The sequence below is a fragment of the Thalassophryne amazonica genome, chromosome 1, assembly GCF_902500255.1.
Source record: "Thalassophryne amazonica chromosome 1, fThaAma1.1, whole genome shotgun sequence".
In the NCBI taxonomy this organism is placed as follows: Eukaryota; Metazoa; Chordata; class Actinopteri; order Batrachoidiformes; family Batrachoididae; genus Thalassophryne; species Thalassophryne amazonica.
The window spans coordinates 71,880,652-72,169,009 of NC_047103.1; the positions used below are offsets into that span (position 1 = coordinate 71,880,652).

Consider the following 288,358-nt stretch of genomic DNA (forward strand, 5'->3'; position numbering starts at 1 on the left):
AAAAAAGAGAGTAGAGCCACTTAGGTGCCTGGTCTTGAGAACCAGGGATGGGAAGTTGAAAAGCTTTTTTATCCCATGGGAACTCTCCCTACCCACCTAAGCAGCTCAAGAATATGGACAGTATGTATATAAGTGACATTTACACGACAATTTATATGACAATATTGAAATACGATAATTTTGCCATATTGTACAGCCCTACTGTCAACTAGCTGAAGACTTTGAATATTAATTTACATCTACATAAAAAAAATGCTTAAAGTGGCAGGGGGTTAAGAGAGCTGTCATTAGGGAGGTCAGCTGAAAAACAAAAAACAAAGAAAAATGCTTAAAAAGGTGGAGAGTATGGGGGGCAGAGCTCCTCCAGAAGCTGAAAGACAAAAGAAGGAAAATGCTTAAAAAGGCGGGAGGTTTGGGGTGGGGGGGCTCAAAAGTTTTAGTCATGCTCATGCTCCCAAAAACCATTTAACTGAAAAAAGTCTGAAGGACCTTAAGGACATGGTTAGATGGTGAGGAGTTTTTCCATGTGAGAGACAAATAAAGAAAAATGCTTAAAAAGGCGGGAGGTCTGTTAGGTTTTTGTCATGCTAATTCTCCCCTGAAGCATTTACTCAAAATAAAGTCTGAAGAACCAATGTTTATTCTACAACAATAAGCTTCTTCTTGCTTTACGGTTTATTCCTGTTGCCATTTCACAGTTTTTCACTGTAATTTTCACGGACATTTTTTACAGTGCACCATGTCATTTTGGTTACTGTATTATTCATGGTGTAAATACCTTAAATAAAAAAACATGCTGTCAACGATATTTTTTACTATTTTAAGATGTGAAATATAGAGTGAAAAACTGAAATGGCAATGGTAATAGATTGTAATATTAAAAACAGCATATTACTGTATAATTACTTTAGGCATCAGACATTCGACAGATCAAAAAAAAAGCAGCAACAGACAATGTACGTTTAACCCACAAGGTGCAAAGTGTTCTGATAAGGTGCCTTGCGGTAGTCTGTGTGGATTCTACTGACCAAAAATATTGTCCAGTGTTACAGTGAACAAGTGCTAAAAGAAATAAATAGCCCACAATTCCAATAGTCCTATAATAGTCCAGTATGGAGAAAAAGGTGTCGTATTCGGCTATGACTTGGTGCAATAGTGCAGTGATTACAAATTCAAGTGACCTTAGATTTAGCTTTGTTTTAGATTCATGAGAAATACTAGCCCAATTCATAGAATTTGTTTTCATTCTATCTTTTATAATTTCCCTTATTCTTTTATCTATTTTCTGTATTATTACCATCGTCAGGCCTATGGTATTTAATCATATACAGCCTAGGCCTAATACTCCTGAATCATACTCCAGCCCAGCAGGTGGCAACCAACCCTCAAAAATCCCCCCCCCCCCCAAAAAAAAGAAGAAGACGACAAAGAGGGACTTTTCTGCGGTCCAGCTAAATCGGACATCACTTATGAGAGAGAGAAGCAGCTAGTCCCTCGTCTGCGTGGTGAATATTCGCTTTGAAGGAGAATATATTTGTGCTGAAGGAGAAGTTTTTCAAAGGAGAGGAATCCACAAACTGTCTGCACGTGCGTATGCCTTTCTTTTGTTTTGCTAAAGATTTTAATCTTGTTGTTGATTTTGAAATGCAATACCGTTAACTAAGGTGGTGTGTACATTGTGCAGACTTCTTTTTTTTTCTTCAAACTGCTAGTGTTAGGTAGAATTTCTCTGCACCATCCTTCCTTTGAGATAGCTTTATCATTTGGGTAATATCGAGCTGCTTGCTTCTTGATATTGTTTTCAAACAATCGCCATATTGCATACATGTGAATATTTGTTTGAATGAGGTATCGTTTTCACCAACCCTCGGTCTGTTTGTCTGTTCATGTTAATAGGGATTTCGATTTTGGTGATGGTAAGGCCTGGGCATTAGCCCGGGCATTTGCCCATGCAAGCGGTTTGTTTGTTTGATTACTCAAGGTTTGGAGACAATAAAAAAACCTGCTTGAATCACTGGCTACTGTGTTTAATATTGGTAATGAGCAGTGGTGGGCACACTTCCGATAACAGATAATTATCGAAGATAATGTTTTCATTATCGGATTATCTTCTTAGATAACTTTAAAAACCATCATCGGACTAATTATCTTCCGATGAATTGCCGTCCGATAACTTTTAGACCGATAACGTAGTAAACCAAGCTGAACAGTGAAAAACATTTTTTAAAACTTAAAAGCAGTTGAGACCTACCTGTTAAAAGTTTCCTAAGAGGTATATTGTTCTACCCTTTGCAAACAGAAGAGAGCTGTTTTCAGAAGAAACCAATCTATCCTCTGTAGGCAAAGGAGAACTGGTGACCCAAAAAAAAAAAAAAATTTCCTTTAACACCATACTGATATAATCGCAATATTACCCAAGTCATCCAGAGGCATACATTTTTAACTTATGGTTTAAATTTTAACCTACTCATTTTGGACAAGTTATTTAAAATTACTGTCATGTCTGAGATTTATAAAGTGAAAATATCAGATATATGTTTTCGTTTTAAAGTAATGTGCTAATTTTAAAGAACCAATCAGTGTTTCGCAGAGGCACTTTTACCCAGAATGCTTTGCGGTCTGTGTTTCAGAATTAGTGCATTATTCAACATTAAAAGATATATGTTATATTTTAACTTTGTACAAATGACAGAATTGACATTAATGGAGTTATTCTATCAGTATTTTCACAAAACCATAAGTTAGTATGACTTTATTTTTCAAGAACTCCGCCTGACCGGAGCATTATGATTAGTAGAGAGCTGATTTTGTGGGTGCGCTCAGGATTTGTCTATGCAGCATGGTCAAACATAGAAGTACTGGCTCATTCTTTGGGTCTTTGTCGCTTTTGATGCTTTCAAAAGCAATTGTGTTAAAAGTCAATTTCAGCTTCTTAGTAATTGCAAATGTACCAGAAAAAACACTGGAATTTATCGGTTATTGATTATCTGTAACTTCCGATACATTTTTTGGGTGGTTTATCTTTAGCGAAGATAACTTTTCAGTTATCTGATTATCTGTTATTGTAGTTCATTTTTTGGTTATCTGTGCCCACCACTGGTAATGAGTGTAATGTTTTTGCCTGCATTCTAGTGATATTCTGGCATCCACAGGTGCTGGTAATTCATTGTAAATCTTATTTCAGATTTTAACAGGACTTGACCCTAAAATGAGGTAATAAATGATGTGAAATGGATGGGAATTCCCCTTAAAAGCAACAGTTATAAACTGTGAATTAAACAGTCATACTGATGAGCCACACAATTGTGCTGTTGTTTTTAGCAGGAATAAACCATAAAATAGGGTAATAAATTATGTGGAATGGATAGAAATTCACCTTAAAAGCAAAGGGTTTATACTGTGAATTGAACAGTCATACCGTCAAGGCATAAATAATTGTGCTGTTGTTTTAACAGAAATTGACCATAAAATAGGACAATAAATGCTGTGGAATGGATAGTATTTCACTTAAAAAGCAACAGGGTTACATTGTGAATTGTACAGCTATACCATGAGCCTATATACAATTTCACCGTTATTTTAACAGTAACTCATCTTTATTGGAACATTTTCAAACTGTTGTTTTTACAAGTGTTAATATACCTTACCGTGAAGCCATATACAATATCACTGTATTTTTTACGGTGAAAAAATGGCAACCACAGCTGCCAGTTTTTCACCATAAATTTGACAAGATTTTTTTTACAGTGTGGCATGCTGACGAGCTTCGCTCATTCATGTCTGTGACATATGCATATTACTCATATGCGCATAGTAATCAACATTTATCAATGCTTAATAAACATAAATAATAGCTAAGGTTAATTACGCGATATCTATATCTTCAAATACTTTTGAAATATATATTTGTTATGCTTCTGAACTGTGTGTTGTGTGCGCCAAATTAAAGGCATGTTATGTTTATGATTATATTTGCTTTTGCTTTAATTATTAGTTTAGTTTCTTATCATGCTGTTTTAAAGATGGTTTACTTATATAATCATTTTCAAAGTGTTGTAAATGTGACGTGTCCTTTTTTTTGTTGAGGCCTAGAAAGATACGTTGAGAAACATCCATATGCTGCAAACAGCATACGGAACAGGATGCCAGTACTGACCACAGTCAGCAAGATAAGGGTATGATTAGACTTGTCAGAATGTTGTGCAACCTTGAGATGTGTACCGTGGTATAACCGCGGTGATGAGACTTCCTGACAGTCCTTCAGTTAGCAGTTTTTGCCCAAAAGAATTTCTTACCAGTTTAGGCGCAGTGCCACTTCAGGAGCAACAGGAAGCAAGAAGACTGCACGGCGCACGTGGGCAGGACCATGCCACAAAGCAGAGGGATGAAGACCATTCATATGTATTAGCAGAGAAGTATAAAAGCAGAGTCCAACCCACTGTTCGGGGTTCCGCCTTGCTGTCAGCTTGCTGGACCACCAGACTGCTGGTTGGAAGCTCTCAGCTCCTGGGACCCTCAGAACGTCTCGGTATGTTCAGATTCATCCTACTCATTCTGTTATATTCAAATTCTGATAATTCTGTTACATTTAAATTCTGTTTAATAAATCTCTGAGCGGTGGTCTAGCCATCAGAGTAATTGTGTTCAAATTTAAATAACTGGTCAAATCCATCTTTCAAATCAACGGACGTGCGGAATAAGAGTGACGGGGGTAAAGGCGAGGTCACTGGAGACCCCTGTAATATCCCAAGACAGGCCAAGAAAAATCTCAGATAACCTGAAGCGAAGAATGGTGAGAACAGTCATTGTCAACCCACAGACCTGTTCCAAAGAACTACAACATGATGTTGTTGCATATAGTGTCTCTGTGCATCGTTCAACCATACAGCGCACTTTGCACAGAGATGCTGTATGATGCTGTAATGCAGAGGAAGCCTTTTCTGCGTAGACGCCACAAACAGTGTCACTTGAGGTATGCTAAAGCACATTTGGACAAGCCAGCTTCATTTTGGAAAAAGGTGCTGTGGATTGATAAAACTATAATTTAGTTATTTGGACATAACAAGGGCAGCATGCATGGCTGAGAAAGATCACAGCATTCCAAGAAAAACACTTGCTACCTGCAGTAACATTTGGAGGTGGTTCCATCATGCTGTGTGGCTGTGTGGCCAGTGCAGGTACTGGGAATCTTGTTAAAGTTGAGGGTCACATGGATTCCAGTCAATATCCGCAGATTTTTGAGAACAATGTTCAAGAATCAGTGACAGAGTTGAAGTTATGCCAGGGCTGGATCTTTCAACATGACAACGACCCTAAACACTGCTCAAAATCTACTGAGGCATTCATGCAGAGGAACAAATACAACATTCTGGAATGGCCATCTCAGTCCCTATATATATATATATATGTGTGTGTGTGTGCGTGTGTGTACAATCATTCCACCCTAGCACAAGAATAGCTCCTTAAACACTCCTGAAACTGAACCCTAAATTTGTGTCACCTGCAATCCCACAATGCAGTACAAGCATGTTTTGCATGTCAGTAATTTCAGTCATTTTTTGCCAAAGCAGCACAACATATTTGTATATGAAGGTAGCTGTTTAAGACAGCTTACATTAAAATTCAAAATTCATTATGATGAAACATTTTTCATTCTTAGGCAGATTTATGAGAATGTAGACAGAGAGTAGATGTTGGACTTGTTTGCCTAGGCTTATCAATATTTTAAAGTGTTGTAACAGTATTTGTATAAAAATTTAATATAAAAAAATTTAAACCAGTTTCTAAGTAAAGAACAAAACATTAAAAAACACTTTTCTTTATTTGAAATGCTTCTCAGAACCATCAGTATATTTCCTCTAATGTCACCACAAATGGGTGCAATTTGCAAAACCAAACACGTGCATGTGACAAAGCTCAAAAATGAAATTTAAAAAGAAAAAAAATCATATAGTATCAAAATGACTTTCATAGCAGCTAAAGTATGTTGTAACAATCAGTACCCATACTGCACAAGCAGTTTGTTTGTTGACATTGTTAAAAATCTTGGTCAAAAAGGTTTCACTTAGGGTACTATCTCACTGGACTGTGAGAGCGTGTAAGGGAAACTGTGAGGGAAATCATTTGATTTTGTGCAGCGTTCACAGGGTACTGATTTCCCAGGCTTGACTCGCAGGGCATTACACGAATCGCTTCTGGATTTTGGACTGTTCAAAGTTGGTGAGCCGGCAAGGGTCCACCCAATATGCTCCCAGAACCATCGCTAATGACTGTGACCCTCTGCATGTACTCACTGGTACTCCGAATGTGAGAGATTCATAAGAGAACTGTGAAACTTGTGCATTTCAGGTTTTTATTTATTTATTTATTTTTACTGAGGAGTAAAATAGAAGTTGAGCTTAACATCCTGTGGCTGTCCAGTGGTTCATTCTGGGCTTCTGGGCTGGATAAAGCTCATGAGCAGAGAGCACCCAGTGCAGCTGTTCCAGGTCCAGGCAGCGCTTTCGGGTTTATGAAAAGTCAATTAATCTATGGGTTTGTGATATTGTCACGAAAATGGGGAGCTTATTGTGAAGGAGCACAAATTAATTTTGTGACAGATGCACAAAATACAGGGTAACGGGGAGGCCTGGGGGGAGTTATGGTTAGGTGAAGCGGGACACGTCCGTTGTGGTTAGAGATAGGAGAAGGGTGAAGATTATAAATAGTAAAATAAAAAAAATAAATAAAAAACACGTCATGAAAAGAACCCCATTAGTGCAGCAGATAACTGAAACAATCGTGCAAATGGTGATACAAACACTAAAGTTGGTACAAATACTCTTTAGATATTACTCTTTTGAACAAACCAACTGGCCACTTGAATTTTTAATAAGCGGCCAGGTAGGGGTCAGCTGAAGAATTACACAGGGGTCAAAATTAAAAATGCTCAAATCATTTTGAAAACTACACCACATTATTTGTCTGATCGTAAAGATTCCAAAAAGGTATAGTTTGGACTATCTATGACTGAATGATCAGGAGTTACGGGGTAAAAACAGCAAAAATGGTGACAAAGGTCAGTTTCAGTTTGTACAGGGGTCAAAAATTAAAGTTCCTTCAATTTTGGTAAAAAGTGATGCAAATTATTGGTTGAGCTAATAGGATTAATAAATTGAATAGTTTTGATTGTGTTGAATGTTTGGTCTCCAAAGTAAAGGTCAAATAAGGTCAACGTCCATTGGATTCTTTGACATGTGACATATGTTACCCCGTAACATGATGACTAAACATGATACATGGTCCAAACTATTCCTTTTTAAAACCCTGTTAACTCAACTAATAATTTGCATCATGTTTTACCAAAATTGGAGCAACTTAACTTTAATGCATTAACTGTATCATAGTGAGCCTTTGAACTTTTCAGCCTACCCTCGTATGCTGACCCCTGATGTGGAGTACAGCAACTGTTTTGCCAGTGAGAATATTTACTTCCCCAAACTCTTGACAGGTATTTCATGGAATTCGGCACCAGCCACTTTTGGATGCAATGTAATAGTGTCATCCTCTCTTGACTGCTGCTTGGCAAAATTCACAAACACCTAAGGGGGGCACAGAAACATAAGAATTAATCTACTGCCCTCTGAACCACAATGCCTTCATTGTATGGGAAAAAAATGAGGCTGAATGCAGGACAATGCAGAAAAGTTTGTGTGAAAAACAGTTGCCCATACGATACATGTGACAGATAATATACACTGTAGAAAGCTTTTTACAACACACTTTAATATGTAAGCTAATTTCTTAAATTGCATGGCTCACAATATGTGATGCCCTAGGGTTCTGTTCTGGGCCCACTATTGTTTTCAATGTATATAGGACCCTTGGTTGAGAATATACATTGCTATGTCATTAGTTTTCACTACTTTGCTGATGATGCTTAGCTTTACATGTCTGAGTACATCTAACATCTAATATATGGTGAACTTGGAGGCATGTCTGATTCCTGTGAAATACTGGCTATCAACAAATTCCATAGTTTTGAACTCTGGAGATTGAAATTATGTCACTGGTCCTGCTTAATACAGATATCAGTACAGTTAATCTGCATTATCTATGGATGCTTGTTTGTTCCATCATGGTGAAAAAGCTTTTGAAAATGTGTAATTTGTATTTTGACTTTGTATTTTGACATTCACAACATTGCAACCGTTTGACCTTTGTTGTCCATGATGGATGCAGAGATACTGGGTCATACCTTTGCTTCTTCTACAAGTAATTATTGTAATGTTTTGTTTTCTGGCCAATTATGTGTCAGTATTGGAAGATTTCAAATGGTCCAAAAAGCACAACTTCAAGAGTGCTCACCAGGATGAAGATGTTTGTTAAGGTTGCTAAATACTGGTTTCTTTATACTGTCTCATTGTACATGTTGAAGCAAATTTTAGGGTTGTGTTGTTACATATAACGGTTTGAATAGTATAAAGGGATTTTTTTTAATTCATTGGCTTTGTTGAACATTAGTTACCTTCTTGTAGTTTGTGTGCTCAAGGTACAGTTTTACTCTGAATCCCAAAGGTGAGCAAGAGGCAACTGCGTGCTGATAATGGATAATCTGATTCCAATGGCTTGTGTAAATACAGACTGAAACATAGCTATTTTTATGACCTATGACTGTTGCATTGCATTAATTATTTGTAGTAATTCTTGTGTGGACTGGTGATATACTGCATTTATTAAACTGTTTGGATTTCAATCTGTACATTTTCTTTGTTTAGCTCTAACTCTATGTTTGTTATTATTTAAATGTCTTAATGTCTGCATTATTAGTTTTAATTATCTGTAAATACATTTGTTTTAATTTCTCAATGTCTGTTGCAAATGATTATCTTGAAGATGTTAACTGTTGAAGACACTATAACAGGAAAGTTATTATTATTGGTGGTAGTGGTAATAGTAGTGAACAACAGTATTTTTTAACTAAAATGAGGAACACACCCTTTAGTCACTGACCTGATCAAGTGTAGTCTGAGACACTGAGTAGTCTTCTATGTTGAGGTTATCCTTGTTGGTTAGGACCATCTGGAAGATCCTTGCCAGCGAGGGTGATGAGAGCTTGTACTGCAGAGTGTTGTGGTGTTTTTCTCGCTGGATGCAGCCAGGAAAGGTGCTCTCCATGAAAGCTTCTGCAGGGTTCAGATCTGGGGAAGACCCAGGTTTAGCTGCTCTAATTTTCATGGTCACCACATAGCCATCACCAAATCTGTACCCACACCGGCAGGACAGGAGGATATGAGAATGAAAGAACAGCAAAGATTACATTACATTACATTACATTACATTAGATAGATAGATAGATAGATAGATAGATAGATAGATAGATAGATAGATAGATAGATAGATAGATAGATAGATAGATAGATAGATAGATAGATAGATAGATAGATAGATAGATAGATAGATAGATAGATAGATAGATAGATAGATAGATAGACAGATAGACAGACAGACAGACAGACAGACAGACAGACAGACAGACAGACAGACAGACAGACAGACAGACAGACAGACAGACAGATAGATAGATAGATAGATAGATAAGAAATGAAGGACTGAAGTAAAGTGACCAACTTGTATTTGAGATGCTGAATGGTGCCCAAACACTTAAAGGAGCCGTTAACCATTATAGCTAATCGGGTGCACAGTGCTTCACACTCTTGCATACTGCAAAGGCAGAAGACATCAGAATCAAATTTTTGCACTCACAAATTTGCATGCATACACCCACATTCTGCATATTTTACCTGTGAGAAGTGAGGACTACAGCTCGTCGGTCCTGAATGACACTCATGATTGTATTCCACAGAAAGCGCTTGGACAGGGGGTCCATGCCTGTGGTGGGCTCATCCTAACATATCAGTAACAATACAAACAGTAATATGTAATAAAATCTTATTTGCATTGGTTTCTATCCATGCTCATGCAGCTGTGATTCAAAGTTATCCTCACCAGCAGGACCAGAGCAGGGCAGCCAATCATGGAAATGGCTGTGGACAGTTTCCTCTTGTTACCTCCACTGTAGGTGCCAGCAGTTTGGCCGGCATACTCAGACAGACCCAACTTCTGGATAGCCCACTCTGCCACCTGACCATGTGGTATAATGCAGACCTCAGTAAATGTGTCTACTTAATTACAATCATACCTGCAGATCACATCTGCATCATCGCTTTACAAGCTTGTCTCAGTGTCAGATTGGCTGCAACATTTATGAAAACACGCAATAATGCCCTTAGTGGCCAACAAGACCCTGTGATTAATAACCAGGCTGGTTATTAAAACACTGTCCTCACTTGTATCTGTCAAGTCTGGAAGCATGTGCTGGTGCTGCATATCACCACATCCACCATACCACAAAACCTCACCAGGTACTTAATGTTAATCACTCAGGCAGGCAACCGGTCAATCCCCAAATCTCTAAAATAACCATCTATCTGCCACAGCCAAGTGAAACATGGGCATCCCCTTGACCTTCTCCAGCTGCTGACATCCTCAACACTGAAGCACCTGCGTGCTGGATCATGGACAGAGAAATGTGCCACGTGGCCAGAATGTCATAGCTGACACTCCCTCACAATGCAAGTGATACTCCTAATTTTTGTTTGTTTGATGCAGAGTCATTCCAGTAAGTAGCCAAGGATCTTCTAAAGAGACAGAGTGCCAAAGACATCTAGTCATCACCTTAGGTCACTGGTTAGCATCAAAGATTCCCAACCATACAGCAAGACAGGAGGCACCAGGACACTAAAGACTTGGACTTTTCTCCGTCAAAAACATCAGCATCACCAAACAAATCTGTCCAGTGACCTCAAGACTCCATGAGCTCATCCTAGGCCTGTCCTGAGCTCAGAGACCAAAGACCCAGAAACATGAATATCACAACCAACATAAGTGAATGTTTCCCCAATTTCAACACTTTCACTACATACAAGATTCACTTCTGATGACTGTGTCCAGGAAGTCATTTAAAGACTGGAACTTAGTCTTCATCCAGGGCAATCACAAACCCAATCACTTTGATTCATCACTCAGCTTTTCAAGCACTGCAGTCAGAGAATCTATTGATTCTGCAAAGGTCACAGCATAGTCTCCGAAGTCAAGGTCTGTAAACCATTCCTGTATCTATAAGAACGGAAAATTTCGGAGCTGAATCTATATTAGCTGTTACGGGGTTACAGAGATTTTGCGGACCCACCCACTCACTCACTTCATCATTCCTGCCATTGCTAATGACATGGAACACCACAGCAAGAGCATGCATTATAATCAGTGAGGTCTTGTTATTGTGCCTCGAGACAAGGCACTATAAAAAAAAGCGGTGACGATAGTTTGAATATTTACACAGGATACACTTCATTCTGTCTCAGATCAAAATCAAGGATAGAGGAATAATTGGAATACTGAGCAATTGGTATGTGCTACCAATGCAGGGATGATCAATATTATGGCCCACTCACACGGCACATGACGATTCCTGAACAAAGGGAAAAAGTAAAAAAAGTCACAATTTGTTGAGAAAAGGTGGATGAAAAGAGCTTTATCATCGAATATCCTGCAAAGCCAAAGCGCTAAAGGGACAAAAGAGGAACTTAACAAAACGAAAGCTAACGATCTCGACACTTTAAATGAAACGCACCTGGAGCCACAGCTGGAGCAGTGTGTGTCTGCATCTGAGTTCCAGGACTCGGTGCTGGGACGGAGCTCATAGCACCTGAGTCCCGGAGAAACTGCAAACAGAATCTGTGGAGATCTGTGCGCACGTCAGTGGACCCACCTGCTCCGGTTCCTCGTCCAGAACAAAACAGGGATCATCTCCATCATCAGAACCCACATTATCTGACACGCTGCGTGCTACATCTTGCTCCAATAAAAAAAAAACAATTAAAAAAAAACTCTGGTGTACCGTGGTCACTGCAGTATCACTGTATTACATTACTAAGCCATATATATTGATCTACAACAGAAAACTGTCAAAAGGGGGAATAAATATAAGCGTAAAGATGACTGAATATATCAGAGCAGTAAACTGATCAGTCCGTGTGAACGCACATTGACTCACATGTGTGGTTATTTCCACCAGCTGCAGCTGATCCACAACGTGAACTCTGCCTTCCAGAACAGCTCTTTATATAATCTTTTGAATCATCTACCTGTTGCCACATGTACATAAGGGCTGGATTGTCATTCCTACACTCATATTTTTATATTTAATAAAAAATAAGCACAGGCAGGAGCTGCAGCTGTTGCTGCCGCTGTGTTCAAGTACCGTCGGAAATTAGACAACTTTTTAGTTGTTTCAAATTCAGGAGTTGCTTGTGGCAAAATAATTGTATCCACAAAAAAAGATTAATTCTTCCCTATATAAGGTGCCTGAGCCCATTGAAGTTGACCCCCCCACCCAGATAAAAAAGTCCAAGCAAACAGGCTGAGTTTGCCCTGTAATTTCCGACGGTACATGAACGCAGCGGCAGTAGCAGCGCTCACAAACCGCTTCTGCACTGTGTGAAAACATTCAGCCGGTCGAACGAAGTCAAACTAAACAATAATGTTACAAAAACTAAACAAACAATTAAAAAACATCAAGAACGACAGCAAAATGAAACACGGACGAATTGAGGTTTTCGTTGCCCTTCATTCAAATTTTTCAATAGTTTAAAAATCCTGACGAAGTGCCAGCTGCAGAAATAAAACTGCACGAAGGTTAAACGATGCCAACGAAAGTCCAGATTTCTTATTTCATTAGGGCTTAATTGCCCTTCGTTAAGTGCCGTGTGAGTGGGCCATTACTCTGTCAACGTGCAACTCATCTGGCACTACTCATATACATCTTAAATGTTTCTGTATCTCTTAGTAATTAAAATGGTCTTGTCAGTTAAACACTGAAGTTGTTGGACATAATGCAATTCCAGACTACTTCTGGTGTGTCTGTGTTATTTATCCATACACAGAAATATAAATCATTCCTGGATGAAAATAAAGGCAAAAACATGAAGAGATCATTTCAGAATAGGTCCACAAAATTCTTAGTCAAAACCAAAACACAAAGTGAGCACACATAAGAGCGAGACAAAGATGGAGAGGAAGACGAAGGTCATGCCATTAATATAAAAACAGTTCCATCTCACCCTGCTGATGTCTGATTCTGGGACTCCACGGAGGCGGGCATAGAGGTGAAGATGCTCTCTGCCTGTCAGCAGCTCATCAATGGCATCAAACTGTGGGCAATAGCCCATGTTCTGATGGACATCCAGAATGTTGGTCAAAATACTGCCATTGAAACACAAAGGAGCAATGATAAGGAGCACTCTTTGTCATGGACAACGCACTCTATCACATGAACATGTGCTGTACAACTGTACGTACTTCTCAGGTAAGTGGCAGAAAATGATTGAATGACTATAGAGATCCAAATTTTAACAAACTGATTTTGTAATATAAAAATAATGTATGTATTTTACCAACACAAATACACAGAGAAGACAAGAACTCAATGATATCTGTTCAGGGTATTTATGGAAGGATGACTGCTGGAATGACTTTGTGTGAAACAAGCAGTTAACTTGCATGGTGAGGGAGCATCAGCATAACATTTTTGTCATGTGGCGAGTGTCTCTGGGACTGATCCTTCACACACGTGCCTCAGTGTTGAGGACCCCAGCAGCTGGACAGGACAAAGATCCACCCACATTTCACCTGGCTGTGGTAGACAGATTTTTCCTTTTGAGAGATGGTGATGGACTGGTTGTCTGCCTGGGTGGTTGACATCCATGGCCTAAGATGGTTTCATGATGTGGTTAGATACAGCGATGCTCCCCAAATAGAATTGTGTTTCGACAAGTTCTGGGATTCATTGTACACATTCTATTCAATACTTGGGTTTATTAAAGGAATAACAAAACTAAGAAAGGCTCATAATATGGGAAAAGAGCAAAATCAGAACCTTCAGGCTCTGAACGCTTTTGTACAAACAAAATTTTGCATGTGTAGAAGGACAAAAACAAATCTGTATTAATCAAACAGGTGCATGCCATTCGTATACACAAAAATAAGTATCTGGGGCCTCATGTACAAAGTGTGCATATACACAAAAACCTGGCATACACCCATCTCCACGTCCACATGCAAATGTATCAAAAGTGACTTGAGCGTGGAAATGTGCGGTGCATCACGCAAAAATCCTGGCTGGTGTACGTACATTTCTACAGCTATTGTGCCATCTCTGACATGTACAGGTGACGCAGGGAACTGTTAATAGAGTGAAAACATGAAGTCATCAGAGTGATGTGCACATCAGGGACACACTGATGAACCTTTAACACACCCACATGTTTGCAATTATATGGATGGATATAAAAGCGCGTGCAAAGTGATGCGTAAAATGGCACTAACAGTGGCTGCGTTAGCGTTGTTAGGGGACCTTACAAATGGTGCATAAGGGTGTATTCAGGGAATGCAAGGATTTACTTGCAAATGATGACAATTGGCTCATAAGCCGATTTCAGTTATCAAGGCCACTGTTACTGGAGTTGCGCATATACAGAGAGGAAAATAAGTATTTGAACACCCTGCGGTTTTGCAAGTTCTCCCACTTAGAAATCATGGACGGGTCTGAAATTTTCATCTTAGGTGCATGTCCACTGTGAGAGACATAATCTAAAAAAAAAAACAAATCCGGAAATCACAATGTATGATTTTTTTAATAATTTATTTGTATGTTACTGCTGCAAATAAGTATTTGAACACCTATCAACCAGCAAGAATTCTGGCTCACACAGACCTGTTAATTTTTCTTTAAGAAGCCCTCTTATTCTGCACTCTTTACCTGTATTAATTGCACCTGTTTGAACTTGATACCTGTATAAAAGACACCTGTTCACACACTCAATCAATCACACTCCAATCTGTCCACCATAGCCAAGACCAAAGAGCTGTCTAAGTACACCAGGGACAAAACTGTAGACCTGTAAAAGGCTGGGATGGACTACAGGACAACAGGCAAGCAGCTTGGTAGAAGACAAAACCTGTTATGATTATTTATTAGAAAGTGGAAGAAACACAAGATGACTGTCAGTCTCCCTCAGTCTGGGATTCCATGCAAGATCTCACTTTGTGGGGTAAGGATGATTCTGAGAAAGCTCAGAACTACACAGGAGGACCTTGTCAATGACCTGAAGAGAGCTGGGACCACAGTCACAAAGATTACATTAGTAACATATGATGCTGTCATGGTTTAAAATCCTGCAGGGCAGCAAGGTCCCCCTGCTCAAGCCAGCACATGTCCAGGCCCGTTTGAAGTTCACCAGTGACCATCTGGATGATCCAGAGGAGGCATGGGAGAAGGTCATGTGGTCAGATGAGACCAGAATAGAGCTTTTTGGAATCAACTCCACTTACCATGTTTAGAGGATGAGAACAACCCCAAGAAAACCATCCCAACCGTGAAGCATGGGGGTGGAAACATCATACTCTGGGGGTGCTCTTCTGTAAAGAGGACAGGACAACTGCACCGTATTGAAGGGAGGATGGATGGGGTCATGTATTGCGAGATTTTGGCAAACAACCTCCTTCCCTCAGTAAGAGCATTGAAGATGGGTCATGGCTGGGTCTTCCAGCATGACAATGACCCCAAACACACAGCCAGGGCACCTAAGGAGGGGCTCCGTAAGAAGCATTTCAAGGTCCTGGAGTGGCCTGGCCAGTCTCCAGACCTGAACTCAATAGAAAATCATTGGAGGGAGCTGAAACTCCAAACCTGAAAGATCTAGAGAAGATCTGTGTGGAGGAATGGGCCAAAATCCCTGCTGCAGTGTGTGCAAACCTGGTGAAAAACTACAGGAAACGTTTGACCTCTGTAATTGCAACCAAAGGCTACTGTACCAAATATTAACATTGATTTTTACAGGTGTTCAGATACTTATTTGCAGCAGTAACATACAAATAAATTATTAAAAAATCATACATTGTGATTTCCGGGTTTTTTTTAGATTATGTCTCTCACAGTGGACATGCACCTAAGATGAAAATTTCAGACCCCTCCATGATTTCTAAGTGGCAGAACTTTCAAAATCGCAAGGTGCTCAACTACTTATATTCCACACTGTAACTGTGACTGGCCCAGAGCGTAATACAGTGATGGTTGTCTGTGCCCACACAGGTGCTGACCACGCTGGACATCCTGGCATCAGGGGCATTCCAGCGTGAGCTGGCTGATTGGTCAGGAGTGTACCAGTCAACCTTGCACCGAGCCATGCCAGCTGTGTGGAACGCAATCATCCAAATCTCATTCAGGTACATTCCAACATTACAGTGCATTTTGCAGCGAGAGCCGGTTTCTGGAATGTAATCGGAGCTGTTAACTGCACACATTTTGCTATTATATTATTAGATATTATTGATGTCTTTGTTTATTTTTTCTTGATGGTGAGCTGCAGAGCTTCTCAACAGCACACTTTCATACACTTTCATACATCATTGATATTTGTGCTTACACCAGATTCAGGGTTTTGGTGTACGCCAACTTTTAGTAGAAAGTCCACGCAAGTCTTCGTACATAAAGCCCCAGGTGTTGATAAATCCCATGTCCAAAAGCACATTCATGGTCATTTGCATTCAGAAACACCCTCAATTAACCATATATGGCAACAAAATATTCATTGTTCCTCACCAGAATAACATAAGAGAGCAAAAAAAAAAAATCAATTTATGTGAAACTGAGATTAATGATTTTATGCAATGCACAGCAGAAAGATGGAAATTATTAAAAATAAATAAATGCTCCACTAAGTTCACAGTAATCTATCCACCAGAACATTCACTTAGTGTCACACTGTTTCTTAATTTATTCAATAAAATCAATTATGGACATAATTTTAAGAAGCTTTAATATGCTCACCACAACACCTACTGTAAGACCTTGTAATTAACAGAATACATAGACAGTTATCTATAGTTAGGGGTTCTACAATCCTTTGTGCTCCTCCTGTAACATCAACGTCTTGTCTTTATACAACCCCAATTCCAATGAAGTTGGGACGTTGTGTAAAATGTAAATAAAAACATAATACAATGATTCGCAAATCCTCGTCAACCTATATTCAATTGAATACACCACAAAGACAACATATTTAATGTTCAAACAAATATTTGCTCATTTTGAAATGGATGCCTGCAACACATTTCAAAAAAGCTGGGACAGTGGTATGTTTACCACTGTGTTACATCACCTTTCCTTCTAACAACACTCAATAAGCATTTTGGAACTGAGGACACTAATTGTGAGTGTCATGATTGGGTATAAAAGGAGCATCCCCAAAAGGCTCAGCTGTTCACAAGCAAAGATGGGGTGAGGATCACCACTTTGTGAACAAATGCATGAAAAAATTGTCCAACAGTTTAAGAACAATGTTTCTCAACGTTCAGTTGCAAGGAATTTAGGGATTTCATCATCTACAGTCCATAATACGAGGTCTGTTAGAAAAGTATGCAACCTTTTTATTTTTTCAAAAACCATATGGATTTGAATCACGTGTGCTTGCATGAGCCAACCTTGAACCTTCGTGCGCATGCGTGATTTTTTTCACGCCTGTCAGTTGCGTCATTTGCTTGTAAGCAGCCTTTGTGTGAGGATGGGTGGAGTCTCTCATTGTTTTTTCTTTGCAAGGAAATGGTGGCATGACTGGAGCAGTGCGACTGCATCAAATTTTGCCACAAACTGGGCAATAGCCAGGTGGAAACCATTCGGATTATTAAGACGGCTTTCGGTGACGATCCTCTGGGCATCACACAGATTAAGGAGCGGTACAACCAGTTTAAAGACATCCGCACAATGGTGGAGAGTGCGCCACGCTCCGATCGGCATCAACACGCTGAAACGACCGGATCATTTGCAAAGTTAACATTGTGGTGATGTGGGACCGTCGTGTGATTATCCAAGAAATTGCGGAAGAGGTGGACATCAGCACTTTTTCGGCACATTCCACTGTGAAAGAAGATTTTGCCATGAAAAGAGTGGCGGTGAAATTCATCGGCACGAAGCTGAACACGCAGCAACAGCGCTTCCGTGATGAAGCCTCACAGGACATGCTGTGACATGTCCAGCTTGTCCACAATTTCTTGGATAGTCACATGACTGAAAAGCCACCGAAAGCCGTCTGAATCTTCCGAATGGTTGTTATATATAATATAACAAGCATTTATATAGGATGTTCCAAGGAATTCAAAGCAGTAAACAAAATAAGCAAGTCCATTCATGTGCTCCTTTTTTACTCGTGGTCACCAAAGCAGACCTGAGGTGGATCTGCATGCTGACTTGGCACAAGTTTTATGCCAGATGCCCTTGCTGGCGCAATTACACATTACAAGGAGAATGGGCACCGGTGGCCTTGAACAAGGAACCTTTTGCACTGGAAAAGCACACTTAACTGTTCGGCCACCACCCGTGCAAAGCACTAAACAAAATAAACTCTAATGAAAAAGAATAAATGCCAATAATAAAAAGTACACTGTAACCATACACAAAAATCCCAAATTAAACGAGCTGAGAACAGAAAAAAGGTGCGATTTTTATGTTTGCTCTCTTCAAGAGGCATTTTTTTTTAACAGGTGTGACTTATACTTTGGTAGATACAGTACACACATCTGTAAATCTAAGTAGAAGTTGCTAAATGCCATGCTGTGTGTAGAAATGCTCATACACATGATTTAAGCACAAATCTGTGAGTACGAATTCAAGATAAATGAGACCCCAGATGATCAGAACAAAACATCGGCATGTTTGCTTTTGTATCAGAATTGTATTAGAATTCTCTAGTGGTTCATTCCCACTTAATGGGCAAAGAACCCACCTGTAACCAGCAACTGAAGCCTCTCCTGAAGTAACGTCAATGTCTCCAGTCAGCATCTTAAAGGTGGTGGTCTTTCCTGCTCCATTTACACCCAGCAGACCAAAACACTGCAGAGAATCAGAGGACATAAAAAAAACAGAGGAAAACATATGAAAAATAAAGAAAATTGTGTATTTCCTTTGTGGCCAAACACTGTCAGTCAATCATGCAAACCTCTCCGGGAGATACTCCAACACAGATTCTGTCAACTGCAGGGGTCATCGTGCCAGAGTACGTCTGTAAAGATAGAATGGAAGGAAAGGAATGTAGAAATCAAGAAAGGAAATACTAACACATGGAAATATTATTGCAGACACATGCAGACACAACAAAAAAATCAATTGTTTGAATTGAATCTCAATTATAAAGGCAATATTTGTTGGGGAAGTGTCGTGACATGGACCCACAACAGGGGGCGTTAATGAACGGACAGTGGAATAGCCAAAAAGTAACAATTTAATGTTGTGAAATGCACAACGAAGTACAGACGATACAAATATTGCAGAATGTCAATTATACACCAGGTGACGTGTGGCAGGCTCAAAGATAGCAGACGTCTGGTGCGAGAAGAGCCGGATCCCACACAGCTTCCACCACCAATGGATCTGAAGAACACCGGAGCCGCCAAGCCCTGCGCCCCAGGTAGCCACTGTCTTCAGCAGTCAGACCCGGTACTGCTGGCAGAGAACAGAAACAGTTTGTGATGAGTGTGAGTTCGCACACTCAGTAATCCCACAGTCTGTGTTCAATTAGGAGGGAGCACCTCCACCTCCAATCACACACTCGTGCAGCTCCTGTTTAACCACTTATCTGGTTTGGGGTGTGAGGCGAAGCCGTCGCAGTCCACACCAAACGCCAATACCACAGAATAAGGACACCGTCACAGGAAAATGGCTGCAAATGAGATCAGACTATTACACAAGGTTTTTAGATTCAGCAGAGAAGTTACCTGTATGGTAGCTGATTTCTCGGCGGGGAGGTGGAGTTGCAGTCCGGCTTTTATGGTGGTTGACGTAGATGAGTGACAGCTGGTGGTGATGATGTGACAGCTGTCACGCCACTGGTTCCGGCGCCCTCTCATGCTTGAAGCCCGCACTCCAAGCAGGGCGCCATCTGGTGGTGGTGGGCCAGCAGTACCTCCTCTTCAGCGGCCCACACAACAATATTTCCAGAGCATATCTCCATTAAGGCCCAAAAAGAACATGTTTGCAATTAGATATATACAGTGGGGCAAAAAAGTATTTAGTCAGTCCCTGATTGTGCAAGTTCTCCTACTTAGAAAGATGAGAGAGGTCTGTAATTTTCAACATAGGTACACTTCAATTGTGAGAGACAAAATGAGAAAAAAAAAATCCAGGAAATCACATTGTAGGATTTTTAAAGAATTTATTTGTAAATTATGGTGGAAAATAAGTATTTGGTCAATAACAAAAGTTCAACTCAATACTTTGTAACATAATCTTTGTTGGCAATGACAGAGGTCAAACATTTCCTGTAAGTCTTCACCAAGTTTGCACACACTGTAGCTGGTATTTTGGCCCATTCCTCCATGCAGATCTCCTCTAGAGCAGTGATGTTTTGGGGCTGTCACTGGGCAACACAGACTTTCAACTCCCTCAACAAATTTTCTATGGGGTTGAGGTCTGGAGACTGGCTTGGCCACTCCAGGACCTTGAAATGCTTTTTACGGAGCCACTCCTTCATTGCCCGAGCGGTGTGTTTGGATTCATTGTCATGCTGGAAGACCCAGCCATGTTCCATCTTCAATGCTCTCACTGATGGAAGGAGGTTTTGTCTTAAAATCTCATGATACATGGCCCTGTTCATTCTTCCCTTGACATGGATCAGTCATCCTGTCCCCTTTGCAGAAAAACAGCCGCATGATGTTTCCATCCTCATGCTTCACAGTAGATATGGTGTTCTTGGAATGCAACTCAGTATTCTTCTTCCTCCAAACACGAGTTGAGTTTTTACCCAAAAGTTCAATTTTGGTTTCATCTGACCACATGACATTCTCCCAATCCTCTTCTGGATCATCCATACGGGCCTAGACACGTCCTGGCTTAAACAGGGGGACACGCCTGGCACTGCAGGATTTGAGTCCCTCTCTGTGTAGTGTGTAGCCTTTGTTACTTTGGTCCCAGCTCTCTGCAGGTCATTCATCAGGTCCCTCCGTGTAGTTCTGGGATTTTTCTTTACCGTTCTCATGATCATTTTGACCCCACGGGATTACATCTTGTGTGGAGCCCCAGATCGAGGGAGATTATCAATGGTATTGTATGTCTTCCATTTTCTCACAACTGCTCCCACAGTTGATTTATTCACACCAACCTCCTTGACTATTGTAAATTCACTGTTCTCAGCCTGGTGCACATCAATTTTCTTCCTGGTGTCCTTTGATCGCTCTTTGGTCTTGGCCATGGTTGAGTTTGGAGTCTGACTGTGTGAGGCTGTGGACAGGTGTCTTTTATACAGATAACAAGTTCAAACAGATGCCATTAATACAGGTAACAGGTGGAGGACAGAAGAGCTTCTTAAAGAAGAAGTTACAGGTCTGTGAGAGCGAGAAATCTTGCTTATTTGTGGGTGACCAAATACTTATTTTCCAGCATGGTTTACAATTAAATTCTTTAAAAATTCTACAATGTGATTTTCTGGATTTTTTTTCTTCTCATTTTGTCTCTCATAGTTCAAGTGTACCTCAGTTGGACAGGGTAGTCTTCTAACTAATAACAATTTTTTGGGCCACCTTTCCTCTGTTGTGAGAAATAAATACAAAGACACTGACATCCACAAAATTTAGGCCCAATCTCAATTCTCTTTTGTACCCCTTCCCCTTGGCCCTACCCCTACCCCTATGCCTACCCCTTTAAAACAAGGGGTAAGGCAAAGGGGTATGCCTCTAGCCCTATGAACTGAGACACCCCTCCACCTTAGGGGGAAAAAAAACTGAAATAGAAGATAGAAAAACAGAAGAAGTTGCAGATTTCTTCGATGCATCGCAATCATGTCGGAGAATTTTGTAGTATTAATAATTAATTTAATAAATTTGTAATTTATAATAATAATAATTAATAGTATTAATAATCAATTAATTAGTAATTAATTAATGTTGATACTACTAATAATTTGTCATTAATAATAGTAATAATTAATATTGTTACTTGATTAATCATTAGTTGATTGATTAGTAATTAATTAATTAATTCATTAATTAGTAATTAAAATAAATAAACACTTGAAATATATCAGTTTGTGTGGAATGAATGTTTACATTATACAAGTTTCATTTTTTGAATGTAATGACTGAAATAAATCAACTTTTTCATGATATTCTAATTATATGACCACCCCTTGTATGTATGTTTTGGGCTGCATCTAGTTCTGTTAACCTTATATTTCTTTTTCAAATTCTCCCATTGTTTGCATCCAGCCCTAATTCCTTTAGAAATTTCCTTGACAAATAACAGCAGTCTATTAGGATGTCAGGTTATGTATTACACATATACATGTGTGTGTATATATTTTCCAACTTACTCCCATTAGTGAAACTTCTCCTCATTTTCTGCCTGAAAGCTTATTAGGAGATGAGTGTGCTCAGGGCTCCCTGTTTGTTTACTAAATACACATCTGACAGACCTTGAAATCCAACAGCAGGGATTGATATTATCCAAACATTTATGAACATACAAATTAATGTGCTTGTCCTTTATCATGATTTTCTCCATTGTGAGATACAAAAGTGTCTTATCGTAGCGTTCGTGTGTATATGCATTATAACTCCTCAGCACACGAGTGAAGTTACGATATTCTTCAGAACGACAATATATGCAACATGCATCCAGCAGCAAAGACGTTGCTGTTATAGGCAACTGCCTGTAAAGTTTTTTGGCAAGTTATAACTTTCTAAACAGCGTAATTTGTAATGAAAGCTGCTTTCATTTGTGCGGCTCTGGGTGCCATGTTTGTTTCTTTAGAGACAGCAGTAAGCTCCTCCTACCCCTCCAAACGGAGTGTGCATCCAGATTCACTCCGTTTGAAGGGGTTTGTAGCCCTCCGCCTAGCCCTCCACCTCGCTCCAAAAAGAGAATTGAGACACCCCTCTGTCTCTCGTGCCCGCGTAAAATGGAGGGTAAGGGGTAAGGGGAAAGGCCAAGGGGTAGAATTGAGATTCAGCCTTACTTTTGATCGGGAAAACTGACTTCACTTGCCACTTAGTTTTACCCTTAATGTATCCAAAAAAACACTAATTTATAAGGGGGTGTCTTTATGCATGAAAATATGGCATAACTGCAGCAAATATATATGTAGTTTTGCAGATATAGCTACTGATTGACTGTGCCCCTTGATTCACCGTGCCCCGGTTTCGCCTATATATATATATATATATATATATATATATATATATATATATATATATATATATATACAGTTGTATGTAAATGTTTGGGCACCCCTGATGATTTCCATGATTTTCCTTTATGAATTATGTGTTGTTTGGATCAGCAATTTTAGTTAAATACGAAGTCTGTTAGAAAAGTATCCGACCTTATTATTTTTTTCAAAAACCATATGGATTTGAATCACGTGTGACTGCGTCAGCCAAGCTTGAACCCTCGTGCGCATGCGTGAGTTTTTTCATGCCTGTCGGTTGCGTCATTCGCCTGTGAGCAGGCTTTGAGTGAGGTGTGGTCTACCCCTCTCGTCTATTTTTTATTGCGAATAAATGTCTGAACGATTTGGATCTTTGCTGCATCAATTTTTTTCCAGAAACTGTAAGAGACCTCCAGGTGGACACCGTTCGAAAAATTAATATGGTTTTCAGGGACGATTTTATGGGGATTAAACAGATTAAGGAGTGTTACTGCCCCTTTAAGGACAGCCCACAACTGCTGAGAGCGCAGCGCACTCCCAGCGCCGATGGACAGGCTGACACCCCGCACAAACAACCAGATCATTTCCAACGTGAAAGCTTTGTTGATCCGGGACCTCGTCTGACTTTCACAAAAAGGCAGAAGATGTGGACATCAGCACTTTTTCCGGCACATTTCACCGTTACAGGAGTTTTTTTTCATGGAAAAAGAAGCCGAGGGATGCACCACGGAGCCGTTCATTACACGGGACAAAACCACCTCGGTGTTGGTTTCACAGGGCGGCTTAAAGGTGGATTTCAGACAGATTCCGTTTGCTTTCCAGTCGTGTGAATATCCGATTGTGATTGTGCATGAGCTGGACATGCCAGAACATGTCCTGTGAGGCTTCATCATGGCGTTGCTTTTTGCCATGCAGCTCCGCCGTGACGCGCGGAATTCCTCCGCTTTTGTTCCTCTTTCCATGACAAAAACTCCTGTAACAGTGAAATGTGCCGTTCATTTCTAAACTGGATGCTGTCTTGATCCGGTATGTCCTCTGACTAGCACAGGAATTGTGAAAAGACGTGGACATCGGCACTTTTTCGGCACATTAAGACAGACGTGCGGAGGAGTTCGGCGCGTCGTAGTGCAGCCGCTCGGCGCAAAGAAACGCCGTGATGAAGCCTCACAGGACATGTTGGGGCTTGTCCAGCTCAAACTCAATTTCTCGGATATTCACATGACAGAAAAGCAACCAGAATCCATCTGAAAGCCGTCCTGAGAGACCAACACCGAGGTGGTTTTGTGCCGCGTCAAGAGCGGCACGGTGGCGCGTCCCTCGGCTTCTTTTTCCATGAAAAAAATACTCCTGTAACGGTGGAATGTGGCGGAAAAAGTGCTGATGTCCATGTCTTTTCACAATTCCTGTGCTAGTCAGAGGACATACTCTTACAGTTTCTGGAAAAAAATTGATGCAGCAAAGATCCAAATCGTTCAGACATTTATTCGTAATAAAAAATAGACGAGAGGGGTAGACCACACCTCACTCAAAGCCTGCTCACAGGCGAATGAAGCAACCGACAGGCATGAAAAAACTCACGCATGCGCACGAGGGTTCAAGCTTGGCTGACGCAATCACACGTGATTCAAATCCATATGGTTTTTAAAAAAATAATAAGGTCGGATACTTTTCTAACAGACCTCGTATATCATATATAGCAGACAAATACAGTGATATTTGAGAATTGAAATGAAGTTTATAGGATTTACAGAAAGTGTGCAATAATTAGGCAGGTGCATAAATTTGGGCGCCCCAACAGAAAAAATACCTAAATATTTAGTAGATCTTCCTTTTGCAGAAATAACAAGCTCTAAACGCTTCCTATAGCTTCCAATCAGAGTCTGGATTCTGGTTGAAGGTATTTTGGACCATTCTTCTTTACAAAACATCTCAGGTTTGTTGGTTTCCAAGCCTGCTTAAAATCACACCACAGATTTTCAATAAAATTCAGGTCTGGGGACCGAGATGGCCATTCCAGAACGTTGTACGCCTTAGTAGATTTTGAGCAGTGTTTAGGGTCATTGTCTTGTTGAAAGATTCAGCGCCGGCACAACTTCAACTTTGTCACAGATTCTTGAACATTGTTCTCAAGAATCTGCTGATATTGACTGGAATCCATATGACCCTCAACTTTAACAACATTCCCAGTACCTGCACTGGCCACATAGCCCCACAGCATGATGAAGCACCTCCGAATTTTACGTACTGTAGGTAGCAAGTGTTTTCTTGGAATGCTGTGTTCTTTTCAGCCATGCATACCGCCCCTTGTTATGTCCAGATAACTCAATTTTAGTTTCATCAGTCCACAGCACCTTATTCCAAATGTACAAATGTGCTTTAGTATATCTCAAATGACTGTTTGTGCCATGTATGCAGAAAAGGCTTCCTCTGCATTACAGCATCATACAGCATATAGTTGAATGATGCACAGAGACACTATCTGCAGCAAGATCATATTGTAGGTCTTTGGAGCAGGTCTGTGGGTTGACTATGACTGTTCTCACCATCCTTTGCTTCAGCTTATCTGAGATTTTTCTTGGCCTGCCACTTCGGGCCTTAACTAGTACTGTGCCTGCGGGCTTCCATTTCCTCATTATGTTCTTCACAGTGGAAACTGATAGCTGAAATCTCTGAGATAGCTTTTTGTATCCTTCCCCTAAACCATGGTGTTGAACAATGTTTGTTTTCAGGTCATTTGAGAGGTGATTAGAGGCTCCCATGTTGCCACTCATTAGAAGAGATGTAAAGAGGGGAAACATTTGCAAATGGCCACCTTAAATACCCTTTCTCATGATTGGATTCACCTGTGTATGGAGGTCAAGGGTCAGTGAGCTTACCAAATCAATTTTGTGTGCCAATAATTAGTGCTAAATGTATTCAAATCATTAAAATGACAAGGGTGCCCAAATTTATGCACCTGCCTAATTTTGTTTAACTAATTATTGCACAGTTTCTGTAAATACTATAAACTTCATTTCACTTCTCAAATATCAGTGTGTTCCTCTGCTATATGATATATATAACTGAAATTTCTGTTCCAGACAACCAATGATTTCTAAAGGAAAATCATGAAAATTATCAGGGGTGCCCAAACTTTTGCATACAACTGTATGTAGAGCTGCCCCAAAGATCTGATTTCCTGGTTCTGCTCCTTTTTGTGAATACATCTTGAAAATTTAATAACTTTTTTTAGTAATCCTGGTACACATCCAACAAGCCAAAAAAGCAATATTGCTAAAATCATTATGGAGGGAATTATTATTGGGGGGGAGGGTATTTTTCAAATAACTAAATTATTAAAATATTTCTGGAAAAACCTTTATTTATTTTATTGTTCTGTGACATTTTGCAATATCTAACCTTGGACAGGTTTCGTATGTTTAAAATGTCATCTGTTTTTCCGTCCTTCCAAATACGTTCTCTTTCCTGGGCCACATCCACATCTTCCTCTACAATATGAGGCTTTGGGCAATCTGATATCCTGCCAATAGAAAAGCAGTCATTTAGAAACAGCAGAAGAGCACCTAGTGAGTACAACATCATCAATGCTGAAAAACCAAACAGTTTTCAAAACATTTTTTTTTAATACCGCGAAGACATTATAATAATGCCTGTCTGACTGTACACTGTATTTTATTGTAGGTTTGCAAGACATGTTACATGGCAAATGTTATGGACAGGTGAGGCTGTGCTCTTCCAAACCTACACCTCATTCCACCACAGTGATTCTAAGTGATGGCACAGTCCTGACAGAAGTTGATGACTAACTTCCACTGTCAAGTTGAACTAGCTACTTTTTGCAGTTGCACAAGGTTTATCCTTCTGTCACAATTTTGGGCATCTCCAGTGCTGGGGTTCATGTAGATCAGGGGTGGGGCAACTTGTCCCAGAAAGGGCCAAGAGGGTGCAGGTTTTCTTTGTAGCCACTGACTCCACCAGGTGTTTCACTGATTAACTGATTCCATCTGCTCAAAGTGATATTAATCACAGAAATCGCCTGGTGGAGTCAGTGGCTGCAAAGAAAACCTGCACCCTCTTGGCCCTTTCTGGAACAAGTTGCCCACCCCTGATGTAGATGATCCTCCAGTCAACTGTGAACTCTAAAATTGTGGTGACATTGCAAATATAATGAAACTGTCATGCCCGGCCCAGTTCCAGGTTTTCATCCGTACTTTGCCTCTTTATTTAGTTCATCCCCTTCTGCCTTGCTTTTTTTTAATTAATTATTTTCATGATTTGCTTATTCTCTGTTCTAGTTTTGCTGTTCTCATTTCAGTTGGTTTCTGTTGTACTTTTAGATTGGGTTCTGATTTCTGTTTATTAGTCTGTTCCTGTTTAGTTTTGCTTTAGTATTGCTTTCCTGATCAGTTCTTATGTAGTTTCTTTTGTTCGCATGTTCATGTTTGATTTCAGTTCCTGTTTTTGTAGTTTTACATTCTGTGTTAGTTTGATCTCACTCCCAGTTATGTTCTAACTCCACAGCCCTGCACCTGCTATTGTCTTTGTCTTTGTTCATTATTCTGTTATTCCTCACACCCAGCTTATTATGTTCACATCACTGCACCTGCCCCATGTCTTTGTCTCCCACCTTGTTTATGTCTGCTTTGTGTTTTTGTTTACTCCCACTCTTGCACCAGCTCACGTGTCTTTGTGTATTACATCACTTCAGCTTGTGCACTCCCCTCCTCACATTCTTGACTGTGCCACGCCCCCTTCTAGATTGTTCCTCACGTGCACCTCGTTGACACCACCTGTCCCCCATTTCACACTAATTAGTCCACATGTAGTTAAACCCGACAGTCCTTCACTTCCTTGCCAGATTGTTGTCACAGTACATTTTCCAGCTCCCTTCACAGTCCTGTTTTTCTCAAGCCGTGTATTGAACTACTGCTCTGTGTTTCCTCGACCATGCCTCTTGCCTCATCCCAGATTTCGGTGTTTGCTCGTGCCTCTGACCCCTGCTCATTTATGACTGCTTCTCTGCCTAATCCTCCTTGTACTTCTGCTTTGCTGACTGACCACATGTGTACTGAAACCAAGCCTGGAATAAAGACCATGATTTCTCCTACACCTAAGCCTAGTCTGGGAGTTTGCATTGTAGGTCCAGCCGCCATGGTAGCTGGGCAGCCACCTGTTCTGACAGTACAATCTGGCCAGAACATGGACCCCGCAAGCTCCACTCCTGCCTTGGACTCTGTTGCTGCACTCCCAGATATTGAGGTGATAAAGAGGATTTTTTCTGACCTCTCTTTTTTTTTTTTGTCTGTTTTTGTGACAGTTACACTCCAAGAGAAAAGTTTGATTATCTTGATCAAGCCTGGGATCTTATGTTCAAACCAATGACTATTTGACTATTTCCCAGAGCTTCTGAGCCTGGATGATGTTTTTTGTGAACAGAAGCGTCCAGATTGGATGAAGCACCCTGAGGCCTACCTGCCATCTGATGATGATGAGTCAGACTAGACGGATGTTGGCGAGGAAGAGGTTCTGAGTCAGAGCAGTTAGTACTACAGAACACGGCTTTGTCACTATTTAAAATACAAGACTTATTTTTTGAGTATCAGGACTGCCACAGTCTGCAGAGCAAACAGCGCATTTCGTCGGCACTCAGTCAGATCTTTTTAGCTGAGCCAGAGCTGTTAAACAGATTCCCAGAGCTGAGAGACATAAAGACGCAGTTTCAACAGGGTTGCGTCCTTCCTGCGTTGAAGACCCCATGGACTTTTTCTTCAAGTCTGAGCTCACTGCCACTTGTTGTGAGAAACAGCACATCATAACTATTTCAGACGCCACCCTCTCTCCACCCAGGCACGAAATAACACAGACGCTGGCCACTTACCTCATGTCTCCTGTTCCAGAGATGTCACCTCCAAAGTCTACTCCAAGGAGAAACCCAGTGGTGTCCAGAATTTCGCACCCAGAACCCGTGGAGCCACTTATCCCGGTCGCTAGCTCCACAGCGCACCCGGAACTTGTCACTCTGGTGCCAGTGCCATGAAGGTGAGTGCCACAGCCTCAACCTCAAGCTTCAGCCTTAGAGATCCCTCCACCAATGATCACCTCTGTTCCTGTGTTGCACGACTCCTCTATTGTGATCATTCTTCCAAGATCAGCTGATCACATGCCTCCGAGATCGCAAATAGAGCCATCGGGAGAAGCCCCATCATCCTGGAGCCCAGCCTCGGTGTGGCGCGCAGCCTGCTGCCTGAAGATGATGTCGTCATGGCATGTGGCCTGCCGCCTGAAGATGGTGCTGTCATGGTGCGCGGCCCGCCGCCTGAAGATGGTGTCGTCATGGCGTGGCCCGCCACGTGAAGATGGTGTCGTCATGGTGTGTGACCCGCTGGCTGAAGATGGTACTGTCATGGCACATGGCCCGCCACCTGAAGATGGTGCCATCATGGCGTGCGGCCCACTGCCTGAAGATGGTGCCTGAAGATGGTGCCGTCATGGCGCGTGGCCCACCACTTGAAGATGGTGCCATCATGGTGCGCACCACGTCGTCTTGTCCTCTGATTGATACACCCACAGTAGGTCCAGCTTCTCTGCCACCTGCAGCCCGCTCAGACTCTGCTTCCGCATGTACCATGGCCACAACGCAGATGACGTCACGTCCATCTGCTCCCTCACCCTTGCCAGCTTAGATTCACTGTGCTCTGTCTCAGATTCTCCCACAGTGGCTGCTGAAGGACTCTCCCCGCCTCCTGTGTCTCGGCCAGTGGTGGCATCAGAGGGGGGCACCCGCACGCACACCGACAGTGCAGCTGTCCCAGAGCTTCTGCAGCCTGTTCCAGCATCTGTCCAGAAGATAACCTCAGAGAACTGTGACTGTGGGATGGTTAGTGACTTTTCATTTTTCATCTGGTTTATGCTGATCTGTTTCCATGCCTCTGACATTGTTGGAAACCTGTTGAAAGCATCATGTCTGAACCTGAAATGTTTTTCATGTATGCTCCTTTCAAATTTATTATTTGTCATGTATCTTATGAGGAGCTGCAGATTTAATTCTGTCTTCAGGTCCTCTCAGGGAGGAAGCTGTGACTGAGTCCCTGGTTTGGTTCCCTACAAGGTTTTTCTGTTCTGATACTGTTTTAAATCTTCCTGTGCGCATCCTCTATTTTTTTGAGAGAAATTGTTTCCATGATTAACTCGTTTGCTGATGAAATCTCTTTTCTAAGGTCGGTTAACAATTTATGCTGTCGGGTGCTTTACTTACTGTGTTTTTGAATTAAGCATTTCAGTGCGCCATGTACGCTCCTCATGAAATTAACGATTACCTTATGCCTAATGTGGAGCTACATTATCCCTTTCTTTGGATCCTATTTGGGAAAACACTGTCGCGTGGTGGAAAGGAACTCCTCTCATATGATAGCAGAGTCCTCTCATTGGTTCTTGACTGGTTCCGTTCTAGATTTTTCTTGGGGAATTTGTTGGTTTTCGTAGTTTTAGAAGGAAGTGGTTTGTTGGATCACACACCTGAGTACCTCAGTTAAGCTTTTCCCTGGTATTCACATTGGTATGCTGATTGTTTCTTTCAAGCCTCCACCGAGTTCATTAAGTCTCTGGCTCCTGGACTCGTGGGACCGGATTAGTTGCTGGGAGTGGGATTTCAGGGCGCTTTGTGTTACTCCCACTCTTTGGGTATGTGTTATTTTGTGGGTCCTGGTTCTTCATCGGCTACCATGGGTTCTCCGTAGGATGGTCACCTCCCTAAAACATTCAGTTTTTGCCCTTTGTGGTTCCACGTGTTTCAGTTCTGAATTTATTCCTTGAGGTTCCTCTGATTCCACCATAGAGGCCTGTGTCCCTAATTGTCGATCCCCTGATTCGGTCATGGGTTTTGAAAGGCCTCCGGGCAGTCCTCCAGATCGTGCCTTCAGCCGGCCCCCTGATCTTTAGATGCACCAGGTTACTCCTTGTCCTCGTCCTGTTTTCCAGCTGTTCCTTCCTTTCCCAGTTTTTGATCGTGGTATGGGTCATCCTTGCCATCTCCAGTTTTTTAGGCCCTTTTGTGTGTACCCATGCCTCTTTGTTGTTTTGTTCGCATGTTCATGTTTGATTTCAGTTCCTGTTTTTGTAGTTTTACATTCTGTGTTAGTTTGATCTCACGGCCAGTTATTTATGTTCTAACTCCACAGCCCTGCACCTGCTATTGCCTTTGTCTCTGTTCATTATTCCGTTATTCCTCACACCCAGCTTATTATGTTCACATCACTGCACCTGCCCCATGTCTTTGTCTCCCACCTTGTTTATGTCTGCTTTGTGTTTTCGTTCACTCCCACTCTTGCACCCGCTCACGTGTCTTTGTGTATTACATCACTTCAGCTTGTGCACTGCCCTCCTCACATTCTTGACTGTGCCACGCCCCCTTCTAGATTGTTCCTTACGTGCACCTTGTTGACACCACCTGTCCCCCATTTCACACTAATTAGGCCACATGTAGTTAAACCCCACAGTCCTTCACTTCCCTGCCTGATTGTTGACACAGTACACTTTCCAGCTCCCTTCACAGTCCTGTTTTTGTCAAGCCGTGTATTGAACTACTGCTCTGTGTTTCCTCGACCATGCCTCTTGCCTCATCCCAGATTTTGGTGTTTGCTCGTGCCTCTGACCTCTGCTCGTTCATGACTGCGTCTCTGCCTAATCCTGCTTGTACTTCTGCTGCACTGACTGACCATATGTGTACCAAAACCAAGCCTGGAATAAAGACCATGATTTCTCCTACACCTAAGCCTAGTATGGGAGTTTGCATTGCGGGTCCAGCCGCCATGGCAGCCGGGCAGCCACCCATTCTGACAGAAAGGCATCAAAGGGCTGATGCATACCCAATGTGGACAACACACCGCAATATAAATGTTCACATATAAATATACAAATATACAGTGCATCCAGAAAGTATTGACAAGGCTTTACTTTTTCCACATTGTGTTACTTTACAGCCTTATTCCAAAATGGAGTAAATTCATTTTCCTCTCAAAATTCGACTCACAACACACCTTAATTACATGAAAAACTTAAAAAAATTTGCAACTTTATTAAAAATAAAAAACTAAGAAATCACATGTACATGAGTATTCGCACCCTTTGCCTAATACTTTGTTGATGCACCTTAGGCAGCAATTACAGGGTCAAGCCTTCTTGAATATGATGTAACAAGCTTAGTGCACCTATCTTTGGGCAGTTTTTCCCATTCCTCATTGCAGTACCTTTCAAGCTCCATCAGGTTGGATGGGGAGCGCTGGTGCACAGCCATTTTCAGAACTCTCCAGAGATGTTCAATCAGATTCAGGACTGGGCTCTGGCTGGACCACTCAAGGACATTCACAGAGTTGTCCTGAAGCCACTCCTTTAATATCTTGGCTGTGTGTTTAGGGCCAGTGTCCTGATGAAAGATGAACTGTCGCCCCAGTCTGAGGTCAGGAGGCACTCTGAAGCAGGTTTTCTTCTAGGATGTCTCTGTACATTGCTGAATAATCTTTCCCTCAATCTTGATTAGTCTCCCAGTTCCAGCCACTGAAAAACATCCCACAGCATGATGCTGCCACCACCATGCTTCACTGTAGGGATGATATTGGCTACATGATGAGTGCTTTCCAAATTGTTTGAGCTTTGTCTCATCAAACCCGACAATTTTGTTTCTCATGGTCTGAGAGTCCTTCAGGTGCCTTTTGGCAAACGTCAGGCAGGCTGACGTGCCTTTTACTATGGAGTGGCTTCCATCTGACCACTCTATCATACAGGCATGATTGGTGGATTGCTGCAGAGATGGTTGTCCTTCTTGAAGGTTCTCCTCTTTCCACAGAGGAATGCTGGAGCTTTGACAGAGTGACCATTTGGTCCTTCTCCCCCGACTGCTCAGTTTAGGCCGGTGGCCAGCTCGAGGAAGAGTCCTGGTGGTTCCAAACGTCTTTCATTTACAGATGATGGAGGCCACTGTGCTCATTGGGACCTTCAAACCAGCAGAAATGTTTCAGTACCCTTCCCCAAATGTGTGCCTCAAGACAATTCTGTCTGTCTCGGAGGTCTACTGACAATTCCTTTGACTTCATGCTTGGTTTGTGCTCTGACATGCACTGTCAACTGTGAGAACTTATATGTAGACAGGTGTGTGCCTTTCTAAATCATGTCCAATCAACTGAATTTACACCAGGTGGACTCCAATTAAGCTGTAGAAACATCTCAAGGATGATCAGTGGAAACAGGATGCACCTGAGTTCAATTTTAAGTTTCATGGCAAAGGCTGTGAAAACTTATGTGCCTGTGAGTTCTTAGGTTTTTTTTTATTTTTAATAAGTTTGCATAAAATCTAAAAAAAAAAGCTTTTTCTCATTGTCATTATGGGGTAGTGTGTTTGTAATTTTGAGGGGAATAAGGCTGTAACAAAAAAAGTAGTAACTGTGCAACGCTGTGAATACTTTCTGAAGGCACTGTACATAAGTCTGTAATGGTGTTTTTTTACTGTGTACGACTTAATCATAGAACCTTTGTGTGACATCATTATAAAGTCATTCATACTAATCAATCACAAATATTTTGCTGATCAATATATAAGATCATGCAGGTTCAGATTCAGGTGATGTTATGCATGCATTGAGCATTCTTGGATGCTGACATATTCAAAAATAAATAAATAAAAATGTGTTTTTCGGACTACGTTTATGGCCACCTTGACCTTTGACCAAGCTACTCCAAAACGTAATCCCCTCTAGATATGTATCCAAGTAATATTACCACCAACACTGAATGAAATCCATCCAACCATTTTGAGTTAGGTTGTCCACACACACACACACACACACACACACACACACACACACACACACACACACACACACACACACACACACACACACAAACACACGCGCCAGTGGAAATAATACCCTGCTACCGCTGCTTATCGACAAACAGGGTAATGAACAGCTGAAAGCATTTAAAGCTGCAGGCACCTGTGGGACTGAGAATGAACTTCTTCAGGCAGGTGGCAATGCTGCTACCATGGCACCGCTGGCAATCTTTGCTTGTATTCGTGATGTCGGTATAATTTCAGCAGACTGGAAGAAAAGGACTTGGTGTCCCTCTGAAAAGGAAAGGGTTACCACCTGAACTGTTGTGGACTGGTTGCCTTGGATCCTGTTTGGCAATGAGCCATTCAGACCATTCCATAGGGTGATGTAGTGATGTGCAGCACGGTGACCTGATCTCTGTAGTTTGATCTCTGAAGCTGATCAGACTTGTTACTTCTGGAAATGTTAGTGACTGAGCAGAAACAGTCTGAAACAAGCAAGACTTAATCTTTTTTTCTTTTTTCTCTCTCTTTCTGCTTTCCATCTCACTCAAAGTTGTGCTTAATAGTATTCTCTCTGGAATAAGCGGGTATAGAAAATGGATGGATGGATTTGAGCATCTAATTTTGACAACCTCAAAGCAGACAAATGTCACTCACACCTGTGATCTTTTGTGCCCCTACTCAGACCCAGGTTGTGAACCATGGGATTAGAAAAGCAGGTTGCGTGGCAAATTATTAACTTCATGAAAGGAACAAGAAAGGAGACCTCCCGTGTGTGAGAGCGTGTGCGTGTGTCTAAGACTTAACATTCACGGATCTTACTGTCAAACTCAAAAATATTCAATCAATTACGAATACAGCAGGGATGGGTATCGATATAGATTTTATCGATATCGATACCATTATCAATTCCACTTATCGATCCGATCCCTTATCGATTCCCTTATCGATATCTCTTGTGAATTTTTTTGTGTACTAAAAGCAGGCTTTACAAGTTTTCTATGTCAGCGGGGTCAAAGAGCTTTTTCTTATCGTGCACCCGCTCTGTAGAACAGTTTTCCTGCGACCGTGAGGCAGTCAGAGTCCATGGACATTTTTAAGTTAAGACTTAAAGCCTATTTTATTCTCTTTCTTATGAATAGTTTTTACTTTTAAAACTGTTTTATTATTTTACTTCCGTTTTAATTATGTATTTGAATTTTTTTTTTTTTTTTATTTATTTAAATTTTTATGTTGAACTGTTGTGAGGCGCCTTGACATGGCTTTTGTTGTGATTTGGCACTTTATAAGCTGATTAAATTGAAATTGAATTGAAATTGAACAACATTTATTGAGTCTTAAAGTAAATAAATATGAAATTGGTCACTGGATCCTTAAACTTTGGACATAATAAACTCTACATGGTGGATCCTTGAACTCTCGACATAAATAGAAATAAACAAAATCTGTTGTTTTGTCAAAAGCATTTCCTTTCAGATATTATTGGCATGAATGTCTTTCCATACATCTGAGCTGAGCTCTTACAGCTGGCTGTGCTGCACGCCAAGATGTAATTCATAAAGAATGCAGGACGTCTCATTTTGGGAGGAAACAAAACATTTTAGTCGATTGTAGTTTCCTTGTCTGTCTTACAACGTTTGCAAGAGGTTGTCATTTTATTTAAAGCGGCAATTTGTTTTGAAGTTATTAATTCCGACAGGATGCTGTCTCAGCAGAGAGCCACGCAGTGTTTGGAACTGTGCCAACGGAATGGAGGATGATTCTCGTTTCTTGACTGCAACAAGACAAGAGTCCCAGTTAATGACTTTAATGCACACAAAGTGACTCACGATATTTTAATGGCTTTGAGAGGGGTTAAGAAGCGGACTTGCCGTTTCTGAAGAGCAGTGAATCAAAGAACCAATGAGCTAGTGGATCGAAGCATTGCTCCAATGGTCCACGCTTCAAAGTGGTGTCGCACTGCAGAAACGGTTGATTACAGAGCCGCTGCAGGGGTCTGCAATCAACGTAGAGGAATGATCATTTTCCCGACACAAACACAAAAACAATGGCTGCTCTGAAGAACCGATAAGGGAATCGTTAAGCAAAAAGGCTATTGATATCAGTGGATCGAATAAATTTCTTAACGATACTCAAAAAGAAACCGGTTCTCGATACCCAACCCTAGAATACAGTGTCTCATATATTAATCTGGTTTGTGGAAAAAGATACCTGCTTGGACTTTTTGGGGGGGGGGGGGGGGGGTTTACCAGATGCAGATAAAAATTTTCATGTCTGTTGAAACTTTACAGTGCCTACCAGTGATCCAAGAGAAGAAACGATACTGGAAGAGAATGTTAAGGAGGAAGTAGACAAATCCCTCAGCAGTCATGCAGAACAGGTTCTTCCCAATAAAGCCCCAGTTGTATGGGTCTGGACTGTAGTCCTCTCCTGGTGGAACATGAACAGAAAACATTCAAAGAAAAGACACCTTATAATATGTGACATGTAGGTGTGTGTGGAGGGGGGCAGTGTTGCTTAAATACAAAGTTTTGTCAGCTAAAAGAAATTGTGTATTTTTAAATGTGAATAGCATTCACACATTAGTAATTTATACAATAAATTTGAGATACAGCGCCCTACAAAAATATTGAAACACTTGGTATTTCACACACTTTAATTTGTTTATGCCATTTAAAATACAAATATAATGCAATGCTAATGCTCGGCCGGATGAGCATAAAGCTAGGTAACAGAATGTGACCTTTTGACCTCTTAAAATAGGTCAAGGTTAGCCACTTTGAACTTGTCCAAGGTCTGTGTCCCAAGAATGCGCCCTGTGAATTTGAAGACTCTGGCAGTAATAGAGCTGGACATATGCTGGGCAGAGACAGATGGACGGATGGCTGGATGCATGGCCTTCGCAATACCCAATTTTCTTAAAAAGAAGACCTGAAAGTTCAGCTACAATTTGCCAGAAGGTGTGAGATGCAAGCCTATATTTGATGTTTTGGTGGAAGAAAATCCTCCTCTGTACCACTTCATCATGAAGCTGTATGATCCAATTGGAGACCCCTAATGCTGGACTGCTGTAAGCCAGAAAATAGAACATTGCAGTAGTCCAATCTAGAAGAGACAAACACATGAATCAGGGTCTCAGCATCAGCCATAGACAGGATGGGACGAATCTTCGCTATATTTCGCAGGTGGAAGAAAGTAGTCCTTGTAATATCTCTAATGTGGAGGTCAAAGGACAACTCCCCTCCTCTCCCTACCAGCCTACCAGTCTCAACTGGACAGTTACAGCCACACATTCTGCCACATCCACTCTAGAATGTTTGCACTATATGCTATTTGCACAATTTTTGATTTTCACACTATATAAATAACTATATAACTGTCATAACCAAGTATAACTGTCCTAATACTATTTTTAATACATTTCGATGATTTTTTTTTTCCTTGCCATATATTGTTTTGTGTGTGTCTTATGTTGCTACAGTTGTTCTCAAAGTTTAAATACCCTGATAGAAATTTGCAGAATTTGCTCGGTGCATAATTTCTCCAATCACAGCCACAGAAGCCTGTAATTTCTTTTGGGTTGTCTGAGTGCCTTGGTGGCTTTCCTCACCAGGGGTGCATTACTCTAATCTGACCACTTTTTCAGTAACGAGTAATCTTACGCATTAAAATTTCCAAACCAGTAATTAGATAAAAGTTACTTCTCCAAATCACTGTGCGTTACTATTTTGTATTTTATACAGTATAAATCAGGGGTGCCCGACCGGGAGATCACAGCATTTAAACAGGCCTGTGGACAGAATAACTCCAAGTTGAAAAAACAGTTGTCATCTGTCAAAGCGTGGTGACGGAAGCACACCTGCACTGAGCTTCACTAAGACATTTCGTGTTTTTTTTCTTTCTTTAAAATTGTGTGCTGAGTGTACTCGCTAAAAACAGCTGAAGACCCACAACGCATTAACAACAAACACTAACGCTCTTTTCCACCCAAATGCACCTAAAGTCTCCTTCTGAGGATGACATGATGTAAAAAGATCTCAGTCTGGTCATGCATTCTGCATAAATACACGTTATCGATACTTCCTGGTCAGATGGCAAACCAGGGCGAATCCAGACAGGAAGGGGGCGTGGGGGGGGGGGGCGCGGCCCCCACAATACCCCTAGAGTAAATGATGATTAGGGGAGATGATGATCTAGTGGTTAAGGTGTTGGGCTTGAGTCCAGAAGATCATGGTTCAAATCCCAGCCTGACTGGAAATCACTAAGGGCCCTTGGGCAAGGCCTTTAATCCCCTATTGCTCCCGGTATGTAATGAGCGCCTTGTATGGCAGCACCCTGACATTGGGGTGAATGTGAGGCATAAATGTAAAGCGCTTTGAGCGTCTGATGCAGATGCAAAAGCGCTATATAAATGCAGTCCATTTACCATTAAAGGTCTACTTTTGAAGAAATGTTTTTCATACTCTACTACTACTACTACTACTACTAATAATAATAATAATAATAATAATTTCAACAACAAAAATGTTTAGAAAGAATTTAAATGTTACATTTATAAACAATGTAGATTCTAAATTGTAAGTTTTACCATTACAGGGCTGTCAGTAGTTAAATATGAGGTGAAGATTGATTGTATTTTTTTATAATACAAGTATTTATGTGGTCAGCACGGCGGCTTAGTGGTTAGCACTGGTGCCTCACAGCAAGGAGGTCATGGGTTCAATTCCCACCTGTGGAATTCTGTGTGGAGTTTGCATGTTCTCCCGTGTTTGTGGGTTCTCTACGGGTGCTCCGGCTTCATCCCACATCCAAAGACATGCAGGTTTGGTGATTGCAAACTTTAAATTGTCCGTAGGTGTGCATGTTTGTTTGCCGATATGTGGCCTGTGACAGACTGGCATCCTGTCCAGCGTGTACCCCACCTCACGCTCTATGACTAGTGGGATAGGTTCCAGCCCCCCCATGTCCCTTGATAGGAGTAAGCCGTTCAAGATGAGTGAGTGAAGTACTTCTGTTCATTGAAGTCAAGAAAGCGGTTGTGTGCGTTTCTCCAGCGTGAGTTCATCCAGGCCCGAGGCATCGGTGGCGGCAGTTCATCCAGGCCCGAGGCATCAGTGGCGGCGATACATCCAGGCCCGAGTGACCAAATACTTATTTTCCAGCATGGTTTACAATTAAATTCTTTAAAAATTCTACAATGTGATTTTCTGGATTTTTTTTCTTCTCATTTTGTCTCTCATAGTTCAAGTGTACCTCAGTTGGACAGGGTAGTCTTCTAACTAATAACAATTTTTTGGGCCACCTTTCCTCTGTTGTGAGAAATAAATACAAAGACACTGACATCCACAAAATTTAGGCCCAATCTCAATTCTCTTTTGTACCCCTTCCCCTTGGCCCTACCCCTACCCCTACCCCTTTAAAACAAGGGGTAAGGCAAAGGGGTATGCCTCTAGCCCTATGAACTGAGACACCCCTCCACCTTAGGGGGAAAAAAAACTGAAATAGAAGATAGAAAAACAGAAGAAGTTGCAGATTTCTTCGATGCATCGCAATCATGTCGGAGAATTTTGTAGTATTAATAATTAATTTAATAAATTTGTAATTTAATAATAATAATTAATAGTATTAATAATCAATTAATTAGTAATTAATTAATGTTGATACTACTAATAATTGTCATTAATAATAGTAATAATTAATATTGTACTTGATTAATCATTAGTTGATTGATTAGTAATTAATTAATTAATTCATTAATTAGTAATTAAAATAAATAAACACTTGAAATATATCAGTTTGTGTGGAATGAATGTTTACATTATACAAGTTTCATTTTTGAATGTAATGACTGAAATAAATCAACTTTTTCATGATATTCTAATTATATGCACCCCTTGTATGTATGTTTTGGGCTGCATCTAGTTCTGTTAACCTTATATTTCTTTTTCAAATTCTCCCATTGTTTGCATCCAGCCCTAATTCCTTTAGAAATTTCCTTGACAAATAACAGCAGTCTATTAGGATGTCAGGTTATGTATTACACATACATGTGTGTATATATTTTCCAACTTACTCCCATTAGTGAAACTTCCTCATTTTCTGCCTGAAAGCTTATTAGGAGATGAGTGTGCTCAGGGCTCCCTGTTTGTTTACTAAATACACATCTGACAGACCTTGAAATCCAACAGCAGGGATTGATATTATCCAAACATTTATGAACATACAAATTAATGTGCTTGTCCTTTATCATGATTTTCTCCATTGTGAGATACAAAAGTGTCTTATCGTAGCGTTCGTGTGTATATGCATTATAACTCCTCAGCACACGAGTGAAGTTACGATATTCTTCAGAACGACAATATATGCAACATGCATCCAGCAGCAAAGACGTTGCTGTTATAGGCAACTGCCTGTAAAGTTTTTTGGCAAGTTATAACTTTCTAAACAGCGTAATTTGTAATGAAAGCTGCTTTCATTTGTGCGGCTCTGGGTGCCATGTTTGTTTCTTTAGAGACAGCAGTAAGCTCCTCCTACCCCTCCAAACGGAGTGTGCATCCAGATTCACTCCGTTTGAAGGGGTTTGTAGCCCTCCCCTAGCCCTCCACCTCTCCAAAAAGAGAATTGAGACACCCCTCTGTTCTCGTGCCCGCGTAAAATGGAGGGTAAGGGGTAAGGGGAAAGGCCAAGGGGTAGAATTGAGATTCAGCCTTACTTTTGATCGGGAAAACTGACTTCACTTGCCACTTAGTTTACCCTTAATGTATCCAAAAAAACACTAATTTATAAGGGGTGTCTTTATGCATGAAATATGGCATAACTGCAGCAAATATATATGTAGTTTTGCAGATATAGCTACTGATTGACTGTGCCCCTTGATTCACCGTGCCCCGGTTTCGCCTATATATATTATTATATATATATATATATATATATATATATATATATACATTGTATGTAAATGTTTGGGCACCCCCTGATGATTCCATGATTTTCCTTTATGAATTATGGTTGTTTGGATCAGCAATTTTAGTTAAATACGAAGTCTGTTAGAAAAGTATCCGACCTTATTATTTTTTTCAAAAACCATATGGATTTGAATCACGTGTGACTGCGTCAGCCAAGCTTGAACCCTCGTGCGCATGCGTGAGTTTTTTCATGCCTGTCGGTTGCGTCATTCGCCTGTGAGCAGGCTTTGAGTGAGGTGTGGTCTACCCCTCTCGTCTATTTTTTATTGCGAATAAATGTCTGAACGATTTGGATCTTTGCTGCATCAATTTTTTTCCAGAAACTGTAAGAGACCTCCAGGTGGACACCGTTCGAAAAATTAATATGGTTTTCAGGGACGATTTTATGGGGATTAAATTAAGGAGTGTTACTGCCCCTTTAAGGACAGCCCACAACTGCTGAGAGCGCAGCGCACTCCCAGCGCCGATGGACAGGCTGACACCCCGCACAAACAACCAGATCATTTCCAACGTGAAAGCTTTGTTGATCCGGGACCTCGTCTGACTTTCACAAAAAGGCAGAAGATTGACATCAGCACTTTTTCCGGCACATTTCACCGTTACAGGAGTTTTTTTTTGGAAAAGAAGCCGAGGGATGCACCACGGAGCCGTTCATTACACGGACAAAACCACCTCGGTGTTGGTTTCACAGGCGGCTTAAAGGTGGATTTCAGACAGATTCCGTTTGCTTTCCAGTCGTGTGAATATCCGATTGTGATTGTGCATGAGCTGGACATGCCAGAACATGTCCTGTGAGGCTTCATCATGGCGTTGCTTTTTGCCATGCAGCTCCCCGTGACGCGCGGAATTCCTCCGCTTTTGTTCCTCTTTCCATGACAAAAACTCCTGTAACAGTGAAATGTGCCGTTCATTTCTAAACTGGATGCTGTCTTGATCCGGTATGTCCTCTGACTAGCACAGGAATTGTGAAAAGACGTGGACATCTGCACTTTTTCGGCACATTAAGACAGACGTGCGGAGGAGTTCGGCGCGTCGTAGTGCAGCCGCTCGGCGCAAAGAAACGCCGTGATGAAGCCTCACAGGACATGTTGGGGCTTGTCCAGCTCAAACTCAATTTCTCGGATATTCACATGACAAAAAGCAACCAGAATCCTCTGAAAGCCTCCTGAGAGACCAACACCGAGGTGGTTTTGTGCCGCGTCAAGAGCGGCACGGTGGCGCGTCCCTCGGCTTCTTTTTCCATGAAAAAAATACTCCTGTAACGTGGAATGTGGCGGAAAAAGTGCTGATGTCCATGTCTTTTCACAATTCCTGTGCTAGTCAGAGGACATACTCTTACAGTTTCTGGAAAAAAATTGATGCAGCAAAGATCCAAATCGTTCAGACATTTATTCGTAATAAAAATAGACGAGAGGGGTAGACCACACCTCACTCAAAGCCTGCTCACAGGCGAATGAAGCAACCGACAGGCATGAAAAAACTCACGCATGCGCACGAGGGTTCAAGCTTGGCTGACGCAATCACACTGATTCAAATCCATATGGTTTTTAAAAAATATAAGGTCGGATACTTTTCTAACAGCCTCGTATATCATATATAGCAGACAAATACAGTGATATTTGAGAATTGAAATGAAGTTTATAGGATTTACAGAAAGTGTGCATAATTAGGCAGGTGCATAAATTTGGGCGCCCCAACAGAAAAAATACCTAAATATTTAGTAGATCTTCCTTTTGCAGAAATAACAAGCTCTAAACGCTTCCTATAGCTTCCAATCAGAGTCTGGATTCTGGTTGAAGGTATTTTGGACCATTCTTCTTTACAAAACATCTCAGGTTTGTTGGTTTCCAAGCCTGCTTAAAATCACACCACAGATTTTCAATAAAATTCAGGTCTGGGGACCGAGATGGCCATTCCAGAACGTTGTACGCCTTAGTAGATTTTGAGCAGTGTTTAGGGTCATTGTCTTGTTGAAAGATTCAGCGCCGGCACAACTTCAACTTTGTCACAGATTCTTGAACATTGTTCCAAGAATCTGCTGATATTGACTGGAATCCATAGACCCTCAACTTTAACAACATTCCCAGTACCTGCACTGGCCACATAGCCCCACAGCATGATGAAGCACCTCCGAATTTTACGTACTGTAGGTAGCAGTGTTTTCTTGGAATGCTGTGTTCTTTTCAGCCATGCATACCGCCCCTTGTTATGTCCAGATAACTCAATTTTAGTTTCATCAGTCCACAGCACCTTATTCCAAATGTACAAATGTGCTTTAGTATATCTCAAATGACTGTTTGTGCCATGTATGCAGAAAAGGCTTCCTCTGCATTACAGCATCATACAGCATATAGTTGAATGATGCACAGACACTATCTGCAGCAAGATCATATTGGTCTTTGGAGCAGGTCTGTGGGTTGACTATGACTGTTCTCACCATCCTTTGCTTCAGCTTATCTGAGATTTTTCTTGGCCTGCCACTTCGGGCCTTAACTAGTACTGTGCCTGCGGGCTTCCATTTCCTCATTATGTTCTTCACAGTGGAAACTGATAGCTGAAATCTCTGAGATAGCTTTTTGTATCCTTCCCCTAAACCATGGTGTTGAACAATGTTTGTTTTCAGGTCATTTGAGAGTGATTAGAGGCTCCCATGTTGCCACTCATTAGAAGAGATGTAAGAGGGGAAACATTTGCAAATGGCCACCTTAAATACCCTTTCTCATGATTGGATTCACCTGTGTATGGAGGTCAAGGGTCAGTGAGCTTACCAAATCAATTTTGTGTGCAATAATTAGTGCTAAATGTTTCAAATCATTAAATGACAGGGTGCCCAAATTTATGCACCTGCCTAATTTTGTTTAACTAATATTGCACAGTTTCTGTAAATACTATAAACTTCATTTCACTTCTCAAATATCAGTGTGTTCCTCTGCTATATGATATATAACTGAAATTTCTGTTCCAGACAACCAATGATTTCTAAAGGAAAATCATGAAAATTATCAGGGGTGCCCAAACTTTTGCATACAACTGTATGTAGAGCTGCCCCAAAGATCTGATTTCCTGGTTCTGCTCCTTTTTGTGAATACATCTTGAAAATTTAATAACTTTTTTTAGTAATCCTGGTACACATCCAACAAGCCAAAAAGCAATATTGCTAAAATCATTATGGAGGGAATTATTATTGGGGGGAGGGTATTTTTCAAATAACTAAATTATTAAAATATTTCTGGAAAAACCTTTATTTATTTTATGTTCTGTGACATTTTGCAATATGTAACCTTGGACAGGTTTCGTATGTTTAAAATGTCATCTGTTTTTCCGTCCTTCCAAATACGTTCTCTTTCCTGGGCCACATCCACATCTTCCTCTACAATATGAGGCTTTGGGCAATCTGATATCCTGCCAATAGAAAGCAGTCATTTAGAAACAGCAGAAGAGCACCTAGTGAGTACAACATCATCAATGCTGAAAAACCAAACAGTTTTCAAAACATTTTTTTTAATACCGCGAAGACATTATAATAATGCCTGTCTGACTGTACACTGTATTTTTGTAGGTTTGCAAGACATGTTACATGGCAAATGTTATGGACAGGTGAGGCTGTGCTCTTCCAAACCTACACCTCATTCCACCACAGTGATTCTAAGTGATGGCACAGTCCTGACAGAAGTTGATCACTAACTTCCACTGTCAAGTTGAACTAGCTACTTTTTGCAGTTGCACAAGGTTTATCCTTCTGTCACAATTTTGGGCATCTCCAGTGCTGGGGTTCATGTAGATCAGGGGTGGGGCAACTTGTCCCAGAAAGGGCCAAGAGGGTGCAGGTTTTCTTTGTAGCCACTGACTCCACCAGGTGTTTCACTGATTAACTGATTCCATCTGCTCAAAGTGATATTAATCACAGAAATCGCCTGGTGGAGTCAGTGGCTGCAAAGAAAACCTGCACCCTCTTGGCCCTTTCTGGAACAAGTTGCCCACCCCTGATGTAGATGATCCTCCAGTCAACTGTGAACTCTAAAATTGTGGTGACATTGCAAATATAATGAAACTGTCATGCCCGGCCCAGTTCCAGGTTTTCATCCGTACTTTGCCTCTTTATTTAGTTCATCCCCTTCTGCCTTGCTTTTTTTAATTAATTATTTCATGATTTGCTTATCTCTGTTCTAGTTTTGCTGTTCTCATTTCAGTGGGTTTCTGTTGTACTTTTAGATTGGGTTCTGATTTCTGTTTATTAGTCTGTTCCTGTTTAGTTTTGCTTTAGTATTGCTTTCCTGATCAGTTCTTATGTAGTTCTTTTGTTCGCATGTTCATGTTGATTTCAGTTCCTGTTTTTGTAGTTTTACATTCTGTGTTAGTTTGATCTCACTCCCAGTTATGTTCTAACTCCACAGCCCTGCACCTGCTATGTCTTTGTCTTTGTTCATTATTCGTTTATTCCTCACACCCAGCTTATTATGTTCACATCACTGCACCTGCCCCATGTCTTTGTCTCCCACCTTGTTTATTGTCTGCTTTGTTTTTTGTTTACCTCCCACTCTTGCACCAGCTCACGTGTCTTTGTGTATTACATCACTTCAGCTTGTGCACTCCCCTCCTCACATTCTTGACTGTGCCACGCCCCTTCTAGATTGTTCTCACGTGCACCTCGTGACCCACCTGTCCCCCATTTCACACTAATTAGTCCACATGGTATTAAACCGACGTCCTTCACTTCCTTGCCAGATGTTGTCACAGTACATTTTCCAGCTCCCTTCACAGTCCTGTTTTTCTCAAGCCGTGTATTGAACTACTGCTCTGTGTTTCCTCGACCATGCCTCTTGCCTCATCCCAGATTTCGGTGTTTGCTGTGCCTCTGACCCCTGCTCATTTATGACTGCTTCTCTGCCTAATCCTCCTTGTACTTCTGCTTTGCTGACTGACCACATGTGTACTGAAACCAAGCCTTGAATAAAGACCATGATTTCTCCTACACCTAAGCCTAGTCTGGGAGTTTGCATTGTAGGTCCAGCCGCATGGTAGCTGGGCAGCCACCTGTTCTGACAGTACAATCTGGCCAGACATGGACCCCGCAAGCTCCACTCCTGCCTTGGACTCTGTTGCTGCACTCCCAGATATTGAGGTGATAAAGAGGATTTTTTCTGACCTCTCTTTTTTTTTTTTGTCTGTTTTGTGGACAGTTACACTCCAAGAGAAAAGTTTGATTATCTTGATCAAGCCTGGGATCTTATGTTCAAACCAATGACTATTTGACTATTCCCAGAGCTTCTGAGCCTGGATGATGTTTTTTGTGAACAGAAGCGTCCAGATGGATGAAGCACCCTGAGGCCTACCTGCCATCTGATGATGATGAGTCAGACTAGACGGATGTTGGCGAGGAAGAGGTTCTGAGTCAGAGCAGTTAGTACTACAGAACACGGCTTTGTCACTATTTAAAATACAAGACTTATTTTTTGAGTATCAGGACTGCCACAGTCTGCAGAGCAACAGCGCATTTCGTCGGCACTCAGTCAGATCTTTTTAGCTGAGCCAGAGCTGTTAAACAGATTCCCAGAGCTGAGAGACATAAAGACGCAGTTTCAACAGGGTTGCGTCCTTCCTGCGTTGAGACCCCATGGACTTTTTCTTCAAGTCTGAGCTCACTGCCACTTGTTGTGAGAAACAGCACATCATAACTATTTCAGACGCCACCCTCTCTCCACCCAGGCACGAAATAACACAGACGCTGGCCCTTACCTCATGTCTCCTGTTCCAGAGATGTCACCTCCAAAGTCTACTCCAAGGAGAAACCCCAGTGGTGTCCAGAATTTCGCACCCAGAACCGTGGAGCCACTTATCCCGGTCGCTAGCTCCACAGCGCACCCGGAACTTGTCACTCTGGTTGCCAGTGCCCTGAAGGTGAGTGCCACAGCCTCAACCTCAGCTTCAGCCTTAGAGATCCCTCCACCAATGATCACCTCTGTTCCTGGGTTGCCGACTCCTCTATTGTGATCATTCTTCCAAGATCAGCTGATCACATGCCTCCGAGATCGCAAATAGAGCCATCGGGAGAAGCCCCATCATCTGGAGCCCAGCCTCGGTGTGGCGCGCAGCCTGCTGCCTGAAGATGATGTCGGTCATGGCATGTGGCCTGCCGCCTGAAGATGGTGCTGTCATGGTGCGCGGCCCGCCGCCTGAAGATGGTGTCGTCATGGCGTGGCCCGCCACGTGAAGATGGTGTCGTCATGGTGTGTGACCCGCTGGCTGAAGATGGTACTGTCATGGCACATGGCCCGCCACCTGAAGATGGTGCCATCATGGCGTGCGGCCCACTGCCTGAAGATGGTGCCTGAAGATGGTGCCGTCATGGCGCATGGCCCACCACTTGAAGATGGTGCCATCATGGTGCGCACCACGTCGTCTTGTCCTCTGATTGATACACCCACAGTAGGTCCAGCTTCTCTGCCACCTGCAGCCCGCTCAGACTCTGCTTCCGCATGTACCATGGCCACAACGCAGATGACGTCACGTCCATCTGCTCCCTCACCCTTGCCAGCTTAGATTCACTGTGCTCTGTCTCAGATTCTCCCACAGTGGCTGCTGAAGGACTCTCCCCGCCTCCTGTGTCTCGGCCAGTGGCGGCATCAGAGGGGGGCACCCGCACACACACCGACAGTGCAGCTGTCCCAGAGCTTCTGCAGCCTGTTCCAGCATCTGTCCAGAAGATAACCTCAGAGAACTGTGACTGTGGGATGGTTAGTGACTTTTCATTTTTTCATCTGGTTTATGCTGATCTGTTTCCATGCCTCTGACATGTTGGAAACCTGTTGAAAGCATCATGTCTGAACCTGAAATGTTTTTCATGTATGCTCCTTTCAAATTTATTATTTGTCATGTATCTTATGAGGAGCTGCAGATTTAATTCTGTCTTCAGGTCCTCTCAGGGAGGAAGCTGTGACTGAGTCCCTGGTTTGGTTCCCTACAAGGTTTTTCTGTTCTGATACTGTTTAAATCTTCCTGTGCGCATCCTCTATTTTTTTGAGAGAAATTGTTTCCATGATTAACTCGTTTGCTGATGAAATCTCTTTTCTAAGGTCGGTTAACAATTTATGCTGTCGGGTGCTTTTACTTACTGTGTTTTTGAATTAAGCATTTCAGTGCGCCATGTACGCTCCTCATGAAATTACGATTACCTTATGCCTAATGTGGAGCTACATTATCCCTTTCTTTGGATCCTATTTGGGAAAACACTGTCGCGTGGTGGAAAGGAACTCCTCTCATATGATAGCAGAGTCCTCTCCTTGGTTCTTGACTGGTTCCGTTCTAGATTTTTCTTGGGGAATTTGTTGGTTTTCGTAGTTTTAGAAGGAAGTGGTTGTTGGATCACACACCTGAGTACCTCAGTTAAGCTTTTCCCTGGTATTCACATTGGTATGCTGATTGTTTCTTTCAAGCCTCCACCGAGTTCATTAAGTCTCTGGCTCCTGGACTCGTGGGGACCGGATTAGTTGCTGGGAGTGGGATTTCAGGGCGCTTTGTGTTACTCCCACTCTTTGGGTATGTGTTATTTTGTGGGTCCTGGTTCTTCATCGGCTACCATGGGTTCTCCGTAGGATGGTCACCTCCCTAAAACATTCAGTTTTTGCCCTTTGTGGTTCCACGTGTTTCAGTTCTGAATTTATTCCTTGAGGTTTCCCTCTGATTCCACCATAGAGGCCTGTGTCCCTAATTGTCGATCCCCTGATTCGGTCATGGGTTTTGAAAGGCCTCCGGGCAGTCCTCCAGATCGTGCCTTCAGCCGGCCCCCTGATCTTTAGATGCACCAGGTTACTCCTTGTCCTCGTCCTGTTTTCCAGCTGTTCCTTCCTTTCCCAGTTTTTGATCGTGGTATGGGTCATCCTTGCCATCTCCAGTTTTTTTAGGCCCTTTTGTGTGTACCCATGCCTCTTTGTTGTTTTGTTCGCATGTTCATGTTTGATTTCAGTTCCTGTTTTTGTAGTTTTACATTCTGTGTTAGTTTGATCTCACGGCCAGTTATTTATGTTCTAACTCCACAGCCCTGCACCTGCTATTGCCTTTGTCTCTGTTCATTATTCCGTTATTCCTCACACCCAGCTTATTATGTTCACATCACTGCACCTGCCCCATGTCTTTGTCTCCCACCTTGTTTATGTCTGCTTTGTGTTTTCGTTCACTCCCACTCTTGCACCCGCTCACGTGTCTTTGTGTATTACATCACTTCAGCTTGTGCACTGCCCTCCTCACATTCTTGACTGTGCCACGCCCCCTTCTAGATTGTTCCTTACGTGCACCTTGTTGACACCACCTGTCCCCCCATTTCACACTAATTAGGCCACATGTAGTTAAACCCCACAGTCCTTCACTTCCCTGCCTGATTGTTGACACAGTACACTTTCCAGCTCCCTTCACAGTCCTGTTTTTTGTCAAGCCGTGTATTGAACTACTGCTCTGTGTTTCCTCGACCATGCCTCTTGCCTCATCCCAGATTTGGTGTTTGCTCGTGCCTCTGACCTCTGCTCGTTCATGACTGCGTCTCTGCCTAATCCTGCTTGTACTTCTGCTGCACTGACTGACCATATGTGTACCAAAACCAAGCCTGGAATAAAGACCATGATTTCTCCTACACCTAAGCCTAGTATGGAGTTTGCATTGCGGGTCCAGCCGCCATGGCAGCCGGGCAGCCACCCATTCTGACAGAAAGGCATCAAAGGGCTGATGCATACCCAATGTGGACAACACACCGCAATATAAATGTTCACATATAAATATACAAATATACAGTGCATCCAGAAAGTATTGACAAGGCTTTACTTTTTCCACATTGTGTTACTTTACAGCCTTATTCCAAAATGGAGTAAATTCATTTTCCTCTCAAAATTCGACTCACAACACACCTTAATTACATGAAAAACTTAAAAAAATTTGCAACTTATTAAAAATAAAAACTAAGAAATCACATGTACATGAGTATTCGCACCCTTTGCCTATACTTTGTTGATGCACCTTAGGCAGCAATTACAGGGTCAAGCCTTCTTGAATATGATGTAACAAGCTTAGTGCACCTATCTTTGGGCAGTTTTTCCCATTCCTCATTGCAGTACCTTTCAAGCTCCATCAGGTTGGATGGGGAGCGCTGGTGCACAGCCATTTTCAGAACTCTCCAGAGATGTTCAATCAGATTCAGGACTGGGCTCTGGCTGGACCACTCAAGGACATTCACAGAGTTGTCCTGAAGCCACTCCTTTAATATCTTGGCTGTGTGTTTAGGGCCAGTGTCCTGATGAAAGATGAACTGTCGCCCCAGTCTGAGGTCAGGAGGCACTCTGAAGCAGGTTTTCTTCTAGGATGTCTCTGTACATTGCTGAATTAATCTTTCCCTCAATCTTGATTAGTCTCCCAGTTCCAGCCACTGAAAAACATCCCCACAGCATGATGCTGCCACCACCATGCTTCACTGTAGGGATGATATTGGCTACATGATGAGTGCTTTCCAAATTGTTTGAGCTTTGTCTCATCAAACCCGACAATTTTGTTTCTCATGGTCTGAGAGTCCTTCAGGTGCCTTTTGGCAAACGTCAGCAGGCTGACGTGCCTTTTACTATGGAGTGGCTTCCATCTGACCACTCTATCATACAGGCATGATTGGTGGATTGCTGCAGAGATGGTTGTCCTTCTTGAAGGTTCTCCTCTTTCCACAGAGGAATGCTGGAGCTTTGACAGAGTGACCATTTGGTCCTTCTCCCCCGACTGCTCAGTTTAGGCCGGTGGCCAGCTCGAGGAAGAGTCCTGGTGGTTCCAAACGTCTTTCATTTACAGATGATGGAGGCCACTGTGCTCATTGGGACCTTCAAACCAGCAGAAATGTTTCAGTACCCTTCCCCAAATGTGTGCCTCAAGACAATTCTGTCTGTCTCGGAGGTCTACTGACAATTCCTTTGACTTCATGCTTGGTTTGTGCTCTGACATGCACTGTCAACTGTGAGAACTTATATGTAGACAGGTGTGTGCCTTTCTAAATCATGTCCAATCAACTGAATTTACACCAGGTGGACTCCAATTAAGCTGTAGAAACATCTCAAGGATGATCAGTGGAAACAGGATGCACCTGAGTTCAATTTTAAGTTTCATGGCAAAGGCTGTGAAAACTTATGTGCCTGTGAGTTCTTAGGTTTTTTTTTATTTTTAATAAGTTTGCATAAAATCTAAAAAAAAAAGCTTTTTCTCATTGTCATTATGGGGTAGTGTGTTTGTAATTTTGAGGGGAATAAGGCTGTAACAAAAAAAGTAGTAACTGTGCAACGCTGTGAATACTTTCTGAAGGCACTGTACATAAGTCTGTAATGGTGTTTTTTACTGTGTACGACTTAATCATAGAACCTTTGTGTGACATCATTATAAAGTCATTCATACTAATCAATCACAAATATTTTGCTGATCAATATATAAGATCATGCAGGTTCAGATTCAGGTGATGTTATGCATGCATTGAGCATTCTTGGATGCTGACATATTCAAAAATAAATAAATAAAATGTGTTTTTCGGACTACGTTTATGGCCACCTTGACCTTTGACCAAGCTACTCCAAAACGTAATCCCCTCTAGATATGTATCCAAGTAATATTACCACCAACACTGAATGAAATCCATCCAACCATTTTGAGTTAGGTTGTCCACACACACACACACACACACACACACACACACACACACACACACACACACACACACACACACACACACACACACACAACACACGCGCCAGTGGAAATAATACCCTGCTACCGCTGCTTATCGACAAACAGGGTAATGAACAGCTGAAAGCATTTAAAGCTGCAGGCACCTGTGGGACTGAGAATGAACTTCTTCAGGCAGGTGGCAATGCTGCTACCATGGCACCGCTGGCAATCTTTGCTTGTATTCGTGATGTCGGTATAATTTCAGCAGACTGGAAGAAAAGGACTTGGTGTCCCTCTGAAAAGGAAAGGGTTACCACCTGAACTGTTGTGGACTGGTTGCCTTGGATCCTGTTTGGCAATGAGCCATTCAGACCATTCCATAGGGTGATGTAGTGATGTGCAGCACGGTGACCTGATCTCTGTAGTTTGATCTCTGAAGCTGATCAGACTTGTTACTTCTGGAAATGTTAGTGACTGAGCAGAAACAGTCTGAAACAAGCAAGACTTAATCTTTTTTCTTTTTTCTCTCTCTTTCTGCTTTCCATCTCACTCAAAGTTGTGCTTAATAGTATTCTCTCTGGAATAAGCGGGTATAGAAAATGGATGGATGGATTTGAGCATCTAATTTTGACAACCTCAAAGCAGACAAAATGTCACTCACACCTGTGATCTTTTGTGCCCCTACTCAGACCCAGGTTGTGAACCATGGGATTAGAAAAGCAGGTTGCGTGGCAAATTATTAACTTCATGAAAGGAACAAGAAAGGAGACCTCCCGTGTGTGAGAGCGTGTGCGTGTGTCTAAGACTTAACATTCACGGATCTTACTGTCAAACTCAAAAATATTCAATCAATTACGAATACAGCAGGGATGGGTATCGATAAGATTTTATCGATATCGATACCATTATCAATTCCACTTATCGATCCGATCCCTTATCGATTCCCTTATCGATATCTCTTGTGAATTTTTTTGTGTACTAAAAGCAGGCTTTACAAGTTTTCTATGTCAGCGGGGTCAAAGAGCTTTTTCTTATCGTGCACCCGCTCTGTAGAACAGTTTTCCTGCGACCGTGAGGCAGTCAGAGTCCATGGACATTTTTAAGTTAAGACTTAAAGCCTATTTTATTCTCTTTCTTATGAATAGTTTTTACTTTTAAAACTGTTTTATTATTTTACTTCCGTTTTAATTATGTATTTGAATTTTTTTTTTTTTTTTTATTTATTTAAATTTTTTATGTTGAACTGTTGTGAGGCGCCTTGACATGGCTTTTGTTGTGATTTGGCACTTTATAAGCTGATTAAATTGAAATTGAATTGAAATTGAACAACATTTTATTGAGTCTTAAAGTAAATAAATATGAAATTGGTCACTGGATCCTTAAACTTTGGACATAATAAACTCTACATGGTGGATCCTTGAACTCTCGACATAAATAGAAATAAACAAAATCTGTTGTTTTGTCAAAAGCATTTCCTTTCAGATATTATTGGCATGAATGTCTTTCCATACATCTGAGCTGAGCTCTTACAGCTGGCTGTGCTGCACGCCAAGATGTAATTCATAAAGAATGCAGGACGTCTCATTTTGGGAGGAAACAAAACATTTTAGTCGATTGTAGTTTCTTGTCTGTCTTACAACGTTTGCAAGAGGTGTCATTTTATTTAAAGCGGCAATTTGTTTTGAAGTTATTAATTCCGACAGGATGCTGTCTCAGCAGAGAGCCACGCAGTGTTTGGAACTGTGCCAACGGAATGGAGGATGATTCTCGTTTCTTGACTGCAACAAGACAAGAGTCCCAGTTAATGACTTTAATGCACACAAAAGTGACTCACGATATTTTAATGGCTTTGAGAGGGGTTAAGAAGCGGACTTGCCGTTTCTGAAGAGCAGTGAATCAAAGAACCAATGAGCTAGTGGATCGAAGCATTGCTCCAATGGTCCACGCTTCAAAGTGGTGTCGCACTGCAGAAACGGTTGATTACAGAGCCGCTGCAGGGTCTGCAATCAACGTAGAGGAATGATCATTTTCCCGACAAACACAAAAACAATGGCTGCTCTGAAGAACCGATAAGGGAATCGTTAAGCAAAAAGGCTATTGATATCAGTGGATCGAATAATTTCTTAACGATACTCAAAAAGAACCGGTTCTCGATACCCAACCCTAGAATACAGTGTCTCATATATTAATCTGGTTTGTGGAAAAAGATACCTGCTTGGACTTTTTGGGGGGGGGGGGGGGTTACAGATGCAGATAAAAATTTTCATGTCTGTTGAAACTTTACAGTGCCTACCAGTGATCCAAGAAGAAACGATACTGGAAGAGAATGTTAAGGAGGAAGTAGACAAATCCCTCAGCAGTCATGCAGAACAGGTTCTTCCCAATAAAGCCCCAGTTGTATGGGTCTGGACTGTAGTCCTCTCCTGGTGGAACATGAACAGAAAACATTCAAAGAAAAGACACCTTATAATATGTGACATGTAGGTGTGTGTGGAGGGGGGCAGTGTTGCTTAAATACAAAGTTTTGTCAGCTAAAAGAAATTGTGTATTTTTAAATGTGAATAGCATTCACACATTAGTAATTTATACAATAAATTTGAGATACAGCGCCCTACAAAAATATTGAAACACTTGGTATTTCACACACTTTAATTTGTTTATGCCATTTAAAATACAAAATATAATGCAATGCTAATGCTCGGCCGGATGAGCATAAAGCTAGGTAACAGAATGTGACCTTTTGACCTCTTAAAATAGGTCAAGGTTAGCCACTTTGAACTTGTCCAAGGTCTGTGTCCCAAGAATGCGCCCTGTGAATTTGAAGACTCTGGCAGTAATAGAGCTGGACATATGCTGGGCAGAGACAGATGGACGGATGGCTGGATGCATGGCCTTCGCAATACCCAATTTTCTTAAAAAGAAGACCTGAAAGTTCAGCTACAATTTGCCAGAAGGTGTGAGATGCAAGCCTATATTTGATGTTTTGGTGGAAGAAAATCCTCCTCTGTACCACTTCATCATGAAGCTGTATGATCCAATTGGAGACCCCTAATGCTGGACTGCTGTAAGCCAGAAAATAGAACATTGCAGTAGTCCAATCTAGAAGAGACAAACACATGAATCAGGGTCTCAGCATCAGCCATAGACAGGATGGGACGAATCTTCGCTATATTTCGCAGGTGGAAGAAAGTAGTCCTTGTAATATCTCTAATGTGGAGGTCAAAGGACAACTCCCCTCCTCTCCCACCTACCAGCCTACCAGTCTCAACTGGACAGTTACAGCCACACATTCTGCCACATCCACTCTAGAATGTTTGCACTATATGCTATTTGCACAATTTTTGATTTTCACACTATATAAATAACTATATAACTGTCATAACCAAGTATATAACTGTCCTAATACTATTTTTAATACATTTCGATGATTTTTTTTTTCCTTGCCATATATTGTTTTGTGTGTGTCTTATGTTGCTACAGTTGTTCTCAAAGTTTAAATACCCTGATAGAAATTTGCAGAATTTGCTCGGTGCATAATTTCTCCAATCACAGCCACAGAAGCCTGTAATTTCTTTTGGGTTGTCTGAGTGCCTTGGTGGCTTTCCTCACCAGGGGTGCATTACTCTAATCTGACCACTTTTTTCAGTAACGAGTAATCTTACGCATTAAAATTTCCAAACCAGTAATTAGATAAAAGTTACTTCTCCAAATCACTGTGCGTTACTATTTTGTATTTTTATACAGTATAAATCAGGGGTGCCCGACCGGGAGATCACAGCATTTAAACAGGCCTGTGGACAGAATAACTCCAAGTTGAAAAAACAGTTGTCATCTGTCAAAGCGTGGTGACGGAAGCACACCTGCACTGAGCTTCACTAAGACATTTTCGTGTTTTTTTTCTTTCTTTAAAATTGTGTGCTGAGTGTACTCGCTAAAAACAGCTGAAGACCCACAACGCATTAACAACAAACACTAACGCTCTTTTTCCACCCAAATGCACCTAAAGTCTCCTTCTGAGGATGACATGATGTAAAAAGATCTCAGTCTGGTCATGCATTCTGCATAAATACACGTTATCGATACTTCCTGGTCAGATGGCAAACCAGGGCGAATCCAGACAGGAAGGGGGCGTGGGGGGGGGGGGCGCGGCCCCCACAATACCCCTAGAGTAAATGATGATTAGGGGAGATGATGATCTAGTGGTTAAGGTGTTGGGCTTGAGTCCAGAAGATCATGGTTCAAATCCCAGCCTGACTGGAAAATCACTAAGGGCCCTTGGGCAAGGCCTTTAATCCCCTATTGCTCCCGGTATGTAATGAGCGCCTTGTATGGCAGCACCCTGACATTGGGGTGAATGTGAGGCATAAATGTAAAGCGCTTTGAGCGTCTGATGCAGATGCAAAAGCGCTATATAAATGCAGTCCATTTACCATTAAAGGTCTACTTTTGAAGAAATGTTTTTCATACTCTACTACTACTACTACTACTACTAATAATAATAATAATAATTTCAACAACAAAAATGTTTAGAAAGAATTTAAATGTTACATTTATAAACAATGTAGATTCTAAATTGTAAGTTTTACCATTACAGGGCTGTCAGTAGTTAAATATGAGGTGAAGATTGATTGTATTTTTTTTATAATACAAGTATTTATGTGGTCAGCACGGCGGCTTAGTGGTTAGCACTGGTGCCTCACAGCAAGGAGGTCATGGGTTCAATTCCCACCTGTGGAATTCTGTGTGGAGTTTGCATGTTCTCCCCGTGTTTGTGGGTTCTCTACGGGTGCTCCGGCTTCATCCCACATCCAAAGACATGCAGGTTTGGTGATTGCAAACTTTAAATTGTCCGTAGGTGTGCATGTTTGTTTGCCGATATGTGGCCTGTGACAGACTGGCATCCTGTCCAGCGTGTACCCCACCTCACGCTCTATGACTAGTGGGATAGGTTCCAGCCCCCCCATGTCCCTTGATAGGAGTAAGCCGTTCAAGATGAGTGAGTGAAGTACTTCTGTTCATTGAAGTCAAGAAAGCGGTTGTGTGCGTTTCTCCAGCGTGAGTTCATCCAGGCCCGAGGCATCGGTGGCGGCAGTTCATCCAGGCCCGAGGCATCAGTGGCGGCGATACATCCAGGCCCGAGGCGTCAGCTACATCCGAGGCTAACGGCGGCTACATCCGCGGCTGGCGGCGGCTACATCCGGGGCTGGCGGCGGAGGCATCGGTGGAGGCGGTTCATCCAGGCCCGAGGCATCGGTGGCGGCGATACATCCAGGCCCGAGGCGTCGGCTACATCCGAGGCTAACAGCGGCTACATCCGGGGCTGGCGGCGGCGGCAACCGAGGCTGGCGGCGGTAACATCTGAGGCCGCCTACGGCTACATTCCTGGCTGATGGCGGCTACATCCGTGGCTAGCAGCGGCTACGACCGAGGCTGGGGGCGCCTGTGAACGAGGTTAGCAACGGGGAGGGTTGGTGTGCGGTGACCGGACCTGTGGTGGTGGAGGTTACGGGTGAAAATTGTTTTTTGCAATTAACAGTGGCCATACTAAGCCACGATAGTTAACATGGCACCACCCAAGAAAACGGAGAAACTTGAGGAAAATATAGAGGAGATAAAGACCTCAATAAACCAGATATTAAAAGACATGTCTAATTTAGACAAGCTGACGGTGGAGATTAAAGAACTCCAAAAACTGGTTAAAGAGAAGGACAAGATCATTAAGAAACTTGAACAATGTGTAGATGAACTTGAACAATTCACTAGAAAAGATGATGTTACAATATCTGGACTAGAAACAAGGCATCGGACATATGCAAGGGTGGTGGATTCTGGTGTAGCCAGTGGGGAGAATGCACCACCTGAAGAACGACAATCATTGGAACAGCAAGTTACAAACTTTTTATATCAAAATGGTGTTGACATCCATCAAGACACAATATCAGACTGCTATACTGTTCCAACTAAAGATAGAAAAAATAAACTGTCTAACATTGTTATACGATTTACAAGCAGAAAATATAAAAATGAAGTATTAAGACAGGCAAAGAATTTGAAAGGAACAAGTGTCTATATAAATGAGCATTTAACAAAAAAAAATGCAGATATTGCTAGGGAAGCAAGACTATTAAAAAAACAGAAGCACATTGTTGCTACATGGGTCTGGAATTGTAGGGTGTGGATTAGAGTAAAAGAAGGAACAAACAGTATACAAATCAAAAACATGGAGGACCTTACAAAATACAGACCTGAATAGACAATCAAATATGACGTCTGTTGGTAATTGGACCAACAAAAAAAAAAAAATCTGATCAAACATGGAAACAGATGATAAAATATATGGCATAGACACTAATATTGATGAAAGTATATTTGACTTAAAAACGATTGGTTGCGAGTATTATACGGTAGAACAGCTAAATAGTGAAAAAATTGCAGAAGATACCCTGTCACTCTTACATATAAACAGTCGAAGCTTGTATTGTAAAATGTCGCAAATAAAAGATTATTTAAATCAGTTTAAAAATAAATTTAATATTGTTGCAATCACTGAATCTTGGCTTAATGATGATCTCATGACTGATGTTCAAATAGAGGGATATGAGCTGTATTTTGTGAACAGAAGAGATAAAAGGGGCGGTGGTGTTGCTCTGTACATCACGGCAGATCTGATATGTACAATTGTAGAAGAAATGACAACTGTGGATGACATCATAGAAATTGTAACAGTGGAACTTGTACATGAAACATCTAAAAATATTTTAATCAGTTGTGTATACAGAGCACCAGACACTTGTGTTGTGAAATTTACAGATAGAATAATAGAGCTATTCCATCAAATTAAAAACAAAACGCTTTTTATATGTGGAGACTTTAACATTAACATAGAGAGCTTCAGTTGCCAAAGAATAAGTGATTTTGTGAATTCAGTGTATAGTTGGGTTTAATGATTATTTTTCAAATGTAGGATCAAGTCTGGTGGGAAATAAACCAATAGTAGAAGATACATTACATACACTTGTAAATACGGTCAATAGTATTTTCCTGGACAATGTGGAAAAAGATGAAATAAGAAATATTGTAAAAAAAAACTGTGTAAGCAAAAGATCAACTGACCATGAAGATTTAGACATGACTGTAAAAAGTATAATAGAAACTGTTATTGAACCATTTACTTATATTTGCAATCTGTCTCTGTCAACAGGGATTTTTCCAGATGAAATGAAAATTGCCAAGGTAGTCCCATTATATAAAAATGGAGACAAACATAAATTCTCTAATTACAGGCCAGTATCATTGCTTCCACAGTTTTCTAAAATTATGGAAAAAGTTTTTGTGACAAGGTTGGATAAATTCACTGAGAAACATCATATTTTAAATAATGCTCAGTATGGATTCAGAACAAAACATTCGACAGCTATGGCAATTATGGAATTAATAGAGAAAATATCAACAACAATAGAAAATAAGGATTATTTTGTAAGTATTTTTATTGACTTGAAAAAAGCTTTTGATGATATTGACCACTCAAGATTGCTTCACAAGTTACAACAATATGGAATAAGAGGTATTGCACATCAGTGGGTAAAAAGCTACTTAGAAAACAGAAAACAGTTTGTTCAGATAAATAATATCAAATCAGAATTGTGTAATATTGCTTATGGAGTACCACAAGGATCAGTACTTGGACCCAAACTGTTTATTTTGTATATCAATGATTTTGTGAATGTATCTAATGTGCTTGGTAGCATTTTATTTGCTGATGATACAACGCTGTTTTACTCTGGATCAGATATACAGGAAGTAGCACAAGTGATAAAAACAGAATTGGAAAAGGTTAAGCATTGGTTTGATATAAACAGACTGTCACTAAATATTAATAAGACAAATTTCATATTGTTTAATGACAGAGCAAAAAAAAATAACGTGTTATTACAAATAGATGGAATGGATATACAAAGGGTAAAAGAAATGAAATTTTTAGGAGTCATAATTGATGAAGATCTTACATGGAAGTCACACATAAATTACATAAAAGGAAAAATAGCGAAAGCCATTGCTGTTTTGCATAAAGTAAAATATTCATTAAATAGTTATGGTTTATTAACATTGTACAATTCATTGATTTTCCCATATTTAACTTATTGTGTAGAAATCTGGGGATCAGCATATACAACTTATATACAACCTTTGTTTATTCTGCAGAAAAGGGCTTTAAGGGTGATTAGCAACAGTGGTTTTAGAGATCCATCTAATCCATTGTTCATTAAGTACAGGGTACTTAAATTTCGTGATTTGGTCGATTTGAAAATATTACAAACAATGTACCAAGCAAATAAAAATACTTTACCAACAAACATTCAAAATATGTTTGAGAAAAGAGTAAGTAGTTATAAACTGAAAGGAATAGAAGTCTTTAGAAAACCAAGATACAGAACCAGAGTAAAAGAACGGAGTATTGCAGTAAATGGTGTAAAATTATGGAACAATCTCAACAAAGAAATTAAAGAATTAAGGTCGCTTAAATTATTTAAAAAACGTATTAAACTAGATGTATTAAGTAAGTATGAAACTATAAAATAAGTTAGTGGGCTGTAGGGAAGTAAAAAAAAAAAATGTAATTTGTTAATAATGTATAAAATGTTTTAAGTTTAAGAGATGTAATCTATTTAATAATGGTCATAATTATGAAATAAGTCAGTGGTATGTGACAAGTTAAAGAAATACAATCTGTTAAATAATGTTGAAAAATGACGCTGGATATTGAAAGATTGTATTGTAAAAAGGGGCAGAAAATATAAGACTTGTTCTTCTCTCTGCTCCTTTTCATTCTGGTAATGGAGATGCTTTATTTCTGCTTTTCTGTTTTTTTTCTTTTAAATGAATGAAATAAATAAAAAAATAAAATAAAAAGAAAGACTGACTTTTTTCATGTTTTACAAAAACTTTTTTTTCAGGAAATAGTATTTAACTTAATATGTCAGGACATACATTGTTTACTTTACGATACTGTTAAAAATGCACTTCCAATAAAGTGAGTTTTGACTAAACTGGTTATCATTTTCATGTTGAAATGGCAGGGGGGTGTTGTTGGCAGCCGCTGAAAGTAACTAATAAAGTAACTAGTATTCTTAGGCTCAGGGAGGATGTAGGGCAGCGTGGGTTGGTAAAGCCCGTTTACACATAGACGGTTTTGTCGGCGGGTAGTACGTAGACTGAAGTTCGTGGTAGTTCCGGCTGTTTTCACAGTGGAAAGGGGTGGAGCATTTTGACCGCCATACTATCCGTAAATAGGCGGATAAAACACCGCTAAATCCGCCGAATAAAACGGCATTTTGACGCTGTAGCATCCGGCACACGTCAGGCAACGGGGGTTAATACCCAGTTCTATCTTTCACAATCGTAGGTTAAGATGCACGTGAGAACGGCGGTGTTCTGCTGCCACCGATAATGCCCTGTGTACCGGTGGTTAATACCCAGGTTTTTATCCAGGCAAATCCTGCGTTACTCCAGGATCATTTGCATATAGGCACCGCCCCCAGAGTATAATAGGCTGAAGCAGCAGGAATACATGCCTCTGTCACTGCAGGGGGAGGGAGATCATCCTCAGCCTTTTCTTCTCCTTCCTTTCCCCCTCCTCAACGTGTTGCTCCATCTCCACCACAGGCCTCTCCTCTGCTTCTGAACCAGACCTCTTGGTTTCCTTCTTCTTTAAGTCCTTGCCGCTGCCAACTTTCTTTTAGGAGGAATACTGGAGCTTCTCTGCAAAAATATCTTGAGCTGGTCGCGAATGAGAGGCCTGCATGCAGCGTGCTAGCGTTTTTATACTGACCGTCGCCTATCGACCGTTTGGAACGCCGTTTTAACCGGGAGGTGGCGTTTAGAATGGTGTACTGTTTGCTAGCGCCGCTGTTTTGTCTGCCTCTGTCGCCGGTTAAAACGCTGTTGTGTACGCCGATGTGGGCTCTATCTCCATTTTATATGCCGTTGATTAGGGATACAACGCCGGCCGCCGAATAACGGCGGTGTAAACTGTGGCAATACAGGAAGGGACAGGATGAAACGGCGATTAAAAAGTATCAAACGCTGTTGTTCGCGTTGTCTCTGTCGTCACGCGAATTCTCCGGGAGCGCTCCTGGAATTATTCGACATGTTGAATAATTTTTTCGACGATTCCCGGTGAAGCCGGAACTAAGCCACGCCCCCTAGCGCCGGCGTTAACAATGGCGTTTATATTTTTGTTGATTGTATGTATAAAACTGGTTCACAGATAAAACTCCCTATCTCAAAATGTGAAAAATGTGTATTTCTTCTTCATAATTGATGTAATAAAATCCAAGACATACTCAGTGACTTGGAGATGTTCATGTATCCATCCCCTGACTTGTCTGAAGAAAACTGACCAAAAAAAAGAACTGATTATAGGGTTTACACAAAAATGTTCCATTACTTATGCAACCCAACATCTTGGCTTTGATATTTTTAATTAATTTATATTAAATTGTAGAGATTTGCTTTGAGTTTGAATTTCAAGAAAATAATTTTTGAAATGTTTACTTTTTTTTTTTTTTTTTTTGTATTTGAGATGGTATAAATAAATTAAAATGTGTGAAATACCAAGTGTTCCAATACTTTGGAGAGCACACTATGAGACCACTTTACTTTGTGAAAATTGTTAAACACAATAAATGTGGAGGATGATATGCAGCGTTTGCATGGTGCTAGCTGCTAGTGAACCCACAATAAATCATTCAGTTATGCAGGTTCTGTATTTTGCCTTGTTATAGGTCCAAACCAGCTAAGGAGTTGGTTAATTCAACATGGGACGTGTGGCTGAGCCACTGTGACTGAAAGGAAAGAAAGAACAGCAGCTTTGGCTGAGACCTTGTGATTTACTGTTGTTGTTATTGTTTTAAAAAAATGTTACGTCCAACACATTAATTTCTATGTCTGTGCTCTGCGCATGAAACATTAATTTCTTCATTCATTTTCTACCGCTTCTCTGGGTCTGGGTCATGATAGCAGCTGACCAAGCCAGGCGTTCCCAAGGCGGCTGGAAATATAATCCCTCCAGCCTGTCCTCGCACTTCTCCGGGACTTCCTCCCAATTGAACATGCCTGGAAGACCTCCCTAGGGAGACAACCACCACATTATCTTGGTGGAGGGCTTTGTGTGCTCCAGTGATCCTGGGTGCTGTGTTGTCTGGAGCATTAGCTCCTAGTAGGACCACCCTTGCCAAATTGGTACCAGGCGAGGAGACATACAAAGGGTGATACAATAGACTCTTTATGATGGACCCAAAAAAGGAGAGAGCCATTTTGCCTGGATTAGAAGCCAGAGAGAAGAAATGGTTTGAGAGAGGTGTCAAGGAAGCATTCTTTGTAAAACAGTTGAAACCCAGCCTTAACCACGGAGCGGGTCTCAGACACGCTTTGTCCCCTGTTTACAATGTGGTACTCAGGTCAAAGCAGTTTCAGTCTTTGTTCATGGTAATGAGTCATTCACGTCATCAGGAGAGAGTCATCAAGGGAGCCATCAGGAGAGGCTTCCGTCCTGTCATTAGGAGAGTGCTAACTAGAGCACAATAGGTGCTAATTAGAGCTACTGTTTAGTCACTAGCCTATAGCAGTCAGCCTCTCGGTAGGTGGGGTCTGGTTAGGTTAAAAATTTCCAGCTTTTGTTGGCTTCTGGTTTATTCTTCTCTACAAGAGACAGAAGTCAGACTACCAGAGCAAGAATTTTAGCTGAGGAAGCTTCTGTGATTTGAAGCGAAATGTCCTCACGTCAAGCAACCCAGTCCAGTCGAAGATTCAAGCTTCTCTACTATGAAAACCACCTGGACAACTGAGAGCCTACACAGAAACTTTGCCTGGATTAGGGAAACTGGGGCATCCTCCTGGAGTCAGGCTTGGCTGGGAGCTCAAAAGTGAGCGCTTAGTGTCCAGGTCCACAGCCATTGGACTTGCTCGGGCTCAGCCCAAAAAACAACATGGTGTCACCACCTACAAGGGAACTGTAAATGGTCTCATGCGCTATGTTACAAGAAGTGGACAAGCGCAAATGCCAACATGAACCGACAGCTGGTTATAGTACCATGAAATAGTTCACAATATATTTTACTATGATTTTGTAAATCATGTTGCAGCTTCGTACTTGACTGAAGCCTTAACATAAAATGCAATGTATCTGATTTCTGTCAACATTAGTTCAGGCTGTTGGGATGTTATGACAGCTGGAGGCTTTTCTTGTTATCAGTATTTTATTTCTTGACTTTTGATGGATATTTACCAAATCGAGCATAGACGTCAGTTATGGCCTGGTTCATGGCCATGTCTACAAGACCGCGGCCCAGGCAGTAATGGGGGAAGATGAGCAGCACTGTCTTTAGTAGCTGGTTAAACTTGTACAGAGCCTAAAAAGAGATTCAGTAAACAATAATTAGAGGCAGACATGATTTTTAGGTTTGCAGTCAAACTGTTGTCAGTTTTTATAGCATATGGTAAAAAGAAATGATGTAGTCAGACAGCTGTCAGTTTTTATGGCACGTTATAAAGTACCTCAGTAGTACTTGGTTTAAGAATTGTGACATATAGTAATTAACAGTCATTTCTTTAGCAATAATCTCTGCAATAAAACACACTGAACTGCATCTTAATAAGTCACGAGTGAACAAAATATCAATGCAGTACATTTAGTAATGCAGCTGATTCAGAAACAAAGTACCAGAAAGTACCACTGTATTTGTTCTCCTACATAGAACATGGTAATTACTTATTTGATTAAATGAAGATGGTATTTGGTACAAAGTCTGCCTGCCGAATCTGATATATGTGGGATTATCCTGTAGTGTGCATAATTATGCTGACTGCTGTAGTGTACCTGTGTTTTATATCAGAAATGGGGGGAAAATTCATACATTATACAAGCAATAGGTTGATGCAGAGTCCAGAGTCCATACATATATATATATATATATATACGAGGTCTGTCCATAAAGTATAGGTCCTTTTTATTTTTTTCAAAAACTATATGGATTTCATTCATATGTTTTTACGTCAGACATGCTTGAACCCTCGTGCGCATGCGTGAGTTTTTCCACGCCTGTCGGTGACGTCATTCGCCTGTGAGCACTCCTTGTGGGAGGAGTTGTCCAGCCCCTCGTCGGAATTCCTTTGTCTGAGAAGTTGCTGAGAGACTGGCGCTTTGTTTGATCAAAATTTTTTCTAAACCTGTGAGACACATCGAAGTGGACACGGTTCGAAAAATTAAGATGGTTTTCTGTGAAAATTTTAACGGCTGATGAGAGATTTTGAGGTGATACTGTCACTTTAAGGACTGCCCACGGAGCGGGATGTCGCGACGCGCCCTGAGCCGCCGCTGTCTGCCTGTTTCGAGCTGAAAGTTTCCAAATTTAAGCCTCTGTTGACCCAGGACATCGTGAGAGAACCGAGAACTTTCAGAAGAGGTCGGGATCAGCAGTTTATCCGGACATTCCACTGTTAAAGGAGATTTTATTAATGAAAGACGTGTGGACGGGTCCGCGCGTCGGGACGCAGCCCGCGCGGTGCGGCGGCACAGGAAAAACACCTCCGTGTTGATAACCATTTGTAAAAACCAGGCGGCTTTTGATGGCTTTCAGTTGAGTGAGTATCTGAGAAATTGTTTAACAGCTGGACATGTTCCAACTTGTCCTTAAGGCTTCCAACGGAGGTGTTTTTCCTGTGGCGGCGCGCAGCACCGGCTGCGTCCCAACGCGTGGACCCATCCGCACTTTCTTTCATTACAAAATCTCCTTTAACAGTGGAATGTCCGGATAAACTGCTGATCCCGACCTCTTCTGAAAGTTCTCTGTTCTGTCACGACATCCTGGGTCAACAGAGGCTTAAATTTGGAAGCTTTCAGCTCGAAACAGGCAGACAGCGGCGGCTCAGGGCACATCGCGACGTCCCGCTCCATGGGCAGTCCTTAAAGCGACAGCAACAGTCCATAATCTCTCATCAGCCGTTAAAATTTTCACAGAAAACCAGCTAAATTTCTCGAATGGTGTCCACTTCAATGTGCCTCTGTCTATATATATATATATATATATATATATATATATACACATACGTGTGTGTGTGTGTGTGTGCGCGCGCGTGCGTGCCTGCTCTTACAGTGGTGTTCTCAAAAAGGTCCAGGATGAAGGTGATGGCACTGCTGTTGATGCCAATGAAGAGGTTGATACATGACAGAGACACGTAGGCGGTGCTGGGAATGCTGAATATGTAGGACATTGGGTACATCATTGGTGTGACAGACCAGCTGAGACAAAGGGTGGAAAAGTGAGTGCAAACTGTAGTTACATGTCTAGTCACAACATTTACATCCTCTAAACAGGTAATGGTTTTAGTCCCATTTGTTTGTTTGTTTGTCAACAGGATATGACAAAAACAGTATTAGGTGAAGAGGAAGACCTTTGGCCAAGGAAGAGCTGATTAATCTTTTAGGCAGATTTGCATTCATGGATAAGGTTTTATTCATATTTTTACAATGCCTCCCACTGAGTTCCATATTATTTGTACTTTGGCACAACAGGACCCTTATCCTTATCTCACTGGGCTGTTACTGTTGAGGAGTGGTTAGAGAAACAAATTTGCTGCAAAAAACATGAATTATTGGCAAATTTTCATATGTAATCTCACTGAATAGGTACTTACAACAGATTTGCACATGCCATCCAAATTTCCGCCGAATGTCGCACAGACTGGCAGCAAAATTATGGCCAAAAATCACAAGTAGTCTGCATACATATTGCACGAGTGCCTCTAAAATGCCACGTGGCACTCTTCCAAATGTGGAGCATGGCCTTTGCAGGTGCAAGAATCTTGGTGAATCCCAAGTGGCACTCGTGCACTGAAATGGCAACACGTCTTTGAACAAACTGCTCAGAATGGGTGGGGCTTCTATGATGCTGCTATTATGTGAAAAGAGGCTGTGGAATCACCCCAGACTGTAGCCATGGAAGGGAGAGCCCTGCAAATAGTAATAATAATAATAATAAAAAGCCTAGCGCGACTCCACAGAGGAGGGAAAAAAAGGAAGAAAAGTGTTGATGGACGTGCAATCACCGAACTGATGAATGTTGCCAAGAGTGACAGCTCACTGCATTATGACAATACCATATATAAAATTTCAGAGGAAAACACAATAAAGGATTAAACTTATTCCATGCCCTACGATAGACTGGCGTCCTGTCCAGGGTGTACCCCGACTCATACATATGACTGCTGGGATAGCCCCCCCCATTATCTTGAAGAAATGTGAATGCAAACCTCTGTGCACATTTCGTGAAATTTCACAACTTCTCTCACAAATGCTGTTCACACTGTTTCAGCCCACTCAAATACCACCCTTACCTGGACTCTACTTCCGTTAAGAACAAACACAAATGTTTGTCATGCTTTATCCAAATTGTGTGTTCTCTGAGTGTCCTCTACTTGTAGAATGATTACAAACCCTTTATTATACTGTGTGTGGTGCTAAATGTTAATGCAAATAAATCATCCCTATTTTGATGTGGATGTTATGGAAAATTATCCACATTTTGAGGTTGGTGGATATGAAGGACTAAGACTACAGGTTTTCCTTTTTTCCAGCCACCTCAGCAGGTAATTTCACAAATTATCAGGACCAAGCCACAACCTCCATTGCTGAAAAAAGAAGTGAAAGTGGAAGTGGAAACTCTTGTAGTTCCTTGAATGGCCACTTCAGACTGGCTCCAAGTCATTCCCCATAGGACCCCCCCATGTTAATTTGTCCAACTTTACAGCTGAGATAAACATGTTCAGAAAATCAGTTTGGGTCTCTATAGCTAGTTTCATTCTTCATGACAACTGGGACCTGAAGCTTCCTAAAGTTTAGCTGAGCCGTGGCTTCATCAGCCTGGAACAATTCTCAAGGTCGGTCATCTGGGCATTTAACCTCGAGGAGTGGGTTTTGTCGGAGAAAACATCAGTGAACTCAGTATAAATACACTGTATTTTGGTCACTTTTCAAACGGGTGAGACTTATCAATAAAGTCAATTTAATGAACAATGGTTTATTTCAGGTCAGCTTGGTGTATAAATCTCATCAATCCAGGCAATGATAGTTGTCAGCTGGCTATTAGAAGCAAGTTAGAGCACTGGTGGGCACAATTCCTCTAATTATCGAAGCTAACAGTTTCATTAGCGGATTAGCTTTCCAGATAACTTTGAAAACCATCAGCGGATCATTCAGGTTCCGATAATTTTAGTTCCGATAACTATTAGACCGTTAACATTTTTTGCAGGCATAATGAATAAAGCTTAAGAGTTGAAAACATTTGTAAAGTCTGAAAACAAGGATTTTAATGCCTGCCTGTTACATGTTTTATAGCAGACAGACATCCATGAATGGTAGGGCTCTATCCTCTGCAGGCAGAGGAGATCTGACTACCAGAGAGAAAGGAAGAGGGAGGGAAGAAAAAAAAAGTTAATTTCTCTTCACACCATACAGACCTGCCAGTCATTTCACTGGAGTCTTGCACAGGCAGACAGTTTTGACGTGATTATAATTTTAAGCAAACTAATTCCGGACAAGTTATTAAAATTAACATCACGTCTGTCGTTTTACAAACTGAAAATATCAGCTATATGTTTTAGTTTGAATGCACTAATTTTTGAAGGTTTTAGCGTTTAGACACACATGCCGCATTGGATTATCGGAGCATTAGTTTCCTGACGTCAGTGGTTGGCTGGTCGGTAACAAACAATTACTGAAATGCGTGGTGGGTTTTACAAATAAATCTCTATTTGTCAATACATTGCTTTTTTCATTTGTAAAAAAAAAAGGCAGTTTGAAAACTGAAAACTGGCACACTGCCATGAACACTGCTGTACACTGCAGTGTTCATGGCAGTGTGAACAGCCATGAAAATTATCTTTTTTTCCACTCTCCTTTCTCTCTGATCACCAGGTCTCTTTTGCTGAGAGACGGCAGTTCTGAGACAGAAGCGCTGACTCGTTGTGTCAGTAGCTGCTGTGTACTGAAGTTAATACTATGCAATTATAGACTTCTGATGAGGTATACCCGTGATTATGTGGAGCTGACCATCAGGATCCTGACCAAGTCCACATAATCATGGGTACACTGAAATCAAAAGTCTATAACTGCTTTATTATATGGTAAACAAGAAAATTGGGAGTTTGTCAAACATACTAAAACTGAAAAATCAATCTCAAGTTTCAACTCTTTATTATTACTGTCATACTGCACCAACTGACATCCCATCAATCGACTGGAGATTCCTGTTAAGTCCATGACAAAGAGTCATCAGGCTTGTTTTCTTATAAAGTTCACCATTCGCCTGTCTAGCTTCTGCGTAAAATCGACCGAGTACTCCGTCAAGCATCTGTCTGTCATAAGTTTCAAAGTTGGGTGCATGTCCCTTTTCAGTGACGTACTTGCGAAACAGGTTGGCTGCTGACTGTGTATTTCTGCAGGTGTTCTTTGCATCTTTTTTGTGTAAAATTTGTTTTAAGTCAGCATCGCTAACAGACGCAAAACCTGTCTTCTGCCATCTTTTCAACAAACTGACAACCAAAGTAGGCATTGTATCGCGTTATCTGATTGGTCATTATCGATAGAAGGTATCGTTCGATTAGCTAGCGGCGCCGAATGCGAGGTGTACTCGTTTCGCATGCACGGGCTACTCAGCTCCACCAGCAGTCAACTCAGCATGTGGTACAGCTCAGAAAGTGGCAAATGGGCCAATCAGAAGTTGGAAAAATCCCATACCATATAATAATGAAAGTTATCAGTTTAACTTTTATGTTACTTCTGCAACATTTTTTTTAGAGATTTATCAGTTTAGCTTTATAAAAGTTAGCAGATAAACGGTTATCAAAGCTAACTTTTTGGTTAGCTGTGCCCACCACTGAGTTAGAGACAATAAAAACTGACTGATTTCAGTAGAACAGCATATAGACCAAACGTGTTTTCACCGAGTGGCCAGTCACGGAATTCTTGCCTTCGAATTTGCCACTTTGCCAAAGTGATATAGCGCCGACCTTGACAATACTTGTTAGGGTTGTAAGAGTGAACAACAGCCCCGCTTTCACTGAGCTAAACAAGAAGTCCACTTCAATGACTAAACTATAGGAAGCGTCACCTGGATGACTGAGGACCTACACAGAATAAGGGATGTGGTCGCTTTGAGTGGCAGCTGTGTGCTGGAGCCAAGGACCTGCTAGCAGTGGCTGCTCGCTGCTAGCGACTCGACTCAATCAAGTTGACTGCTATTTCTGACTATATTATTCCAAATATCTGATATAATATGGCCTGCTGTGTGGTTAACTATACTCAACGATCATCAAATAAGTTGGTGTTTCAATATTCCTGTTGAGTGAAATTTGAGTATTATTTAATTTATGTTAGAACAGTCAGCGCCAATAGAAAGGTATCCATTTTCAGAAAAGAAGCTTGTATAAAGTGCTCAAGGCATTTTCTGTTAAAAGCAGACAACAGACTGATTCCTATGCATTTTGACCTGCCAAGTTCAAAAATTGCTGTTTCTTTACCCCTTCACGCCCTAATTTGCATAAAGCAAAATGGCCACTAATTACATCAAAACTGCATCACAATTATGGTAGTATATGTACAATAAAAGCAAACTAAATATCCTTTTCTATGTAATTTGACCTGCTGAATTCAGATATTGTTGTGGGAAAGCTGTATCCTTTGACCCTAATTTGAATAAAATAAAATGGCCACTCATTACATGAAGCTTTTCAAAAGTCTGCTTGTGTTTGAATTAGAAGAGAAAATATAACCTATTTCTATGTGTTTTGACACGCTGAGTTCAATTATTGCTGATGGAAAGCTGTATCCCTACTCCTTCACCCCATAATTAGCAAAAAATTAATTGAGTGACTGCCTGGTAATGTTGCTGGTAAAAAAATAAAAAAAAGTAAGTCATCTTTGATTTGATCAAGGCAAGCAAATGAGCAAAATGTCATAAAAAAGAATGATAGTTTAAACTGAAAAATGTTTCTGGGGTAAATATGCATGTCTCTAAAGGTCAAATGTGGTTAAAACTATTCTAATATTTTGCTTCTGCTGCCATGAGATCACCACAACCAACAAGAGCAATGTGCAGATCACGATCAAACTCTGCAACCTTCAAGGGCCCATTTGAAAGTACTGAAGGCACATCTGAGCCTTACAACTGGACCAGTGGAGGGACCTGCAATGGGTTCCTTGGTGTCTTGAGACATTGACCTTTTCTCTAGTCTCCAAATATTTGTCTTGTTGGTGAACCAATTGTAACAGGATCTATGCCATTTTAGATTTAGAACTCAATATCCTCTCAGTTTGTTCTCCATATGTTTGAGCTTGTGACAGACTCTTGCACTATCCTGCAACGTAGCCCTTCCTTTGTCACTACCCTGAGCAAGATTTTCTTTAGTGTAGTCCTGACAAATGATGCAGACTGTTGTGGGCTGCCTGTCCCTGCTTCTGCCACTGCTTCTCTCTCTGTCCTCTGTACAGGTGGTGCGCCTCAAGCTGATCGACACACCTGATCCTCATCTCATCAGCACCTGCATATGAACCCCGGCTCTTCACTCCATGTTCATCAGAAACTCAGCATACCTTCCACGGTAACTAGCCTCCCTTTGTGTGTTCCTACGCATTGTTAATTCTGAGCTCCCAAGCTCATAAGACTTTCTGTATTTTTCTGCTGTCAGTCTGAGTTTTCTAGCTCAGCGTTTTGTTGCCACTTTTCTCCAGCCTCAGTTTGTTCCTACAAGCTGCAGCTCATTTCAGGGTGCCTGTTTGAGTTTTCTAGCTCAGCATTTGGTCGCCGCTTTTTCCTAGTATCAGCTTGTACCTACAGCTGCAGCTTGTTTCAGCGTTCTGGACTCAGCTAAGACAAACTGTTTCTCTAAGTTACTGTGATTCTAAGTGACCGAGTCAATTCCAAAAGGTAGAAAACCTTTTGGAATTGATTCGGTTCTGTACTCACCCATCTGTGTATCTTCCTCAGACCACGTCGACAGCTTGCAGGCGGCCACCTGGCTCCAGATCATGGAGCTGTATACAACCCCTGGCAAAAATTATGGAATCACCGGCCTCGGAGGATGTTCATTCAGTTGTTTAATTTTGTAGAAAAAAAGCAGATCACAGACATGACACAAAACTAAAGTCATTTCAAATGGCAACTTTCTGGCTTTAAGAAACACTATAAGAAATCAGGAAAAAAATTGTGGCAGTCAGTAACGGTTACTTTTTTAGACCAAGCAGAGGGAAAAAAATATGGAATCACTCAATTCTGAGGAAAAAATTATGGAATCATGAAAAACAAAAGAACGCTCCAACACATCACTAGTATTTTGTTGCACCACCTCTGGCTTTTATAACAGCTTGCAGTCTCTGAGGCATGGACTTATTGAGTGACAAACAGTTCTCTTTATCAATCTGGCTCCAACTTTCTCTGATTGCTGTTGCCAGATCAGCTTTGCAGGTTGGAGCCTTGTCATGGACCATTTTCTTCAACTTCCACCAAAGATTTTCAATTGGATTAAGATTCGGACTATTTGCAGGCCATGACATTGACCCTATGTGTCTTTTTGCAAGGAATGTTTTCACAGTTTTTGCTCTATGGCAAGATGCATTATCATCTTGAAAAATGATTTCATCATCCCCAAACATCCTTTCAATTGATGGGATAAGAAAAGTGTCCAAAATATCAACGTAAACTTGTGCATTTATTGATGATGTAATGACAGCCATCTCCCCAGTGCCTTTACCTGACATGCAGCCCCATATCATCAATGACTGTGGAAATTTACATGTTCTCTTCAGGCAGTCATCTTTATAAATCTCATTGGAACGGCACCAAACAAAAGTTCCAGCATCATCACCTTGCCCAATGCAGATTCGAGATTCATCACTGAATATGACTTTCATCCAGTCATCCACAGTCCACGATTGCTTTTCCTTAGCCCATTGTAACCTTGTTTTTTTCTGTTTAGGTGTTAATGATGGCTTTCGTTTAGCTTTTCTGTATGTAAATCCCATTTCCTTTAGGCGGTTTCTTACAGTTCGGTCACAGACGTTGACTCCAGTTTCCTCCCATTTGTTCCTCATTTGTTTTGTTGTGCATTTTTGATTTTTGAGACATATTGCTTTAAGTTTTCTGTATTGACGCTTTGATGTCTTCCTTGGTCTACCAGTATGTTTGCCTTTAACAACCTTCCCATGTTGTTTGTATTTGGTCCAGAGTTTAGACACAGCTGACTGTGAACAACCAACAGCTTTTGTAACATTGCGTGATGATTTACCCTCTTTTAAGAGTTTGATAATCCTCTCCTTTGTTTCAATTGACATCTCTCGTGTTGGAGCCATGATTCATGTCAGTCCACTTGGTGCAACAGCTCTCCAAGATGTGATCACTCCTTTTTAGATGCAGACTAACGAGCAGATCTGATTTGATGCAGTTGTTAGTTTTGGGGAATGAAAATTTACAGGGTGATTCCATAATTTATTCCTCAGAATTGAGTGAGTCCATATTTTTTTTCCCTCTGCTTGGTCTAAAAAAGTAACCGTTACTGACTGCCACAATTATTTTTCCTGATTTCTTATAGTGTTTCTTAAAGCCAGAAAGTTGCCATTTGAAATGACTTTAGTTTTGTGTCATGTCTGTGATCTGCTTTTTTTCTACAAAATTAAACAAATGAATGAACATCCTCCAAGGCCGGTGATTCAATAATTATTGCCAGGGGTTGTATAAGAACTAGAGAGCGCAGTAGCGCTGAGCTGTGTGCCGACAAGGATTCGTGATCGCCATTTTAATTCCAGGCAAGTTCGTGATTTCCGTGCATAGAAGTTCACTTAGTCTCGTCAAGAAACAGGTGGAATATGCCAGAAAGCTGCGCATGTTGGCAAAGCCATAAACGGAGGAACAAGGGAGACAATATTTCCTTCCATAAGTAAGTGGTTTGTGGTTCTTCTTGTCACTTTGTCCGTGATATTTGGATGATAAACAGCTGTATGTTTCCTGCCATACCTGTGTCGCCCGATGACACGGACCATTAACTCTTCACTTATGTCTAGTTGATATTTTCCACTGTTAGACCAATGTCTAGTTAAAATACTTGTCGTTAGTGATTAAAATTGTTCGACAAGACTGGGGATTTTTTTTTATTTGCACCTTAAAATAATGAGATTATAATGACCCGCACTGTGCCGCTCACAGTCACACCCACACATAGAGATGTGTACCCACACCACTGACTTCATGAATGAAACTCAGTCAATAAAGGATAATTATGTAAAAATATAACATATATAAATGTATTGTAATGGTTTTAGGAGCCGCTGCTACGTTGAACACAGCAGCAGCTCAGCCTAGCAGTGTATCTTAACAGCGCAGATCCATGTAACTTTCAATACTAATATTTGGGAATGTGTGAGTGTCAGGGTAAGTTTAATACTTTCCTGACATAATTTAATTTTACTGCCTCGATATCCAGGTCAAAATGGCATTTTAACACACATTTTGCGAGCATTTTTCTGAGTGTGTTCAGTTGCGAATCTCCATTAAAAATGCATTAACATCCGGGAACTTCATCAATATTTTGCCCGGTTAGGAGGCGTCATGTCGCTGTCCATGAAGGGACGTTTTCATTTAGTGTGGAGCAATGGGACTGCACACTCTAGTTCTTATATACAGCTCCATGCTCCGGATCCACTTCAGCCTGGGTTGACTCCATCAGAACCGCAGCTCCCTGGTTGCACCGCTGAACAGGCCGGTCTCCACTCGGCTAGGCTGCCTTCAGCACTTTATCTCCATTGTACATAATCCTCCCTTGTAAATAAACCAGTGTTCTAGTGCAGCAGATAAGTGAATATTTACTGAGGGATCCTTCAAATGGTGATGCAAGCACCAAATTTGGCACACATACTCCTTAGACATTACTCTTTTAAAAAGGCCGGGTACCCACGTGAACTTTCAATAGGTGGCCAAGAAGGGGTCAATTGAAGTATTACACAGGGGTCAAAATTCATCAAAATGCTCCAATCATATTGAAAGGTATTCCATATTATTTGTCTGATCATAAAGATTCCAAAAAGGTATAGTTTGGACTATCTGTGAATGAATGTTCTAGAGTTATGGGGTAAAAACAGCAAGAACAGTGACAAAGGTCAGTTTCAACTTGTACAGGAGTCAAAAGTTAAAGTTGCTCCAATTTTGGTAAAAAGTGATGCAAATTATTAGTTGGGTGAATACGGTTTTAAAAAGGAATAGTTTGCATCATGTATCATGCTTAGTTATAATGTTACAGGGTAGCATATGTCACATGTCATAGAATCCAATGGATGCTGATATTGTTTAACCTTTACTTTGCAAACCAAGCACGCAACACAGTCAAAACTATTCCATTTATTCATCCTATTAGCTCAACCAGTAATTTGCACCACTTTTTACCAAAATTGGAGCAACTTTAACTTTTGACCCCTGTACAAACTGAAATTGACCTTTGTCGCTGTTCTTGCTGTTTTTACCCCATAACTCCATTCTTGCTGTTTTTACCCCATAACTCCAGAACATTCATTCACAGATAGTCCAAACTATACCTTTTTGGAATCTTTATGATCAGAAAAATAATATGGAATACCTAACAAAATGATTGGAGCATTTTTAAATTTTGACCCCTGTGTAATACTTCAGTTGACCCCTTCTTGGCCGCCTATTGAAAGTTCACGTGGGTACCCAGCATTTTTAAAGAGTAATGTCTAAGGAGTATGTGTGCCAAATTTGGTGCTTACATCACCATTTAAAGCATTTTTTTCAGTTATCCGCTGCACTATTCTGATTCATTCTGCCTCATCTCTGCTCCCAGCTCTTGGGTTCGACTCTCGCTCCAGCCCGAACCATAACACAGACATCACCAACTACTGAAGAATCTCATTTCATGCTGCCTAAGGCCTCCAATTTTCAATTCAAGACAACAGATTGTATTGAGAACAGTCTAAATTTTTGATCACCACTGAAGTATGCAACAAGAGAAAATACTAACAAGAGGAAGTCACTCCACAATTGAAGTGATGAACGCTACAAACCTTAATGGTAGAGAACACAGAGATTCAACTTTATTATCTTACTACCTAACACTTTCAAGATTATATGCAAATCAATCTAGTGACAAGGGACACTGGCAACCTAACACAGTGTATATAAAGAGAATCAGCAAACAAGAGACAACACAAATCTAATGCTACTAAGGGCCCTGTCCCACTGGCGTTTAGGAGGATTTGCGGATGGAATGCGCACAAAAGTGGCCCACATCTGCCAAACAACCACAATAACCGTGTAACATTCCTGTATGAGTCGGCCGCCATCCGAACACGTCCGTGATCATCCGCAGAGGCACGCATGTCCGAAGCCAGGATTTTTGAGCGGCTCAAAAATCCTGCTGCAGATGAGATCCGCATCACTGCCTGAACACATACTGAAGACATACGCAGGACATACACAACCAACACGCCGCATATCCACAACCGACGGGTTGGCGTGGCTTGGCGGTGGACCGGGACAGCATGCAAAACAGATGACGCGTGCCCAGCACGGCCACATCACGGTCGCAAATGGTATGTCGCACATGCAGACAGAGTGGGCACGGATGAAGCGAGTGCATCACGCCCGCTGTGCCCCTCATGGGGGCGCCTCTGCGGTCGCCTTTGCTTCTGTTCCCTGTTATATCCGCTTTTCTTCCTCATGTATTCGCTGATCCACCCCGGGACATCTGTCATTTCCGCCCACCTTTGTTGCGGACGCTCAGCTTTTGTCTCCTCATTTCACGCACAAATCCTCCTAAACACCAGTGGGAAGAATAATATACTACAAAACCAATACCACAATATTGGAACTTGTCCATACAAACCAACACACTAGAACATGAACATGCACAAATATAGATGAACAAAGTATCTCAGAGTCTATTTAACATGTGTGAAAGGATGAACTCCACAAATATACCAGGGAACAATGCAGACCATGTCTATGCTGTGGCTGCTGTTGCTACTGTTGAGTCAATGTGGCACCATGTGCCTGGCCACTGGGCAGTGAGGCCTGCCCTCTGGTGTCAAAGCTGTATACATTATATGTGTTGTACTGAGCCAATTATATAGGTTTTCACATAGTATTATCATTATATTGTTCAGCATTTATGATGAAAAAATACACAAGAGTCATTCACATGCCATCAAGGAATGAATATAATGATACTGTCATGTTTAAATCCACAGGAGATGTTTTTCAACAGGTCAGTATACGTAAGTAAGATTGACAAATTAATGCATTTGTAGGCCTGACTGTGCATCAGAGGCATGGGGGAAAATTGGTTTTGTTGCCAATTTCTTTTGCAGAACAAGTTTCTACAACTTATGGAAACAATAAGTGGCCATGCTGTTTCATGTATATTAGGAATGAAGAAGAGAAGATACAGCTTGCAAATAAGAAACTATGAACTCAGCAGTTCAAATAACCCAAAGATAAGAGTTTTCATTGCCTTTCTTGAGCAAAAACAAGCAAACTTTGGGAAAACGTGAAAAAACGGGTGGCCATATTTTTATGCAAATTAGGCAGCGAAGGAGTACAGATACAGCATACTAACAACAATATTTTAATTCTGCAGGTTAAAATACATAACAATAGAACTTTTATTTCTGTTTCTAATGCAAATACAAGTAAACATCAGGGAAATGTGACAATGGGAAACCACTTTGCTTTATGCAAATTAGAAGGTGAAAGAGTAAAGATTCAGCATGCCATCTGCAATTTTTGAACTCAGGAGGTCAAAATACATAAGAATCAGCCTATTGTCTGCTTTTGACAGAAAATGCCTTGGGTATGCTACTTATCTGAAAATAGAACCTAACTACCAAGTCAGCAATAATAATAGTTAGCTTGGTAACATTAGGTCCACTAGTGGTGCAAGATAGTGGGCATATTCTGGGTTCATTTGTTGCCCCAGGGTCATGCAAATCTTGGCCAAGCTCCACCTCTTTATCCGTTTGGGTTGGCCGGGAGTTAGATGGAGTCAGGCACTGCCACATTGCTGACATTTAGAGCAGTCACATTTCAGCTTTAAAACAGCTCTTCAGAAAACTTATGAGTGACATCACAAAGGATGTGTCCAGTATACAGGCTACAATGTATCTGGAAAGTATTCACAGCATTTCGCTTTTTCCACATTCTGTAATGTTACAGCTTTTTTTCAAACATGGCGTAAATTTTTCCCTCAAAATTCTACTCACAACACCCCATAATGACATGAAAAACATGAAAGAAAAATTTTCTTTTTCAACTTTATGAAAAATAAAAACCTGAGAAATCATATGTACATAAGTATTCATACCCTTTGCTCAGTACTTTGTTGATGCACCTTTGGCAGCAATTACAGCCTCAGGTCTTCTTGAATATGATGCCAGAAGCTCGGCACACCTTTCTTTGGGCAGTTTTGCCCATTCCTCTTTGTAGCACCTCTCAAGCTCCATCAGCTTGGATGGGGAGCATCGGTACACAGCCATTTTCAAATCTCTCCAGAGATGTTCAGCCAGATTCAGGTCTGGGCTCTGACTGGGCCACTCAAGGACATTCAGAGTTGTCCTGAAACCACTCCTTTGATAGGTCCAGGTCTGTGTGCTATGTGCTTAGGGTCATTGTCCTGCTGAAAGATGAACCGTCATCCCAGTCTGAGGTCAGATGTGCTCTGGAACAAGTTTTTATCCAGAATGTCTCTGTATATTGTGGCATTCATCTTTCCCTTAATCCCGATTAGTCTCCCAGTTCCTGCCACTGAAAAACATCCCCACAGCATGATGCTGCCACCACCATGCTTCACTGTAGGGATGGTGCCTGGTTTCCTCCAACCATGATGCTTGGCATTCACACCAAAGAGTTCAATCTTTGTCTCATGAGAGAATTTTGTTTCTCATTGTCTGAAAGTCCTTCGGGTGCCTTTTGGTAAACTCCAGGTGGGCTGCCATGTGTCTTTTACTAAGGAATGGCTTCCATCTGGCCACTCTACCACACAGGCCTGATTGGTGGATTGCTGCAGAGATGGTTGTCCTTCTGGAAGGTTCTCCTCCCTTCACAGAGGAATGCTGGAGCTGACGGAGTGGCCATCTGGATTTTGGTTACCTTCCTGACTAAGGCCCTTCTCCCCTGATCGCTCAGTTGAGATGGGCAGCCAACTCTAGGAAGAGTTCTAGTGGGTCCAAACTTCTTCCATTTACAGATAATGGAGGCCACTGTGCTCAGTGGGACCTTCAGAGCAGCAGAAATGGTTCTGTATCCTTCCCTGATTTGTGCCTCGAGACAATTCTGTCTCAGAGGTCTACAGAGACCTCTGAGACCTTTGACAGAGACCTTTGACTTCAAGCTTGGTTTGTGCTCTGACATGCACTGTCAACTGTTGGACCTTATATGTAGACAGGTGTGTGTCTTTCCAATGTATGTCCAATCAAAACTGAATTTACCCCAGGTGAACCTCAATGAAGCTGTTGAAACATCTCAAGGATGAACAGTGGAAACAGGATGCACCTGAGCTTCATAGCAAAGGCTGTGAAAACCTATGTAAATGTGATTTCTTTGTTGCTTCTTTTCTTTTTTATTTTAGAAATTTGCAAAACTCTCAAAAAATCACGTTGGCATTATGGGGTGTTGTGTGTAGAATTATGACAAAAAATGAATTTCATCCATTTTGAAATAAGGCTGTAACATAACAAAATGTGGAAAATGTAAAGCACTGTGAATACTTTCTGGATACATCGTATGACAAGGACTTTAATTTGAGGGGAAGAGCTAATCAAGCAACCTGTTGAGGTGATAGGTTCAGCAAATCCTGCAGTCATGACCCTTTAGCACACACTGTTGCCCAGCACTGATTTTGAATATTAAGCAAATAGTAAATACAATTTTTAATAAAAACAGATGTGTATTCCTACCCATAGAGCATAAGTAGAGCAATAAATGGTTGGATGTTGGTTTCTGATGTATAGCACCTCTTTTCAAAAAAGATGAAGATCTGGACCACCAGTGCTGCGCTGATGGAGTAATTCACCTGAAGATGGAACATAGTCAAAGAAAATACAAGTTTCTTTAAGAAATAAAAGTGCTTTGAGATTGTGGAGTCTTTCTCTTGATGTTTGTTGGAAGAATCATATGAATGAATTTTTAATACAGCAAAGCTGACAAGGAGTGAGGGTTACTGCACCATATCCCAGAGGAAGTTGGCGACCCAGTAGACCAGTGGGCTGACACCACTGACAAACTGCAGGTGTTTGGCCTGGGTTGCCTGCTCCTGGATGAGATAGACGACAAAGCTGGCTGGGACAAAGGACATGGCGAAGATGACACAAATGGCCACGACTGCATTCACTGAAGTAGTCAGGCTGGGAAAAAGAGTGAGGAAAGGTTCAACGATGTCACTGAACAATATTCATAACTTTTTCCTCCAGCATCAGTGTCAGATTTTGTAGTGTAACTAGATCAGCATTCTATGGAGCTGGCACTCACACAGTGATCTCTGAGAGCTCTTCTTTGGTGAGGTTCAGTGGGTGGTTGATGACTGTGATTCCGTATTCATCCAGGTTAGCTCCTTTAGGCAGGTAGGTGCGAAGAATGGCATTGTTGGCGATGTTCATGAAAGCCACCATAGCATGCCAGCCCTTATTGTTGTACCATACCTGTGCAGAAACAGCGGTGTATGTACTCTGACAACTGCTGCTCCTATCAAAGCAATCCTATTTTATCACAACATCCAGGCTAAAGGCCAGTTTTCACATCTGTGCTGCAGCACATCTGTGTGGCTTCTTGCTGATGTAGAGAATTATAGGGAAACAAACAATGCAGAGGGTCATTTGATGCGCAGCCTTGACAACACTCAGCAATATGTCATCTCTTCTGCACATCAAAAGAAGGTGGTTGGGTGAATTTATTATTGTAATTACGTGGTGGGCTTAAACCACATCAAAATAAAGCAGGCGGAGCAGCTCGATGTTAACATTAAAAGCAGAGAAACTACTTTCTTCTCATCTTTGATGCATATGCTGCACATACATAGTATACCAAGGTGGAATTTTAAGAATTCCACTACCACAAATCCATACTATTTCTTCTGTCATTAAACATAGGGTTGGCAGTAAAAAATTTGAGCGCTCTTGAAAACATTTGGGAAACTGATCACCTCACGTTTAATAAGTAAACCTTGACGTAAAACCCAAGTTAATTGGAACATTTGCTAAACTTGGGTTTTTCTTCTACGTTTATTTGGAGAAAGTGGGTCAGTCAGGGTTCCAACTTTTTTTTAAGTAAAATTGAGATGTTAGAATTTACAGGGAACTCAATCTATTGGCTGGTTCCTGTTTTTGGACTTGCCTTGACATTATTCTCTGTGTCCATGTACCGGAAGAACGTTCCTATATCCTTCAGGGTTTGTTTGCAGTATTCACCCTGAAATGAAAAATGGGAGGAACATGACTAAACAAGAGTCATCAGGACATGACATATTCCCCCGGTCCCCACAAACCAGTAATAGAAAGTGTCGGGGATCACCAAAGTACACATCTATGCTAAATATGAATGATATTGGTCAACTGGTTCTTGAGATAACATGCCTACAAGGGTGGCAATGACAATATCTTGAATATCTCACCGTGATCTTGAAATTAACCCCTTCACCATAATCAACTGGTGTTGGGGGATCACACAACTACACCCTTATGCTACATATGGTCAAGTGGTTCATGAGATATTGTGTTAACAATGGTGGCAATGGCAGTATCTTGAATATCTCACTGTGACCTTGAAATTGACACCAAGATCATTGTAATTAACTGGTATTGGGGGATCACCCAAGTACACCCTTATGATAAATAGAATTAAATTGGTCAGTTGGTTCTTGAGATATTGTGCTAACAAGGGTGGCAATCACAATATCTTGAATATCTCACTGTGACCTTGAAATTCAGTTCAAGGTCACTGTAATCGACTGGTGTCGGGGGACCGCCCAAGTACACCCTTATGCTAAATATGAATGAAATTGGTCAATTGGTTCATGAGATATTGTGCTAATGAGGGTGGCAATGGTAATATCTTGAATATCTCACTGTGACCTTGAAATTGAGTCCAAGGTCACCGTAATCGACTGGTGTTGGGGGATAACCCAGTTACACTCTTATGTTAAATATGAATGAAATTGGCCAATTGGTTCTTGAAATATTGTGCTAACAAGCAAACGCAGACGGACGGAGAGACAGACATGCTGATCGCTATATCCCTAGTATTTCATACCGGGGTATAAAAAGGGAAAAACATTTACCAACATGTTTACACACAGCCATTTTTTAAAAGACCAACCCCAGTAACGTTGAGCAGTCGTCCCAGCTGAACAGCAAAATCATTGATGGTCTTTGGGTGCAGTGCTAACACTGGAAGCCGTCCTCCCACTGATATACCTCCATACCTGCACACCACAAGAAAAAAAAAAAAATCACTGTTGGCATTTAACTGGCTAAGTCCACAGGTTCTGAATATCAAATATGTACTATGCAATTCCAACATTTAACATAAACGGCTGCATGTTTCAGACTGTGAAACAGTTAGAATTACCTTTGTTCATTTACCCAATATTTGCTCTTCAAGCTGGAAAGAGATGGCACACACAATGAATACTTTCATATACTTCATATTTGCAAAATACCAGACTACAAATATCCCAACACCATATTTTGTTTTAACATCTGTTTTGACTAAAATGTACACTGTTTACTTTTAGGTGGTAATTTTATGGAGTTAAAATTGTCTCATTAATATTTGTAAATGCACACAGGGTGATCTACAAATAATCATTGATTTGCAAATGTGTTCAGATATCCACAAATGCAAATTTCATATTTGTAACTTGTAAATTGGTCTTTGCAAATAATGTATTTGCAAATATAAAACTTAATTTGTAAAAAAAATTACATTTGTAAAACTGGAAATTGTATTTGTGAATTGAGTTTCAGCATTTGTGGATCACCAATTACATGCATTCATCGCTTTCCTCTGCGACGTCATTTTGAGACATTCTTTTCGCGAACACAGATCCACAAACAAATGCCGACTGATTCACAAATACACACGCACACTGGATATCCACTAGATGGCAGTGTGGTTCCATTCATTGATGTGGCAAGCTGAAACTATATGCTCCCAGATGACTCTTTGAGCGTTACTGAGTATTTAAAATGCTTATCGCAAAGCGTTTTTTTTTTACGACATAATGCAAGATTTATAAGTCCGCGGACACTGATCTGTGTGATACAGGTACAAATCAGTTTCCTCGGATCCGCGGAGCCTAGCTGTTGTGACAGTTGTCGGGACTGGTTGGTTGCTGCGGTGACGCTGTGTGGCTCCTGTGCGAAGCTTAGCTAAATGTAGCAACTTTTAGAACTTTCAAGTTTTTAAAAGAAGAATTTTGCAGCATGTCTGTGTCACGGAGCACGCACAGGCGCAATGCTGTTTAATACGCTTATTTGAACCACTGCGTTAAAGAGTACAACACTAACACCCCGCCCCCTTTCCCATGATGAAATCCACGGACACATCATTTTAAAAAATAATTCAGCTTGCCACATCAATGAATGGAACCACACTGCCACCTAGTGGATATCCAGTGTGCGTGTGTATTTGTGAATCAGTCGGCATTTGTTTGTGGATCTGCGTTCGCGAAAAGAATGTCTCAAAATGACGTCGCAGAGGAAAGCGATGAATGCGTGTAATTGGTGATCCACAAATGCTGAAACTCAATTCACAAATACAATTTCCAGTTTTACAAATGTAATTTTTTTTTTTTACAAATTAAGTTTTATATTTGCAAATACAACATTATTTGCAAAGACCAATTTACAAGTTACAAATATGAAATTTGCATTTGTGGATATCTGAACACATTTGCAAATCAATGATTATTTGTAGATCACCCTGTGTGCATTTACAAATATTAATGAGACAATTTTAACTCCATATAATTTTAAGTTTTTCATTTTGTCATTTTCTTTAATACTGCAACATGTGATGTATTTTGAAGAACACCCTTATGACATCACAAACATCTATAGTTATCCTGTTAACAATCAGACTGCTGGGCCTCGGCAGAGGTATGTGATATCTGAGTGCCCTCATTCCCTCAAGTTAGAAATGGCTACTACACAGTCAAAGAGGATAAAAAACCTGGTTCTGATGAGGCCGGGGTAAGTCTTCACCAAGAAGTCAGAGATGTTCCTGCCAGTTAGGTCCATGAGAACATCTCCTGTGGACTGGATTCTCTGAAATAGATAATTACATATTCAGTTTCACTTCAGGACAAACAAGTATAGAAGATAAGGATACAGATTTTGTGCATACGTGCATGTCTTTAAATGAGAAGCTATTGATCTTAACTAATTCCTGAGGGGAAGCACTTCCTTTTCTATTTGACATCTTCAAACTAATTAGGTGCAGTGTGAGTTAGAGCTGAAAGCAAATACTAAGAGCTCACAGTGCAGACAAGCCAGGTTTCAGCTTTCAGTCCTCATCAGGCGAACAATGTAGCAATTACACCATTTTTTTGTATATGGTCCTATATGAATAAATCATGCAAAGAAATATCGATCAATGTTGTCAGTTACGTGCTTTCCTTGTCATATAATCATCTTTTTTTTAAACTATGCTCCACTGCAGTAGTGATGTGTGCAATTTCCACAGGGAACCAGGGGACACCCCCACCCAAATTGTTATTGAACGGTGCAATATGTGGAATTTAATGAAACTTACAAGAATGAAATGAAATAAAAGAAATGAATATGGTAAAAATAAAAACAAAAATAAAATAAAAAAAAAATCACACTGAAATCTAGTCTTGTTTGTTTGTTTGTTTTTATCATGGTTGACCTTTTTATGGATTATGAATCATTATTATTATGAAAGATTTAACAGATTGGGGTCTTCAGACAACTTATCCATAAGGCCATGTGGCCTCATGACAAATCTATACGATAATTTTCTAAGGCCCAAATCTGTGTCTCTTTAGTTAGTTAGTCTGTCTGGCAAAAATAAATAAATAAATAATCAGATTATCATTTCCAGGCATATTGTAAAATTACTTGAAGATGTACAGTCAGATTTTTCTAAGCCAAACTGTAACTGTAAGTAGAGCATTTTTAATATATACATTATAAATTCCATTGCTCACAGTGGAGGCCATAGAATTACATATATGAAAGCTAGAGTGTACACTCCCTGTACCACAAATGCAACGCTGCCATGCCTACACGGGGGCCAGTGGTGGGCACAGCTAACCAAAAAATTTGCTTCAATAACAGCTAATCAGCTAACTGAAAAGTTACCTTTTATAAAGTTAAACCAATAAACCACCCAAAAATTTATCGGAAGCTACAGCTAACCGAAAACTTTCAATATTGTCTCCGGTACACGCTCAGCTAGCCGATTTTGAGTTTTAACACCACAATCACAAACCCAAACAATGAGTCACCACTTCTGTCTTTGTGTACCCCGCCCACTGCTGGAAGCTCCTGTTTGTTATGTATGTTGCAGCAGTGAAGCAGTTGAGAGGTGTTAAGTTCAACAACTCTACCGCAGTAGAAGGAACCTGACCACAAGGTTGCCACAAAAAAGAAAAAGTCATTATTCCTTGACATCATGTAGCACCCCCCCGTGAGGCAGAAGTCTTGGAAAATACAGCTGTTTTGACTTATGGTTTTGATTTCTAAATCAAATTAATCCGGGTAGAATAACTCCATTAATGACAATTCTGCAATTTGTACAAAGTTAAAATATAACACATATATTTTAATTTTACATAATGCACTAATTCTGAAGTTTTGTAACAAACACACATAGATGCCAAAGGGACTGTGGGTAAAATGAGCCTCCACTAACACTGACTGATTGACTCATTCATTCTATGTAAAAACCAATACGTTAATGTGACGTGTGTGTTGGTTTACATATAAATGTGCTTTTGTAAAATATGCCATTTTATTCACATGTAAAACAAAAAAAAAGCCATTTGCAAAAGCCAAAAGTCAAGTTGTGATGAGACAACCATCTGATTTAACCAGGGTCAAAATGCATAGAACACTGCCATCTACTGGCACCCAGATGCTCAGACTCTAACCCATAATCCTTTGCGCACCAGAGAGTTGCTGTGGTTTAAACAGCACAGAGAGAATCCACGACGACAATTGTAAATGAAGATTATACAACCAAAATGTACATTTTTATTTCTTTTCATCAGCTGCAGCAAGAGGCTGCAACAACTCTCCGGTGCACAAAGGATTATGGGATATCTCAATACTTAGGGCGAATACTTGCCATGAACACTACTGGCCAGTAGATGGCAGTAGAGACCATGAAAACTTGCCAAAATAAATATTCTAAATATATAATCCGTGTCTGCTACGTTTAATCTGGGTGGAATTTAATAAACGCAAACCGAATTTCAAACATCTTATATATATTACTCTGGAACAAAGATGACAAAGAGTGTTGTAAAGGTCAATAAGCACGACATTAAAGAGCAAACAGGAAGTGATTGCAGATCATAGTGATTCCAAATGAAAATAATGGAGATGCAACCTGAGCTTCTTTTGGCATTTTTGCATAAAACAAACACAATAACAATGTCTCGTATAAACCCAGAGAATATATTCACGAGAGTGTTAGGCACAATATACAGTACAAAGGGCTTAATGCTGTTGTCTGTGTGAAGCCTGATCAGAGCGTCTCAAATCTATTTCTCCTGTTGTGAACTTACCCATAATGCACTGGCACTGCCAAGGCATGTCCACACTAAAACCTTCAAAATTAGTGCAATACTAAACTAAAATATATAGCTGATATTTTCACTTTATAAAACTTCAGACATGACGTTAATTTAAATAACATGTCAGAAATTAGTTTGGTTAAAATTTTAACCATAATTTAAAACTGTATGCCTTTGGGTGACTTGGGTGATATTTCCAGTAAGTTAGTATGGTGTCAAAAGAAATGATCTTTTCTTCTTCTTCTTCTTGTTTTCTTCTGTGACCAGTTCTCCTCTGACTGTAGAGGATAGAGAGGTTTCTCCTGAAACTAGCCCTCCTCTGTTTGAAGAGACTAGAACTGTACATCTACTACAAAATATTTAACAGGTAAGCACTAAAATCTTTGATATCAGAATTCACAAATGTTTTTAACTGCTAAAGCTTTATTTACTACACCTGCAAAAATATGTTAGTGATTGGACCAAAATTCGGAAGACGATCGGTCCGCTGATGGTTTTCAAAGTTGTCTGAAAAGCTAATCCGATAATGAAAACATTAGCTTCGATAATTGGTGGTTAGCGGATTAGCGGAACTGTGCCCACCACTGACTGGGGTGCAGCCGCCACTACTAAAGAGGGCTAAAAGGACACAAAGTACCCGGATGTGCAATACAGCATGCATGTTGAGTGAACAAGATTTATCCAACTACATACATAAATGTAATTTTTGGAGACAAAACCTAAAACTACCATGGGAGAAATGAATTAAAACTTTATTGTAACTCTTTATCATTGATTGAATCCAATAATGCTTCAAAACTAGTTTCTTTTATAGATAAATTTGATTTGTAAATGTTTGGTTGCCCTATATTTTCTTTTCTTTTATTACATGTAGATAATATACAATAAGCCCCTTATGTTCTTTTACTTTTTAATTTTATGTGTGCAGCTGTTTCAAGATTTTGTACAGTACCTGTCTTGTTGAACTGAGTGAACTGGGAACATTTGGAGGTTCCCACTGTCCGATAGATCTTCAACTCGGCGGAGCTTTTCTAGCATCCCGGTGTAGGTTGGGGGCATTGAACCAGAATGGGCAATGTTCAAAGCTTCCACTGCTGAAGCTGCAGCAGAGAGCTGTGGCCTGAAGGTCTTAGGTGCCTTAAGGGGCGGCAACCCTCGAACACTGTGATGGACACCGGTGGTCAGGGAAGCCATCCGACGGAAGAAGGAGGCCTTCTTGGATACATTATATCGGAGGACTCCAGTGACAGTTGCAATGTACCGACAGGCCCGAAGCAGCCTCTGCTGTGGGGGAGGCAAAGCAGCTGGATGAGAGGAGTTCAGAGCAACCATGGAGAAGGACTTTCGGGCGACACCAAGGTGCTTCTGGTGGACTGTGAGGCACCTCAGCAGATGAAAACGGGAAACCATCCAAGCTGTCTACAGTAAAGATGGGACTCTGTTGATCTCAACTGAGGATGTAATCCGATGCTGGAAGAAACACTCCTGCATCAGACCGGAGTGCCCTATATTGTAGGGGCAGAGCTGGAAGCTGATGGAGGATATTCATCAATTTCGCTGGTGGAAGTCACTGAGGTAGTCAAACAACTCAGTAGTGGCAAGGCCCCGGGGGTTGATGAGATCCATCCAAAAATGCTGAGAACTTATAGCTGCCCCTTAACAATGTCGATCTACTGGTCTTGGATGAGATGTCTCTTCAATATTGCATTGAGGTCTGGGACAGTGCCTAGGGAGTGGAAAACTGGGGTGGTGGTCCCCATATTTTAAAAGGGGGACCAGAAAGTGTGTGCCAATTACAGGGACATCACACTACTTAGCCTACCTGGTAAAGACTACTCCAGGGTGCTGGAAAGGAGGGTTCGGCCGGTAGTTGAACCTGTGATTGAAGAGGAACAATACGGGTTTAGTCCTGGTCGTGGAACAACTGACCAGCTCTTTGCTCTCACAAGGATCCTGGAGGGGGCCTGGGAGTATGCCCATCCAGTCTACATGTCTTTTGTGGACTTGGAGAAGGCATATGATCGGGTACGCCGAGAGATACTGTGGGAGGTTCTGCGGGAATATGGAGTGAGGGGGTCCCTTTGCAGGGCCATCCAATCTTTGTACTCACAAAGCGAGAGCTGTGTTAGGGTGCTTGGCAGTAAGTCAGACTCATTTCTGGTGGGGGTTGGCCTCCACCAGGGCTGCATCTTGTCATCAATCCTGTTTGTGATGTTCATGGACAGGATATTGAGGCGTAGTCAGCAGGGAGGAGGGTTTCCAGTTTGGTGGGCTCAGGGTCTCATCGCTGCTTTTTGCAGATGATGTGGTTCTATTGGCTTCCTTAGCCTGTGACCTCCAACACTCACTGGATTGGTTCGTAGCTGAGTGTGAAGCAGCTGGGATAAGGATCAGTGCCTCTAAATCTGAGGCCATGGTTCTCAGCAGGAAATTGATGGATTGCCTACTCCGGGTAGGGAATGTGGTCTTGCCCCAAGTGAAGGAGTTCAGGTACCTCGGGGTCTTGTTCACGATTGAGGGGACAGTGGAGCATGAGATTGGCCGGAGAATGGGCACAGCAGGAGCGGTATTGCATTCACTCTACCATGCTGTTGTGACGAAAAGGGAGCTGAGCCAAAAGGTGAAGCTCTCAATCTACTGGTCAATCTTTGTTCTTACTCTCACCTATGGTCATCAGGGTTGAATCATGACCGAAAGAACTAGATCGTGGGTACAAGCGGCGAAATGGGCTACCTTAGGATTGTGGCTGGTGTCTCCCTTAGAGATAGGGTGAGAAGCTGAGTTATACATGGGGAGCTCAGAGTAGAGATGCTGCTCCTTCACATTGAAAGGAGCCAGCTGAGGTGGTTTGGGCATCTGGTAAGGATGCCCCCTGGGCGCCTCCCAAGGGAGGTGTTCCAGGCACATCCATCTAGGAGGAGACCCCGGGGAAGACCCAGGACTAGGTGGAGAGATTATATCTCCACACTGGCCTGGGAACGCCTCGGGATCCCCCAATCAGAGGTGGTCAATGTGGCCTGGGAAAGGGAAGTCTGGGAATTACGTGCCCCCATGGTGGGCCAGATGTGACTATATGTGGTAGGGAGAATAAGGGGCAGGGTTGCTTTGAGATGCTGGCGAGTTGAGTCTACAGCATCACTATCAGTGGCTACCAGCTGATGTGGACTGAATATGTTTGTTCTTATATCTGAGTTAACATGCCTTGCTATGCTGCTAGCTGTACTACGGACCACCTAAAAAGGCTGTGCTCCAATACTTCCATCAAGTAAAATTTGTTTGCGTTTAATCTGTATGTTAGCTCTGGTGACAGGGATTGGTAGCTTGTTGATGCTAGCTGCACTGTTACTCCGCGGTTACTGAGGCAGATGTTTTCAGAATGCAAACCTGCCCACTCACCTGTGGAGGGGGAAGTCCTCCGGCTCCATCAGGACAGTCTGGGAGCATGGTGAGTTTCCTGTCTGTGCTGCATTGGCAGTCTGGAGAGGGTCTGAAGGAGTTCCACTCTGGACCTGACAGCAGCTCTATCAGGGCAGGGTTAACCAGAGGCATCTCCCACTCCGTGGTGATGTTGTTACATGGGAACTCTCTACCGGTGTCAAACAAAACAGCACATTGCATCTTCTTCTTGGCCATTATGTCTGGAAAAATATACAGCTGAAACTTTTAGGTTACTCACTCCAGTGGTTCATCCACCATGCAACGAGTCCCAAAACCAGGTTTGTCCAGCAACACCGCACCAAGGTATCTCATCTGTCCATCCATAGGATGCTCATTACTGCAATATATATAGTACAATACAGATCCTTATGCCAAAATAAAACATAAAAAAATGAAACGCATGCATCTTGTTCACAGATATTTTAGTTAGGTTGAAACAAAAACTGGTAGCATGCTGGCTTAGTGGTTAGCAGTGTTGCCTCACAGCAAGAACATCTTGGGATCAATTCCCTCTTGGTGCTTTTCTGTGAAGTTTGTGTGGGTTTTCTCCAGGTACTCTGGTTTCCTCCCTCTTCCAAAGACATGCCGGTTATGTGAATTGGAAACTTTAAGATTGGCTGTTGATGTGAGTGAGAGCATGACTGTGTTTGTCTGTCTATATGTGGCCCAGAAATAGACTGGAGTCCTGTCCAGAGTGTACCTCACCTACTGCCCTATGACTTCTGGGATAGGCTCCAGGCCATCCCCATCCCCCACCTATGAACATTGATTGGACTAAGTGGGTATAGAAATTGAATAATAAATTAAAACTAGGCTAAAGAATTTAGTAAATGTCATATACTGCATTTAATTGCAATTAAATTGAGTTTCTTGATCTAGTCGAAGAGGTGCTCACCTGAAGAATGTGTACTGTCGCCCATACATCCAGGGAGTGAGGGTTAGACTAGGATACTCTCCAAAAGGTGGAAGAATCATTGTGAATGTCAGCGCTAAGAAAATAAAACTGGCTGGCAGCACAATCTAGCAACAGATGAGACAAGAACAACAAAAAAAACATTTAACACTCCGACATCAGCATACTGTATCGGACAAACTCCACGGGCTGTCTGCATTTAAAACTGCAAAAGCATATGGATTATAAATTCAGTTCAACATGCTGACAAACACTGCAGACTGAGCTGACCTGTGCAAAGAAGTCTTTGTAGGAACGTGTAGCATGATGAAACCTCTTGATCAGCAAGGCGAAGAACTGTTTGATGATCAGACAAAGGCCTTTGACCTTCTCGCTTCCCCCATCTGCATTGTCCTGTGGGAATCCACCTGGGCTCTGACCACTGGTTTGCACAGTCCCATCTGTTTCTGGAATATAGGGCTGAAATCATGTATCCCAGCTTAAATGTGCTAATGTATTTTAAAAGGCTGGTCAGCAACACTGTAAAACCTGATAGGTTAGACAAGCCAAATGATTTGAAGAAACAGATCATCTTAAACCCTTTAAGTTTTGATAACTTGAATAATGTAAATATGCAGATTTGTCTTATGACTTGCAATAAACTTGGTTGATTTGTGTTAAATTAACTTATTCTATTTGATGCATCATACTCATTAAATTTAAAGTATTTTACAGTAATTCATAACATTTTGAAAACTCATTTGAAATATTTTATGCAAACATGCTTTTATATATATAAACGCAACACTTTTGGTTTTGCTCCCATTTTGTATGAGATGAACTCAAAGATCTAAAACTTTTTCCACATACACAATATCACCATTTCCCTCAAATATTGTTCACAAACCAGTCGAAATCTGTGATAATGAGCACTTCTCCTTTGCTGAGATAATCCATCCCACCTCACAGGTGTGCCATATCAGGATGCTGATTAGACACCATGATTAGTGCACAGGTGTGCCTTAGACTGCCCACAATAAAAGGCCACTCTGAAAGGTGCAGTTTTGTTTTATTGGGGGGGGGGGATACCAGTCAGTATCTGGTGTGACCACCATTTGCGTCATGCAGTGCAACACATCTCCTTCGCATCATCCGTGAAGAGAACACCTCTCCAACGTGCCAAACGCCAGCGAATGTGAGCATTTGCCCACTCAAGTCGGTTACGACGACGAACTGGAGTCAGGTCAAGACCCCGATGAGGACGACGAGCATGCAGATGAGCTTCCCTGAGACGGTTTCTGACAGTTTGTGCAAAAATTCTTTGGTTATGCAAAGCGATTGTTCCAGCAGCTGTCCAAGTGGCTGGTCTCAGACGATCTTGGAGGTGAACATGCTGGATGTAGAGGTCCTGGGCTGGTGTGGTTACACGTGGTCTGCGGTTGTGAGGCTGGTTGGATGTACTGCCAAATTCTCTGAAACGCCTTTGGAGACGGCTTATGGTAGAGAAATGAACATTCAGTACACGAGCAACAGCTCTGGTTGACATTCCTGCTGTCAGCATGCCAATTGCACGCTCCCTCAAATCTTGCGACATCTGTGGCATTGTGCTGTGTGATAAAACTGCACCTTTCAGAGTGGCCTTTTATTGTGGGCAGTCTAAGGCACACCTGTGCACTAATCATGGTGTCTAATCAGCATCTTGATATGGCACACCTGTGAGGTGGGATGGATTATCTCAGCAAAGGAGAAGTGCTCACTATCACAGATTTAGACTGGTTTGTGAACAATATTTGAGAGAAATGGTGATATTGTGTATGTGGAAAAAGTTTTAGATCTTTGAGTTCATCTCATACAAAATGGGAGCAAAACCAAAAGTGTTGCGTTTATATTTTTGTTGAGTATATATATATATATATACAACCCCTGACAAAAATTATGGAATCACCGGCCTCGGAGGATGTTCATTCAGTTGTTTAATTTTGTAGAAAAAAAGCAGATCACAGACATGACACAAAACTAAAGTCATTTCAAATGGCAACTTTCTGGCTTTAAGAAACACTATAAGCAATCAGGAAAAAAAAATTGTGGCAGTCAGTAACGGTTACTTTTTTAGACCAAGCAGAGGGAAAAAAAATATGGAATCACTCAATTCTGAGGAAAAAATTATGGAATCATGAAAAACAAAAGAACGCTCCAACACATCACTAGTATTTTGTTGCACCACCTCTGGCTTTTATAACAGCTTGCAGTCTCTGAGGCATGGACTTAATGAGTGACAAACAGTACTCTTCATCAATCTGGCTCCAACTTTCTCTGATTGCTGTTGCCAGATCAGCTTTGCAGGTTGGAGCCTTGTCATGGACCATTTTCTTCAACTTCCACCAAAGATTTTCAATTGGATTAAGATCCAGACTATTTGCAGGCCATGACATTGACCCTATGTGTCTTTTTGCAAGGAATGTTTTCACAGTTTTTGCTCTATGGCAAGATGCATTATCATCTTGAAAAATGATTTCATTATCCCCAAACATTCTTTCAATTGATGGGATAAGAAAAGTGTCCAAAATATCAACGTAAACTTGTGCATTTATTGATGATATAATGACAGCCATCTCCCCAGTGCCTTTACCTGACATGCAGCCCCATATCATCAATGACTGTGGAAATTTACATGTTCTCTTCAGGCAGTCATCTTTATAAATCTCATTGGAACGGCACCAAACAAAAGTTCCAGCATCATCACCTTGCCCAATGCAGATTCGAGATTCATCTCTGAATATGACTTTCATCCAGTCATCCACAGTCAGTAACGGTTACTTTTTTCGACCAAGCAGAGGGAAAAAATCTGGATTCACTCAATTCTGAGGAATAAATTATGGAATCACCCTGTAAATTTTCATCCCCAAAACTAACACCTGCATCAAATCAGATCTGCTCGTTATTCTGCATCTAAAAAGGAGTGATCACACCTTGGAGAGCTGTTGCACCAAGTGGACTGACATGAATCATGGCTCCAACATGAGAGATGTCAATTGAAACAAAGGAGAGGATTATCAAACTCTTAAAAGAGGGTAAATCATCACGCAATGTTGCAAAAGATGTTGGTTGTTCACAGTTAGCTGTGTCTAAACTCTAGACCAAATACAAACAACATGGGAAGGTTGTTAAAGGCAAACATACTGGTAGACCAAGGAAGACATCAAAGCGTCAAGACAGAAAACTTAAATCAATATGTCTCAAAAATCAAAAATGCACAACAAAACAAATGAGGAACGAATGGGAAGAAACTGGAGTCAACGTCTGTGACCGAACTGTAAGAAACCGCCTAAAGGAAATGGGATTTACATACAGAAAAGCTAAACGAAAGCCATCATTAACACCTAAACAGAAAAAAACAAGGTTACAATGGGCTAAGGAAAAGCAATCGTGGACTGTGGATGACTGGTTGAAAGTCATATTCAATGATGAATCTCGAATCTGCATTGGGCAAGGTGATGATGCTGGAACTTTTGTTTGGTGCCGTTCCAATGAGATTTATAAAGATGACTGCCTGAAGAGAACATGTAAATTTCCACAGTCATTGATGATATGGGGCTGCATGTCAGGTAAAGGCACTGGGGAGATGGCTGTCATTATATCATCAATAAATGCACAAGTTTACGCTGATATTTTGGACACTTTTCTTATCCCATCAATTGAAAGGATGTTTTGGGATCATGAAATCATTTTTCAAGATGATAATGCATCTTGCCATAGAGCAAAAACTGTGAAAACATTCCTTGCAAAAAGACACATAGGGTCAATGTCATGGCCTGTAAATTGTCCGGATCTTAATCCATTTGAAAATCTTTGGTGGAAGTTGAAGAAAATGGTCCATGACAAGGCTCCAACCTGCAAAGCTGATCTGGCAACAGCAGTCAGAGAAAGTTGGAGCCAGACTGATGAAGAGTACTGTTTGTCACTCATTAAGTCCATGCCTCAGAGACTGCAAGCTGTTATAAAAGCCAGAGGTGGTGCAACAAAATACTAGTGATGTGTTGGAGCATTCTTTTGTTTTTCATGATTCCATAATTTTTTCCTCAGAATTGAGTGATTCCATATTTTTTCCCTCTGCTTGGTCTAAAAAAGTAACCGTTACTGACTGCCACAATTTTTTTTCCTGATTTCTTATAGCGTTTCTTAAAGCCAGAAAGTTGCCATTTGAAATGACTTTAGTTTTGTGTCATGTCTGTGATCTGCTTTTTTTCTACAAAATTAAACAACTGAATGAACATCCTCCGAGGCCGGTGATTCCATAATTTTTGCCAGGGGTTGTATATATATACGAGGTCTATTAGAAAAGTATCCGACCTTATAATTTTTTCAAAAAACATGGATTTGAATCACGTGTGATTGCGTCAGCCAAGCTTGAACCTTCATGCGCATGCGTGAGTTTTTTCACGCCTGTCGGTTGCGTCATTTGCCTGTGAGCAGGCTTTGAGTGAGGAGTGGTCCACCCCTCTCGTCGCTTTTTTTCATTGTTTAGGAATGGCTCAGAGACTGCCGCTTTGCTTGATCAAAATTTTTTCAGAAACTGAGAGGGACATCACAGTGGACACCATTCGAGAAATTCAGATGGTTTTTGGTGAAAATTTTATGGGCTTCAAAGAGATTACAGAGTGTTACTGTCGCTTTAAGGATGGCCCAGAGCGACTGGTGGTGCACCACGCACCGAAGCCGCCATCGACAGGCTGAGCGACCATTTCATTTCTAAACGGATGCTGTATGGATCCGTGACCATCGTGTGCAATTTCTCTGGTTATCACAAGAGCTGGACATCAACCATTTTCCGGCAGATTTCACTTTTAACAAGAGATTTTGTCATGGAAAGCCGAGCGGAGGCTTCGCGCGTCACGATGGATTCGCTACTGGAGCCTCCACTCCTCTTTCCATGACAAAAACTCCTGTAACAGTGGAATGTGCCATTCATTTCCAAACTGGACGCTGTGTTTTATCCGGGATGTCATCTGACTAGCACAGGAATTGTGAAAAGACGTGGACATCAGCACTTTTTCGGCACATTGAGACAGATGTGCGGAGGAATTCCGCGTGTCACGGCGGTGCCGCATGGCACAAAGCAACGCCGTGATGAAGCCTCACAGGACATGTTCTGGCATGTCCAGGCACATCCACAATTTCTCGGATAATCACTCGATGGAAAAACCACCGACAGCTGTGAGACCAAAACTAACTCAGCCCAGCTTTGGGGACTGGGAGCAACTTTGTGTTCAATCTTTTAGGGTCCTGTCTCACAGGGTTGCAACAGCCTGCAAATTTCAACTGCGAGGGAAATCGCTTGATGTTCGATGGGTGGCGCTCTTCCCTCACTTCACTCGCAGGGCATCTCCACCATTATGCCTGGGTTTTGAATTTTTCAATGTTGGCAAGGTGACAATGGTCCTCCCAATGTGCTCCCAGAGCCATTGTGGTGCCCTGTGACCCTCTGAATGCACTCGCTGCAACTCCTAACATGAGAGATTCATCAAAGAACTGTGGGCTTGGCCACACACATGAGCTGTGGTCACAATAGCGGAGATGGACAGATCATGTTTTGGAATGATCCTGTATCTATCATGTTAGCTTTGCAATTAAAGCTAGCTATAAATGTAATTAGTACGGACAGTTTGTGCAGTTATTGGCCTAATGGCAATTATACTAACATAACATGCTCTCTCTCTCTCTCTTTATGTGTGTATATATATATATTAGGGGTGGGCAAACATAAAAAATCTTAATCGCATTAACTCAATGACTTTCTGTGATTAATCATGATTAATCGCATGGTATATGTGAAGCACAAAAATGAATTCAAAAGCCACTTAAAAGCAGTTTTATTGAAAATGTAAATGAACGCTGCATTTGAAAATGTAAATTTCAACTGAAACACTCTAATGAAATCAAATACGAGTATAAAACCACTGGCAGGTCATTTGTTATCCTGTTTCATATCAAAATGAGAATCTGTAAAAAATAAATAAATAAAAAAACAGTAACCACTGAGGTGGTACCTGAGACTTGTATAGCTTTGGTGAAACGCAAATTCTGCGTTGCAATGATTACAGATAACTTTGCTTCTCTCCAATGCGCCATCCTCAGGGCTGGATCCAGAGTGAAAATCTGACAGATGCATTTTTGCCCAATGATAAAATAAAAATCATACGTGTCCTGTTATTCAATCTTCATTCTTTTATTCGTGTGCAACATACACTGTCACACTTTTTTTTATGTATTTATTATACTTCATGGACCATAGTGAACACTTCTTATTTGTATAAATATGATGTCCTAAAAAATAACACTACAAGTATAACAAAAATTGACTGTAAACAGGATCAAATTTATTGACCAAATCTTTCAATTATACCTGAATCTAATATGATTTTTTCAATCGATAAAATCAATAAAAATTTGACTGCATATATTCTTAATAATATATTGAGATACAGACAGTTCACAGAAGACATTTTCCATTGATACAATCAAAATTGGAAACAGTCCAGCAGGTAACAATATTCATGTCCATGACTAAATATACTAAAACAAATACATCACAATTGTACACATACCACAATTTGATATGTGTACAATTGTGATGTATTTGTTTTAGTATATTTAGATTTTGTTGTGATTTTGCACTTTATAAGCCAATTAAATTGAACTGAAATTGAAAATTTTATTGAGTCTTAAAGTAAATAAATATGAAATTGGTCACTGGATCCTTAAACTTTGGACATAATAAACTCTACATGGTGAATCCTTGATCTCTGGACATAAATAGGAATAAACAAAATCTGCAGTTTTTGTCAAAAGCATTTCCTTTCAAACATTATTGGCATAAATGTCTTTCCATATGTCTGAGATGAGCTCTTAACAGCTGCTGTGCTTCACTTCAGGATGTAATTTGAAAAGAAAATACAGCACGTTTCATTTTGGGAGGAAAAAACGTTTTAGTCAATTGTAGTTTCTTCTCTGTATTACAACGTTTGGAAAGAGGTGTCATTTTATTTAAAGCGGCAATTCATTTTGAAGTTATTAATTCCGACCGGACTCTGTCTCAGCCGCGCAGCGTTTCGAGTTGTGTGAACGGAACGTAGGGCGATTCTCTTTTCTTGACAGCAACAAGACAAGAGTCCCAGTTAGTGACTTTAATCCACACAAAAGTGACTGACGATATTTTAATTACTTTGAGAGGGGTTAAGAAGCGGACTTGCCGAAGAGCAGTGAATCAAAGAACCAAAGAGCTACTGGATCGAAGCAATGCTTCAGTGGTTCATGGTTTCAAAGTGGAGCCGCGCTGCAGAAACGGTTGATTACTGACCATTGAACACTGAATATCCGACTTTATTTGTACGTCGTATGACTCTGAAACTCGGAAAAAATCCGTATAATTTACGGACTATAGGTTGACATGAAAACCACCGAAAAGCTGTGTTCACCGCGGGGACACATTCGGCACTATTCAGGATTATTCATGATTTTTTTTTTACCGATGACGAACGATGCGTAAATAACATTTGACCGATGCAGCTGCATCTGTCCAAACCAGTCTGGATCCGGGCCTGACCCTGTAGAACTTTGTACCGAAAATGTCAACTCAAAGGTTTGGCGTCTTTCTGCATTTTGTTTTGTTGTGCATTGCATAGCCTGTACTTTTCTAGATCCTCGTGTCATTTTCTGTGTGAACTCAGCTATCAGCAGGAAGCAGCAGCATAAACTCGCTCCCGACTGACGCTTTCAAAATAAAAGGCAACAAACAGTCATAAAAGGCAAAAAAAAAAAAAAACACAGCATTAAGAGGAGGAACAAAATTGTCGGCGATAATGACCTCAATAATTAACGCAACGTTAGCGCGTTAATGTTGCCCAGCCCTAATATATATATATATATATATATATATATATATATATATATATATATATATATATATATATACATGCATGTATGTATGTATGTATGTGTGTGTGTGTGTGTCACGTGAACAGCTTGTAGTTTAAATTCCATGCCGTACTTTTGTTTCTGATCACATTTACAAAACACAATGATCTGAACTATTTTAGCCTCTCACAACTGACCTGCAGTATCTTCACAGCCCACCAGGTGGCTGCAGCCAAACTCTGGAAACAATATTAAATAACTATTGTAGAAAGGTTTTCTACCACTGTTCATGTGGTTCAGTTCCAGCAGCTATGTCATGCGTAACTCACAGCATTGAGGAGCAAAACGAAATCTAAATATGTTCTGGAAGACAAACGCAAGGTAACCAGTTGTTTCAGAGCAAACCAAAACAAAATGTTTCGGAGCTGGAGACCCCTGTTAAAAGATATGCAATTAGTATGCATGTTGATCTTGTTTCTGCACTGTTTGATTCCAGCCTGACATGAGTTGACAGGATGGTTTTTATATTTATTTTATTTATTGCATTTTGTTTTTGTTTGTTTACTTTGACACTCCTTGTCATGGGTGGCTGTGATTTAACGCTCACTAAACAATCATACTGGCAGCAGGAGATGTGATTTGGGACTTGGCAGTGACACACAATGCGTTTGTGAGCGGGTGAGGAATCAGCTTACAAATGTTGGTTGCTGTGAGGTAAATACAAGCCAACCAGTTGTTTTGAGGACCCAGTAGGCATACAACACCAGCAACAAAGTTGGGAGTTCACGCTTAGTCTAGCGACATTTAGGCACCGCTGCACATGAGGACTCAGAATATAACAACGGTCTATTAGGTCACCAAAAGGCAGGTTTTACACTAACACCTTCCTGACAAAAAAAATCAAGGCCAGATGCAAGCTATAAAATTTACCATATTCAAAAATCTATTTTTAGAAGAACATCTCTTTGCTTTGTTGTTCTTCCTCCTAGCAGCAAGTCCCTGTCTGTTCCTCTGTGTCCTGTTTGCACTCGGGGCAGTGTGTTTGAGTGTGTCACGGCAGGGTGACGACCGACACAATGAGCAGAGTTTTAAAAACATATTTAAAATCATATTTTTAAACTTTTCTTTTCTTTCAAAGTCTACTCTGAGTGTCTCTGTGAGTGTCCTCACTGCGGTTAAACTAAAAATACAGCTGCAAGGCCCGTGATGCATAACAACACTACCATTTTAAAATGTTTTTGTGAGGACAACATAATGTAAAATGCACTCATAAAACCTTACCTCTGTCAGGCTGCACTTTTGACATAAATACATAAATTCTTAATTGTTCCTGCTCAGAAATGCCAAACCAGTGGCGCACCCAGTTGTTAAGAGGGTGCTGTGTTCCCACTTTTGAAGACATTTTTAACCAAGGCCAAAATATGGCCATCAGGTATTGCAAAGGCCTTGCGTCCATTCATCTGTCCGTCTGTTACATCCAGTTCTATTACTGCCAGGGTCTTCAAAATTCACAGGGAACATTCTTGGGACACACACCTTTAACAAGTTTAAACATGGGTAACCTTGACCTATTTTAAGAAGTATTTTAAGAGGTTAAATTGTCACATTTTGTTTCAATCTGTTCAGTTTGTTTTTAAGTGGCAGCGGTGACAGCCAATCAGAGTGGAGCTGCACCGTGACGTCAGTGGCTGGTCTCTCCAAAACCACTTTGTTTTGTGAGTTGTTTATATACATGTATATTATGTAACAGCTAGCGAGAAATAAACACTTTTAAAACTGAAAACACTGTTTTTGGAACCTGATTACACCTCTGGAGTCATTTACAAGACATTTTGCGGACGTTATCGTGCACACTAACCTCCGCTAACTCAAAGCTAACTTCCTATGGTGTTAAATTTGTCTCCACAGAGGGTGATCTACAAATATTCCTTGATTTGCACAACTTCCGCTTGTTAGATAAATTATATTGTCAAAGCCATGTTTATCGTTTATTATCATCTATTAACATCTGCTCATTTGCAAATTGTTCTTTCTGTATGTTAAGAATCTGCAAACTGTTTTCTTTCAGATATTCACAGCTGCAGCCTGTTTATAGTTTTTAGCAAGCTTCAGCAAAAACCACTCACTCTGTACCTAAAAATCAGGATGATTCAGTTGTTTGCAAATGTATCTACACATGACACATGAATGATTCAGTTGATTACAAATGTATCTGCACAAACATGTTGTGACGATGGACTCAACTCACTCCTCTTATCTTTTGTTTTCTTTACTCAATAAAAGGGCCATGCAATGAGGGGACATCAGAGAACTGCACAAGGCTGTCAGGCTCTGTGTGTCTCTCCTATGCAAAGCCCACTAAAGACATGTCGGCTCTCTGTCTGGCTCTTTTCTTGTATGTCTAGCCGAGAACAAACCTGACATATTTTAACAAACTTTGTTAAGTAAACGATTATTTATTTTCTAATTTAACAGGGTCAAATTAGAAAAAACAGTTACAGGGTGACTGTAAAAGACGGACAGCGTCACGTCAGTCTGACAGGGTCAGAATAAAAAGTCCACTATACGACCAAACAGTTACAGGGTGACTGCAAAAAACATGACAGGGCCATGACAGAATAAAAAAGTCCACTATACGACCAAAGACGTAACAGGGTTACGCCAGAAACATCAAAGTCCACTATATGACCAAATTAACATCAAAAGACCACTATAAGATCAAAGTACTATCAAAATGCCATCAACGTAACATCAAAAGACATCTAACAGTGTGAAAAGTAATAGTGATCAAATTTACGCAGGATTTTACAACAGGATGCGACAGAATACAGCTGTCTAAATGAATGAATGTGATTTGAATGACTGTATGGACGGAATGACGAACAATTCCAGGGGACAAAAATGAAGAGTCTCTGTAAATTGAGAAATCATTCATACGCACCACACCTGTTTGTGTTGAACGACGTGACTGAAAAGAGGCACTAGGCAAGGTCACCCACCTCCTCCAGGAGGTTGAAGTGGTTGACACTTTTCAGTCAAACTGTTGACCAAACAGTAAATAAGGGAAAAATAAATTGTCTGTTTAGGATTCCCTAGGAATCGAACCAACAGACGACCAAAATGGGGAATACACAATCGTGTTGCTATTGTTGCACAAAAAACAATTCACCTGAAGGTGATGTCAAATTTATGATAAAATGCGATCCAGAAGGACAGAAATATGTGGAAAAATGGAAGAGAAAACACGACTTCAAGGGCAAACTGATTGTGTCGGACACTATCAGACAAAATAACTGAGAAAAAGACCGAAAATTCATAGAATTTAATATACTAATCTAATACCGCTCTTGTTAAAAGCTCATGTACACACACACGCAAGGTCTCCTGCAATTTCCTCAAAATAGTTCAGTTGACCCAGTTTATCAGGTTTCACAGTTACGCCAAGCCAAGCATGTGGTGTTTTTCGATAGCAATCAGTAAGTATTAAACTTAAACCACATTTGCTCGACAAGCTGTCCTGTTTATACTGTATATGAAGAATGCTCCGAAAATAGTTCCAGATCAAAATACCCAGGCTGAAGCTCTCTGCATTAAATTATTTCTATTATTCCACAGGTCCTTCATTCTACCATCAACCAGACTGTATAATGTGCACTGCAACCATACAAACCCACTCCACTGACGCTGTTACTCGAACTTGTGCAATAGGTACATGTGCAATAATCTGTTACAATTTCATGTTAAGTGTCACATTTTGTAATCATTTTATTTTTTTAAGTGCCTTTTTACCTCTGTCTTTGGGAGCTGCTGTAACAGTAAACTTTCCCTACTGTGGGATTAATAAAGTTTATCTTTATCTTTATTACAAAAGAAACACTATCCACTACAGCTGGGTATCGATTCACATTTCAAGAATCAATTTGATTCTGATTCTTAAGATTCAGAATTGATTATTTTGATTTGATTCCATCCGATCCAATATTAATTTCGGTTAGTGTTATTTAAACCGTTTTTGAGCTGTTACCTAGATTGTCTAGTTATACAACATAATACTAATATTAAACTGACATTTGACAGCAAATTAATGAAGTATTGGCAGTTGATGCTTATAGACTGACGGCACAGACCAATCCCCCTCCCAGAATGATAGAGTAGTATTTTTATTTTACAAACATACTGAAGGGCAGAATTACTGAACAGATCCAGGGCAGCCAAAAGAGGGCACCAGAGGTACTTGGTTCATTGACCCTGACACAGGTGCATTTCTACACGCTTCCATTGTTTTGGCCTGATGCCTCCTTTCTTTTGGGTTTAAATAAGGCTGTAACAAAGATTTGTTGCCATTTTTTCAACCAGCATCTGTCAGCTAGTTCCTGACTTTCATATGCCGTGCTCTGATTGGCTAGCTGTTGGCAGTAAGCTCTAACGCTATTGGTCAGTGGGAACCGATCCAATATAACTTTTGGTCATAGCCTTTTTGGATCTGTTTGGATCCAACATAACTTTCTGGTGCCAAGCATGACAAAATAGTGGAGAACATACATATATATATATATATATATATATATATATATATATATATAAGCCAAAAGCTGCAGTCACCTTGTGGTTGTTCCGTTTCAACTGCCACTCTGCTGAATCCACAGAGACTGGCTCGAGAAATCTGCTGCAAGAATTTCTTATCTAAGAGAATTGTAGTTGGATACAAAGGACACAACTCGCATGAGGAGGGGTAGAAGCAAAGGGCTCAAAGAGGTACAACTCCACATTTACACACAATAACACAACAGGAGACACGAGTGGCACAATGGAAAGTTTTTCTTTTACCTTGTATATTTTTGCAGTTGGTTGCACTCCCGTCAGCGGTAACCTTTAAGAAAATCTACAAGAAAAGCACATTTCTTTATTGACAGGAGCCAAATGACAGCTGCTGCAACAGTTGCTTGTGCTGCTCAAACTGCCAGAAACTGATTCAAGAAAGCTCACCTTCATGGCTGAATGGCAGTTTACACTGTTAGAGTGTGTTTGGTTGCCTGTGGGTGAGTGGTTTGCTGATGTCTGCGTTGTGAACAGCCTGTGATGGTGGTGGGGTTATTGTACCACCAGGCAATGAAAACAGCTGCATTTTACTGATGGCAACTTGAATGTACAGAGATGTTATGATGAGATTCTGAGGTCCACTGTCATGCCATTCAAATTATTCAGAGTATATGTACAACTTTATATTAGTTGTACATATACTCTGAATAATTTACTGTTAAATTTCACTATCTTTTATTTGGCTAAAAATTACTTGCACCACAGAAAGCACCTTTTTGGAGTTGTACTCAAATCTCATTATAATGCAAATTACAATGACAATAAAGACAATTCTGATTCTGATTCTGCTGCCATCATCTCATATTGCAATGTGAGAAGCATGACAATGTTGATATGTCACATAATTTGCATGTCTACGATGGTTTGGATTGATGTGTATGACAGCTTCTGCCAATTCCTGCCAATATCCAGCAACATCACACAGTCACTGAAGAGGTACAGATCAACAGATCACACAGGCCACAATCAATAATCTGATCAACGCTACAGTGCATCCAGAAAGTATACGCAGCACTTCACTTTTTCCACATTTTGCTATGTTACAGCCTTATTCCAAAATAGAGTGAATTAATTATTTTCCCCTCAAAATTCTATTCACTACACCCCATAATGACAACATGAAAGTTTTTATTTTTTATTTTATTTTATTTTTTGCAAATTTCTTTAAAATAAAAACTAAGAAATCACATGTACATAAGTGTTCACAGTCTTTGCTCAATATTTTGTTGATGCACCTTTGGCAGCAATTAAGTCTTACTGAATATGATGCCACAAGCTTGGAGTACGTATCTTTGGGCAGTTTTGCCAATTCCTCTTTGACAAAATCGTGATGACACCAGGCCTGATTGGTGGACTGCTGTAGAGATGGCTGTCCTTCTGGAAGGTTCTCCTCTTTTTACAGAAGAATGCTGGAGCTCTGACAGAGTGACCATCGGGTTCTCAGTCATTTCCCTAGATATGTAGATAAATACTTAATTAATCCCAAAGGAAATTATGTGGCGGTCTGTGGCCGCCATATAATTTCAATAATTATGTGGCCATTCACACAAATAAAAGCACACATACTAAATACAGCACAATTAAAATCAAAGTAAAAGTAAAAGGAGTGTAAGGCACTACATGGGACATTTCTGGCTCACATATCATCTCCTGGCTGAAGTGGCTGCATTATACAGCCTGATGGCACAAGGGACAAAAAAGTTCTTCAGTCTCTCAGTGGAGCATCTCAGTGAGAGGAATCTGTTGCGTGCGGAGCTTCTCTGGTGGGAGAAAACCGAGTTCAAGGGGTGGTTCTGATTGGACAGGAACACCCTGATCTTGGAGAGTGTCCTGTGCTCCACCACCTTCTCCACAAAGTCCAGACACAATCCAAGGCCCTTCACCAACAACTGCTCAGTTTAGATGTGTGGCCAGCTCTAGGAAGAGTCCTGGTGGATCCAAACTTGTTCTATTTCCATTTGATGCACTGTGCTCATTGAGACCTTCAAAGCACCAGAAATGTTTCTGTACCCTTCTCCAGATTTATGCCTCAAGATAATCCTGTCTACAGACAATCCCTTTGACTTCATGCTTGGTTTGTGCTCTGTCCCAACTGTCCCAACTTGGTTTGTCCCAACTGTGGGGTCTTATAGGTAGATAGGTGTGTGCCTTTCCACATCGTGTCCAATCAACTGAATTGACCCCAGGTAAGCTGTAGAAACATCTCAAGGATGATCAGTGGAAACAGGATGCACCTAAGTGTGGCAAAAGATGTGAATACATATGTACATGTGATTTCTTAGGTTTTTGTTTTTTAATAAATTTGCAAAAATCAAAAAAAAAAATAAATAAAAAAAAAAAAAATATATATATATATATATATATATATATATATATATACACGAGGGCTGTCAATAAAGTAACGGTCCTTTTTATTTTTTTCAAAAACTATATGGATTTCATTCATATGTTTTTACGTCAGACATGCTTGAACCCTCGTGCGCATGTGTGAGTTTTTCCACGCCTGTCGGTGACGTCATTCGCCTGTGAGCACTCCTTGTGGGAGGAGTCGTCCAGCCCCTCGTCGGAATTCCTTTGTCTGAGAAGTTGCTGAGAGACTGGCGCTTTGTTTGATCAAAATTTTTTCTAAACCTGTGAGACACATCGAAGTGGACACGGTTCGAAAAATTAAGCTGGTTTTCAGTGAAAATTTTAACGGCTGATGAGAGATTTTGAGGTGATTCTGTCGCTTTAAGTACTTCCCACGGTGCGAGACGTCGCGCAGCGCTCTCAGGCGTCGTCGTCAGCCTGTTCAAGCTGAAAACCTCCACATTTCAGGTTCTATTGATCCAGGACGTCGTGAGAGAACAGAGAAGTTTCAGAAGAAGTCGGTTTCAGCATTTTATCTGGATATTCCACTGTTAAAGGAGATTTTTTTAATGAAAGACGTGCGGATGGGTCCGCGCGTCGGGACGCAGCCGCCGCGACGCTCCACCACAGGAAAAACACCTCCGTTGGAAACCTTAACGGGCAAGTTGGAACATGCCCAAGCTGTTAAACAATTTCTCAGTTACTCACTTGTTGAAAGCCATCAAAAGCCGCCTGGATTTTACAAATGGTTATCAACACGGAGGTGTTTTTCCTGTGCCGCCGCACCGCGTCGGCTGCGTCCTGACGCGCGGACCCGTCCGCACGTCTTTCATTAAAAAAATCTCCTTTAACAGTGGAATATCCGGATAAAATGCTGAAACCGACTTCTTCTGAAACTTCTCTGTTCTCTCACGACGTCCTGGATCACCGACAGGCGTGGAAAAACCCACGCATGCGCACAAGGGTTCAAGCATGTCTGACGTAAAAACATATGAATGAAATCCATATAGTTTTTGAAAAAAATAAAAAGGACCATTACTTTATTGACAGCCCTCGTATATATATATACACTCAACAAAAATATAAACGCAACACTTTTGGTTTTGCTTCCATTTTGTATGAGATGAACTCAAAGATCTAAAACTTTTTCCACATTCGCAATATCACCATTTCCCTCAAATATTGTTCACAAACCAGTCTAAATCTGTGATAGTGAGCACTTCTCCTTTGCTGAGATAATCCATCCCACCTCACAGGTGTGTCATATATACCAAGATGCTGATTAGACACCATGATTAGTGCACAGGTGTGCCTTAGACTGCCCACAATAAAAGACCACTCTGAAAGGTGCAGTTTTGTTTTATTGGGGGGGATACCAGTCAGTATCTGGTGTGACCACCATTTGCCTCATGCAGTGCAACACATCTCCTTCGCATAGAGTTGATCAGGTTGTCAATTGTGGTCTGTGGAATGTTGGTCCACTCCTCTTCAATGGCTGTGCGAAGTTGCTGGATATTGGCAGGAACTGGTACACGCTGTCATATACACCAGTCCAGAGCATCCCAAACATGCTCAATGGGTGACATGGCCGGCGAGTATGCCGGCCATGCAAGAACTGGGACATTTTCAGCTTCCAAGAATTGTGTACAGATCCTTGCAACATGGGGCCATGCATTATCCTGCTGCAACATGAGATGATGTTCTTGGATGTATGGCACAACAATGGGCCTCAGGATCTCGTCACAGTATCTCTGTGCATTCAAAATGCCATCAATAAAATACACCTGTGTTCTTCGTCCATAACAGACGCCTGCCCATACCATAACCCCACCGCCACCATGGGCCACTCGATCCACAACATTGACATCAGAAAACCGCTCACCCACACAACGCCACACACGCTGTCTGCCATCTGCCCTGAACAGTGTGAACCGGGATTCATCCATGAAGAGAACACCTCTCCAACGTGCCAAACGCCAGCGAATGTGAGCACTTGCCCACTCAAGTCGGTTACGACGACGAACTGGAGTCAGGTCGAGACCCCGATGAGGACGACGAGCATGCAGATGAGCTTCCCTGAGACGGTTTCTGACAGTTTGTGCAGAAATTCTTTGGTTATGCAAACCGATTGTTTCAGCAGCTGTCCAAGTGGCTGGTCTCAGACGATCTTGGAGGTGAACATGCTGGATGTGCAGGTCCTGGGCTGGTGTGGTTACACGTGGTCTGAGGCTGGTTGGATGCACTGCCAAATTCTCTGAAACGCCTTTGGAGACGGCTTATGGTAGAGAAATGAACATTCACTACACGAGCAACAGCTCTGGTTGACATTCCTGCAGTCAGCATGCCAATTGCACGCTCCCTCAAATCTTGTGACATCTGTGGCATTGTGCTGTGTGATAAAACTGCACCTTTCAGAGTGGCCTTTTATTGTGGGCAGTCTAAGGCACACCTGTGCACTAATCATGGTGTCTAATCAGCATCTTGGTATGGCACACCTGTGAGGTGGGATGGATTATCTCAGCAAAGGAGAAGTGCTCATTATCACAGATTTCGACTGGTTTGTGAACAATATTTGAGGGAAATGGTGATACTGTGTATGTGGAAAAAGTTTTAGATCTTTGAGTTCATCTCATACAAAATGGGAGCAAAACCAAAAGTGTTGCGTTTATATTTTTGTTGAGTATATATATATATATATATCCTTTTCTGACACTGTCATTATTGGGCATTGTGAGTAGAATTTTGAGGGGACAGTTAATTTACTCCATTTTGGAATAAGGCTGCAACATAACAAAATGTGGAAAAAGTGAAGCACTGTGAAAACTTTCCGGATGCACTGCATAAAAAGATGTGACAGATTGTGCAAGGAAAATGGTGGTGACTCCAGATAGCAATTGGAATTCTGCCCTCGTCCGCCTTCCCCCAAATAAAAAAATAAATAAATCTCCTCCTCCTTCTCCTAGATCTGCTGTACATTTCTGAGTGGCCTTTTTGTTGTGACATCTGTGCAATAATCATGCTGTTTAGGCAGCATCTTTTGATATTCCACATCTGTAAGATAGATGCATTATCCTGGTCAAGGTGAAGTGCTCACAAACATACATTTTACCAAGTTTGTAAACACAATTCAAGGAAAACAAACCTTTTTAATTCATAGAATTCTTAGATCTTTTACTTCAACCCATGAAAAATCTGAACAACAAGAAAAATGTAGCATTTATACTTTTGTTGATTGTAAGTAAGCCAGTCTCCCATTGTTGATTTCCAGCCCCAATTGATGTCCTGATTCCAAAAATGAGGAAATCTTAGCCGATGGATGACAGCAGCAGGCTAAAGATGAATGTCATACTATATACCCCAGATTAGTTCCAATTACAAGTGACCTTGGATGTAGCCCCATTGCTTTTGGGCATGCTCACAATGGTACTGTGTGCAGTCTACGCATGCCACTACACGCCACTACAAAAACTACAATGCATCTGTTACATCTGAAAACTGCCTTCTCTTAAAGAATGTGACATGCCTTTCATGGGATTATGGATGTATATTATATTTGCATAGGAGATTTAAAGAGGTCAGCAAACATTGAACGCAACTTTGAATAATAAAGGATTATTAACCGAGCAAGTGGGTATAATAATTTGTTTATTATATGGCTATATATACAAGTATATATAAACATGCAAATTTACAGTATCACCTGAATATGAAAGCTGCTGATGGTTTTAGGCTTGTTGTCAGACCTTTTTCACTTCACCTCCATGAAGAACTTGCTAACAGATGGTCCGGTTGTTAGCTGGTAAGCTTTCAATCTGTGTGTTTTTTTTTTTTTTTATGTTTTTTTTTATTAAGAACTACAGGAAACGTCTGACCTCTGTAAATGCAAACAAAGGTTTCTGTACCAAATATTAAATAATGTTTTTCTATTGTATCAAATACTTATTTCATGCAATAAAATTATTTAAAAATCATACAATATGATTTTCTGAATTTTTTAGATTCCGTCTCTCACAGTTGAAAATTACAAACCTCTAAATTCTTTGTAGGTGTGAAAATGTAAAAAATCAACAGTGGATCAAATACTTATTTGCCTCCCTCTATTTTTTTTTTTTTTTTTTAAACAGCAGCAAGAAAATCACGCAATCAGCGCAGCCACAGCACACGGGTCAGTTTATGTGGTTAAAACAGCCTCGTTAAAGTTTCATCCTGCTGAATGAGACATGGAGGTAAAGTACACTTTAAATACTTTATCATACCAAAGTTAACTTGCTTTAATATCTGTCACTGTTTTATCAAATGTGGGAGTTTGTGCATTTACCGTGTTTGGCTTTAATGATCGTTAATTAATTAATTAAGAGCTTCACTGAGCTTGACAGGCTTAAAACTGTTTAAAAATGTTTCATTCATGACACTTTTCATTCAGTCAATGGGCAGATTTAAAAATGAAATGGTATTGGAGTCAATAACATAATTATTAAAGGGGTCATATTGTGCAAAATCTCCTTTTACATAATATCTCCAAAGTCCCACAGTTCTATGAATGTTTTCACAGATGTTCTCCTGATTTAAGATGAATTTATGTCACAGTTTGTTTAACACCTCTGTGACATATGCAATAGAAATAATTATTCCTGAGAATATTTTAAACATGTTTAAAACTCACAGTTCTCTACAAAACACTATTCTTACCACTGACAACATCCTATTTCAGGCCCTGATTAGGCATCCGGTGACCCCCCCCAATCGCAGACAGTCTATAATGGGATTCAAGCTGTAAACTGGTTAGCATTCATGATAAAGGCTTAAGAAGCTAATGTTTATTTTTAAAAAAATATTTTCCATAACCTCTAACCCTGACATTATTTTCAATGTACCTCCTCCAGTGATGTGTCAGACACGCCAAAGCTGCTGAGGCCAATGTCCATCAGTGTTTCCTCCAGCTCCCTGAAGAGGCTGGCATAGGCTCTAGGCTGGAAGTCATGGTTTGGCAGCAAGAAAGTCAGTTCCTGACCAATAGCCTCAATCAAACGGGCCTGTGGCACATGGTGATGGACCAGTGCTGTGATCCTTTCCAAGTTACCTGCAGATAAATGGGAGAGGTTAAATTTGAATTACTTCACATTTTATCAAAACCTTCCTTGCTTGTTTAAAATCCCCATCATAGATAGCAAGAATGTGGAGGAACCATGCCCAACATGGACAACATTGCCATATTGCCATAATCCGATGGAGTCGGGAGAAAAGAGGCGTGGTCAGCAGTGTCAGAATGCATCCAGATTACCTTGTCCACACCTGCACAATGGCATCCAAAGAGCATGTAGACAACAGACAGCTGTCAGACGGCCATAAAAGGTGCTGAAGACTGCCTGATGTCCAAATGGCTGGATGGAAAACACAGGACCGGAGTGGGAGGCAGTGCTGTGTTCCTCACACGCACGTGCGCACAAGTGCGCAGCACACGTGTGTTTATGGCTCACGTGTGCCCCTCGCACAAGCATGGGACTGAAATTATCACTCAGTCTTGTGTCTGTGTGTGTGTGTGTGTGTGTGTGTGTGTGTGTGTGTGTGTGTGTGTGTGTGTGTGTGTGTGTGTGTGTGTGTGTGTGTGTATGCATAACGCTGCATGAGCCACTAAGTGCGCACGTGGGGTGTGCGTGCACAGGGTGCATGTGCATGTGAGCGTGCCACTGGACAGCATCACTGAAAGTTTGCTGGGAGTGGGCCAAGCAGTCCCATGCATCACACAGAGCTTTTCCATGGAACTTTAATTTCTTTTCTTGTGTGTGTTTTTGCTCACTTCAGCAGCACAACACAACTCTGGAAACCACGATGGTTGGATTAGCACATTTTTGATTTTGGGTGAGAGGATTTTAACCACAGGCTGCCGGTTTCAGCTCCACATCCATGACTGCACTGTGAAACACTCCTGTTTACTCATGTTTATTAATGCTGTCACAACCTGGCACTACAGTTCCATGTCATATCTCCTACAGAGTTAGAAGATGATCATATAGTTCAGCTGTGAGATCCGTTCAGCTCAAAGCCTGACGCGTGCAATGCGGTGCTACTGCGCACCGTGGAGAGGGGCCGCTGCCTGTGTTAGTAGTTCACATTATTAATAGTTAATAGTTCACATTATTTATGTCACCCATGGGAAGGAATGGACAAATATCTGCACTGTAAGATCTATTGTGGATATAACAACCTGTTCAGATTTGCGGCGGCGTGCACACAGTAGCGCACGGTGCTTTCGGTTTGATAACCGCTGTTCACATTCACTGTACATGACAATAATTCATAATTATTATTATGATGAAGTGTGCCACATACATTTCAACAGTTCCTTTGTGCTCCGGGGGGAGGGGGGTGGACATTATTATGCGTGGCCAGTGAAGGTCATATCGGCGGGCTTTGCTGTGCCAGATCTACCTCGAGGTTCCCTTGTATGCGCTCAAATCATTTCAGATCCCATTTTGCCTCCATCGGAATATGTAAATTGCAGTCAGATGGTCCTCAGATTGCACATGGACCACCACTAGATAGGTGTCCCATCTTGATGGCACCTGGAGGGTTTTGAACATGTGCATCACACTCGGGGCCGCCGGCCAATTTTGACCAACTGTGTGGACTCTCGCAGATGGCTGTCAGAACGTTTTGGAACTGAAATCTGACATTTTTCGGATGTGCGCCGATTCGTCATTCTGATGCCATTCTGCATGATTCTGGCTATGTGTGACGGGGTATGAAGGAGGCACATCAGCCACTTTTTCAGTATATTAGTCAAAGGATGTCTGGGTGATGCATGCTTTAAAAAAAATCTGCAGATCTCTAAGAAACAATCTGTGTCTGTTGCTTGTTATCACGAAGTTTAGTGGACAGTGATTTGTTGATAAAAATGGCCTGTCTCTCATTTTTTTTCAAAATTCTTTAAAAGTGATCTACTGTATGTCTGATCCTTGATCTGGATCTGTCCCAAGTCTACAAGCGTCTGTTGCAAAAATGGCCAGACATTTTCACCCATTTTTAATGACAGTGCAGGTAATGACCGCACGCCCTGGTTCACAGCTAAACAGCTCACAATAAAGTCATGGCAGAGGTTCCTTTTCTACAGGTGGCTATCCACTGTCTTTCTCACTCTGACTGTTGGACTCTTGTCCTCTAATTTCTCAATTTCACCAGGTTCTGGCTCATGGACAGAGTTGTCTGAACATGAAACAACGGAAAAATAGACCGGTATTGTGAGTGGTTGAATTTGCTCAGGTGATCCTAGTGCAAGGCATAAGCAATATCTCAAGGGTGCTATAGAACTTCAGCAGGCTATAGGACTGAATCAATCAAAGGATGTCTGTTATTGTGAGAAATGTCACAAACAAATGTCAATTTTATGGTGGGGTTATGGTGGAGTTAGTGAAATTTGTGTCTGCTAATAAAATCCCCTCAAACAATATGATATAGCTACCTATGGTGCAAAATCACATTGGGTAACAGATACAATACGTGGTATGAGTACAGGTAGGTGTGTAGGCATCAAGTATAGTAAGCGGTCTGACTACATTCGAGAGAATAACTATGTACTGTTGACCAAAATGAGAGAAAGATTAGAATCTATTTTGTTGTGATTATTATCGAACAGCCTTAAAGCACAGTTCAGTAGACGAGTGTGTTCACATTATAATAGTGGAGTTAATGAATCGTGGCCTCACCGTCCATATGTCTGTCCGATGTCTTTCCGTCATCCTGGTTCTCTTTGAATTTTGAGCACTTTGAGCATTTACACAAGCAACTCTGAGTACAGTCACAGCTGACCTGCAGGGCCACATGTTACAAAAACAATGTACATTTTTTAAAATTATTATTTAAAATTGGTTTCACAACCATCCTAACCCCAATTAATATCACAGTATTTTTTTACATGCAACAATGGGACCATGTTAAATGTTTAGCTTAAATAAGATGCTATGATATCTGGTTCCTACCACTCTCGTGGTAGACCTACTAAAATAAATACTATTATTTATATTATATGTCATTTATGGTACAATTGCTCAGTAATGCACTTGTTTGGAATTTAGAGCCCAGTCCCACTGGGGAGAGGATTAATTGTGCATGAATTGAGTACACAAATTACGGGCATTCGTTGTCATCCGCAACAAAAATGGCCAAAAATGACAAATGTCCCAGTATGAATTACGGATATATTAATAATATATAGCGAATATATAATGAACAATCACGGTTGTAATGCATGTAGTGATGAAACTGATCCGACACATTGAGATTATCACGGCAGTATTACGGGTGTATTATGAATGCATCATGGACATGTTGCGCGTGAACGGCATCTACATTGCGGTCGTGAAAGAAGCACACTTGGGCCGTCGGCGTCACTATTCACACCAACAATACAGGCTCTGGAGCATTTGCTGGACTTGGACAAGTTGATTGGAGTGAACAAGCCGTGAACAGGGTGAGTGGTGACGTCAGCGGATCGCATCAGAACACAGCTCGTCTGAACAATTGTAACAAGAAGTTAAATCTGTTATAAACATAGGAATAAATACTATAACAGCTGCAGACAAGAAGGAAAAACACACAGCTGTTTTATCAAGCCTTGACAATGTAAACAAGTCAAATACGAGGGTAGGCTGAAAAGTTCTAAGGCTGACTATGATGCAGTTGTCGAATTGAACAAATTCAGGGTTAGTTTTCTACATAGTCTCCCTGTAACTCCACACACTTCTTCCAGCGGTGCTTGAGTGCTTCGATTCCCTTGGCATAGAAGCTTTCATCTTGAGAGTCAAAATAGTCCTCAACGGCAGCCATCACCTCATCATTGCTCCGATAGTGCTTCCCAGCCAATTTTTTTTTCAGGTTTGGGAACAGATGAAAGTCCGAGGTTGCCAAGTCAGGGGAGTATGGCGGGTGATCTACCAGTTCGAATCCACACTCGTGGATAGTGGCCATGGCCACTGTTGACTTGTGAGCTGGGGCATTGTCTTGATGGAACAGCACCCCTTTCGTCAGCTTTCCTGGTCGCTTCTTTTTGATAGCCTTGCGTAACTGTCTCAGTAGGTTAGAATAGTACTGTCCATTTATGGTTTGTCCCTTTTCAAGATAGTCCATGAACACAATGCCGTTGGCATCCCAGAAAACTGAAACCATGACCTTCCCCGCAGACGAGACGACCTTGGCCTTCTTTGGAGGTGGTGACCTTGGGTGTTTCCACTGCATTGATTGTTTTTTTGTCTCTGGTTCAAAGTGTTGAACCCAACACTCATCCTGGGTAAGAAAACGTTCCATGTAATTGGCTGGATCCTCTTCAAATTGCGCCAAGTTTGCCTTCGACATGACTAGCCTGGTGCGTTTCTGATCAGGCGTCAGAAGACGTGGCACCCACCGAGCTGACACCTTTGACATTCCAAGTTCTTCATGCAGAATGTGTTCAATTCTCTCACAGGATATTCCCGCAGCATCTGCTAGCTGATTAATCATCGATCGTCTGTCGTCCATCACCATTTCATGAACAAGGTCAATGTTTTTCTGGGTTGTGGCTGTTGCAGGCCGCCCAGACCTTGGGTCATCTTCAAGGCTCTCTCTGCCCCTCTTAAATTCAGCTGCCCACTTCTGCACTGTAGATATGGAAGGAGCTTCATCCCCTTATGTAGCAACCATATCCGCATGAATGTCCTTGGGCTTTAACCCCTTCTTATGCAGGTACTTAATCACACCGTGATGCCAGATTTTGTCCATTTTTGCTGTTTCCCTCTACCATGAACTTTCAAACTTGGCTATGAACCACAAACTACCTCACAACCTGGAAGAAAATAACACAGTTAGTCATCAGAAGAGTTGAACGTAATGCATGCCAAGTTTTATTGAAATGGCATTTCTCCTTCTTGGTGAACCTTAGAACTTTTCAGCCTACCCTCGTAATTACCTTTTTAGACGGCTCAAAATGCTTTGAGAGGAAGCTGCAGCTGGGCCATTCGCGTGCGCGGCCCAGCTGCAGCTTCCTCTGTGATTCAGGAGGTAATTAGAGCCGTTTTCAACAGCCAATTTACAGAATAAAATGATTAATCCACCACAAAATAATTATTTTATATACGCAGCATCCAGCGCAGAGCACGTGGCAGCCGGTAGAACAAAGATCGGCGTCCAGCTGTGAACACAGCGCATCTGATTTGCATCTGCCGCAAATCAGATGCAAAGCAGATGTAATAAAAACGCTTTATTCGTGGCCAATCTGTATGCAGTCGCTACAACTTATTTTAGTTTGTGATGTGGACATGATGGGCATGCAAAATATCTGTTTTACACACTGTCCCAGTCTGCTGCCAAGCCGCAAATCCCTGTCAGTTGCGGATATCAGCAGATGACGGTGAATATACAGTGCATATTTGAGTATACGAGGTCTGTCAATAAAGCAACGGTCCTTTTAATTTTTTTCAAAAACTATATGGATTTCATTCATATGTTTTTACGTCAGACATGCTTGAACCCTCGTGCGCATGCATGAGTTTTTCCACGCCTGTCGGTGACGTCATTCGCCTGTGAGCACTCCTTGTGGGAGGAGTCGTCCAGCCCCTCGTCGGAATTCCTTTGTCTGAGAAGTTGCTGAGAGACTGGCGCGTTGTTTGATCAAAATGTTTTCTAAACCTGTGAGACACATCGAAGTGGACACGGTTTGAAAAATTAAGCTGGTTTTCAGTGAAAATTTTAACGGCTGATGAGAGATTTTGAGGTGATTCTGTCGCTTTAAGGACTTCCCACGGTGCGAGACGTCGCTCAGCGCTCTCAGCCGCCGTCGTCAGCCTGTTCAAGCTGAAAACCTCCACATTTCAGGCTCTATTGATCCAGGACGTCGTGAGAGAACAGAGAAGTTTCAGAAGAAGTCGGTTTCAGCATTTTATCCAGATATTCCACTGTTAAAGGAGATTTTTTTAATGAAAGACGTGCGGACGGGTCCGCGCATCAGGACGCAGCCGACGCGGTGCGGCGGCACAGGAAAAACACCTCCGTGTTGATAACCATTTGTAAAATCCAGGCGGCTTTTGATGGCTTTCAGTGGAGTGAGTATATGAGAAATTGTTTAACAGCAGGACATGTTCCAACTTGTCCTTAAGGCTTTCAACAGAGGTGTTTTTCCTGTGGCGTGCGGACCCGTCCGCACGTCTTTCATTAAAAAAATCTCCTTTAACAGTGGAATATCCGGATAAAATGCTGAAACCGACTTCTTCTGAAACTTCTCTGTTCTCTCACGATGTCCTGGATCAATAGAGCCTGAAATGTGGAGGTTTTCAGCTTGAACAGGCTGACGATGGCGGCTGAGAGCGCTGAGCGACGTCTCGCACAGTGGGAAGTCCTTAAAGCGACAGAATCACCTCAAAATCTCTCATCAGCCGTTAAAATTTTCACTGAAAACCAGCTTAATTTTTCGAACCGTGTCCACTTCGATGTGTCTCACAGGTTTAGAAAAAATTTTGATCAAACAACGCGCCAGTCTCTCAGCAACTTCTCAGACAAAGGAATTCCGATGAGGGGCTGGACGACTCCTCCCACAAGGAGTGCTCACAGGCGAATGACGTCACCGACAGGCGTGGAAAAACTCACACATGCGCACGAGGGTTCAAGCATGTCTGACGTAAAAACATATGAATGAAATCCATATAGTTTTTGAAAAAAATAAAAAGGACCGTTACTTTATTGACAGCCCTCGTATATTGAGTATGTATGGAGTATGTAAGGCGGATATCATCCACAGCCAAAATTTTGTGCAGCTCAAAAATCCTGGTAACGGAAAAATGTGCCTCTGCGGATAATTGCGGACGTGTGCGGGTGTCGGCCGACTCATACAAGCATGTTTCACGGATATTGCGGATGTTAAGTGAATATGAGCCAATTTTGTGCGCAATCCATACGCAAATCGCAGGGCCCTTAGTAATTGCACAACTCTTGATTTTTATTTTAATTCAACAGTTATGTCATGAAAGTGAAGTTGAGGTCAACATCATTCAAAATAATGAAAAATAATGTGTCCCACAAAGTAATGCATACTTGTATGCTCATGGCTCATAACACATCTTTTGCAGAAAAAAATATAAATAACAACACTTGTATACTACAACTTCCATTCAAGTGAGAAGGAAGAAGTGGAATGTTGGAATGTTGACTTTTTCCAACTCGGCCATTGGGTATTTATAAGTGTCCAATGTAGTCTGGACATCTGTAAAGTCTTGCTCAAATTTTTCTGTTGTCGCAGTTTAATCCTGCAGTGGATAGTAGGAGTTGCTGATGGTTTGTGGAGCAGAACTGGGTCACTGTCTTACATCCAGATCATAATGTTATTGTGCTTCATGTACAATGCTGTCAGACATGACTAAGGATGGGTATCGAGAACCGGTTCCTTTCGGGTATCGTTAAGAAATGATTCGATCCACCGACATCAATAAGCTTTGTGCTTAACGATTCTGTTATCGGCCCTTCAGAGTGGCCGTTGTTTTGGGGGGTGTTTGTCAGGAAAACGATAATTTCTCCACATTGATTACAGACCCTGCAGCGGGTCCGTAATCAACTTTTCTGCAGCGCGGCTTTGCTTTGAACCTTGAACCAATCAAAGCAGTTGTTTGCAGATTGAAGCAATGCTTCGATCTATTGCTTTGTTTATTCTTTCTTTCTTTCGCTTAATTTTCCCCCACTAAAACCCTAAAGAGCATACGTCTGTGAGTATTATTTACCTTTTCTATGTTAAACCGACCTGTTATGGTCTTCTGAAACAGTTGATAGATGTATTTTATAACTTAAAAACGGGAGCGACGCTAATGCGTTAGCATTTCTATGGCATTTTCAATGTTAAAAGTTAGCATTAAGCAGTTGCATCTGTCATCACGTTCGGGTGCATTTGTTTTCAAATTGTAATATTTCTTAAATTTATTTTTGTTTATATATTAATAATCTAATGATTATTATATACAATATATACTTATATACAATTTTAGAGAATGAGACATAAAGAACCTGAAAAGAAACACAACAGAAAATATAAAAGCAACTAACAATGAACAGAATCGTCCTCCATTCTGTTCACACAGCTCCAAACGTTGCGCGGCTCTCTGACGAGTCAAGTTAGAACGATAGAATACAGTCTGAATGAATAACTTCAAAGCGAAACACCGTTTTGTTTATTTTTATTTATGTCCAGAGATCAAGGATACAGTGACCAATTTCATATTTATTTACTTTAAGACTCAATGAAATACATAGAAAACCTGTAAAGCCTACTTTTAATACAAAATTCACGAGGTATCGATAAGGGAATCGATAAGGAATCAGATCGATAAGCAGAATCGATAATGGCATCGATATCGATAAAATCTTATCAATACCCATCCCTGGACATGACTTACTGTAGTATGTCTCAGAATAAGGTGTTGTCCCATGTGAGGCAGACTTTAAGCCTTTTCCTCACCTTTGTGGTCCTTCCAGTCATGGTTTGTGCAACCCCGACCACTATTGCTACATTGTGTTGCATGCCACTAAAAACTATTTTTTTCTTTGTAACTGCCAAGAAAACCAATCTTGTTTTTTACAGTTGATTTCCAGTAGCTCTTTCATGTGTGTTGGCTATCACAAAAATAGAATTCTGACAGTCAGTTATCAATGTGTAATAAGTCACACTCGATGTGTCACAAATAGACTGCACACAAAACTTTGCAATCCTAAGAGCTCACCTTTGACGTGTTGTATTTCATACGTCGCACAAGAGTGAGGTAGAAACCAGCACCAAAACAGTTTTTGAGGAAAATGGGTGAGCCACAGCAGTAGAGGCGTCCCTGGGAGATGATAGCTACACGATCGCTAAGCAGGTCGGCCTCATCCATGTGGTGGGTGGACATGATCACTGTCCGTCCTGTGAGAGAGGGACAGTGACAAGAACAGAGAGAATTTAAAGTGTGAGAATAAAGCGCGCTATAATGTTTACAGATGAGATTGCATTTTCATACAGATCAGTTTCCATTTTAATAACTGAGGTAATTCTATTCAAGATGATTCTGAGCTGACGACCGCAGTTAAACAAAAGCACCGCGCTCATAGAGCGTAAACCTCAGCCAACACTAGTCTCCAATTCCACAAATGTTTACCTTGGAAAAAAATTCAAGGTCAAAGTCCTGTTAGATGTGACTTTTCATAAGTTAAAATAGATGTGATTAAATGTCAGGAGTATGTATTTACTTCATGGACTTAAAGAATTAATTTTGGTACACGTCAAGGAATTTGATTTTCAACACAATTTAGACCAAATGTGGGCCACACACTTCGGTGGATTCCAGCTTTGCCATGGCAATTTAGCCACAGATTACGTTAGTAATTTGGATGACGGTCAAGGACATTGGGCTCAAATGTCAGGTTGCCATATCCCTTACTGTCTTCATGGGCACCTACTATTAACCAGTTGAAATCAAAACTGCAGTGGTACCTGTACGATATTTGAGCAGTAGGTCCCAAATGGAGCGTCTGGAGTAGGGGTCAACCCCTGATGTGGGTTCATCCAGGATCACTACTTTAGCCCCTCCAACGAATGCCAATGCAACTGACAACTTGCGCTGCATTCCTCCTGAATTAAAAAAAAAATCAAATGGTTTTATGTAATGCATTTGGAGACAAGTCAATTGTGGACATCGGACAAGCAGACAGACCTGACAGGTTTTGAACTAGTTCATGTCTTTTGTGTGGCAGACCCATATCCTGAAGCATGTTCTCCATCTCCTCTTCGGCCTCCGCTATAGGACGGCCCTTCAGCAGGGAGTAAAATAGGATGTGCTCTGCTACAGTCATGCTGAAAGAAAGGACAACAGACATACACTTTCAACTATCAACACCCAACAACAGTGGTCTACAACTCGACAGCTACGAGGAAACCATTTCCAAATCAAACTATGAATTTTTCAAGATGTGCTACATGAATTTTCTGCAGAAAATCACAAAACAAGAGGTGCTGTAAAACTACATCTGATACATCTTTTAATTAATGCATTCTTCTACAAATAATGTATCACTTTAAGAACCATGCATTGATCAACATTTTGTTGTTCCAGCTTCCTCTGAATAAAGCAACATTCATAATTTTCTGCCCATCATTGACAGGGTGCTATTAGCAGCTACTCCCATGTTGTGATCTATAACCAATGCAACCTCATTATGCACGTCAAAGTGCTAGTGATAGGTCAAAATAATGACAAGGGCCACCAGTTTATGATCTGCCCTCAACATACTTTATGTTGCTGACATATAATTTTTATTTTACAATAGCTTTCTACAATATTTTGACTGAACATTGAAGGGTATATGTACTGCTGAAAGAGGATGTTGTGCTGAGGGCACATTCCCAAAGACAGTCGGATGGCGTCCATGTCTGAGCGGATGTCCTTGCCATAAATGGTGGCGGTCCCTGAGGAAGGAGGATACATTCCAGTCAAGATTGACCTGTGAAAGAGAAAGGCAAGTATAAGGACAGACAAGAAATGAAGAGGAGGAAAATATGTAACTATACAGGCAGGTGTAGAACACCTCTCTTGTATTTTGTACATTTAAATTCTAGTTTGTGTTTCTGTGTATATTCTTGCAGAGCCGCAGTGTTACATACATAGTGGTGGTTTTCCCAGCCCCATTGTGGCCCAGAAAGGCAGTGATCTGGCTCTCATAGAAGTTAATGCTCAGGCCGTCCACAGCTGGCTGGAAGCTACCCCCAAAAACCTTGACCAAGTTTTGGATGCAGACACCCTGAACCAGGTCAACTGGATCTGCCTCAAAGAATGGCCGGCCTGCACACAGAAAACACATTAGAACAAGAAGAAGGGCAAAGTAATGGATGAGTAATGTTTAAGAACCTTCCAAATCCTGAAGTAATGGTCAAGAAGTGAGAAACCAATCAACAGAAAAAAAAAAAAAAAAAATCAAGTACTTTAATAATCGAATCATGATCAAAGTAAATTGTCTGGGAAGTGTTGCATTGCTTTGATTTTTCAGATGTGAGGCTCTCCGCATTTTGTCTGATCATCTTAAACTGCTTTCACACTGTTCCACATAATGATGAATACATGGACTTAAACTACTTCAAAAATGTTTAACTTGGATGTAAACTAAATGTTATCCCATTTTAGCTAAACTAAAAATCACAGTTACAAGTATAAACCAGTAGCAAAATGACATAAAAGTTGTAATTTAGCTGCAGTGCTGTGAAAAGGTTTGTGCTCTTTAAGCTTTTGCAAATCTTGATTTTTTTTTTTAATCATTATTATATGATATTGCAACGTTCATCGTGACGTTGAAAAGATGACGAGGAGTTTAAACAAATGGCTCTTTATTCTGCAGCAAAATAATTGTTACTATCGGCCGTAACCACGCCAGCGACACTGCAACACTCACAGCTCAGCTCAGAACAACTCCTCGGTCTTTTTTTCTCCTCAACTCTCTCTGAAGGCGCAATGCGTGGAAGTGGATGTGCATCCCCTCTGTCCCAGTGGAGGGCCTCCTGTTTTCCCCTACGTGGCAGCTGGACCCTATATACCACCTCACCCAGCCTCTCCAATACCTCACAAGGGCCCGTCCAGTGACAATCTAGCTTAGAGCACCGCCCCTTCTTCCTCCTGGGACTATACACTCACACCAGGTTCCCAGCCTTAAAGTTCCTCCCTCTGGCCCTCAAGTCACAGTTTCTTTTCTGCCTCAAGCCCACTTTCTGCAGCTGGTCCCGGGCAAAAGCATGCACAGAGTCCATCCTGTCCTGGAGCCTCCTGACGTACTCTGGACCTGGTGGCACCAGTGGTGAATCTGGTGTTCTGCCAAAAGTCATTTCTGCTGGTGTCCGCAGCTCTTGCCCCAAAATGTGCAGGGCAGGAATGCCTGAGGTGGAATCCTGCACAGCCGACCTGTGGGCCAATAAGAAAAGAAAGAGGTGCATGTCCCAATCACACTCATGTTCCGCAGTGAGGATGGCAAGTTGTTTTGTCAGGGTTCTGTTGAATTGCTCAATGAGTCCATCAATCTCAGGATGTAACGGTGTAGTCCAAGTCTGCATCCCCAGGCGTGCAGCAAACACACCCGACTCAAAAGTTTCTACTTGGTCACTGTGAATGGCCTCCGCTGACCCAAATCTGGTAAACATGCCCTCCACTAGGGCATCTCCACCCCCTGAAACAGTCTCCACCCCCTGATTTGGTATGGCATATGCCTCTGGCCATTTCATGAAATAGTCCATGACGGCCAGCACGTAGCAGTTCCCTTTGTTTGTGCAAGGGAACAGGTGCCGTGGGCTGCCTTTGTCTGCCTCTCTCCCCTCCTTTCTCTCTCCTCTTGGGTGTTGTTTTTCTGTTTTCCCTCCAGGTGGTGCACTGTAGATCCGAGGAGCACCTGAAACTTATCATCTCCTCGCACCTGAGGCTCGTGAGCTCCTGATCAGGAGCGAGTTACTTAAACCATGGCTTTGAGCTAAGTCCTTTGAGATACTGTTACTCTGACTCTGATGCTTCCATGCGCTCTGTCTTCTGAGAGATTCCCCGAGACGCCTCTGTGCGACCTCTGAGCTTCCTGCAGCTCTTCTCAAAGGTAACCTGGAACTTCTACTTTCCATAATAAAGCTCTTTGACCTTTGGTGTTTTTAGACACCTTCCTGCGTGGTTTCTATGCCACTACCTGCACTACGCCACTTTGGACTCGCAGCTGTGCAGCTACTCCTAGCACTCAGTCTCAGAGCGTGCTGCTCTGCTCCGTTAAGCTAAGTTCCTGCCGCCTCTGAGTTTGTGAGATTCCACCTCTCATTCTGATCCTGTCAGTGACTGTGCATTACTAAGAACTGTATGAACTGTTATGCAGAACTCCTAAGAACTTCCAAGTCATTCCTGAAGCCAAGTCAATCTTAATTGAACTGCGTCATAAAACGTGCTGCTGCTGACCTCTGTGAACAATTCCTGAACTGTGAATAATTCCTGAACTGTGAATGTTTCTGCATTAAGCCTTCCTGTGAACATTCTGTTGTTAAAGGCTTCCAGTGTTACGAGTGCAATCACTCACCTTTGTTCTCCTCATTTCTCAGACCGTTCCTCCGTCTTCGGCTCTGAGAGTCCCACCTGACTCCGGTTCCTGTGCCACACTCCTGGGTTTCATTCCCACTCACTAACTCTCAAACCTGACTCTGTGTGAACTGCAGCTCCCGGCTTTCCACCGCTACAAACCTGTCTTGGCTCTACAGGCACCAGCTCCAGCTTCAACACTATTAAATTCTTTGTTAATCCATTATTGTAAATACATTTCCTTTTGTTCACTCCTGTCTCATCCTTGCTCCCAGCATTTGAGTCCATCGCCTGAACCAGTTCAGTCGTGTCTGGACCTCTAACCACAACAATGGGCCCATTAAGTCCACTGCCACCCTCTCCATTGGAGCTCCCACTGCCAGTTGCTGGAGCTGAGCATGAGGCTGATCAGGTGGACCTTTGTGCACAGTGCAGAGGTCACAGCAGTGGAAAACGTCCTTGACGTCCTTCCTAAACTGACCCCAGTAAAACCCTTGCCGGAGTCAATGGCGGGTTTTTGAGACTCCAAAGTGTCCTGCCCCTGTAGCTCCATGAGAGGCTTTGAGCACCGACTCTCTCAGTGCCCTAGGGTCCACCACCTGCCACCTTACTTCCCCAGTAGGTGGCTCCTTCCAGGCTCTCTGAAGCATCTTTCACCCAGAGAGCCCCAAACTTTTCAAACAGTCCTTTAGTGGCAGGTGAGCACCCAGCGACCTCATTCCACTGCGTTTTTTTTTTTTTACCTGACTCTACACACTGTAGCACGGATTGCAGATCCACATCATGTTTCTGCTGTGCTCTCCATCCAGGTGAGTCAACAACCTGCACCCCTCTGCAGACCAGACTGTCCCCATCCTGCATGGGGCCCGACTCCTCCTCCCCCCTGAGCTCCTTCTCCCGGGCCTCTCTCTTGTCACAATATCAGCAGCTGTTAGTGGCACAGGGGTGCCGGGACATGGCACTCCACTTGAAAGACATTTGGCACCAATTCTTCCAGCCAGCATGCTATCTGTCCTTCTGGCTCTTTGAAAGACATTAACCACTGGAGAGCTAAATGATCAGTTTAGACAGTGATGGGCAGGCTGCACAGGTAGTACTTGAAGGGCCTTATCGCTCTCACAATAGCAAGAAGTTCTCGACATGTCACACAATAGCGCCGTTCGGCTTTGTTGAGGGTTTTACTGAAATATGCTACCATTTTCTGTCCCTCTGGCCCCTCTTTGCTCAACACTGCCCCCATCCAAACATTGCTGGTGTCTGTGTCCAGGACAAATGGCAGGTTGGGGTCCAGAGGGGTGAAAATGGGAGACTCTGTCAAAGCCTTCTTCAAAGAGCTGAAGGCCTGTTCACACTGGGTGTCAAATAAAAGTCACTGTCTTTCCTCTTTAGGCAGAACAGAGGTGCAGCTATACAAGAGAAGCCGTGCACAAACTGCCAATAGTAGGACATTAGCCCAATGAAGCTCTTTAGCTCACACAGGTTGGTGGGGACCGGCCAATTCCTCACGGCTGCACTTTAGCCTCCAAAGTGCCTATACCCTCTCCCCCGACTCTGTGTCCCAAAAACTCCAACTCTTTCCTCATGAAGCAGCACTTGTCAGGGTGGAACTTCAGACCTGCTGCTGCTATTCTCTGTTGAACCCGCCGCATGGCCCCCAAGGCTACCTGGAAGGAACTTCCATGGACCAGGATATCATCAAAGTAGACAAGACATTCCTGTCGAGGGATGTCAGCCAGCACATTTTCCATCAGTCTTTCGCATGTGGCCATTGCATTGCACAGGACTTGAAACTGCCACAACCCCCTGCCAATACAGAAAGCAGTCTTTGGTCTGGCTTCAGGGCACCTGCCAGTACCCGCTGCATAGGTCCAATGAGGAGAAACAAGATGAGCCAAACACCAAGGCCAGGGACTCCTCAATGTGGGACAGTGGGTATGAGTCTTTCTTGGTCACACTGTTTAGTGGTCTGTAGTCGACACAGAACCTCATCTTTGAACTGTTCTTCTTATTGTCCATCACAACCCCTGAGGCCCTTGGGCTGTCAGATGGCTTGATAATGCCAGCTTTCAGCATTTCGTCAATTGCACAGTCAGCAGTGTGCCAAGAGAAGGTGGCAAGGGTGCGTCTTGATGGGCCATGCATCACCAGTGTCAATTTCATGCTGTACCTCCTCCTCAGTCAGGGCAAAAATGCCCTTGTGTTCTAACAACACCTGCCACAGATCTTCCTGTCATCTGGTTTCTAAGTGATCACAGCTACGTTTCCATAACCCTCTTTCTGCTGCCAATCTGTCCACCTCACCTGCTGGGGCCTGCTGATCCTGGGCAAGTGAATTGGGTTATGGGGGTGGAGATCAAGGGTCGAGGAGGAGGAAGAGCTTGGAGCGGGGAGTCCCTCCCATGTTGCGCCTCTGTTGCTGTTAAGGTTGGTGAGTGTGGCCTTAGGGTCTGTATGGGGTGCACCGTATCAACCGTGGGACCCCCTGGGAAAGCCAGTGTTTTCTTCCCCAGATCTAACACACAGTGGGCAGCCCAGAGGAAGTCCAGTCCTAATATGCAGGGGCCCTACATTGCTGCAACCCACACCTTACAGTCTGCTGACAGACACCCCCCCCCCCTCCCGCCCACTTGTATAGCCACCACACCTCTTCCAACATAGGGGCTAGTTCGCCGGTCACCGTGCGTACTTTCATCACAGTAGGTTCCAACTCTGTCCCTACTGGGACCACGTCAGGTCTCATCAGTGTTGCAGTGAAGTCTGTGTCAACAAGGGCCACCCTTGCAGCCCCCGCCAGGGTGATAGGGACATGATAAAAATCTGACATGAGTCCATCCCACCACCCTCGCCGATTCACCAGTGCCATCTACTTCTGGGAGAAGTGGAGCGCTGTTTTGTGGTCCATGAAAATTCAGTAAGGTATATTATTGAGTTATGATTTTTTGAAAATGTGTTCAGGGTAAAAGGATAGGGATTTTTCCAGTTTTCCGAGATTTTTTCCTGACTTTGACCTTTGACCTATGACCTTGAAAACTGAATCAGTTCTTGTCTATCAAGATATGACTCTTCGGTAAAAAAATTCAGACAAACAAACGGGTGAAAGCATAACCTCCTCCAGCTTCATTGGCAGAGGTAATGATATGAAAAGTAATTCCATAGTAATTTTTTTTTCTAACATCAGAAAATCTCAGCTGTAGCAGCACCAGTCAAATAGCTGCAATTATTTAAAAACCAATCCATATCACTGGATATATCTGTAATTTATATTCAGCTGTATAGATGGATATATTTACAATATACAGTATCTCCAAACAGTGACTAGGGTGCAGCTTTAATGTTCTCTACCATCTTTCTCTTGGTTCTCCTTTACAACCCTTTCACGAAGGTCCTGGTGTTCACACGACACAATCTCCTCCAGAGCCTTGGGTTTCTGGTGATTTTGGTTCTCCTCCTCTTTAATATTGTCCTCCTCTCCTTGCTTGTTTGCCAGGTTATCAAAGCCTTTTTTATCCAAATCTAACGTGTTGCTGCCTGTGAAGAAAAAGGAGCAGTAGGTAACAGCACCACTTGGTAACAAACAAGGATTGTGGTGTGCCTCGGGGCTTAGTAATGGGATATACAGTGAGACAAATAAGTATTTCATCCACTGTCGATTTTGCAAGTTTTCCCACCTACAAAGAATGTAGAGGTCTGTCATTTTTATCGTAGGTACACTTCAACTGTGAGAGACAGAATCTAAAAAAGAAATTCAGAAAATCACATTGTATGATTTTTAAATAATTAATTTGCATTTTATTGCATGAAATACAGTAAGTATTTGATACAATATAGGCCATAGGATATGTAATGAATATATGCCTAATTTTTCATTTTTGTGCAACAATGGTGGGAGCAACCTAAAACTGGTATGGCTGTGTGGGAAATGTGGCCCTGATCAGGAATATCAATGTCCCCACCCTGAGGGGTGCTCATGAATTTATGATGTGCAGTTGATGAAAATGCGTTTTCCTATGGTATGTCAAGTGAATAGTGGTTAATGTTTTCCACAGATCATCAGACTGATGATTAAATGAGAACATTGCCCAAACTATTGTGAAGTACTGCAAGGACTTTTCTTGCATCTGCTGGGGTGGGGTGGGGAATTTGACATATTTGATGAAAAATTATTAATAGCAGGTGATCTCACAATGATATATAACATTTTTGGTGGGGCAACGTGAAGCAGACAATGTTGGAAAATACAGTAATTATAGATTACAATGTACTAATATTAATGGCAATACTTACGTAAAAAAAGCCACAGTGTTGCTGGGGTGGGGTCAATTATTGTCAAATACCTTCTTTGTATGAAATACTGTAAGAAGTCCACAAATTTGGCAGTTTTATGAATGATCTATGCTTTACCTATTTGAAATTATCACTTGACTTCTCTTTGATGCAAGTATCAGGACTCCAAGGATAGTGGGGTCGACAGAGGATTAAACACTGATTTGCCTCACTGTATATGTAAGTTTGTGTATCCGGAGCATCAGTTGCAATAAAGAAAGAGCTGTCTTTCATTCTTTGGCATACTTATGTATTTTCTCATGAGGATTCAAGTCCTGAAAACAGCAAGGTGATTGGAACAGTATTTTTTGAGAAATCAGTAAAGGCCCCTGCACACATAACACGACTGAAGCCAATTAGCACACGAAGGAGGAATTGCATGCCATTCGTGAAAAAAAGGAGCTGCCTCTAACACTTCATACACCTGTTTGCTACCCTGTTGTTAAGCTCTGATATAACACATCATGTGATAAATCTGTTTCTGGGTCCAAACAAAACAATGCTGACAATTGTAGTGGAACCTCAACATACGAGTTTTTTTGAACTACTACATAGGTGTCACTTGCAATGTAAAAACAGTGAAATACACCACTACCTCAATTTTGATTCATTGATATTTGCATTTACTGTTACCTACCTTTTGTGGGTAATTTTGTCATAAATTTGATTGCAAAACAAAGTCTGCATGAAGGACTTCACATGTGTTTGTCTTTTAACCAAATATTTCCACTTAGTTTGGGGAGTCCATCTCTTATAGTTCTGCTGGACAAACTTCAGCCCATTAACTATTATATTTATAAGACATCAGTATTACAAAAACAAATGTTGGGCAATTGTTTTGATTAAAATGATTGGCATTTGGCTTATGTCTAAAACAGGTTAACCCGGGCAGCGCCGGGTACCCCAGATAGTTTTTACATAAAACAAACGCAATAACAACGCCTAAAAACCCAGTTAATATATCCAGGAGAGTTTTAGGCACAATATACAGAGAGTTTTATGTTGCGATGTTAATGCTGTTGTCCATGTGCAATGGTTTAAGTGCAGCCTGATCAGAGCGACTCAGTGCAGTTCTCAATGTAGATGACAGCGCACCTTTTTTGTTTGGACCCGGAAGTTGAAAATCACATGATGCTTAACAACATCACACTTAACAACCGGACAACTATTCGCACACACCAGCAGCCGAAAGACAGAGTGTGCCCTGTGAGAGCCCATCCAATCCCTCTCGCGGCAGGTATCGGTCAAATTCCAGGTATCACACACGAATATCCAACACCGCTTGCTGGATACTTAGAAAATGTGTGGCCATTCCCACTGTCAGCACAAAAACAGTGAGCAGGTGATCACTTTCGAGCTGGCTGTGGAATTTGTCTAAGTGCCCCTACAACTGTGGCATTGCAAAAAGCAACACACATGGCATGCATCTGTATCACACGTGTGTGAGTGTGTCACACACCCCCCCCCCCCCCCCCGCAACACATGTGGAGTGCGTTTGTTTCGTGCCCCCCACACTTGCATGAAATGCTGATACTGTATGTACGAGGTCTGTCCGTAAAGTATAGGTCCTTTTTATTTTTTTCAAAAACTATATGGATTTCATTCATATGTTTTTACGTCAGACATGCTTGAACCCTCGTGCGCATGCGTGAGTTTTTCCACGCCTGTCGGTGACGTCATTCGCCTGTGAGCACTCCTTGTGGGAGGAGTCGTCCAGCCCCTCGTCGGAATTCCTTTGTCTGAGAAGTTGCTGAGAGACTGGCGCGTTGTTTGATCAAAATTTTTTCTAAACCTGTGAGACACATCGAAGTGGACACGGTTCGAAAAATTAAGCTGGTTTTCAGTGAAAATTTTAACGGCTGATGAGAGATTTTGAGGTGATTCTGTCGCTTTAAGGACTTCCCACGGTGCGAGACGTCGCTCAGCGCTCTCAGCCGCCGTCGTCAGCCTGTTCAAGCTGAAAACCTCCACATTTCAGGCTCTATTGATCCAGGACGTCGTGAGAGAACAGAGAAGTTTCAGCATTTTATCCGGATATTCCACTGTTAAAGGAGATTTTTTTAATGAAAGACGTGCCACAGGAAAAACACCTCTGTTGAAAGCCTTAAGGACAAGTTGGAACATGTCCTGCTGTTAAACAATTTCTCATATACTCACTCCACTGAAAGCCATCAAAAGCCGCCTGGATTTTACAAATGGTTATCAACACGGAGGTGTTTTTCCTGTGCCGCACGTCTTTCATTAAAAAAATCTCCTTTAACAGTGGAATATCCGGATAAAATGCTGAAACCGACTTCTTCTGAAACTTCTCTGTTCTCTCACGACGTCCTGGATCAATAGAGCCTGAAATGTGGAGGTTTTCAGCTTGAACAGGCTGACGACGGCGGCTGAGAGCGCTGAGCGACGTCTCGCACCGTGGGAAGTCCTTAAAGCGACAGAATCACCTCAAAATCTCTCATCAGCCATTAAAATTTTCACTGAAAACCAGCTTAATTTTTCGAACCGTGTCCACTTCGATGTGTCTCACAGGTTTAGAAAAAATTTTGATCAAACAACGCGCCAGTCTCTCAGCAACTTCTCAGACAAAGGAATTCCGACGAGGGGCTGGACGACTCCTCCCACAAGGAGTGCTCACAGGCGAATGATGTCACCGACAGGCGTGGAAAAACTCACGCATGCGCACGAGGGTTCAAGCATGTCTGACGTAAAAACATATGAATGAAATCCATATAGTTTTTGAAAAAAATAAAAAGGACCGTTGCTTTATTGACAGACCTCGTATGTACAGACATGATCACATGGGGGCCGGACAGCCACATCTGAGCTCACAGAGCACAGTGAGGCGCCTCTCAGCTGATCACAGTACACTGGCACCTGGAAATGATGCCTCAGTGCACACGACTTGTAACATTACAAACACAGAAACCGCCACCAGGACAGGTATATAAGTAATTACTACAATAACTACATACATAATTACATGCCAAATAACTAAAATGATTGACCACATAACACAGAAACAGTATGACACTTTGGTCTGGGCAATGAACGGACAAGTGAGCGTGGCCCCAAACAGCAGCAGCTGTTGAGATCTCTGCTCCTGGATGTCACAGCTGGGGAACACGTACCATGTTTGGAAGGACATGACCTTACAACTTTCCTCTGTGAGGCGCGTCTCTGCCTGTTGTCCTCACATGGAAATACATAAAACATCTATCGCCGTTGCACCAGGCTGCAGCGGCCGCAAATAGTGCACCTCGACAGGCTGCTCCATGTGAAATACGCAGCAGGCAATCTGAATGTCATGTGTGTCCTGTGAGCAATGCACCGCATGACTATGACAAGCCAACATTGCGACAATACGCCACTTTTAGTCACATATCACCAAAAATACGCCGTAACAAATGCCATTTTGTCAATTATTACATCACTTTTCTCACCATAATTAAAGACGATGAAAACTTCCTCTTCTGTTCATCGTCTAATTTCTCTTTTTTAAAAAAATACATTTATCTCCTTGTTGATTTTAAGCATTTTATGCTCCTGTCATAAGATAGCGATTGTAGCGCAGTGGTAGAGTTGCTGTCTGTTAATCAGAGCTTTTGTAAATTGCAGGTTCGAATCCCACGAGTGGCATTTATTTTTTATTTAACCATGGTTATTTAACCCCAGGGTTTTGTATTGCATCTCCTTTTATTTATATCAAACCAGTGATTTTCACTAATTATACACCAATATCTAATCTATCAGGGTCCACTGATTGTATTAATTATTTATATACCTGGCTGGACAGAATAAGAGATAATGAGAGCGCCCTGCTTCATTCATGTCATTTCACAACTATACATCTGTGACCATGGGTCATATACAGAGGCACAGAGGGATCATACTTGTGTTGTCCACTCAGTAAGAGGGATTAAATATTGGACACTGCGGTATTTTTATGGTGTGTAGTTTATTTTTTTATCCCCACACCAGCGGCACAATGTGATTCCACACACTCCTGCTGCTCGCACTGTGTTTGTGTACACAAACAAGCGTGCACAAAACCATCGCAGTGGGATCATTCACCTCTACCTGACCGTATGCCCCTCCCGACGTCGGCTCCATGTTTTTGGGGTTCGCTTATTCGTGTTGGTTTGCCGTGATTTGCCCTGATTCCTACTTATTCATGCTATGTGTGAACGGGCTCTAATTTTTGAAAACAACAAGCCTGTTTATGTTGCACTTCCACAATAAGAGCCTGTATTTCAAAATAATTCTCTTCCAAATCATCCTCTAACATCCCAGACAGCAGATTCAAATCTGGGCATTTTCTGTATGCATGTGACCCCAAACCCAGAATTAACATGTTCACACTCCGGACAAAACAGCAGAACTGTGTCTCAACCGTGTCTCACACAGGCCTAAAAAAATGAAGACAACAAAAAAGAAATTTGATCTAATATAAAACTTCAATTATTCCTAATTTCTTGACATGGAATATTATACTGATTAAACAGCTTCAGAAAAGCTTATTGACCACAAAATGTCATTTCTGAAAATTGAACACAACTGAAAACAGATTAAATCTTTCACAAAAGCCGAGAAATTTTTCTATGTCAATACTACATAACTGTAAACAGATATTCCCCAAAAGTCAGCTGCCCTCCGTATATAGTGCAAATGACCACATATATAAGAGAGAGAGAGAGAGAGAGAGAGTAGTAAATTCAATTAATTCATGAATTTAGTTCAGAATCATACAGGAAGTGTTGCAGGACTTCACCAAGGATAGGGAAGTGTTGGAAGAGCTGCTTGGCATGCTGCTACCGCAACCCAGAACCACATTAGGGGCAGAATATAAATGAATGAATGACTTTTAATTTTAGAAGAAAAAATCGGCATGTCTGTACCTGTAGCTGGAGTGACGGTGTTGAGCCAATAACAGGGTAGCAATGGAAAGTAAAATGGTCGCCCGATGCCATACTGTCCTATGATGAAGAGAAATACATATATGCAGTCACATCCATAGTATTTGGATAGTGATATAATTTTTGTAAATGTACCTTTGTATAATTACACAGTGGAGTTGAAATGAAACAATTATGATGTGCTAACTGCTTAGACTTTCAACTTTAAATTCAAACGGTGTAACAAAAATATCACATTAACCATTTAGAAAGCACAGTCGCATTTGCACAAAATGCCTTCAAAACCAGTAAATGCCTTCAAAACCAGTATGCCTTCAAACAACTGGTAGGAGGGGTCTGGTTAGGTTTAAAACTCCAGCTTTTGTGGCTTCTGTTTATTCTTATCTTCAAGAGTCAAGACAGAAGTCAGACTACCAGAGCAAGAATTTTAGCTGAGGAAGCTTCTGCGATTTGAAGCAACCCAGTCCAGTTGAAGATTCAAGCTTCTCTACTATGGAAACCACCTGGACAACTGAGAGCCTACACAGAAACGGTATGGTAAATCTGTATGAAGGAGGCAGTTCTCAAAACTGAGTGACCTTGCAATGAAGACAAGTGAAGGAAGCTACCAAAACACAGATGACAACATGGAAGAAGTTATAGGCTTCTGTGGCTATGACTGAAGTAACTGCTACATTGCACATACAGTGCATCTGGAAAGTATTTAGAGTGGTGCACTTTTTCCACATTATGTTATGTTACAGCCTTATTCCAAAAATGGATGAAATTTATTTTTTCCCTCAAAATTCTACACACAATACCCCATAATGACAATGTGAAAAATATTTTTATGAGATTTTTGAAAAATTAAAAAAAAAAAAAAAAAACAGAAATCACATGGCCATAAGTATTTGCAGTCTTTGCCATGAAGCTCAAAACTGAGCTCAAGTGCATCCTGCTTCCACTGATCATCCTTGAGCTGTTTCTACACCTTAACTGGAGTCCACCTGGGGTATATTCAGTTGATTGGACATGATATGGAAAGACACACACCTGTCTACATATAAGGTCCCACAGTTGACAGTGCATGTCACAGCACAAACCAAACATGAAGTTAAAGGAATTGTCTGTAGACCTCAGACAGGATTGTTTGAGGCACAAATCTGGGGAAGGGTACAGAAATATTTCTCCTGCTTTGATGATCCCAATGAGCACAATGGCCTCCATCATCCATAAGCTGAAGAAGTACACATCCACCAAGACTCTTCCTGGAGGTGGCCGGCCATCATAACTGAGCCATCGGGGGTGAAGGGCCTTAGGTGACCAAGAACCCGATGGACAGTCTGTCAGAGCTCCAGCATTCCTCTGTGGAGCGAGGAGAACCTTCCAGAAGGATAACCATCTCTGCAGCAATCCACCAATCAGGCCTGTATGGTAGAGTGGCCAGACGGAAGTCACTCTTTAGTAAAAGGCACATGACAGCCCACCTGGAGTTTGCCAAAAGGCACCTGAAGGACTCTCAGATCACGAGAAACAAAATTCTCTGGTCTGATGAGACAAAGACAAAGCACACAGCCAAGACATCAAAGGAGTGGCTTCAGGACAACTCTGTGAATGTCTTTGAGTGGCCCAGCCAGAGCCCAGACCTGACTGAACATCTCTGTGGAGAGTGCTGAAAATGGCTGTGCACCGACACTCCCCATCCAACCTGATGGAGCTTGAGAGGCGCTGCAAAAAGGAATGGGTAAAACTGCCTAAAGATCGATGCACCAACCTTGTGACATCATATTCAAGAAGACATGAGGCTGTAATTGCTGCCAAGAGTGCATCAACAAAGTTTTGAGCAAATATTTATATACAGGTGATTTTAAATTTTTGTTGTTGTTGTTGTTTTATAAATTTACTAGAATAAAAAAAACATGTCATTATGGGGTGTCGTGAGTAGAATTTTGAGGGGAAAATGAATTTCCTCCATTTTGGAATTACGCTGTATATCAAAATGTGGTAAAAGTTAAGCACTGTGAATACTTTCTGGATGCACTGTATCCGAACCATATGTCTGCCACATGACAGTTTTTGCTTTCTCCTCTTTGTCTCACTGACCAGGAAAGACGTTGTCCAGATACCAGGCCAGCACAGCATACAGCACAGTGTCCAGGCCCATCATACAGATGGAGGTGAGGAAGGAGAACTCATCCCCCTCCAGAGGACTGGTTTGGATGTTATCCCACTGCAGGCCTGAGCCCTGCTCCTCGTACCGTGACAGATAATCCGTCCCAAAGCCAAACGCTACCTGAGACAGCAGACTCTGGCGGAGGATTACAGAGGATGGATGGTGTTAATTTTAAGATTGCAGTACTTGATATAAACCAAATGTAAATGCACAGGCTACAGGACTACAGATGAGAAACCATCTCTTGTGGATGTGATGGATGACATTCCTTCTGCAGATGACTTGTAGTTTGTTTCGTCAGAATACATCAAATTTAAAAAAAAAAAAAACATACATTTTTTCTTATTTATCAGGTTGGGATTCTACTTTTGGATTATTTTCCTTCATGCTTTCAGCTGCTTTTGTTCATATATACTTAAATTATGTTAATTTATCACTAGTTTGCAGAATTGTGCAGATATGAATCTTTTATGAATCGGAATGCTTTTCATTCCCAATTTGTAGGCTGCACACAGGATGTTTGAGGAGCCTGATGGGACGAAAAAGAAAACTGCCATGTGCATTTCTAAATCCTTCCCCCTTCAGCCTTAGTTCCTCAAATGACCAGTCTATGACTCATCTGGACCTATAGCACCCCTAAGCTACATAGCATTCATCAGATATAATTTATGCATTGCACGAGTATCATCATGCTATTCACATAACCTAAAATGTAATTTTTTATTCATGTTTGCTTTGGTATACCAGCATGACTAGACTTGTTTCAAGGAACCAGAACTTGGTGAAGTTGAAGAATGGAAGAATTAGAGAGAGTACATGAGAACAGCGCCACCTAAAGGGGAGCAGCCTCTATCCTGATTGTGTGGTTTGTTGTTAGCTGTGTAGTGTTTCTGTTGTTCTGCTTGTGAGTTTTCCCAAATTTACATTTGTTAGTTCTGTGTATTATGTATTCTACATGTAATTTAACATTGCATATGTAGAATGCACTTAAAGTGTAATTTACAATGAGATTTACACATTTACCACCAGTGATGCCGGTTACTCTAATCTGACCACTTTTTTTTAGTAACGAGTAATCTAACGCGTTAATATTTCCAAATCAATAATCAGATTAAAGTTACTTCTCCATGTCACTGTGCGTTACTATTATTTTTCATTGTGGGTCGATAGCAGCATTAAACTTGGTCTGTGGGCAGGAGGTCGGGGTTCGACTGAACTGCCCACTTTAAGCGAACTGTGAGCTTTTAATCCACGGTTTTCTGTAGCAGCTCGTCCTCACCTCTTAAGCGCGGTGATCAGCACACCTGCACTGAGCTTTACAAATACATTTTTATACTTTTTTCCTCCTTTATTTAGAATTCTGAGCTGAGCCGCTCTGTATCGTCTCGTTAAAAACAGCTGATCCTCCGCGACGCGTCAACAACTAACACTATTTTCCACTCAAATGCACCTAAACTCTCTTTCTGAGGACCACATGATGTGAAAACGCAATAAAACTTTCTTACCTGTAAATCTGGTCCTGTTTTCCTGCATAAATAAATGTTATCCATTCTTTGTGCTCAAACGCCAAAGCAGGGGCGAATCCAGATGGAATGGGGGCGTCGGGCAAGGATGTGCCCCCCTCACAACACCCCTAGATTAAAGGTCCAGTTTTGAAGCCGTTTTTTATTACAACTACTAATATTGCTTAAAATAATAATAATTTCGACAAGTAAAATGTTTAGAGAGAATTTAAATGTTAGAAAAATGTTAGAATTTAATAGTTACATTTATAAACAATGTAGGTTCGAAATTGCAAGTTTTACTGTTACAGTGCTGTCAACAGTTAAATATGAGGTCAAGAAAGAGGTCTTTATTTTACTTTTTATAAAACAAGTATTTATTTTCATTGAAGTCAAGAAAGGGTGACTATAAAGTGAGTTTTGGCAAAACAGGTATCATTGTCATGTTGAGGTGGCAGAGGGTTGTTGTCGGCAGCTGGGGAAAGTAACTAAAAAAGTAACTAGCAATCTAACTTAGTTACTTTTACAATTGAGTAATCAGGAAAGTAACTAAGTTACTTTTTCAAGGAGTAATCAGTAATCAGTAATTGGATTACTTTTTCAAAGTAACTGTGGCAACACTGTTTACCACAAACTCTATCACCACATCACTAAATAAGCATCCACACATCTAGTCCCATCCAGTCAGGTCGTGCCCCAGAGCATGTACTGGTAAAACGTGTTGCCGCTTCCACCACATTACGGATCCGCCGTGGCATTAAACCTTGGACCGCCTAGACTACTGGATGACAACCACTCAGTCCAAAAACTGGTCCAACCCCATCTTTCAAAAGTAGCCATTTATCTGTCGTGGCCATGGGACATGTGGATGTCTCCTTGGTCTTTTCCAGTTGCTGAGGTCCTCAACACTGCATGCTGAATAATGCTCAGAGAAACGTGCCACATGGCTGAAAGGTCAGAGCTAAAATTCCCTCATGATGCAAGTGATACCTCTTATCTTAGTCTCCTTTAGTTAGCTGTTGTTAGACATAAAGTAATTCTAGTGGTAACCAAGGATCTTCTGAAGAGGACTGGCACCAAAGACATCCAGTTTTCACCTTATGTCACTGATTAGTGTCAAGGATTCACAACAATTCAGTAATACAGGAAGCCATACTGTACAGGAGTCTAGGATGTCAGTCCCTCCCCCCAAAAGACCAACCAAAACTGGGGATTTTTTCCCCCAAATGAGACGTCCCCCATTCTTTATGAATTACACCCTGACATACAGCGCAGCCGGCTGCAAGTGCTCAGCTCAGAGGCAGTGGAGTTAAATTTGTCTCATTAAAACATGAAAGGAAATGCTTTTGACAAAACTACAGATTTTGTTTATTTCTATTTATGTCCAGAGGTCTAGGATCCAGTGACCATGTACAGATTTTATTGATTTTTGTTTATGTCCAGAGATCTAGGATCCAGTGACCAATTTCATATTTATTTTACGACTCAATAAAATGTTGTTGACATAGAAAACCTGTACAGCCTACTTTTAGGACATAGAAAATTCACAAGAGGTATTGATAAGCGGAATCAATCATGGCATCGATATCAATAACATCTTATCAAAACCCATCCCTAATCATCAGTTAGGAGAGCTGTGTTTTGCTGATCATGATCCAGTACTGAGGCATCTGCACACTGTGGCAAATACATAGATGGCTACCTTTGAGAAGTGGGGGTGGACCTGTGGTCTAACTGGGTGGCTGATAATCAACATCCGGTGTAGTTCCATAATTTGCATGGTATCACCGTGTACTCTCAGACTTGAGCTGACTGGTTGGATGGGAAGGACTAACCAGCAGGATCTTCATGTCTTTGGTGATGTGCTCTTGCCAGGCGAAGCAGAAGATATGTGGTAGATAAAAAGTGAAATAGACGATGCCACAGCAGGCTGCTGCCAGGTTAGCCTGGTTGAAGAAAACACTGAGGAGGAAGCACTGCATGACGGTTGCCGTGGTGAAAGTTAGCAGAAAGAGGAAGAGGATGAGGGGATTGCTGTAGTTCAGCACCCTCCCTGCCTGCACACCAGAGATGGAGAGAAGCATACACAATGAAAATGACCATGAAATGTCCATGTCCATGTAGGAATATTAAACAACATAAGTGTTCTAAAATGTTTGCTGAATGATTAACATCTTTCCTGAACTTATACTCTATTAAAGATGCCATATTTTGCAAAATCTGTTTCACTGTATCTATCATTTACAGTTAAAGATGGTTTCATGTGAAACATCCTCAGAATTCTGCAATAATACCTTTATCCGTTACCCTGTTACAAATTGGATTTGGTCACTAAATGGCTCATGTGAACCTTCCATAACATATGTCCCTGGAATCCTGCTTCCTCTGTAAGACACATACATAGAGCCAGTCTGCATTCTTGGACAACACACTCAGTCTGTGACAGATGGATGGCTCAGGCACTGCATTGCTCCAGAAGAAGAAGAATACAGACTGCATTTCTATCGCACTCTTCTATCTTGCAGATGCTGAAAGCACTTTACAAATGATGCCTCGCATTTACTTCCATAGCCAAAGCTGTGATGTTCTCAGCAACAGTGTCTTCGTATTAATAAATAAATGAAACAGGCCCTTAAAAAAACAACCTGTTTCTGTATGCATCCCTAATCATCTTCGGCAGCCATTTCTAAACTAAAGAATGCCCGAGCCCATGTTGAAATGTGAAAATGAGCCCACCCAAATCTTTTTGGGTGGGTTGCCAGACAATGTGTCAATCAGTTTAGTGTCATGTTTCATCATTTGCATTGTGAGAAACTAACATTTCTTAAGAATGTTTGAAATTTTCACTAACTAGGTGCAACGTTGAACAATGTTGGTTTCTCAGAATTCATTTTCTATACATGCTTAGTCCAATCAAGTGTTGGGGGGGAGCAGCTGGAGCCTATCACAGCAGTCATACGGTGAGAGGCGGGGCAGTCTCTCATAGGGCCACATGTAGACAGATAAATAAATTCACACCTGCACACACACCTACGGTCAATTTAGACTCACCAATTCACCTAACCTGCATGTCTTTGGAAGGAGGAAGCTGGAGCACCCAGAGGAACTCACGCAACCACTGGGAGAACATGCAAATGCCACACAGAAAGGCCCACACTTTTTGGAATCACTGGTCAATGGGGTATTTTTTATAATATCCAATCACCAACTGAAAAGATTTTCCCCACGATTAACAGGATATGCATCAGATTAATGAAGTCAGTCTACACAATTTCCATCAGTAATTGTAAAAATTGTTGTATAAACATCTCTGAAAGTTTTAGATTATCATAGGTACAGATGAGTCTCATATTTTAGGCCATATCAGCATCTTTTATCATAATAATTTGCAATTATTTATTCATTCACTCAGTGATTTCTGTACCGGCTTACTTCAATTAAGGATCACAGGGGTGTGTGTGTGTGGGGGGGGGCAATTCCAATTATTCTGGTATATATTGAATTAAATAGCCAGTGAGACATGTTTGGGTTTGTTCACATACATTTGTTTGTTTGCATGTGATTTATGAAGACCTACTGTAAATCACAGCGTCCTGTGACCACTAAGTCCAGTGCTGTTTTTATGACTTGACCCCTTTAAATTGCTTCATCTGAATTTTCAGATTTATAAAACCCATTTTCACACTTTAAAAAATATAACCGATATCACTGGTCCTGTATGTACAACTGTTTTAGGATGGATGGTGCAAAACATTCACATGCAGTACAATGTTTTGGGTAGTTATCTGGTATCAGTTAAACTGTAGTAATGACAAAGATGGTTGGTGATGCATTCGAAAGCATCATTTTGTGTGATTCATATTAGACTGTGAAGTACAGAGAGGCAAATGGCACATCAGTGATATGGGTAATGGAGAAATTTCCCTGTTATTTGGTTGAAATAGCTGTTGTACCCAAACATTCCACTAGAGGTCAGACCAGCACTTTGCAAGGCATCAGCTGAGAACCTCAGCAGACAACATGATTTCCAGATTTGTAAAGTACACTGGTTATTCATTGCTAAGCTCAGTCCTGCAGAGGAGCTGCAGTAATTCCCATGATATCATCAACAACGCCGAGCCACTATCATTAATTAATTATTTCAAGGAAAACATCTTAATGATTCACATGAAAATGAGTGATAGGGAGACATTTATATACCAAACAGGTTCGACCATCAGAGACACACTGCGTTACCCATGAATAAGGTCTGATAGCATCACAGGTGTGGAAATAAATAATGGACAATTGAGTGAAAATGAGACTGGTAGCCTTTTCATGTACAGTCACTGTAAATTATTTTAAGAAATGTGACAACTTATATTTCACCTCTAGCAATCATGATACCTCACACTGTTTGGCACACATCAGTGACTGACTGAATGATTTGTTAATTTTTAATGTTCAATTAAACCTATTACTTTTTATTGCAGAATCCTGCTCTAGTTCTAGGTGATGTAGGTGATCCAAGCTGACAACCCATTCTTTTGTATAGTATTTGGGGGGGGGGGGGGGGGGGGGGGGGGGGGGGGGGGGTGATGGTAGACAGGGTCATGTGGACATTTCAGGAAACATAAAGAGCAGTAGTGAAAATTTTATGTCATACTTTTATGAGAAAAACATTTTTTCATATACAGTGCTGTGAAAAAGTGTTTGCCCCCTTGACCCTTTACATGTTAGATTTTTTTTTAGGACATCAAAAAACAAAGCAAAAATTCAGGTCTTGTATATTCAAATTCCTAAAATCATGCACTTTAACTCACAGTGAAAGGTAATCGCTACATCATGAATTAAAAGAAACAAATATCTAAAAGCCAAACTGATGGTGTGAATAAGTAAGTGCCCCCTTTCATGTAGCACATGTAAACCATCACTTTTATATACAGTTTTCTTCGGACAAGTCAGGGGATGGATACGTGAACATTCCCAAGACAATGACTATGTCTTGGACATTATTTACATGAATTATGAAGAAATACAAACAGTATACCACTCTATGATAAACCTGTGTGGAGTAGATAGTTCTCAAAAACTGAGTGACTGTATAAGAAGGTGAAGAGTGAGGAAAGCCACCAAGACACCAGGACAACCCTGAAGAACTTATAGACTTCTGTGGCTGTGATTGAAGAGATTGTGCAAAGTGCAAGTTTTGCATTTTGTATCACCACTCCTGCCTTCATAGTGGAGTTGCACAGAGAATAATTTTCTTTCAACAAAACATCAAATCTATGCTTGAATCTCCAATGTGCCTTCTGGCAAATTGTAGCTGAACTTTCAAGGGGTTTTTTTTTTTCCTTTCTTTTTTATAGAAACCTTCTCTATACCACTTCATCATGAAGCTGCCTAACTGGTGATGCAACACTCAAAACTTGCACTGTTCTTCACTTCTGTAATGAAAGATCAAGAGATTGTCTACATGAGTGCAAGAACATTTAGCTTCTCACCATAAAATATCAAATTTGTTAGAGTCTGCAGTGAGTATTTCATAACGGGTTCGTTCTCTTTGTTTACATTATGTCTATGTGTTAACACATAAAAAGACTGAGTGAAACGGGATTTAAATAATTCCCTGAAATCATGTGAGCATAGGCTCGGCTTAGTACATTCACTAAAAGAATAAAGACCGTGTACCGTGTATATTTTCCAGATACACGGTACATGTATACAACAATATACGTGTACCGTGTATCTGGAAAATATTCAGAACAGATTTCTTGTTCCACATTTTGTTATATTATAGCCTTATTCCAAAATTGATGAAATTCATTTTTTCCTCAAAATTCTACACACAACACCCCATAATGACAATGTCAAAAATGTTTGTGAGATGTTTTGCAAATTTATTAAAAATTAAAAAAAAAACAAAGAAATCATATGTACATAAGTGTTCACAGCCATTGCTGTGAATAATTGAAAAATTGCATCCTGTTTCCACCTGGGATAAATTCAGTTGATTGGACATGATTTGGAAAGGTACACACCTCTCTACATATAAAGTCTCACAGTTGACAGTGCATGTCAGAGCAGAAACCAAGCATAAAGTCAAAGGAATTGTCTGTCGACCCCTGAGACAGCATTTTCTCAAGGCACAATTCTGGGGAAGGGTACAGAAACATTTCTGCTGCTTTGAAGGTCCCAATGAGCACAGTGGCCACCATCATCTGTAAATGGAAGAAGTTCGAGTGCACCGGGACTCTTCTTAGAGCTGGCCGCCCATCTAAACTGAGCGATCGGGGAGAAGGGCCTTTGTAAGGGAGGTGACCAAGAACCAGTTTGGTCACTCTGTAAGAGCTCCAGCATTCCTCCATGGAGAGAGGAGAACATCTGAGAAGGACAACCATCTCTGCATGAATGCCAGGCATCATGTTGGGAGGAAACCAGGCACCATCTCTACAGTGAAGCATGGTGGTGGCACCATCATGCTGTGGAGATGTTTTTCAGTGGCAGGAACTGGGAGACTAAGTCAGGATTGGGGGAAAGATTAATGCAGTAATGTAGAGAGACATCCTGGATGAAAACCAGCTCCAGAGCGCTCTTAACCTCAGACTGGGGCAACGGTTCATCTTTCAGCAGAACAATGACCCTAAGTACACAGCCAAGATATCAAAGGGGTGGCTTCAGGACAACTCTGTGAATGTCGTTGCGTGGCCCAGCCAGAGCCCAGGCCTGAATCCAATTGAACGTCCCTGGAGAGATCTGAAAATGGCTGTGCACTAATGCTCCCCATCCAACCTGATGGAGCTTGAGAGGTGCTACAAAGAGGAATGGGCCAAACTAAAGATAGGTGCGCAAAGCTTGTGGCATCATATTCAAGAAGACCTGAGTGTTGTGGTCCAAGTCTGGTGGGTTGTTTTGTGAATTCTGTTCTTGTATTTCCTGTCTCTTATCTTTTTTGGCCCTTTTTGCTCCCATCCTCTTCTGTCTGGTGTGGTAATGAGCCTTTCTCTCTCTCTCTTTCTTTCATTTGTCAAGGCTCTCCACTGTCAGTCCCAGTTTCCCATTTATTTGTGCCACGCACTGCCTTCTTTCCTGGGTTTCACTTCTGTTTTTATCACAGCCTTCTCTTCTAATGTTTGGTTGGACTCTTTAATCCCATCTGGTGTTCCGTTATGTTGTAGTCCCTGTCTGAGTCCTCTATCTCCCTCTCATTTCTGTTTGAGGTCCCTAAACATATTTAGTTCTGAGTCCTCTACCGCCCTCTTTTGTCTGTTTGAGGTCCCTACATGTATTTAGTTCTGAGTCCTCTTCCTCCCTCTGGTGTTTGTTTGAGGTCCCTACACATATTTTGCTCTGATTATTTCCACCTGCCAAAGTCTACAGCTGTCTCTAATGTGTTTGTATATTTAAAGGGAATTTGGTTCATCCTGGGTTGTGGGTCCATTGTTGATTGTTGTGTGTTTGGCATCCTGTCCCGTGCCTTATCTCTTACCACTGAGTCTTGTAAGTACTCTGTTTAGTAGTACCATTCTTGATTTGAACTGTGCCACTCATCTTTTTGAAGAAGCTCCATTGTGGATTCCAGGGTTTTACTTTTACCTCCTGATGAGAGATTATTATTCCTTTGTTATCCTGTGTATGAACTTTCCTGTTTTTTTGAAACATATCTACCTCAGTTTAACTCACTCTTTTGAAGAGATGATTGCTGAGTTTGTCCACTCTGCTATTAAGCAGTTCCCTACGTTTTTCTGCACTTCTAAGTCCTCTGAGTTTATCCCCTCTGCTATCAGCAGTGTCCTAAGTTTGTTCACAACTGTAAGACTCCTGTGTTTGTCTACCCTGCCGCTGATAAGCTGATTCCTGAGTTATCTGCACTTTTAGGAAAGAGTTTCCTGAGTTGTCTGCACCGTTAACAAGGAGACTCCTGGGTTCATTTGATCCTTTAAGAAAGAGATTCCTGAATTTGTCTGCCAAGAAAATTCCTGAGTTATGACTGCACCTTTTGAAGAAGCTTCAGTTAACTCTCATCTACACCCATATTGACTCAGTGTTTCTGTGAATCTCCACCATGTAAATAAACCAATCTTTTCTCCATCCTTGTGTCTGGGCTGTCCTGCACTTAAGGGTTCCTTGTCCAGTGCCACCCTGACTGTAACTCTGAGGCTGTAATAGCTACCAAAGGTGCACCAACAAAGTATTGAGAAAAGGGTGTGAATACTTATGTACATGGGACTTCTTTTTTTAATTTTGAATAAATTTACAAAACTTTCAAACTCTTTTATGTTGTCATTATGGGGTGTTGTGAGAATGCACTGTATATACAGTCTATGGTGAAGACCAGTGAACCTCCTTTTTGTTTTCTTTTGCATTTTCTTGTGATTCTATCTCAGCTAGGACAACAAGAAAATTATATTTGGACACATCCTAATCTTTAAGTCATGTATTTAAGTCATATTTCCTTTTTTTCCAAAGCAACTGTTCTTGTGGGTTTAATCAATGGACGCTTGTGGGCATTTTGTCTGATGGAAATTTGTCCTCACCATGATGATGGAAGTGAGAAGAGCCGTGCTAGTGGCCATCATGAGGAAGCTGTCAATGAACCAGGTGGACCAGATGACACCGTTGGTGACCCCCATTGCCTTCAGAGTCTCCTTCAGGCGCAGTTCCTTCTCCAGAACAATGCTCTTGACTATCACAGAGACAGAGTAGACCCAGGCCAGCACCATGAAGATTGGGAAACAACGGTTCAACGTCAGCATGAAGCTGGAGCACAAGAAAGATAATGAGATTTAAAAATTTGCTGATTGTGGAAGGTAAATGTTACAGTGTGGCTGTTATCACTTTGCTTCTGAATGACACCAAATAAAAGTCAAATTTGCAACTTTTCTGGGAATTTTCTCTCTTACAGTATTTGCTTATCAAAGACAAGTAACATACAATACAATGAAGTGTGTGTGTGTGTGTGTGTGTGTGTGTGTGTGTGTGTGTGTGTGTGTGTGTGTGTGTGTGTGTGGTGTGTGTGTGTGTGTGTGTGTGTGTGTGTGTGTGTGTGTGTGTGTGTGTGTGTGTGTGTGTGTGTGTTTTCCACTAACAGATCATCTACATAACAAGGGTAGGGCATCTGCTGTAAGTAAACTCCTAGGGGCCAGTCTTTGCCCGTGTGAGTCTTGATGACCCCATGCTCGATTATGTCTTGGAGGTAAGCAAAGCCGCCCCACACATAGCGGAGGTCATCCATAGGATCTGCTCTAGGTCCAGGGTCCCAATACCTGAACGAGACGGACTTGTTTAATGTGCAGGTTTATCATCGTTATAGGAAACTATACTTGAGTTTGTGTCTCACCTGTCTTTGATCTTATTGGTGCGTTCCACAATGTCAATATCCATCCTGATCTTGAACTTAACATGAGGTGGGACCTTGCTGGACCATGGGTAGATATTCACAAACACGAGACCTGCCCAGAACTTGCCCTCTTCCAAAAGGTCCAAGGCACGATGAGTCACTTCATTCTCATCACTCAGAGCCACAAATTTATCCAAAATTACACACTGGGTGAGAGAAGACAAGAAAGTCAAAGAAGGTTGTGTAAATGGACTGGTCAGAGGCTGGAACAAGCAAGACAAGGGTCACCAAGATAAAATAGCTTCATGAAGCCCTGGACAGTGTTAACTCACATCCACTCATCCCAAGAGTTTTATTGTCCTCTCTTACCTTGATCAAGGAAATCTGGACACACAAATAGGAACCAAATCACCAACACTTCAGTTAATGGGTAACTGACTCAACTGACAGAGCCGTGACTTGAAAAGGTGACAAGTGTAAATCTCAGAAAGAAGAACCAATTATCCATCAACTGAAGAGTTGATGATTCAAATGCCATTTGTGTTCATAAATGTCCTTGATCAATAAAAAGGAGGTAAAGATAGTGAATGTGATGTTCCACTGTACATCATTTGGTGAATCTGTTTTCAAATCATTTTAGCACCAAAATCCCCCCAAAAACCTGTTACCCAACTGAGGATTGAAATTGGGCATAAAAAATAGTGTTACAGAACACTGCGAACAATCAGGACAGCTTTAAACATGTTTTAAAATTTCATGACGTCAGGATAAATTGTGATCTAAAAATTGATAATTTGCATTTAATTGGTGGAAATTGCGCGTAATCGTGGGGTAAAATAGGTGAATGTGGACAAATGGCTGTAATATGTAATAATCAGGATCAACCGTTCTCTGAGCAGGAGCCTCCTTCTGATCCTCCTCTGCAAGATGAAACCCATGAAAAGCATGTTTTATCTTCATCAGAAGACAGGTTTGAGATTTTAACAGACATTTTAGTTTTTTGGAAAAGTGGGGGGAAACCGCCGAAGTAGGAAGTACAAAAGAATTGTGTAATGAGAATCGTACATACTGAGGTGCATTGTCAATAATCACTTACAATCATATGTAAGTGGATATAAAATAGCAGGTACTATGAATTTTACTTGCTATTTTTAAAAATTCAGGCCTGATTTCCTCAATTTTGAAATCAAGATGGAAACTGGGACCCAAAATCGGCAATGAGAGACTACCCTAAGATGAAAACCACTATTGAAAGACTTTCTTTCATTGATTTATAACAGTTTTGAGGCATATGTCGTGACATTATCCATATTTGTCAGAGTTTGGACTGTTGGATTGTGTTTGTGTTCTGTCTGTCACGTGCTCTGCTTTTCTGCTTGGGTTTTATCTGTCCTGTTTTTTCTTGTCTCTCTTTCCTGGCTCTTGGTGGTGGGTGTCTCTCTCTGTCAGGCCACACCCTGGTTCTGGGAGTTTCTCCACACACCTGTTCTTGATTTGCTGTTAATCACCTGGGTGCTTTTAAGCCTCACAGTTTGTCTTTTTCCCTCGCCAGATGGATGCGCCTCGTGCCTTCCAGCTCAGTTTTTGTATTCTTGCCTTGTTCTGTTTGCCTCATCGTTTTTGACTTCCTGCTTGTGTACCTCTACCACGCCTGATGTTTTGGATACTGTTGCTCTGCTTGGACTGCCTTTCTGTGTACCGACCCCAGCCTGTTTACTCAGTAAACACTTTTACGCCACTGAGCTGTGTTCTTGTGTCCTGCATTTGCATCCAGCCTGTCCTGCCTATCATCCCTGATAATATTATCCATCATGACTTTCATCATCCAGCCACTTTTGTTCTTGTTCACAATATGGTATATATATATATATATACAGTAGTGTTCAGAATAATAGTAGTGCTATGTGACTAAAAAGATTAATCCAAGTTTTGAGTATATTTCTTATTGTTACATGGGAAACAAGGTACCAGTAGATTCTCACAAATCCAACAAGACCAAGCATTCATGATATGCACACTCTTAAGGCTATGAAATTGGGCTATTAGTAAAAAAAAAGTAGAAAAGGGGGTGTTCACAATAATAGTAGCATCTGCTGTTGACGCTACAAACTCAAAACTATTATGTTCAAACTGCTTTTTTAGCAATCCTGTGAATCACTAAACTAGTATTTAGTTGTATAACCACAGTTTTTCATGATTTCTTCACATCTGCGAGGCATTAATTTTGTTGGTTTGGAACCAAGATTTTGCTAATTTACTAGTGTGCTTGGGGTCATTGTCTTGTTGAAACACCCATTTCAAGGGCATGTCCTCTTCAGCATTAGGCAACATGACCTCTTCAAGTATTTTGACATATCCAAACTGATCCATGATACCTGGTATGCGATATATAGGCCCAACACCATAGTAGGAGAAACATGCCCATATCATGATGCTTGCACCACCATGCTTCACTGTCTTCACTGTGAACTGTGGCTTGAATTCAGAGTTTGGGGGTTGTGTCACAAACTGTCTGCGGCCCTTGGACCCAAAAAGAACAATTTTACTCTCATCAGTCCACAAAATATTCCTCCATTTCTCTTTAGGCCAGTTGATGTTCATACAGCCTTGGCACGATCTTTTCACTGAAGTGGGTGCGCGAGGGAATTTCATAACGTGGCTCAAGCACATTAAGCAGATGTTTAAACCCCTTGTTTTGCACAACGGAGTATGGCCTCATGTCTGCAGCTATAAATACTCCGATAGCGTTTGTTATAGCTTTGGCCCTGTCAGATTCTGCTGCTAAAGGGTGTGATATGGCTTTCTCGTGCCACAATGCCGACATACCGTAATTGTTTTACCCACCACCCTTCATCCATCATCAATGTATGTGACAGGGAAGCCGAAATGCGCCCATACATGCGATTTAAATGATGCAGGGGGGTTTTCAAGCTCCTCTCCTCCTCCGCTAGCCATGACTACCGCTGTGCTTTTCTCCTTTGGATTGAACAGGTGCGCGGCCTCCACACGAACACGCCTCCTTATTTAGTTATTTATTTCGTCAACCAGTCCGCGGACCACATACATACCGAACCGCAGAGAGAAATCCGTTCGGATCACGGATCAATTATGATCCGTTGCACCACTAACCAATAAGGGAAGGATTTCGTGAAATAAGGTCTGCCTTTGTCATGCCCATGTTGTACTTTATAAAAACTATTTTAGTCCATTGTTCGAGGTTGTGAACGGATGGATCTCCTGCAAGAGAGAAGTTCTTCAGAATCCAGCCTTTTTTTTCCACTGACTTTGAATGAATTTAAAAGTGCAAAATAGCTTGACTTTGTATTTTGTGAGGGACAGTATTACAGTAAGAAAAGGGGATTTCTTCTTGATGAGATGTTAGTAAATGGTTATTAAAGGGTGTGTGCCAAAGTCATTAAAAAAACTTAAAAATACTGATACTGGTTCTCAATCCAAATGGCATTGGCGCAGGTTAATGCCATTCACACTCCTCGCACATTCACATTTGTAGTGACACTTTAGCAGCGGTTGTCTTTTCCCTGCAAAGCGTATCTGAGGCACCCTTTCACCAAAAGCTATTGCAAGCAGCGATGGCCTTCATCCAGGGGGAGACACAAAAGCCAAAACATTTATTTGCCACCACGTTCCTATGCATCACCAAACTGCCAACCCACCCGATCACAAAACACAAGCACAATTTGTCCTGCAAACAAACACAGGATGCATTGAAATTCAATAGGACAATATGCACTTAAACACACATAAGCAGCAATCACAAACACCAACTGTCCTTTTGTTCTCACACTGTAGACCCACTGTGGACTGTGATGTGCATGCATGCCACCAACGTGCAGCCGAACAGACATCAAGTTTCATTGTCGTAGATTTATAAAGCATCCTGGACCGAGTGACAGCCGTGTCTAATCGGCCTCAATCGTTCCCACTTTCCCCCGTCACACTCAAGTGCTGTAAGCTGCAGCTCGGACAAAAACAACCAGCACAAACCATCCACCCCAACCGTACTTCCAGGTGCCCCTCGTGTCACCCTCTCGGCGCAAAAGGCTTCTCATCCTGATCAGCCTTCGCAGGGAAAAGGGTCATTTTAATTTTGTTCCAAATGCATTGGCCCACTTTAATGTGTACAGCCCTGATGGAGAACTAAATGAAAGAAGGCCTGGACTGTTTTTCTTTCAATCTGCACTCCATCAGATGTAAACAAAAGCAACTTGACAGCTCATTTGTTGCTCTTGCTGTGGCCCACCTGGGTGGATTTCCAAGTGTCTGGATGGCGGACAAATCGCAGAGCCCAAAAAAAGCTTATCTAAATGCTCCCATCACAACAAGAGTGGTAGTGGGCACAAAACGGTTAGGTAACCAGTGCACTGGAATCAACATCTATTACAGACTGTGCTCATTTGAACAATTTCTTGAGTTGAACAATTTCTTGAATTGTGTTTTCCAGGAATTGAACATTCCAGGTGAAGGGTAACAGGGAAAAAAAAGATCTACATTCTTTTGGTCACAGCAACTGGAGAAAACATTTAAAAGGGGTTTTCAAATTATCTTGACCCTTTATTTTCATCTGTAAAATATAATTTCACAAGTCCTTTCAAGTTTATTTAAATGTACAATCCTTACTTAAAAAAACTAATAAGAAAAAACATAACACTTTGACCATAATGCACATAAATAATTCAGTCTCTCAAACCATGACTGATGGGTTTCACCATATTTGGTGCAGAAATTATGACTCGTGGAAAAGTTAATTAAATGTTTTCCATTTATTGCTTAATTTAATATAAAAGATATGAAGCTCTATCTTTCACCTGGGCTCGGTTTCACAAAGCAGTCTAATCTTTTAGTCTGCTAAACTTATTTAGTCGACTACGGTGAGTCGCCCAACATTATCCATCTCATCTCCATTTCACATCGATGGCTAAACTTGTAGATTAGCGATCTTATGTTAGTCAATGAGTTTCTCGGGCATAGCGGCCTTGCAAGTGCCTTTGCCAAGAAATGCCTCCAATGCGCAAGAGTTTTGTTTTCTTCTGGGTTGGTTGTTGTCTTGAACTATCCAGCCTTTGTTTTGCCTTTACAGCCTTTGTAACTGGCTTTATTAACATTTATGGACACATACGAACTGCAGAATGACGTGCTTAGCACTTAGCCTAGCAGTTGTTGTTCTACACTTCTGTCAATCTTTTTGTGCACACAACACTGCTCAGTGTAACAGCGACGCCCAGTGGCTAATGTGAGAACCGTCACAAACATCATGAGAGTTGTCTGCTACCAAAGTGGATGAAGCTCTCTTCTTTTGGAGGAATACAAGCGACGTGCAGGTGCTCTTGAGTGTTGGTACATCATAGCCGCTATTTTTTTGAGGTAAGACACTGAAGTGTTGTCGACTAAAATAAGATTAGCCTCCTCTGTACCAGCCTAAAAACTTTAGTCGGGTAGCGCGAAACTTTAGCTGACTGAACGCTTTGTGCATCAACTAATTTCAAAAATTAGTCAACTAAGAGTTTATTTGACTAAACTCGATTAGACTACTTTATGAAACTGGGCCCTGCTGCAAAACATGGAGCACACAGCACAACCCGAGAGTCATTTTCACACATGATAGTTCTAGATTTCACATCAAGCACTCACACTGTGTAAGTACAGAGTATAATTCCACTGATCTGTGCGCCCACGGATACGCTGTCTAAATATGAGGTGTTGTCAGGATCAGTCTTGGTGCATTGTTATTGTGTGGAAGGAAGCAGAAAGCAGTTGCTCCATAGACCAGCAAAAACCAGGTCTAAAGTCAAGCACAGAGTATTTGTGTTGTTTAAACATTCTGACAGGGATTATGCAGGTTCACGGTGTGCAAAGGTCAGGTCAGGTCTAGGATCATGTGTTTATGTCACATGTCACCACATCCACCACAATATGAAACTATATTGGGTCCTGGATGATAAACACCCAGGCAGACAACCAGCGCAACAGACACAATCCATGTAAGGATTTATGAACCTTACTGGTTCATGACCTCACCCCAGGGCACTTTGGTGACTGTTGTTGGCTGGAGTACCCTGACAAGTTGACTCACCTGATTGACAGGTAAGAAGCACATGTGCCTTCTATTAGAAACAAACATGGTGCATATTTGAAGTGAAGAAAAGCATAAAAATATGCTTTAATAACGTGCACCACAGCAGCTCTGACAGAGCACTGACTGGCACAACACTTGCGAAGCGAGATGGAACATACAGAAGGTCTCAGGTTCACTCCCGGACTCGCCCTTTCTGTGTGGACTTTGCATGTTCTCCCCATATTTGCATGGGTTCCCTCTGGGTACTTTAGTCCCTCCTTCTTCCAAAAACCTGCAGGTTAGGTAAATTGGTGGCTCTAAAATTGAGTGTGGCTGGGTTTGTATGTCTATATGTGTGTCAGCCAGTGGTGGGCACACTTCCGATAATCCGATAACAGATAATTATCGAAGATAATGTTTTCATTATCGGATTATCTTTTTTAAATCTTTTTTTTAATCTTTTTTATCATTTTAAAAACCATTATCGGACTACTTATCTTCCGATGAATTGTCATCCGATAACTTTTAGACCGATAACGTAGTAAACCAAGCTGAACAGCAGCAAACATTTTTAAAATTTAAAATCAGTTGAGACCTACCTTTTGAAAGTTTCCTAAGAGATGTATAGTTCTACCCTCTGCAAACAGAAGTTTGCCTAAAACTCTCGTGAATATATTATCTGGGTTTATAGATGTTATTGTATTTGCGTTTGTTAAATTCCACGCATCTTAAATCAATGTAGCAGACACGGATTATCTGGAATTTTGTTTTGGCAAGTTTTCAAGGCCTCTACTGCCATCTACTGGCCAGTAGTGTTCATGGCAGTATTCACCCTAAGTACTAAGCATCTGGGCAGCAGTAGATGGCAGTGTTCTATTTATTTTGACCCCGGTTATATCAGATGGTTGTCAAATCAACTTTTTGGCTTTACAAATGGCTTTTTTTTTTTTTTTTTTTTTTTACAAATTAAGTTTAAAAACAAAACAACAACAACAGCAAAAAACATTACAAGACAGCTCTGTGGTGTTTGCACATGCACAGTGCGAGCGTTTGGATGCTTGTAGCTTTTCAGCAGCCAGACCAGAATAATATCAAACAGGTTTGATTTTCATTCGACCATACGATCGGCAATCAGGAGGTGGTCGTGAGATGTTGAACACAGCTTGTTACTCCATGTACACTCCACAATGCAGGACTCGCAATTAACCTGAAACGCGGTCCAAAAATTTCTCACACGAATGAAAAATCATCTGAAAAAGGGCCAAAACTCACACAGTGTAAAGCCAACATTTATGTGTCAACAAAATATTGAGTGCACGTTTTACAACATCATAAAACGTGTGCACGGCACTAATAAAACGTGAGCACATTCTCTCCACATGCAAAATATTTTGCGATGACACTTCCAGGGCTCCATAAACTGTTAAAGGAGATTTTTTTAATGAAAGACGTGCGGACGGATCCGCGCGTCGGGACGCAGCCGGTGCGGTGCAGCGGCACAGGAAAAACACCTCCGTGTTGATAACCATTTGTAAAATCCAGGCGGCTTTTGATGGCTTTCAGTGGAGTGAGTATATGAGAAATTGTTTAACAGGCAGGACATGTTCCAACTTGGATAAAATGCTGAAACCGACTTCTTCTGAAACTTCTCTGTTCTCTCACGACGTCCTGGATCAATAGAGCCTGAAATGGGGAGGTTTTCAGCTTGAGCAGGCTGATGACGCTGCCTGAGAGCGCTGAGCGACGTCTCGCACCGTGAAAAGTCCTTAAAGCAACAGTATCACCTCAAAATCTCTCATCAGCCATTAAAAGTTTCACTGAAAACCAGCTTAATTTTTCAAACCGTGTCCACTGCGATGTGTCTCACAGGTTTAGAAAAAATTTTGATCAAACAACGCGCCAGTCTCTCAGCAACTTCTCAGACAAAGGAATTCCGACGAGGGGCTGGACGACTCCTCCCACAAGGAGTGCTCACAGGCGAATGACGTCACCGACAGGCGTGGAAAAACTCACGCATGCGCACGAGGGTTCAAGCATGTCTGACGTAAAAACATATGAATGAAATCCATATAGTTTTTGAAAAAAATAAAAAGGACCGTTACTTTATTGACAGCCCTCGTAGATGCGCAGTTCTATCCTCTACAAACAGAGAAGTGCTGGTTCGAGAAGAAACTGCTCTATCCTCTGCAGGCAAAAGAGAACTGGTCATAGGAAAGAAAAAAACTCATTTCTTTTGACCCCATACTGATACGCTGGCAATATCAACCAAGTCATCCAGATGCATACAGTTTTAACTTGTGGTTAAAATTTTAACCAAACTAATTTCGGACAAGTTATTTAAATTAACGTCACGTCTGAGGTTTTATAAAGTGAAAATATCAGATATATGTTTTAGTTTTAAAGTACTGCATTCATTTTGAAGGTTTTAGTGTGGACATGCTATGCCCAGTGCATTATGGGTACAGTCACGACAGGAGAAATGCATTTGAGACGCTCTGATCAGGCTCCACATGGACAACAGCACTAAAATCTTTTTATATTGTGCCTAAAACTCTCGCGAATATATTCTCTGGGTTTATAGATGTTGTTATTGTGTTTGTTTTATGTAAAAATCCCAGAAGCAGCCCAGGTTGCTTCTCCAAAAGCCAAAAAGTCTGTTAAATTGTGATTCAGGCCATGTGATATAATCGGCGTCAAAATGCATAGAACACTGTCATCTACTGGTGACCGGTTATATCACAGTGTTGTCGACTGCACGATTTTAAAATTATCTGTAGGTTTCCAAAACCTGAGAGACCACACACGTGGAGATAAAAATAAAAAAAACATAGATCTGACAGGTTTAGTTGTACAGTGTGTGGTGTCAGCCACACGGTAAAAACAACACACACAAATAGATTTCGCACATGAACATTCCCAGGTCAGACACCTCGCTTTCTGATTTCCTGCATGTCACATTTAACTCCTCACATCCTTCTTAACACACCACACACGGCAAGAATATCTGATAAGATTATATTTAGTGTCATCACGATTGTCGGGGCGTCCTTAAGATTGTAGGAAAAGGGGAAGATCGGGTCCGATATCGGCCTAATTATATCGGCCTAATTATCTTGCCATGTGAACCAGGCTTGATGTTATGACACCTCACAGAGTGACTGATTAATTCGTTATTATGACGCCGCACGGAGCCGCTAACCGATCGGATTTTATGACACCACACGGAGCGACTAATTAATTTGTTTTGACACCACACAGAGCCGCTAACCGATCGGATGTTATGACACCACACGGAGCGACTGATTAATTCGTTTTGACACCACACAGAGCTGCTAACCGATCGGATGTTATGACGCTGCATGGAGCGACTGATCGATGTGTTATTGACGCCGCACCGCAAAGTTCATCAACCAAAATACCAACATTCTGGGCACAATGAACATGTTTTCACTATTATTTAATTTCTTTGTGTCACTGACATCGTTATTCAAGCATTCAAATATCGCCACACAACTCCAACCACACACAAGAAAGTTTTTTGACAGTTCTTGTTATTGAAAGAAACCTTGTCTCCCTAACCGGATAGAGTTATGATGTCACCATGCGTGTGCTTAGGCGCTGTCTAGCGGATCTTCAAAATTTCTTTCTTTTTTTTTATACAAATGAAAAAAAATGACATATTTTACAAAAGTATGTTTATTTGTAAACACCAACAAATGCTACATTGACTCACTTGTGTTGGTTTTTACATCGAATGAATGAATCAACCAATCAGTATGAGCAGAGGCTTAGTTACCCATAATCCCTTTGGGCATCTGTGTGTTAATGTTCAAGTTTTCAGAATTAGTGCATTATTTTAAAATTAACAGATATGTGTTATATATCACTTTGTACATTTTAAGAGATCACATTAGTGTAGTTATGCTATCCGGAATAATTTTATTTATAAAGCAAAACCATAATTCAAACCTGCTTTCCATTTCAAGACCTCTGCCTCATCGTTGGACCACTGTATCCTGTCAGGGTAAATGATGTTTTCCTACAGCAGGGGCAGAGCGCACAAAGACAAGTGCTGGCTCATTTGTTGTTTGGGTTTATGATCGCCTTTGATTTATTAAAACTCTGGCAGTTTTTAAAGTCAAAATCAGCTTTAGTAGCTGAGAGTGTTGTTGCTGTTCATTTGGCTGCTCCCAGTTTTGTTCGGGGTCGCCACAGCGGATACAGCCAGATCCGCATTGGTAATTGGCACAAGTTTTATGCCGGCTGCCCTTCCTGACGCAACTCCAGTTTTACCTGGAGAAACACACACAGCCGCTGGTGTTCCAAAGAGGTCTCCCATCCAAGTACTAACCAGATCCTGCTCTGCTTAGCTTCTGAGATCTGACGGGATCAGGCTGACACAGAGCAGACCGGCTGCTTAGTAGCTGAGAGTGTATGGGAGGAAAAATTGAAAGTTATTGGTTATCTGTAGCTTCCGATAAGTTTTTAGCCAGTTTATTGGTTTAGCGTTAAAAAAAGATAACTTTTCAGTTAGCTGATTACCAGTTAGCGAAGCTAACTTTTTGGTTAGCTGTGCCCACCACTGCTTACTACATACTATGTGTGAAGGGGCCCTAAAATTGGAACCTCCATCCAATTTTGGTGGTGTAGTTAAATCCATAACAGAAAAATGAGAGTGATTGAGGCACTTTTGATTGAGATGTAATGCAAAATGTACACCAAATGAGCATTTCAATATTAATTTGAATGTCCACAAAATCCACAATTCAGATCAGATCCAAATCAAACTTTGCCGGACAATACTGAGTGCCAGTCTGCACCTCACGTTCAAATGTGGGTGTGATTGTGGTACGTTTGATTAAAATATGTCATGTTTTAGCCTTGGACCTGCCTAGAATCTGTTTTTGCCCCCCAGTCTCCGTCCATTTCCCTGTCTTGGTCCTTCTGTTCAGCTCTGAGTGTTTATTTTCTGTTTCTTCCACTTTGGTCTTGGTTTTATGATTTGTTACACTTCAGCCACTTCTTGAGTTCTGTTCTAGTTTAGTCTTCATCCTTTACTTTCTGGTTATTCAGTCACTCTGTCTTGAGCACATTTGTCCCTTAGGTTTTTCTGTACACTCTGGTCACATGTTGAGTTCTCATCTAGTTTAAATCCAGCCTTTAATTTTCTGTTCTGTTTCTGTTTTTTCATTTGTTTATTCTGTTTCCCTCACATTTGTATTTTAGGTATCATTATTTCCTAATTGTTTTAACATTTGTTTTGTCACTGTCAGATTCGTCTTTTTGCTGCTTTTGTCTGACACGCCCACCTGTCACTCCATTCGTCTCGGCCAGCCACGCCTTCTTTTCTGCACCTGCATCTCATCACGCCCTGATTATCCTCTGCTTTTAAACCCCTTGTTCTCCACTACTCACTGCTAGTTCGTTGTGCGTTTTGCCTTGTTCCAAGCCTCTCGTGTGTTTTCTGCCATAGTCTGTTTTCTTGCCGTGTATGACCTTCACCTGTCTTGACCTTGCCTTTTGCCTGAGCCAGTTAACCTGCTTCTCTGTGCCTGAATCCTGCTTGTTTTTTGACTCCGCTTTTGCCTCCTCCGATACACCTGTTTGCCCGTGCTGGAACTCTGCTTGTTACTGACCACGCCGCGGCCTCATGACTGTCTGTACCTCCACCTGCCTGCTTGTCACCCAGTGTATCGACCAGAGCCTGTTTTTGATTAAACCTTTTTCTAAATCCCACCTCTGAGCAATGAGTCTGCATTTGTGTCCACCTGCCTGTCGTGCCAAGTCCTCACAGTTCCTGACAAAATATACTGTAAAATATACATTAAATGGGATTTTCAATGTTAAATTTAAATGGCCACAAAATCTGTAATTTGGATCAGATCTGGATCAAACTTTTAATAAGGGCCCCTTCACATATAACATGACATTGGGCGAAAGAAGCAGAAATCGGAAGAAAATCCGCCAACAAAAAATGAAATGGGGAACCGCAAAACATTCTACCTGCTGTCAGGAGGGACGCACAGTCAGACAGGCGTGCGCGATACAACGACAACGGTTTCATGCACGGTTGTGTGCATGCACAAATACAGTGCAAGCAGCTGAGTGTGTGGCACCACATCGCACCATTGCTGTAGGGGAAAAAAATGAAAACCACACACCATAAAAAACACCACAATTTCTAATACTTAATCCCTTTTATCGAGCAGACAATACAAGTATGATCCTTCTGTTCCTCTGTATATGACCCGTAGTCATAGGCGTACAGTCATGAAATGACATGAATGAAGCAGTGCACTCTTATTATGTCCACATCTGCTGGCTCTGCATGTCCAATGAGGGGCGCGTTGAAGCACAGACAACGCGTCATGTGGACCATAGCTCGTGAGTGACGTTACATTCAGATCGTCAGCTGAGTGTACACATGATCAGATGGTTCTTTTCACCTGGCACAGCCTGCGATGTGCACTCTGTGCACTCGCTCCAGCCTGTTGTAAAGGTGATATATGTTTTTATGTATTTCCACGTGAGGACAGCAAGCACATGCACGTGTTGGGGGAGCGGGAGCGGGGGTGCGATACACACACAAGCCATATGTGGGGGGGCACGATACACACGTACACCACATGTGTTGATAGGGGAATGATACACTGGCATGCCATGTGTTGGGGGGGTGGCACAGCCGCACCCATGTTTTGCTTGGTGACGCCACAGTCATGGAGTACTAAGACAATTTTCACAAACAGCTCGAATGTGATCATCTGCTGTCTACACTCATGCTGGGATTGTGAATAGTCCGCCTTTTCTAAGAATATGAATACTCACATCCCCATATTGATTAAGCATACGAATGGTGCTGTCTGTGAGGTTGATGATGTCCCGCCAGTCAAAGTCAGGCATGCCGACAGGACGGTCCTCTGGCGAGCCATTGTGCAGGAAGTTGAGGACATGTTTGGAAAAGAATGGCACCTCCTCCAGGCTTCTGTCAATAAAGTCCATCACTGCTGGATTGTTGATGGTGTCCTGAAATCGTAATTAATTGTAACAAGTTGTTAGAACTTACTTTTCTCATTTAAACCACCACGTTTTGTAGAACCAGTTGACATAACCACATTAAATAAATAAATGTAAAATTTTTTAGAGCCTGTGTGACATCAGCAGTAAAAAACCTGACTGAAGCCAACTTCTGAAACTGATGATAGGTTAATAGAAACCCATATTCCTATGTATGTACTGTCTAATATGCAGTAAGGGAACAAATATTATACAAATAATGGATGGTAAGGAGTCCATCATAGAGAAATATTGGACGACTTGCCATCCATCAATCATTATGTTCTCCAGCCCCCTCCCAAATTAAGCAAACAACAAAGAGTCAAGTAAATTAGATCAATTTATTTAGTTGTGAACAGCATATGATTGATTCTGATGCGATGAATGCTTCTAAAACATCAGTAGCGTGCTTGTCTACCTTCTCAGTGTTTTTGTCATCCTTGGAGTTCAATATTTCCACCAGTTCCTCCTCTGTGAACTCAGCAAACCTCGCTGGCAGACGACTTTCTGCTGTTGTTGACATGTTTGTTGCCATTTTTCAACCAGCGTCTGTCAGCTAGTTCCTGACCGTCGTATGCCGCGCTCTGATTGGCTAGCTGTTGACAGTAAGCTCCAACACCATTGGTCTAACACCGATCCAATGTAACTTTTGGTCCTAGCCTTTTTGGATCCTTTTGGATGCAACATAACTTTCTGGCGCCAAACATGCCAAAATACAGGTAAATGATGGACAGAAAGGCTAATCTGTGATTGGCTATTGTAATCTGAGTGGAGAACATATAAATATAATTGAATGGACAGACAGACATATAACTGAATGTGGAATTGGGTCTGAATTTTTTTTGGCTTTTTCTTATTTATAGGTACTTGTTGTTGCTTTTATTACTTATTAATTATATGTTATTAATGCATTGAGGAGTTGACAGGAAAAAAAAAAAATCAGTTTATACTGCATATGCCAAGTATGCAAATACTCTGTCTAAAGTGACAACAAAGGAAATCTTGAATCCCGATACAAGATGGATGGCTAGTTGAGTCCATCCCCTTCAGGTTTTGAACACAATAGCGCCAAAACGATAAATGCTATCATCTTGTAACTCACTAAATTCAAATGTCAAATAATGACGACAGTCCCTTTCATACATGGTGAACTTTGATGGACCAAATCAATCAAAATAGCACATTTGTTTTGCCTATGTAATATCCCACACATTTGCCCCCTGCTAGCTTGTGCATGCTGGATTGATGATGGGTATACTAGCAAGTATGATCTGTAAAACAGACCTTTCTAAACATAAATCCATTAAATCAGAGAATTAAACCATTGGGCAGTGCAGTCTCGTTTGAGGGCGGGTGCTAAAGGGGTAAAATATGACGCACATGACGTACTTTCTCTACTCCCAGGGACAGAAACATAGCACTTTCTCTGAGCCGTTGAGCAAATTACACCCAAACAAAGTGAAATTGCAAAGAAAAAGTAGGAATGCGGTAGAAAGTGGACATGTGTTATGGTTTGTTTATGACCCGGAGTTCAAACGTGCCGAGGCGATTGTGCAGGCGAGAGAACACTCTGGTTAGCTGTGTAGGCTAACACGACGTCTCACATTTGCCTCGTCTTTCCTTCTCCACTGGGAACTAAAAAAAACTGTGCTTTTTGCAACTGCTTTTTTTGAACTGGTAATTGCAGCCAAAAACAAAACAGTACACCATTTTCTCATGTGAAGTTATGCTGTGTACATATTGCACAACGGGAGCAGCTGTCCCCATAAGTGGCCAAATCCCACGACATCACACAGGGTTCAAACGAGACAGCGCTTCCCTATTACTTTCTGATTGCTTCATAGCAGTTACATTCTGAAAGTCACATGACATGGTCATAACCCCACACAAAGGTGCACCGCTCTGCATCACTCAGCACACTTTGTGGCATTCAATCCATTTTACCATGAATGCACACTCTTGCACTGGTATAACACATGTGGCTATTGATTCATTGTAACGAAAACCAGGATTCCAACATTTGCTCCATTTCTCACCATGTATGCAATAACATTCACAGGGCTGTATATAGGAATGTGAAAGGGGGGGTTTAAATCCTTGAGTTGGGGGTCCAGTGGGCTGCAGGGCCCCCGGTGGGGTCAAGGGGCAACGACCTCGTGGGGGGCTTAGGGGGGCGAAGCCCCCCGAAGCAGAACCTTTTTGAGGATTTTGAGGAGTAAAAAGCTACATAAATTTAATTTGAAACCCAAAATGTATCATTTTAGGAAATACATTTTTAGATACAAATAGTCCTTGCTTGGGATTGGATCAGTTGCCATAAGAACCACCCAGGAAGAACCAAGATAACATTAATGCAAACTTTATACCTGCCTGTCGGTTGCGAATGACGCAACCGACAGGCGTGAAAAAACTCACGCATGCGCATGAAGGTTCAAGCTTGGCTGATGCAAGTGCACATGATTCAAATCCATATAGGTTTTGCAAAAAATAAAAAGGTCGGATAGTTTTCTAACAGACCTCGTATTTAGTGGTATTAATATTCGCGTTTACATTATGAATATTTACATATATGTACGTTATGTATTAAAATAGCGGTATTTAATTTGGCGACCTTGTTTAACTCGCGAAATTCGCATAATAAATCCCATGCGAATATTTGCACCTTTACAGTATTTGCAACAGGAAGGAAAAGCTCCCTTTATTTCTCAGCTTATACAAACATGTTTTTACAAACCAGACAAGTGTAATTGTTTGTCTACATGGGTATTTACAAGCCTACTAATCTGTTTGATATCAGAGGAGGATAGGGACCAGGGAGCAAAAATTCTCAACCCCCATGGGAAAAGTTTATCTAGCAGTTTCCCCTTTCATCACTTAAGGGTTTACTCTGGCAGAGGAAATTGAAACTTGAGGGTGTGTGATGATAGCTGTGTAACAGTTAGTGCTTGTTGCTTATTATCAATGAAAAGAAAATACATAACGTTGATATCCAGATCAGAAAAATATCAGCAGAATTCTCGGGGGGGGGGGGTTCGGTTGAACCCCCTGAACCCCCTCTATATATGGGCATGATTCAATAACAAAACCAATCCTGTCAACTGCTATATTGTTTATATACATAAGGTATAATGTGTTAAAACCATTTCTGTGATTTCAGTTTTGTTCATTCTGTGTCACAATGTGTTGTTGTTATACCCGAATCATCTTTGTTTGAATTCCATCCTGGAAGAAAGCCCATATCTGAGGAGCTACTTCCTCCCAGGCTTTCACCATAATCTTCAGCCTCTCCAGCTCCTCGAATGTTGTGTTTGCCTGTCGGATATATGGGGAGTTTAAGATGTTTGGAAAAACACGTAAAATTGATTCACACCTGTCCAGATGTAAATGCATACACACACACACAGAGACAAAATTTGTTTTCTTCAATATTTTTCCAAGTGCTTTTTTTGCAGAGCAAGCAAGGAAGTTTTAACACAGCACTTTCAAACATCCTAGTTACATTTTGGATGCTACAGAAACAATATTACTTCACTAAAACCAATGACGACCAGGGTCAACATTATTAGACCCTTAAGAACTGACCTTTTTGTTGAACCATAGCAGAAACCACTGTTGTGCAATGATGTGCTTTAACTTTGTAATTGTCATGTACTGTGTGGTCATGCCTTGGTTGGGGTTCTGTTTCTTTTTCTGTGTAGTTCCTGCATTGTTAGTATGGTCTGATTGGGGAAGATGTTGGTTTGTGCTGTATGTGTGACTTCTCTTGCTGGGTGTTTCCTGCTTGGGTTTCTCTGTCCCTATTTCTCTTATCTGTCTCACTTGGTGCTTGGGGGGAGAGGGTCACACTCTGTCTAGGCCACACCCTGTTCTGGTTCTTTCCACAGTTCTTCCTAATCTGTAGCTCACTACTTGGTGTATTTAAGCTTCACTGGTTGCACTGATAATTTGCCTGATCGTTGCACTTTGTGCCCTCGCTTTCAGCTCCGTTCTTTGTATTGTTCAAGTCCTGCTGCCATGTGTGCTTTTGACCCTCTGCCTGTTTTTCTCGACCACGCTGCTCGCCTGATGCTTTCGATCTGTTTGCTATTCTTGGACTGCCTCTTTGTGTACCGGACTCCATTGATAACTTCAGTAAACATCTTATTGAAGCAGAACTTCTGTGTCCAGTCTCGCATTTGTCTCCAGCCATCCCAGCTACAGTATCCTGTCAGAACGATCAGGCCAACGATGGAGACAGTGGACTCGGACCATTCCAGTTGGTGGTTCACCACCATAACCGCCAGCTGGCAGAACAGGAGGATTGCCTCACAGCTATAAGTGCTGGTTTATCAGATCTCGCCAAGAGGCAGGACACTTTTGTGACTTCTGTGAGTGCTCAGATCGATCAACTGGTTGCCACCTTGACTCATCAGGCCTCGTCCATCCCAGTCACCACCAATCCACCACCACCAGGACCAAGTGCTGCCCTGTCTGTGCTTTCAGCGCCCCCTGTTTGCAACCAGCTTTCACGGCCAGAACGGTTCTCTGGAGAATCCGGAGACACAAACCCGTCCTCACTCAGTGTTACCTCCATTTTGAATTAGCGTCAGCAATGTTTCCGTCCAACAGGACAAAGATTGCATTCATTATTACTCACCTGACCGGCCGGGCAGCAGCATGGGCTTCGGCAGAGTGGAGCAGGCAGTCTCCAGCTTGTGACTCCCTACAGGCGTTCAAGACAGCATTCCTCCAGGTGTTCCAACACACATCACTGGGCCAGGAAGCGGCCCGTTTCCTGATGTGGCTTTGTCAAGGAAACCGACGCATCGCAGATTATCCCATTGACTTCCGCATCTTGGTGGCTAAGAGCGAGTGGAACCCGGCTGCTCTCCACAATGTGTTTTTCCAAGGCCTGTTGGCACAAATCCAGGATCAACTAATTGCTGTCGACCTCCCGGAAGAGCTGGGCCAGCTGATAGCACTGGCTATCCGCACCGACCACCGGCTGGCGGACCGGCCTCGACATGACTTACGCCCCCCATCCCAGCGCTCGGAGGCGTTCCCTGCTCATCACACCGGGACCTCCTCCTCCAGATCCGGCTCCAGTTCATCTCACTCTCCCCCGGAGGAACCCATGCAGTTGGGATGCACCCGGCTGTCCACAGAGGAGCGGCAGCGCCGAAGAGACCAGGGCCTGTGTTTTTACTGTGGTCAAGCAGGTCATGTGGTCACAGAATGCCAAGCCAGGAGTGCTCCCGTGCGGTCGCTATCGGTACGACAGGTGAGTCAGAATTCCATAACTTCAATTTCTCCCCAAAATGTTATCATGGCGAGCTTTGTTTCCGATCATTCGTCATGTTCTGTACCGGTATTTATTGATTCTGGTTCCAATGCTAATTTACTGCAATCCTCTCTTGCCAGGTCTCTACACCTTAAGCTGTACCGTCTCTCACGTCCGCTGGTTATGTCTGCCGTAGATGGCCATGAACCCGGTCAAATCACTCATCGCACCCAGTCTGTTCAGTTGCTCATAGCCGGTACACATTCTGAAACCATAAGCTTTCACGTATTTGATAGAATGACTCACTCTGCCATTTTGGGGCATCCCTGGCTAAAAAAACACTGTCCACAGATAGACTGGTCTGCGGGACGAATCAATTCTTGGGGTCCCGCTTTTTCAGGGCGATGTATAGTCACGTCCACAAGGATCACCTGTTCTCCTAATCCTGATCTTATTGGAGTTCCTCCGAATTATCACGACCTAGCAGAAGTGTTTAGCAAAGCAAGGGCTAAATCGCTTCCTCCACACAGAGCTTATGACTGTGCTATTGAGCTGCTTCCCGGGGGCAGCCCTCCTTGAGGGAAGTTGTTTTCTCTGACTGCACCTGAATGCATCGCCATGAATGTTTACATCTGTGAGTCTTTAGAGGCTGGCTTGATTCGTCTGTCATCCTCACCCTCTTTTTTGTCGAAAAGAAAGACAAGTCACTCCAGCCCTGTATTGACTATAGGGGACTTAATGACGTTACAGTTAAGAACCGTTATCCCCTACCACTAATCGCTACCGCATTTGAGCTACTAGAGGGCACCAAAATCTTCACTAAACTCGATCTCCGCAATACGTACCATTTAGTGCGGATTAAACAAGGTGATGAATGGAAGACTGCATTCAACACTCCCACCGGTCATTATGAGTATTTAGTGATGCCCTGTTATGTGTCGGACGCAGCTCGGAGAACCGACCAGCGTTTGAAGGACCCAGTATGAAATAAGCAGAGCACGGTACAAAGGCTAACTGAATTTAATACATAACAGTGAAAATATAATAACAGAAAGGTGCGGTCTGGCGTGGTGCGCTCCCAGCAGCGCTAACGGTCTGGAGCCAGAAGCTGTTTCGGACCCAAGGACCCCGCCGACACCCCCCAGGTGGCCGCAACAACCGAGTCTGTGAAAGAAGGAACCATTATGTGAGTCCACACTCTACACACAGAACACTTAAAGGTGTACAAACAGCAAACACTTCCTGGCTTGATTGCTGATCAGCTTCCCAACCTGCAGGCATGGAACATCCAGTTCACAAAACTCCACTGCAGTGGAAGCTGATACATGACTAACAAACAGCTCAATACAATAAGGTGTGAGGGACACCACATTTACTGACTGTATAACTGTTAGTCACAAAATCTAACGTACCTCAGGAAGTGTGCTGACGAGCGTGAGACCTCACCCCCTCCTCTTTCACAGACTGTGCATCAAACCTGGACGTTCTCAGCATCCGCTGTTGATGAGATGGCTCCCAAGACGACGATCTCACCCGTCTGGTCACAAGGTCGAGTCTCTGGCAAATACACACTGTGCACTCCAGTCTTAAATGCCAACATGTTCCACTCCATCCAGATGCACCACAGCTGTGAGTCCTGACGAGTCGCAGGTGATCAGGGTGAGGTCCTGACAGCCTCAGCAACACAGCCACTCAGTCCCAAATGCACGCCACCTGGGAGGAAACCAAAAGACAAACAAACCGGCAGCCAGGCCCCCCCAGCCATATAACAATGCCCTTTGGCTTAACCACTGCTCCTGCTGTGTTTTAAAATCTGGTCGATGTTTTATGGGACTTCCTGAATAAGTTTGTGTTTGTATATTTAGACGACATTCTGATCTACTCTCCCGATGTTGATGCTCACTTCCGATATGTGTGTTTAGTCCTTGAAACTTTATTACGCAATCAGTTGTTTATCAAAGCCGAGAAATGTGAGTTTCATAAATCGACAATATCATTTTTAGGATTCGTAATTTCCTCAGGAAAGATTCAGATGGACGCAGAAAAAGTAGCCGCAGTGCGTGAGTGGGCAATTCCAAGGGACCGTAAGGAGGTCCAAAGGTTTCTGGGCTTTGCTAATTTTTACCGAAAGTTCATTCGTAATTTTAGTTCAGTGGCAGCTCCTTTACACAAGTTAACCTCATCCCTCCAAACCTTTCATTGGTCGCCAGAGTGTGACGAAGCTTTTCAGGTCCTAAAGAAACGGCCCCCGTGCTTCTCCTCCCTGACCCCGCCAGACAGTTCGTGGTTGAAATTGATGCTTCCGATGTTGGTATCGGGGCCGTTTTGTCCCAGATCGATCCTGTAGATAAAAGGTTACATCCTTGTGCCTTTTTATCAAGAAAATTAAGTCCAGCTGAACGCAATTACCATATCAGCGATCGCGAACTGTTGGCGGTCAAAGTGGCCTTGGAGGAGTGGCGCCACTGGTTGGAAGGGGCACAAGTACCATTTTTAGTATGGACTGATCATAAGAACCTCGAATACCTGCGCTCTGCTAAGAGACTTAATTCCAGACAAGCTCGGTGGTCAATTTTTTTCAGTCGGTTCAATTTTATGCTATCATTTAGGCCGGGATCCAAGAACGGCAAGCCAGATGTTCTCTCCCGACAGGAGGACCCGTCGGAAGAAACGTCAGACCCTGACACTATCCTACCCGCATCCTGTTTCCTCTATGCGCTCACTTGGGACATTGAGACCAAGATCCGGACCGCCACACAAGACCTTCCTGTCCCTCAGGGTTGTCCTCCGGGTAGGCTGTTCGTTCCGGATACATTACAAGGTGAGATCATATCTTGGGCACACAACATTCGTTTCGCCTGCCATCTGGGTATCAATAACACGGTAACTCTCATCCGAGAAAGGTTCTGGTGGCCGCAATTACTTTCTGACATCACTGAATACGTTGGGGCTTGTCCTACCTGCGCAATGTGCAAGTCCTCTACTACCTCTACTTCTACCTCTACTGCTTCAGTGCATTTGGAACTGGGAATCTCCTTAAGGTGGAAGAAACCATGAAGAAAGAAGGCTATGTGAAGATTCTGAAAGAAAACCTCAAGCAGTCAGCAGCAAAACTGGGTCTGGGTAATCTTTTTGCCTTACAAGATGACAGCAACCAAAAAGATGCGTCTCCTGGTGAAGAACTACCTCCAGAACATGAACATTACTGACCAGCGTGCACAAAGCGCCGACTTGAATCCCACTGAAAATCTGTGGGGTGAACTGAAGACCAAGGTCCATACAAAAGACCATCAAATCTGGAGGAGCAGGTTTCGGCCCTGTATTTGTTCTAGTTCTCACTGGTTCATTTTTCTTTTTCCACCGTCTGCCCCATTTTGATTTTATTACTGTTTTATTTTGGTCTGTTTATTCTCATTCTGGTCTGGTTCTGATCATCCTTTTTGTGCATTATACTTTTGTCCCCGGTTTAGGTTTTGATTTATCATTTAATTCTCTGTTTAGTCATTTGTTGTATTATTTGTTAGTCACGGGTTTTGTTTTCTGTTCTTTTGGTTTGCTATGTTATTTTCTGAGTTGATTATTACATTTATTCTTCAGCCATGTTCAGTTTGGTTCTAGTTTTGGTTATAGTCTTTTCTATCTTATTTTCTGAATATGTATAATACCTCAGCCATGTTCAGTTCAGTTCTAGTTTAGGTTTTTGTCTTTTATTTCTCTTGCTGTTCTCTCCTTAGGTTTGTCACTTTATTTCTTAGTTGCCTCTTTTATTTCATTTGCACGTTATATTTTTCACCATGGGTTTTTCTGTCATTTACTCCTCCTGACCGCTTTGTTTTTCACTCATGCACTCTCTTGCCTTTCTTCCCTCTTCTTTGTTTCACTTAACCACACCTCTTTCCAGAAACTTTTCCCCACACATGCAGCTTGTTTTCCAATCACTTTCTGCTCTATTTAAGTCCATTGTGTTCACCTCCTCACTGCTCGTTCATTGTAGTTCACTGTCTTCGTCCCAGCTCTGTTTTTTGTCTTTTTCCTGATTGCCTGTGTTTGACCCTGCCTTGTTTTTTGGACCTAGCCTTTGTCTCGCCCTCTGATCTCTCTGACACTGTGTTTCTGTGAACTTTGCTCATTGTTTGACCACGCCCCAGCCCATCATTCTTCTGTACTTCTGCCACGCCGACTGCCTGTCTGTGTACCGTACCTTAACCTGTGATTTTTGGATAAAGCCTTTATACTCTTACATCTGTGTCCGTGAGTCCTGCATTGGTGCCCAGCCACCCAGTGTCTGCAGTCATGACAAGCTTGAGAGATTTTCCAAAGAAGAATGGGCTGGGATTCCTCAGGAGACATGTCTGAGACTTGTTGAAAACTACAACAAACAACTGCAGACTGCTAATGCGCAAAAAGGACACATAATTGACTATTAGCATCAGGGGGGCTAAAATGTTTGATCCTGGTAGTTTCTAGTTTTTGTGAAATAAGTTTGTTTCTGTGTGCAAAGTAAAATTATGTCATCATCCAAAATAAAACTAGAATGTTTAAAAATGCTGTGTTGAAAAGTCCTTGCTCTATTAAAAAAGCACTTTGGAAAATTTGGAAGAAAACATTAAATTTCATTGAGGGGGCTAATCTGTCCTCATGTGTACATGTCCAGAAAAGCATGCAAATGAGGTGCTTACACATTTTGCAGAAATCCATATATTATTTTTGAAGAAAACCCACCAACTCAAACAGGCTTACTCATCTGCTGCTACATACCATTCCCACATTAAAGCCCCTGTGAAAACAGGCTTTGCAAAGACAACACTTACATTCTCACACAAAGAATTCCTGTGGGCCTGATAACCACTGACTGTGCAACAAATGCACTCACCGCCAAACGGGCAAATATTTACTGTGCAGTTATCACTAAAACCCTGGATGAGTGTGGGTATAGAGTATTGTGAGGCAAATACCAAAGGCTGGCTGCTTCTGGATTCAGTCATGTGCAGCGCCGGATGAAAGCACCCAAGAGTACACCCAATTAAACGCCTTCTTCCAGTGTGTGTCTGATTTTAGGTGACAATGGGGACAAAGAAGCTGGGTTGACAATGGAGGCCGTTGGTGACGACTGGCCAAATGCATTCAGTCTGCCCAGTGAATTCTGGTTAAATTCCCACATGTCAGGGATTCCTCATTTCCTCAGGCAGCTTCAAACAGCAGGAAGCTGCAATAGGAGGGCAAAAGGTGACACCTTCAGGTAAAAAAGCAACTGAGGGTATTGGAAGGTTGGGGAGATGTGACATGTTCTGCACATATAGTGCGGTCCATAAGTATGTGGATAATGATTCAGAAAAGGATGTATTTTTTGCCTCTGTTCTCCACCACAGTGGAGTTGAAATGAAACAATCACAATCACAGACTTTCAGCTTTAATTCAAGGGGTTAAACAAAAAATAGTATAACATTAACGATGTAGATATTTTTATATCTACCCTATATTTTCATTGCCCATAGGTAATTTGGCAATCTAAATATCATGAGATGTTGTTTGTGATTTTACAGCCAGTTAAGTAAAAAACTAAGAAATCACATGTACATAAGTATTCACACCCTTTTCTCAATACTTTGTTGATGCACCTTTAACAGAAATTACAGCCTCAAGTCTTCTTAAGTATGATGCAACAAGCTTTGTGCACCTATCTTTGGGCAGTTTTGCTCATTCCTCTATGCAGCACCTCTCAAGCTCCATCAAATTGGATGGGGAGCATCGGTGCACAGACATTTTCAGATTTCTCCAGAGATGTTCAATCATATTCAGGTCTGGGCTCTGGCTGGGCCATTCAAGGACATTCGCAAAGTTGTGCTGACACCACTTCTTTGATATCTTGGCTGTGTGCTTAGGGTCATTGTCCTGATGAAAGTTGAATCGTCGCCCCAGTCTGAGGTCAAGAGCACTCTGGAGCAGGTTTTCATCCAGGATGTCTCTGTACATTGCTGCATTCATCTTTCCCTCAATCCTGACTAGTCTCCCAGTTCCTGCCACTGAAAAGCATCCCCACAGCATGGTGCTGCCACCACCATGCTTCACTGTAGGGATGGCATTGGCTAGGTTATGAGCAGTGCCTGTTTTTTTTCCCCAAACGTGGCTTCATGTTTGGTTTGTGCTCTGACATGCACTGTCAGCTGCGGGTCCTTACATGTAGCCAGGTGTGTGCCTTCCAATCAACTGAATTTACTCCAGGTGGACTCCAATTAAGCTGTACAAGTATCTCAAGGATGATCAGTGGAAACAGGATGCACCTGAGCTCAATTTTGAGCTTCACGGTAAAGGCTGTGAATACTTATGTACATGTGATTTGCAAAAATCTCAAAGGAACTTTTTTCACATTGTCATTATGGGGTATTGTGTGCAGAATCTTGAGGTAATCGATTAACCTTTTGATCATTCTTTATTTTTATTGCAATTAAGATCCCAATCTGAGCAGGAAGGAAAGCAAACAGAGCCTTAAAGGGTGGGAAAGAGGAAATGCATGTTTATGTGTGATCACATACTGAGGTGCCCGTAGGCTGTTAGTCGTTGCCACAGCTGATCAGCTTGTGTTCTTCTACTCCAATCTAGCCAACCATGACTGCCGCCCCCAAGAAAGCTTTGGACCAACACATACAACTACACACAAAAGGTTGGACACCACATGAACAAAACAAATCCCCTTTAAATACAAAATGCTGGAATCCCTTGTTTAAAAGAAACCCCAGCATAAGAATTATACAGTAGTATAAAAGATATAATGGTGTAATATATGAGATTTTGTTTCTTTTATTATCTTTCCATCTTTTTGTTCCTGTAGGTGTTACACTTTTTCTGCTTATCTCATCTGTCACCACATTTCACTGACACTTCAATAACCAGGTACTCCATACTAAGATGTATACCAATGCAAACTTCATTTTAAATTTTATTTACAGTAATTAACAACTATGTGGTGCGATTTTTATGGCTTTTTGCACTATAATCACTTGTCTTAGGCCTCTGCCATCCTAACATTAATTCATTCACAGCTCACATTAGAACGCTGCACCAGGAGTTGATGAAGTAGAATACAATACAAAAGAGAGAGGAAAAGATGTGCATGTGACTGAGAGGGTTCAGCACAAAGCTGTAGTGAAATTAATTAAACATGCTGCAAGTGTATGGTAATTTAAATATGCTTGACTATGTAAGTGAAAAGAAGAGTGATGGCACACCTGCATTACACTACTTGGGGTGAAAGCACAACCATACGAGGAACTAAATACAACTTGAGTGCTTGAAGTGTAAAATGCACATAAAGATGCTGTGGCTGCAGGCTGATCTGTATCTGCACTGAAAGTCATGAAGTTTAACTCATGAAGAAATAATAAAAGAACTGATTAATTTTACACAGGTCAAATCTGGCTCTGAGAGTTTTAATTGACCCACATTGGGCCTCATCTTGACAATCTATAGTGTACAGTCTAAAGTGCACAGTGCCTGTTCGTTTGTGGAGTGTCCAACTCCACTGTGTTATGTATATGGTGCAAAAATCGGAGTGTAAAGTAAATTATATATGTAGAATATGAAATATGAATTACTGTACACAGATCAGAGTATAAAGTGTCATTCACTTTAAGAGATGTGTTCCCTTAAATCTGGTGCATTGCTATTTAGATGGTGAACTCGGTGACAGAAATGGGTTTTCTAGTGAGGAAACAGATTTCGTGCAGGCAGTTTATTTACAGTGGCAGCAGTCATCCACTAAAACTCTTCCTCTGACCACCCAGTCTATCTTATCAGATGCAGACCCTCCCACGTCCAGCCTGCCCTTAGAGCTAATGAACCCAGTGAGGAAGCCAACCTCCCCTCCCACCACCAAATCATGTCCAGTCAACTTAATTTACTCCGGGTTGACTCCAATTAAGCTGTAGAAACATCTCAAGGATCATCAGTGGAAACAGGGTGCACCTGAGCTCAATTTTAAGCTTAATGCTAAAGTCTGCGAATACTTACGTATACATGTGATTTTTCACATTGTTATTGTGGGGTATTGTGTGTAAAATTTTGAGGGAAAAAAAAATTTCATCCATTTAGGAATAAGGCTGTAACATAACAAAATGTGGAAAAATACCTTCTGGAAGAACTGTAAGTTCAACACTTTCACCACATTCACAGACTTCTGATGGCTGAGAGCGCGAAGTCAGTGAAAGCCTGGATGTTAGTCTCGATCAAGGACAATCACAACTCAGACACTGAGATGCCTCCCTCAGCTTCTCAAATTCTGGAATTAGGGTATCCATTGATTCTACAAAGATCATATTATCATCTGGGAAGTTAAGATCAGAAAATCTTGCTTTAATAACAGTAGGACGTAGGTTTCAGGACACATTTCTTATGAACTGCAGTATTTACTGGGGAAAAAACCTCAGAAATTCTGCCCCTCCTTTATAACTCGTGTTCATATAAGTCGATTTGTGGACCCTGAAAATTTAGACTACTGTATGAAAATCAGTTTTGGTTTGACCGTTTTTGGGAGGGATCATCAGTGCGGACGATTCTGGACGATGACTTCTTCTTCCCCCTCTGGCTGCTACATGTGGTAGCAGCTGGTGTCATATCCAAAAACTTTGACTCGTCTAGAATCATCCGCATTGACAAAGCCCTCATCCCTGACATGCAGCAGCTGGATGAGGAAGAGAAAGATTCCGAACGCACTCCAGATGAAGAAATCACCACCATCCAGGAAGGAATCACACTTCAAATGGTCAAAACTATTGTAATACGGCAAGATAAGCTGATTGTAAGGTTTTTTGGACAACCTCATTAACTTGCAGTTTCAGATAACTTGTGGCCCAGTTTTGTGGACCCCGACTTGCGCACGTTGAGAAGGCTTATGTGTACAGTACTCACAACACCCAGTTATGATGACTGAGAATTCAACTATCAAGTATTTACAAGCTTCTGTTAACTAATGTGTTTTAAACTTTTTATTTCTCTCTCTCTTGCTGTGTGGATACCTCTGGTGCTATTAGTCAGAATTCTATCAAAAATACTTGGCTGGGGTTGTTCAAACATTGTATGAACAAAGTTCAGAGCTTGACTCCAACTGTCTTCGCTTTATTAAGCAAATCAAACAGAGTAAAATGTACAGAGTGACTGGTACTACTTACATTTCTTATGATCTGCCTTACAGCAGGTGAATCGGGGGCATAAAGGATCCGGCCCATCAGCATAGGTTTGACAGAGTTCCACAGTATGCTGGTAGCAGGGTTGGACTCCATCTCTCTCATCAAGTCATTGCAGAAAGGAGCTGCAGTATAAGGTTATATATAACTTGACATACTCTAAAATGGAATTAAAATGATGAATTTGACCCTGAAACAGTGTAAGTTTGTGTCCAGATAGAAGCTTCCATCTGGTAGAATCATAGTTTGTTCCTGTAGAAACTACATTTAACTTGGAAATGAAGGTTCACTTGAAAAGACATGTTAAGGTAACTTGGATAGTTCCAAAGAGGGGGAGCGCAAGGGATGGGTATCGAGAACCGGTTCTTTTTGAGAATCATTACGAAATGATTCAATCCACAGACATCAATAGCCTTTTTGCTTAACAATTCCCTTATCAGTCCTTCAGAGCGGCCGTTGTTTTTGAGGGTTTTTTTAATCGGGAAAATGATCATTTCTTTACATTGATTGCAGACCCTGCAGCGGGTCTGTAATCAACCGCTTCTCCAGCGGCTGTTCTTGAAGGTTGAAGCAACAAAGCAGTGCTCCGACCCACTGCTTTGTTGGTTCATTGCTTCACTGCTTTTCAGAAGCGGCAAGTCCACTTCTTAATTCCTTTCAAAGCCATTTAAAAATGTGAATCGTGAGTCACTTTTGTGCGGATTAAAGTTACTAACTGGGACTCTTACCTTGTTGCGAGCAAGAAACGAGAATTGTCCTCCATTCCGTTCGCACAGCTCCAAATGCTGCGCTGCTCTCTGCCGAGTCAAGTTAGAGTCCAGCCAGAATTAATAACAAAGCGAATCACCATTTTAAATCAAATGACACCTCTTTCCAAACGTTGTAACACAGACAACAGACTAAAACATTTTTTTCCCCTCTCAAAATGAGACATCCTGCGTTCTTTATGAATTACATTGATGGTGACTTGCAGCACCACCGGCTGAGCTCAGCTCAGAGGTATGGAGTGACACTTATGCCATTAATATCTGAAAGGAAATGCTTTTGAGAAAAACTACAGATTTTATTTTTATTTATGTCCAGAGATCAAGGATCCAGTGACCAATTTCATATTTATTTACTTTAAGACGCAATAAAATGTTGTTGACATAGATAACCTGTAAAGCCTACTTTTAGTAGACAGAAAATTCACAGGAGTATTGATAAGGGAATTGATAAGGAATTGGATCGATAAGTGGAATCGATAATGGCATTGATAGATAAAATCTTATCAATACCCATCCCTTAAGTTCAATTAATATTATTTATGTTAAAATGTGTTAGTTATGCAAAAGATATTTAAAAACACACAGAGATGTTTAAATGTTTTTTTTTTAAATACAATGTTTAAAATATGACAAAAAGTAAAAACAGAAGAATAGAAAGTTCTTTAAAAACACATTTAAAATGTTTGAAAAGGGTGTAAAACCTGTGAAAGAATAGAAACTTCTTTAAAAGCATGTTTAAAATGTTTACAAAGGCTGTAAAATGTGTAAATTCATGGACAGTTCCTTAAAAATGCACAAATACTTTTAAAATGTGTTTAAGATGTGTAAAAGAATAAAAAGAAGTGCACGAAGATGTTGAAATTGTGTGTATATGTGTTGGGGGGGGGCAGCTATTCATTTGTTCTCTGAGGGGGGCTCACTCTCCCACACTTTGAAAACCCCTGGTTTACAGCATGCAAGTAGAATCAAAGAGTCAACCAACTGAGACTCCAAACCCTAAACTATGATTATAATTATTACCAGAAGAATCGGCATTTCAACCAGCAAAAACTCCAAAGAGTTTCTACTGGTTGAAACTACCATTCCACCAAATTGCAGTAGCTACCATAACAAATAGGTTTTTTTTCTTTTTCTTTTTAAACACATTATATTTCTTTATCACATATACACTCAACAAAAATATAAATGCAACACTTTTGGTTTTGCTCCCATTTTGTATGAGATGAACTCAAAGATCTAAAACTTTTTCCACATACACAATATCATCATTTCCCTCAAATATTCTTCACAAACCAGTCTAAATCTGTGATAGTGAGCACTTCTCCTTTGCTGAGATAATCCATCCCACCTCACAGATGTGCCATATCAAGATGCTGATTAGACACCATGATTAGTGCACAGGTGTGCCTTAGACTGCCAACAATAAAAGGCCACTCTGAAAGGTGCAGTTTTATCACACAGCACAATGCCACAGATGTCGCAAGATTTGAGGGAGCGTGCAATTGGCATGCTGACAGCAGGAATGTCAACCAGAGCTGTTGCTCGTGTATTGAATGTTCATTTCTCTACCATAAGCCGTCTCCAAAGGCGTTTCAGAGAATTTGGCAGTTCATCCAACCAGCCTCACAACCGCAGACCACGTGTAACCACACCAGCCCAGGACCTCCACATCTAGCATGTTCACCTCCAAGATCATCTGAGATCAGCCACTCGGACAGCTGCTGAAACAATCGGTTTGCATAACCAAAGAATTTCTGCACAAACTGTCAGAAACCGTCTCAGGGAAGCTCATCTGCATGCTTATTGTCCTCATCGGGGTCTCGACCTGACTCCAGTTCGTCGTCGTAACTGACTTGAGTGGGCAAATGCTCACATTTGCTGGCGTTTGGCACGTTGGAGAGGTGTTCTCTTCACGGATGAATCCCGGTTCACACTGTTCAGGGTAGATGGCAAACAGTGTGTGTGGCGTCGTGTAGGTGAGCGGTTTTCTGATGTCAATGTTGTGGATCGAGTGGCCCATGGTGGCGGTGGGGTTATGGTATGGGCAGGCGTCTGTTATGGACGAAGAACACAGGTGCATTTTATTGATGGCATTTTGAATGCACAGAGATACCGTGACGAGATCCTGAGGCCCATTGTTGTGCCATACATGCAAGACCATCACCTCATGTTGCAGCAGGATAATACACGGCCCCATGTTGCAAGGATCTGTACACAATTCTTGGAAGCTGAAAATGTCCCAGTTCTTGCATGGCCGGCATACTCACCGGACATGTCACCCATTGAGCATGTTTGGGATGCTCTGGACCGGCGTATATGACAGCGTGTACCAGTTCCTGCCAATATCCAGGAACTTCACACAGCCATTGAAGAGGAGTGGACCAACATTCCACAGGCCACAATTGACAACCTGATCAACTCTATGCGAAGGAGATGTGTTGCACTGCATGAGGCAAATGGTGGTCACACCAGATACTGACTGGTATCCCCCCCAATAAAACAAAACTGCACCTTTCAGAGTGGCCTTTTATTGTAGACAGTCTAAGGCACACCTGTGCACTAATCATGGTGTCTAATCAGCATCTTGATATGGCACACCTGTGAGGTGGGATGGATTATCTCAGCAAAGGAGAAGTGCTCACTATCACAGATTTAGACTCATTTGTGAACAATATTTGAGGGAAATGGTGATATTGTGTATGTGGAAAAAGTTTTAGATCTTTGAGTTCATCTCATACAAAATGGGAGCAAAACCAAAAGTGTTGCGTTTATATTTTTGTTGAGTATATTACAACAAAAATCTTCCCTATACTTGTAAACCAGCCCTCGTGAGATACAAGAAAAAAATAGGGCTGATAAGTAATACACTTGTCCTATCAGTTTTACTGGCATGGAAATTGTGGCAATAAAATCAGGGTGATACAAATTTTAAAACAGGGCGATACAAAAAGACATTGAAAATACCAGGCTTTGTATTGCCCTGCTTTACGCCCATTTTGTGTTACCCTGGTGACAAGTGCAGGATCGTATCTGTATCAGCTCTCATCCTTCGGACTCAGGCTGATAAGATAGACCAGGGCATGATACAGGACATGATACATAAACAGATGTGATAAGGTATACGTATACACCTTCCTTCAGTAGACAGTGTCCTGCATTACATGATACAGTTGACTTACTGGCATTGTTGTCATAGTTGTAGGTGCCCTGTGCCCGGCTGCTGCTGATGCCCAGGAAGGCTTTATAGTTGTTGTCTTCATACCAGTTGAATGAGGTGACTCGGGCAAAAGCCCCCTCAGTGTAACCACAAACCAGGCTGGAGGCAGCAGCCATCAGCTGCCTGAAGGAAACATTGTTCTGGAAGAGAGGAGTTATGACCTGCAGAAGATCCCTGGAACTACTCCTCTGGTATAACTGTGGAAGTGGTAACAGAAACACACACAGTAGATGAGAACATATGATAGACTACTCCAGATGTGAACTAACAGTTAGCTCATGTCATGATGTTACATTGAAATATATGAATGAAAAAAATAAACTCTGAACATTTAAACACTGTTAATAAGATATGTATGTAAATTATTAAAGATGATGACCATGTTTGAGATTTTGTTTTTATTTATTTATTTATTGTGCCTTCATTTTGTGTAGCGTTTACAAAAGCAACACGGGTGAGCTGTTCCTGTAAGAGTTTATTAATGTAACACAGAGATAAACTGTGACTATTAATACTGCGATTCACTACTTTTGATAAAGATGACAGTGTTCTGGGTTTTATATTTTATTTATTCATTTTTCGTTATTCCGTGTGCAGCTGGAGACTGCTCCACACAGACGTTAGGTGGCTCAGCAGAAGTAAATTTCTGGAACGGTTTTCTGAATTGTTGCCCGAAATTAAGGAATTTCTGAAACGTTCAAATCATGATGAATATGCACAGCTTTTGAATTTAGTCTTTCTTATTTCTTGCCTCATCCCAGTGCCAGATGTCCCACTACGGTAGGGAACAACTTTTCCAACTTTAATTAGCTGTTGTGTAATTTGAGTTGTTTGTTGTTGTGTTGTTACAGGCCAGTCTTAGGCCTACTTATGCTTATTCTTTGCACCATGCACATTTACTTCAATAATGCATTATTATTGTTAAAACTTTATCTATGTGCCAGGAAATTGTGTTTATTGGTGCACAATAAATTGCAGCTACGTTATGGCTTTCGATATGGCTTGTTACATCTCGATACACTGTCAACATTAAAAGTAGATCTTGGTTCAAAAATGTTGGGCACCCCTTTTCAAATGGCACCACACAAGATGTCACATAGAAAAACTATTTAGATAGTGTTAAATAAACAGCAGAGAGTAAAATGCATTGTGGGTAAATGATTAAAGGAAAGATAAAATCAACAGGAGTTACTATGTAACCTTTTTTTTTTAACCACTGAAGTAAAAACAAATATTGGACACATTTTTATTGCCAATGTGAAAAAGATAAACAAACAGATTCTTTATTAACCTTCATGTCCGGCGCTTCAGTTGTTCTTTAGCTATGCTGTGTTGACTCTATTTCGATGTTCCCATGGTGATGTATTTTTTATGCTAATCAAGTCATATTTAGCCTTCCTCGTGCGTATTATAAGACCCCCCCCCCCCCCACCCACAAAAAAAAAAATCTGTGTTTGTGTAAAAGTTCAGGCAATAAGGTTGTAGCTCGTTGTCTACCTTCCTGACGTTAGAAACTAGTGGTGTTTGTCTTTCTACAACGTTTCTCTTAAGATCTATTGAGCCGTGAACTTTGAATCTGTGAATATCTTTCTAACTTTACCTAAGTAGGAAACAACCATATCCTGAGAGCTAAACATAGCGGGAGGTGAACTTTTGAATGGACCCAGAAATGTGTTGCAGGCGTTTTACCTCTTGTAGTTTCTCAGATGCAGCAGAGATGGTCCGAACCCAGAAAGGAATGTCGATGCCTTCAGAGTGATTATCCAGCACAAGAGGAACCTGGAAAGAAAAACATATATAGTTTATTTAATATGAAAGCTTGTTTTTCCATTGTTACTCTGTAATACACTGTGTGCACAATTGTTAGGCAAGTTGCACTCGTGAGAATTAATTTTATTGTTGTTTATTGTTAGTTTTATTGTTGTTTATTGTCTATAATAAAACTATTTCATCATTGTTCATATCCTCAAAATACCAGTAAACTGTTCATTTTTCTTGTATATTTGTAAATAAAATGTAAATATTCCTGCTGTTGTTTTATTGTATTTAGGTGGAAACAGTGTTGGTAAATTGTATCGTAGAAGTTACAACTTTCATATTTGAGACTGATTAATGTTTGAGACTGATTAATTAATAATGTTTAAATTAAAGTTCCTATGGCTTTAAAAACATAGGTGGTGCCCTGCAATTTCTGAGGTAATTAAATATCATTCTAATGAAATAATGTCGTGTGACTTACCTGGGTCCCTACAAGGAGGACCTTTCAATATTAAAGATGAATAAATCTTAATATTCAAATTCCTTGCATTTCTGGTCCGCCCATTTGATCCAAATAATTATTAAATCTTAAAGCTGTTAATTATTTTGGTGGCCTGCTGATGAGGTCCAGTCCAATTTCATCCAGTTTAGAATCTTAATAATTATACTTTCTACAGCTTGTGCCACCGTGTGTGGCCAAAGTTTAAACTTTAACAACTGCCAAAAAATATTTTTCATTTTCTGCACCACAGACAAGCTCTAAACAAAGGAAATATCTCAGCCTTAGTATTTCTTCTGTTTTTCTTGTTGCTTAATGCTGACAAATTATACTGTATTTGTTGTCTTCCTGATTCTGTTTTCTTCTCTCTGAGATGCAGCTCCATCCAGAGATGGATGTGGTGTCTGTTTCTGAAACCCTCCTGTCCTGTGCATCGGAAACATTTCCTGTATATTCATTTTGTGAATTGTTTTGTAATTTCTGTCAGTAGCATGGCACACATTTCATTGTGCAGGGAACATGTTCCTATGTGCAAATAACAATAAAATTCTTTTGAATCCTTTGAATCCTTTGAAGTAGCCACATCATTGTTGAAGCCACACTGTTCAAAATATTAAAAAAAATAGCGATTTATAGTCCGGAAATTTTGGAGCGTGCGTGTGAAAATCCCACATTGAGAGGTTGACATCACGCTGCTGTAAAGGGGTATTGGGTCAGTAAGTATCATTTTATGATTACAAGTACGAGTAAATGAATACGGGATCAGGCCGATACCCGATACTGGTATCGGAATCAGGGCATTCCGAGTACAGGCGCTGATGAGTGGTATGGAGGCGGAGAGTCATCAGGCATTCTGATCCCTGGTCACCTGGGTCAACCATCTACACCAGTGTGTTCTTAACTGCAAACCCTTCTCCATGTTCTCTGCAGTCGTCAGCACTCTTTCCTTGCCAAAAGAAGGTGAAGTACTTCTCCATGAAAGCTCCCGATTCAGCCAGGTGTGTTTCTTTCAGAGCAGCTATGTCTACCTTCAGTCTTAGTAGCTCGTTGTTGATGGCCGCTGTCTTTCTTGCGTCACTGATGTTCTGGAGGTCATCCAGTCCAGTTGTCATGGTGCAGACTTGTCAACATCCCAGTTTAAGAGCTGATCTCTTACTGTTTGTGTTCCTGTCTGGTGAAGAAGTTGTGGTCTGCTTGTCGGATATACTTATCCCCATGCACCCGATGAAGAAGGCAGACCATGGACTGACAGCACCTTACTGGTTGGGGACTGCCCAATTTGACATGGGCAGTAGCTGTCCAATGAGATGCAAAGTTCTCTCCCACCATCGGAAGCAACCCCTGGTACCACACTCTACGCCAATTGAGCATTATAGCAGTAAGGTGTCACCCGTAGACTGCTGCTTCCCGTGTTGTTTAGACACTGTGAAGCGAAGCTGGAGTGTCCTGTCCAGGGCGCAAGCCAAGGCAGGACAATGTGGAGGATCAGCTGTTGTCCAAGTAGCAGGTCCCCCTCCTCTATGACACTGATTGATCCAATGGAGCGGCAGGGCCGATACAGTTTGGGACCAGCGTCATCACAGGAGTTGCCACAGCGTGACTGCATACAACCTCAAACTGGCTGTGGAACTCCAGCTCCAGATTTTTCCTCAAGGTTTACTCCTGAAGCCTGTCCCCAAAAGAGATGACGCCACAAGGCAGCAGAGGTTTCTAGCAGTTTTCTTCTCCATACTGGTGGCAGGTATACCCTGACCTGACCTTGCAAATTAGAAATGACATTTCTTCTTACTAATGTTGTTATATTACATAGCTATTATGATTAATAATAGTAGCAGTAGCAGTAGCATAATTTAGTGGTTATGTGTGTATGGACTTAAATTAGTATGTTGAAAATTTTTTTACTCTGTTCTTATTTCAATGTTGATTATTTTTAATTCAGTGTAGCAAATATTTTTATTTTATTTTATATATTTTGTTTTTGTTTTTTGTTTGTTTTTTTTGTCTTTTGAATGCTTTTGTAATTTGTATTGATGTTTAATGTAGTTGAAAAAGGTAGTCCAGAAAGTGCTATACAAATAACAGTTTTATTTTTATTGCTGTTGTTGTTGTTACAGTTAATATGAATCTTTCTGTCCATGATGGCATCAACTGTACACCACAAACTGGAATCATGTTTTTGCGATTGAAGAAAAGCTGCATTTTGTTTCCCACACACCAGGTGCTGTATTTGCTGAGCACTGCATTCTACTGAGGATCTGTTGCTTTTGTCTTACCAGTGATCTTGCATCCAGCTTCCAAAATAATAGACTAAAGTCCAGGAAGCAACACAAGGCCAAGACACACAGCTGCCAGAGGAGACATCCTTCCTCTTACACATTCCTTCCTATGTCTCTCTCTCAGTGTGTGTGTGTGTGTGTGTGTGTGTGTGTGTGTGTGTGTGTGTGTGTGTGTGTGTGTGTGTGTGTGTGTGTGTGTGTGTGTGTGTGTGTGTGTGTGTATAAGTAGTTTTTAGATGTGCGAGAGAGACTGGCTCGAGCATTCAAAAGTAACCATCTGTCTGCCACAGCCAGGCAAAATGTGGGTGTCTCCTTGGCCCTCTCCATCCACTGCGATCCTCAACACTCAGGCACCTATGTGCCCAGAGAAATGTGACACATGGCCAAAATGTCATAGCTGACATTCCTTTACAATGCAAGCGATACTGTTCATCTGAATCTCCCTCAGTAAACGTGTATTGAAGTGTATCTAAGTACCAAGATGGCGGTACGCACAGTTGCAGCAACCCAGCGCTCATTGAATTTTAGCAGCTTTTTAAAGTAATGTGTGGAGTATAGTGGAGCTGAACTGCTAAGATTTCCAGATTACACCCACTACATTCAGGACGCAAACACATGGAACTTTATTCCTTCGGAAATACAATGCTCGTCAGCTAGCATGCAGTTCATCACCATCTTGACGCTGCTATGGTGCAGACGGCGGACACACAGAAAGCAGAAGAGGGGCAAGAAAGCTAGGCTACATGTTAGGCTAAAGGCTAACCCCCACAGGCTGGCCATCCTGAGTCCTTTCTCGCCAACACCCAGTCACTGAACAACAAACTAGAGGAACTACGACTGTGAACCACCATGCACAGTCTGGACGACTGTGTGATGGTTGTAACAGAAACACCACCATCACCGGCCTCTCAGCCTTCAGAGCTGACAGAGCAAAGGACTCTGGTAAGAGCAGAGGAGGACTTTATATTTATATAAACAGTGACTGGTATACAGATGTCAAGATTAAGGACACACACTGCTCCCAGGACCTGGAGTATCTGATGCTGCAGTTCAGACCCTTTTATTTGCCCAGGGAGTTTACATTAGTTGCCATAACAGCTGTTTACGTGCCACCACAAGCTAATGCTAGGTTAGCCATGGAGCGGCTACAGCTTTCTCAGACAGTATTTTAATGGCAGTAGGGGACTTTAATCATGCCAACCTTAAGTCTGTCCTGCCTAAATTTTACAAAAATGTGAAGTCCCCACAAGAGAGAAGAACACCCTGGAAAACGTCGACATTAACATCCCAGATGTAAATAAGGCCGCCACCCCCTGCCACATCTAGGACTATCAGAACACCTTTGTCTGGCCCTGACTCCTGCATACAGACCACTAATCTGTCGACAGAGGACATCTATTTAAACAGTCCAAGTGTGGACTAAGGAGGCCACTTCAGCCCTGTAGGACTGGGCTGACTCCACAGAATGGGGAATGTTTGTTGAGGGGCATCAGAGAATCCAAGCACATATACCAACAGCACATAGAGGAGCACTTTAATAGCAACACCTCCAGGGGATGAAGGTACTCACCAGCCACAAAGTCACTCAAACAAATACAAACACCACAGACAGCACCTTGCCGGACACTTTGAACCACTTCTTTGCTCGTTTTGACCAACAGAACAGCGAGGCCAACACCTCACAAGCTTCAGCTGAGAATGATGACTCACTACAGCTGCACCAGCATCAGGTCAGATACACCCTGCACAGAGTCAACATGAGGAAATCAGATGGTCCAGACTGAGTCACCGGAGGTGTTCTTAAGGTCTGTGCAGACCAGCTAGCAGAGGTTTTCACCATCATCTTTAGCCTTTCACTACAACAGTCTGTAGTCCCCTCCTGCCTTAAGACAGCCACAATTGTCCCGGTCCCCAAGAAAAGTACAGTGAGCTGCCTCAATGACTAGCGTCCAGTTGTTCTCACCCCCAACATCACTAAGTACTTTGAGAGACTGATCTTCTCTCATATCAAACACACAATCTCGACCAACTCTCGGGCAGCACGGTGGCTTAGCACTTGTGCCTCACAGTAAGAAGGTCATGGGATCAATTCCCGGCCTTTCTATATGGAGTTTCTCCATGTCTGCGTGGGTTTTCTCCAGGCACTCAGGTTTCCTCCCACAATCAAAAACATGCTTATTTAGGGTACGTTCCTTTCTCTGCCCCTGATCAAGGCAGGGTCTACATCTGGAGTTGGTCACCGAGTGCTGGACTGTGGCAGCCCACTGCTCCTAGTAGTTAGATAGTGTCAAACTGTAATTAGGATGGGTTAAATGCAGAGGACAAGTTTTGTTGCATGTATGTATATATGTGCAATGACAACAAAGTTTCTATTTTATTCAACATCAGTTTGCTTATTGAGGAAACAGATCGACAGAGAATGTGAGCTCAACAGCTCTCCACACACCTGGGCCAAAAGAACACTTATGCTGTTTGTGGACTTCAGCTCAGCATTTTATACAATAATCCCCCACAAACTGGTCATGAAACTGAGCAACTTGGGATTTGGCAGCTCACTGTGCTTTTAGAGACTGGGATTCCTGAGGAACAGAATACAAAATATCAGAATGTGAGATGACACCTCATCCACTCTTATCCTGGACACTGGAACTCCACAGGGGTGTGTCCTCAGTCCCCTATTCTACTCCCTCTTTACACACGATGGCTCTCTCATCCACTCCACCAGCAGCATCATCAATTTCGTCAAGGACACCACCGTGGTACGTCTGTTAAAAGATCACAACAACTCAGCCTACAGGGAAGAGGTCTGACACCTGACAGCATGGTGTTCTAACAATAACCTGGACTTAAACACCACAAAAACAAAACAAATGATTATGGACTTCAGGAGGTCGAAACACACCAAGCACTCTGCCGTCCTCATACAGGGAGAGGAGGCTGAGCGGTTGGAGAGCTTCAAGTTTCTCAGAGCGCACATCTCGGCTGACGTCACTTGGTCCACGCACACCTCTCACCAAGTGGGGAAGGCTCAACAGAGACTTTACTTCCTCAGGAAGTTAAAACAAGCCCACCTCCCTCAAAACCTGCTGATGAACTTCTATCGGTTAACGATAGAGAGCCTCCTGCACGGTGTGGTTCAGCAGCTCCACAGCAAAAGACAGAAAGAATCTCCAGCGGGTGGTGAGGGCAGCCGAGTGTATCATTGGGACCGGACTTCCTCCCCTCAAAGGCATCCGTGCTGCCCAACTCCTCAGGAGAGTCAGCTGCATCATCAAGGATACCACACAACCTGGACATTGCTTGTTTTTCCCCACCAGCCTGGAAAGCGATACTGGACAATAAAAACTCACACAAACACACTAAAAAACAGCATTTTTTCCCCTCAGGCTGTCAAAGCTGTGTCACCCCTTCCCCTCCCACCTACCAACCTACCAGTCTCAACTGGAGAGTTACAACCACACATTCTGCCACACCCACTCTAGAATGCTGGCACTATATGCCATTTACATCATTTTAAACCTGTAAATAACTGTATACAACTGTCATAGCCAAGTATATAACTGTCCCAGTACTATTTTTTTCTATTTCTATTCTGTTTTTTACATGCCATATATATATATATATATATATATATATATATATATATATATATATATATATTTATATTGTTTTGTGTGTGTTATGCTGCTAATTTAAGAATGAAGAGCTGCTAAGCTGTCTTTCATTATCTAATGACAATGAGAATGAATCTATCTATCTATTTGACACAAAGTAATTTCAGCAGTACCCAAGGATCCTCCAGAGAGACCAAGGACCAAAGCCACTTTAGGTCTGAGAATCATACAGTACACTGAGACAGGAAGCACCAGGACCTTAAAGACTTTTGACCTTTGTTCTCTTGCAAAGATATGCCATGCTTCTCTTCAGTGACCACATGACTCCATAAGCTCTTTGAAGGCCTCTCTTGACCTCAAAGGAGGAGGACCCAGAGACATACAGTAGTGTTCAGAATAATAGTAGTGCTATGTGACTAAAAAGATTAATCCAGGTTTTGAGTATATTTCTTATTGTTACATGGGAAACAAGATACCAGTAGATTCAGTAGATTCTCACAAATCCAACAAGACTAAGAATTCATGATATGCACACTCTTAAGGCTATGAAATTGGACTATTAGTAAAAAAAAAAAAAGTAGAAAAGGGGGTGTTCACAATAATAATAGTGTGTCATTCAGTCAGTGAGTTCATCAATTTTGTGGAACAAACAGGTGTGAATTAGGTGTCCCTTATTTAAGGATGAAGACAGTACCTGTTGAACATGCTTTTCTCTTTGAAAGCCTGAGGAAAATGGGACGTTCAAGACATTGTTCAGAAGAACAGCGTAGTTTGATTAAAAAGTTGATTGGAGAGGGGAAAACTTATATGCAGGTGCAAAAAATTATAGGCTATTCATCTACAATGATCTCCAATGCTTTAAAATGGACAAAAAAAAAAAATGGATAGAAGAATAACCAGAATGGCAAAGGCTCACCCATTGATCAGCTCCAGGATGATCAAAGACAGTCTGGAGTTACCTGTAAGTGCTGTGACTGTTAGAAGACGCCTGTGTGAAGCTAATTTATTTGCAAGAATCCCCCGCAAAGTCCCTCTGTTAAATAAAAGACATGTCCAGAAGAGGTTACAATTTGGCAAAGAACACATCAACTGGCCTAAAGAGAAATGGAGGAATATTTTGTGGACTGATGAGAGTAAAATTGTTATTTTTGGGTCCAAGGGCCGCAGACAGTTTGTGAGACGACCCCCAAACTCTGAATTCAAGCCACGGTTCACAGTGAAGACAGTAAAGCATGGTGGTGCAAGCAACATGATATGGGCATGTTTCTCCTACTATGGTGTTGGGCCTATATATCGCATACCAGGTATCATGGATCAGTTTGGATATGTCAAAATACTTGAAGAGGTCATGTTACCTTATGCTGAAGAGGACATGCCTTGAAATGGGTGTTTCAACAAGACAATGACCCCAAACCACAAAATTAACGCCTCGCAGATGTGAAGAAATCATGAAAAACTGTGGTTATACAACTAAATACTAGTTTAGTGATTCACAGGATTGCTAAAAAAGCAGTTTGAACATAATAGTTTTGAGTTTGTAGCGTCAACAGCAGATGATACTATTATTGTGAACACCCCCTTTCCTACTTTTCTTTTACTAATAGCCCAATTTCATAGCCTTAAGAGTGTGCATATTATGAATGCTTGGTCTTGTTGGATTTGTGAAAATCTACTGAATCTACTGGTACCTTGTTTCCCATGTAACAATAAGAAATATACTCAAAACTTGGATTAATCTTTTTAGTCACATAGCACTACTATTATTCTGAACACTACTGTAAATGTGGGTTCCAAGATAAGTGAACATCTCTAGCTCAACAAAGTTCAACACTTTCACAGCACATGGATCCATTTCTGATGTCTGAGTCAAGAAAGTCATTATAAGCCTGGATCTTATTCTTGATCCAAGTCAAATGTGGGAGTATACACTACTGCTGTACTTCATCGTATCCACCATACCACTGAACGATCCTGGCTTTTGGATGGTAACTGTCCAGGTCACCTCTCAAAGCTAATCATCTACATCTTCCACTGCCAGGTGAAAAGTGCATTGATCCAACACAGTGGCAAACCCAGACATTCTTGATTCCTCGCTTTGCTTCTCAAGTGCTGCAATCAGGGTATCAACTGATTCCACAAAGATCACAGAGTCAGCCGTAAAGTCAAGGTCAGTTTCCTGCCAACAAAAGCACCCAAGCCACTTTTTTCCACAACTCTACCCAACACCCATTCCACACATGCACTAAACAGCGTAGAACACATCCCTGATGAACACCCGTCTTCATTGGGAAAATTTCATAGATTCTACCCCCACTCGGTACAGCATTCACAGTATCTGTGTGTACCTATAGGGTGGCTACAATGTCCAGCAACATCTTTGTGAGCCCACAAATTCTCATAATTTCCCAGACAGCAGCTTGATCAAGTGAACAAAAGGCTTTGCAAAAATCAACACAGGCTGCAAAGAAGCACTGCCGATATTCACACGTGTTCAATGACAGGTCGCAGAGCTAGGATTGGTTGATGACTGGCTTATGAATGTGAAGCCAGACTGTTCCAGTCACTGCTGGCCATCAATTCAAAGGGGAGATATTTTAGGAAATCAGTTTTTAACTAGTTTTTACAGTTATACATGACTGTTGCAATTGTCCTTACAATCCCACAGTTCTGTGTCTGTGCATGCATAAGCTCCAAGCCAGAAGCAAAATGTAGTACTTCTTTAAAACTGAATGAGCAATTCTGACACTTGGCCACACCCCATAGGATAGGATTGCCTGGGGAATGATGGTGCAGAATGTGCATCTTTACTCCTCAGTGATTACTGAACACAGGAATGTCTCAGTGCTAAGCTCATTAGAGAAAGAGGCCAAGTCTTAGCTAATGTTTCACAACCTCTCTGCGTCACTAGGGCCTCTTTCAAACTGGAATCACTCACAATATCATCTTTTAGATGTACAGTGCATCTGCAAAGTATTCACTGTGTTTCACCTTTCCACATTTTGTTATGTTATAGTCTTATTCAAAAATGTATTAAATTAATTTTTTCCTCAAAATCCTACACACAACACCCCATAATGATAATGTGAAAAAGGTTTCGTTTTTTGTTTTTTTGTTTTTAGATTTTTGACGATGTATTCAAAATAAATAATAAAAAAAGAAATCACATGTGTATAAGTATCCACAGTCTTTACCATGAAGCTCAAAATTGAGCTCAGGTCATCCTGTTTCCATTGATCATCCTTGAGATGTTTTTACAGCTTAATTGAAGTCCACCAGGGGTAAATTCATTTGACTGAACATGATTTGGAAAAACACACCTGTCTACATATAAGATCCCATAGCTAATAGTCTAATAATCCCACACCTAACTACAGCGGATGTGGAAAAGTTACGTGAGGACGGTTTACTCCAGAGGCCTGTTCAATCCCCGACCCCCACTCCTGCATCCAGCCCACAGTGGAGGTGCCATGGACAGAACCTGAGGAAGCAGAAGTGGGGCAATCACAGAGGTATCCGGGCTAGGTTAGCCACCAGACCTTACCGGCCGGCTATCCCTTCCATCACCCTGGCCAACGACAGCGTCCTGGACCATGCTGTCCAGCTAGCGCAGCTAACATGCTACCAGGCGGACAGAGCGCTCGTCAAGGGGGCAAAGTCCAGCGCTGGAGGACTCTGTGTTTATATCAGCAATGCCTGGTGCCACAATGCTGTTGCTGTTTGCAAGCACTGCTCACCACTGGGGGAGCTGATGATTATTAAGTGCTTGCCATTCTACCTGCCGAGGGAATATACTGCTATTCTGCTGGCAGCTATATACATCCCTCCCAGCTCCAACAACAACAGGAGTGAGGCACTGAACGAACTCCATCAGCACATCAGTGAACAGCTGACAGCCCACCCTGATGCTTCCCTCACCCTGGCTGGAGATTTCAACCATGCCAACCCCAAGAATGTGTTTCCACAACTCCATGGACATGTCAACTTTCCCACTAGAGGCACCAATATCTTGGACAATGTTTACACCACACACAAGGAAGCCTACAAAGCTTCCTCCCTCCCCCACCTTGGGACCTCCAACCACTCCGCTATTATGCTAATGCCTGCATACAGACCACTGCTTAAAGTCACAAAACCAGCCAAAAACTGGGTGTGGCCAGAGGGGGCATCAGAAATGCTCCAAGACTGTTTTTCCACTACTGACTGGAGCATGTACACACAGGCAGCCACCTACAACAACACCACAGATCTCCAGGAGTACACTGATACCGTCACTGCCTACATGAGGAAGTGCATGGATGACGTCACGGTCTCCAGAACCATCACCATTTGAGCCAATCAGAAACCTTGGCTGACAGGGGAAGTCCACAGGCTCCTGAAGGCTTGAAACGCTGCCTTCAGAGCTGGGGATGAGGTGGGCCTAAGGACAGCCAGGGCCAACCTGTCACGAGGAATCAGAGAGGCTAAGAGACAGTACTCCAGGAAAATCGCTGACTGCTTCAAGGACAGCAGAGACTCCAGAAATCTATGGCAGGGAATTCAGACCATCACAGACTATAAGCCCACCCCTCGGACCTGCGACAACTCCCCCTCTCTGCTGAATCAGCTGAACAACTTTTTCGCTCGCTTTGAGGCAGACAACAACATTCCAGCACAGAATATCCCTCCGCTTTCTGACATCCAGGTGCTGTCATTACCTTCGGAGAGCGTGAGGCGAACACTCAGAAGGATCAACGCAAGGAAAGCCCCTGGTCCCGATGATATTCCTGGTCGGGTCCTGAGAGACTGTGCTGAAGAGCTCAAGGATGTCTTCATGGACATCTTCAACATCTTGCTGAGACAAGCTGTTGTCCCGATGTGCCTCAAAGCCACCACCATCATCCCAGTTCTGAAGACATGGACCACATCAAATCTGCTCTCCCCCCCACACAAAACCCCTACCAGTTTGCATATCGGTCCAACGGCTTGACCAACAATGCTATCGCCACTGCCCTCCACTCAGCCCTCACTCACCTGGAGACCAAGGACTCGCATATCAGAATGCTGTTCATCGACTTCAGCTCAGCATTCAATACAATCATCCCCCAGCAGCTCATCCACAAACTAGTCCAGCTTGGACTCAACACCTCCCTGTGCAACTGCCTGCTGGGCTTTCTGACGAGGAGACCACAGGCAGTTCAGGTCGGCAGCAACACCTCCAGCACCATCATGCTGAACACAGGAGCCCCCCAAGGATGTGTGCTAAGCCCCCTCCTCTTCACTCTGCTGACCCACTGCTGCACATCTACATCCATTTCCAACCTCTTCATCAAGTTCGCAGACAACACGACTGTGGTGGGTCTCATCAACAACAACGATGAGACAAGCTATGGGGGTCGACAAGCCCCGACCCCCATCATGTACTCCTACAGGGATACCGTCAAGAGATCCTGACCAGCAGCATCACTGTATGGTACGGTGCCTGCACCATATCCTGCCGCAAGACCCTACAGCACACTGTGAAAGCAGCTGGGAAGATCATCGGTGTTCCTCTCCCCTCTCTGCTGGACATCGACCACACCCTGTTGTGAAAGTGTCGTGACACGGACCCACAACAGGGGGCGGTAATGAACGGACAATGGATAAGCCAAAAAGTAACAATTTAATGTTGTGAATCGCACAACGAAGTACAGACAATAACAATATGGTGGAATGTCAATTATACACAAGGTGACGTGTGGGCAGGCTCGAAGATAGAAGACGTCTGGCGAGAGAAGAGCCGGATCCCACACAGCTTCCACCACCAACGGATCTGAAGAACACCGGAGCCGCCAAGCCCTGCGCCCCAGGTGGCCACTGTCTTCAGCAGTCAGACCCGGTACTGCTGGCAGAGAACAGAAACAGTATTGATGAGTGCGAGTTCGCACACTCAGTAATCCCACAGTCTGTGTTTAGTTAGGAGGGAGCACCTCCACCTCCAATCACACACTTGTGCAGCTCCTGTTTAACCACTTATCTGGTTTGGGGTGTGAGGCGAAGCCATCGCAGTCCACACCAAACGCCAATCCCACAGATAAGGACACACCACAGGAAAACGGCTGCAAAGAAGTTCAGATTATTACTTTGTAAGTCAGCAGAGAAGTTACCTGAATGGTAGCTGATTTCTCGGCGGGGAGGTAGAGTTGCAGGCCGGCCTTTATGGTGGTGGTGATGTGAATGAGTGACAGCTGGTGCTGATAATGAGTGACAGCTGTCACTCCCGGTTGCTATGACGCCCTCTCATGCTTGAAGCCCACACTTCAAGCAGGGCGCCATCTGGTGGTGGTGGGCCAGCAGTACCTCCTCTTCAGCGGCCCACACAACACACCCGCCTCACCTGCAAAGCCACCAGGATCGCAGGTGACCCTAACCCTACCCAACTCACAGTCTTTTTACCCTTCTGCCATTGGGGAGGAGACTGCAGAGTCTCTGGCCCAAAACCAGCAGGTTCAAAGACAGTTTCTTCCACCAGGCAGTCAGGATGCTCAACTCCCTCCCTTCTCTTTGCCCACTCCCCCCACACACACCTCACTTTATCCTCCCCCATTGCACTATTGCATCCACATCAGGACCGCCTGTACTGATACTGCTACATTAGTATACAGTCATTGCACTATCATCAGCATACTGCCACTTGCACCACTGTATTATGCTGTTATGCTGTACTCTGTTAGACAAGTAATGGACCTTTTTATTTTTTGCAAAAACTATATGGATTTGAATTATGTGTGATTGCATCAGCCAAGCTTGAACCTTCGTGCGCATGCGTGAGTTTTTTCACGCCTGTCGGTTGCATTATTTGCCTGTGAGCACGCCTTGTGGGAGGAGTGGTCGAGCCCCCTCGTCAGATTTTTATTGTCAGGAAATTGGCTGATCGACTGCAGTTTTGCTTCATCAAAATTTTTTCAGAAAGTGTGAGAGACAGCCAAGTGGAAACCATTTGGAAAATTCAGATGGCTTTCGGTGAAGATCGTATGGGGATCACACAGATTAAGGACAATTACAACTGGATTAAAGACGGCCCACAGCGGTGGATGGCGTGCTGCGCACCGAGCAGCGATCGACAGGCTCAAACGACCAGATCATTTCCAAAGTGAACGCTTTGTTGATCCGGGACATCATCTGACTACCAGAGAAATGGCAAGACAGCTGGACATAGCACTTTTTCGGCACATTCCACTGTTACAGGAGTTTTTGTCATGGAAAGAGGAGCGGAGAAATTCACCACGGAGCCGCTCATGGCGCGGGACGAAAGCACCTCCGTGTTGGTCTCACAGGACAAGCCCTAACATGCCCAGCTCTTGCAGCATTCGGAAAATTCAGACGGCTTTCGGTGGCTTTTCAATCGTGTGACTATCCGAGAAATTGTGGATGAGCTGGACATTCCACAACATGTCCTGTGAGGCTTCATCACGGCGTTGCTTTATGTTCTGTGACCTGCGCCTCCGTCCCAACGCGCAAATTTCTCCGCTCCTCTTTCCATTACAAAAACTCCTGTAACAGTGGAATGTGCCGAAAAAGTGCCATGTCCAGCTGTCTTGCCATTTCTCTGGTAGTCAGACGACGTCCCAGATCAACAAAGCGTTCACTTTGGAAATGATCTGGTCGTTTGAGCCTGTCGATCGCTGCTCGGTGCGCAGAGCGTCATCCGCCGCTGTGGGCCGTCTTTAATCCAGTTGTAATTGTCCTTAATCTGTGTGATCCCCATAAAATCTTCACCGAAAGCCATCTGAATTTTCCAAATGGTTTCCACTTGGCTGTCTCTCACACTTTCTGAAAAAATTTTGATGAAGCAAAGCGGCAGTCGATCAGCCAATTTCCTGACAATGAAAATCCACTGAGGGGGCTGGACTACTCCTCCCACAAGGCGTGCTCACAGGCGAATGGCGCAACCGACAGGCGTGAAAAAACTCACGCATGCGCACGAAGGTTCAAGCTTGGCTGATGCAATCACACGATTCAAATCCATATAGTTTTTGCAAAAAATAAAAAGGTCCGTTACTTTTCTAACAGACCTCGTATTACACTGTTATCCACTGCACTCTTGTATTTAATGTCATACTGTTTACAATGGTACACTTTTGCCATTTGCACAACAGCATCATACTGTTATACTTACACGGCCTACACTGTTTATACTGTTTCATATTATTTTTATTTTGTAAATCAGTAATATTTATGGTAAATTTTTTACTTAGCTTAGTAGTAGTTTTTATTCTATACTGTGCACCGTGGGTCTGAGAGGACTGATATTTCATCTGTGCTGTATGTCAAGTATGTATAGCATATTTGACAAGAAAGCTGACTTTGACATTTGACTTTGACTGTAAAATTCTGATCCAGGTGGGATTTGAGCACAGCTCCTGATGTAAAAATATGATGAACAACTAAAGTTGTACAGAAATAATGCCACACTTTTATAGAAGTGATGGAGACGTAATATTCTTTTTTTTATTAGAGATCAGCTACGTCTGTACGACTTCTAGCTGAGACACCGGAAATGAGGTGGACCCTTTTTGATGAGCTGATATGCAAAATTACCTCAGAGTGTAGCAACTTGAAAATAAAAACTGCAAGCTGGCTGTTGCTAAAAGTGGCCTATTACATCACACTGCTTGAGAACCGTTGAGTAAAATCCACATGCAGCCAAATCTTTTGCGTTGTGCCAGTGTAACTTCAATATAAATTATTCATCGGGTAGTTGGCTTAGCCGTTGCGGCCCCTAAAAGCTGTTTGCAAATTGCAAATGTAGCAACATAAAGGGTGTCAATCATGCAAACCTCTACAGTGGGTCTTCTTGTTCATCAAGTAACAAGAGAATTCTGATTTAAACAGATATTTCCATAAGCTTTTTACTGACAAAGCATAGAGCATGGTGTAAGAAATCTACCGTATGGACATGAGCTCTGTAGAGTTATTACAGTGCCAATATTAAAGAGAGGTAAGGAAAAGTCAAACTTCACAATAAGTGATGCCTTTGCAATATAGTAATCCACTGATAAAGCAAAGCATCCACGAGGTGGGAGATAGGATTACTGCAGGTATTCATTGTAAAATATGTTTTTTTTTTTATCTGCATTTTTTTATTTTATATACAGCAACAATTGTTGAAATCATATATATAATACCAGTTAGGATTATCATCCTTTAAAATCCCAGGATAAGCAGTACTGACCAGGCGGAAGACTTTAAAAAAATCTACATTGGCGTAGAATTTGTCCTCAATGATCTGCAGCCGCTGTTGGGTCAGGATGCACAGAGCATTGCGAACAGAAGATAGCCCTCGGCGACTGGGGAAAATCAGGAATCGCTCTAGCAGCTTTGTGTTGCAGGCAATGTCCTTTAGATGCAAGTCTGGAACCCCAAAGGCAAACTGGAAAAAGGTTAAAGTGGACAGCAGACATTAGTATAACTGAAAACATACATCCCAACCTCTCAGAATATTCACGTTCAGCAAACAGAGCATCAATTCAAAAGCTCCCTTTCCTCCATAGAAGTTTAATAATGTTGTTGAACATTTATCCCAAGTGAAAGCTCTGATGAAGATTATTTTCGGTATTTTTAAAACTGTACTGCAACAGTGTATTTCAGCTCACAAGTCTGTCTTCTATATTTCACAAGGATGCCTAGAAATCAAACAGATGGGTATAGACTATCCCTCCAATGCAGGTTTTTTCTCGAGTAAGTTTTTTTTGTTTTTTTTTACAATAATACAATGGTTCATTGTAACTCCTCTACTTTTCAAGCCAAAAATCCTGTGGTCCCCAGATAACTTATCAGTATTTTTTTAATAAATACTGAAAATAAATAAATTGCTTGAACTAGAACTTGCTGTCAATGAATGTTGCTCACACTGAAAAAAAAAAAAAACTTTAACCCTGAGTGAACCACAAACCTTTGTCTGGGCTACAATTTTGATTGACTCAGTAACTGTTTGCTGATTGAGCGTTACTGATTTTTCTCATGTATTGCATCAAAACACTGTTCACCATTTACCAGACTGAATAAGTCATGACATGAATTTGAATTACACCATTCCACAGTGACTGCACTCACTAATGTGAAAGAATTGTTGTTAGTTGTGGGTGGAAATGCCACGTTAGTGTTGTTCAGTCTCAGTATAGCCTTGTTCATTATGCATTGTTGGAGATCAAATGTAAGTATAGAGTACCACAAGGTTCTGTTCTAGGTCCACTGTTATTGACCCTTTATGTAGCCCCTCTTGGTCAGATTATATGTAGCTATGTGATTGATTTTTTACTGTTATGGTCCAGCCACAAAGAGAATATGACCAATTAACACTGGGTGACTGTGTAATTTGTCAGAGTAAATGAATCAAAAATGTGGTAGTAAAGTTTGATCCAACATTGCCATTTGATCTGCACAGTAGAAAAGAGAGAAATATTGCTAATTTTCATTTGCATAATATTCCAAGTATCAGGCCTACTTTGTCAACGGCTAATGCTGACACCTATTCTTGCCTTTGTGTCCTTCAGAAATGGATTATTGCAACATACCCTTTTCTGGTCTGTCACAACAAAAGTGCAAGATCTTTTTTGTGATCAAATTTTTATTTCATTTTATAAAAAAAGAGAAAAATAATGTAAATAGGCATATACATATTACATAAATTATTCACAAAAAAGATCTTTTAAGATGAACAGGAATGTGGCTGCTAGAGTTTTAACTACAACCAGGAAATGTGATCACATCACATCTGTGTTGGCCTCCCTTCACTGGCTTCCTGAGAGCGGATCTGAAGGTTTTACAGTTAACCTGTAAAATTCTTCATGGTCGTGGACCCGCATATCCAAGGGAACATTATTGAGCCGTATGCACCGACCCACAGTTTGTGATCTGGGGGTACATGGTTGTTTGGTGTTTCAAGGTTCAAGAAGCAGTTAGAATGTTCTCTGGCTTTGGACTATCATGCTCCTGTCTTGTGGAATAATCTGTCTGTGGATATTACAGGGTCTACTTCAGTAGAAACATTTAAGGCCAATCTTAACATCTGTTTGCATGCTGTTTATATATTAGCGTATGGTTTTCATTTATTTTAAATGACTTTTCAGTCTATGTATGTGTATGGTTTGGTTTCTGTTTTAAATCTGTTTAATGTTTAATCTGTTATTTTATAATCTTTTTTTTTTACTTAACATTAATTGTACAAGACATTATAAATTTTGACTTGAAAGTGGTTTATAAAAAATTATGATAATCGTTCTTGTTGTTATTGTTAATTATTGAAATATCATGTCACTCCTTGCAAAACAGACTTGTAAACTGAGTAGAGCTTCACACTTCCTCCTTACTTTTTAAATGCACATTTTTAATCCATGAATGGACAGATGGACTAAAAAAATAAATTCACTTCGCATCCTGTTTCACAGTAAACGTGAATCATCATGACTCATTTCAGGAGAATATTATTCACAGAGGGCATTTTATTCACATTACTGGCAGGCTACCATTTAGTCTGCAATATTTTGAACTTCAAGGACAGACTCATGTTTTTAGTACATACTATCAATGAGTGTTGGAAACTAATGCAGAAGGATGGAGTACCTCTAGGGACTTAAAGGAATTCCAATCAACTGGTCATATATTACAGATAATGCGGTATACGTGAGCGTTTTGCTGTTTCTATTTGTACTGATTTCCCAATCTTCAAGTTATATCATTTAATCCCTGTATGTGAACTTGTCAAACAGTAAAAGAAAGAAGTTGTTCCCAGAAAAACTACAGAGGGAACAAAGTATCACTTGGACCTGGTTGGATCTAGGGTGTGACAGCCTGACATGAATAGTCCTCTTTACCTTGTTATTCGCTGTATGAAACCTCTTTGTTCTTTTGTTTCTTTGTGTGATATGTCACAACCACCTGACCAATAATGTACATATGAGGGGTAATGGATTATAAATTACAGGAGTATGTAATTCTGATACCCTCTGATAGGCTGCCATCCTACCCGGGATGTACCCCACCCTGCCCCCCGTGACTGCTGGGACAGGCTCCAGCTCCCCATGACCCTTGACTGGCATAACAGGTATAGAAAATGAATCAATAAATATAATGCTGATACAATTTGTAACTGTGTTTAATTACAGTTACAAATGAAAGAGTAATATCTGCTGACAAGTTTTTTTTTTTTTTTTTTTTGTTTTTTCAAAAATGGGCAGATTCTGTACAAATGCAGAATGGGTCTCCTATTTTTTTTGTCCTGCTACCACCACCACCCCCCTTCGGAGGACAACTTTGTTTTTAGTGCCATGATTAGTTTCAAATGAGACGATCTCATAATATTACAATCTCAAAATATTACATTCACACAAAAGATCAAATAAAAAAATTCAGTGCATCCTCCACCAATCCCTTTTTAGTGAGAAAATGCTTACACAGTAAAATCACCAGTGTAAAACTAACACTGATAGTGTTAGTTTTACACTGGTGATTTTACCGTGTATGGAAGGAGGCCTCAGATATGCCAAAATATACAAAATGTGAGACAAATAACACAGAACAAAGTGAGACAGATGAGAGACAATACAGGGTGATATATGAATAGTACAGACAAAACAAGACTGAGAGGACAGTTTAACAAGCAGGACCAGGCACAGAGTAAAGATATGCTGTTACAATCCTGTGGGGTGAACTGTGATAAAGTGGTTGTCTTTGGGGATGCTGAGGTTTATCATGTATGCTGTGTATCTGTGTGTATGTGTGTGAAGTTGTGGGAACTGATGTGTATGGGTGGAGAGAGAACAATCAGTAGAGAACAGAAGAGATAGTGATCAAGTGGTGGTGATGAAGGGGAGCAGAGGGGTGTGAGTTTGCTGAAATATGCAGTTGAAAGTTATGTTTTGGTTGGAATTAGAAATGATAAAAATGGATTCCAGTTTCATTTATGTTACTTTCTTTTTTTTTTTTTTTTGAGCATTATTTCTCTATAAAAATGTATTGTGAAATTAGGTTGGTCCAGTGAGTGAGTGAGTAAGTGAGTGGTCCTAGCTCTAGAGGACTACTTTCTTAGCAACAATTAGAGAGATGAGCAATGGATTTTTGAATTTCAATTTCAGTAAGTTGCAATTTATGTCATTTATATAGCACCAAATCACAACAAAGTTGCCTCAAGGTGCTTCACATAAGTAAGGTCTAACCTTACCAACCCCCAGAGCAAGCACATAGTGGTAAGGAAAAACTCCCTCTGAGGAAGAAACCTCAAGCCGCCTAGACTCAAAGGGGTGACCGACCCTCTGCTTAGGCCATGCTACAGACACAAATTACAAAACAATTCACAAAATGAATATACAGGAAATGCTGCCGGTGCACAACACAGGAGGCCTGCAGAAGAAGACACCCACTCCCATCTCTGGATGGAGCTGCACCACAAACAGAGAGAAAAAAACAGAATCAGGCATCAGAAAGACAACAAATACGATATAATTTGTCAGCATTAAGCAACAAGCAAAACAAAACAAAGGCTAAGGTGATGGCCGGCCACTAGCCCTAAACCCAGAAGTCAGATAAGGTTGGTAAGTTAGGTAAAGCTGAGGCCATAGCTCACTGCGTTTCCTAATAAAATGAATTAAAAGAGGAAAAAGCATAGTACCATACTATGCCAGTATGCTTGCCATATGAAAGGGAAAATAAGTGTGTCTTAAGTCTGGACTTGAACATCTCTACATAATCTGAATGTTTTATTGACACAGGGAGATCATTCCACAAAACAGGGGCACGATAAGAGAAAGAGAAAAAAAATTTAGATGGGATGTGAACTTTGAAAATATCACCAAGGAGACAGAGGGGTGTAGATAGTGGGATTCTCAGCTCAGGATGGTAGAGAGTGTATCAGTGACAGTAACCCATACAGAGTGAACTGCTTGATAAGCCAGACTGCGTGAAGACAGTTATCTTTGCTACTTAATGTGCACTGTGAACAGATATATGAGTTGGCCACTCTCATTTTAAACATTGTGCTTTGAGTGATGTGGGCTCTGTGTATGACTTTATATTGCATATGTTGTAAGTTGATGTTAGTGGTCATGAAGAAGGTGTTTTTAGAGTTGTTCCTAGAAGTCAGGGTTGGGAGAGAGGACCAGGTCATTTTCCCACTTGGTTGTTGGAAGTGTTATATTTAAGTTGTAAAAAAGTGTAAATAGTTTTGAGACTAGTTTTTTGAGTTGTTGATTTTCAGAAGTTCTTCAATTAGCTGAGATGGTTGTGTGTTTAGACATTTTTTTTTCTTTGATTCTTGATTTCAGGTGTTGATATTGAAGGATTTGGTCTCTCCCAACCCCATATTTCTGTTGAAGTTTGTTAAATGACATGAACTGATTATTCTCAAATAAGTGGTGGAAGTATGTGATTCTTTTTTGCTCCCACGTGAAAAGTCAACCGGTTCGTTTTGTAAAGGGCCTTTCACACCGAGTGCACCAACATGGCAAACATCACTCTAAAACCCATTCTTTTCAATGGGAAGCATTGCGGAAACGCTGCATCGCAGTGTGCGTGCAAAAACTGGTCTTGCACGATGCTCTGCTATGATCGCGTGCTCCAGATTGTGAAATTTTAAAAACATATTATTTATGTCTTGCGAGTTTTGGATAATGGTTCCTGAAGAGTCCAAAATTGATGGGATGATTGATTTCTCTTTTTTATGTTGGATTTGTGAGATGCTTAGTTCATTTGTTAGATGTTTCATTTTTTTTTCTATTGTTGCTGTTTTTAAACTATATAAAGAGTAATGCAGAATGAATTTCCCATTACATTGCTGTCAAGAGTAGCAAAGTAAATGGTGCTACTGCCTGAAATAAACTGTCTGCAGGCTGCAAGCTTCAAGCCCCACAGCTCTAAAGACTATAGGACCATGAATGCTACATTCTCTGAAGCAGCTTACAAGGTTTCAAAGACAGATAAGTTACTCATATTACCTTCAGTAAGTGTAATTTGTGTCAAGACATCACAAATACATCTGTTCATTTGCGATTTAGTGGAGAAAGCATCAAGCCGTTGTTAGATTACTGCTTATTAAAGCTTCTTAGAACTCTGGTAGAACTGTGCTGCATTGAAGACTTTAAGTAATTTTATACTCATGATGAAGCATGTCCCTTACAAAAATGCACATCTATAAACTTTCTTTTCTCTCTTCTTCATTTGTATTTGGCATTGAGATAATACAATATTTTCTTAAGAAGCAATGGTAAACATATTACATGACTTTAATTTCATGGTTGTGGGATTAGATGAAAAAAATGTTTGTTTTAAAATAATCTTCACAATCCCAGTGAGTTCCCATGCACCTGCTCAGGCCTGATTTGGGCATTGACGAGCTGATAGACAACTCTTTCTGACAAAGGAACGTCTCTCAGCAGGAATGAAGTCAGTATCTCATCATCCTTTAAGATTGTCTCCACCTTTATTCCTCTGCCTACAAACGGAAACAGAGAGAATAAATATAAACAAAAATAAACACCTCTGGTAGTGTTTTCAGTCCCATTTGTTTGTCAGGTAGGTAGACAGGTAGATGGATGGATGGATGGATGGATGGATGGATGGATGGATGGATGGATGGATGGATGGATGGATGGATGGATGGATGGATGGCTTTATCAATCACTTGGCAAGGTCCCTCCTGGAAATTAACGTTCCATTAGCAGTACAGTACTGATAAAAACAATAACAGTACACAATAGTAAAAAAACAAAAAATGCTAAACAATACAAACTGTAATACTGGTCGAACTGTATAACAAAACAGATTGCACTATTCACGACAAGATTGTACTGTTCATATTGCACTAGAATCTTAGTGATAGAACATTATGCAGTATGCTACATAATGCAGTATGTTGTTGTGCATGTGGTAGTCAGTAAACCTCACTCCCTAAAGGACTCTGTGGGCACACAGGCCAGAGCCTGGGTTTTAGCCTTCTGGTCAGAGCACCTGCCTCCCATGCTGGAGATCATGAGTTTGTGTCCCGAGGAGCGACAGTGAAGTGGAGACATACACAATGCAGAGGTTAAACTGGTACCGTGACCCGGATGGGAGTAAGGCTTAGGTGGGTGAGTATGACGGAAGAGAGCAGGAGTTGCCGTAAGCCTCAATCCCCAATAGCTAATGGACTGTCTGACCACAATGGCCAGGGCCCGGGTTTTAGCCTTCTGGTCAGAGCGCCTGCCTCCCATGCCAGACATCGTGAGTTTGCATCCTGAGAGTGAAGTGACAAGAGAAGTGAGACATCCACAACGCAGAGGTTAAACAGGTCCAGTCCAATCTGTTGTCCACCCACAGCCCGATGTACTTGTAGTTGTCTACCATCTCTACCTCATGACCCTCAATCAGAACTGGTCATGGACATGGCCTTGACTTCCTAAAGTCCGGGACCAGCTCATTAGTCTTTGAGGTGTTGATCTGCATGTGACTTCTGTGGCACCATACAACAAAGTCCTCCACTAGACTCCTATACTTGTCCTCTCTGCCATCCCTGATAAACCCCATGATAGCTGTGTCGTCCACAAATTTCTGTCTGTGGCACAGCTCTGAGTTGTAACAGAAGTCTGAGGTGTATAGAATGTAGAGAAGAGGGCACAGCACGGTTCCCTGTTGTCCTCCTGTGCAACTGAATACAGTGTCAGACATGACGTCCTTCAGTCAGATATACTGTGGTCTGTCAGGGAGGTAGTTGAAAATCCAGGTCACCAAGAAAGGGTTCACTTGCACCTGCATCCTATCTCACAAAGTCAAGGAAGAGTTCAGTAAACTTTGAGCCTGATGTGGTTTGGAATCATTTTTAATTGATATCTTTATGTCTCCTATGTCCATGTTTTCTGTACTTTGGATAACAAGAGGACTGTTGGACCTTGGTGAATTCATGCACTCTCTGAGTGCCCTTACATTGTTAAATCTCCTATAAACAACCACAGATTGCTGCCATTGTGAAAGTTTGTGAGATATCTTGTATTCTAGGCAGCAAACAAGCAAAAAAAAATTGTCTGTTAAATGGCATGCATGTGCTGTTGTTGATTATTGTCTACTAACATGGATTTGTTTGACCTCCTCCATGTCAGGCACTGGGGTTGGTTAAACATGATACTTAATGAGGCATATTTTGAGCGAGTCATAAAATATCTCTAGAAACTGTCTAACAAAAAAAAAAAGTGCCGCCATGCTGCCCTGTGTCAGTATTTCCACTGACCTGTCAGTGCATGAATGGAGAGAAAGAGAAAGAGAAAGAGACAGACTATAGAACCCGACAGTTTTGTTGATCCAACCTACACCAAATTTGTTGTGCTGATAGCTTGGTTCACTGGGCTCCTTTTGGACATATTTAAGATATGTTTTATTGCACATTTAATAGAATAATCACATTTCTTGTTCTATACTGTTTAATCTATGGCAGTCTGTCATGACTACAAAGAGCTTAATGGCCATCCCATATATGGGTAAAGAGGTGGTGTGTTGGCTCCACCCCATGTAACCTGGTTGGGATGAAAACGTCTTTATCTCTAGAATTATGGCGTGACCGCAAACAAGGCTAACAGGCTAACATTAGTTTGGGTGTTATTAAAGCATGTTTTTTTTATGGACAAAACAGTGGATTTATTCAATGAGTGGCTTTGCTGGGACATCAAAAATTATGACTGCATTATTGTAGAGAAGCTTGAATCTTCGACTGGACTGGGATGCTTGACGCGAGGACGTTTCGCTTCCAATCGCAGAAGCTTCCTCAGGTAAATTACTTGCCCTGGTAGTCTAACTTCTGTCTTGACTCTTGTAGAGAAGAATAACAGAAGCCAGCAAACGCTGGAGTTTTAAACATAACCAGACCCCTCCTACCGAGAGGCAGACTGCTATTGGCTAGTGACTAACAATTGTATGTGGGTGCCCAAGATGGTCCCTGGATAAAGTGCAGAAGTCCCAAAGAACAAAGAGAACAGACAGACAGGAGACGGAGCCAAGAAGAAGAGGAGTGTCTCTCCCTTATTTAGCAGGAGTAGGGGAAAAACTACAGAGGATCTTCAGACAGCACAAAATCCCAGTTTACTTTAAACCTATTAACACCTTGAAACAGAAATTAGTTCACCCTAAGGACAGGATCCCTAGATAGCAGAGCAATGTAGTGTATTCTATCAGATGTCAGGAAAACTGTAACAAACACTACATAGGTGAGACTAAAGCCCCTTTCACAATGGGGTATTCGTAGAGCTGTGTATTGCAGCGTTGTGTTTCATTTAAATATGCCCTAAATGCGCGCATACTCAGCCTTTGTCCGTGCTCGTGGATCTGCTTGCAGCTGCATCTGTTCGCTTTTTAATGTGTGCACCTTGCCGCTATTTAATACCAGTTCCCTCCTGTCAGCTGTGCAGAACACATCACTGTACTTGGAAAACAGTGGACTGTATCATGACGGTTTTACAGTTTCATTACTGCCACGTATGTAGCCAAAGCTGCTATTTACTGCCTCTGTGGAAGTGAGCTCTGTTCTCTCCTGCACGATGTGGTGCGGTTCAGAAACAGAGTCATTTAACATTATTATTATTATTTTGTCTTGATGGATCATTTTCATTGTGTACAGATGCTGCTGAGTCTGGCTATGGTAAAGGCTGCTGTGACTTTTAAAGCTCTGGTTGCTCCAATCAAGTCTGCTGATTTGATCAGACCTGATCGATCCGGGCGTTTGATGAGCGCACCAACATGCAGCGAGTGCGCTTCTATTTTAAAGTCACAGGTTTGATCAGACACACAGAGAGAGAGAAAGAGAGAGAGAGCGAGAGAGAGAGAGAGTGAGGGAGAGCACGCGACAGAGGGAGAGAGTGACTGACCTGCTGTTTCTGGATTTCTGAGTTGAGGTTTGATTCCCTGTTCTGAACACACAGGCGCTGTGGGCTGTGTGATCATCAATTCTCAGCTGATTCCTCTGGCTTCACACACTCAGTTTTCGGTTGTGTACAGGAGCGCTGTGTTGTACAGACTTGCATGCAGTAATGCTGTGCTGTGCAGACTTGCTTAAAACTCTGTCCAGCACTCTACGCCGAGGAAAATTAAACATGTTTAATTTCTTCCGTCCTACGCGCGTAGCCCTCAACATACAGCTGCCCTGTCATTAGGAGGGTGCTAACTAGAGCACAGTAGGTGCTAATTAGAGCAACTGTTTAGCCCCTTTCACATTGGCGTATTCGTAGAGCTGCTTATTGTGACGTATTGTCTACGCTGAGTTGAGCAGCTCTCTGCCCACTTTTAGCAGCTCTACGTTGAGTTTTTTCTCCCTACGCAGCACTATGTTGAGGGCTACGCGCATAGGATGGAAGAAATTAAACATATTTAATTTTCTTCGGCATAGAGTGCTGGACACAGTTTTAAGCAGGTCTGCGCAGCATAGCGTTACTGCAAGCAAGTCTGTGCAACACGGCACTCCTGTACACAACCAAAAACTGAGTGCTGCATCCAGGGGAATCAGCTGGAGAACATGAGAATATGATCACACAGCCCACAGTGCCTGTGTGTGCTCAGAACAGGGAATCGAATCTCAAATCAGAAATCCAGAAACAGCAGGTCGGTCGGTCGGTTGCTCTCTCTCTCTCTCTCTCTCTCTCTCTCTCTCTCTCTCTCTCTCTCTCTCTCTCTCTGTGTCTGATGAAACCTGTGACTTTAAAATAAAAGCGCCGTTGCTGCATGTTGGTGCACTCATCAAACGCCCTGATCGATCAGGTCTGATCAAACCTGAAAAGAGCTGTGACTCTTTAAAATAAAAGCCTCATCGCTGCATGTCAGTCAGATCGGCATGTCAGATCGATCAGGTCTGATCAAATCAGTGGATCTGATCGGAGCAACCGGAGCTTTAAAATTTTAACGCGTCATAGTGTTTCATTCACAGCAGCCTTTTCCACAGCCCAGACTCAGCAGCATCTGTACACAATGAAAATGATCCACCAAAACAAAAAATACTAATAATAATGTTAAATGACTGTTTCTGAGCCACACAACACCATGCAGGAGAGAACAGAATGCACTTCCACAGGGGCAGAAAATAGCAGCTTTGGCTACATATGTGGCAGTAATGAAACTGTAAAAACCTCATGATCCGGTCCACTGTTTTCCAAGTGCAGTGATGTGTTCTGCACAGCCAGCAGGAGTGAACTGGTTTTAAATAGCGGCAAGGTACACGCAACTGTGTGCACACATTAAAAAGCGAACACACGCAGCTGCAAGCAGATCTATGAACACGGAAAAAGGCTGAGTACGCGTGCCTTTTGGCCGTATTTAAATGAAACACAAGCCGCAATACGCAGCTCTACAAATACGCCAATGTGAAAAGGGCTTTAGTCACTAGCCAATACCAGTCTGCCTCTCGGTAGGAGGGGTCTGGTTAGGTTTAAAACTCCAGCTTTTGCTGGCTTCTGTTATGCTTCTCTACAAGAGTCAAGACAGAAGTGAGCCTACCAGAGCAAGAAATTTAGTTGAGGAAGCTTCTGCGATTAGAAGCGAAACATCCTCGTGTCAAGCAACCCAGTCCAGTCGAAGATTCAAGCTTCTCTACTATGGAGACCACCTGGACAACTGAGAGCCTTTACAGAAAGACTGCATTATTGCCTCAGGAAATTACTGTTGATTGGAGCAAATGCCAGGTAAGCCAGAATACCTGCTAACACGTTAATGTCGCTAACTTGAATTACATGAAAGATTCAATTGGAGGAAATACTGAAGCACGCACTTCTTGGGCAATCTGTTTGGATAATTAATTGCACAACATTTATCATGCAATACTCAGAAATGCTCCTTATTTAGCAGTTAGCATCATGCTATGTGATGCTAGCTAAAAGATGACATTTTCAAAATATGTGAATGATTAAATCCATCATGAATCATTGTTTCATGGTGCTAACCTTGAAGTCTTGGCCAGGTCATCAGCCATATGAACATAAAACTTACAAATAAATTATAACAATAATAAAAAGCCTTATTTTTCTGTGTTTATTAGTAGATCGCAAGCCAACTTTAGATGTACATGCTTCCACCTACTGTCCTGGAGTGTGTAGAGTCATGGCATTATTATATGGCTGCAATGCTATACACGCTGTGATTGGCAGATTTATGGTCTGATATTTTCCCCTATCAGACCGTTACCATTACAATCAGTCCAGATTACATATCACATTCATTACAAACCAGAAAGCTAAAAATACGATTAGAAAAACCAAGTCGGACATGAAAACACTCCATACATATCTAAACAGTATCGGAAAACACGTACAGATTGAAATCTTACCAGTTAACCTGACCGTCTGTTAAGAGATGAAGAAAGCAAACAGGTCTGACTACGTGCCCAAAACCGTCAGCAGCTTTCATATTCGAGTGATACCATAAGGTCGCGTGTTTTTATATAGCATAGCCATATTACAAACAAACTATTAACCTCGCTTGCTCGGTCTGTAGGGGAATATCACACCTCTGTGTTTTTCGCATGGACCTCGCTAAACGCTCAGTCTGTACTGTCAACACCTCGGTCTGATATTTTCCCATAGAGACGTCGCGCTCAGTTAATAATCCTTTAATACATGTTCCTGTGGAGAGAAAATAGCATCTTCTGTGACTCTATGATTACTCGTAGAGGGTTAAGAAGGACTGTGAACTGCTTTGTCAGCAGAGAAAGTAAACAGCTTAGATTACAAGCCTTTCTTAAGACTTTGTGATGTAATCCTGTCACACACACTGTCCCACACTCAGACAGACTGATGAAAAAGCTACAGTCAGGTCTGTAAGTATTACTGGACAGTAACATAGTGTTTTGCGTTTGTACCTCTGTACAACACAACTTAGGAATTAGGGCCATTTGTATACATCATACCTCAGTTTTCACAAGGAATTGGACAAACAAAATACAGGATAATTTTTCATGCAAATAATTAATTTCAGAACCAGGACGGTGTAGGATGTTCCCAAAAACTGAGTGACTATGCAAGAAGGAGACTAGTGAGGTGAAGCTACCGAGACACCCACACAGCTCTTAAGGAGATCTCTGGTTGTGATGGGAGAAACTGTCCACAGTGCAAATTTATCTCTGTTGCATGTCCAGTTAGTTGAAGAGTTTCAAAGTGGAGTGGTATTGAGAAGGATTTCATTAAAAAGATGTGAAATTTCAGTGACAGTTTGCCATAAGGCACATGGTGACACAAGCTTTTCCCCTGCCACCTGTATCAGAAAACCAATCACTTTCTCACTTCATGCTGGTGTTGCTACTGTATGTAAGACCAGAATCATGAACATGGTATGTTTTTGAACCTATAGGGGGCACATAGCTGTCCCTGTACTGATGCCATGGACTCTGACACAGTATCAGTATCTGACTTCCCTGAATGAGAATGCGATATGCCTTCTAGTCATTTGAATTTAAGTCCATTGCTTTGTTTAGACCCACCATGACAATTGTCAATTCAAGTCAAAATCTGGGGGCATGCATTGGCTCTACCATACAGGTGAATTGCTGCAGAGATGGTTAGCCTTCTGGAAAGTTCTCCTCTCTCCACATAGGAATGTTGGAGCTCTGACACAGTGACCACCGGGTTCTTGGTCACTTCCCTGACTAAGGCCCCTCTCCTCCGGTTGTTCAGTTTATACAAGTGGCTTGCTCTAGGAAGAGTTTTGTTGGATCTAAACTTGTTCCATTTTTGGATGAGGGAAGCCACTGTGCTCATTGGGACCTTCAAAGCAGTAGAAATGTTTCTGTATCCTTCCCCAGATTTGTGCATCGAGACAGTCTTAGAAGTCTACAGACAATTCCTTTGACTTCATGCTTGGTTTGTGCTCTGACATGCACTATCAACTGTGGGACCTTATATGTAGACAGGTGTGTGTCTTTCCAAACCATGTCCAATCAACTGAATTTACCCCAGATGGACTCCAATTAAGCTGTGGAAACATCTCAAGGAGGCTCACTGGAACCAGAATGCACCTGAGCTTCATGACAAAGGATGTGAATACTTATGTACATGTGATTTCTTAAGTATATATATATATATATATATATATATATATATATATATATATATATATATATATATATATATATATATATATATATATATATAAAAATTTGCAAAAAAAAACTTTTTCACAGTTTGAGGAAAAGATTAATTTACTCCATTTTAGAATAAGGCTGTAACATGACAAAATGTGGAAAAAGTGAAGTGTTGTGAATACTTTCTGGATGTACCATACAGTAAAACATGAAGCATTAGTGCTCAAAAGACTTAACACCTTCCTTATCGAGTCAAGTGACAAACTGTAAATTATTTAACTGTTGCTAACCAGATTAAATGTATTCAAATGGCTTGTGGATCTCCAGCTAGATGAATTTATGAGCCTTCAAAGTAAATAATTTGGTAACTCTGCTTTTAAGCACGAGTAATAGTCACATAAACTTCTAACTAAAAGCCCAAATGTTACTGGGAAATCCATGAAGGTGCCAATTAGCCAAAAAATCCAGGTTGAAAAATGACAAGATTTTACAGTTCTTGAACCCAGCAGTACTGACCTGAGACCTGTTCAGGCTGTGTGCGTAGGGTGTCCATGAAGTTACTCATAGCAGTAATTTCCCTCCAGAGGCGATCAATCTGCAGAAAGTTTGGATCTCTAAAGAGAAGCTCATGTGCATCAGAGTAGAATCGTGACAATCTGGAGAAAAAGATCAACAACAGATCAAACAAATTTTCGTTGTGATTCTTTTGAAATGTAATGAGACAGGAGAAATGTTTTCTTGCACTTCAATCATAAATGAAAGGTTTCAAGTTTATTTTTGTTCAAAACTGCCTCCTTCTAGGAGCACAGGGTGATACTCACATGGAATTGTTGTAGTTGGACACCAGCCCAGGAGATTCACCTTGGGTTGGGTATTGAAAACAAGGGTTGTTGGCATTGCAGAAGATTCCTTGGATCCATGGCAGGATACCTGAGGAGGGCATGGCCTTGTTGGGGAAATGGCCTGAGGCAGAGAAGGCACCATTAGATTTCAGTTCTCCAAACAAATGAGTAATCATGAATGAGAAACCACACGTCAGAAATGGTGCTGGTTGAACAATCCTGATATTGTTGTGGAAAGAGTTCTTTGCTTACATTCATGTTGACGGTAGAGCGGATTCAGTCGTCTTAACCAGACAAGTCCCATAAACAGCACAATAGGCCACATGATCTCCATGAAGAAACGCACCTGGTACAAATTTTTTACATTTCACTCAAGTAGTTCTTGGAAAGCAACTGATTCTATTATATATATATATATATATATATATATATATATATATATATATATAGATAGATAGATAGATAGATAGATAGATAGATAGATAGATAGCACTCACACACACAAACAATCAGCAAGCTTCACAGCACACACACATACACACATTCCACCTCCAAATTCACTCTCTCAAAGTAAAAAAAAAAGAAAAAAAAAGAAAAAATTGAAATCTATCCACAAAACACAAAAGGAGTAAAATCCTGAACATGCCAGACTCACTGTTGTGTTATGGATTCATTTCCAAATGTAAACTCCACGTGATCAGAGGTGTGCATGCGCGAAAGAGAAATTGCTGTCTGCAGCCCTGCCTCGATTGTTGCATGTAAAATAACATCCATTAACTCCTGGAACTAAAGTATTCTGACTTTTTCCAGTGTAACAAATCCATCTCTGTGTCCAGGCAGTCTGTTACATCCATGTCCACTGCTTCAGTAAACCAGCATCCACACAAACAGCGCGTCACCACACTTTAGGCTCCAAGATCCGACACTGAAAAAGTTAAGAGTTTCAGGGTGAAGCGTGTCGTCTCGTCTCTGTAAATCCGAGCCATCACTTTCAAACAGCAGCTCAGAAGTTTTGTTCTTCAGATGGAGCAGGTTCGTTTCCCTCTGTTTGTAAGTCATTGGGATATTTCTGTTTTGCTAATAAGTGCGTCACACACTGAAATATGTTGAGAATTGAAGAGTGAAATTTTTCCACAAATGCACCTACCAACGCTCAGAGTGAGAGGAATAAAATACATCAGAGGTCACTAATTATTAGCACGTGTGCAGAGACATTTACAGTCATGAGTACGTTTACGTCGTCCTACTAACTGGGACGTTAAAAAATATGAGATATGTCCTTTAAGGTTGGAAGGTGGGATTGGTGCTTGTAATGCATTTTTCTTTTCCAAAAGATATATTATCAGCAGTATACACTTTCAATTCAAACTACATTTAAAATGTGTACTTCCTGTTGAAAAGCGAACCCTGGAAACCAGCAACAATACTTGCATTGCACTATGCGCCCTTTGCACAGAGTGAAAGACAGGACCCCAAGTGTTGGATGTAATGGATATATGGAGTGACTTTACCCTTTGTCGCTTGCGGATCGTCCAGTTCTTCCATAGTAGGAGTCGAATCTGTCTTCCCACCCCCATGGCTCCCCCTTTTCATTCCCAAAGGAGCTGTGACCAGCTGACAAACCTGTAGCCAACCAGCAGTCACCAAAACTGTGTTATGGGCTAAATAATGGAAATGACACTTTTTGCATTTTTACAATAATAAAAAGAGTACCCTTATTGTGCACAGTTGAATGCAGGATTTACCATTACAATCCTCTACTGATTTTTTAAAAATTTGTTTAGCTAGCTTTAAATTATTTCTACAAATGTATTATTTATAAAAAAAAAAAATCAACTGAAATATATTTAAAGTCAAAACATTAGTTTAGGTATATTACAGAGGCATTTGTCCATTCATCCACTTAGTACTCCTAGTTAAGGCTAGTAGTAGCTGTTTAATAAGGTTAAGACCTTTCACACGGTCAGTGTAATGCTTTACAATGCCCTTTTCACTGTCTGCACAAGGGAGGTCAGTCCTCAAGACCCATTGTAACAGAGTACACAAAAGTACTCTTCTAATACCGCTAGAGACCAGTACATTTTACCCACATCCTGCATGCAGTCTAGCAAAATCAGAAACTACATCCAAAAACCAACGCAGTGCAGCATCATTGACCTCATCATCATTTAATCTCTGTTCACAAAGATGCTTATTCACATTTCCAAGCAGAGTGGAGTCACCAGAAGTCAGGTGAGATGAGAGAGCAGTTCATTTCCATCCAAAGTTTGGCTGGTGGGGACTGTCGCAGTACTTTTGTGGTGAAAGACACCGCAACAGATTTTTATCCTTGGGCTTCTTGTTGCTAAACTGGCCTTAGGTTGGTGGTCTTCATAATATTCACCACTATAATACCACATGGTAGTGTAGTGTAATTTGATCAAAGACAAGCGATGTGCTGACGAAAAAGCATCTTCTGTCAATATGCTAATGCTATAAGATGATTATGTTGTGTACAGTAATATTTTAATATTTTATTTTTGGAAGAATAAGTACAGTAGTGTTCAGAATAATAGTAGTGCCATGTGACTAAAAAGATTAATCCAGGTTTTGAGTATATTTCTTATTGTTACATGGGAAACAAGGTACCAGTAGATTTAGTAGATCCTCACAAATCCAACAAGACCAAGCATTCATGATATGCACACTCTTAAGGCTCTGAAATTGGGCTATTAGTAAAAAAAGTAGAAAAGGGGGTGTTCACAATAATAGTAGCATCTGCTGTTGACGCTACAAACTCAAAACTATTATGTTCAAACTGTTTTGTTTTTTTTTAGCAATCCTGTGAATCATTAAACTAGTATTTAGTTGTATAACCACAGTTTTTCATGATTTCTTCACATCTGCGAGGCATTCATTTTGTTGGTTTGGAACCAAGATTTTGCTCGTTTACTATTGTGCTTGGGGTCATTGTCTTGTTGAAACACCCATTTCAAGGGCATGTCCTTTTCAGCATAAGGCAACATGACCTCTTCAAGTATTTTGACATATCCAAACTGATCCATGATACCTGGTATGCGATATATAAGCCCAACACCATATTAGGAGAAACATGCCCATATCACGATGCTTTCACCACCATGCTTCACTGTCTTCACTGTGAACTGTGGCTTGAATTCAGAGTTAGGGGGTCGTCTCACAAACTGTATGCGGCCCTTGGACCCAAAAAGAACAATTTTATTCTCATCAGTCCACAAATTATTCCTCCATTTCTCTTTAGGCCAGTTGATGTGTTCTTTGGCAAATTGTAACCTCTTCTGCACATGGCTTTTATTTAACAGAGGGACTTTGCGGGGGATTTTTTGCAAATAAATTAGCTTCACACAGGCGTCTTCTAACTGTCACAGCACTTACAGGTAACTCCAGACTGTCTCTGATCATCCTTTTGCTGATCAGTGGGTGAGCCTTTGTCATTCTGGTTATTCTTCTATCCATTTTGATGGTTGTTTTCCATTTTCTTCCACACATCTCTGGTTGATGAACAGCCTATAATTTTTTGCACCTGCGTATACGTTTTCCCCTCTCCAATCAACTTTTTAATCAAACTACGCTGTTCTTCTGAACAATGTCTTGAACGTCCCATTTTCCTCAGGCTTTCAAAGAGAAAAGCATGTTCAACAGGTGCTGGCTTCATCCTTAAATAGGGGACACCTGATTCACACCTGTTTGTTCCACAAAACTGACAAACTCACTGACTGAATGCCACTACTATTATTGTGAACACCCCCTTTTCTACTTTTTTTTACTAATAGCCCAGTTTCATAGCCTTAAAAGTGTGCATATCATGAATGCTTTATCTTGTTGGATTTGTGAGAATCTACTGAATCTACTGGTACCTTGTTTCACATGTTACAATAAGAAATATAGTCAAAACCTGGATTAATTTTTTTTTAGTCACATAGCACTACTATTATTCTGAACACTACTGTATATACTCTTTTGCAGAGATTAATTAATAGCATTCAGGAAAAGCACACCTGATTTATTCAATAATGCATACTAAATGTATAGTCTGAAAATTAATGTGTTTTTAAAAAAACAAGAGACCAAATTTTGGAACTAAGGCTGTAATTTCACTTCTCCCTTCACTCATAATATGAAGTTGGGCGAATCAGGCAGAATAGGCCAAACCCAATATATTCGATCTGCACTCGGGAGGGATAGATGTTCGGGCAAGCGCGAAGGAATGGCATCCAATTGCCAGCGAGAATACCCAGAATGTGACATGAAGCTGGCCGAATAGATCGGGCGAAGTCGGTGTGCAGCAGCACCCGAATCCATGTCAAATGCGCTGAGAACACCGAATGAATACCTACAAATAGGCCAAATGCAGCCAGAACACAGCACGAATACCCCCAAGACCAGGCAGAATGCAACCTGACTGCACAACATACTCAGACGCCATTCGTGTCACTCGGGAGGCCACATGACACACTCTGACACCATTTGTGTCGCTTAGAGCGGGACACAGGGCACAGTCAGTTACATCCTGGGCCCACGCAGGTGCAATCCACCTCATCCGTGTACCACCCAGGCCATTTGGCCACAGTCTGTGGTGGCTGGCCATTGCATTGTCAACCAGCTGCATTCACATTGTTTCGACCGCTGTCGGGGTGCCGTTTCGACCACTTGAATTGCAGTCAGACTGCGGTGAGTCAGCTCCTCGACTGCCCTTGGGCATTCGCCACCTCGAGCGCACCTCAAAACTACTGTCATGTACACTACAGTCGGGCTGGCCGCACGAATGGGCCTGGCTGTTCTAAGTGCACTGTGACTGCTCTTGGAGGTCTTTGGATTGCACGTCAATTTGGCCGAGTGTAGGTCAAATGGCCATTCGGGCATCATTCGCTCTCATTTGCCCAGGAGTGTGAAGGCTGGCTCGATTGTGACTTTCGGCCAGGATTCAACGTGGCTGAACATTTCGTACAGCTCCGCGACCACAGTCCAAATGGTCCACCCTGCATATGACTTGCTGTACGAATGTTGTGACTGCAGTCAGATGGCGGTACGACCTCATCTTGACCGCCATTCGATTGAGTTTTCAAAGTGAGTGGGCCGCAATGGTGGTGTGCATGTGCTGTAGCCGAACGGCTGTGCCGACTGCTGTACGAGGTGTTCGGATGCGGCTCGACTTTTCATGAATGTCGTTCGAATCCTCCTTCATGCGCCATTCGGTGTCATTCATGTTATGTGTGAAGGGACCTTTAGCAAAGCATTTAATTCTGAAGAAAAGGAATACTGAATTGAAACAAATATAATGGTGAAAAATTATAATTTAAAATGGTACATTTTAGTGACCCAGAGATGAACTCTCCAGGCCTGGAAATTTTCCAAGAAGTAGTCTCATCACACCTGCATAAAAGATGTCATTAACAGCTGTTTTTATTGGTGTAAGCTTGGAAAGACCACCCACTTGGGGTGGGGAAACTGACCCCTAAAATGTATAAAGGTGACTGTAACCCTTTGTGTTCCGAAGCAGTCCGGGTGTTTATTGAAGGCTGTGGATTGCTTCCTTTGCTAGCAAATAAAACTGTTGTTCTGGGACGTTAATTTCTTCTTTGATTCTGAACAGTTTTACAGTGATTTTTGAATATTTGAGCACAGCTAAAATTCTTAGACGTTTTGTTTTGGCACTGTCCTGAAAACTCCACCAGAGTAGTCATATGAGGTCTTAACTGTTCTATAAGACAGCAGCCATTGGCTTCCTGGTGAACATTGACTCCTTGAATTTGACAGATCCAAAGTGTTTCCACTTCTTGAATTCCTGTTCATGCCCAGAGTCATACTAACATAACTGGTTTTTCATCACCAAACTGAAGTAGGAATCATTTGGGCTACAACTAAAATTTGGCCAAATAAATCAGCTGACAATCACCCGAGATTCGATTTCATCTGAAACATTTTGGAGAACATCTTGCATAAAGTTTGGTCGCATTCCAGATGTGCCAGCGTGTTTGCAATGTCAGCAGCTGATGTTCACTTATTTCTAAAAGCTTTGGAGGTACTGTACAGATTTTCAACCTTGGAGTGATCTTTAGACTAGTGTCTACCCTGTTTCTCAGTCACGATTTGATGGTTGTATACAAACCCAATTCCAATAAAGTTGGGACATTGTGTGAAATGTAAATAAAAACAGAATACAATGATTTGCAAATCCTCTTCAACCTATATTCAATTGAATACACCACAAAGACAAGATATTTAATGTTCAAACTAATAAACTTTTTTGTTTTTGTGCAAATATTTGCTCATTTTGAAATGGATACCTGCAACCCATTTAAAAAAAGCTGGGACAGGGCAACAAAAGATTGGGAAAGTTGATGAATGCTCAAAAAACACCTGTTTGGAAATAGGTGAGTGTCATGATTGGGTATAAAAGGAGCATCCCAAAAAGCTCAGCAGTTCACAAGCAAAGATGGGGTCAGGATCACTACATTGTGAACAACTGCATGAAAAAATAGTCCAACAGTTTAAAAACAATGTTTCTCAATGTTCAATTGCAAGGACTTTAGGAATTCCATCATCTACAGTCCATAATATAATCAGAAGATTCAGAGAATCTGGAGAACTTCCTACACATAAGCGGCAAGGCCAAAAACCAACACTGAATGCCCGTGACTTTCGAGCGTTCAGGCAGCACTGCATTAAAAACAGACATCATTGTGTAAAGAATCTTACCGCGTGGACTCAGGAACACTTCAGAAAACCATTGTAAGCTAACACAGTTCGTCGCTACATCTACAAGTGCAAGTTAAAACTCTACCAATCAAAGCGAAAACCATACATCAACAACATCCAGAAACACCGCCGCCTTCTCTGGGCCCGAGCTCATTTGAAATGGACAGACACATACTGGAAAAGTGTGCTGTGGTCTGATGAGTCCATATTTCAAATTGTTTTCGGAAATCATGGACGTCGTGTCCTCCGGACAAAAGAGGAAAAGGACCATACAGATTGTTACCAGTGCAAAGTTCAAAAGCCAGCATCTGTGATGCTATGGGGGTGTGTGACATGGGCATCTTACACATCTGTGATGGCACCAACAATGCTGAAAGGTACATCCAGGTTTGGAGCAACACATGCTGCCATCCAAGCAACATCTTTTTCAGGGACGTCCCTGCTTATTTCAGCAAGACAATGTCAAGCCACATTCTGCACGTTACAACAGCGTGGCTTCGTAGTAAAAGAGTGCGGGTACTAGACTGGCCTGCCTGCAGTCCAGACCTGTCGCCACTTAAAATGTGTGGTGCATTATGAAGCACAAAATATGAGACTGTTGAACAACTGAAGTTGTACATCAAGCAACAATGGGAAAGAATTCTACTACAAAGCTTCAACAATTAGTGTCCTCAGTTCCCAAATGCTTATTGAGTGTTGTTAGAAGGAAAGGTGATGTAACACAGTGATAAACATACCACTGTCGCAGCTTTTTGGAAGCGCGTTGCAGGCATCCATTTCAAAATGAGCAAATATTTGCACAATAAAGTCGATCAGTTTGAACATTAAATATCTTGTCTTTGTGGTGTATTCAATTGAATATAGGTTGAAGAGGATTTGCAAATTATTGTATTCTGGTTTTATTTACATTTTACACAACATCACAACTTCATTGGAATCAGGGTTATAAGATGCAAAAGAGCTTCTGCAGTCTAAACATGCACCTTCGTAGATTATTTTTCCATCTTGCACTAAAGATTCAAAAAATGTAACAATAGGTCTGTACTCAGTCCCATCCAGGAAGTGCCTTGTGGCATAACTCACAAGAACCATATGAATAACACGGGTACCTTAATATACATACAGCAAAGAGTCTATTACAAGAACTGCATTTATCTCGAACCATGGTAGCCTCTGTTTGCATGAAATAACAAAATAACTTAAATCCATGTAATCCATGTAAATGTAATATAATGTGGTAGGTGACAAATATTTCAAGTACACCTATAGATCAGTGAAGCACTTACCCCAGATGAATAGTTGTGGATTGATTCCAAATGAATACAGCAAAACAATAAATCCTGGATCCAGTGTTTGATGAGGCTGCTAGTGCAGTCACTTTCCAGACCTCGTGAGTAGTTAAGAAGATTGATTTAATCGCCTTTCTTAGTGCTGATGGGTGACTAACAGCTCTCATCCATTTGTGAAGACATACGTCACATGATCTAAGTTTGGCTGCATAATCATACATGTACTGAATGATTTTGTGTAAATTGTAAGTAAATTTAAATTTCAACATTATAAATCTTTAGGTAATTGCTATGTGTTGGCTGAGATCGGTTTATTGTAATAGATCAGCATTGCATAATGAGAACTCGTGACCCCAGAGTAATCTGATCATCACATTACACATTTTCAAAACAATGAAAATGATTTGTGATTTTCAGAAGCAATCACTCATATTAACAGCTGTAATTGTTGCATAAACATATGAGAAGTGATTCTAAAGCAATTAAAGTGCAACTGACATGATTTTCACCGATTCACATTATTTTGTGATAGAATGGTGTTTTGTTCTTTCATTAAAAAAACAGATTGAATTACGATGCTAACACACATTATTTTGGCAAAATCTTACTCCTGAAGTGCACCAGATGACCTTGCACGGCAAAAAGCAACTGAAACAGAGCAATCTCAGTTACTGCGCTGGTCTCAGGTGGAGAGGGTCCACTAGTCGTAGGGTGCACAGGTCCGAACCTCTTTATATTACTTCATGGTGTATATTACAACCCCAAACAGATTTTAAAGTTCACAAATAAATGTAATACTTTTAAATAGCTAACAAAATTGATTGTTTTGTTCATTTTTTTTTGTTCTGTTGACATACACCATTAATTCAACTTCTTCATAAAGAAAGTTGAAAAGCTGAGATCATGCATGACTGTAAACGATGCTAACTATATTAATAACAATGTGAAACAAATTATGAGTGGGATAGCTTGTTCTCTGGAGTTCAGTACTGTAAATGAGGAGAATGTGGAGAAACTGCTACTCTCTCTACCTGATGATAAATCACCTGGTGTTGATCATCTTGATGGCAAAATTTTCAAAATTTTTGCAAATATTTTGAGTAAACCAATATGTCATATTTAATAGAGCATTGCTCAGTGGTGTTTTTTCTGAACAATGGAAAAGGTCTAAAATTGTACCTTTACTAAAGGATGGAAAATTAGGGTTCACTGTCTCTAACTGCAGACCAATTCATATTCTCCCTGTTTTAAGTAAAATATTTGAAAAGTTATTGTTTGATCAAATGTTACAATATTTTGTGACAAATGATCTGCTTACAAATTTGCAACATGCCTACAGACCTGGTCATTCAACTAGTACTGCATTGGTGCACATGGCAGATCAGTGGTTAACAGACATGGATGATAGAAAACTAGTGGGTGCTGTACTTCTAGACTTTACAGCTGCATTTGATGTAATTGACCATGAAATCATGTTGTTAAAGCTAAAATATTATGGGATCTCATCTATGTCTCTCTCACTGATAAGAAGTTACCTTACTGACAGAACTCAGCAAGTATTTTTTTTTTAATGGAAGCTTTTCTAATCACAAATGTATCATGTGGTATTCCACAGGGTACCTGTTTGGGTCCACCCTTATTTTCAGTATTTGTAAATGATTTGCCTAATGATGTTATGACTGCGGATGTAGTACTATATGCAGATGATGTAACTTTGTTCTGTGCATCTCATTCAATCACTAATCTTGGCCAAAACTTACAAACTCAACTTAATGTCATTATTAATTGGGTTGAGGAGAATAAATTGGTTCTAAATATTTCTAAAACCAAATGCATTGTTTTCGGTACTAAATATATCTTAAATAGACCTTGTGACTTAAATTTGACTATTGATGCAACTATGATAGAGCAAGTGTCCAAAACTAAACTTTTGGGCATTAAGTTTGATAATCAGCTCTTATGGTCTGATCAGATCAATCAGACTGTGTCCAGGATGGGCAGAGGTGTCGCTTTGGCTTGAAGGTGTGCCATACTGTCCACCCTTGGTCATGAAAACAGTGGTCCAGTCCTTGGTTTTGTCACATCTGGAGTACTGCTCAGTCATTTGGTCTAGTGCTAGACAGGGGCACCTGAAAAAATTGCAGCTTGCGCAGAATAGAGCTGCCAGGGTAGCCCTTGGTTGTTCTCATAGAATGAAATGCACACCACCTTAGGGTGGTTAAAGGTACAGGATAAGTTAAATATAAAGATACTTTGTCATATGCATACTGCCATATTCAAAGGGTATCCAACTTTCTTTGTAGATAAATTGTGGCTACTATCATCAGCATGTTACTCGGCGGGTTAGCTTTGGTAATTTAGTCGTACCTTTCTTCAGTCCAACTGTATGAGGAGCAGTGTTATTTAGATCCTCAGAAGCATGGAACCATTTGCCTGGGACATACGGAAAATAAATTGTAGATATTATATTAAAAATATTTAAAAACAAAATTGTATGAATGAACTAAAAAAAGCATAGACTTTGGACTGGATTTAATGTGAAGAATTATGAATTGAATCTGTTAAATGTATGCAGTATTAATTGTTGAAATGTAGTTGTATTGTGATTTTAAGTTTTTGGACCCCAGGAAAACTAGCAACCACTTTGTGGAAGCTAATGGGGTTCCAAATAAATAAATCACCTTTAATTGTACTGTTCAATCTGTTGAATCGAAAAATCAACAAACTGGTAATTCACCATAATTAAATGGGTTTTTATTTGTCACTTTTGTAACATTACTTAACTTACTTTAACACAATATGTAGTCTACCATAAATGTAAAAACAATGTCAACATGCTCTCCTTAATACTAGGACTAGTTGACCCTAGGACTAGTGGGGAAGTTCCCATCTCAGGCCCCTCAGTACATGCAAACAATGTCAATCCACCCAAGCAGCTCAGAGGAAAAATATTATTTTGTCAGTGGCTGAAAACTCAGATATGAGGTGGACACTTCAAACACTAACAGAGAAGATAATGTGACAGCAAAATTTGATCAGCCTGACAGGTTTGAGCCAATTTAATGGGGATTCAGTCAATAGGAAGAGGATTCCCCATGATTTACAACAGCCTAACAATATTAAATGGTCATATACATTTATTAAATATTAGTCATATATAAATTCCCAGGATTTTGCCAACACACATTTAACACCAGACTAGCCCACATGGACACAGCGTTTGTTTTATTTTATTAAATGGACATTTCCTATCTTGCTTCCTTAGATAAACCCCATTTGCACAAACACTTTATTTTTTCAAATATCTCCGTTGAGGCACATAGAGAGCAGACCGGGCCGCACCATCCTGCTGTGGCCAGCTGTCTCTGGCTCTCTGTATGGATGGCACAGGCCCATTGTTCAATGCCAGTGCATCAGAGATCACAGAGCCTGCTCCAGAGAGGCGCACTGCCACTGACAAAATGCAGCCTGATCTTTATTGTGTAAATCAGAATTATTGTGCAGAATTATTGAGCATTCATCTGTCTTTGTTGAATAGTCAAAACCCAGCACACATCTGTAATGCAGAGGCATGCGCAATAATGTATGTCCGGATGTGACCTCAATCAATTCAGGGATGATTTTTCTTCTTCTATCGCTGACCAGAACACATATACTTTAAAAAAAGTGGATTGGAAGTTGTACAGGACTTTCCTGGGACATTTTGCTGATATTTCATTATGATCCTTGTGGTATTCCGGAAAATTCTGATACTGCAGTAACCAGCGTTACCTGCAGGGGCGCTAAGTGCCAATATAAAAGGCTGTGATGGCAGCGCAGGCAGTCGCAGAGGTAGAGTGAATGGAAGGAGACAAGACGGTTGTTCTGATTATTGCTGTAAATAAATGTCCATAGTTCCGGTGCTGCTTTATCGTTTCTTCAAGCTTACTGAACCTAAACTGAGCAGTACACGACAATCCTCACATCTATACACTAACAGAATGGAGCTGAAATGAAACCATTGATGTCCTCCAGTGTAGACTTTTAGCTATAATTCAAGGGGCCGAACAAAGTTGGCATTAACCATCCTGTGATGGACTGGCGGCATGTCCAGGGTGAACCCCACCTCTTACCCAATGACCTCTGGTATCTCCTCCAGCCCACCGCCACCCTTAATTGCAATAAGCACGCACAGAAAATGAATGAACGGACCATTTCGGAATCATGGTCATTTCTACAGTGACTCGATTTTTAAAGAGGGGGGGGAAAAAAAGGAACTGGACAAACTAAATTGAGGATTTTTTTTATGCAAATCATCAGGTTTCCTGCCAGTTTTACTCAGACAAGTCAGGGGATGGATACATGAACATTTCCAAGTCACTGAATATGTCTTGGACTTCATTTACATTAATCACTAGGAAACACAAACTGTATAGTACTCTACCGTAAATCTGCCTAGAGTAGGCAGTTCTCAAAAAGTAAGTGACTATACAAAAATCCCATTGAGGGAAACCACCAAGATAGCCAGGCAACTATGAAGGAGTTAGTTTTCTGTGGCTGTCACTGGAGAAATTATGCATAGTACAAACCTTGTCACACTACCAGTCACAGCTTCATGGTGGGGTGGAACAGAAAAAGACTTACAGACAAGAAACAAAATGTAGAGCTAAAATTTCATATCTTTGTAAATAGTTTTTAATTTCTATTACTGTACCTACTAGGTCACACTAGCAAGGCCAGCCATTAGTTAACAATAAACAGACAGGCAGATTACATTTTCTGCTGTGGTATTCTTACAAAGGTGCAGCACAGAGGTGCAGTGGCCCCTGTACATCTGAGGTTGCATCAGAATTGGCATCCTGCATAATACTTGCTCCAAATCAACATGCAAATCCATACCAGATGTACTGTGGTGACCCCGTGCAACAAAAGGGGAGACACCAAAAGAATTGTATTTAATATATGTTAGAAGTGATATTGAGCTATATGATAGCCACTATATACTTCTTACTTTCACGTGGCAACACCTTTTCTTTTCTTCCTTGCCGACCTGCAGCACCCATAGGAAAGAAATGCAAAGAAGAAATGTAATTTCTTAGAGGAGAGGCAAAGCTGACGGCAGGGAATCCGTCCCTGATGAAAGAACTGCAGCGGACGCATGAGTGCGCGCGCGCACACGCATACGCACGCACGCACACACACACACACACACACACACACACACACACACACACACACACACACACACACACACACACAGCAATTACAACTTTAACTTACCATTTTATAAAATTTAAAGAGAAACTATTTGATAAATAATTATCTGAAAGTTTTCATGTACATTTTAGTAAGTTACAAAATTGTGTTTTTCATGTACCTGTTTTTGTTGTTTGCTTTTAACAATGAACTTAACATTCTGCCAATGTACATTACCATAAAAACAGATGCCCTTTCATATACAAGATGTGTTTCATACTACACAGAAACTGACCTCTACGATTTAGGCCATTACAAAACTACAGCCCTTATAAAACGACGACAACAATAATAATAATAATACTAACAACTGCTTTGGCAATTAAGAAAGTATAACTGTTACATAACTAAAAACAAAGATATGCCATGTTGACATTTCTCAAGGTTTTTCAGTTATGACAAGTTTAAACGTATAAAACGAATGGTTGTTACTCTTTGCAATATTACCAAATATCAACATAGATAACCAGTAAATCATGTAATAAAAATCCTTTATATATGCTTTATACACAAGATATAAGGAAAACATAATTACCAAAATGTAACAGTTTAAACATTTCAGACAGAACACAGAAAAAAAAAAGAAAAAAGCTTCATGAAAGCATAATGTTGGGTTGGTCAACATAACATCTGTACATGCACTGCTGTAACAACTCAATCATTGTATTTGGTATATAAACATAGGTATGTAATGCTGATATGAACAAAAAACTCAAAAACAATGTCATTGCACAGCTTTAAAACAATTATAAATATCTCAATCAGGTGTCAGTGAGTGGTAAACAAGTGATTGGTACATGAAATATTGGTGAAGCATGCTAAACGTATGCAGCATTTTAAGTGCATCCTGTTTGTTTTTCGAAAGCCAAAGGTACAATGTTTTATCGCACAGTGCTACCATTATAGTACATTTGATCTTTTTTTCTTCTGAATCTTTAAAGTTTATAATAGTTCCTTCATTAACAGAAGATGTTGAAACATTGTGTTATAGACAGCCAGCCACGCCCATTGCGTGCTTAAAGATTTACAATGATTACACAAAATGAGCCTCTCGGTGTTCCACCTCTTGGAGGTGTTTAGACCTTAGTCTCTGGTACACTGGTTTGGCCTGATTTGGAACAAGTTCTTCAAAGCTAGGCGACTGGGACATGGCCAAATCCTCGGTCTCATTGTCTTCCTGAAAAGGATAATCTACTGACACTTCCATCTTTATCCCTAATTCCTCCTCTTCTTCCTCCTCAGTACTATGAGATGGCAAACAGTTCTGCAGCATTTTAGCTTTTCTCCCTGAAGGGGGCTTGTAGAAAGTTCCTGGGGGAGGCTGTAGAGTCCTGGGTGCCCTGAAGGTTGTTGGCACAGGGCCGTATTTGGTTGGATCTTCTTCATTTATCAACATCCTACTGGGTTGCAGTGCAACAGCATAAGATTTGTTGGGGTAGACAGTGCTGAGCGTGCTCCCTGTAGTCCGAAAAGAACATGTTGTGGAGGACAATGACATAGAAATGGATACTTGCTTTGCATCCACTGTAGTATTCTCTGAAGGTGAACTGGCTATAATTGCAGCAGTCCTGGAAGCAACATCATGTTTGTACTGTTTGTCCCATGTCCTGCGTAATGTTTGGGTGTCAATAAATGTACTACGGTAATTTGAACCCACAAGCGTTGTTTTCTCATCTTCGTCCACCTCTTCAATGGACTGGTTACAAATGTTCTCTTTTCCATCATTGTGGTCAGCATTGTTTTGGGAATTACACTCATCCAGTTCGTCTCTGTTAGATATCCGTTCAACAGGCATGCTAACTGGTCGGGAATTAAACTTGTTACGAGTGTGTCGAAGCTGGACCTTGGAAACGCTGATATGATGAGACCGAGAAAGGCCTCTCTCGCCAGCTTTTGGGACTTCAGGAATACTTGATGACAAAATCCCATTGATGGTCAGTGAATCCACTTCGTCAACTTCAAACAGAGAGATACAAGAGTTAAACATAAACAGCCCTATTGCCAATTGACCAAAAGAAGGAGTAAAAAAAAGAAGAAACAAGAAATTAAAAATATTTAGTCCGTGAAAATAACCATGTGTATTTATACAGTTCATCTGGAAAGTATTCACAGCACTTCACTTTTTTACACATTTTGTTATGTTACAGCTTCATTCCAAAATGGATGAAATTCATTTTCCCCCCAAAATTCTACACACAATACCCCATAATAACAATGCAATTTTTTTTTTTAAGATTTTTGCAATTTTATTAAAAATAATAATAAAAAAACCTAAGGAATCACATGTACCTAAGTATTCACAGCCTTTGTCATGAAACTCAAAATTGAACTCAGGTGTATCTTGTTTCCACTGATCATCCTTGAGGTGTTTGTATAGCTGAATTGGAGTCCACCTGGGGTAAATTCATTTGACTGAACATGATTTGGAAAGGCACACACACCTGTCTAAGGTGTAAGGTCCCACAGGTGACAATGCATGTCAGAGCACAAACCAAGCATGAAGTCAAAGAAATTGATGGTACATCACCAAGACAAGATTGTCTCGAGGCACAAATCTGGGGAAGGGTACAGAAACATTTCTGCTGCTTTGAAGGTCCCAATGAGCACAGTCACCTCTATCATCTGTAAATGGAAGAAGTTCAGATCCACCAAAACTCTTCCTGGAGCTGGCCACCCATCTATAGTGAGCTATCATCGGAGAAGGACCTGAGTCAGGGAGGTGACCAAGAACACAATGGTCACTGTGTCAGAGCTCCAGCATTCCTATGTGGAAAGAGGAGAACCTTCCAGAAGGACAACCATCTCTGCAGCAATCCACCAATCAGGCCACTATGGTAGAGTTGCCAGATGGACGCCACTCCTTAGCAAAAGATCTATGGCAGCCCACCTGGAGTTTGCCAAAAGGCACCTGAAGGACTCTCAGACCATGAGAAACAAAATTCTCTGGTCTGATGAGACAAAGATTGAACTCTAAGGCATGAATGCCAGGCGTCATGTTTGGAAGAAACCAGGCACCATCCCTACAGTGAAGCATGATGGTGGCAGCATCATGCTGTGGGGATGTTTTTCAGAAACTGGGAGACTAGTCAGGATTTAGGGGAAAGATGAATGTAGCAATGTACAGAGAAATCCTGGATGAAAACCCGCTCCAGAGCGCTCTTGACCCCAGACTGCAACGACAATTCATCTTTTAGCAGGACAATGACCATAAGCACACAGCCAAGATATCAAAGGAGTTGCTGCAGGACAACTCTGTGAATGTCCTTGAGTGGAAATAAATTTGCAAACATTTAAAAAAAAAAAAACTTTTTTCATGTTATTATGGGGTGTTGTGAGAAGAAATTTGAGGGACAAAATGAATTTACTCTATTATGGAATAAGGCTGTAACATAAAATGTGGATCTCCCTACGGAGATAAAAGTCAAATTCTGTAGAGACACTCAAGTCCACACAAGACTCAAGACACATCTATTCTCCCTCTCATATGGCTAGCATACTGACATAGTATGGTACTATGCTTCTTATCCTTTGAAATTAATTCATGAGCAATGGAAAAGGTCTCGGCCTCACTTCATCAAAATTCAGTTAAGCTTAGGGCTCGTGGAAACTGAGTTTCCACCTAGCTAGCAGCATGTGATGTCACCACGCTAACATGCGCTAAATGGTTTGTAAATCCTTCCAAAGGTGTTATCAGGTTACAAAAACAGTATTTTCAGTTTAACAGGTGTTTATTTCTCGCTAGCTTTTGCATAATATATGACAAAGAAGTTATATTTACACACAAAGGAAACAGAGTTCCACCTAACGAGCAGCATGAGACGTCACCACACTAACGTCCGCGAGATCATGCCATAAAATTAGGTACAGAATGCGACTTTTTAACCACTTAAAATATGTCAAGGTTGGCCATCTTCGAACATGTCCAAGGTCTGTGTCCCAAGAATGTTCCTTGTGAATTTGAAGACTGTGGTAGGTCTGGACTTATGCTGTACATGGACAGACGCATGGACGCCAGGTCTTCGTAATATCTGATGGCCATATGTTGGCCTCGAGTTGTTGTTCATTCGGCTGTGCCCGGTTTTTGTTCGGGGTCCCCACAGCGGATACAGCCAGATCCGCATTGGTAATTGGCACAAGTTTTACGCCGGATGCCCTTCCTGACGCAACTCCAGTTTCACCTGGAGAAACACTCACAGCCGCTGGTGTTCCAAAGAGGTCTCCCATCCAAGTACTAACCAGATCCTGCTCTGCTTAGCTTCTGAGATCTGATGGGATCAGGCTGACACAGAGCAGACCAGCTGCATATGTTGGCCTCGAGTAATAAACTGAAAACTGAAATGGAATTAAAATTGAAAAATGTGACACGCTGTGAAAATGTTCCGGATGCACTGTATATACAGTGGGTAAAGTAAGTATTGAACACGTCACCATTTTTCTCAAAAATGTATTTGTAAAGGTGCTATTGACAAAGTTTTCACCAGATGGTGATAACAAACCAAGTAATCCAACATACAAAGAAATCACACCACATCTGTCCATAAATTAAGTTCTGTGTAATTATGTGAAATGGAAAAAGTATTGAACATATGATGAAAGGGAGGTGCATAAAGGCAAGGAAAGCCAAGACACCAGCTGAACTTTATTAGTAATTAGAAAGCAGTCAAATGGTAAATGGACTGCATTTATATAGCGCTTTTCCATCTGCATCAGACGCTCAAAGTGCTTTACAATTATGCCTCACATTCACCCCGATGTCAGGGTGCTGCCAGACAAGGTGCAATAGGGGATTAAAGACCTTGCCCAAGGGCCCTTAGTGATTTTCCAGTCAGGCGGGGATTTGAACCCATGATCTTCTGGACTCAAGCCCAACACCTTAACCACTAGACCATCACCTCCCCTACAGTCCTGCCCTTTTTCAGTACAAATTAATATCAGTTTGTTCAGTCCCAACTGATGGCCTATAAAAAGGTGTGTCATTACCAAGGTGTCACACAAGCAACATCTCAATATGGGTAAAAGCAGAGAGCTCTCTCAAGATCTTCACAACCTTACTGTTGCAAAACATACTGATGGCATTGGTTACAGAAGGATTTCTAAACTTCTGAATGTCCCAGGGAGCACTGCTATTATCTGAAAGTGGAAAGAACGTCATTTCACCATAAACTTGCCACGACCAGGTGCTCCTCACAAGATTACTGACAGAGGACTGAAAGGAATTAACCACTTCAGAAAAACCTGAATTAGAAGGAACAATTGTTTGAAAGAAAACAATAAGTAATGCACTCAACCGCCATGGCCTGTATGTACACTCACCATGCAAGACTCCATCGCTAAAGACAAAGAGTACAAGCTTGTTTAAAGTTTGCTGCACAATATTTAGCCAAGTCTGTAAAATACTGGGATAGTCTGATCAGATGAGACCAAATTTGAGCTCTTTGGATGCCACACCATACACACACCATAAATGTCACTGCACATCATCCTAAAAATACCATACCAACAGTGAAGTTTGGAGGTGGGAACATCATGGCGTGGGGCTGTTTTTCAGCATACAGCACTGGCGAATGTCATATAATTGAAGGAGCGATGAACAGAAAAATCTATCAAGACATTCTTGTTTAAAATCTACCAGGATGATGATGATGATGATGACACAAAGGGGAACATTTCAGCAAGACCTTGACCCCAAACACACAGCCAAGGAAACTCTCAACTGGTTTCAGAGAATGAAAATAAAGCTGCTAGAATGGCCCAGCCAATCACCTGACTTTAATCCAATCGACAATCTAAAGAAAGAACTAAAGATCAGAGTTCATAGAAGAGGTCCATGGAACCTTCAATATTTGAAGACTGTGTCACACTTGAACAATGCACGTGAGTAGTTGCTTCATACAGGAGGCATTTTGAAGTGGTCATTACCAACAAAGGCTTTTGCATGAAGTATTAAATAAATTTCAGTAAGCATGTTCAATACTTTTCCCTTGTGTCATTCCATTTTATTTCTCTGCATCTATGGATTACCTGAGTTGTTATGGATATATGGTGAAAGTTTCATGTCAGTAGCACCTTTAGAAATATATTTACTGAGAAAAATGGTGATGTGTTCAACACTAATTTTAACTGCTAAATGACAGATTTTTCTAAAGTGCAATTAATGCATCCATGTTTTGCGACCTTCAGCCCGGCCTGTAGTTTGGGACATCGCAAAACAATGCAACATGGATGGAAATCAGAAACAAATCCTCCTTGAGCCGAACTGCAAAAAGCAAAATTAATATGCATAATTATTGCAAGAATCTCTCCCAGTCACCACTGACAGATCTCAGGATGTATATGTACCCACTTTTTTCTTCAAAGTTTAACTCCAGACACCCCAGTAAAACATGTCCACAAAATAGGAGGCAAGACCAAAAGTGGACAGAGGGTTGCCCAGTTATAAAATTCATTCATATAATGCACTGCATCCAGGCTGCTGTTAAGAATCACAAAGTTTTATATGGTTTTAACTGAAACTTTGTCTTCAGCACCAAAATGTCTGATATGAAACAGGAGTTACTGAAAAGGAGTTTTAATGGCACAAACAGATTGATCAAATTTTGAGAGAACATTTGAAGAAAAATGGTTGCAAATACATTTGGAGGCGTTTATTTTTATGATGATACTAGTCAGAATCTTTGTGGTAGATGTCAGATTGCAACATCTAACGCAGACAGCACTGGGAGTTTTTAATGCTGTGCTGGTCTCAGCTGACTGCCAGTAAGATAAAAAAAATACCAAAAATAATCCAATTAGCGCACTGCCAAAATAACAGTTACTCCACAGAAGATTTGGCCATATTTGTCCATCAACGTTATGAACAAAGTGTGCCTTACAGAGACCAATGAAAAGATGCAAGGCCAGTTACAATGTGTGCCTGCCCTATTGGATCAGCGGCAGAAATAAGTTTGCGTTGTATGCAGATAAAACACTGGCAAGATAGGCCGTGACTGTGGCTCCAAAGCTGTGATAACCAATGAGACGTTTTTCAATTTAATGTGACGAGGGCACAAGTCACATGCTCTTCCTGATCTATATGTATTAGGATTGTCAATCGATTAAAATATTTAATCCAATTAACTGCATGATTGTCCACAGTTAACTTTGCAAAATTGTAAATGAGTCGCAATTTTTATTATGTCTTCAATGCAAGCTGCTTCTTCATTTTTATAATCATTTTTTTAATGAACACATTGTTTTTTATACCTCATCAATTCCACTTGATACAGAATTGTTGTAGTATAACTTGGACTCAGAGTAATAGTGTCTGAATTATGTTTTTTGTTGTTAAAGTATGTTCATTATTGTTTTTGTTGCATGTAAAAAAGTGTCTTTAAATGTCTTCATAAATGAACCTTTACTCAAACATGCCTATGAATTGCCTGTGTACAAGGTCTATTAGAAAAGTATCCGACCTTTTTATTTTTTTCAAAAACTATATGGATTTGAATCACGTGCGATTACATCAGCCAACCTTGAACCCTCGTGCGCATGCGTGAGTTTTTTCACGCCTGTCGGTTGCGTCATTCGCCTGTGGGCAGGCTTTGAGTGAGAAGTGGTCCACCCCTCTCGTCGGATTTCTTTTGTCTGGGAACTTCGTAAAATTTTCACCAAAAACCAGCTGAATTTCTCGAATGGTGTCCACTTGGATGTGCCTCACAGGTTCTGAAAAAATTTTGATAAAGCAAAGCGCCAGTCTCTCAGCAAGTTTTCAGACAAAGGATTTCCAACGGGAGGGGTGGACCAGTCCTCACTCAAAGCCTGCCCACAGGCGAATGACGTAACCGACAGGCGTGAAAAAACTCACGCATGCGCATGAGGGTTCAAGGTTGGCTGATGTAATCGCATGTGATTCAAATCCATATAGTTTTTGAAAAAAATAAAAAGGTAGGAAACTTTTCTGATAGACCTCGTAAACAGGAGCTACACAGACAACAGCAAAGAAAAACGTTTTTGTGGAAATCACTACATACATGACTGGCCAGGAGGCAGGTAATATCACACTCACCATTCATCAGAAACAGTGTATTTGGAGAGATTTTTTTTTTTTTTACTTCCACCACATAGCTGGAAGCCTATTATTGCTCCATGCATATGAAACAGAGCGAGATGTGTACTGTTTGAAGAGCTGACAACAGGCATAGTATAGCAAAACAGACAATGGCCACATACTTATTAGGTGATTCTTATTCAATTAATCAAATACAGATCAATCAAACAACACATTAATTGGGGATTTCTGCTCAAGTAGGTTTGTTTCTGCTTGCCATCCACACACTGCTGTAGGGTCACAAAAAGTAAGTGCATTAATTACACGTCCAAAAAACTGTGCTGCTAAGAGGAGTTATATAAGTGTGTGTGAGTGTGTGCAGAATGTCTATATTCAAATAATCTGCCTACATTTCTGAAGGTGGCATTTCCATAGGTCAAATCATTCTTTACTGGTACATGGTGAACAGAATAACCTCCAGAAATGCTTCTAAAACAACTAACACAGTCTTAGAATTCTGATGTGTTGTGAACATACTGTAACTACATAACAATACTGACCAGGTTCAAAGTCACTTCCCTCAGGGCTTGGTGTGCTTTCCTGAACCTCAGCCAGTTGGTGGAAGACAGGAATAATTGAGGACGGCCTCTTATACACCTTAGAGCTCTGCAGTGATGGTAAGACACACGACTGATGAGGTCACCAAAAAAACATAGTGCCACTTCATGATAAATAGGAAACCTACAAATGTATGATAATGTAAAACTGTTCCACATGCACTGTCACAGTTTGTGAAATGGAATGCAAAGGCATTACAAACAGAGGAAACATTTAATTTTCTGCTATACCTCCTGCCTGGCCTCCTTGATGTCTCCCACGGACCTAGAGTGCCTTCTAAGCTGCTGCTCCTTCTCCTGCTGTGTCATGTAGGTAATATGGCGAGGGTGGGCAGCCTCAGTAGGCAACATCCCTCCTGAATGACTGAGGGGGGTATCAAAGAGCATCTGGTAGTGTCTGATCAGAAGCTCTACAATAAGCGCCTGATAGGGGTAATCCACCAGAGAGGAAAGGGAAACTTCAGCATCAGTTTGCCTCGGCTTTATCAATGTTGGCCCAAAGACGATGCCAAGGTTACTAGCCGTCATCTTATTCTCCTCTGAATGCTCCATCACCCTGCAGATAGGGATAAGATGGAAGGAATGATGGCTGACATCTGTATTATAATAGCCAAGTGGCCTCTTTGTGCAAGTATGCATGCGTATATATGGCTTTGATCACGGAGAAACTGGGGAGAGCTGACATTTGCCGTTTGGTATGCTTATTATGTACTTTGGATCATGGATGAATGCTATGAAAACAGAAAGGTGACAGGACTAATATTTTAGAGAAATTAGAGATATAGCGAACAACAGTGAACGATGGGCGTTGTGCTGCAATGTACCATTCCTGTCATTCACCTGTCAAAACACAGCTGATCTGCGCTGATATTAAGTGATATTAGTGACTTAACTTGCCGAACTACGTGTGCGTATACACGAAAATAATGCATGCCAGTTAGACATGGAATTCTCACTGACTATGGTGTGTGTGTGTGTATGTATATATATACACACACACACACACACACACACACACACACACACACACACACACACACACACACACACACACACACACACACACACACACACACACACACACAAAAATAACTACAGCAAAGCACTCAAAGCCCAAATATCCGCCAACATGAGTTTCCCATTCCACATTTTTACCTTGCAAAAACTTTTCAAGGTCAAAGTGTTGTTAGAAGCGGCTTTTCATAAGCTAAAATATAATACAAAATATAGATGAAAAGGGCTTTTCAATGTTAAAATATTCGTTAAATCCGCAATACGGATCAGATACGGATCAAACTTAGTCTATTCGTTGAGAGTGCCAGTTTGTACCTCATTGTCACAAATGACTGTGATTGAGGTACTTTTAATTCAGATATAATGCAAAATGTACACCAAATGGGCTTTTCAATATTAAATTCAAATGTCCACAACATACACAATCCAGATCAGATCCAGATCAAACTTTGTCAGGTGACGGTGCGTGATTAAGATATAATGTAAAAGAGGCATTAAATTGGGGTTTTCAATGTTAAATTTAAATGGACACAAAATCTGTAATCTGGATCAGATCCAGATTAAACTTTGTCAGTCGACAAAGGATACCATCCTACATAACACTATCAAAGACGAAAGAAATTTAATCTTTTTTGGCAGAGTTATGAATTTTTGAATATTCGTTCAATGTTAAAGATAGGGATTTTTCCAATTTTTCCTGACTCTGATGTTTGACCTTGAAAATTGAATCAGTTCTTGCCTATCAGGATATAAATCTTCACTAACAACATCATAATGATAAATGCAAAATTGTGGGCTTCAGGCTGTTCAAAAACAAACAAACAGGAGCGAAAACAAACTCTGCCTACTTCGTTAGCCGAGGTAAAAATGGCCCTCGAGCCAGATTAATTCATGATCCCTCTGTGATTAACAAAAAAACTGATTAAAAGAATGGATCCATAAGAATGGATCCATAAGAATGCCTTTCCTCCAAAGACACACTCTTTTCGCAGTGTGTAGGTCTATATCTGCAAAACTGTAATTGAAGATCAGCTATTTACTTTGTTATAGGCATGCTACAGATGTCTAAATGTCTGTTGTTTAGATAAAATCTTGTATTTTTTTCTATTTCTTGCAATTGGACTAACTTTTTACTCTTTTTTTCTTTTCATTTCAATTATGCACCATAAATGTTCTTAAATGCCTCTGGATTATGAGACACATGTCCTCACAATACAGTTAAGCGTACAGTAATAGGTGCCCTGCCACTGCTTTACTGTTTCAGAAGCATGGATATTGAAATTTTAAGACTGTGATATATATAGTTATGCCCGTGCTGCATTTTAGTGTCATATAAGGTTTAGGCCATACTGCCCAGCCCAGTTCATAATATCTAAACTTTATGCTTAGACTACTGATGTTTGCTACCACAGCAAAATACAAGCACTAGACAAATTACTGCAAACTGTACAGCTTACTGCTGTACAACAGATCAATGTACGACCTCCAAGTTTCTGACAAAGTAAATTCTTGGCTGATATTTGCATATAGTTTGTAAAGTCGCTGAAGTCAACCAGAAAATGCAAGTCTTAGAAAAACTGGACTCAAAGTGTTTATACGAATAACTTTGACATGTGCAAACTGCATTTACTAAATCCCATGGATTATTCCCAAAAACCAGACCACCAACCTTTGCTGGTCAGACTGAGGTAAAAGTGATTGAAAATAAAGCTCCTAGCTATACAGTGCACATTATCTTTGATTTTTCATAAACCAAATTGCAGACTTCCTTGTCATTTTATTTTATTTTATTTTTGCCTGAGACTGACAAACGCCTGTGACCTCCCTACCGATGCAAATGCTCCATGAGGAACTGCAGGGTTTTGTAATGAGTTGGTGGCAGCTGCCTCAGCAGGTCCTTGATCTTGAAGAGGACCCGGCTGAGATCCACGCTGAGCTGCGCTGGTGTCGCCTGAGTGGATCCGACCCGCACTGCCTCCAGTTCTTCCGCAATGATGCTCTGGCATTCTTTGGCCAAACCAATGAAATCGTTATAGTAACGGAAGAGGATGATTGGCTCTGGAAGCTATCAAGTATATGAGAAAGTATGGAGAGATTAAAAAGTACACAAAACAGCGAAGTTCAGAACAAACGGGGGGGTTGATAAATTTACAAATAAGGCAAAATTCGAAGAGATAAATATTTAAGTACCTGCTGAAAAAAGGAAAGAATTTCATGAATTGGTTTTTGACCATTTCATGAAATGATTTCCCTTGTTACGCAGGTAGTTAAATATTTCTATACAAGGTCTGTGAGAAAAGTGTCCGACCTTATTTTTTTTTTTTAAAAACCCATATGGATTTGGAATCACGTGTGATTACATCAGCCAAGCTTGAACCCTCGTGGGCATGCGAGAGTTTTTTCACGCCTGTCGGTGACGACATTCGCCTGTGAGCACGCCTTGTGGAAGGAGTGGTCCAGCCCCCTCGTCGGAATTCCTTTGTCTGAGAAGTTGCTGAGAGACTGGCGCTGTGCTTGATCAAAATTTTTTCAAAAACTGTGAGGCACATCTGAGTGGACACCATTAGAGAAATTCAGCTGGTTTTTGGTGAAAATTTTAACGGCTGATGAGAGATTTTGGAATGTTTCTATCACTGTAAGGACCTTCCCATGGAGCGGGACGTCGCGCAGCGCTCCGAGGCGACGTCGTCATCCTGTTTCGAGCTGAAAACCTCCAAATTTAAGCCTCTGTTGACCCAGGACGTCGTGAGAGAACAGAGAACTTTCAGAAGAGGTCGGAATCAGCAGCTTATCCGGACATTCCACTGTTAAAGGAGATTTTTTTAATGAAAGACGTGCGGATGGATTGGTGCGTCGGCTCGCAGCCGGCGCAGCGCGCCTGCCACAGGAAAAACACCTCCGTTGGAAGCCTTAAGGGAAAGTTGGAACATGCCCTGCTGTTAAACAATTTCTCAGATACTCACTCAACTGAAAGCCACCAAAAGCCGCCTGGATTTTACAAATGGTTCTCTGTTCTCTCACGACGTCCTGGGTCAACAGAGGCTTAAATTTGGAGGTTTTCAGCTTGAAACAGGATGACGACGTCGCCTCGGAGCGCTGCTCGACGTCCCGTTCCATAGGAAGTCCTTACAGCGATAGAAACAATCCCAGATCTCTCATCAGCCGTTAAAATTTACACCGAAAACCAGCTGAATTTCTCGAATGGTGTCCACTCGGATGTGCCTCACAGTTTTGGAAAAAATTTTGATCAAGCACAGCGCCAGTCTCTCAGCAACTTCTCAGACAATAAAAATCAGACGAGGGGGCTGGACCACTCCTTCCACAAGGCGTGCTCACAGGCGAATGACGTCACCGACAGGCGTGAAAAAACTCACGCATGCGCACGAGGGTTCAAGCTTGGCTGATGTAATCACACGTGATTCAAATCCATATAGTTTTTTAAAAAAATAAAACTGTTGGTTTCTTTTCTAATAGACCTCGTACATCAAACATTTGATTATAAATGTAAAGTCCCTTATTTTTATATGAGTGACAAGCAGTGACACCCCACCCACCTGTCTCAAATAGAGTTTGAGTACGTTGCTAATGTCATGGGGATAAAGATCGGAGAGCTCCACCAGGTCTTTCCCATTTTCAAACGCCTGGCACAACTTCTCTACCCGAGACTTGGCACCATTCACACGGTAGATACCCTTCAAAGCCACAGAAGGCAACACAGTTAGTGCACAAACACGTGACACAATTTTCAGGATCACATTGGGCAAAAACTGTGAGATACCCTTCAAAGCCACAGAAGGCAACACAGTTAGTGCACAAACGCGTGACACAATTTTCAGGATCACATTGGGCAAAAACTGTGATACTACACCATGTAACAAATAAAAAAATCATAATAATCATAATAATAACTAGCGCAATCAGAGATTTCTGACATCTGCCAAGCCAGATCTGGATCACCTCCACAATTCAGTCGATTCTTCCATGTCCTAATATCTATCTGTGGTGCGAATTTGGCGAGAATCTGTGAAGTAGTGTTGACATAATCCTTCAAAGCCTATATAAAGTGAAACTTGATCCAGAATCCGGATCCGGATCACCTCCATAATTTAATGGAATCTTTCATGACCTAATATGTATCTTTGTTGAAAATTTTGTCAAAATCTGTGCAGTAGTTTTGATGAAATCCTGCTAACAGTAATCCTTCAAAGCCTATATATAAAGTGAAAATTGATCCAGAATCCGGATCCGAATCCAGATCACCTCCAACATTTAATGGAATATTTCATGGCCTAATATGTATCTTTGTTGAAAATTTCGTCAAACTCTGTGCAGTAGTTTTGATGTAATCCTGCTAACAGTAATCCTTCAAAGCCTATATAAAGTGAAATTTGATCCAGAATCTGGATTCGGATCCAGATCACCTTGAAATTTTCATGGACTCTTCCATGGCCTAATATCTAACTGTGGTGTAGATTTTTTGAGAATGCGTGAAGTAATTGTTGACATAATCCTTCAAAGCCTATATAAAATGAAAATTGATCCAGAAACCACTGACTCTCTCTGCTCACGTTGCAGCAGAGGCTGTATTCTTTACGGAGGTTGAGGCTATATGGAGTGGGAATTAACATCTTGCTTGTTTTTTTACAGAGCAACACTTGAGAGTCTTATTCGTTATGGGATTACAGCATGGTTTAGTACCCTGTCTGTCCAGCTGAAAAACAAGCTTGCTCACATCCATAAAACAGCCATGAAAGTAGTAGGGCTTTACCTGTAAGATTACCTGTCTATTCAAGCCTTATATGAAGAGGCAGTGGTAAGAAGAGGTAAAATCATTTCAAAGGACCCAGAGCATCCTCTTTACAGTGAATATCTCCTGTTGCCTTCAGGACGGAGACTGAGGGTGCCACAGTGCCGGACTAACAGATTTAAGCTGTCCTTTGTCCCATTTTCTATTAAACTGCTGAACACTAGATCTTCACGTACATCAGATTTTCTGCACAGTACTTAACCTGCACTTTACCAACTCTGTGGCTGAATGTGTGTTGTTTGTATCTGTTTTTATTGTGTTTTTTTTTTTTTGTATTGTTTTTAAGCAATATGTAGCACTGTGCCCAGGACAAATCTCCCTTTGGGGACAATAAAGTTTTTTCTATTCTATTCTATCCAGATCCGGATCCACATCACCTCCAACATTTAATGGAATCTTTCATGGCCTAATATGTATCTTTGTTGCAAATTTCGTCAAACTCCATGCAGTAGTTTTGATGTAATCCTGCTAACAGACACACAGACAGACAGATGAATAAATAAATGCTGATGATTTTATTACATCCCCGGCGGACGTAATAATAATAATACACATTTCTAAAAATAATGCATGTCAAATGTGATTTGCAAATTAAACACTGTACAATGAAGTAGCTGGTGCTAAATGCTTAGTAGCTTCATATGGATTAAAACAGCTGTGGTTGCTACTGAGCCCAATACTCCGACACACATGAAAAGATTTAGATTGGTACCAACATTATAATGATACAATGATACAGATCAATTTTACCCTCTTCTTGGCTGCCTACAATCAGTGATGACTGATAATGTTGCTTTTTTAATTTACTCTTATGTCATTCAGTGTTTTATGTGTGGTGTTTTGCTGTATTTTGCTGTGTTTTGTTGTATATTGTAGGCAGTGGTGGGCAGAGTTCCACTAATCCACCAACTAATTAGGGAAGCTAACCTTTCTGTTAACTGATTAGCTTTTCAGCTAACTTTGAAAACCATCAGCGGACCAATTAACTTCTGCTAAATTTAGTTCCGATACCTTTGAGACCGCTAACATGCTTTTGCGGGCATAGTAAATAAAGCCTGAAATTATACATTTTAGTTCCTGTCTGTTACGTGTTTTGTAGCAGACAACTACAGTGGGGAAAATAGGTATTTGATCCACTGTCGATTTTGCAAGTTTTCCCATCTACAAAGAATGGAGAGGTCTTTAAGTTTTATTGTAGGTACACTTCAACTGTGAGAGACAGAATCTAAAAAAAATTCAGAAAATCACCATGTATGACAGGCTCCAGTCTTCCTATGACCCTTAACTAGAATAACTGGGCTTAGAAAATGAATGAATGAATCTTTTATATTGGACTGAATTTACCTTCATGTTGAGTGCTCTGTTCTCAATTTCTGATGTGCACTTCCGTATGATGAAGGGGATGCCATCCTGACTGTCCCTGGCTGCCTGGGTGAAGTCGATGCCGAAGAGGTGCAACCGGCCTTGGAGCTTCTTATGACCACACTGAATGGCTAGAGTTTCTAAACACTTCTTGTGGCAGGCCAGAGAACACTGTAGACAGATTGAAGCATAAAACAAGCTGAACGTTCAACATACATCCTGAAGGCTGCGATAAATACAGACAGCAGTTAACTGTCCACTTACATATTTGCTGCACTGAAGCACTAAATGCAAAAGAGATTAAGATAGAAAATACAATTGAAACAATAATTTAATAAAGACAATTCATGCAGCACAGTGGCTTTGTGGTTAGCACCGCTGCCTCACAACAAGAAGGTCATAGGATCGATTCCCAACTGTGGCCTTTTTGTGTGAGGTTTTTATGTTCTCCTTGTGTTCATGTGGGTTCCCTCTGGGTGCTCCGGTTTCCTCCCACATCCAAAGACATGTAGGTTAGGTGGATTGGAAACTTTAAATTGTCCGTAGGGGTGAGTGTGTGTGTTTAACTATATGTGGCCCTGCAACAGATATGGCGTCCTGTCCAGGGTGTACCCTCTCAACACACCCTATGAATGATGGGACAGGTTTCAGCGAACTGTGACCCTTAATTGGGGTAAGTGGTTGAAGATGACTGAGTTAGTGAGTGAATTCATGCAAGACTTCTAGGGCACTCAGCGGAGCCAATAGCTCTACCAAGGTCCAAAAAGTCATATGTTAAAAAACATCTTTACACTGTATCTCATACTCAAGTCCTTGAGTCAAGATTTTATTTTAGTACAAAATATGCATAAATTACAGTTTTTTTGTCAGTTAATTCTTTATTTAAGGACAGTTTAAGAAGTGTTCAATTCTAGTCACTTTCTCAGTCTAATTACAGTACACCAAAAAGTCAGTTTGCAAAGCCAGAAATCAACCTACTACAGGATTGACCCCATAATTAAGCTGTGAAGTAGATTTCCTTATTCCTCACCAAAAACTCTAATCCTTGCTGGACCTCATCTATTGAGAAAAAAGCCAACAAAGCATGTACCTCCTTGTTGGACCATCTGTCACCTCCACTATTCATATTCCATTTTGGTTCTTCTGCTCTTTCGCTCATTTTACAAGTCTGGCTTGGGAGTTGTTGTCGTCTTCTCTCTTGTCAAGTTAACAACAAATCAGTGTTGAGCCTTACCCAAAGGTTTTTCAGCACCACCCAAAAGTACCTATTGTGGCGCAGGGACTTAGTGTTATCTAACCCCCCAATAAAAAGCCCTGAAAATGACCTTTCATTGGTGGTCTCAGTGGTGGAGAAACTCGCCTAAAATACATCCCTAAAATGCCCTACAAGTTGTTGTGGCGGAAACAGGATTAAAATCAGCTGCATGTGTGGCAATGTGCTTGCAAGCCATTACATAAATTTTACATAAAATTTCACATCATATAATTTTCTTGTCATTTAGTTCAGTGAATAAAAAAAAAATAAATAAAACGAAGGGAAAAACTAGGGCTACAATAAACAGCAGGGTGACGCCATTTCAAAAAATGAACAAAGGCTCTTCAGTGTCCAATGCCCATTCCCCCGCAACTGGGACCATTTGGTGGATTTGGCCTCTGAGGACAGCAAGCTGCCAGTTTCAATTTTTGTCTGTATGCAAGCATTCCGAGGAGAGGACAGGTTGTCTCTGTTTTATATTTTTCTGTGATTCTGTCTGCTGGAACTGCAGTTCAGTCTCTGAATGCTGTGGTGTGTTATTACTCCACAAAGAAATAAAAAGAACGGTTACCTCTTCACACTCTGCTCCCTGAAACACCACCAGACCGTCGCACTCGCGACACTTTGACGGTGCACGGAGCTTCCTCAGCTTGTGGGTTTGAGATGCCTTAGACATCTGGGTGTTTCTGAAGGGTCCTGGAGAGCTGGCCGTCTCTATGACAATCTCACTCAAGCCTGCAGACAGGGCACAGGGGAGAATGAAAAAATTAGACTACCATTTCATCAGACTCCATCTTGTTCTTCTCCCTGCCTCTACAAATAAAGTATTTTCCTGCCCTCTGTAGAATGTAACACTATTTTACTACTACATAGTAACTGCAAGCTAATTCCAGTTCACCAAACACCAGTTACAACTTGTTTTGTCTGCTTGGGTTGACAATAGACAAGTGAAGAATTACAAGAGCACAGCAGACTGCATTAAAACAAGAACAGATAGTATTTTTGCATCAAACCAAGTCAAGCTAGATGTACATATCACTAAATCCATGTTCAACAGAGGATGTACTTTCTGTGGCAGTTAAGGAAGTTCAACCTGCCAAAAACAGTGATGGTGAACTTCTACACTGCCATCATTGAGTTCATCATCTCCTACTCCATCACAATCTGGTACACTGCTGCCACTGCTAAGGACAGGAAAAGACTGCAGAGCATCATCCATGCAGCAGAGAAGGTGGTCGACTGCAATCTGCCATCACTACAGGACCTGTACACCTCCAGGGCTCTGAGGCGAGCAAGGAAGATAGGCTGGAGGTCCAATGACTGGTGTCCAGGTGCAGCTATAACAACTTGGTGCTGAACACCGAGAAGACAGTGGAGATTATTGTGGACTTTAGGAAGAACACAGCCCCTCTCCCCTTCATTACCCTGGCACGCACCCCCATCACCATAGTGGACACCTTCTGTTTCCTGGGAATCACGCTAACCCAGGACCTCTGGTGGGAGTCCACCATTACTTCTGTTGTCAAGAAGGCCCAGCAGAGGATGTACTTCCTGCGGCAGTTGAAGAAATTCAACCTGCCAGCAAGGATCATGGTGCAGTTTTACACTGCCATCATCGAGTCCATCCTCACCACCTCCATCACTGTATGGTATGCTGGAGCCACCACCAGGGACATACAGAGACTACAGCGCATTATACGTTCTGCCGAGAAAGTGACTGGCTGCAACCTTCCATCTCTTCAGGACCTGTACACCTCCAGGACACTGGGGCGTTCAGGTCGGATCAGAGCCGATCCTTCTCACCATGGATATAGCCTTTTTGACCTCCTCCCCTCAGGCAGGAGGCTATGGTCCCTTCGGACCAGAACCTCCCGCCATAAGAACAGTTTTTTCCTCTCTGCTGTTAGCCTCATCAACAAGAACTTTTAGAACTCTAGATTGTTGCTGTCACCATTTATCATCACCATTTATTTATCATAGCTCATACATTCTGTACATTTTGTAACATTGCTATAGTGTTAAGTTTTATTATATATTACGTACTTGTTTTACTACTATTTTTTTAATGTTAGCACCAAGTACCGCAGCAATTTCCTAATGTTATGAACTTGTTCACTCATATGGCAATAAAACTAATCTGATTCTGAAACCATGACAGCATCATGTGTTACTAATGTAATCTTTGTGACTGTGGTCCCAGCTCTCTTCAGGTCATTGACCAGGTCCTCCTGTGTAGTTCTGAGCTTTCTCAGAAGCATCCTTATCCCACAAAGTGAGATCTTGCATGGAATCCCAGACCGAGGGAGATTGACAGTCATCTTGTGTTTCTTCCACTTTCTAATAAATAATCATAACAGTTGATGTCTTCTACCAAGCTGCTTGCCTGTTGTCCTGTAGTCCATTCCAGCCTTGTGCAGGTCTACAGTTTTGTCCCTGGTGTCCTTAGACAGCTCTTTGGTCTTGGCTATGGTGGACAGGTTGAAGTGTGATTGATTGCGCGTGTGAAGAGGTGTCTTTTATACAGGTAACAAGTTCAAACAGGTGCAATTAATACAGGTAAAGAGTGCAGAACAAGAGGGCTTCTTAAAGAAAAATTAACAGGTCTGTGTGAGACAGAATTCTTGCTGGTTGGTAGGGGGTCAAATACTTATTTGTAGCAGTAACATACAAATAAATTATTAAAAAATCATACATTGTGATTTCCGGATTTTTTTTTTTTAGATTATGTCTCTCACAGTGGACATGCACCTAAGATGAAAATTTCAGACCCCTCCATGATTTCTAAGTGGGAGAACTTGCAAAACCGCAGGGTGTTCAAATACTTATTTTCCTCACTGTATTTCAACTGTTACACTTAAGCAGCTACTCTGCACACATGCCACATAACATCAACAGACTTTTGCATGATTAAACAACAGTAATAATTTCGAAATGTTAAATAGTGGTTATGATCAGTGCTACTGTGTGATTGTTATTCAAAACACTCCTGCTGTCAAACATATTTTACATACTGATATGACAGCTTCTAATAACAGGCTGAACTTCCAAGAAAATGTTTTACAGTCAAGAAAAAGAAAAAAAAAATGCATTCAAAATATCAGTAAACGTATTGGAGACAAATACGAGGTCTATTAGAAAAGTATCCGACCTTATTATTTTTTTCAAAAACCATATGGATTTGAATCACGTGTGATTACATCAGACATACTTGAACCCTCGTGGGCATGCGAGAGTTTTTTCACGCCTGTCGGTTACGTCATTCGCCTGTGGGCAGTCTTTGAGTGAGGAGTCGTCTACCCGCTCGTCGATTTTTTTCATTGTTTAGGAATGGCTCAGAGACTGTTGCTTTGTTTGATAAAAAATTTTTCAAAACTGTAAGGCACAACTGAGTGGACACCATTCAATAAATTCAGCTGGTTTTCGGTAAAAATTTTAACGGCTGATGAGAGATTTTGGTCTGGTAGTGTCACTTTAAGGACGGTCCACGGTGCCTGACGGCGATCTGCGCTTCGAGGCGGCAGCGTCTCGCCGTTTCAAGTTGAAAACTTCCACATTTCAGGCTCTGTTGACGCAGTAAGTCGTCAGAGAACAGAGAACTTTCAGAAGAAGTCGGCATGAGGAGTTTATTCGGACATTCCATTGTTAACGGTCATTTTGTAATGAAAGAACGTGCGGGCAGAGTCGCATGTCGGGCTGGACCCGACCGCGGGGGGTCGCGGCAGGAAAAACACCTCCGTTGGAAATCTTAACGGGCAAGTTGGAACATGCCCAAGCTGTTAAACAATTTCTCAGTTACTCACTTGTTGAAAGCCATTAAAAGCCGCCTGAATTCTACAAATGGTTTTCAACACGGAGGTGTTTTTCCTGTCGCGGCGCACACAGATTTGCCGAGTCGTCACGGAAACGACTCGGCGAATTTGCGCGTACGTCTTTCATTAAAAAAATGTCCTTAAACAGTGGAATGTCCGCATAAATTCCTCATGCCGGCCTCTTCTGAATCTTCTCTGTTCTCTCACGATGTCCTGGGTGAATTAAGCCTTAAATTAGGATGTTTTCAGCTCAAAACAGGCCGACGACAGCGTCCGCTCCGTGGGAAGTCCTTACACCGACAGAAACACCCCATAATCTCTCATCAGCCGTTAAACTTTTCACAGAAAACCAGCTTAATTTCTCGAATAGTGTCCACTCGGATATTCCTCACAGGTCCAGAAAAAAATTTGATAAAGCAACGCGCGCCGTCTCGAGCAGCGTGTGAAACAAAGGAATTCAGCCGAGAGGGCGGGACCACATCTCACTCAAGGCCTGCCCACAGGGAAATGACGTCACCGACGCGTGAAAAAACTCACGCATGCGCACGAGGGTTCAAGCATGATTGGTGTAATCGCATGTCATTCAAATCCATATAGTTAAAAAAAATAAATAAAAGGGTCGGTTTATTATCTAAGAGACCTCGTATAGTCAGTTCTAGCAAATAAAATGTCTGAATGTGTTTGAACACCACTGGAAGATCTCTACATAGAGTCAACATGAAAATATTTTGTACAGACCAATTTTGACACATCTTTAGCATTTGATCATGTTTATACATGGGAAACATATTTTTTAAAAAATGTAACTATTACAGCAAAGTAGTAAATAAAGCTAAAATTATATATATATATATATATATATATATATATATATATATATATATATATATATACACACACACACACACACACACACACACACACACCCATAAAGTAATGGATACAATGACTGCTGTTAAAAACACAGTGCAATGGATACATGACCTAACATACACACGGGAATATGAATTGATGGGGATATATGAGAGTGTATGGTATAACTCACCATTATCAAACGGTGAAGGAGGCTCCCTCTCATCGAGGTCATCAGCAGATGACATGGTGCCTGTGGAGGGGGTTCTAGGTAATCTCCTCTTAAAGTCCCCTAAACCGCAAAATAGGATACGCCAGTCAGTCTACATAGTCAACAGTCTTAGATCCTACATTAAGGTCGTGGTGAAGATGAGAAGAACTGTGTGCTGGGCCAAGACAGCTTTCTGAATTTAACGCGTCACATGATAAGGCATCATCAACCTTACATCGCTGAGATCTGAAGATTCCCAGCAGTGCACTGTACAAAATTAATACCATTACATGACTTAAATGGACTTCATTATAGCATGATGTTAAACTTGTATGCTGTCAATATTCTGAAAGACAATTCAGCCAAACAGGAAGTGCCACCACTTAAATTAACCTAACATAATTAACATGATTAAATTAATCATGTACAGCTTGTAATGTTCTACTAGCCTATTATGCCCACTGGCTGAGCAAAATACTTTCTGTTCACGAATGATAAAAAAAAACAAACCCGAGCGAATATACCATATTTTTCTCTGCATAGCCACAACTTTATCCAAAATTTCAGTCTGCCCATTTTACAAAGTTTGGTGCAATATACTACATCCATATTAAAAAAAGATCACCAACTACAACAATGTTTTTACCACATTGTTATTTGCAAATGTGGAAGTTTGTTCTTGTCCCAGGAAAAAGTGACATGAAAAAACTCACCTTGAAATTAAGAAAGAAAAAGTAAACAATTAAACATTCTAAGTCATAATTGTGAGATGAACGTCAAAACTCTTTAGTATTTCAAAATTATGACACTGAAATTCAAAATTTTAATTCTTTTTAATTTCATAATTTTGACTATAATTGTCCCACAGTTACCACGGTGCGTGTGCATGTGTTCTGTAGTAACTACACAGGCATAAATTTGACCAGCCAAAGCATTAAATTATGAGAAAGTGAAGTGGAAACTAGGCTGTCACTATGACTCAATCCACCTCAAACATCAGTGGGATCTTGGTTCTACAGTTTGAGCAATCAGGACATTTTCAACATTACAGCTTCTGTATGGCGTGAAAGCCATAATCTTGAACTTGGCCGCTCTCCAAAACAAAGGACTGCACCATTGTTAATGTCTAACAAAATGCACTAAATGATAATGATACACTACAATGACTCCTCTGGGTAGGTGATATCCTATTCCAGCTTTGAAGAAGCAGAAATCTGGTCAACAGCAGCAATGAACAATGAATCCTAGTCGCTCTTGTCATATACTCCCACACATATCATAGTCAGACATCTGTGAATCAGTGAATGAATGTGTCTGCAATATTCCTGTAAGAACCACAGCATATTCAGCTCTGGGACAGCACGGTGGCTTAGTGGTTAGCACTGTTACCTCACAGGAGGAAGGTCATGGGATCGCTTCCTGCTAGAGCTTTTCTGTATGGAGTTTGCATGTTCTCCCCGTGTTTCTGTGGGTTCCCTCCAGGTGCTTCGGCTTCTTCCCACATCCAAAGACATGCAGGATAGGTGGATTGGTGACCCTAATGTGACCGTAGGTGTGCACGTGTGTGAATGTGTTTATCTACATGTGGCATTGCGACAGATTAGCGTCCTGTCCAGGGTGTACCCTGCTTCACGCCCTATGACTGCTAGGATGGGCTCCAGCAACCCATTCGCCCTTGACTGGAGTAAGCGGGTATATAGAAAAATGGATGGGTGAATGGATATTTGGCTCTGAAATTTTGGGTGCTGATAGATGCAAATGAGGACCAGTAAACCTCATTTTTTGGGCCATGGGGGCATCTTTAACGTGCAAAAATAAAAAATAAATAAAAACAGCAGACAGGCTGCTTTTGAAGCTTTGTTACAAATTGCAGGGTCCTGGTGGCCACAAAGGCCACTGTTGCTTCTCTTACGAGCAGGGCACTGTTACAGCTTCTGTTTGTTAGCAGGAATTAAATGAACATGCAGTTTCTATATGATGATGTCTCAGTCAAAGACACTGAATGCATTAGAAATATAATCTCTATAGTCTTGATGTATGCAGGTGCATTGCAGACTGAGGCATGTACAACAAAGATGCACTAAACTCAGCTGTGAAGTTGCTTCACTCTCTCATACTAACAATGCTGGAGAAACACCAAGTTCAGATGCTTAAAGAGAGAGAGAGAGAGAGAGAGAGAGAGAGAGAGAGAACAGGTTCACATGCTTCAGGGCCACTTCCGACTGGGGAATGTCCCTCCTGTCTATCCTGCGCCATGTGCGCCAGCTTAATCAGCGCCATCAGATGGGTAGACCTAATGTTCAGACTTGAGTGTTGATTAATGAGTGGAGGTAATCAGGGTTTACTTTTCTTGGCTGGGTTGCAACAAACACAGGTTCACAGGAATGTGTTTTCCAACAGTTCAAGCATAAAGTGCCTGTACCATACACAGTCAGCAGGTTAGAACAACATAAGTACAATTCCAATGCTAATTGGATATTAAGTAATGCAAACAAACGGTTGTGTTTATTTCTGATCATATACAAAATAACATTTAAGATTCCTCAATAGTAAACTACATTGTTGTCTGGGCCCACATACAAGTGCAAAATTATCTCCCCTTGACAACGTCAGACCAGAATTCTTTTCTGTTGTGCACATCTTCATATGGTGTGCTGCCATTGTGTGGAGTTTTCTTGAAATCCTTCAAGCAGTTTAGGAGGAGCTGCACTTAAAGTCAGTATCATATTATGTATCAGTTATAGGTATCAACCTTTCCCAAATTTGACAAAACTGTACACATATTCATACAAAATTGTTTCCTGTGATCATATTTTAAATTTCACCCTTAAACTATACTGGTGTCAATAATTCTAACCAAAATTGTACTCCAGATGAGGTTTCCATTGTGTAAACACAAAGTTTTTACTGGAAAGCAATAGTGAGATATAGCCAGATTTAAAGAAACTCCCCTCATGTATGTACACAAAAACCTATTCTACATGAGGTACTCACAACCCTAAGTGTCCACAGTTTCAGCATCACTGCAATATACCAAATCTCAAAACAGCCTTCCCTCATTAGTATGCAAATGTATGTACAACACACCACCAAAATCTAGTCTGCATAAGAACCACCTACACTTTTAATATCATGTACATATCACACATGAACTGATCTTGAGGATGCATGTATACAGCAGTGTATCTACTAAGAGACACACAACATATACATGACAACACTGTGCATCCTGATGTACTAAGATTCACTGCATAAATGACAGCAGGTGGCAATGTGATGTAGAAAGCAGCATGTAAATGAGGATTTTGCATGTGTTAATGACCAGAAGTGGAAATGACATTCATTCAGCTACTTGCAACTATTTGCTTTGGGTTTCATTAGACAAGCTCTGCCCACATAACTGAGCGTGGTTTACACACTGCCAATTAGATTTGAAAAGAAAAAAACAAACAAAAGTTCAGAATTCCAATTCCAGTATTGAAGCAAACTGGTGAATAATTTTGTGTTCTGCTGGCAGAATCCGCAGACAGGCAACCATGCATACAAGCATAAAGGTAAACAGTTAATTCTTAATATGCACAATGTTTACAATGAAATGATTTTTTTTTTTTTTTTTTAATTGTACATATAAGTAAAGGCAGCACTCTCTGCTGCTGTAACATCAGTCTGTCAAGAGCAATGAATAGGGAACCACAGTCTCGTTTGAACCCCTACGTGATGGTGTACTGTTTTGTTCCAGCTGCAATCACCGAAGCAGTCACAAAAAACTGCAGGTTTTTTGGTTCCCAGTGGTCACGGGAAGACGAGACAAACGGGAGAGGTCGTGTCAGTACGTTTTAGCTTACACACCTTGAGCTGCGGTCTCTCGCCTGCACAACCACTTTGACATGTTTGAGATCCGGGTCATAAACAAACCGCAACACATGTACACTTTTCACCGCGTCATCACTTTTTCTTTGCATTTTCACTTTGTTTGCTGTGTAATTTGCCCAAAAACTCTGAGAAAGTGCCATGTTTCTGATGGAGACATACGAGGACTGTCCCCGGAAGTAGAATTATGCTCTTTCATTTTACCCCTTTTGCACCCACCGTCAAACGAGACTACTGTACCCAATTAACTCCAAGGTTTCAAACACACAAAATGCAAATGCTATCTGCACCCGCAAAATTTCCTTTTGACCTTGATACATCATAGTTGCTTGTTTGCTCCCAAAATTTTATACACTTGGGTGTCTCCACCCAAATGTTCAAAATATGCACATTTTGAAATTGCATATTCATGAAGTCAAGCAGAATAAATGGGCAGTATGCGATTTTTGGCACATTTGAAATCATCCTCAGTGTGCACGGTTAATAAGTCAGCTTCCCCTTTTTGTGTGAGTACAATGATGTTTGCACGTTTTTACTCGTGCAAACTTTTAGTAAATCAGGCCCCGTGTTTGTCCACAGTGGTGGCACATAAAAATGGCTACTACCTGGACTTGCAGTGGGTGAGTCCATGGACCGAGACTCACTGCTCCCTCCAGCGCTTTCAGAATCACTGCACATCCCTCCACCCTGACCCGAAACCCAGGGACGAAATGGCGTCTGAATCCGAAGTGCTGGTTTAAAAACACATCACAACAAAGAAGGGAAAATAAATGAAAACTTACTTTTGCATGTTGGTAAATGAAACTTTTATAATTTTGTATGTTACAAATTGCCATGGCTAATGTTCTGGCATTTGCTTTCTGGTCTTTGGGTCTGGTCTACACGTTATAGGTCTGGTGATTATGCTACAGTTCGTATTCCTTGTGTGATCCTCCATGTTGTTAATCTTTGAGTGAAATCTCCTCCATGCTATGCTCCCTCCTGGGAGCATGTGTATATTTGTTTCCAAAATTAATTAATTCAAATAATATTTATCCTTCATAATTCTATCACTGCAGCTCCAGACTGTCTCATTGGTGTACCAGCTTTCTCGCGTTTCTACTGTTCTGATCTTTGGTTACTGACCTTGTGCCTGTCTGGTTCTTCAGCATTTGGTGTCTACTGGACTTCCTCCGTTGTATGTTTAACCATTATTCACCTTTGGATAACATCACTGGATTCCGACTTTCCTGTTTGTTGTTGACTGAACTGATTAACTGTGTACCAAACCCAGAAGTGTTATCAACCACATCTCAGTGAGACTGGCAGTACCCCAATATCAGTGTGTAAGTGTGTGAAAGGGTGAGACATCGCTGTAAAGTGCTTTTGAGCTCGAAAGCACTATATAACACAGTCCATTTACCATTTGTCTGCATGATTACATGAAGGAAAAAAAAACATTCAACACATTATGTATGCTTCTTATACACTGCAACTTTGTACTCAATGCGTCTGAAGTGATGCTATGCAGGCTGAACACATTCATGTGACATTTTTCAAACTAAATAAACTCTTCAATCTGAACAGGAACAGCAGGCTGATGGTAATAATATACCTTGGATGTCGGTGCTGTTATTGGAGTGTCTTTCTGCAATCTTGGCAGGATTCGCACTGATGGGGCTTTCTACTTCTTCTGCACCAACAAAGTCAAAGGTCATGGATGAATGGCTGCCACTTAGTGAGCGTTGGACAAAATGCATCCTGGGAGAGAAAAAAATGTGTTGATGCTGTAATCACAGTGCTATAACACTACAGCTGAGTGATGACCAACCAACTTTGAAATGCAACTATGAGTTTGTTGTACAAATAACACAACTGAAAGCTATGACAGCACAATGGTGGCTATCATTCTTGCCTCCAAGCAAGATAGTCTGGGGTATGATTACACCATCCACTCTGGTATCACATGCTTTCCCTGCCATTGACTAAATTGGCAAATTTCATTGGGCCTTCGTTATTCTTTGATTCTTATTATTAAAAGACAAAGTAGAAGTAAGTTCTACACAGGCCCTCGGGCCCATCAGACCAGTGCTTACCCCGAGATATCATAGCCTGGAGTAAATGAGAGTCTAAAATTCCCCTTGGATAAGATGTCATGCCCGTGGAAATTACTTCTCCATTCAGGTTCAGCACCCATTTACAACTCAGTGGATTTGGAGCTGAAGTGTCTTGTCCACGGACACAGAAAGGTGGTGTGAAGTGCATCCCTGGAATCTCAACCTCTTATATATATATATATATATATATATATATATATATATATATATATGGAGTTAAAGTTTATCAGAAAAACAATACAATATTTGCCAGAACCCAACTTCAAAACTACAATATCAGACATATGATTTGATATTTATAGTCTTACTTAATTAGATTTTTGTCTTATTATGTAAACTCATAGTTCACATTTAAAGATATTCTTTCTGTCAACAGTTTTACAGTGGATCAGTGTCTCCCGTCTCTCTGCTACCGTGTCAAATTACCAAGTACTTTTGCTGATAGCATCAGTGTTGACAGGACCCCCGAGAAAATACCAAATCTTGACATGGGCCACGCCTCAACATCAAAGGCAGCATGTGATTAGGAGTAATGGTGATTAAGTGGTTCTGATAAACTTGGGAACCTGCCAGCAGAAGAAGAATATGTGTCCCATGGAGAGCTGCAGCTTATATTTAAGCTTTTAAAGACCAGCGGTGTGTTTTTAAGTTTCCTTTCCTTTCATGAAAGCTTCTTGTGATTAGAGAGATCCGAGTGGGGTGGGTGGAGCAGAATACAGGAAAAAAACAATGCAATAACAAAGCAGCTTCTTATTTCCAACTGTCTAGTGTTTTTGAGCCTATAAATCAAACCTGCCAGCGAAACTCAAAACGAAGGGCTTCCTCCACAGAAAATACAATAAGTGAGTGAGTAAGTGAGTAAGTAAGTTCAAATGCGTAGAATGACTGGGATGTTTTAGTCAGAGTAACGGCACAAAACGTTCATATTGTTGAAATGAGTAGTCAGTTATTTGAGATGTCAATCCACAAACAATGAGCAGCTAATTTTAATTTTAATACCTGCCGAATACTAAAAATACCTCAAACATTTTTTTAACTGCTCCAAGCCTGACATGTTGTTTTTGAAAATGCATTTATGTATGGTTCTTTATTACTAATGGACTGCATTTATATAGCATTGTTCCGTCTGAATCAGAAGCTCAAACACACACACACACACACACACACACACACACACACACACACACACACACACACACACACACACACACACACACACACACACACACACACACACACACACACACACACACACACACACACACACACACACACACAGATGTCACGGTGTTGCCATGCAAGGCATTCACTACACATCGGCAGCAATTTTGGGGATTAAGTACATTGCTGAGAGGGCCTTTAGTGATTTCCAGTCGATGGGTAAACACCTTACTAATAAAATAGTGTAATCTGGAAGTAATCTGGAATTAATCTAATTAAAAAAACACTCTAGTTAATTTAAAATTCTAACATGACTCAAAGCATATACTAGCTTTTTAAAACTTTTATTTATTTTTAAATTTAAACAAATGAGAACTTGGTTGCAGTGGCAAAACCTTTTTTCCGGTAAAGACAAACTGAATATTTTTCACATAATGCAAGAAATGTGAGATCATCTATGGGCTCTGGGATGCTCTCATCAATGTTTTAAACTAAACATTCACATACAAAAAACTGACAAGTTAATACATAATTTAAAGAAGCAATAACTACGGCTTTAGTGGATACACTCTTGTTTGAAAGCTACAGAAAGGGCCACTTTAAAAGATGTTTTGCGACTTAAGCAGTAAGACCACTGGCTCAGCTTTTCTCTCCCATGACCATCATCATTTCCACAGGAAGTCCTGGCAAACAATTGTCTTCAGCTTTCTAAAACAAGCTGCCTCACAACACCAACTCCTCCATCACCGTTGAGTTGCGCTGAAGTTAACCCTCGACTTTATTCACAACTACGGTTTCAACCCCAACATTTATAATCTGAAAGAATCTTAAACTAGAGGTTTTAAGGAGCAGGTTTTCTTAAAGTTGATAAGTCAAGCTAGAGTAAATATATGGAATCACATCACAGTGATTCTGATAAAAAATTAATTCACACATCTACAGATTCAACCAAGCCAACTTTATCACAGAGGGAATTCAGCAAGACACCCATAATGTCTCTGAAGGCTTCTGTGGCTGTGACTAGAAAAACTGTACATAACGCCACTTTTGCTTGTTGCATAACCAGTTATACAGTTCAAAGAAAAATGTTGTTTAAATTTAAGTCACATTTTGCCTGAAGGCACATACGGACTTGACTCTTGAGTTTACCCGTTCTGTTACATGAAAATCATTTTTCTGTTGCACTCCACTATGAAGCTGTGACTGGTGAGGCAAGAGACAAACGTTGTTGTGGATGCCTCGGCTCAGTTTTTCAGAACTGCCTACTCCAGACAGATTTACCAAATTGCTTGTGTTTCTTAATACTTGATGTAAATAAAGTCCAAAGCATGGTAGACTGAAATGTTTATGTATCTATGACTTGACTTGTCTAAAGAAAACTACCTGTAACAGTGATGATTTGTATGAACAATAATCATAAAACGGCTTTTGGGGACCGTATAACAGCATGAACGTCCGCAAATCATTAGACACAAGGAGGTTATTCCCATTCTAATTTAATTCCATCGTTTGCATGGTTTATTTTTCTGTAGGTAATTCGGTTGGCGAGGCTTACCATCGAGCAGAGGCAGTGTCGCTCCAACAGCGGTCAGGGCACGGAGTAATCCATCAAACGTGAAAATCAATCAAATGTGAAATGATGTGGATTCTGATACAGAATTACATTTCACATTTGATTCCATACTTTCATATGGTAGCTTAAATTCACCTATTTCAGCAGAGGCGGTGGTACGCGACTTTTTCTCGCTCTCAGCTAACAGCGCTAACAGCTAGCAGTGCGCGCAGCCGGTGTTCTGTCTCATCAGATAAATCGACAGTTCTGCGTCCTGACAATATTGGGACAGGAATGACATTCGAGAGGAATGACACCTTGTCAGAACACCGGTCAGGGCATGGAGTAATACATCCAAATGTGAAATGGTCAAATATTTTGCCACCATTACCCCGATATTATACGGTCTGAAATCTCACACAATTAACCAATCAGATTCTCGGAAAAAATATAATTGGATTGTAATTAAGATCATCATGTTATGTTTAAGTCTGTGTATGTATGAATGTGGTCTCTCTGCTGGCTGCACAACAAATTGCCCCAACGGGGATAATAAAGACACCTTGATACCTTGCATCTCTAGTTTGACTCTTTGAAAATTTACAGAGCATTACAAGAGAAGCTGGTTGCAGTCAATGACAGAGAGGCATCAGCATTTACTTCTGGAACCATTTTGAATTTTTTCTTGACAAGAACATCTTACAGCAATATTCTGGCTCTCACCCTGTGTTTGCATGATGGCTGAATCAAAGGAAAGAGACTCTGGGCGACGTGTGTCAGTGGGTAAACGCCTGACAAAGTCGATATAGCACTGGCCTGGTTCGTACAGCTTAGCGTTTTCACAAAGACTTTGGTGGTTGACAGGTAGTGACACAACCTGGGCCTGCTGCAGCTGAAACCAATTGACAGTCACCTGAAATGAAGTATAAAAAGAATCACTGTTTCTCCCAGAAATTGGGCTCATGTATCATGCATGCTGTTCATTACAAAGTACAATAGTGTTCTGACTGGTTTGATTAACCATTAAGCCAAAACAAATCTGAACTTACAGCCTTCAGAGTGAGGTCACACTGAAACACCATCTCCCGGAGCTGTGTGATGATCTCACTCTTTGTGTGTGCAAGATCTATCTTCTTCACCCCGACATCAACCTGACAAGTGTTGAAGTATTCCCTGGCCTCCTCAGACTGTCGGCACAAAGATCACGTCATCAAAATTCTCAATGCTGAGAAAGACAATCACAGAACTAGTGTAATTACAATGGCCAGATGTTCTATGTTTATTTACAGATGGGTTACGGTATGTATCACAGTATATCGGTAGGCCTTAAAATTTCAATATAAATACTTTGAAAGGGTAAATCAGTGGTGTGGCAATTATTACTGCACTATTAATTGTATTACTAAATATTTCATCTCATACAGAGGTATTTTAGAACCTTTGTTAGGTAAAACAACAATAACTAAAAAAATGCAAACCCATTTTAACAACAGATGCAAAACTCATCCAAATTACAAAACCAATAGGGCGGTCTTCAGTTACAGTGTTGTTGGAACAGGCCTGCTTTAGCTCCAAATAAGGTAGCCCTGTTTAAACACGTCAGAGGTAAAAACTTGCGGTGTGCCCATTTACTTGTACTGTTGAACAAATCATTCATGAAGCAATCAACAAATAATATTTTATTTCTCTGATTGACAGTTTTGATTTAGCTGAAGGTGGTCGAACTCTATTCACGCTGTAGCTCTCTCAACAACTGCTGTGTTGTGTAAAACTCTCGCAAGAAAGTGACTGTGGTGGCGCCAAGCAAAAAACAAACAAAACAAGAGAAGCCAAAACAAAGTAGTTAGTGAAATTTGCTCCTGTGGTGGAGGTTTCACAAATTAGAAGGGAGTCTGTAAACGTCATGTGTTTCTCTCATGTTTTCCAGATGGTTTTCCGGGTGTCGCAGACCGAATGGTCCCCGCTAAAAATCGGTCCGCCCTGCCTTCACTGCGTCATTTCGGTCATTTATTCTTTTACACATCTTAAACACATTTTAAAAGTATTTGTGTGTTTTTAAGGAACTGTCTATGCATTTACACATTTTACAGCCTTTGTAAATATTTAAAGAACTTTCTATTCTTTCACACATTTTTCACCTTTGACTTTTCTGTTATGAGTTGGTTGTTTGTGAGTGAATTTCTGTGATGCGTGGGTGTCTAATAATTCAATTAAATTCAATTACACCCTTTTCAAACATTTTAAACATGTTTTTAAAGAACTTACTATTCTTCTACTTTTATCTTTGTCATATTTAAACATCGTTTAAACATTTAAACATCTGTGTGTTTTTAAATGTCTTTGGCATAACTAACATTTTACACATAAATAATAAGGGATGGGTATTGATCAGATTTTATCGAGATGAATGCCATTATCGATTCCGCTTATCAAGCTGATTCCTTATCAATTCCCTTATCAATACCTCTTGTGAATTTTCTGTGTACTAAAAGTAGGCTTTCCAGGTTTTCTTTGTCAATAACATGTTGAGTCTTAAAGTAAATAAATATGAAATTGGTCACTGGATTGTTGATCTCTGTACATAAATAAAAATAAACAAAATCTGTAGTTTTTCCCAAAAGCATTTCCTTTCAGACATGGCACAAATCTAACCCTATACCTCTGAGCTGACCTCAGGCAGCCAGCTGCGCTGCACATCAACATCAATGTAATTCATAAAGAACGCAGGACGTCTCATTTTGGAAGGAAATAAAATGTTTTAGTCTGTTGTCTGTGTTACAACATTTGGAAAGAGGTGGCATTTAATTCCTTTTGAAGTTCCGACCGGACTCTGTCTCGGCAGAGAGTGGCGCAGCATTTAGAGCTGTGCGAATGGAATGGAGGATGATCCTCATTTCTTACCTGCAACAAGATTCCCAGTTAGTAACTTTAATCTGCACAAAAGTGACTCACGATTGACATTTTTAAATGGCTTTGAGAGGGGTTAAGAAGCGGACTTGTTGCTTCTGAAAAGCAGCAAAGCAATGAACCAACAAAGCAGCGGGTCGGAGCACTGCTTCATTGTTTCAAGCTTCAAAGCGGAGCCGTTACAGAAACGGTTCATTACAGACCCGCTGCAGTGTCTGTAATCAATGTAAATAAATGATAATTTTCCCAATAAAACACCCTCAAAAACAATGGCCACTCTGAAGGACTGATAAGAGAATCGTTAAGCAAAAAGGCTATTGATGTCGGTGGATCAAATAATTTCTTAATGATTCTCGAAAAGAACCGGTTCATCCCTCGAACCCCCTGAAGAACTCTGGTGACCCTCAGGGCCTCACAGTTTGAAAACCACTGATTTATGAGGTTTTACCGTGTCATCTGATGGTTAATAATACCATTAATCACTTTGATCGCTTTGGGCAGGGGTGGGCTACTTGTTCCAGAAAGGGCCAAGAGGGTGCAGGTTTTCTTTGCAGCCACTGATTCCACCAGGTGATTTCACTGATTAAATGATAACATCTGCTCAAAGTGGTATTAATCAGTGATTAAGCTGGTAAATAAGCATTGAACACGTCACCATTTTTTACAGTAAATATATTCCTAAAGGTGCTATTGACATGAAATTTTCACCAGAAATCTTTAACAATCCAGGTAATCCACACATACAAAGAAATAAAATCAAAGCTGTCCATAAATTAAGCTTTGTGTAATACTGCAAAACAGAGCTGGGACGAAGTCACTGCCAAGTGGTCAATCTGCAAGTCTCAAGTCAAGTCTCAAGTCAGCTTGCAAACAATTGGTGAACATTATGACTTGAGACTTGACTTGGGACTTCCAGATTCATGGACTTCGTCACACCTCTGCTGCAAAATGACACAGGAAAAAAGTATTTAACACCTGAAGAAATGGAGGTGCAAAAAGGCATGGAAAGCCAAGACACCAGCTGAAATCCATCAGTAATTAGAAAGCAGTCCTGCCCGTTGTCAGTGCAAATTAATATCAGCTGGTTAACTGCCAACTGATGGCCTATAAAAAGGTATCTCATTACCAAGGTGTCACAAGAAAGAGCTCATGATGGGGAAAAGCAAAGAGCTCTCTCAAGCTCTTCGCAACCTTATTGTTGCAAAACATACTGATGCCATTGGTTACAGAAGGACTTCTAAACTTCCAAATGTTCCAGTGAGCACTGTTGGGGCCATAATGTGAAAGTGGAAAGAAGATCATTTCACCATAAACTGGCCACGACCAGGTGCTCCTTGCAAGATTTCTGACAGAGGATTGAAAAGAATTATCAGAAGAGTTGTCCAAGAGCCAAGGACCACTTGTGGGGAGCTTCAAAAATATCTGGAATTAGTAGGTAGAATTGTTTCAAAGAAAACAATAAGTAATGCACTAAACCACCATGGCCTGTATGCACGCTCACCACACAAGACTCTATTGCTGACAAAAAAGCATGTTGAAGCTCATTTGACAATTGTTGCACAACATTTAGACAAGCCTGTGAAATACTGGGAGAGTACAGTCTGGTCAGATGAAATCAAAATTGAACTCTTTGGATGCCACAATACACAGAATGTTTGGAGGTCAAATGGCCCTGTACATCATCTCAAAAACACCATACCAACAGTGAGCTTTGGAGGTGGTAACATCATGGTGTGGCAGCATCTGGCACAGGCTAACTTCATACAATTGAAGGAAGGATGAATGGAAAAATGTACCGAGACATTCTTGTTAAAAATCTACCAGGATTATAAAGATGAAATGAGGGGCATTTCAGCAAGACAATGATCCCAAACACACAGCCAGGAAAACTCTCAACTGGTTTCAGAGAATATAAATAAAGTTGCTAGAATGACCTGACTTCAATTAAATAGAAAAGAAGAACTAAGAACTAAAGATCAGAGTTCATAGAAGAGGTCCACGGAACTTTCAATATTTGAAGACTGTTTATGTTGAAGAATGGGCCAAACTCACACCTAGTTTCTCCATACAGGAGGCATCTTGAAGCTGTTATTACTAACAAAGGCTTTTGTATGAAGTATTAAATAAATTTCAATAAGCGTGTTCAATACTTTTTCCCTGTGTCATTCCATTTTATTACACATAACTTAATTTCTGTACTTATTTGTTTTGGCTTCTTTTTATATGTGGATTGCTTGGGTTGTTCCAAACATTTGGTGAAAATTTCAAGTCAACAGCACCTTCAGAAATATATTTACTGAGAAAAATGGTGACGTGCTGAATACCTATTTTACCCACTGTACACACTCCTGGAGTCAATTTGGCAAACTCCTGATAATCCTGTCAACAATACAAAAACATGCCAGCTCCTTTAATAAAGGGGAGTAGTGTACGTCACCACTTGGGACAGCGCTAAATACAGTCCCAGAAAAAATAGTTGAAGTACAAAGTCGAAGCAGGTTTCACTCTCATAACACAGCAGTATGTCACCTCTCTCAAGTAGATGATATAGATCATAAAAGAAAGGTGAAATTCATCTGCATTACATGACGGCTGATATCAACGTCTACCATCTGGTCTATTATATTGTTGTGGTTCAAGCCCATCTCTGGACCCCAATGGTACATTCAACTACTTCCTTGTGGCAAAGCATTTTTTTTTTTAACTAATTGTGTTTCCTTTCTATCAGATGAAGTTACATAAACATACCTCAAGTCACTAATCATGTGTCTTCTGCAGTTTGAAATATTTGACAAAGGTAAAAACAAACCAACAAAGAACTGGAATACATGTCCATGACCAGTATTTCAAATATGGTGTCAGTTTTGTGCAATGAAATGATTTAGTAGATTTTTCTACATATCAAACCCTGAAATACAAAATGTTGAGGCACCAGAAAAGGCTGCATTGACCAACACAGGAGGTGTGATACCTTCTGGAAAGCCTCCTCCTCCAGCCTGCGTCTTTTCTCCAGCTGTTTAGCCACAGCTGCTCCCCCTGTTCCAACAATCTGCTCCTCTTCCAGGCGGCTGGTACACACCTTGGCCTTCTCATACTCCTCCAGCCGCTGAGCCTGCAGCAGCCGAGCCTTCCTCAGAGCACTGTCTGCCTCATGCTAAAGACACACATACACATTTTTAAGTGCCATTTTAATCAAACCATTCTGTGTTTTTCTTAATGAACTCCCCATAAAATATTAATAGGTAAAAAGTAATACATAATAACCACGTAAGAACCACTATAAATATGTATTCCACAAGTCACCCATACACTAACAGACTCAGACTCACTTTTATTGTCACTCGACCCTTATAGGCAGAACGAAATGCAGTTTCTCCTGGTCTTGGTGTAGTTAACTAGGACAAATTTTTTTAACCTAACCTATTGTATAAACTTTTGCAATGTGCAATATGCGCACCCTGTGGCCATAGAATATAAATACGAGGTCTGTCCATAAAGTAATGGTCCTTTTTATTTTTTTCAAAAACTATATGGATTTAATTCATATGTTTTTACGTCAGACATGCTTGAACACTCGTGCGCATGCGTGAGTTTTTCCACGCCTGTCGGTGATGTCATTCGCCTGTGAGCACGCCTTGGGAAGGAGTGGTCCCGCCCCCTCGTCGGATTTTCATTGTCTGGAAATGGTGGAATAAAAAGGACTTTTTTTCCATCAGAATTTTTTCAGAAGCTGTTAGAGACTGGCACCTGGAAACCATTCGAAAAATTTATCTGGCTTTCGGTGAAAATTTTACGGGCTTCACAGAGAATAAGGTCTGTTACTACAGCTTTAAGGACCCCTTTAAGGACGCTCGGCGCGCCGCGCTCGGCGCGCCGCGCTCCGAGCTGCGACGACGCGGCACAAGCCACCGGACCATTTCTAAACTGATGGCTCTGTGGATACGAGACCGTCCTGTGCTCTTTCTCTGGTTATCACAAGAGCTGGACATCAGCCATTTTCCAGCAGATTTCACTTTTAACAAGAGATTTTGTCATGGAAAGCTGCGCAGAGGCTTCACGCGTAAAGACCGATTCGCTTTGGAAACGAGACAAAGGAACACCTCCGTTTCGGCGTGTCAGAGGACAAGTTTGGACATGTCTATCTCGGCTTTCAATGCTTACCAGTCCAGTAAGTATCAGAGAAATTGTGGAGAGCTGGACATCCATCCAGAGCCATCCGTTTAGAAATGGTCCGGTGGCTTGTGCCGCGTCGTCGCAGCTTGGAGCGCGGCGCGCCGAGCGTCTTTAAGAGGTCCTTAAAGCTGTAGTAACAGACCTTATTCTCTGTTAAGCCTGTAAAATTTTCACCGAAAGCCAGATAAATTTTTTGAATGGTTTCCAGGTGCCAGTCTCTAACAGCTTCTGAAAAAAATTCTGATGGAAAAAAAGTCCTTTTCATTCCGCCATTTCCAGACAATGAAAATCCGACGAGGGGGCAGGACCACTCCTTCCCAAGGCGTGCTCACAGGCGAATGATGTCACCGACAGGCGTGGAAAAACTCACCAGTGGTGTAGTCTATATTTTTGAAGTGGGTAGACTGTGTTTTTTTGCCCGTCATCAAACCCGTGCATTGCGCCCCGGTTATTAACATTTTTAACACCATAACAACAAATAGATCTATACTTTCCATCTGATCATTTATATTCTATATTTGCCACTATAAATGTGAGAAATGTGTCAGAATGTAAGTAAGTCATTTGCACCAACTGCAAAATACAGTATACAACAGTAAATCTAAAAGAGTGATTAAAAAATACAAAGATCAAATACATTTATTTTTTGGCATCTGAAAACCTAATTTAACAAAGAAATTTAATCAGGTCATAAACCAGGAATAAACAATGTTTAAATCCAGCCAAAAGTATCATATGCAAGCTACTGTGCATTGTTTAACAGTAAATAAGACAACTTTAAGTCACAGTCACTCAAAAAAAAAAGTGACTGTGACTCCTTGTTATTAAGAAAGAAAAGTTCTCTCAACAATAATAAGGAGCAGATTATTGCCTCCCAACTAAGTATATTGCAAGAGTTCACTTTTCCTCCCTCTATTTAGTATCGGATATGAGCCTGTACTGTCAAATTCAGCAGCTGCAAGATTCACCCTTCATATAATCCACATGGCCCCACGTTGTTTGTGGACAGTTTAGACGCATAAACAAAAACAAAACAGAACACACCGGTCTACATGAGCATGCACTGGCTGCAGAGCCTCACGCCTCCTACCACAATCTCTGTTGAAATTGACAGTCCATCACCAGGTCCAGACAGGGGACTGGAACCTGTAAGCTTTGTGGTCCATAAGGAAACCTACCCAGTATAAACAAGCTAGTATTAGTATACGTTAAGTTCCATTAAAACAGCAGCTAGGCTGAAGGACAGAAGCTAGCTCCCAGAAAATTCATATACAATGAAAATATGGTAGATGCTTTACTTTGCAGAAACCTTTTCAACCCATGACAAAAACATTGTAGGCCAAATCAGTGGCACAAAAGTATAGTATGAAGACAACCAACTAACTAACTAAGACAACCATGCAACTACTGAGAGTATGCCACTTACCAATTCCAGTCATTTTAAAACTACACTATCCAACAGCCAACAGGACTCAAGCTCAAGAGACATCTGTAGATTACCGGCAAAACTCTATTATTTTTTAAAAAGCTGTTTCATTTTATATTTTAACAATAAATGAACAGATCATTAAAAATGTCCACGAATCAAAGTCAAAAGACATTTGCACAAGTAGAAGCTCTCCACTTATTGTGCTCAAATTCATATTTTAGAAATGACTCTGTCCTGATAACAACATTAAAGGCAATTATATATTTTGTCAAAATTACAAGTTGAAATGAGCATTAAAAAAAAATTCATCAAGAGGTTTGTTTATGTCACAGAAATCCTACTTTACAATCACTGCAGTCATTGTTAAATTATTTCCTGTTGCATTTATAATAAACATTTGTATTTACTTACAGTGTCTGTTTTTCTGGTTGAAATGAGATATAAATAATCTACCAGACTTAAAAAAAATGTACAAATTTCCATGTTATATTGTCTAAAAATAAATATCCGAGGTTCCTTATGTTAAACAAGAAATTATCTAATCTGAAACAACGGATGGTTTTAATTTACAGATGAAAGGTTTCAAAAGAACCATTTATTGATTTATTTAGCTATTTTAATTACAAGTGTTTAAACTTTTTTAACAGTAATCAGAAATTCTGAGGTAACAAACAACAACAAAAAAACATTTGCAAGGATTTTTCTTCATAAAACTGCTCCATAAATCAGCAGTCCTGTGACACGTTTGTTTTGTACAGATCAGTGGTTTATTTCTACACCGATCCATTTTGTACAGATCAGTGGTTTCTACCACTAGTCTTCCGTGTTTTGGCCCAACGCGTCGTTCCTATTGGACAAGCAAAGGTATGTCACGGCTCAGAAAGTTGGATTGGCTTGAACTTTGTCTACGTCAGCCTGCCGACAAGCGGCAATGCGCGCTCCCATCAGCATCTAAAAAGTAACGCGTCTCATTGAAAATAATGCTTTTTAGACTGTTTTTTGACGCGTCTGAGGTATTCAGTGTGAAAGGCCCATTAGCTTAGTGAACAAATAAAAAATAGCTGTTGTAGGCTAGCCCACTTACCAGAAATGCAGACAGTGCCAGGTTTATCTCCTCCACTCAGGGTGCAAACTTCATCAATCGGCCCTGAAGCAGCAGGTGGACGTTTTGGAAAAAAAAAAAAAAATCTAAAACCGAGGCCTGTTTTCTTTTCATTTTTTCGGGAAATAATCACCATCGATACTTCCAGCATTGTTCTTGTTTGTGTGTGGCTTTCACGCTGATTAGCTGGTAGCCCCGCCCCATCTCTCTATGAGCCAATTAAAACTCTTATCTAGCAGAGCGAGCGGAGGTGGGACATACGGTGCACTCTGCAGTGATGGACGCCTGATGGCTGTCTTTTAAACGGAGAAAATAAAATTACAGTCAATAAGCGCTTATTTTATTTACACCGTCACGTTCCCTGGGGCAATTTGAAGTGGGTAGACGGAAATTTTTAGGTGAGTAGACGGCGTCTACCTGCGTTCCACGTAGACTACACCACTGAAACTCACGCATGCCCACGAGGGTTCAAGCATGTCTGACGTAAAAACATATGAATGAAATCCATATAGTTTTTGAAAAAAATAAAAAGGACCGTTACTTTATTGACAGACCTCGTACAAGGCACAGGGTCGGCAGCAGCAGCAGCGTTAGAGTATTAAGAAGGTGACAATGTGCATGTAGTGCAATGTTCACAGTTTGGTGGTGGATAGTAGAGAAGCTTGAATCTTCGACTGGACTGGGTTGCTTGACGTGAGGATGTTTCGCTTCAAATCACAGAAGCTTCCTCAGCTAAAATTCTTGCTCTGGTAGTCTGACTTCTGTCTTGACTCTTGTAGAGAAGAATAAAACAGAAGCCACAAAAGCTGGAGTTTAAACCTTTGGTTTTTGGTTTGTTTTTCACCACTTTCATCCCTGAATATGTCAATCGTGAGTCACTTTTGTGCGCATTAAAGTCACGAACTGGGACTCCTGTCTTGTTGCAACAAAGAAATGAGAAGCGTCCTCCATTCTGTTCACACAGCTCCAAACACTGCGCGGCTTTCTGCCAAGTCAAGTTAGAACGATAGAGTCCAGTCAGAATTAATAACTTCAAAGCGAAACGCCATTTAAATCAAATGACACCACTTTCCAAATGTTGTAAAACAAACAAACTGCAATCGATCAAAACATTTTTTCCTCCCAAAATGAGATGGCCTGCATTGACGTGAAGCAGCCGGCTCACCTCAGCTCAGAGGTATGGAGAAACATTCATGCCAACATGTCTGAAAGGAAATGATTTTGACAAAAACTACAGACTTTAATTTTATTTATGTCCAGAGATCAAGGATCCAGTGGCCAATTTAAAATGTTGTTGACATAGAAAACCTGTATAGCCTACTTTTAGTACACAGAAAATTCACAAGAGGTATCGATAAGGGAATTGATAAGGAATCGGATCGATAAGCGGAATTGATAATAGCATCGATATTGATAAAATCTTATCAATACCCATCCCTAAGAGTAATGCTGAGGAAGCCTTTTCTGCGTACACGCCACAAACAGAGTGACTTGAGGTATGCTAGAACACATTTGGACAAGCCAGCTTCATTTTGGAATAAGGTGCTGTTGACTGATGAAACTAAAATTGCTTTATCTGGACATAACAAGGGGCGGTATACATGGCTGAAAAAGAACACAGCATTCCAAGAAAAACACTTGCTACCTACAGTAAAAAAGGTCCAAATCATTTCCGCCATTTCCTCGCAATGAAACAACGACGATAGTGGTGGACCAGTTCTCACTCAAAGACCTGCCCACAGGCGAATGACGCAACCGACAGGCGTGGAAAAACTCACGCATGCGCACGAAGGTTCAAGCTTGGCTGACGTAAAAACATATGAATCAAATCCATATATTTTTTGCATAAAATAAAAAAGGTCGGATTCTTTTCTCACAGACCTCGTATTATTGAAAATCTGTGGTGTGATTTTAAGCGGGCTGTCCATGCTCGGAAACCAACAAACCTGACTGAACTGGAGGTATTTTGTATAACCCCAATTCCAATGAAGTTGGGACACTGTGCAAAATGTAAATAAAAACAGAATACAATGATTTGCAAATCCTCTTCATCCTATATTCAACTGAATACATCACAAAGACAAGATATTTAAAGTTCAAACTGATAAACTTTTTTGTTTTGTGCAAATATTTGCTCATTTTGAAATGGATGCCTGCAACACATTTCAAAAAAGCTGGGACAGTGGTATGTGTACCACTGTGTTACATCACCTTTTCTTCTAACAACACTCAATAGGCATTTGGGAGCTTGAGGGACACTAATTTGTGAAGCTTTGTAGGTGGAATTTTTTTCCCATTCTTGCTTGATGTACAGCTTCAGTGTTCAACAGTCCGGGGTCTCCATTGTCATATTTGCACTTCATAATGCGCCACACATTATCAATGGGCAACAGTCTGGACTGCAGGCAGGCCAGTCTAGGACCCGCAACTCTTTTACTATGAAGCTACGCTGCTGTAACACGTGCAGAATGTGGCTTGGCACTGTCTTGCTGAAATAAGCAGGGAACAATCTGGACGTTGCTTGGATGGCAGCATGTGTTGCTCCAAAACCTGGATGTACCTTTCAGCATTGATGGTGCCATCACAGATGTGTAAGGTGCCTGTGCCATGGGCACTAACACATCCCCATACCATCACAGATGCTGGCGTTTGAACTTTGTGCTGGTAACAATATGGATGGTCTTTTTACTCTTTTGGTCCAGAGGACACGATGTCCATGATTTCCAAAAACAATTGAAATTGGGCTCATCAGACCACAAAACACACTTTTCCCTTTGCATCTATCCATTTCAAATGAGCTTGGGCCCAGTGAATGCGGGCTGGCGTTTCGGATGTTGTTGATGTATGGCTTTCGCTTTGCATGGCAAAGTTTTAACTTGCACTTGTAAATGTAGTGACGAACTGTGTTAACTGACAATGGTTTTCTGAAGTGTCCTGAGCCTATGAGGTAAGATCCTTTACATAATGAGTTGGTTAATGCAGTGCCGCCTGAGGAACCGAAGGTCACAGGCATTTCAATGTTGGTTTTCGGCCTTGCCGCTTACAGTGCAAACTTCTCAAGATTCTCTGAAAGTTTGATTATATTATGGACTGTAGATGATGGAATCCCTAATTCCTTGCAATTGAACATTGAGAAACATGGTTCTTAAACCGTTGGACTATTGTTTTCATGCAGTGTTCACAAAGTGGTGATCCTCGTCCCATCTTTGCTTGTGAACGGCTGAGCCTTTCGGGATGCTCCTTTTATACCCAGTCATGACACTCAAAATTAGTGGTCCTCAGTTCCCAAATGCTTGTTAGAAGGAAAGGTGGATGTAATACAGTGGTAAACATACCACTGTCCAGCTTTTTTGAAATGTGTTGCAGGCATCCATTTCAAACTGAGCAAATATTTGCACAAAAACAATAAGGTTTATCAGCTTGAACATTAATATCTTGTTTTTTGGTGTATTCAATTGAACACAGGTTGAATTGACATTTTACATAATGTCCCAACTTCATTGGAATTGGGGTTGTAAAGACGAATGGTCCAAAATACCTTCAACCAGAATCCAGACTCTCATTGGAAGCTATATATTTCTACAGAAGGAGGATCTACTAAATATTGATGTATTTTTTGTTGGGATGCCCAAATTTATGCACCTGCCTAATTTTGTTTAAAGAATTATTGCACACTTTCTGTAAATTATATAAACTTCATTTCACTTCTTAAATATCACTGTTTGTTTGCTATATGATATATTTATCTGAAATTGCTGATCCAAACAACCAATGATTTATAAAGGAAAATCCTGAAAATCATCAAGGGTGTCCAAACTTTTACATACAACTGTGTGTGTGTGTGTGTGTGTGTATATGGGTAATTTGTGAAGAATCCAAATTAAATTTAGTCAATAATATGAACGTAAAGCCCTAAACCACCCTGGAGACTTGTAACAAATGAGTTCTGTTAGCACTACAGGTCAATGTTGCCATTAGCCCATTTGGCGGCAAAGGACATTGAAAGCTTTCTTTTGATATGTAAAAATTACATAATACACCAGATAAGGTTACATCAACATGCAGTCAAAGATTTGAACACCACACAAAAGATTTGCCATAATGGAGTAGATGCAAGATTTTAAACATTTTTTTGCTCTTTCAAGTGTGTTTTTCTTCAGACAACACCACTTTCATTTGTACCTTGGTGATACACAGAAAGCATCTTTTAGTGTGCGTTTCTGACTGTCTCTTTTTAAAGTGATGTGCTCACCATTTTCTTTTGCTCTCTCTGCCACTGTTCCTTCATCTCTTTTTCGCAATCTGTCCCAATTCATTCTTTCTGGCAAGGAGTGGCTAGAAAAGACCAAAAAAAGAATTAAGAACTAAATTTCTATTAATAACTAAATTTCTATTTTAAAAAGACAACACATGCACACACATATATCAGCATGTAATTTCGTCTATATATATAATATATATATATATATATATATATATATATATATATACACATATACATACATACACACCACCACACACACAAACCTTCAAAAGCTAGTTGCTAGTTGGAGTACCTGTATGAACTTGTTGCTTTGGAGTACTGCTGCAGTTTGAAGTACCAGCTGGCTGTATTCAATGTCATTCTTGAAAGCAGACATGTAGATTTCACGGAAGGCATAAACTCCTAGAATGATGAGGAAAAAGTCTTAAATTCACTGCCAAATGTGAAGAATTCTTAGCTGAAGTACAACAATACAGACAATCAACAAGTACAACCCCTGGCAAAAATTATGGAATCACCGCCTCGGAGGATGTTCATTCAGTTGTTTAATTTTGTAGAAAAAAAGCAGATCACAGACATGACACAAACTAAAGTCATTTCAAATGGCAACTTTCTGGCTTTAAGAAACCACTATAAGAAATCAAGAAAAAAAGATTGTGGCAGTCAGTAACGGTTACTTTTTTTAGACCAAGCAGAGGAAAAAAATATGGAATCACTCAATTCTGAGGAAAAAATTATGGAATCACCTGTAAATTTTCATCCCCAAAACTAACACCTGCATCATATCAGATCTGCTCGTTAGTTTGCAGCTAAAAAGGAGTGAACACACCTTGGAGAGCTGTTGCACCAAGTGGACTGACATGAATCATGGCTCCAACACGAGAGATGTCAATTGAAACAAAGGAGAGGATTATCAAACATCAAATTGATTGTCCCATATTTAACTTACTGTGTAGAAATCTGGGGATCAACATATACAACCTATATACAACCTTTATTTATTTTGCAGAAAAGAGCTTTAAAAGTGATTAGTAACAGTGGTTTTAGAGATCCATCTAATCCATTGTTTATTAAGTATAGGGTACTTAAATTTCATGATTTAGTCGATTTGAAAATATTACAAACGATGTACCAAATTAATAAAAATACTTTACCAACAAACATTCAAAATATGTTTGAAAAAAGAGTAAGTAGTTATAAATTGAAAGGAATAGAAGTCTTTAAAAAAAACAAGATTTAGAACCAAAGTATTGCAGTAAATGGTGTCAAATTATGGAACAATCTTAATAAAGAAATTAAAGAATTAAGGTCGCTTAAATTATTTAAAAAACATATTAAATTAGATGTATTAAGTAAGTATGAAACTATGAAGTAAGTCAGTGGGCTGCAAGAAAGTCAAAAAAAAAAAAGTAAACTTAATAATGTTTGGAGTGTCTTAAGTTTAAATGTAACCTATCAGTGATGTAATCTATTAATTAATGGTCATAATTATGAAATGGGTCAGTGGTATGTGACAAGTTAAAGAAATGCAATCTGTTAAATAATGTTGACTATGATGCTGTATATTGAAAGATTGTATTGTTAAAAGGGGCAGAAATCATAAGACTTGTTCTTCTTTCTGCTCCTTTTCATTCTGGTATTGTGGTGCTTTTGTTTTTTGCTTTTCTGTTATTCTTTTAAATGAATGAAATAAATATATAAAAAAAAAACTCTTAAAAGAGAGTAAATCATCACGCAATGTTGCAAAAGATGTTGGTTGTTCACAGTCAGCTGTGTCTAAACTCTGGACCAAATACAAACAACATGGGAAGGTTGTTAAAGGCAAACATACTGGTAGACCAAGGAAGACATCAAAGCATCAAGACAGAAAACTTAAAGCAATATGTCTCAAAATCGAAAAATGTACAACAAAACAAATGAGGAACGAATGGGAGGAAACTGGAGTCAACGTCTGTGACCGAACTGTAAGAAAACCGCCTAAAGGAAATGGGATTTACATACAGAAAAGCTAAACGAAAGGCATCATTAACACCTAAACAGAAAAAAACAAGGTTACAATGGGCTAAGGAAAAGCAATTGTGGACTGTGGATGACTAGATGAAAGTCATATTCAGTGATGAATCTCGAATCTGCATTGGGCAAGGTGATGATGCTGGAACTTTTGTTTGGTGCCTTTCCAATGAGATTTATAAAGATGACTTCCTGAAGAGAACATGTAAATTTCCACAGTCATTGATGATATGGGGCTGCATGTCAGGTAAAGGCACTGGGGAGATGGCTGTCATTACGTCATCATCAATAAATGCACAAGTTTATGTTGATATTTTGGACAATTGAAAGAATGTTTGGGGATGATGAAATCATTTTTCAAGATGATAATGCATCTTGCCATAGAGCAAAACTGCAAAAACATTCCTTGCAAAAAGACACATAGGGTCAATGTCATGGCACAGGGTCATGTCAATGAGAAGATCTGATTTGATGCAGGTGTTAATTTGGGGGATGAAAATTTACAGGGTGATCCATAATTTTTTCCTCAGAATTGAGTGATTCCAATCTTTTTCCTCTGCTTGGTCTAAAAAAGTAACCGTTACTGACTGCCACAATCTTTTCTACTTGATTTCTTATAGTGTTTCTTAAAGCCAGAAAGTTGCCATTTGAAATGACTTTAGTTTTGTGTCATGTCTGTGATCTGCTTTTTTTCTACAAAATTAAACAACTGAATGAACATCCTCTGAGGCTGGTGATTCCATATTTTTTGCCAGGGGTTGTAGTAACCATCTGCTCCAAACTGACTCACCTGTTGACTTGCAAGTGTCTTCGCGGTTTCAGCCATTTTAGCATAACTCTTTGCACACTCGATATCTGTAAAAGGAACACACCAATGTTTAAAGATGTGCTTGAATTTTACCACATACTGGGTTGTTCATACTACTCTTTATAGTGCCACTGACCTAAAAAATTAAACAACGGCTATATTTTCAAACACTAGCACACTGTAGCATCATTCCTTTTATATACAGTAAACTACTGTAATCTGACAATGCCGTCAGTTTGGGGAACAAATCTCCAAAGTTAATCAGAAAATCCAGTGTAAACCAAGGTGCATGGGTAAAACAAACACGAAGTGTGACTGCCTGATAACAAATGTGCTGTATAGCTTGACTGTGCGCTTTGCGTCATTGTGTTGACTGGCCGAGTATTAACCAAACCCATCATTAACCACAGTGTACAAAACAAAGCCCTCACATTACACTCTCAACCTTGAGCTTGGATAAGATTTTACCTTTTGAGTCCAGCTCAGGTGAACGAGAATATTCTCAGCCTTTGTGTACTCTTTCTTTCAATAACTGTATTTTAAATCAGCAAAACTTCTTAAAAAATCAATAAACAAGCAAGTTAGGGGTAAATCTACTTCCTATTTAAAAAAAAAAGAAAGAATGCCAACAGTAAATGCATTTAAGGTGGAGATTTGTGCAACTGGTTAATCAGAGATATTCAATCAGGAGCAATTCAAGTGGACCACTTGGCAGTAATGTAATTTTTCAATTCTGCCTAAAATAAATATTAACAAGCATAGTAATAGATTGCCAATATTCAAGGGGGCTGCTCTGACTTAATTTTACAAAAATTATCTATTAGAATGTCCTGTAACAGCACGGGAGGGTAGATATCAGGTAATTACCTCATATCTACTGACCAAAACAGAAGGTTGGAGGTAATGTGACACTGTTACTTCCCCAACCAAGGTTAGTACACATATACTGATGGGTGGACTGGCACAATGCAGATGAAGCAACTTGTCCAAAAACATAGACAAGCAGCACACAGACGTAATGGTAGCTCAACTTCTACCCCACTGAGCTCACATGTAGGGAGTTGGGAACAACTCAGGCGGATACCAGATATGATCTTTAAAATTGTATATTTAATGGATTAAAAGTACATGCTTCCATGCAAAGACGGCACAGCCAAAACAAAACGTCAACAATAATCTTTTCAAAATAAAAACAATGTAATGGGGCTGAACATTAGGCTATGGCAGTGCTATTTTCAACCTGGGCATCCCAACATCCTAATGTACTATATGCAGTGGTGGGCACAGCTACCCAAAATGTTAGCTTTGATAACCATTAATGCAATAACTGAAACGTTATCTTTTATGATGCTAAACCAATAAACTGCTAAAAAAATGTATCTTTATTACAGATAACCGATAAATTTAGTATTGATTCAGACCCGGCCACGTCAGATTACACTGTCAGCTTCTGATAAACCAGTTTCACTTTAAGTGCCACAGGGGCTTCTGGCTAAATTCAAGGATCATAAACACAAAAAGAACGCACGAAAAATGAATTAACAAAAACATAAAACCCCAAACAGTCATCTTCTTTCAAAAGCAGTAAAACACAGTATTAGAAGTCACAGTTTATCTCTGTATTATATACACCGTCATTTACGAACTAAAAAGCTGCTGCTTTTTCACACACTTTGAACCCTGCGGCTTAAACAACCAAAATACGTCCACTAATGCATTGATTAGCAGACTAAAAGACACGTAGTAAATATAAATTCTTACCTGTTAGTTTCAGGGGATTCATTAAATTCTGAAGAAAAATATTCCACATAAAGTGTCCTGATTATCCAAAATGGTGTGTAAACAGTAAAGAGAAGTCCTTGCACCTGCGCCGTGAGATCTCCTCCCTCCCAAAGAGTCTTGGTGATTAAATTATCCCATGCCACAAAGAAATAAAATAAAATAATGTTAAAATGAGTCTGTTTTGTTTGTGTCAAGTGGATGGTAACAGTGTAACGTCCAAAGTGAACCTGAACTACACTACCCACAATGCTCGCTGTGTCAACCAGCCAATCACATCTTGCATCATCAACAAGCGACAGCCAGTCTGCCATAAACCACTGATCTACACACGACAGGAATTAAAATGTTTGATTTTAGGGTTTACAAAGATTTTTGACCGTTAAACTTTGCTCACTTTACCAAAAAAAAAAAAAAAAATGTTAGCGGAATAAAAGTTAGCAGAACTAAATTTATCGGAAGATAATTGGTCTGATGATGGTTTTAAAACTTAGCTGAAAAGCTAATCCGCTAACAAAAACATTAGCTTTGATAATTATCGGTTATCAGGTTAGCTGAACAGTGACCACCACTGGCTATATGATAGCGAACCTTTGTTTTTTTTGTCACACTATATCAATACTTGCAACTTCAAAATCAGTTATATATCTGATTTCCCGAGGTTACACCACGTGATGCAGTTTGGATGCTCACAAATCAAAAATAAGTTGCATTAACATCACATCTTCCAAACCACTGAAGAAATGGACTACCTCACATTTAGATATCAATGTCTAATCTTGATGTGCTGCTGATACCATTTGCCACTTCATTTGCAAAAAGAGCACAATATAGTTCTACCAGTTCTATTTATGCAGTCGCATAGTGACAGATGCTACAAAGCAGATGACTCTGTGTGTGCCGGAAATACACCTCTATTAATCCCATCTTCACAACCCCCTGGGCACCTGCACCCTAACTCACCCATGCCGAGACGCTTTTCCACCCATGCCAGCAGCTCTTTGGTGTACTTGGACCAGGCCTTTGCATAAAATAGCACAGATTCCACCCCACCGTCTTGTTGCTGCAATGTCCTGTCCACCTCTTCGGCCCGAACTGGTGGAGACGGCCCTGCTCCCACACCAGTAACCCCACAAGAAAAGTTACAAAACATTGGCTTAAACATGGGAGTGTGTACAGTATGTATTTAGCCACATTTCTGACTACGTGCAAAGGAGAAATGTCCATGCTGACCTTGGGTGAGACTGATAAGAGCTAATACCCCTTGATGGTAAGTAATGCTGACGGCTAGGTGAATTAATAAGCAGTAAAGCTTGCATTGCTCTTAACCCCAGATAACTCCTACACTTTCACACAACATCAGCAGTGTACAGCAGCTGTGTGCTGTACATGTCTGTCTTACCTGGAAGACAATCTTTCTCATGACTGGATCCTCCAGATTCCACTGAGAGGTTCTCAGAAGACTGAAAAATGGGCAGATTGGGGGAGGGGGTAGTTGCATCATGAGGATAGGTTTCCTACCGAAGGTCTGGTGCACTGATAGCATGCTTTAAAAAAACAAGGCTTATCAGTGCTCTAACTTCCCTTTTAGGGTAATTATGAATCCTATTGAAAGAAAACAACAGTGCATCATGTCAATCAGTGACTCGCTGAGGCCATTTCAGGAACATACGTCAATCCACAAACCCTCTACCGACCCCTGAACTCTCAATGGTTCATTTTTCATGTAGTCTACACTCTACTTGTCAGTTAAGGTACAGTAAGCCACATCCTGGATTTCATAGAATAGGGGGTGCTTCATGATTTCAACATATGTCTGGGAAGGGAGGTTTGATAATGGCTCAGCTTAATGCTAACTTTAACACTGAAAATGCCACAGATATGCTAACGGCCCCGTTTTTATGTTATAAAATAAATCTGTTTCAGAAGACCACAACAGGTCGGTTTAACATAAAAAAGGTAAATATCACTCATAGATATATGCTCTTTAGGGTTTTAGCAGGGAGAAATTAAGATAACGCGAAATAAAACAAAGAACCAACAAAGCAGCAGATCGAAGCACTGCTTCATTGGTTCAAGGTTCAAATCAAAGTCGCACTGCAGAAACGGTTGATTATACAGACCCGCTGCAGAGTCTGTAATCAATGTAAAGAAATGATCATTTTCCTGACAAACACCCCCCAAAAACAACGGCCACTTTGAAGGACCAAGAAGGGAATCGTTAAGTAAAAAGGCTATTGATGCCAATGGATCGAATCATTTCTTAAGGATACCCGAAAAGAACCAGTTCCCGACACACAACCCTAACAGCAACATGTTTTTTTTGTTTTTTTTTTATAAAACTCACATTAACTTATCTTAGTTAAACACCTAAATAGATATTTTGGTTGAACTAACCTCCATAATAACAATGTTGCAAACAAGTTGCCGCAAACGCCTGTTTATACTGACAACGAAATCTCGGCCTCTCAGTGAGAACGTGATTACACGCGAGATTTGACACCGTAAAGGGGTCAATGCACAAATGCCACATAACTGAAGGTGTTCACGCATTAGCAATAAAAAAAAAAAAATCTATTTCACACGTAATTATTGTTCCATCCACAGTATTTAAGCAAGGTGGTTCATAACTAGGCTGCGTTACACTGGGGGAATGTACACACACAGCTATGCGCACAGAGCACAAACAGCTGTGCATCGTCCCACACCAACTCAAAGATGTGTTTATTTGTGTGACACAGCGTGGCACCTCAGTGACAATAATGATCATTTGTCGCACCAAAATGTACTTTGTGCTCAGTGTGGAAAAGCACAGAAATGTGGCCCACCTGTTATGCATGGACACATTTATTCTTAAAGAAATAAAGTTTAAGTAAACTGTTTATTCTTTAAATATGGCTGATGTTTTTCCCCTATTCTGTGTATGAGGAGGTGGCCGCGTCTCCGCTGTCAGAACAGCAGTATGTCAAGCGCAATAAGTTAACACCATGGTTTCAAACGTGCAAAATACAGCCGCTATCAGCACCCTCTGAATTTCCTTCTAACTGTGATAAATCATGTTGAGTGTGCAAACATTAGCTGGTGGCATGCTCCCTGTCACAATTTTGCACATTTGGGTGGACAAATACCAAATTATATTTTCAAGAAGACAAATAGACTAAATGAACATGATCATTTTGCGCATTTGAATGACAGATTCCTCAGATGTGCATTGTTAGTAAATCAGCATACAAGTCTATTTGCGAGTGCTATTGTTTTTGTGCACATTTTTACCCGTGAACCTTTAGTAAATCAAGCCCTTAGTGTTTTTGTCTAGTTTTATGCTCTCTTATTTTTTATTTTATTTATTTATTTTTAATTATGATTATTCTTAGCACTGTTGCTTCAAAGTGAGAAGGTCCTGGGATCGCTTCCCACCTGATCCTTTCTGTGTGGAGTTTACATGTTGTCCCCATGTTTGCGTGGGTTCCCTCCTGTGCTCTTAGCTTCCTCCCACTTCCAAAGACATAGGTTATTGGAAACTTTAAATTCACGATAGGTGTGAGTGACAGTTTTTCTGTCTATATGTGGCCCTGTGATAGACTGGAATCCTGTCCTGGGTGTACCCCACCTCTTGTCCATTGACTGCTGGGATAGGCTCCAGCTCTCCTGTGACCCTTAATTGGAGTAAGATGGTATAGAAAATGAATGAATGTCATTCTTAGACTGGGTCCTACTGACAGTGTATCTTGCCTCTCGTACACTGACTACTGTGATAGGCTCCAGCTCCCTGTGACCCTTAAATGGACTAAGCAGGTTTTGACAATAAACTGTGAATTTTAATACATTTTATTCTGTGAAACACTTTGTTTGTATTGTGTTAAAGTACTATATACATAAAACTATTATTAACCAGCTTAGAAAGCACATTTACAAATTCAGCATCATATGATGCATCAAAAACACATAAATCCAATTATGTTCCATTGAAGACATTAGACTAGAATCATTTTCTTTCATGAACCTCTCCATATGGTGTGCAAACATGTCAAGTTTCACTAAATTTGACCAACCTGTTTAATAGGAGTTGGACTTCAGAAAAGGGTGATTCCTGTATACCCCCAAGCTTGTGCTTGCAGAGGGGTGAAAAAGTTGAAGTTTAGTAGGTGCCAAGTGACAATGGCTCACAACCCAACAGTTATTGATGAGATGGTGACTGAGCAGGTGGACACTTTTAAATATCTGGGCATTCAGATGGACAGTAGTTTAAGATGGAACGCCCAAGTGGAATTTCTGTGTAGGAGGTTGGCTCAGAGGCTGTATTTTCTGCACTGACTCAGACTGTTTGGTGTGAGCACTCCTGTCATGCTAATATTTTATTCTGCTGTGCTGGAAAGCATCATTACATACAGCATGACAGCATGGTTTGGCACTGTGACTGTACAGTTAAAATCAAAAATCATGTACATGGTGAAAACCACTATGAAAACGATGGGCATAAAAGATTACCCTTCCTTCAGACCATCTACGAAGGGTTCTGTAATGAAGCACACAGGATCCTGAATGACCCGTGAGACATTCTGTTCTCCGAGTACGACCTGTCACCTTCAGGGAGACGGGGTGTAAAACCATCTCTCATTCATCCCAGCACCCATCACAGTACTTAATAAGGAAAAAGGCACATCTAGATAGGATCTCCTTACTAGGAACTTTAGCATTTGCACTAATTTGCATACGGGTTTGTAATGTAACTATTTTTATAGGGCTGTGAATTTTATAAAGAAAACTAATATTCTTTAATAAGGAAAAATACATATTGAATTAAAAAGGAAATATTAAGGTAACATTCTTAACATTCATAGGATCTTCTTACTTGGCATTTTAGCATTTGCTTTTCTTTATACACTGGCTTTTAATGTAGCTACTGTATTTTATAGGGTTGTGAATTTTATCAATAGTGTTACTTTTTATAGGTTGGTTTTAGGCAGGTTTTATACTTGGGTTTTAAAATTTGTTTTATTTTTGTGATTTTATCAATGATGTATCTGTGTGTTTGGGTGTTTGTGTTGTGCAGCACTTATTGACAGACAAATTTCCCTGCTGGAGCAATAAAGTATATTTGATTGATTTGACTGGTTACTGTAGTACTGACATTTGTCTGATAACAAAAGCTTTTTGCTACAGGAAAACAATGCAAATGCTGTACTCATCTCACCCTGCTCCTCTTAGTTAGGGAAAGCCCCAACACCGGTCCATTCTCTACATCTCCCATAAGGAAGTCGGAAACTCTGAAAAAAACAAACAAGACACAGAAACAATTTTCTCAGGAATTCAAATTCTGCCATGCATGGTGCGACTGTTGTGCAACAGAGTGTCAGCTGCAGATGCTGTGATGAGATCGGACTTACACATTTCCAAATGTGAATGCCAACGTGTCGATAGCGGTGTAGATCTCCCCAAACAGCCTCTGTTTGTTCTCCTCTTTCACCTCCTTAAAGTTGACTCCTGTCAAATTGGGATGATGTCGGGTTAAGTCAGTTTCTGGGAGCAAAGGTAAATCCTGCATAAGGACATGAGGACATTGTGCACTACCATTGATGTGGTGTGCTGAAGGCACAAATTCCAGGCTGTGATTCATCATCATCCATGACAGCACACGGAATTATTCTGTACTCATCAATTTTTGTGACTGTTTGCAACATGAGTAAAGCTGAACTGCTTTACCCTGTCATTTTATTAAAGCAAAATTTAATGAGCAGTGATTATTTCCAACTGCCCAGTTTTAGAACCAAATAATAATATACAGTCAGGTAAAGAAAGTATTTGGATAGTGAACATTTTTGTGACTTCACCTCTGTACACGGCTGTAATAGTGTTGAAATGAAACAATCAAAAGGTACTTATGGTGTAAACCTTCAGCTTTAATTCAAACAGTTCAAGAAAATTATCGCATTAAAAGGAGAAGCTCAACTTTCTTCAACCTAGACTAATTTTTAGATGTTTTGTGGGCCATCTTTTCACTCAGGACAAAAAACAATTTAATCATGCATTGATTATTTAGACTGCAAACACTGCCACATCACACAGAAACTAACCAGCTATTTTATGTTACTGAATGGGGCAATTACAACTCTCAGTTCTGTAAGACACAGCTCTTCTTCAGCAGTCAACCTATAATGCCTCAGTGGACAGGTGCAATGGAAGAGGACGGCTAGGCTAAGGTAAGCAACTAGGTGGATAATTGGTCATTCAAGTTTATTTCCAATGTATGCATGCTTAGCTCTACAAGAAAACATGCAAATAGACATTTTTAATGACATTTCCACATGATCAGTGGTGGTTATAAGCATTTATTCTGTTTTCATTGCCCCATCCAATAACATTTATGAGCTGGTCAGCTTTTGCATGCTGCAGCAATGTTTGTGTTCTACACAAATAATTCATTCATTTTCAGCCGCTTATCTGGGTCCTGGCCGAGGTGGCAGCACAGCAAGCAGCTCATCCCACACTTCCCTATCCTCTGCCAAGTCCTATAACTCTTCCCGGGGTATCCCAAGGCGATCCCAAGACAGCTAAGAAATATAATTTCTCCAGCGTGTCCTGGGTCTTCCCTGGGGCCTCCTACCAGTTGGATGTGCCTTGAACACTTCCTTAAGCCTGGTTCACACGACAGGATTTTAAAATTATCTTTAGGTTTCCAAAACCTGAGAGACCACACACGTGAAGATAAAAAATCATGGATCTGACAGTTTTGGTCGTACAGTGTGTGGTGTTCAGCCACACGGTAAGGACAACAACACCACACACGAACAGATTTCATGCACGAACATTCACAGCTCAGACAGGAAATCTCACAAAATCTCTCGAGATTAAACATGACTTCAGAGTAAACAAAGGGAGGTACTTTGTGGACTATTTAAAACAGAGGGGAAAAAACAATACAAAAAGAAAAAGAAAAGGTGTTCTTTAAAGGAGTGGAGACAGCGCGACCACCGGACTTTCTGGTAAGTCAGAACAGCTGTTTTGATTTTATTTTCCACTCCGTGCGTCCGTCACCTCGCTTTCTGATTGGCTGCACTTCACATTCAGCAGGCTGTGTGTACATTTTGGTTGGAGAACACCAAACACACTGCGATATCGGGCCAAAAAAATCCAACATGTTGAATATCCCTGATTTGCGCTCCTGATGCCCTTCCGAGCAGATCATAGCGCGCTTAACACACCACACACGGCAGGAATATCTGATAAGATTATCTTTAGCGGCATCACGATTGTCAGGGCGTCCTTAAGATTGTCGGAAGGGGATGATCGGGTCCGATATTGGCCTAATTATCCTGCCGTGTGAACCAGGCCTTAGGGAGACAACCAGGGAGCATCCTTACCAGATGCCTGAACCACCTCAACTGGCTCCATTCAATGCAAAGATGTAGTGGCTCTACTCTGAGTCCCCTGAGTCCCTCCAGAATAATCAAGCTTCTCGCCCTGTTCAGAAGGGTAAGCCCAGATACCTGACGGAGGAATCTCACTGCTGTCTCATGTATCTCTGATCTTATTCTTTCAGTCATTACCCAAAGCTCATGACTATAGCTGAGGATAGGAGCATAAATCGACTGGTAAATTGAGAGCCTCGCCTTCTGGCTCAGCAACATTTTCACCAAGACGGATCGGTACAACGTCCGTAAAATTTCACAAGCCACTCCAATCCATCTATTGATCTCACATGTAAAATTTCTGCTACAGTTTCCCAGAAAGCACATGGGATATTCAAGCTGATATTTGATGTATTTTCTTATATTAAAAAAAAAAAAAACAAAACAAAATTTAACATTATCTGCTCAACTCAACCATGAAGCTGTACAACTGGTGATGCACGAGACAAAAGTTGCATGAGGCACAGTTTCTTCAATCACAGCCACAGATGCCTAAAACTCCTTTGGAGTTGTCATGTGCGTCTTGTTGGCTTCCTTCACTGTTCTCCTTCTTGCATAATCACTCAGTTTTTGAGACCTGCACACTCCAGACACATTACTATGCAGTACCATACTGTTTGTATGTCTTATTTATTGATGTAGGAAAATCAGGTTCAAGACATATTTATACTTAGTGACTTGGAAATGTTCATGTTCTGAAAAAAACAGGCTGTAAAAGTGATGACAAACATTAACAGCAATCCTTATATTTAGTTTATCCAAATACTTAAAAAGAAGGAACTGTGGATAAAAATGGCTCTAACTCCTAAATGGTCTTTGTAATACGTTTCTTAAATCCCTTGAATTAAATAAAGCTGAAAGTCTGCACTACAAGCACATCTTGGTTGTTTCATTTCACATCCACTGTGATGTCATATAGAGAAAAGTCACAAACATTGTGTAACTGACTGTCCACATACTTACACACCTAACTGTCTGCACATTTGATGCATCCAGAAAACCTTCAATTAGCAAAAATAAGCCAACACTGCTCATGTATATATTCAGCCGTAATCTAGAACGCCAGCAGTTTCCTGTTGCGAGTCTAAACACAAAGATGACTATGGATAGAATCGAGAGAAAAACATCGGTGTAAATCTGGCTGTAATCAGTCTAAACAAACTTCCTTTCCTCACTAAACAGAGAGAAATCAATTGGCACAGAGATGCTCAGAAAGCGAGAGCATACACCGAGCAATAAATCAGTGATGCTACTGACCGTGATTTCCTCAGTCTTTCCTTTTCAGCAGAACAATAGTGTTTTCTACAGCTGAGTGACGCAAATTGAGATTTTTAAATAGCAACATGGATGAATCCTACTGTCCAAGTTCTTTTCCTGTTGCTGAACATTAGCCAGCACCTTTGTTTAGGATGTTTTTGTTCCACAGGAGAGGAAAACCTGATAGCGGACAAAAATGTGAAATATTCTTGAATGGACATCTACGAGGAAAACTGCTTTAACAGGATAAACCGCCATAACTCTTAATATTGTCACTGTTACTAAAGTGGACCCTTCCAAATAGGGATACCTTAACAAAACTGACCAGCACAAGCCTGCCATGACCTACTACTGCATCCAGGCTCATGGAACAAATCACCTGTAGAGTGCTAGAAACGGCCGGTGAATAACTACCCACCTGCCAAAGAGCAATTACTACACCATCAGCCTAGATGGTTATCCAGTCCTTCTGTCCAAATCAAGTGGACGGAAAATCCATTTCACATAGAACACCACAAACATAGTCCTGTGTATAATTCCATGATCCAGTATCCAGCACTTCCATCTCAAAAAGAAAATAAATAAATAGAATACCATGGACAGTGATAAATCCAAAAATATATATATATATAATCAAAAACTCAAGTGGGAAAAACATTCATTAATGTTTTTTCTGCATGCCGCTAAAAACGGTTTGGGTTCCAGTGTCCATGAGGTCCTGCGAGCTTTGGGTCACGCTCACCATTTAACCACCACCATTCAAAATGCTCAGTTCTTGTGCGCCTTCTCTTCTGTCCAAACTTAACCCCCAACAGGACATCCTGAGACTTGCTGGAATACAATGTGCATACTCACTCCTGCCCCAACGTGGAAGTTACATCATCAGGGAAAAATGGTATTGTTTCAGTTGAAACACACAACACTTCAGAAACAGTCATTGGCTATGAAGTCTTACACAGAAATCAAAAATGGCAGATAATCACAAAGTACTTTAAACGTTAAGAATCAAAGTATTGAAGTAAGAAGTAACAAAAGTGTTCTTGTGTTGAAGAAGAAAAATGCAACAAAACTGCCTTAATTAGCAATCGGTGAGCATGCTCAAAAAATAATATCCCCCAGCTCTACCATACTTGTGGTAGTTATTATATATCAGTAGCAGTAAATATTTTGTGATGAAATAGCTGAATTATGAAACTGGTCGACCTCTGTACAGCTAGTTGACAAATATGATGCATTTACAAAAAAAAGTCCAATTATCTCCACTTGAAAAGGTTGGACTGAAAATAATTCCCTTTATGCACATCTTCTTGTGGTGTGCTCCCACTGTGAGGTTTCATTGAAATCCACAGCACAGATTAGGAGGAGTTGTGCTTATGAGGCCAATATCATAAAGTATGATATATCAGTTAAACACAAAATTGAAATTTTTGACCCTTGAAGATGTTGAACCTGAATTTTTTTTTCCTCCCTGCTCGGGTTTGGGCAGTTGCATGCATCAATCGTTCATTGCCGATATCTGACTGACATCATGATGTAGAACCATGGTCAAATGACCTCTTACCACACAAATCAACAAAAAGAACTAACTACATAAATTCACAAGTAAAAACTGTTCATCCTCGAGTGCTCCAAATTAGTGACCTTGTCACTGTGTGTGTAGGTCAGGAAGCAAGTCATTCTGGTCCACAAGTGGCAAAAAAATGTGTCTCAACTATGAAACTCATAACAACTACAAATAGCACAAAAACATTTTTATCAGTTTAACAATAAACTAATTTAGAGATCCACAGAATAATAAAAATCTATTGATTTTTGGAATCTGTTGTCATTAATGCTGAAGTGCTGAAATGAACATGAATATTTGAAAATGTATTTATATATTTGAAAATGTACTTCACTCGCTGTTTCTATGTGTCATCAAAATGCCAGAGGGTACACAAATAGTCAAGTTCCTACACACATGCATTCGTGCACACCCAAGTGTGTGTGGAACTAGTCCAATTATTTCACTGAAGGTACGCTGAATATTCAGTGCATCCATAAAATATTCACAGTGTTTCACTTTTTCCACACTGTTGTATGTTACAGCCTTATTCCAAAATGGATAAAATTCATTTTTTCCTCAAAATTCTAAACACAATACCCCATAATGACAATGTGCAAAAAGTTTTTTTCAAGATTTGTTCAGATTTATTTAAAAAAAAAAACAACAAGAAATCCCATGTACATAAGTATTTACAGCCTTTTCCATGAAGTTCATAATTGATCTCAGGTGCATCCTGTTTCCACTGATCATCCTTGAGATGTTTCTACAGCTTAACTGGAGTTCAACTGAGGTCAATTTAATTGACTGGACATTATCTGGAAAGGGACACACCTTTCTACATATTGAATCAACACTTAGGCGTGAATGCCAGGCATCATGTTTGGAGGAAACCAGGCACTGCTCATCACCAAGCCAATACCATCCCTACAGTGAAGCATGGTGATGGCAGCATCATGCTGTGAGGATATTTTTCAATGATAGGAACGGGGAGACTAGTCAGGATTGAAAGAAAGATGAATGCAGCAATGTACGGAGACATCCTGGATGATAACCTGCTCCAGAGCACTCTTGACCTCAGACTGGGGTGACGGTTCGTCTTTCAGTAGGGCAATGATACTAGGCTCACAGCCAAGATATAAAAGGAGTGGTTTCAGGACAACGGTCAATGTAAATGGATTGCATTTATAGAGCACTTTTCCATCTGCATCAGATGCTCAAATTGCTTTACAATAATGCCTCACATGCAGACCGATGTCAGGGTACTTCCATACAAGGTGCTCACTACACACCAGGAGCAACTAGGGTATTAAGGACCTTGCCCAAGGGCCCTTAGTGATTTTCTGGTCAGGCTGGGATTTGAACCAAGGATCCTCTAGTTTCAAGCCCAACGCTTAACCACTAGACCATCACCTCAGTGTCCCTGAGTATCCCAGCCAGAGCCCAGACCTGAATCAGATTGAACATCTCTAGAGAGATCTAAAAATGGCTGTGCACTGACACGCCCCATCCAACCTAACCTGATGGAGCCTGAGAGGTGCTACAAAAACAAATGGGCAAAACTGCCCAAACATCAGTGTGCCAAGCTTGTGGCAACATATTCAAGAAGACTTGAGGATGTAATTGCTGCCAAAGGTGCATCAACAAAGTATTGAGCAAAGGGTGTGAATACTTAAGTATATGTAATTTTTTTTTTTTTTTTTTTTTTTAATGTTGTCATTATAGGATGTTGTGAGTAGAATTTTGAGGTGAACATGAATTTACTCCATTCTGAAAAAAGCCTGTAACATAACAAAATGTTGAAAAAGTGAAGCACTGTGAATACTTTCTGGATGCACCGTAAACACATGGTTACTTTTCAGTTCCCTGTATCTCAATTCCTTATAAAATTTTATTTTTTCAAAAGTGCTACAGCTCCTCCATGCTCTCCCTCCCACCACCACCAATGCAAATGGAGTGAAGGTATACTTATGGGATTCTTGGGGAGCCGCCGAATTAAGGATTGAACCGAAGGCCAGATCATAATCTCTGGGAATGAGAGACTGAATATGATTCCTCCATCTAACTAACTCCCTCTGGACTGGCAGACAAAGAACAAAGGACACAGATTCTCACATATTTGACTACCAAATATGTTATTCCTCTGTATGAGGTTTCAAGCACATGCTGTTCAATTCTGAGTACTTGAATAACTTCACTTCTTTGACGCAATGCTACAGAAACATTCCCATGGACATTCTTTAGAGCGTTTTAAGACTTGGGAAGACAGTGTGAGAAACAGAAGAAGAGTGAAAGTCCAGGACAGAAGATTGTCTGGGGAAAAGAGGGGGATTAGATAAGCAGAGACAGAAAACAGACCACTGGAAGAGAGGAGGAGTCAGGGTATGATGTGCAGGAACATGCATGTGAGGGAGGGCATCACAGCTCACCTTTGACCCTGGCGATGACGGTTCCAGCTGTACTGAGGATGTCCACTGAGTTGAGGCTCTGGTGTTTGCTGATTATAGCCTTCAGAACGCGGAGAAGCTCCCCGAGATGCTCGTGGACCGCCTGATGGAGGCAGTCCTGGTGTTCTGGAAAAACAGAAAGTTGTTTTTACCATGAAGAGAAATTCAATTTTCTACAACTCCTGTATATATTTTTGTTATCAATTCCTGAGTTCGCTTCATCGAAGAACTATCGTTTGATACATTTAAGGACCAATCACACTCTGCACAAAGCAGCACAAAGGCTAATGCAAGTGTCACTGCTAGTTTCCACCTGGCGCAACTGTCATCTTTACACCCAGCACCTACATCCTCCAAATTACCATTTGGCTTGTGCTCATGTGGGGGTGTTGGTCACAAAAAAAAGGTCTGCTCACACACAGAGCTGGCATGCACGCAAGCAAATCCTGATCTAAAGTCCAGCACAGTGAAGTTCATCAGTCTGATGGAAGGTAAGCTGTTTCACAATGTATGTACGCTGTGCTTGCCTGTACATATCACGGTCAGTCACTGACAACAGTGCAATATTAATATGATGGCATACAATGTATCCAGAATGTATTCACAGTGCTTCACTTTCTCCACATTTTGTTATGTTACAGCCTTATTCCAATGAAATACTCCTCAGAGAATCTTTTGAAAAAAATCGATTGGCCACTTGAATTCTCAATTGGCAGCCAGGTAGGGGTCATTTGAAAAATTACACAGGGGTCAAAATTAAAAGATGCCCCAATCATATTGAAAACTATGTCACATTATTTGTCTGATCACAAAGATTCCAAAATAGTTTGGACAGTCTGTGACTGAATGCTACAGAGTTATGGGGTCAAAACAGCAAAGGTCAGTTTCAGTTTGTACAGGGATCAAAAGTTAAAACTGCTCCAATTTTGGTCAAAAGTGACGCAAATTATTGGTTAAGCTAATAGGATTAATAAAAGAAGAATTAATACATAGAATAGTTTTGACTGTGTGGGCAGCACAGTGGCTTAATGGCTAGCACTGTTGCCTCACAGCAAGAAGGTCATGGGATCGATTCCCACCTGTGGCCTTTCTGTGTGGAGTTTGCATGTTCTCCTCGTGTTTGTGTGGGTTCCCTCCAGGTGCTCCGGCTTCCTCCCACAACCAAAGATATGCAGGTTAGGTGGATTGGAAACTTTAAAAATTGCCCATTGGTGTGCGTGTGGGTGTGAATGTGGTCGTCTATATGTGACCCTGCAACAGACTGGTGTCCTGTACAGGGTGTACCCTGACTCATACCCTATGACCAGACCCCTGTGACCTTTAATAGGAGTAAGCGGTTGAGTAAGTGAGTTTTGACTGTGTTGAATGTTTGGTTTGCAAAGTAAAGGTCTATCAATGTTGGCATCCACTGGATTCTAGGACATGTGACATATGTTACCCCGTAACATGATAACTAAGCATGACACATGGTGCAAACTATTCCATTTATTAATCCTATTAACCAATAAGTTGCATCACTTTTTCCCAAAATTAGAGCAACTATAACTTTTGACTCCTGTACAAACTGAAACTGACCTTTGTCACCATTCTTGCTGTTTTTACCTCATTCAGTGAGAGACAGTCAAAACTATACCTTTTTGGAATGTTTATGATCAGACAAATAATGTGGTACAGTTTTCAATATGACTGGAGCATTTTTATAATTTGACCCCTGTGTAATTCTTCAATTGACCCCTACTTGGCTGCCTACTGAAAATTCAAGTGGTCAATCAGTTCAAAAGAGTAATGTTTAAGGAGTATGTGTGCCAATTTTGGTGCTTGTTTCCAGAAATGAACAATCGTTACAGTTATCTGGTCCAGTATTATGAAAGAGAGCGTGACTGATTGATGATCTATGATTGATGATAAGACTGTTGCTCTGGTGGTTGGTAAGGTTAGACCTTACGTGTGTGAAGCTCCTTGAGGCAACTCTGTTGTGATTTGGCGCTATATAAATGAAAATAAATTAATTGAAATTGAATGATCTGCAAGAGTAAAATAGACTTTTTGCATATTTAAAGTGAAGAAGAGTTATTAATGTGTTTTTAAAACATACACCGTGGCTTTGTGGTTTAAGCAGCAGTAGCACTGACTGGCTGCTCACTCCAGTGGCATATTTGAAATTAAGCAAGAGGGAACACGCACTGAATTATTGACTCGGGATCTGATACCAATCAATCAAGAAAATGCCTTATCAGCCCAAGTGTGATCAATTCAATGAGCTTGGGACATCCCTAATTCTAAGGTTTGTACACACATGGTTTGGGATATTTTAAAGCACTGTTTTCAGCACCATACAGACACCCGTGTGTTTTCATTTCAGCAGTTTGTGGAAAAAGAGTTGAGGCTTTGTGTTTTAATCAGACTGAGGTTGAAAAAAGTGAACTTGTCCTGCAAAGGTCTGCACATTTATAATGTGTTATAAATCTTCAGTGGGCTGAACAAGTGGATCAAGAACAGTAGCTATTTAAAAATTTCAGTCTTATTAAGACTGGGAATAACGACGTGGCATTCCAGCTTCGTTAGTTTAAATTGTGACCATGGCAGCCGCATCAGACTCCTGCCATCCGTTCACAGGTCTGTACAACCAACAAGACTAGAACGCAGAAGTGGTGCAGGGACTTCACAGACCTCAACAATCTTGCAGAAATGCAGTTCACATGAAAGCTGAGGTTATAAATAAACATGATCCTTCAGTAATTAGTGGTTAGGCAGCCACCTAACTAAAGAGAAGGCGGAATGTCAGGTATGTGGTCCTGTGTACTTCCTAACAGAGAGTCACTGTGACTTCAAAGGGGCACAAAGCCCTTTGCTATCAGGAGACCTGGGTAATGAACTCTTAGCAGGGTTTGTGAGCACGATCATGATAAGGCTGTTCAATGACAAAATGCAAATAAGCACAGAAATAAAGAAATATACTTATGAGAAAAAGCCAGAACAATAAAAGGTAATGACTAGAGTTCCCTGCCCTCTACTGTAATCACACTAAAGTACAGGTTGCCCGACAAGTTTTCAAATGTTGTCGTGTTAGTCTGGTGTACAAGTCGTTTGTTTCATAAAAGCCACAAATTCCTAATGAGAACAGACACAAAAACACACACATACAGACAGACAGAATGGATAGAGGCAGCCAAAGCCACGTTTTGTGCTGACGATCACCGCTGGATTACTACCCCTCGCATGGAAAGGGGGATCAGAAAGACTCTAGCCATCTCCTATTTTTTCCATTATTCATTAGCCCTCTTTTTCAGAGTGGAACAAAAAGTGCCGCCAGTGGGGCTGATATTTTTGGGACTCAACACCCACAATGATAATACTATGTCAAGCCTGACTCTGAAATCCAGCCAACTGACCAAGAGCTTACAATCATAATAACAACAAAAAAGCAGCAAGTGCGTGTCTTGGCACATTGGCCATAATTCATAAAAACTGTCAAAAAAACAAAACAAAAATCAATTAATCATCAACCTACAGTATTAAAGAAACTTTTATTCTTTGTGCATAGTGCGATTATTTTTATGCAACACTGTCCAATGAATGAGTCATGTCTGAATGTGCAGTCAAACAGTCTGTAACCCAACACACAGCATAAACCCAAAGAACTGACCAAAGTGTTAGAACTCAAGATCAATAGGTAAAATGAGTGTTGGACATG

General features: G+C 41.1%; 3 protein-coding genes across 3 annotated transcripts in view; all 3 read right to left on the reverse strand.

Moving 5' to 3' along the window:
• Positions 1 to 7,355: 7,355 nt before the first annotated feature.
• LOC117511711 (retinal-specific phospholipid-transporting ATPase ABCA4-like) lies at positions 7,356 to 217,752 on the reverse strand. Its single transcript, XM_034171629.1, has 51 exons — positions 217,667 to 217,752; positions 211,175 to 211,286; positions 209,916 to 210,009; positions 209,643 to 209,784; positions 209,338 to 209,477; positions 201,107 to 201,234; positions 194,983 to 195,180; positions 179,335 to 179,424; positions 177,608 to 177,842; positions 173,647 to 173,786; positions 162,418 to 162,534; positions 158,995 to 159,192; positions 146,097 to 146,302; positions 145,846 to 146,022; positions 145,294 to 145,516; positions 138,613 to 138,834; positions 135,206 to 135,410; positions 133,106 to 133,183; positions 127,230 to 127,415; positions 121,463 to 121,640; positions 121,171 to 121,302; positions 120,516 to 120,655; positions 120,296 to 120,433; positions 119,550 to 119,728; positions 113,526 to 113,628; positions 110,697 to 110,902; positions 103,702 to 103,756; positions 103,477 to 103,557; positions 91,252 to 91,427; positions 90,964 to 91,088; positions 90,307 to 90,405; positions 90,027 to 90,216; positions 84,038 to 84,132; positions 82,433 to 82,465; positions 82,181 to 82,286; positions 81,200 to 81,274; positions 80,339 to 80,508; positions 80,037 to 80,214; positions 79,768 to 79,883; positions 65,910 to 66,057; positions 64,045 to 64,168; positions 54,052 to 54,181; positions 44,363 to 44,483; positions 19,092 to 19,154; positions 18,879 to 18,985; positions 13,161 to 13,302; positions 9,988 to 10,122; positions 9,783 to 9,886; positions 9,610 to 9,702; positions 8,992 to 9,241; positions 7,356 to 7,580 (listed from the first exon to the last, which is right to left on the reverse strand). Exons 2-51 carry the CDS (start codon positions 211,238 to 211,240, stop codon positions 7,467 to 7,469), a joined length of 6,951 nt encoding a protein of 2,316 aa, XP_034027520.1. The 5' UTR covers positions 211,241 to 211,286; positions 217,667 to 217,752; the 3' UTR covers positions 7,356 to 7,466.
• A 5,400-nt stretch (positions 217,753 to 223,152) lies between these two features.
• arhgap29a (Rho GTPase activating protein 29a) lies at positions 223,153 to 284,797 on the reverse strand (the record flags this gene model as incomplete). The annotated part of the gene is given in 22 exon segments (XM_034167248.1): positions 223,153 to 224,860; positions 231,491 to 231,596; positions 231,779 to 232,103; positions 234,391 to 234,626; positions 236,116 to 236,253; positions 238,713 to 238,901; positions 240,557 to 240,720; positions 244,840 to 244,938; positions 249,333 to 249,458; positions 250,322 to 250,468; positions 254,260 to 254,449; positions 254,586 to 254,723; positions 259,415 to 259,597; positions 267,400 to 267,444; positions 267,447 to 267,482; positions 267,704 to 267,810; positions 270,208 to 270,276; positions 272,972 to 273,118; positions 273,411 to 273,471; positions 277,203 to 277,275; positions 277,396 to 277,492; positions 284,647 to 284,797. Coding segments are annotated over 22 exon segments (3,750 nt in total), but the record flags the coding sequence as incomplete, so codon positions are not given.
• Positions 284,798 to 284,909: 112 nt separating this feature from the next.
• LOC117507453 (DNA-dependent protein kinase catalytic subunit-like) overlaps positions 284,910 to 288,358 on the reverse strand; it is a 223,154-nt gene continuing 219,705 nt past the window's right edge. The window contains exon 60 of the mRNA XM_034167361.1: positions 284,910 to 284,927. Within this exon, the coding sequence (XP_034023252.1) occupies positions 284,910 to 284,927 (18 nt within the window). The remainder of the gene's footprint in view (positions 284,928 to 288,358) is intronic.

Coding starts and splice junctions, on each gene's coding strand:
- LOC117511711 (XM_034171629.1), bottom strand. CDS start 211,240: ATGGGGGTGGGAAGACAGATTCGACTCCTACTATGGAAGAACTGGACG. Junction 82,466..84,037: donor CCCGGCCTCATCAGAACCAG/GTTTTTTATCCT, acceptor ATCTCTTTCCAG/CTTGAAGAGCAAATATTGGG. Junction 82,287..82,432: donor TATTGGGTAAATGAACAAAG/GTAATTCTAACT, acceptor TGTGGTGTGCAG/GTATGGAGGTATATCAGTGG.